This window comes from Manis javanica, chromosome 10, assembly GCF_040802235.1.
Source record: "Manis javanica isolate MJ-LG chromosome 10, MJ_LKY, whole genome shotgun sequence".
NCBI lineage: Eukaryota > Metazoa > Chordata > Mammalia > Pholidota > Manidae > Manis > Manis javanica.
In genome coordinates, this window is record NC_133165.1 from 8561002 (window position 1) to 8813756 (window position 252755).

Below are 252755 nucleotides of genomic sequence, written 5' to 3' on the forward strand. Positions count from 1 at the left end.
GCCTGGTCTTGTCCAAAGAGCTTTCCAGAACAGTCAACAGATCTTTAAATATCAGGCCACACTCTGGTGGGTGCTTTACTTGCATCGCGTAATTGAAGCTGAAGGGGTATTTTACCCCTTTTTGCAGATGAGAAATCCAGGCGCAGAGACAGAGGCTGGAAGCTGCTTGGACCTGCATGTGTTTGGAGGCCAGAACCTGCCCCTTTTCCTGCATGACTGTCTCTTGCCCCTTTTGATGAATTACAGAGCAAACCATTAACCTTCCTGCTGCTGAAGGTGAAACAAACCTTGATTCATTCATTCACACTGCTAATACTTGATGAGCATCTATTATGTGCCAAACCTTGTGCTAAGCATTGGGGAGGACATTGGCCCTTAGGACAGTTCCGTCCTGAGCACAGTCCATGGGAGACAGTAGGCCTTAGATAACAGGTGTAGAAATGACTCACTGAGTGAATGAATGGTGAGCAGGGCAGTCTTGCCTCCACGGTGCTTTCCACTCCTCACCTAGGAGAGAAGTTTGTATATACCTTGGCTCATGTAGGAAGTTGGGTGTTTCCTTATATTTTTAATGTGGTAGTTTTAGAAATGGCTTGGATTTTGGGTGACGACCAGTGAAATCCTCTGGAAGTGCAGGAAGTTCAGTTTGGGTACATTGTTGCTTGAAGGCCTTTCAGTATTTATTTTTTAATTAAAGTGGTAAAAGAAAAAGGCTGTGAGGACAAACAAGCCGTTACCGATTTGGTGCAGTTTATTTTATTGGTGGATAAAAATAAAGGTGCCCGAGTTTGACCCTGATTCTGCCTCTTACTAAATACAAGACCTTGAACAAGTCAACTCCTCCGATTTAGTTTCCCCGTGGGTAAAATGGAGATAATAATATTACCCACCTCATAGGGTGGTTGTTAGACTTAAATGACAATATATGTGAAACGCTTAGGGCAGTGGCAATAGTATATGCCATACAGTAGCTATTCTTATTTTTATCATAAAGCTGATAATTGTTACTCTTGTGGTTACTTTTATTCACTCCTCATCGCAGAGTGCGCTTGGCGCGTAGGTTCCCTAATCCCGCCCACCTGGGTGGTGAGCTCTCCGCGCCAGACTCTCTGCCCCTAGCTCCGCGGGACTCTCCGCCTCTTCTCCGAGGCCGCAGGTGCAGCTGCGTGGTGCACGCCGGTCCTTGTAGTTCGTTCTCAGAGTCCTGTCGGTGGGGGCCTCGCGGGCGAACTGCATTTCCCAGTGTTCCTCGTGGCAGCGGCCGTAAAGCGCGGCTGTAGAACGGCCGGTTCCGGCTGAATGTCAGGGCGAGACTGTGGGCCAGGAAGGAAGGTGGTTGGCCGTCTCTTCAGCACCCCCGCCGCTCTCTCCTCGGCTTGTGCTGCCTCCGCGGGCTCTCGGGCATGAGACCGTGAGGCGAGCGACGGGCCGGGGCCGCCGACATGTTTGGCCGCTCGCGGAGCTGGGTGGGCGGGGGCCATGGCAAGTCTTCCCGCAATATTCACTCCTTGGACCACCTCAAGTGAGTGTCTTGGGGGCTGATGGGGAGGCCGCGGGGCCCGATAAGGGGTTGGGGGCGCGTATCCGCGGGTCGGGTGAGCTGGGAGGTGTGAGAGTGGAGGTGGAGGGCTGGGAGAAGAGGCTCCGGGGAAAGGCTGTGTGGTGGTTAAGAGTGAGGGCTCTGGAGTCAGGGCGCCTGGTTCGAACCCTGACCCCATCAGTCCTCACTGTGTGACCTTGGGTAAGTCACTTAGCTTCTCAGAATCTCAGTGTAAAGTAAAGAGGTGAGATTTCAGTTTATGGATGCAGATTTCGTTCTTGTAGGGAGCGGACAGTGGGTACCAAGCTTCTCGGGGGACTTCTTAGGCTGGACAGTGCAGACTATTTTCTTGGGGGAGTCTAAGAAAAGTCTATCAGAAGTAGAGCTCTGGGGAGGACGAGTAGCAAACGTGGTCCTGGGAAGCAGGTGTGCACAGAGTGGCTTTGCAGTCAGACTTGCTTTCAAGTCCTGATTCCACCACTTAACGGCTGTGTGACTTGAACAAATTACTTCATCTCTCTGAGCCTCTGGTTCCCCTTCTGTAAATGGGGATGGTGAACATTGTGCAAGGCTTCAGTAATATCATGCATGGAAAAAGACTGCTCCAGTGTTTGTTACACAGGAAGTGGCCAATAGTGGTAACGGTGTTTATCAGTTAGGCAAGGCCTTCCCAGACTACTGTACCTAAAGTGGTTCCCTGACCCCAACTCCTTTCATTCAGACCTTTCTCTTTATTTCATTCAGTGCATCTCCATTATCTGCAGTTACTCTGTTTTTACTACTTTTGTGTCTACTTCTAAGCTGGTACTTTCAGGAGGGCAGAGACTGCTTGTTTTGCCCACAGCCGTATTGCCAGCATCTGGCACAGAGTAGGAGCTCAATGGATACGTGAATGAGTAAAATGAATGAATTGGGGAGAAGTTCAGAGCATGCAAGCAGAACATAGAATTTTTTTTTAGATGTATGGTGATGAAAAGAGAGACTTTTAAGGAGGGAATGACTTCAGAAAGGAAAACACAGAGGCGGGCAAAGGGATCTGGGTGGGTGAGTCGGAAAACTTTGGTGGTAAGAAATAAGCTTGTTTTCAGAGGACTCCCAAGATTACTAGTGGAAAGGAAGAGGGATGGAGGCGGGAGGCAGGGAATAGTAGAAGGAAGACAGGGACCTGTGGAAAGGATTGGTAGGTGGGAGCTTCTTGTTTGGCTGGGGGTGGAGGGGCTGATTCTCAGCTGCGTGCCTTCTAGTGTGGAGCAGGCATTTAATAAATGTTTGTGGGTCTTAAAGACGGTGGGCAGAAGGGATGATTATGCGATGAGGAATGACTTGCGGTGGCGGCGGGGTGAGAGGACTTGGGAGGAGAGGCGCATAGGACAAGGATGGGGTATATGTAGGGAAGCAAGAATCTTAAATGGGAGGGCAGCTGGCCGGGAAAGGGAGAGGCATAAGGATTTCAGGAATTTAGAGAGTGGGTGGATGTGGCTGAGAAGGGGAGGATGGTTATCTAAAGGAGATTGGGCCTCCTGCTAGCATCCTGGTACCTTCAGGCTCTCCTCTAACTCTGCCTAACTCTCGCCCTTTTAAATTACTTGAGTAATTATTGAATGCATTTCCTGTGCCAGGTACTTGCTAAGGATTTCCTGTGTGTGATTTTCTTCAGTCCTGCAAGTCTATGAGTTATAGGAACTATTACTGTTTCCATTTTGTGGAAGTGGAAACTAAGATTCAAAGAGGTTAAGTTGCTTGCCCCCCAAGGTGACAACAGCTGAAAAGTGTCAAAGCCAGGTTTTGTCTTTAGTGCTTGCATTCATTACATGTGGTTTTGAATAAAGCCTCCCTTATGATTCAGTTTGGGAAGACTTTGAACTTGGCAGTCTTAGTGTCCAATGGGGCATCTTCGCCAGCCAGCCAGCCAGCCAGCCAGCCAGCCAACCAGGGAATGGTAGAGGTTCTCAGGTTCCTTTGACATGTCCTAGGAACTGCCCATGTTCAATGCTTGGGTCGCACGGCCATTGGGTGCCTTTTTGAAAATCTGAGCTGCCTTCCCTGCATCAGGCAGATCAGCTCAATCCGTATCACAGCCTGAAGAACCTGGCGATTTGTGTCCTGCTGTGGGGCTTAGAAGATCCCAAAGCGGCTTAGGAAAGAGTGCCGTAAACAGCCAGGGCTCACCCCAGTGCTGTGGTGCGCTTCCTTTGCGTCTGATAGTCAACATCGTGGGCCGTGGGCACAGAATGAGGGAGTTCCCTGAGGGAGTTCACAGACTGGTGGGGGAGACAGCCCTGCAGTGGGTGACTGTACAGCGTGACACATGCTGAGATCGCTGTAGGTCCAGCATTCTTGGAAGCATTCTGGGGAAGGCATCACCAGAGCAGGATCTTCAAGGGTGAACAGGAGCCACTGTGTGGGGCAGCAGCATGTGGGAGGAGGACCCTGGAGTTTGTGGTGTATTGAAGTGGGGCTGATAGCTGTGGGACACAAGGCTGGAGGTCGAATGGGGCTTGGGCTTCATCTGACCTGTAGGGTGACCACCTGTCCTGGTGTGTCTGCGACTCAGAGGTTTCCCAGGAGTAAAACTGGGAAAGTCCTGGGCAACTGGAACAAATTTGTCACTCAGCCAGGAACACTCCTAATACACTATAATATTAGGACATTCCTAATACACTCTTGCCTTGACTTAGGGCAGTGTGGGTGGAGAAAGGAAATTAAGATATTAAAAAGAAATTTGGAATTGACTTTTTTTTTTTTTTTTGCATACAAAGCATCTGGGAATCCTCCCCCTTTTAAAAGTAGACTTTAGTTTTAAGGACAGTTTGAGATTTACAGGAAAGTTGGGAAGATAGTTCAGAGAGTTGGAAACTCTTTTTGAACCCATGACATGCCCAGCTTTCAAACTGGAAAGGAATCTTTCTGTTAGACAGGGTTTTACTTTTGTCAAATAATGGAAAACTGTGTACTTATGGTCTTTGTTTACTGAATTGAGTTATGATTTAATCGAGGCAGACTGAAATTGTAAGAGGTTATTTGCCACACATCATGAGTGGTTTATTACTTAGACTAGCGGTGAGGCTGTGACGCTGACTAACAACACATGCCCTCCACGAAGCAGAACCTTTACTAACGGAGTTGTTTGCTACTGAAACATCACCTTTACTAGGAACTTTGAGTCAACAAACTAATAGAACTTTTTTTAGTGGTGTGTTGTGGCATCAAGTCTGATCACCTTTGTATTCAGGTCAAGATTCTTGGTTGTCAGTGACAGGAACCCAGCTGTAATTGCCTTAAGCGTCAAACAGAATCGATTGCCCCTGTCACTGACCCGTCTGTCCCGGCTGCACCACAGCTGGTCCAGGTGTTCAGATGAAGCCATCAGTACTGCCTCTTTTCCAGTTCTTGTCTCTGCTTTCTTCTGTGTTGTGTTGGTGTTGTTCTCAGCAGGCTCCAGGCTTACTTGGTCTCAGGTTAGCAATCCCTGGCAAGAGGAGAGCTTGTTTTCTGAAAATTGCCAGCAGAAGTCCAGAAGTGAGTGTGGTTGGGCCGAACGGGGATTTCACGCCCATCTCTGAGTAGTTACTGTGACAAAGTGCATGGGGTTCTCTTAATTGCCCCTTCTCTGGGCCAGGGTGGCATCAGCGCCTCCCAAGCTGGTGGACAGAGAATGAGAGAAAGCAGCAATTCCCGTGGGAAAACCAGGGCTTATTACCCAAAGAGAGGAGGACTGTATATGCAGCAGGCAGACGCTCACCACTCTTCTTATCTTCAACTTTTGCCTAAGATGGCACTGATTATTTTTAGAGCTTGGGGTGCAATATTGCCAGATTCATTTTCTTAGAATATTTATTCACCATAAAGGCACCCATTACGTCAGGTCTGAGTTCTTCCAGGTCTTCAGAGGACTGCAGACCCTTTGGCATCCATGTAGTTTGGGGGCTAGGTGAGGGGCCCTCTAAGCCGGGCTGGGGAGCCAGGAGTATCTGTGGTAGGCAGACAGGCGTATAGATGGAGACCTAAAGGGTGAGTGGTTGTGACCAGGTAGCAGGGGGTCAAGGAGGAAGGGCAGTTGCTTCAGGCAGAGGAAACAGCATTTGGTAAACCTGGTGGGAAGAGACTCAGGCCATTCAGAAAGGGGGTGCACGTGGAGTGAGGAGCAGCAAAGTGGTAAGGCAGGAGAAGTTAGAGACTGGGGCCCACTGGGTCTTATAAGTCGTTCAGGAACTTGGACACGAGACCGAAACCAGTGGGGAGCCACTAAGGGTTTTCGAACCAGAGGAGTGTTGTGGGCCAGCCAAAGTTTGGAGAATGGCTTGCAGGGCGGTCAGACTGGAGGTGGGCGTTCCCTCAGGGGATTGTTGCCCATCTTCTAGTAAGTTAGGGTAGCAGCCTGCTGTACTCCAGGGATATTTCTCATGTCACTCCATGTTGATGGTTCTTCTCTCGCACTGTCACCCGTGTCTCACACACCCACCTGTCTGCATCTTTGCTGTCTGCACGCCAGCTCTCCTCCTCTCCCTGCCTGTTCATGCTTAACTGTACCCTTAGAATACCAATTCTTCCATAAAAGTTGCCCTGGTGACTTCAGCCAGCAAGAAGTTTTACTGCCATCCCTAACTTCACTCGTTCCTGGTCCTGCTGCACCACTCCGTGAGCACATTATCACACAGGCTGTGCATCGTCAGAGAGGGAGACCAGCTGTCAGGTGCTCAGGGCCCTGCAAGCTTTAGCTCAACTGTGAGTTAGGTCCCTGGGGAGCCGGCTGGGGTTCCGCAGGCATGTCCTTTGCTATCAGAAATGGTCTTACGTGGTTTATATGTCTGTCGGTCTTTCTCTCCCAGTCTGAAAGTAAGCTTCATGGGGACAAAGACCTGTGTGGGTCCGATGCTGGCACAGGGCCTGGCACATAGTAAGTGATCAAGAAATGTTTGTCACAGAATGAGGAAGAGAGGCAAGTTCAGGCCAGGCTTTTCTTAGCAACAGACTGCTCTTTCAGGTCTGGTTGCAGCCCCTGAGCTGGAGCAGTGACTTTTCCTAAGGCGGAAAGCCCTGCCTCGGCCCCACCTGTGACTGCCAGGTTCCCAGCATCGGAGACCCAGTCTCGCTCGCTGGCCCAGTTGGGCATCTTTCAGGGGTGAGTCACCTGTGGGAGGTATAGGAGCACCACCTGTAATACCTTTTGCTGATCCTCTAGTCTGATTCTACCCTGCATGGAGTGTCTCCATGTCCTGCTGGCCAGAAGACCAGATGCTGACCAAATGGAGGTTTTCAAGGCACAGGGAGGGATGCTTTGGGGAGCGTCTGCTGTGGTTCTGAGCAGGCCACGGACACAGCCTCTGTGTCTGCCCTACCCACCTCAGACATTGTTATTTGGGGGGGTGTGCTTCAGGGGGGTGGATTTCTAGTTTCCATAGGCCTCCCTCGCTCCATTCATCCTTTCTCATTCTCTAGCTTACGGATGAGTTTCAGTGTCTCCCAAAGGAGCATCCTAGAGGCATTTATGATATGTCATAAAACTTGTGTGAACTTGACCTTAGTGTGTTTGTCTCTGAAATGGACGTAATCAGTATTTACTGTAATGGTGTAATGTGTGGAGCCAGTGACTCCCTGGAGAAGGCAGGGTCATTGGAGAGGCAGGGTTTGTTTACAGTCCGTATTCCTTGGTGATGAGCCTCTAGTGTGTTGGTTGTGTGTTGGCAACAGGTTGCAGTTTTTCAGTCTCCAGGCATTTCAAACTCTAAAGCTCTTCCCTCAAGGTAGAGTTTGCTCATGTGCAAGGGTCTGTGTTGTGATTGTACATTCTGCAGAGCTTCTGCTGGAGATAGGATAGTCCTGGCTCTTTTCCAAAGAGATGGAGTAAGGGTCAGTTACAACAGTTTACCTTTAGATCTGATATGTGTTTTCATGCCTTTTGACTGTTTGGTTTCCTTGTAGGTTAAGCTTTCATAAGTTCATATAAATGCTTGGCTAATGAAAGTGCTGACTGCATTGTTTGCATTTTCTATTGTACAATATATAGCATGAGGGTTAAACAAGGGGTCCAGAGTCAGACTGCCTGGGGCCCCTGTGTGGGGGTTCTGGGCAGGTCCTAGCCTCCCAGAGCCTTAGCTTCCCCAGGCATGAACCCCACAGGGTTGTAGTGAGTGTTTAATGAGTGAATACATCAGACACACTCAGCACAAGGCCTGGCAGTAGGAGGCTACAACTGTGTAATGATGAAAGTGTACACACACCATGTAAGAATTTATTCACTATGTAAGAATTTGTTCACCATATAAGAACTTGTTCGTTATGCTTCAGAAGATTGGAGACTGACGAGAATTAGACTTGAGATGGATTAATGATTGTACATTGAGCATTGACCCCCCCTATACTGAATTTTATTGTTGTTAACAACCATTTGATCAATAAATATGAGAGATGCCCTCTCAAAAAAAAAAAAAAGTGTACACAGGGTTTGAGAGAAAGTGTTATTGTAACAGTTATTATCATTGCTAGAGCAAAATGTGTCATTCTGTCCTTGGAAACTTACCTGAGATGGGGCACAGCCTTGCACACAAAGATGGCACTTGTAACGTTGTTGATCACCTAAAGGATTGTGAATCCCAGTGCCCAGCAGGAGAGTAACGGCTGGCTTGTCCTTTCAGTGGTGTACTATGTAGCCATTACAGATGCTTGCAGGTGTCAGTAGCCACCATGCTTGTATTTTAGCCAGAGGTGGGAAAAAAGATGGGCATGAGCTCAACTATGTAAATATCCACAGGGAAGAAAAAGACCCGTGGAAATACATAGTAGTTCCAGCAGTGGTCATCTCTGGGTAGTGGCATGGTTGACGGTTGCCATCACTCTTTTTTTGTTGTTGAAACTCACAACCTTTCTAAATTAGTGTTACGTTTAAAGTCAGAAAGTTGTTAAACTATACTGATATATCTGAGATGAATTACTTGATCTTCCAAAGTCCTAGATTTAGAGGCAACATTAAAATATTAAACCTTAATCTACTCAGCTTTCTTTTTCCCGAGTACATTTAAGCAAGCTTATATGGAGGGCATCTTCCTAAAGCATTACCTAGCCTGTGTTAGGGCATAATGGAGAGAAGAGATTAGCAAGGCGCATAGAAATTCAGAGCTGAGATCTAGTGGGTATTTCCATCTACCAACAACAAACATTGAGAAAATTAGTATTTCAGACGCTACCATTTACAACAGCATCAAAAATACATAAAATACTGAGGAATAAATCTAACAAAATGTTCAAGACCCCTATCCAGCAAACATTGAATGGTAAATATAATATTATACTATTGTAAAGATGTCAGTTCTCTCCATATGTAGCTATAGATTTAGGGCACTCTTAAAAGAAATCTCAGCAGGTATTTTTGTGGAAATTGGGAAGGTGATTTTAAAATTTTTATGAAAACGCAAAGGGTCAAGAATAGCCAATATAATAATGAAAAAAAAGAAGTTGGAGGACTTGCATTATCACATAGCAATATTTATTTTAAAGCTGCAGTCATCAGATGGCATGGATTGACATAAAGGTAAACAGATCAGCCGACGTCGAGCATCCAGAAAGAGTGCCCCACATGTAGTCACCTGATCAATGACAAAGACGACATTGGGGTGCATTGGAAAAATGAGGACCTATCTTCAGAAAATGATGCTGAGTCAACCAGATAGCCATATGGAAAATTGAATTTTGGTCAATATCTTACCCTATACACAAAAATCAGTTTCAGATGCATTGTAAGTCAAAATGTCAAAGGTAAAACTATAACTCAGCAGTAATGGGCGCATGCTGCCCTGCTCTCTATCCCCTGCTCTCTCATGACCTGGGATGGAGGACTGTCCTGTCCCCCCAGCCCCTCAGTTCAGGAATCTGTAAGTAATAAATCTTGTGACTCTGTTTCCTTTGTGTGGGTCTGTTGAAACTGTGCCTTCAATCAAAACGACCTGGTGGGTTTCATTTCCCCTTCGGGGAGCTCACATGTCCAGGAAGCTATCTGCTGCCCCTGTGTGGGTGGCTTGTGCCTCTTCATTCGGCAGGTCAATCTGCATTTGTACACCACCTCGGGCTTTTCACCAGAGAAGGCTTCACTAAGAGATGCCTGAGCTGAGTTTTAGGTTTGCTGGTTGGTCTGGGCAGCAAGGGCGTTCCAGGCAGAAAGCATAGTGAATGGAAGTCAGGGCTGGTCCTAAAGATTTTAAACTCTCCTGTCCCTACTGAGGGGTCTTTGGAGCAGACCCACTTACTCAGGCTGCTGCCTCCCTCGGGGTCAGGAGTGTGATAGTGGGATGCTAATGGATATTGTTCTCTATACAGAAGGCAACACCAGAGGGGAGGATCTGCCTGTTGTGTCAGGGTGCGGGATGGCATTGCGTGCCATGACCACTGTTGGCCATGGTGTGAGTGATGCAGTGGCTCTGAACTTCGGTGGGAACTCCTTGCAAATGCAGATCTGGAGCCCTGCACCCAGGAGTCAGATTTAATGGGTCTTGAGGGGGCAGGGGGAGCTGCCAGAATATGCAACTTCAACGTGATGCTGGTGCAGGAGGCCTGTGAACCATAACTTGGAAGAACTGCTCTGTGAACCTCTTGGGGAAGATACACTCAATACAAGCTGGGGACATAGGCAGAGACTTAGATTCCCAAGTCGGTCCCGTTGTGTTTCCTCCCAGGGGGGCTCAGAGCTGTGGAGTTACCTTATCTCAGAGGGAAGCCCTGCTCGTAGATTTGGCACAGGTGGTAGGGGTGTCTGTTTTGGGAGAGCTGTTTCAGTTGTTGGCACATTAAAAGTTGCATGCAATTTTTAATTAAATAAGTAAACAGTAGATTATATTGTGTCTTCAAAATGTAACAACAGCAAGAATATTAAGAAATAAAACCTAGCCCCCTAGAGCAGAAAAATCCTTACTGTTCCATCTGCAAGGTTCTACCTCTTTATATCCTGCCCATTTTTAGGAATTTCCAGAGGTACGATCCCATCTAATTTTCCCTACCTTGCTCTCACTGGCCCCCACCCCCAAACTGAAGATGCCCATAAAAGAAGCCAGGAGGTGGCGCTTCCTGAGGCACCCCCTCCTGATGTCCCCTTTTCCTCCCCAAGCCGTGACAGCTGAAGTCAGTCTGTGGGCCCTGGAGACACTGTCTCTTCAAAGCTGTTCCAGGTGGCATCTCCTAGGGCATCTGGCCAGGCTACCAGTTCCCATACTGCTCACGACTGGCCTCAGCAATTCTTTTGGTTGCCCTCACTGCCAGCAGGGGCCTCTCGAGGACTGGACTGGGCCTACCTGTCTCTGTCCCAGGGGCTGGCACAGGGCTGGAGCAACATAGGCCTTCCAGCACATTTGTGGGAGGATGTTGGGGGGTGAAGTACAGTGCCATTGACTTAATCTGTCCTCAGCAAATCAGGTTAGTGCTCTGGAGCTGCAAGCCCCCACTTTATTTGAGCCTTCAGTTCTGAAGGGCGTTCTGCACTTTTGGGGGGACTGTGGGCAATTCCAACGGTATGTATCATTATATACAATTACGTGAGCAACATTGTGGTTACTAGATTCCCCCCATTATCAAGTGTCCAAGGGTACTCTTGATCGCATGTGAGGCTTTGGGACCCATCCTCCCTAATCTGTGACTGCACCTCTCCAAATTTGCATCATCCTGGCTGTGGATCTTATGTTAGGCATCCAGCTCTGAGCCATGTGTCTCCACGGGCTCTGCCAGCATCAGAATCACATGGGGAGGATGTGGAAAGGCCAATGCCTGGTCTACACGCAGGACTGCGGAATCTGAATCTCTCCAGGGCCTAGCTCTCGAGGCGATCTGCACCCTGGAGTTTGAGGGTGGCTGTCTACAAGGGCTTGATACTCTTGCCTCTGTTTGTGTTTGGGTCGGTGTGTCCCTGGTTCTTTAATACTTCAAAGCATCGCCTGCCATTTTTCTGGGATAGTGAGTTATGTCTCATCTGAATGGGAATTGTGCTAACCGGAAAAGCACAGCCCGATTGTCCCCGAAATGTTGCCAGTGTTTCCTGAGCCTGGCCTGTGTCTCTGCTGGTAGTCCTTCATTTTCTCTTCTTTCCTTCCAGGTATCTATACCACGTTTTGACCAAAAACACCACAGTCACAGAACAGAACCGGAACCTGCTAGTGGAGACCATCCGTTCCATCACTGAGATACTGATTTGGGGAGATCAAAATGACAGCTCTGTATTTGAGTAAGGGTTTCTAGTGTTTTTTTGTTTTCTTCTTCTTCTTCCTCTGAATGATTCTCTAAATGTATACCATGAATCATTCCTGGTGATGTCACGGTTTGGTGCCAGTTTGGTTGTGCACAGATATCTATCCATACCTTCATCTATCCATGTAAAATGTCCTTGAAACTCTGTAGAAATACAAGCTGAAAATGGGGAAGTTATGGAAATGAGTATCTCCAGAGAAATCTGAAAATATTGCAGGTAATTTTCCAAATAGTGTCCGATTATCTCCCCAAAGGAAGAACATGTCCTGGGTGGTTAGAGTCTAAGAGAAATGAAAAGACCAGGCCCTGGGGAGACACTCAGGGCTGATATTTATTGTGTTTAGTGATGGGCAGGTACAGTGCTGGGCTCTGGATGCAATAATCCATCTCCATGTCCCAACCACCCCAGGGCGGAGGCTCTGTATTACCCCCAACCCTATTTACGCTCAAGGTCACACAGCCAGTAAGCAGCGAAGCAGCAGCTCATGCCCAGAGCCCATAAAGGGGTGTCTCCTCATTCTTATACTTCCTAGATGAGCAACCTTAAGCCATCCTCAGCTTCGTCATCTTTAAAAGAGAGTGAAGTTCTCTGCCTAGTGCCTGTTACAGAGCAGGCACTCAAGAAATGTTAGCAAATGATAATTCAAAGAGGTGTCACTATTGGGCAGTTAAAAAGCAAAGGTTGTAAACAATGAACTACTTCCCCAAAAGACCTGTCTGTGTGCAGAAAGATTTGGCTTAAGACAACCACCAAACACAGATTTTATTTTTATATACAATAAACTCAATTGTAAATATTGAGGCCACTTAAAAATCCACTTAAAACAAATATAGGTGTTCCATTTTCAACCTGGCTTCTTATTAGATATATCCTGATTTTCCAAATAGCTCTTTATTTTTCATCAGTAAGATAATCTAAGATAATGCTACTTGTGGAAAATGCAAAGTCTTTAAAATGGAAATCTGGGACACTGGCCAGGATCTTCAAAGGAAAACATGGTTAATGAAGTGAACTGTTGCTTACAAACAGGACTAGTTTCTTGTAAGGATCCATGAGGAATTGGTTGGTTCGTTGGTTTGTATCTGTTTTTGGAAGTTTGAAAGACCCTTCAGTTGAAGATTGGAAGCTGTGTCCCCATTTACTGGAGGAGACTTTACTAGTCCGTCTGTCACCTTAGAGAAGCTGAGCTCTTAGGGGCCTAGTGGTTCTTAAATGGCTGCCCAACAGAGTCCCGAAGATAATTTGTTTTTAGTATATTTTTTTTAGTTTGGGGTAATTTTAGATTTATAGAATATTTGGGAAGATAGTACAGAAAGTTCCCACACACCCTCACCCTGTTTCCCCATTGTTAATGTCGTATGTGACGAGGGAGCCGTTGTCAAGACCAGGAAGGTGCATCACTGCTGAGTGACGCCAGGCTTGATTTGGACTTAGCCATTTTTGCATCAATGTCCTCTTTCTGTTCTCCAGTCCCAGTCCAGGCTCCCAGTCTCCTCTGGTCTTGTGACCATTTTATGGTCTTCTCTTGTTTTTCGTGTGATGGTTCTGGTGGTACTGGCCAGCTGCCTGTGGAATGTCTCCTAGTCTGGGTTTCTCTGATGTGTTTCTCATGGGTGAAAGGGCCCTTCTCGTGCTATTGTGCCGGCATTCATGACACACGTGATCCTCATGATGGTGACCTGATTGCTTGGATGAGGTGGTGGCTACCAGATTTTTCCACTATAAAGTTACTCTTTTCCCCTTTCCCTACACTGTTCTTTGAAAGTGAGCCACTAAATATAACCCACCTGGGTGTGGGAGTTCAGCTCCACTTTCTGGAAGGGGGCAGTACCTACAAATACTATTTGAAATTCTTATGCATGGAAGATTTGTCTCTTCTCCCCACTTATTTATTTATTCAATCCTTTATTTACATCAGTATGGACTCAGGGATATTTATTTTGTGCTTTGAATTGTCATACAATACTACGTTGTTTTATTATGTTGACTGAATTGTTCCAGCTTTGGCACTGGGAGCTCTGTCAGGTTGGTTCCTGTGTCCCTTTGATGTGCACCTTCCTTCTCTTTTTTTCCAGCACTGTCTTACTTCTGGGTACTGAGAGGGGCTCCAGGCTCACCTTGCATTTTCCCTGCCCTGGCCTGCAATCAGCCAGTTCTCCAAGGTGCCCCCACTCCCCTAGGGAGTTTTAAAAATCCAGGCTCCTGGACTCACACTAGATGTATGGAATCTACCCCTGGGCAAGTCTAGGTACAAATATTTTAATGAGTCCCCAAGTTGGTCATTGTGCTTGTTGGGTGATACTCGGGAGTCACTGATTTATACAGCCTGAAGCAGAGGAAGACAAAATAGGTCAAATAACAGAAATATTTGGGCGATCAACATGAGTGGCATTTGTAGGCAGACAGGCTTCCAGAGTCAGAGTTGGAAAAGATTTCAGGAGTCTTTTTTAGGTCATATTTATTCACTCATTTACCTTTCAGGGATTCAGACCACAGTTACGCAACAGTGGGCAGGTGCCAGGCCCATGGTCTTGCCACTGTGGAGCTGACAGTCGAGGGGAGAGAGACACCCAAGACTAAGTCACCCAGCAGGCACATGACTGTGGGGATCTGTTCTGAGTGTCCCAAGTGAGAGGTCATCTGGTCTTAGCTTGACAGAGAACTAGAAACATCATTTGCTTCCTTTAAAGAAAGGCATTAGTGGATTCTATTTCCATTTCAAGAATAGAAGAGCCAGTGTGTAGCACAAAAGCCAGTGTCCCCAGGATGTAGACAAGTGTCCTGTCCAGAACCAGAAAGGCAAGAACAGCTGCAGGGGCTGGCCGGGGTCCCACCGCCATGGCGGCACCTGCTGTTTGCTGCCGCTTCTTTCCCCTAGATAGGAAAACTACAAACTTCACATTTTGGAAACCAAACCTTTGAACACGGTCAGCATTCTCTTGCCTCTTTGTAGGGATTCCAGTGGCTGTTTAACACTCAGAAGTATGGAAGCCAAGGAAAGAAGCTTAGGAAAACAAAGGCTATAAAATATTTGATGGAAAAAGCTGCTTGGCAGGTTTATAAGCGTAGATAGATTACTGTGTGATCATGTTGTAGGTCAGATCCTTCCCATTCTGTCAGTTATCTAGTTCACTGCTTTCCAGAATAAGCACTGTTCTCACGTTCTGGGAAGAGAGCTTGGAAGGCTGCGTTTGCCTCCCTGGGAGACGCATCACGGGAGCCGGAGAACGTGAAGCCGAGACCATGCAGGTGGTGTGATCTGGCTGCTCCCGGATGCCTTCGTGGGTCCGAGGCAGTCCGCCCCAGAGGATGATTTCCATTTCCACGTATAGAAGCAAACCTCTGATTCTTTCCCCTTCTCTCCCCAGCTTCTTCCTGGAGAAGAACATGTTTGTCTTCTTCTTGAACATCCTGCGTCAGAAATCAGGCCGCTATGTGTGCGTCCAGCTGCTGCAGACCTTAAACATCCTCTTCGAGAATATCAGCCATGAGACCTCACTTTGTAAGGACAGCCCCTGACACTTTTCCGCCACACTGCTGGGTGTGGAGCTGGGCACGGTTGTCATGTTGCTTCTCCAACGTATGCATTTAGTGTGTGTCTCAGCGTGCTTGAGTAACAAATACCCCAGTCTGGGTGGCTTCAGCCACAGAACTTTATTTCTCACAGTTCTGGAGGCTGCAAGTCCAAGGTCAGAATGCCGTGAGGGTTGGTTTCTGGTGAGGCCTCTCTCCCTGGTGTGCAGACGGCGGCCTTCTCGTTGTCTCCTCGCTGGCCATTCCTTGGTGCTTGTGGAGAGGGAGTTCTTTTACAAGGGCATCAGGCTTCTCAGATCAGGGCCCAGCCCTGTGTCCTCCTTCAACCACAATTCCCTCCTTCAAGCCTCTATCTCCAAATAGAGTCACACGGAGGGTCAGAGCTTCAGCACAGGAATTTGGGAGACACACAGTTCAGACCATAACACCGTGTTCATCCCTGTGTGTTGGGGGCCTGTGAAGAGCTAAGAGAGGGCTCTCCTCTGCCGTGTGATTCTGGGAGTGTCTGCATTTCTTCTCTGTAACTTGTTACTGAAGAGTTGGGGTTGCTGCACCATCAGCCAGCAGAATAAGCGTTGGGAGCAGCAGGGTGGGAAGGATTCAGCCAGGGAGCGTGTAAGGGCAGATGGGCTGTGGCACCCGATCCGCCTGCTTCAGCTCCACCGCCCGACTTGCGAGGGGACGCCTGGGTGTATGCCCCGCCTCACTCAGCCCCAGCTCCTCATCTGGAGCAGCCACCCTGAGAGGCAGATGCTGGGGGTGCCCTTGTTTTACACCCAGAGAGTTCGGGTCACTGGCCCATGGTGAGTGCTCTAGCAAGGCCAGAATCGAGACGGGGCTTCAGCGCAGGTGAGTTAGCTCCGTGGTCCTCACCCGGAGGGGCTGTGCTGCTGCCAGCACCTAGTGGGTAGAGTCCAGAGACGCTGCTCACTTCCTACCATGCACAGGACAGACCCCCACATCAAGAACTATCTAGCCCAAAATGTCAACAGTGCCGAGGGTGAGAAACCCTGGTTCAGTTCCTAATCCCCGGTGCTTGACCACTAGCTTTAGTATTCCAAGATGACTGCACCAAGCCCAGGCCCTGCCCAGAAGAAGTAGACGAGAGGGCAAGTGACTGAATGTCAGCATCAGTGGCAGCCTCCAGGTCTCCACAGTGGGTTCGAGAAAAGTTTCTGGTTGGTGGAAGGAGGTAGAGGATGTGGCTGTGCTCAGGAGGGAGGAGGCGGAGTAGGAGGGAGCTGCTCAGCCGGGGCTCCCAGAAGCAGCCGCTAGATGGTGCTGCTGTTCCAGGGGCCTCCTTTCCCTTCCCTTCCCCATGAATGGGAGCCGACAAATAGGAGGTGACTCACCCTCCCTGAGTGGTTTCCCTTGCTACCAGCTTTTGTTATCCTGGATATGAACTGTCTGCAGTTGCTGAAAACTCCCACGAGGGGAAGAGCCAGTTCAGTGGTGCAGGCCCTGGGCTCAGACCCACCTAGGTCCCAGACCCACATATGCCCGTATACTGTGCCCCGTACTCCCGGCCTGTGTTCGGGTTGTGAACCCTCCTGGCTGCAGTGTCTGCGTATGCAGTGGAGATAATCCCGGTACCCAGGGAATAGAGTGGTTAGAGGATTAAGTGTGCCAGTTGGTGTGTAAAGTATAGTGGGGGGTCTGGCAGTTGCAAGAGTCTTTTAGAGTTGGTTTTATCATTAAATACAGTGTTCCCCCACATGACTGTTCGCTGTAACACTTTCCAGGCCCAGATTGTCAGCCATAGGCTCCTGGGTTAAAGGTAGGAGTTGGGACAATAGGAAATTCTGGGGCCTCTGGGTCATATGGCTACACTAGGACTCAAAACGGTGCTGTACTATAAGAAACCCAGGCCAGTGCCCCCGGCGAGATGGGGAATTCACCAGAGTGTTTTTATAAGCTCTGCAGAAATGACAGAAATTGCTTTTTTTTTTCTTTTACAGAACTTGGATTTATGGGGGTGGAAGAATAGATGAGTTTTGCTTTTATTTTTATTTTCTAATTATAGAATGAAGATGTCCTTATTATAAACAACAACAACAAAAAAACGAACTCCACAAAAATACAGAAAGCAGAAGTCCTGCAGATTCTCACCCTAACAGTTCAGTGGACACATAGCATTTTGCTGTTTGCTTTATTTTTGCCCAGCCATCTAATGTTATCTTAGATTTTCATATTGTCTGCTCCTGCATCCCTACCAAGTTTGATTTAAGAACCACATCTTGCTGGGCTGTAAGTTATTTAACCTGACCATGGGCATTTAGGTGGTTTCCGGATTTTCGCTATTACAAAGAGCCATTTCACAAGTGCACCTGTTGCCTATTGGGTTTGGTGACCTAAGTGACAGAAGGCCTGAGAGACCAAGATTACTTATAGACTTCTGGGTTTATTATAAAAGGATACCACAGAAAGTCAGCCACACAGTGAGGGGGTAGTAGAAAAATCCCAGCCGAATAATAGAGGCACCGCTTCTGACCCCCTGATAGTCCCCACCACCCACAGAGTCACCCTGGAAAAGCCCCTGCTGGGGAATGATTGGAGCATGTGGCTTTTCCAGCTCAAGAAGGTAGCCAAGAGGCTCCGGGTTACACATCTGAAGCTGCCATCATAGGCATCTGTGCCTCTGGTGGCCCGGAAGCAAATCAGTCACAACAGGGCTTACTGTGGCGTCTCAGCAGTCCCTTCTCCTGCCAGCCCCTTCGTCCCCGGCCACAGCAGCAGAATGACAAAGGAGAGCTCTGGGCATCCGCAGCACCTGGGCTGCCTGGTATAGGCTAAGGTTCTAGGTGGCTAGGCTGTGGACTCTTCAAAGAATGAATAGGATATAGCAAAAAGCTAAAGGGCACGGACTTCTGGGACATGCAGCATCATGGCTACCTCGGATGTGGAACAGAGCCTAGGAGGCCAGGCGCCAGAAGAGTGCCTACTGTATGGTTCCTTGTAAATGAAGTCCAGGAGCAGGCAAAACAAGTCTGGTGATAGAAGCCAGACCAGGGGTTGTGTTTGGGGAAAGGTATCGATTGGGCAGGGACATAAGGGAGCCTTCTGGGGAGCTGGAAATGCCACGTGTCTGATCTGGGTGCTGCTTACATGGTATAAATATTTGCAGAAATTCATCAAGCTGGCACCTAAGGCTTGTGAGGTGTGTGTATGTGTGTGTGTGTGTGTGTACATATATGTATGTGCATACACACACATTAGTATGTGTACTTAATATTCATTATATTGGTACGTTTCCACATATATCAAGCTATACACTTAAGATGTGCGAATGTGTAACCTCATTTTCAAATACATTAAGATTCTTGGGACCCCACCCCAGACCCATTGCCTTCTCTCTTAGAAAGGGCCTTGAGATTTGCCCCAGGAATTATAATCAGGAGATTTCAAAAACTACAGACTTCACAGCTTGCCAGCAAAGCCCGCTCTGAGAATACCCAGTGCGCTCTCTGAGTGCGGTGGCTTCCCTGGGGAGCTGGCTTCTGACGAGCGCCTGGCTGTGGGCCCATGCCATGACCCTTCTCATGGCCTTGTGCTCCTGAGTGGCTCTGTGTTCTGTTTGGTGATTCTAGCCTTTTCAGTAATATTTTGATTGGCGATCTTTGGCACCACACACCTTAATCATTTATTTTTGTTTCACCCAAGAGCAACTATGTTCAGTCCCGGCGCCCGGAGGACTGGTGGTGGGGAGTGGGAATCTCCAAGTGGTCATCCCCTGAGGAGCAGTGGCAGCTCCCGTTGTCGAGGGCTAACCTCGTGTTCCTCGCTGTCCTGAGCGCTTTTTGTGCATTATCTCCTTTGATCCTCACGGCAACTCTGAGGATGGTATTGTTTTTCCTGTTCTCGGACAAGGAATTTAGGGACTGGGGAGGGTGAGTGCCCCGTCACGGTCTCCCAGCCGAGAAGTGGAAGAGATGGTGCGGATCCAAGGTCACTTCTGAGTCTACTGCCTCCAAAATAGGAACATGACAGGAAGCCCCGGGGGCCTCTTGCCACACAAAGTGCTGGGCCCGCCCCTGAGATCAGAGCGGGTGCTCAGGGCTGGGGCCGGGATTCTGCATGTGTGACAAGCGCCAGGTGATGGTATGCTGCCTGCGAGCCTGAGGACCAGATTTTGAGTAGCTCAGCTGTGAACCACTCTACCGCCTCCCTGAATCTGCCTGTAGACACAGGTGTTGATCACAGCCTGCAGTGTAACAGTTTATGGGGAGGCAGATGGGATGGAACGGAACGACTGGAAGCCCAAAGGACAGACAGTGGGGGTGAAAGACCTGCCTTTCAGGGTGGCCAGGAAGGACTCAGAGGAGAACATGTCTGGCAAGGACCCAACGCCCAGATTTTGAACTACAGGCCCACTGGCTACAACTGGTCTATAGACCTGTTTTTCTTGGCCAGCACAACTTTAAAAACTAGTTGATTTGGTGGCCAGCATTTCAAAGTCAGGAGATGCAGCATTAAACTCTGTTTCCAACTGCCCTTGCCTGGCTGGCAGCTCTCACTGTACATTTCTGCAGGGGCTAGGGGCTGGGAGCTTGGAGGGGGCGGCTGTTCTCCAGCTGGCCCCAGTGCCCCCAGGCCCGCATCATCCACTCTTCAGTAGTGGACCCTGTTAGTGCATGAGATTAACGCAGGCTTTGACATTGGACCTGAGTTCAAATCCCGTCTTTGCTGCTTAATGCCTCTGTGTCCTCTGGCAAATTAAACAACCTCTCTGAACTTTTCTTTACTCATCTGCGAAATAGGAAGAATGGGACCTATTCTGCAACATTGTGAAAATTACTTATAATGTAATAAAGAAAGCACTGACCCAGGTGCTGGGCATGTGGTAGAGATTCAGCATAAAGCAATGCCTTTTGTGAAATCATGTTACTATATAGGGAGGAAGAAACTGTGTATAGCCCTTTGTGGCATCCAGGGATGACAATGGGACTTTGGTGGCAAAATGGGGCAGCTTTTGATAAAGTACAGTGCTCTTTACCTTCATCCGTGGGTAGTTTGTGAAAATGCCCACGTACCAACTCATCTGTTCCGCCCCCAGCTCTATACTGAACTTTGGCAGCAATGAAAAGAATGTTCAAATTCAAGTGTTTTTTCTGTGTGGGAGGGAGCGGTAACCCGGGCTGTTCTCCGGCAGTGCTCTTGAACTTTCTAGTGACTGTGCGTAGTGACTGATTTCTTTGCTGGTTAAAGGTTAAGCTGCCCCTGCTAGCTTGTTAAACAACGCTGAACCTTGACTGGGTCGCGTACATTCGCACGGTCATGTCCTGTTACCTGACTTCCTCTGCCCGTCTTGCTTTCAGCATGAACTAACCTTGTCTGTTTTGCCTTGTTTTCTCTCCCTCTAGATTATTTGCTCTCCAATAACTATGTAAATTCTATCATTGTCCATAAGTTTGACTTTTCTGATGAGGAGATTATGGCATACTATATATCGTTCCTGAAAACACTTTCATTAAAACTCAACAACCACACTGTCCATTTCTTTTACAATGAGGTAAGTACCTGCCAGGGGGTACATTTGGGTGGAAAGCTAGCCAGTCAGAGCTGCACCTTCAGGGGTGGCCTGGTGTCTGTTTACAGAGCACCTATGTGCTCACTGTTTCCTGATTTTCATAGCAACACTGTTTGACCTTGGCATGTTTTAATTTTCTTTTTTTCATTTAATGAGCTACTTCTCTGTTTTTAATGTAAAATTCAGTTTGTGCTACCTGAAAGCACTTTACACTCTCGGCAGGGGTAAGTGTCTGGAAGTTAACTTGGGTTCGTGTTTCCCTGTAGGGAAAATAGGAACTCCAGTCAGACCCAGCTTTGCCATTTCCCTGCTGTGTGACCTTAGAGAAGTCCTAGTTCTCTGAGCCTCAGTTTCCTCATCTGAGAAATGGGGATGATAGTTTATACCTTTAAGAGTTTTCCAAGGATTGAATGAAATGAGATGATATCTTCAAAGTACCTAATAAGTACCTAGCTCCCTAAATTGTAGCCATTGCTATTCTTTATGAGCCAATGTCCCTGGTATTCCTTGGGAGAATTACTAGCAATTTAAATAAATAAACTGCTGTTGTTCTCACACTTAAAAGGAGCTTGAACAATAAGGTCATTTTACCTCACATACCAAAAGGGACAGATAACAGTTGTCCTAAGACTGGTTCATCCTATGGCTCAGATACTTCGTCAAGGACCCAGACTCTTCTGTCTTTGTGCTCTGCTGACCGTACAGTTGGTATCTGTCCTCAGGCTCAACCCTTCACAGTTTCAGAATGGCTGCAGCAGCTCCAAACATCACATATGTGCCACTGCTGAAAACCCTAATGAAAACATTCCCTTCCTAACTTCCAAAAGAACTTCTCCCAAAAGCCTCCCAGTAGATTTCTACTCATCTCTGCGTGGTCAGAATCGCCTCACATTTCTCTCATGGTGTGTCCAGAATTTGGGAGTGGCCTGGCAGGGCAGCTCTGGTTTGGTTTCTCACAAGGCTACAGCCACCCAAAGGCCATCTGGATCGGAGCTGGAGGATCTGCTTCCAAGGGGGCTCATTCATTTTGCTGGCCAGCCCTGGCTGGCCATTGGCAGGAGGCCTCGGTTCCCTAGGCTTCTCCAGGCGCTGCTTGAGTGTCCTCTGGCTTCCTCCAGAAGGAATGACCCAGGAGAATAAGGCAAGCTGTAATGCCTTTTAGGGCCCAGCCTCAGGAGCCACACACCATGCCTCCCACCATATTCTTTAGGCCCCACTGGCCAGCCTGATTGGTGTGGGAGGGAACGATGCAGTGTATAAATACAGGAGGTAAGCATCAGCGGGCCACCCTCGAGGCCACCTACCACACAGCCACGTGCTGTTGGCGTGGCACGTTATCTTCTGATTGGCAGTGCACTGCACAATCTATATCTGAAGTCTGACCATAGTCCCAAACATATGTGAGTTTGGACAAAATCCATCCAGCTGTCCCCATGTAATATGGCAACAGCAGCCCGAACCTTGATTTTCTTTGGATGAGTGGGAAGAGCTGGCCTCAAAGGGAAGAAATACTAGCTGTCAACCACAAAATGCATGGCAGGTTGAAAAACTAACATTGTGTGGCCCAGTACCTGGTACGTAGCAGGTGCTCATTAAACTTGTCCAGGGACCAAGCGGATGACATTTGCCTTCTCCCAGAGGCTCTCCCAGGTGGAAAAAAAGCCACCAGTGAAGTTCAACAAGGAGGGGACCGAGTCTCTCCATCCACTCAGGAGCGGCTGGGCTTCTGTGCACCTGGCTTGGGAGGGCAGAGTTCAGGGATTCTGGGGCCAAAGTGAGGCTTCTAGAAGAACATTCTGCTGGTTACCAGAGGAGTGGTACAGCCTCATTTTGGGGGCTCCTTTTATGTGCGCCAGTATGGTAGCTACCACTTATTGAGTGTGTACTTACTTGTAGTGCTCAGAGTGGCATTGTCCTCACTAGATAGCTGGCACCTTGCTGGAGGTTGATGAGTGCCTCTTCCCTGCGCCCCCAGTGCCTGTGGGCACCCTCAGGTGGGACCTGAAGCCATGTGGAGAAATTGGCCAGGAGAGGGCAGCAGAGCACGCCTGTGCGGCTCGAGGCCCAGCTCCTGCTCTGGCTTTTTTCTTAAGGCTTTACCAGCAGAGTTCTGTGGTTCTGAACTAACTGTCTTGATCCACTCAGTGTCAGAGTCCTGAGACCCTCTTCCTCCATGATAATGTTTACACTTTGGGTATTTGCAAATAGAGAAATATATCCTAGCCCAAAGGGATTCCGCATATAATAAAACCTTACACTTCGTTTTGTTAGTTGAAGCAGCATCCAATAACGACAACTAGCATTACCAGCGAGCGCCTCTTAAGGCAGGTGCTGTGGTAAGTGTGCACTGTGCCTGGATAATCTCATTTATCCTAGCAACCATGAAAGTGGTATTTTCCCAGCTTTATAGATGAGGAAACAGAAGCTTAGAATATTGCATCACTTAGCTAAGAAGTGGTAGAAAAGATCAGGAACCCAGATCTAGCGTTACCTGGACACTTTACTATCTTTTCTGAGGTCTTGCCTTCCCATCCCTTCCCATTCCCCATTGGGAATGAACCACTGGCTTAAGGTTCACGTGAGTAACTTTTTACTGAAGTCGGATAGGATTCAGAGAGCCAGGGTTGGGGACATGCCTGTCATACAGGGCATGTAACTCATTTTTGTTATTTCTTTTGTTTTAGCACACTAACGACTTTGCCCTATACACAGAAGCCATCAAATTTTTCAATCACCCTGAGAGCATGGTCAGAATTGCTGTACGAACCATAACTTTGAACGTCTACAAAGGTAAGTTTCCTTATGATCTCATGCTGTGCCTGATTTCTAACGTGACGTCTAGTGCTTGCCCTCATGAGCATGTACATGCAGTTCCCTGGCAGGACCCAGGAGCTCATTTATCATCGTTGACGTCACACGTCTCATGAAAGGGTCGTAGTGATTGGACAGTTAGCTGGCCCCTCACAAAAATTTCGTCCCACCGCCTTCTCTCTGTGCAGTCGTTTCTGCCCATTGAAGTCTTAGTGCCGATATGCAGTAGTCATATCCTAAGAGAGGCTCCTGTGGATTGAGTGGCCATTTGATAATTAAAGCAAAGCTGTCTTTTAAATGTTAGATTTAAGTTTTTGTGTTTTGGCCTCTAAAATATTCTTCAACCCAGCCAGGGGTATGTGTTATCTTTACATAATACACAGAAGCATTTCACGCCACAAACAGCAGGAAGCAATGTTGTGCTCTCAACTGGCTGCAAAGCTGAGGAATCCCTCCTTTCTTTCAAGATCTACTTAATGCCCCAAACCCTGCCTGCAGGAGAAAGCCCTTTCAGCTCCTGCCTGCACTAGCACAAAGGCTGGCTGGACACAAGTTCCCTGACCTGGAATTGCCCTCCAAGGCAGTGACTTTTCTGCTTGCTGCTGGGGTTGTTTCCTGGTAGTCCTTGCAATGGAGTTAGGACTCCACTTTCTCAGGGACCAAGGGGCTTTGACCTTTACTTGATATGCCCTCTCACTGGGAGAAGGCGGGAGCTCTCGGGCTTCCTCCAGACTAGTTCTGGAATTGCATTAAATTGAAGAGCCTTTCTAAGAGCCTGGTGGGGCCCATCCACGGGTCCAAACCGAGGGCCTGAGAGCCAAATGCAGCCGTCAAACATGTTTTAATTGGCTTAGATATTAAAAAAGAAAAAGATAGAGTTGCCAATATTTAAACGTTGGGAGATCTTGGGTAACAATCTGGATTTCTGACTTGAATGTATAGACTTGGGCTGTCGTGGGCCCATAGTCTTGCAGGGCAGTGGTGAGCTGGTGCTGAGAAGCAGCTGCCTCCCTTGGGGGTCAAGGCCTGTGCTTCCCAGTTCACACACTGGGCCTGCCAGCTCATTCACTGAGTCACTGGCCAGCCGTGCAGGCCTCTGAGTTTTCCGCCTGGTCCAGACCCCCTTTCTGCTGCCTCCCGCCTGTCCCCATCTAACCTGTACCTTGGGTTTAGATTCCTCATGCCCTCGCTCTCTGTCCCTGCTCAGCACTGCCTGGCCCTATTAACTGTTGTCTGTTTTTTGCCTTTCCCTCAATGGCGACTCCTGTGTTCCTTACTCCAGTGTCATGTAAGTCATTAACTTCTGGTTTTCCACTTTCCTAACTTAGCTTTACCTGTAAATACAGGCAGCTTGCTTGAGAATGGTGTAGGTTTCATTGTGGTGTAGCTAAACACACTGTTGATAAGTAGGCTTTCTAATGCACTGTTAATGTTTAGCCCAATTAATTAACTTTATTAATTATAAAAATAACACAAGAACTGCTTAATGAGTATAGTTTTATGAATAAGATAACGACTTTCAAGTATTTCCAGGAAAGACAGAAAAGATTCAGATTATAGTGGAGGGCTTTTTCATTGTGGTTTTTTAAAAATTTCTTCTTCTTTTTTTTAAATCTTCCCAAGTTATTTTTGGTAGCTTGACATTTTTCTCTGCTTTTGTGAATTTTCTCAGTGGATAACCAGGCCATGCTGCACTATATCAGAGATAAAACTGCCGTTCCTTACTTCTCCAATTTGGTCTGGTTCATCGGGAGCCATGTGATCGAACTTGATAACTGTGTGCAGACCGATGAGGAGTAAGTGCTTCTGACGTAGACAGAGTGGTCAGTGGATTTGGGGGAATATCATCAAGGAAAAATAAACACTAGAACAAAACTTACCACCGAGGTGTAGGCAGAAAGTGGATTTCCATAGTCTGAAAGGTTCCACCCACCTTTCTCCTTTTCATAACAGTGGAAAGTTGGAAACAGCTCAGATACCTCCCAGAGGGGAATAGGGTAAGTAAATTTAGTACACCCCTAGATGAGGTGCTAAGCAGCTGGTAAAAAGATCACAATGATCTTTCAGCTGGTGAATGGATAAACAAAATGTGGTATTTACATACAGTGGAATAGTGTTTGACAATAAAAAGGAAGTTAGTCCTGACACATACTACATCATGGATGAACTTTGAAAACATTCTTGCTCAGTGAAAGAAGCCAGAGGCAAAGGACCACATATTGTATGATTCCATTCAGATGAAACGCCCAGAACAGGCAAATCCAGAGACAGGGAATGGATCAGTGGTTGCCAGGGGCGGGAGGATGGGGCTCGTGGGGGGGAAATGGGAAGGAGCTGCCTTTGAAGGAGGGCTTCTTGGGGAGGGTGGAGTGGGGATAAAAATGTTTTAGGATTGTGATGATGGTTAAAAAACTCTGTGAACACACCAAGAACTGTTAAATTTATTCTTAAAATGGATGAATTTGTGGTGTGTGAATCATATCTCAGTAAATCTATTTAAAAGAGGAAAAGGTTAAGATGGTGGTTTGGGCCCCACAGTGATGACTTGAGATCCAGAGCAGGATTTCCCAAACTTGGCACTACTAGCCTTTTGAACGAAGTTGTTCTCTGTTGAGGGCCGTCCTGTGCACTGTAGGAGGTTCAGCAGCACCCCTGGCCTCTGCCCACTAGCTGCCGGCAGCCCCCCTTTCCCAACTGTGACAGCCAAACATGTGTCCTAGAAGTTACCAAATGTCTCCTGTGAGGCAAAATCACACTCATTTGAGAACTGCTGCCCAAGAGTGACAGGCGCACCTAGATGGGGTCAGGACAGCAGAGATTCAGGAAGGAGGTCTCCTAGGGGGAAGGGGCCAGAGAGATGGAATATTAGCTCCGATGCAGGGAAAGGAGCAAGGAGAGGTAGATGGCAGATCTGATGGAGCATTTGGCAAGATGAGGGCCCACGCGGATATGAAACATAAAGAGGCATCTTAACTCCGGAGAAAACCGAGTCACGCAAGGAAGGAGCTGCACCCTCGGGCCTCTCTTTGGCTCTGCCATGACTGGGTATGATGATGGCAACACCAGTTCTCTTGCCTGTTGGTGGAGGGTGGAGGGAACCCAGAGCTTCTGTCATAACAGGTCAATATGTAATATCTAAGACGGCTCAGTCACAGAATAGAGGCCCTCCCAGGTTTTATAGAAATATGGGAAAAAACATCCACAGAAACAAGTGAAAGAGTTAAAAACTGCCTTCTCTAGAGAGTGGGCAGGGGTGGGGAGGCTGGGCCAGGAGCTGCTGTGTTTTATGATCAGCTTGTCAGTACCATTTGATTTCTAAACCGTCTTCATATACTGCTTTGACATTTTTAAATTAAAGATTTAAAATTGAAGTTTATTAAATATCCTGCTAAAGAGAAATTTTCACAGCATTTTATTAAGGGGGAAAAGGTTGCAAAACATTGTGTATAAATGTTCTAGGTCTCAGGTGGGTGGTGGCTTCTAGGTCCTCATTACACTACCAGGCTTTACAACATGTATTTGCTATAAATGTTTACTAGATAGCTCTTTAAAGTGTAATAGGGAGTAATTATCTAAAATTATATAAAAGAAGGAAAACTGGAGACTTTGATTTCTTTTTGCTTTTATTTTCTTCTTTACTTTTCTGTCTTCTAAAATGTCCATCTTACTACTATGATTAATAATCATAATACAAACAAAATGCCTTACCCTAGCTAGATTGCTCTTGGTAACAGAGACCCCTTTGGGGGTGGTGAACATGTGTCCGCCAGCTGTTTTGGGGGTTCTGTCCATGATGAGTGTGAGCCTGGCCTCCGCATGGGGCCCAGCCAGCATGCCTGTTGCTTCACTGGCAGGCGACAGAGGCCTCCTGGGGTCTGGGGTGGGATGTCACGTCCTTGCGCTATGCCCCACAAATGGTCAGGGCCAGTGGGACGGATGTGGCTACTGAAGCCTGCTTTTCTCTTCAGAACTTCTCTGGAGCATTTTAATTAGCGAGGGATTTATTGCTCCATTAATGCTACTTATCTTGGGAGCTAGGGGATCTTGCCAAATTGACTAGTGGCTACTCTTGTGAAATAACTCACTGAGAGCTTAGCTGGGTTTTGCTTTGTTTACCCATTTTCTTTTAGGCTATGATGGTTGGGTGATGATGGTGTTGGGGGCTTCAGAGGGTGACCCCAGAATTGATTGCAGTGAACCTTCCCATTGTCCCATTGTTGGTAGGGTCAGGTGTCTCTCGAGAGACTAGGCCGAATATTCTTTGTATGAGGGAAGTGCCCCTAGTGACCTAAGTCTTAGGCCAGTCATTCTAAGCCCAAGGACTCTTAGCTTTGGCTTCCAGGCTGAGGTGGTCATTGTTCCTGGCAGGCACCGGAATCGGGGGAAACTGAGTGACCTGGTGGCTGAGCACCTGGACCACTTACACTATCTCAATGACATCCTGATCATCAACTGTGAGTTCCTCAATGATGTGCTCACAGACCACCTGCTCAACAGGCTCTTCCTGCCCCTTTACGTGTACTCTCTGGAGAACCAGGACAAGGTGGGTTTGGCAGCCTGGCCCCGCTGCTCCTGTGGGCTGAAGGCCATCTTCTCAAGGGGGAAAAACAGTCCCCTTGAATAGGACTGAGCTTTGCAAAGACCAGGGCTTTGTGCCTGAGAGAGATGTGTCTCTAAGCACACTGGTTTTTCTTTCCTGCTGTTTCCTCAGAGAGAGGAGAATGAGGGTTGGGAGAGTGAGTGTGAATGTGAGTGTGAGTGTGTGTGTGTGTGTGTGTGTGTGTGTCTGTGTGTCTTTGAAGGCTGTGAAAGTGAATGAAAGAAGAATATTGACATTGGAAGGAGACAGGAAACCTCCATGAATTCAGGTTTTGGTTTCTGTGTACATTTCTCTTGGGGAGTTCTTATCCCAGGTAACTTTTCCTGATAGTTGCCAGAGCAAATTGATCTGGAGAAGCAAACATCCACAAAACTTGCCCAGAATGGACAGGAAGGGATGGTGTGCTCTTAGGAAAAGATCCCAGGGCAATGACTGTCCAGGTTAGGTTCAGATTCCCTTGAGTGGATTGCCCCGTTCAGATGCATATCCTGGGAGCCCCCTCCCTCTCAAGGATTCTGGCTCAGGGGGTCTGGAATGAAGCAGGACTCTGCGTCTTGAACCAGCACCCCAGATAATTCTGAGCTGATGGTTGTCGGATCCCCCATGAGAAATGCTGCTTCAGTGAGGAGAGGCTTTCCACCCAGGCCCTCCTAGGGTTTAGTTTCTGCAGGAGGCAAGAGGCCAGATAGAGCCAGCTGGTCACTCTGTAGAGGCTTCAGGCTTTGCAGATGCACCCCAAGGGGATATAACTTTCTTTTTTTGGAGATGGTACATACACATTCTTGCTAAAAATAAGTAAATAAAAGGAAGTTATAGCCCTAACTAGATCTACAAGAGGCAGATCAATCAGAGGGCAGAGAGAAACAAGGGAATTGGAGTTTTCAGACCTGGGTTCAAATTCTGTTTCTTTCCTTTCCTTACTCTGCAACCATGGGCAAGGCAGTTAACCCTCCTGGTCCTTACAGGGTTTGTGTGGGATGGAGCACAGTGGAGCTCCGCATGAATGAGGGGCCTTTCTGAGGCCGGAGTGACCCAACCTTTCTCTGCCCCCTGTTTTGAAAGCTCTTCCTGAGAACAGGCCTCCCGGGCCCTCTGCTGCTGGCTTCAGGCCCTCTGTGCCCCAGCTGGGGAAAATTAACATTCTTGGTAATTTAAGGAGCTAGTTCTTCTCTTGCGTTCAGTCTTTAATACATGGCTAATAGTGAAAGATTTCTCAGGTGGAAAAATAGTGGCCTTGCAAATGGTATTGAATGAGATTAGGTTTCGAATTTATTTTGCAGAGTGGACTTTTGATTAGCACTGGGAAAGAACAGCCTTGGGTTCCTGGAGGAAGTCAGCCCCTCCTTCAGACAGATGACTTTGGCTTCCTGTATTTTGTGCCACTCATGTGTGACCCAGACTTCTCTCTTTTTCCCCCCCTGAACCTTTACTAGGGAGGAGAGCGCCCGAAGATCAGCCTGCCGGTGTCTCTCTATCTCCTGTCACAGGTATGTTTCATCATTCGCCTGTGTCCCCACCACGTTTGGGAGTCCCTGGAGGGCTTCTGCCCTCCATAATTTTGTAGGCTGCATCACCCCGTCTTCTCTCTCAGGTGTTCCCCATCTTGAAATAAAATGAGGAAAGGAGAGGGGCATTCTATTTTCCAGACACTGAGCAGAGGTGTAAATGTCTTCTTCATGGTAGTAAATGGAAATTTAAAGAGAAATGAAAAATAAACCACATCTGGCACATATGTAGTTGTTTTTCACCATGGGGACCGAGGTTTCCAGAACAACTAAGGAGTTCTAAAGACCCTGGGAATGTGACCCGCATGGGTCTTATTCACAGCATTTTGAGATAAGTCCCAAACTGCCAGACCCAGTGTGTGCATACATGCAGCAACCTTGACTTAACAAATTTGCACTAATGAGGCTGTTTTGAAAAGGCTTTTGTTGTGGTTCTAGTTCCCAAATAACCTTCTGGAAGGTATCTTGTAGCAGCATCAGCTCCCAGATTTGTGTCTTGAGCCAATTTGTCTGCCTGCCCCCCTTAAACAAGTGTTTCCTTCTCATAATTATGTAATATTTACAAGAAGGGAAAAACTCCATGGTGACCCAGTTACATAACTTTACAAATATTTTTATTACAAGCAGTCCAGACTTTCAGGCCATCTCATTAGACTGTCAAGTAGTCAAACGTTTGACCAGAGCCCTGTCCCCACTTCTGCAGTGGCACAGGTATTTATTTGCTCTGCTGAGAGAACGTCCTCTGACTTGGTCCTTGGGCCCTTGTGAGTTTGAGGTGGGGCAGTCTCCTGCTGGCCTGGGAAGGCAGTTACCGTCCCAGCCTCTCTCCAGAGGCCACACTGATGGGGATCCACACGTGGCCTGCTCAGAGTTCGCATCCGGAGCCTTGTTCTGGGGGCTCTGTTTGCTTGGAGCTCTGCACTGCGCCGCCTCCTTCTGAATGCCCCTCTTTATTGTGCGGTGTTGCTCGGCACAAGCCCAGGCCTCTCCCGGCCCCTTTTTCCACCGCCTCATTACAAATCTGCCAGCATCTCCTGCTTGGGATTCTGGGAGTCTGGCAGGCCCTTGGCGGGCCAGGTGCTCAGCTGCAGGAATCCCGTGGAGAGCCTCTCAGGGCCCTTCAGCTGTCGGGGCGCTGCACAGAGAGGGGTCTTCCGCGGGGCCCAAGGCCGGCCATGCCTTTTCTCTAAAAGCTCCCCATCTCCTGTTTTCTTAGTGACAGACCAGCAGCTCCAGCTCCTCATCACTTGTTTCCTTGTCTCACCAAAAGCATAGCTTGTAATTTGGCTCCTCAGCTTGAGTCATAAAGCCCCTCCTCCCCTGCACTTTGAATTAGCTTTATCATCATGTTGCCTAAACGAGTGAAAACCCCAGTCAGGCATAAATCCCGTGTCCTTAATCTCTACATCAAAGCATCCTTACAAATTATTTTACAAGCACTATTACAAAACCAAGAAAATTCACCTTTACAATGTTCATTTAGCATGGCGAAGAATGCCGTCCTGGAATTGAACCTCCGCTCACCATGTGAGCATGGCGCCCGCAGACCGGCCTGGCTTTTCCAGTCTGGCCTGTGCACGCTTCCCCGGACCACGCAGTGACTGGCTTTCGCTCTCGCCCCCTTCTCTGCCTCCAGAGCCCAGGAGGGAACGAGCACCATGTGCGTCCATAGGCAGCGCTTGGTTGGTCTTTGTCCAGCGGGCCTTCGTAGGTCCTCACTGAGAGTTTGTGGACTGAATAAAAGAATGCAGAAATGACCGGTTATGGCCACGTTCATACAAGTGCACAGTCGATCTCTGTGGAATGAATGAACTCAGCTCTTGGGGTTTGATTTTGTGGCTGGATAAGCTGTGGCAGTAATCTGGCCATGACGAAGGTGAGGCAAAGCAGCTGCGGGAGCCCCAGCCCCGGGTATGGATCGGCTCATTCGCTCCGCCGTGTAGTCCGTGATAGTCAGTATCTTCCGTGTTCTATAAACAGACAGGGTTGTTTTTTTAGATAGGTACTGCTTTTGGCTATTCTGCCTGTACCTTTCTTTAAGTTGAATTGTATTTATTATTTTGAACAATATATTCACCCTATTCGCACAGTATGAAGTGACAAGTAGGGAAAAGTCTCCCTTTACCCCTGTGCCCCAGGCACCCAGTCCCATTCCCTAGAGGCAGCCAGCATTTCTTTTTTGTTTTTTAACAGTGTTTATTTTTTTGAAAATTTTTTTGGTTGGAAACCTCCAACAGGTTTTGGTTGGAAACCTCTTTTCTACTTTTGTTCAGTGTCCTGGCTTCTGTCCCCAGAGGGGACAACTATAGTTACAGAGTTTTCCTGTGTCTTTCCAGAGAGATTCTCTGCCAGGGGTTTTCAATTGGAGGTGATTTCGCCCCCTGGGAACGTTTGGCAATGCCTGAACATTTTTTGTTGTCATGACTGGGGAGGTGGTGCCACTGGCATCTAGCAGCCAGAGCTGCCGCCAAATAACCTACAGCCCACAGGACACCACCCCACAACAAAGAATCATGGCCCGACAGTAGTGCCAAGATGTAGAAACCCTGTTCCATACACATACAAGCAAATATAAATGTGCACCAACAGCCTTTTTATATGCAAATAGTAGATACTTCCCACCCTGATACACCCCGGTTGTCTTTACCTTTTAAAACAAAGTAGCAAGTGTGTGGGAGCCAGCTTTGCAAGGCAGTTTTGACTACCCAGATTCCTAAAGTTGTTCAGGGGCATGGGGCAAAAGGGCAGGTTGGCAGGGCCATCCTAGACAGCCCAGTACCTTCTGATTTTGCATCCTGGCATGCCTCTGGCTTGTGTGGCTTTTCTTCCCACAATACCCACACCTCCAAGGCTGCCATGGAATCCTGGTGTGCTGAACCCACCGCAGGGGTCAGAGTGCATTCCAGCAATGGAACCTCTGTAGAGCCAAGCCCTTGATTGGAACAAGACTCGCTGGCCCCTTCTTCCCATAGAACTGAATGAAGTGTTGGGCTGGTGCCTTCCAGCCTTATCGTAATCGAATTTGACACTGAAATGCCTATGGAGAGGAAGGAGTGTGCTGGTTTGGCTGCTCCTTTCCCACGTTGCTCCACTTCAGCCAGATTTGGCTTCAGCCAGCCATGAGGGATGGTCTTGCTTTAATGCATTTCCTTCCGCTGAAGAGCAGCCAGCCAAGTAGGCAGCAGTCTGAATGAAGGAGGCGCCGACCTGGGAAGGAGTCAAGATAGTTCCCGGTTTCTCCTAAGTGTGACCTGCTCTTTGGATTTTGTGCTGTAGGAATTGCTGCATAATACAGACCTTCTGTAGTCCAGCCTGGTTGTTTCAGATCGAGGAAGAAAGAGGTTGAAAGAGTGCATGCTTTAATGCAAATGCCGTTTCTTCTTTCTCATCAGGTCTTCCTAATTATACATCATGCACCCCTGGTGAACTCGTTAGCTGAAGTCATTCTGAATGGCGATCTGTCTGAGATGTACGCTAAGACTGAACAGGATGTTCAGAGAAGTTGTGTAAGTCATTAATTAGTGTTGGGACTGTTTCTCCACATTGATAAGAAGCTGTTGCTCATTTTGTTAATGTGTGTGTTTGTCTAAAACCAGAAACCAGCATTCTGCTTATATAGCAGTGATGATGCATAAACTGATCCAGGATTTAGGGAACCTAATCAGAGTCTTGAAATTCATACTCAGTAAAATCTGGGGTTTGGGTATGGGTGAATTTAATTGATCATATGTTATTGAACATGGAATTATACCACTCTAGGCTTCAGTTATGTATCCGTGAGACACTGTTTTTGGGAGAGAATAAAAGAATACCTTATCTAAGGCACAGGTATCTAGAGGCAGGACAGGGGACATCTATGAATGCTACAAGCCCTGTGAGAGAGTGGTAGGGAGTGGTGGGGACTGTGGCAAAGTAGAGAGCACATGCGTCCTTTGTGAGTAGCTACTTTTTTACTCTAGCCTGCATTTCTGCAAGAATATTGAGGCAGTATTGCCAGCTTTTCTCATGTTTCCGGAGAAGCTGGAAATCTGTGTTTTGATGTGAATACTCTCAAGTTTTAAATTACCACCTAACTGAAGCCTAAACAAAGCATACTTGTGGCTTGTGGATGTTTGTGCCCTTTGTGCTCTGCTAAAGGAAAACACCTGAGACCAGTGTTATGACTTATCCTGAGACTTTCCTAGCTTGGCTTTGCCTTCCCATTCCCATCCTACTCATATGTACAGAGCTCTGGGCTACCTTATTTTTGGTCCAGCTTGCTTTTCCCCAGTGCGCCCTGTGTTCCTGCCTCTGTCCCTATGCCCTTAAATACCCACTGCCTGGAAGGCCCTTGCTCCTGTGATCTCTGTCAGAGATCTTCCCTGCTTAAGCTGCTGTGGCAGGCATCTTGTCTGTCATTGTATCCGCTGCAGCATGGGCTTGGCATACACATTCGAGAGGAGCACAGTGTTTTATAAACAATGGCTGTTTCGTGAGGACTCTGTCCCTGCAACCAGGCTCTCAGGCAACAGGCACATAGGTACAAGGGCTGGGCTTGCCCCTGGGCAGTTGACTCTGTTGCCGTGTCTGAGTGAGTGGGTGGAGTATAATCCTGTAGCATGAAAGGCCAGAACTGCATGGAGTACAATTACGAGAGTCCCCTGCCCTTCTGGTTTTTCTGGTGTACAGTGGCCTGGCCAAGACATTTTGTTCGCTAAGGGAGCATTAGAGCCTCTGAAAAGGTTCGCAGAAACTTCTGTCCTGGTTGGTGATGGCATTAGTTCAGCTGAATTGAGTGGGGCCTTTTAATAGCCTCTGTCTGGCCTATCCCTTCTTTGATTCATTCAGCAAGATTTATTAAGCCCTTCCTTTGCATCAGGCATCTTGTTAGTTGTGGGGATATTCAAAATCCTAAATAGTCTCTGTCCTATTGGAGCTTTACAGTCCAATAGGAGAGACATGTTGATCAAATATACAAACAATGTATTATCTCAAGTCTTGTAAGTGCTCCAAAGGGAAGGAGTAGTGTTTGGTGAGAGAATGTAACCTAGACGTGACAGGGGTTACAGGTATTGAGCAGGAAAGACACCCCTCATGGTCCAGGCCATGACAACATATAGTCCAGAGAATGTGGAGCCGACTTGGTGTTTATGGACCTGGAGATACTTCTTTGCAACTTTCTTAAACTTGGTTTTGCTGAATGAATGCAAGTCAGCAGAATCAGCAGGGCCTCCCAGAGCTGCTGAGGACCCCACCAGCCCTAGGGTCACCTGGGGCCCATCGTTTTACCCCATCTGGAAAGCAGATCGAGTCCCTTGGAGGGCTTGGAGTGAGCACGGGAAGAAAATATGATTAAACTGCCCATCAGGTGCCTGACAGGTTACAGTCTGTTTGGTTTGGCAGCTTCACAGGGTTTAAAAGGCAATTTTTTAAATTGCCTACTTTAACATTAAGGATGTTTCACATGAAAATCCAGATTTCAGAATTGTCTTGAAAAGTCAGAAGATCTGGTCCTCACTGAGCACATTCTCCTACAGGAGCTTCTCAGCGGCTACCCCATGGGATGAGGCATGTGCATACCTTCAGATCTGCCCGTCCCCACCCAGCCTGCTAACTCCTGCTGCATGTATGTTAGTAACAAAGTGCGATGTACTGGGCCCCTTTGGAAGTTCTGCTGTCGCATGATCCCGAGACCCCACGAGAGATGCCAAGGCTTTGTCACAGAATGTCTTGCCACACAACACTCACTGCTGAAGTTAGACTTGGTATTCCCACAGGTGAACCCAGGCATCTTTGGGACACTGGGGTTTACAAGGTTTTTTTTCCCATTGAAATTGATTTGCATGTAGTTATAAAAGAAGAATATGGAGAGATCATGTGCTCTTTCCCTAGTTTTCCCCCAGTGTGACTTCTTGCAAAACTAGGACAGTATCACAGGCAGGAGATTGACAGTGATGTGTGGGGTTTGCAAGTTGAGCAAAAGCAAATTGGGGAAAGCCTACAGCTTAGGGTACCCACTTGAGTTGGACCATCTGATCAGAGGGAGCATTTAAGAGATCTGCTTCCTGATGGCTTCTTCTTGGGATGAAATTCCTGCCTCCACCGTGACAGACACATGACCTGAACTGAAAATGAGATTCTTTTGAGCGTGGAAGGAACTGCCAGTGCAAGTGAAAGTGTCAGCTTTCTGCTTCCGGGTGTTGCCTTTCACTGGGCGCGTGATTGAAGTCTGTCTTGTTCTCATGACTGCAGTTGAAATTTGGGAAGAGGGGAGGTGAGTCTCATTTATGGCTTCTTTAACAGTCCTGGTGAGATTTACCTTCCTTCCCTCTGAGCAAGCACAGTCTCCTATTGTTTCCTGCCTAACTCGGATGTGGTTTGATCAGACTTGTTTTAAGTTTCTTGGTCTTTTTTAACCTACTTTCTCCTTCCCGTAATTTGTAGATAAGTTACTGGTATTGCTTCATTTTTACCAGCAGACCTTTCACAAAACCAAACCAAAATTGAAGAGAGAGAGGGAGAGGGTACAGCAGAGTTATTTGAAAAGTCTTTAATTTAGGGTTAAATTTAAAACACATCAGCATGACTAGATAAATGTCTAATTGAAATTCATCTGTGCATTAAAATCATATGGTTTTTATGGTTCCTGCGAAGGGATAATTCTTGCTCTAATTCTAATGCAGAGCAGATCCTGTTTCTTGCCAGGGGAAATAGAGTAAGAGAACACTAATCCTGAAACTGCTAACATTTCATTATTTTTGCAGAATGAACATATAGATTAGATTATGGGATATGCATCATTACCTGTAGGTATTTTTTGGTTTTTATTTTTTGGTTTTTTTTTTTATTTTGGTATTATTAATCTACAGTTACATGAGGAACATTATGGTTACTAGACTCCCCACATCACCAAGCTCCCCCCACATACCCCATTACAGTCACTGTCCATCAGCCTAGTAAGATGCTATAGAGTCACTACTTGTCTTCTCTGTGTTGTACAGCCCTCCCCATGCCTCCCCTCATTATACGTGCTAATCATAATGCCCCCTTTCTTTTTTTTCCCCCCATCTTATCCCTCCCCTCCCACCCATCCTCCCCAGTCCCTTTCCCTTTGGTAACTGTTAGTCCATTCTTGGGTTCTGTGAGTCAGCTGCTATTTTGCTCCTTCAGTTTTTTCTTTGTTCTTATACTCCACAGATGAGTGAAATCATTTGGTACTTGTCTTTCTCTGCCTGGCTTATTTCACTGAGCATAATACCCTCTAGCTCCATCCATGTTGTTGCAAATGGTAGGATTTGTTTTCTTCTTATGGGTGAATAATATTCCATTGTGTATATGTACCACATCTTCTTTATCCATTCATCTACTGATGGACACTTAGGTTGCTTCCAATTCTTGGCTATTGTAAATAGTGCTGTGATAAACATAGGGGTGCATATGTCTTTTTCAAACTGGGCTGCTGCATTCTTAGGGTAAATTCCTAGGAGTGGAATTCCTGGGTCAAATGGTATTTCTATTTTGAGCTTTTTGAGGAACCTCCATACTGCTTTCCACAATGGTTGAACTAATTTACATTCCCACCAGCAGTGTAGGAGGGTTCGCCTTTCTCCACAACCTCGCCAACATTTGTTTTTGTTTGTCTTTTGGATGGTGGGATTCCTTACTGGTATGAGGTGATATCTCATTGTGGTTTTAATTTGCATTTCTCTGCTGACTAGCGATGTGGAGCACTTTTTCATGTGTCTGTTGGCCATCTGAATTTCTTCTTTGGAGAACTGTCTGTTCAGCTCCTCTGACCATTTTTTGATTGGCTTATTTGCTTTTTGTTTGTTGAGGTGCATGAGCTCTTTATATATTTTGAATCTGTCATTTATGAATATGTTCTCCCATACTGTAGGATGCCTTTTTGTTCTATTGGTGGTATCCTTTGCTGTACAGAAGCTTTTCAGCTTGATATAGTCCCACTTGTTCATTTTCGCTTTTGTTTCCCTTGCCTGGAGAGATATGTTCATGAAGAAGTCGCTCATGTTTATGTCCAAGAGATTTTTGCCAATGTTTTTTTCTAAGAGTTTTATGGTTTCATGACTTACATTCAGGTCTTTGACCCATTTTGAATTTACTTTTGTGTATGGGGTTACACAGTGATCCAGTTTCATTCTCTTACATGTAGCTGTCCAGTTTTGCTAACACCAGCTGTTGAAGAGGCTGTCATTTCCCCATTGTATGTCCATGGCTCCTTTATCGTATATTACTTGATCGTATATATTTGGGTTAATATCTGGGCTTTCTATCCTGTTCCACTGGTCTGTGGCTCTGTTCTTGTGCCAGTATCAAATTGTCTTGATTACTGTGGCTTTGTAGTAGAGCTTGAAGTTGGGGAGCAAGGTCCCCCCTGCTTTATTCTTCCTTCTCAGGATTGCCTTGGCTATTCGGGGTCTTTTGTGGTTCCATATGAATTTTAAAACTATTTGTTCCAGTTCGTTGAAGAATGCTGTTGGTATTTTGATAGGGATTGCATCAAATCTGTAGATTGCTTTAGGCAGGATGGCCATTTTAACAATATTAATTCTTCCTAGCCAAGAGCATGGGACAAGCTTCCATTTGTTACTGTCCTCTTTAATTTCTCTTAAGAGTGTCTTGTAGTTTTCAGGGTATAGGTCTTTCACTTCCTTGGTTAGGTTTACTCCTAGGTATTTTATTCTTTTTGATGCAATTGTGAATGGAATTTTTTTCCTCATTTCTCTTTCTGCTAGTTTATCATTAGTGTATAGGAAAGCCACAGATTTCTGTGTATTAATTTTGTATTCTGCAACTTTGCTGAATTCAGATATTTGTTCTAGTAGTTTTGGAGTGGAGTCTTTAGGGTTTTTTATGTACAATATCATGTCATCTGCAAATAGTGACAGTTTAACTTCTTCTTTACCAATCTGGATTCCTTATATTTCTTTGTTTTGTCTAATTGCCGTGGCTAGGACCTCCAGTACTATGTTGAGTAACAGTGAGGAGAGTGGGCATCCCTGTCTTGTTCCCGATCTTAGAGGAGAGGCTTTCAGCTTCTCGCTGTTCAGTATGATGTTGGCTGTGGGTTTGTTATATATGGCCTTTATTATGTTGAGTACTTGCCCTCTATGCCCATTTTGTTGAGAGTTTTTATCATGAATGGATGGTGAATTTTGTCGAATGCATTTTCAGCATCTATGGAGATGATCATGTGGTTTTTGTCCTTCTTTTTGTTGATGTGGTGGATGGTGTTGATGGATTTTTGAATGTTGTACCATCCTTGCATCCCTGGGATGAATCCCACTTGATCACAGTGTATGATCTTCTTGATGTATTTTTGAATTCGGTTTGCTAATATTTTGTTGAGTATTTTTGCATCTATGTTTATCAGGGATATTGGTCTGTAATTTTCTTTTTTGGTGGGGGTCTTTGCCTGGTTTTGGTATTAGAGTGATGCTAGCTTCATAAAATGAGTTTGGAACTATTCCTGCCTCTTCTATTTTTTGGAAAACTTTAAGGAGAATGAATATTATGTCTTCTCTCTATGTCTGATAAAATTCAGAGGTGAATCCATCTGGCCCAGGGGTTTTATTTTTGGGTAGTTTTTTGATTACTGCTTCAATTTCATTGCTGGTAATTGGTCTGTTTAGATTTTCTGTTTCTTCCTTGGTCAGTCTTGGAAGGTTGTATTTTTCTAGGAAGTTGTCCATTTCTTCTAGGTTTTCCAGCTTGTTAGCATGTAGATTCTCATAGTATTCTCTAATAATTCTTTGTATTTCTGTGGGGTCCATCATGATGTTTTCTTTCTCATTTGTGATTCTGTCTATGTGTGTAGATTTTCTTTTTCTCTTAATAAGTCTGGCTAGGGGCTTATCTATTCTGTTTATTTTCTCAAAGAACCAGCTCTTGGTTTCATTGAGTTTTTTCTATTGTTTTATTCTTCTCAATTATATTTATTTCTTCTCTGATCTTTATTATGTCCCTCCTTCTGCTGACTTTGGGCCTCACTTTTTCTTCTTTTTCCAGTCTCAATAATTGTGACTTTAGACTATTCATTTGGGATTGTTCTTCCTTCTTTAAATAGGCCTGGATTGCTATATACTTTCCTCTTAGCACTGCCTTCACTGCATCCCACGGAAGTTGGGGCTTTGTGCTGTTGTTGTCATTTGTTTCCATATATTGCTTGATCTCTCTTTTAACTTGGTCATTGATCCATTGATTATTTAGGAGCATGTTGTTAAGCCTCCGTGTGTTTGTGAGCCCTTTTGTTTTCTGTGTACAATTTATTTCTAGTTTTATACCTTTGTGGTCTGAGAAGTTGGTTGGTAGAATTTCAGTTTTTTTGAATTTACTGAGGCTCTTTTTGTGGCCTAGTATGTGGTGTGTTCTGCAAAATGTTCCATGTGCACTTGAGAAGAATGTGTATCTGCTGCTTTTGGGTGTAGAGCTCTGTAGATGTCTGTTAGGTCCATCTATTCTAGTGTGTTGTTCAGTGCCTCTGTGTTCTTACTTATTTTCTGTCTGGTGGATCTGTCCTTTGACATGAATGCTGTGTTCCTCCTTCAATTCTGTAAGTATTTCTTTCACATATGTTGGTGCTCCTGTATTGGGTGCATATATATTCATAATGGTTATATCCTCTTTTGGACTGACCCCTTTATCATTATGTAATGTCCTTCTTTATCTCTTGTTACTTTCTTTGTTTTGAAGTCTATTTTGTCTGATAATAGTACTGCAACACCTTCTTTTTTATCCCTATTGTTTGCATGAAATATCTTTTTCCATCCCTTGACTTTTAGTCTGTGTGTGTCTTTGGGTTTGAGGTGAGTCTCTTGTAAGCAGCATATAGATGGGTCTTACTTTTTTATCCATTCTATTACTATGTGTCTTTTGATTGGTGCATTCAGTCCATTTACATTTAGGGTGATTATTGAAAGACATGTACTGATTGCCATTACAGGCTTTAGATTCATGGTTACTAAAGATTCAAGGTTAGCTTCTTTCCTATCTAACTGTCTAACTTAACTCGCTTATTAAGCTATTATAAACACAGTCTGGTGATTCTTTATTTCTCTCCCTTCTTATTCTTCTTCCTCCGTTCTTTATATGTTAGGTGTTTTAATCTGTACTCTTTTGTGTTTCCTTTGACTGCTTTTGTGCATAGTTGATTTTATTTTTTGCCTTTAGTTAGTATTTGGTTGGTCTGCTTTCTCTGGTGTGATTTTATTTTCTCTGGTGATGTCTATTTAGCCTTAGGAGTGCTTCCGTCTAGAGCATTCCCTTTAAAATGTCCTGTAGAGGTGGTTTGTGGGAGGCCAGTTCCCTCAACTTTTGCTTGTCTGGGAATTGTTTAATCCCTCCATCATATTTAAATTATAATCGTGCTGGATACAGTATTCTTGGTTCAAGGCCCTTCTGTTTCATTACATTAAATATATCATGCCATTCTCTTCTGGCCTGTAAGGTTTCTTTTGAGAAGTCTGATGATAGCCTGATGGGTTTTCCTTTGTAGTGACCTTTTTTCTCTCTCTGGCTGCCTTTAAAACTCTGTCTTTGTCTCTTGATCTTTGCCATTTTAATTATTATATGTCTTGGTGTTGTCCTCCTTGGGTTCCTTGTGTTGGGAGACCTGTGGGCTTCCATGGTCTGAGAGACTATTTCCTTCCCCAGTTTGGGAAAGTTTTCAGCAATTATTTCTTCAAAGACACTTTCTATCCCTTTCTCTCTCTTCTTCTTCTTCTGGTACCCCTATAATGTGAATATTGTTCCGTTTGGATTGGTCACATAGTTCTCTTAATATTCTTTCATTCCTGGAGATCCTTTTATCTCTCTCTGCCTCAGCTTCTCAGTATTCCTGTTCTCTGATTTCTATTCCATTAATGGCCACTTGCACCTCATCCAGTCTGCTCTTAAGTCCTTCCAGAGATTGTTTTATTTCTGTATTCTCCCTCCCAACTTGATCCTTTAGCTCTTGCCTATTTCTCTGCAGGTCCATCAGCATGGTTATGACCTTTATTTTGAATTCTTTTTCAGAAAGATTGGTTAAATCTATCTCCCCAGACACCCTCTCAGGGGTTGTCTGGGTGATTCTGGACTGGATCAAATTCTTCTGCCTTTTCATGGTAATAGAGGTAGTCATAGGCAGGTAGCGCATGTGTCAGCTGGGAGAATAAAGTCCCTTCCTGCTTGCTGGTCGCTCTGCCCCTCTCCACTTCCTGTGTCAGTTCCCTGTACACCAGGAGCAGCCCTCGGGGCAGCCCAGAGCCCTGCGGGGGGAGGCAGGCGCACCCAGTGTGCTCTCCTTCGAGAACAGCGCCCCTTCATGTCCTGTTGCGGCCTCCTCTGCCTGCGCCGATGGCTCCAGGACTGGCCCAGGCGGCTGCACGCCAGGAGGTGGCTCTGGGCAGCTGCTGTCGGCATGGCCGCTCCCAGGCTGCTCGGCCGGGACTGTGCGGGAAGGGGAATGAATGGCAGGCTGTTTATCGCCGTGAGGGGCTTCAGAGCTGCGTTGCCACCCAGGGGGTTAAGGTGCCTGGAGTTCCCCGGGATTCCCAGCTGCTGGGCTGAGTGTGCTGAGACACTTCCATCCAGCTGAGAGGCCCCTGTCCCTTTAAGACTTTCAAAAAGCACTCACTTTTCTTTTGTCTCAGGGGAGTCGGCTGCAGGGACCCATTCGCAGATTTTACTGTTATCCAGCGCACCATGCACTGTATCTGTGCTCCCGGTGCAGATTACTGGGGCTGGGTATTTAGCAGTCCTGGGCTCCCCTCCCTTCCTGCTCCAACCCCTCTCCTCCCGCCAGGGAGCTGGGAACGGGGGAGCGCTCAGATCCCGCCGGGCCGCAGCTGTATCTTACCCCCTTTGTGAGATGCCAAGTTCTCACAGATGTAGATGTGGCCTGGCTGTTGTACTGTATCCTCTGGTCTCTCTGTTAGGTGTAGTTTTATTTGTTGTATTTTCAAAAATATATGTGGTTTTGGGAAGAGATTTCCGCTGCCCTACTCACACCGCCATCTTCCCAGAATCCCCCCTGTTTTTTGTTTTTAAAGGGACTTTTTTCATCCTGGGTTTCTGTGAAATAGTTTCCTAAGTTTTTACATTTGTTCATCCATTCCTTCAGCAGGGATGTGGTGGTGCACAGGAAACACAGGATCCCTGCCCTCACTGGGCTTCCCATTGCCTGCCGGAATAGGGGACCATGTCTTGAAGGCACTGCTCGCCTGTGCCATCCTGGGGCTTGCCAGAGATGCTCAGGGGACACTCACTGCAGGAGTGAATGATGCAATGGGTGAAATGGCGGCGAGGTCACAAGGCTCTCGTGATATTCTTAATGACTCAGAGTAGAAATAGCCTCAGAGCCTGAGGCCCACATGCCACCTTCCCTTTGCTCAGAGCAGGCTTTGGGGGAGGAGCGTTGGGGCTGGGGCTGCTGGGGCTGCTCCACATTCTTGCTCAAGAGGCAGTCGATGTAGTGGAACCCTGGAGCCACACTCCTGGGCTCCTCAAATCCTGTCTGCTCGTCTTACTTAGGTGTGCCCCAGGCCAAGTCAGGCCACCTCACTGGTCTTCAGTTTCCTCAGTCAGCACTTAGGGTTTGCAGAGAGGATTGAATGCAGTGTATAAAATGCTTATGTCAAAGCCTAGCACATATCAAAGCCTAAATGTTAGATGTCATCATTATAATGATCTTAGTTTCTGAGGCTGCAGAACAACCCTGCGTCCTCTGCTTGAGACCTCCCTTCTTGGGCTGATTAACAAGGAGGCACACTTAGTGCTCCCTAGGGAGACACCTTATGACCAGACACAAAGGCACAGAGGGCCAAGTGTTAGCAATAGCGACGACGTCTGTGGTGGCACTAACAGTAAACGTTGCCATTAGTGACGGTGGGCTGTGCCCTCTTTGTGCATTCTGGGCCCTCTGACTCTGCTGGCTCCAGATCCCATCTCTGCGAAGTGTAAGTACTTAACCAACTGATGTATGTAGGCTGGCTGGCTATGAATTCTGAATGGGGACTGAGAACTCCAGGGTAGAAAAGGCTTGTCCCCAAATGAAGATGTTGAGCATCTCTATCACCAATGCAGCCAGTTGGGATGGTCTCCAGATGATTCTCTGGAGATCCAAAAGAGTGAGCACACACCTAAAACTGTTAGCCACTGGCTCTCCGTGCGACACCGTCCTTCCAGGTTCTGGACTTTCTGCCAGCAGAATGTTCCATCAGGACTTGACATGGGGAGCCAGCAGCTGAGAGAGCAGCAGCCTGGCTCCTCTGACTTGTGGGTTTGCAGAAGCAGAGCATTAATCATTGGCTTGGGTCCCCCGCCACTGCTGCAGGGCTGTCTTTCCAAGCCAGCCTTGCATCAGACAGCAGCCGAGCCTCCCATGTACTGAAAGCATTAGGCCGAATAGCCTCCCTTGCAGCCCAGATTAGAGTTCCCCTGAGCTTTTCAGTGACCCTGACCTTACTCGTGACCCTCAGTTAATCAATGCCAGTTCCGAAGCACACATTCTTCTTCCTGAAAGTGGTAACGGGCTTCTGGGAGAGTGTTGACTGTGAATACCGAAGGAGAAAAATAGACTACTATAAATCAAGGGCCTTAACTGGCACGGTTGCAAACATTCCCACAAAAGAATTAGAACTTATTGTGTACTCTCCCTTTTCTGGCCGTTGTGGTCTATCCCGTAATTCCTCAATGGTATTACAGCTTGCAGTCTCCATTACTGCCTACAGAAGTACTGAGTGTGGCAGTGCTGGGTCACGGGAAGCGATTGGATGGAGTCAGAGAGAATCCAGGGTGTGCATGCCCCACATATCAAGTAGGCAGCGGCGTTCATGAGAGGCCTCTCCCTGTCCCCAGTGCAGAGTCCCACAGTGTGGAGGCCTAAGGAGGAACAGCCTTTAGCCAGGATTGCAGGTGACTGAACCTGAGGCTGGCACTGTGGTCCTTGTCCAGTGAGCCAGGGAAGAGCCAGGGTTCTTAGAGTGGCCACATCCCAGAGGGGCCAATGGGGAAGAACAGAGGGGCAAAGTGGGGGTAGGAAGCAGGCGCAGAGAAGCTTCTGTGAGTCAGACCCAAGCTGGCTTTACTGTGTCTGCCCAGTGGCATGCCACGGAATGGGCTGGGGCGGCCCCAAGGCTGGAGACAGCTGCATGGTGTGGGGTGCAGTCACACCCCCTGCTGACTGGGGCCTTCCCTAGTCTGCGTTGAGCCATTGGAGATTTCTTCCAGGTGTCTGTGAAAATCAAGGAAATTCAGGGTGGGGACAGAAAAACGAGGCACCCACTGGTTCTGCTGTGTCTGCAGTGGGGCTCTGTGAGTTTCCTCAGCAGCCTGGCTCCTTTGGGCATTTGTGGTTTTTAACCAGAACTCTGAATTCCTTGAAGGTGGGTCAGCATTATTTATTCATCTTCTCAACAAACAATTATTGGGCATGTACCAGGTGCTGCTCTAAGCACTGGGCATAACACCAAGGAGCAAAACAAGGACCCTGGACCTGCAACGGCTTCTACTATAGTGGGAAGAGAGCAGAGCAGCATGTCCAGTGTGAGACGTGCTCCAGAGAAGCCATGGCAGAAGGGAGGGGGCAATGCTCCATCCTTGAGGGGTGTGGTTCTCCATAGGGTGCCAGGGTAGGCCTCACTGAGAGGGTGACATTTGAGCATGGACTTGAAGGAAGGGAGGGATGATGTAGATAGCTGGGGGAAGAGCGCTTTGGCCTGAAGCAATAGCCAGTGCAAAGGCCCTGTGGCAGGAGGTGCCCGGTGTGTGGCAGGAACGGCAGGAGCAGTGTGATGAGGCAGGGCAGAGTAGGAGATGAGGTCAGAAAGGGAATGAGGGTTCCGGCCATGTGGTGCCTTTCAAGCCGCTGGAGGGCTCAGGAGTCTACGATGAGAGAAATGGGAACAGCTTAGCCTTTGCGTCCCGTGTGTAGCATGGTCTGGCAGTGAAAATCAATCGTCCTGAAATACCAAACCTCCATGAGGGAACCAAGCGTCATGATATCTAAAGCCAAAGGGATCCAGTCTTGCTCAGTATCAAAGCCCCAGCTGGGGAGCTTGGCTTTGCTAAGGGGTGCTTTGCCTGATGGGAGGCTGGGGGGCCACACACAAGGAAGAAGAGGACCACTCTGTTTACTTCCGTCCCCCGGGTGCTCCAGCGGTTCCATGACAGTGGGCTGCGAGGGCAGTGCTGTGAGTTTGACTGGCCGAGGACAGTGAATGTGACAGGCAGGAATAACTCCCACCCGAGGAAGTGGTGAGTGGGGTTTCCCCGGTGAGTGCTGAGGTCCTGGCTGGCCAGAGTGACTGCCCACTGACCACTTGATGCAATGCTCAGATATTCATAGACTTATCTCAGGGAACCCTCCTGGTAGCCTCTAGTCAGGCACAAGGGCAGTGTTGAAAGCTTTGTGAGCAAAGAAAAAACCAAAGATATAACATGAAAGGACTTTATCTGTGCCAACAGTATTGTTGTGGGTCACACGTGAACTCTGGTGGGCCATTCCCTCGTAAGAGCAGCGCCCATCTCTCGAGCACGTACCACATACCAGGCTGGCTGGCTCGCTCACACTTTCTTCTCTCCCATAGCATTTCTGGAGCACCCCCGACATTTGGGGCAGGCACTGTGCTGGCCTCAGGGAATACAGGAGGAGTGAGACCGACGAGGCTCCTGCCCTGACTGTCTGATGGGGGGAAACAGTAAGCAAGCATGTCAGCACAGATTGCAGAGTTGGATGTGGGAAGAAATAGAAACCAGCTTTGGGAGATAACGGTGAGGGAAGTCCTCCCGAGCAGGTGACATTGGGTTTGAGGACTGAAGGATGAGGAGCTCACCCTGCTGAGAGTTGGAGGATGGTGGGGGACAAGGTTTGTGACGATCATGGAGCAGGGTGAGCCAGAGGGTCGGCGGGATGCTCTGGCAGTCTGGATCACGAGAGAGGCCAGTGTGTGAGAAACATGCTGGGTCTGTGGGAGAGGGGCCATTGCTAAATTTATAGAAGAGGGACGTGCTGTCATCTCCTGTACAGTTTTATTTATTAGGACATAACCCAGAGAGGGAGGTGTAATGACATCCCACTCTCCGCAGGAGGCAGCCCATACCCCCAGAGCTGGAGGGGTCATTCTGTGGTCCCCAGTAGCAGGCGACTGGAGGTGCTGTTCCTGTTTTGTGCCCTTATGTCACCACCTGCAATGACAGTCACTTCCAGTTTAGCGTGAGTGCAGAGTTCTGGACCAAATGCTTCGGGTAACTGAGTTACCAGTATTTCATGGTTCATTACACTGCTGTAGAGAATAACATCGTAAATATACTCCTAAAAAATACCAAACAGGTGCTTGGCATGGTGTTGTTCAGTGAGAGAGTGTGCTCTGTTTTGCCTGAGCACTGAGCTTGCCTCTTTAATCATAAATATCTTGCAACTAATTCATCCCACAGCATTCATTCTCTCTTGATTGAGTGCCAGACACTGGATGGAGGGGATAGACTAGGCAGCACGAAGCATTGAGGAGGACAGAGAAGATGACCTGGGGTAGAGAAGGCCAGGGCCCGAGGCTGGTCTCCTGCAGACCTAGCAGTGCCCCAGAGGTGTTCCTAAGAAGTCTCAGCACCATGTCGATGTTTCCTGCCGTTCTTCACAAAGCCAAAGTGCAGAGCCTGTGCCCAGCGTGAGTCCTCTGAGATCATCCCAGTTCCAGATGAATGGGCGCTTCTTTGGTTTATGCAGCTGCAGTACTCCCTGATAACGGGCCAATTCGTGGGTAAGAATGCCCTGTTCCCCTCCTTAATGGAAGTGGCCTGTTACCTCTTCACATTTCCCTGCAATGGGTTCATTTTCCCCATAAAGCTTGGCAGCGTAATCCAGGGCCTTCACTGTGGTTGCAGTTGTGCGTTCTGGGTGTGGTTTGGTTCAGCAGCCCCACGTTACTTGGGCTTTGGCACGTCACACTTGTACCCATACATCACCCTGGAGTTTATTCCGCCCGATGTCTGCTTGCTGATGGCCACATTCTGAAGTGAGGACAGGCTCACTGCGCAGTCATCTGCCAGCTTCCTTTCACAGCCAGTTGCAAAGCCACGTGCTGTGGTGCTGTTGGTAACGCTTGGTATAAACCTGGGTCACTGTGACCCTCTGTCACATTTGGAGCTCTCTGTGTATGAAACAAAAATGGGAAGTAATTACACATTGTGGTCAGCTGTAATGATGGTCAGGTCAGAGGCCACCTAATGAGTGGTGAGTAAATGTCCCTGAGCTTTTGCTGCACATGGCTACCCACCATGTGATCAGTGTGGCTCCAGTGCCGCAGGGCCCACACTTCAGTCCTTCAGGAGGCGGGGAGGTAGTCATGTGCCTGATGAAGGGGGCAGGTGCAGTGTAGCAGCATGGCTGAGCACATGGGCCCTGAAGCTGGGCTTCCTGGGTTCGAATCCTGGCTCTGCCTCTCATAGCAGGTGACTTTTGGCAAGCCCTTCGCCCTCTGCAGCTCCCTTCCCCATTCAGTTGTTTGGAGGATAATGTGAGTAATGCAGGTGCTCAGGGCAATGCTGGTGCCCATTGGGTATTAGTGACGGTTTTACTACCTGGAAAAAATAACAAAAAGGTGTCCTTCTGCTTGGCACCTCATAGCAGCCCTGTGGGGCAAGTGCTAGTCTGAGGCCTATTTGATGCCTATGGAAACTGAGGCCCATAGAAGAGAAGGAGGTGAGCAGCCAGAATGCAAATCAGGGTGTGTGGGGTACCGAGCCTGGTTCCGGGGTCTCCACAGACCCTGTGCTACTGGCTATGCACCCTGCCAGTCCCAGCCCCTGAGCTGGGAGGTCAGCCAGGGGCCCAGGAGCACTTTGGAGAGGCTGAGTCTAGCTCACTAACAAACTAGACAGCCCACAATCAAAACAGAGTGTGATTGTTCTGTTTTTTGACAAGTCAGCCCCTCGCCTGCCATCTCTCTGTCCTAGTGGTCTATTTGCCAGGGGAGTTGAAGGTGAATGAATATTTCTAGGGTGCCTGCTGTAGCAGGCCTTAGGCCTGGCAGCTTTGCACTGGTGTCTCCTTCCATCCCAGAGGCAGCAGGTGATGGAGCTGCTCTTGTCCCTGTGTTACAGGGGAGGAGACTGAGGCTCATTTGGTCAGGTCCCTGGGCGCGTAGGGGGTCTGAGCCCCAGGCTCTGATCGGCCCTTATATTGGGCATGTTTTTTATTAGTATGGCCTGCCTTGTTTCTTAGGGGAAGACCTTTCTCCTAGTTCTCAAATCCCTTAGCAGAGCTGTTTGAACAAAAGGATTTGGTTCCTTCCTCAGAAGGTGAGCTTTCATGGCTAGATCATTGCGACAGCTCCTGCAAGTACAGACAGGAGGCCGGGGCCATGTCACCTGGCCTTTCCTTTTACCTGCCCCTCTCACCATCAGTCTCTGTCCCATTCCTTTTCTTCTCAACTAAGATTCTTCCCAGAGCACCTTGCCTGCTGCCCGTATGCTTTGGCCACTCGCCAGCTGTTGCCTTCCTTCTCATCGTGGAGGTATAGAGAAACCCACTCAACAGGTCGCATCTACCAGGTGCTGAGGCAGGGACATCCCTCTATTGTTTCTCAGGCCTGAGTATCATGAGCAGCTGGCTGGAGAGGCCATCTGGCTGGCCCAGCAGCAACCCTCCAACTTCTTGTGTTTCTGCTGCTACGTGGGGAGCTGGCCAAGCTCACTGTGTCCCAGGGCACCACCGCTGTCACCAAGCACGCCAACTCCAGGTGACTTTGGCCTTGACAGAAATAAAGGGAGAATGCCCAGAGCTCTGAGCTGACCTTCCTACCATTTTCCTCCCCTTCCAAGTGTTCCTGTAAACTCGTGTTAATGCTCAACACCCAGGATCAGTCATTTCCTTCTCCAAGAAGTCCTCTAAAGTTTCCCCTACCCCGCACATGCTGGCAGTTCCCCATTCCCTCCCCTGTGCCCCCAGTGGCCTCTTCCTCTCAGTGCCCATGTGCGATGCAGACAGTACCTTACCCACTGTGGGCTGGGCAGTGAGCTCTGTGAAGCTGTGGCCCATGGCTGCTTCTCTGAGCCCAGCCCATGGTGTTTAGTTGGGGCTCAGTGAATGACTAGGTGGCTTCCCTGGTGAGCTTCTCAAGTTGTCTGATTTGCTCCTAGCTTAAATTGAAGGCATTATGACAATCTGACTTTGTTGAACATCCTCTAGGTGAACATCTTTGAACAGAGGAATAATGTGAGGGGAGCACATCAGGTGCAGCAACCCTCCTACTTCCGGGCGGCCTGTACGGATGGCTGCTGGGTGTGTGTTTCAGGCCACGATAGGAAACATTCCTGGCATCCCGCACAGCTCCTTCTCAGTCTAAAACAACACTCCCCACCCCTGCCCCCAGCTGATTGCCATTCTGACCTCTAGAGATGCCTTCCTAAAGTTTTTTCTTTTCAGTCGTGCTGAAATACGTATAACAACATTTGCAATGGGTAAGCCATTTTTAAGAATACCATTCACTAGCATTAGGTACATTCTCTGAAGGTCCTTCATGTTTAAATGGCCCCAGTAATGCCTTCTTGGGGTAAAACAACTGAATGATGTAGAAACAGCTAGAGTAGAAAGGGAAAGTTCTCCCACCTGGGTATCTTCCTCAGAAAGAACCACTGCTCTCAGTTTGTGTGTCTTTGCAGACCTTGCTCAGTGTGCTGTCATGCAAATATCTGTCAACTCAGGAAAACATGTACGTGTTTTTAAGTGAAAGTTTTGTTACTTAACCGTAAATGGAATCCTTGATTGATGGATTGATTGCAACCTGCCTTTCTGTGTGCAGTCTGTGTCCAGGTCTTTCGAAGGAGGCATGCCCAGACGTGCTGGAGGACATTGTGTGTGCTACCTGTGGCATTGCTATGCTGCTTCCCCTCTTCCACCTAGACACCAGGCCTTGTGTGTTTCTGTCCTTCCTCCTGACCCCTCTCGCTGCCCTCACAGAGTCTACTCTCAGATCCCACAGCCCCTGAAAGGCCTTAGTTATTGCTGACCCCAGGGAAGTCACCTTCTCAAGTATTTAACACAAGGACCAAGAACCAAGGTTGGGGGTTGGGAGCTGAAGGCTGGGGAAGGCATCATTAACCAGAAGGTTGGACAGACTTTTGGGAGCAGACAGCCCTGGGCCACCCCTGAAATCACTTTGCTGGCCTTCAGCTGGCCCTCACCCCAGAAGCCAGCCTTAACGTTCACCCGCAGAGCCCAGGGCTCTCTCCCAGCATCCCACAGCTGGGCCGCTGGCAGAATCTCTGCAGGCAGCAAGGGGGCCCAGTGTGTCCACACTCCTCCTGCCGCTCGGCTTCAGGACGCTGGGAGCCGAGCACTTGGTGAAGCCCGAGCCTGTGGCATTTCTCGGATACTTTTCTCTGGGGCATGTGTGGTGTGCTTTCTTTATGAGAAGATCGGCCCAAAGGCATTCTGATTTTGCTTTTCTACTTCTTTTGGTTAGTTTTATTGTTCTAGCCCTTCCACTGTGCCAAGTTCAGCTCCTGAGGGTGTTAGGCTCCTGTTTCCTTCCCCCCCGTTTCTCCTTTTGTTGTTCCCTCCCTCATTTTGGATGCAGTGTGGGACAGGCAGCCATGATTTCACTCCGCAGCAGCCCGTCGCGGCCCTGCCCTGTCCTGGGCACCTGGGTTAGTGTTGAGAGCATAGGGCACCCTTCCCCTGGGGGCTTTCCGTCCAGAACCTCTGGGATTGGCCACCGTAATACAGAGATTCCCAGGAGGCCAGAAGCCAGAAGGCTCTTGACAGGAGCGGAAGGAACGATCATGGATCTCTGCCCACATTTCCCAGCCAGTTCTATCAGCTTTTCTATAGTAACTGGGATTTTGATGTTAGTAGTAAGAAAAAAAATTAGTTTTTTAAAAAAATATAAAAGCAGAAAGGGAAATAAAGTCCGTAATTCCAATGTCCAAATGATCCTTGTTGAATTATTTTAAAGTTAATATGTGTACATGATTAGAAATTTCAAACCAAGTGGAAAGTTATAGAAATGAAAGATATCAGTGCACTTGTGTGGGTGTGCGCGTACAGCACATCTGCCTTCTTTCTTTGCCCAAAAATGAAATGCTAATATATTCTTATGCAGCTTTCCAGGAAAACTTGCATTCACGCCATCATGTGTAGTCCTTGACAGCCTTTCATTGAAAGCGGCCCTACTGCCTTCTCTGTTCTTGCTTTTTCATCCTGGTACTATTTCTGCATCAGTACATCTAGGTATTAAAAAACTATAGTCTTTTGAACATCTACGTGGATTCCCACTCTGCAGACAGACCATAATTACCATTCCCAGTGCAGATGGACATTTAGGTTATTTCCAGCTGTTTACTGGGTAGGTTGCATTTTAAAGGTTTGAAATTCCCCCAGTAAGCATGCCTTCCCCCTCCATCTCCTCAACACCTGATCATCGAGAAAAACAGATCCCTTTGGAAAGTTTTAAAATTCATTTTCACAGTTGATTTTTCTTTTTGTATGTAGGCAAGGAAAGGAAGCTAACTGTCATATGTTGGATGCTTATTATATCTCCAGGCTCTGAAGGAAGTTGGTGTCTATGCTTTTGTTTAGTTCCTAGAGGCTGTAATTACTTGCCCTGTGTTTTAGAGAAGGACTCTGAAGGTCATAGAGGCCCCACAGCTCACGTAGGGATCAGGCACGGTTGACACCGCTGAGTAGCCTGGACCTCATGCGCTCATTCACTTCCCTCAGTTCTGCCATTTGTTCTGCAGAACTGGGGTCCATACAGAGCTCCGGGGGGTGGGGGTTTCTATAGCCACCTGTGTGAATTTCTGCTTGGAACCTGTAACTAGGTGTTTACTCCGCATTTAGCCTTGGGTTTCTGCTTCTGAAGGCTCTCGTTGTATATGGCATGCTCTGAAATTCACTGGGAGTAAGTGGTCATCAGAGGAAGCAGCCACTTCATCTTGGGCTCTAATTTCCCAGGTTTGGGTCCTTCAGCAGAAGATGAGAGGGGCATCCAGGGCTGTGTTCAATCACACAGCATCCTAAGTGGGCTCTGATGGATGCTGTCTGTCAAGCAGTGTACCCTCGGAATGTTCCCATCTCTGGGCTCTTGGTCGTTGGCGTCTGCAGTGTGCTGTCTGGGTTTCCTGGACAGTATAATCATGTCTCAATTTAACTGTCATTTTTGTGGATGAAGAATCCAAAGTGGATAAATAAAAGTTAATGTCTGGATTTGGATGCTAATTTAGCTTTCAATTAGGTTTTTGCTGTGAGTGTTATTGAAACTAATATGTATGCCTTGAGCACATTCCACTTATTGGCAAGGAATGGTGGCCCCAGAATATAATTGGTGGTGGTTTGGGGTGAATTCAGAAGATGGATAAACCTATCAAGATAATAGAAAAGTTTACTTTAAACCTTTCTCCTTTTTCCCCCTGCGTTTTATAAATATAATAACAAACAGTGATTGTTAAGTATGTATATATAAATCAATGCTAAATTTAAAGATTATTCCTGGGTTAGGGTACTATATTGTTTCCTAGAATGTCATCTTAGTCTATCAACATCGAAGTGTTTTTTTTAGTATTTTATTGTAGACACACCCTACTTTATAATCATAAAGCACAGCAACATTTTTCCACATTTAACTTTGTAATATTTTAAAATAACTTTTTCCTTTTTTAATGACAAAATGATGTTTGAGCATCATCCAGATGCTGGGAGGAGAAAAACCCTTCAATCAGAATCCTGTCCCAAATAAATCAGTTTTCTTTTGTTTTCCTTTCTACACATAGTCCATTTGCATGTAAATACTTTTTAAAGAGTATGAAATCTGGAACTGAGTTTGAGCTGATGACGCACTGTCATTTTAGGAGCTTTGTGATTGGGCGATCTTTTGTTCGAATTCTGACTCTGCCGCTCAGTAGCTGTGTGACATTGGGCAAGTCACACTAATAAAAATAGAGGCCCTTCTGAGCCTCTGTTTTCTCATCTATAAAATGGGGCTGATGATAAGGACTGAGAAAAAGCCCTGATTTCCACAGTACAGGGCGGGAACCACTAGTGACTCTCAGGCCTTTTTCATTTTGCTTCTGACTTCTTTAGGGGAAAACCTTGTCCTTTGTATTTATTTTTATAATAGCAAGGAGCAGTGCTGTTCCACTTCCTGAGTGACACGGTCTCTTTTAAAATAAATTAACCTAGATTAGAAGCTAATAGTAATATCAGTGTGCTGTAGTTAAGACATAAATTGTGTAAACAGCATGTGGGTTTGAATCCCAGCTCTGCCGCCACCTGTCTTTTGTGACCTTGGGTAGGTCATTTAATGTCTCTGAGCCTCAGTTTCCATCACTGTAAAGTGAGGATAACAGTAGTACTATCTTACAGGGTTGTAAAGTTTACATGAGATGATACAGTCAGAGCCGTAGAATAGCATCTGGCAGATGCAAAATACCATAGTGTTAACAGAAGTTTCCTGTGTTTCCTGTGCAAATGATTGACCTTTGGAAAGCACGGAGCTGGTGCTGGTACAGTGCAGTTTCTGATGGAGGTTGGTGGGCAATGAATGGTAGCTGGTGCTATTGTTTCGGTTATTTAATAAGGATGATGTTATAATAGTCATAATAACAAATGAAGAGGTAGTATTTGTTGTTTTGGAAATGAATTTCTTGGGGCAGAAACTCTTGGGCAGCCTGATAGGATCCAGTGAGAGTCCACGGTTCAAATCTGTCTGTTGTCTTGACTTGACTGCCCTAGGCCAAGCCCAGCATCCGGTGCTTCATCAAACCCACCGAGACGCTGGAGCGGTCCCTGGAGATGAACAAGCACAAGGGCAAGAGGCGGGTGCAAAAGAGACCCAACTACAAAAACGTTGGGGAGGAAGAAGAGGAGGAGAGAGGGCCCTCCGAAGATGCCCAGGAAGACGCTGAGAAGGCTAAAGGTACAGAGGGTGGTTCAAAAACCATCAAGACGAGTGGGGAGAGTGAAGGTGAGTGCGCCCGTGAATACCGCCCTGCCCCCTGCGCTGAGCCAGCTGTCATTCGTGTGGTGCCCCAGTGTGCAGCGGCTGCTTCTGGCTCTTCCTGACGCCAGGGTACCTCATTCTGCACGGCCTGGCCATTCGGGACAAGGCCTGCTCTCATTGGATGGCTGACCTAGGGCAAGGTTCTTTACTTGCAGCCCTGTGTTCAGTTTCCCCACCTCTAAAAAGAGGGTGACAAATAGTATTTTTTGTCATCATGAGAATGAAGAGTCAATACATGTGACGTGCCCAGAACAGAGCCTGGCCCTTGTCTATCCCGGCTGCTCCTGCAGTTATACCCCTGGTACCCTCGCCCTGACATCACTACTCTTGTCCCCAGTGACCTGGGGGCATGACTTTTGGCAGGAGTCATTATTTTCAGTGCACTGCAGGAAGAAAAGGAGCATATGTTTAATGAAATTATATGCTTTTAATAAGATTATGTGTTTTTGGAATCAAATAATCAAACATAATCCCCTAGGTTCTTGTGTTAAGGTTTTTTAAAAGCCCTGTCTATTTAGCCTGAGGTACACTTGTGTTTGGTGCACATATGCTCGATGAGCAGAATCATTCAGTCCTCTTTTTTGCCCTTCTTGGGAATGATTCTGGTTTATTTTCACTTCCCTCTTGTTTAGAGGCTAACACCTTCTTGGTTTAGAGAGCACTGTCTACTCTAGGATTAAGCAAGCTTGAACTGTCCAGTTCTTTGTGTCATGGGCTGGGCTCACAGCCACACAGCTGGGGTCCACCCCTGGCCACAGCCCCTGTGTTCAGGGTGGTGGAGGTAGTGGGGTGGGGGCTCCATTTGCTGGATGTGAACTCCCACCACGCCTCCCGAGACAAACACGGGCCCCCTTCAGCAGGTCTGCCAAGGGGTGGGGAGCCCTTTCCTGAGCCACCCTCTGGGTCCTGGGCTAGCAGTGCAGTGGCTGGGCTGAAGCCCGCTCTCCCAGGTCAGCAGCCTGGACTGTGTGGGTCCCGAGTCCAGGGCATCTACTGCTGGAAAACAGAGCAGCTCGGTAAATCAGCACCTAGAAACTCATTCATTTGGGGGAGTTGCTGCAGTTATGCAGCCAAAACCCGCCTCTGTCCCCACCCTACTGGCCCCGTTCTGATTTCTTGGCAGTTCTCAGTGAATGCCATGAATGCTATGGTCACATTTTGATAAGTATAACCAAAGCGTCTCTCTGATGCCACCCAGGCCTCTTGTAAGGCTGAGATCTCCAGCATGCTTTTATTTCTGTTCCAAGTGCCCAGTCAACATTTTGGTTTAGGCATTCTTTTATGGCTCAGGAAACCTTTGCCAACAAATACCACTTTGGTGAGGAGGTGAGGGACAAACACAAGGTAAGCCATACTTCTTTGCTCATTTGCATCATTTTTATTTCATTTTTTTTAACTCGGGAGAAAATTGTCTGCTTAAACCCTAGGTTTAACTGTCCTGTAGCCACACTGGGGGGAAAATGGACAACTACATCCCTTTTGTACACTATGTTCTTGTCGATTTTGTTTGGAAAGATGCGACCTCTTTTGTTCCAGTCCTTTTAAGGGCTGCTCTCCAACCAGGCCTGGGCCATGACTAACCATGGTGTGGACAGGGCAGGCTTGGCCTCAAACATACAATCAAATGAGTCAGATCGGCGGTCCAGCCCTAGTGCAGGGGGGCTTCAGCATGGCTGCCGTTCTGGCTCACTCTTGGAATTGAGGTATTGGCCTCCTGGACACTGAGCCTGCCTGCCCTGTGCAGGGGGCAAGGAAAGAAACATTCACCAGCCTCTGAAAACCTGTTTTCTGGGCAGTTACTCGGCCAGATTGTGCCATGCAGGGCCCAGGAATTTCCCCAGAGGCCTTGCTGGGACAGGTGATGCCGACTTCACAGTGTGGTTGAGTGTGGCTCTCAGCCACCCCCTCAGCATTTTGGTACCCTCTTATTTTCTTGAACATGCATCAGTCATTCCAAACTATAATGGGCCTGTCATCGTTCCATCTAGCTCACCATAAATACAACTTTCTCAGGCCATCCAGCAAAGAGACACCCAACTGAGCGGCAACAGCAGCTGGATTCTAGGGCTTTGCAATCACCCATTTGATCTCTCAGTTACTCTTATGTTTGAGGTGCAGCTGGTGAGCGTTCTCTCCTTCGATTGTCTGTGTTTGGGTAAAACCACCCAGCTGTTAAATCCTGTGACTTGGAAGGATGTCAGGCACATTTTCTCATTCAGTTTTAAGCCAAAGGACAGTTTGATGGGGGTGGGGGGTATCTAGGAGATGGAGCTCCGACGTCAAGTCCTGTCCCAACATCCAGGTTTCTTGTGGTCCTTGGATGGTCTCCTCAAGCTCTCGATCTCATTTTCCCCATCCGGAGAGTATGAGTATAGGAAATATAATCCATGTGATGACTTTTTTTTAAAAAATGAGAATGCATTAGGATTCTTGTGGTTACAAGATTTAGAAATTCAGCTCAGACTAGCTTAAGCAAAAAGGGTGATTATTGTTCTCTTGGGTAGGGCTGGACCCAGGTGCAGAGACGACTACCATCCGCACCAGTCTTGCATCCTGCTAACTTACCACCCAGTGCCGAGAGAGTTGCTCCTTCCCACTGGCTGCAGCTGAAGTTTGGGGGCCCGTGGTTGGTGGTGCTCATGGGCCTGGCTTACCCACTGCTGTCGGGGATGTATGGTGACTGGCCAGGCCTGGGTCACAGCTCAACCCAGTGGTGACTCTCTCAGTAAACAAATGAGGTGCCTTCAGAAGAAGGGGCTGTGGATGCTCGGTCAGCGGCAACAGCAGGTGCCCGCCTGGAAGTACTCCTCATCTCCCTCAGGGCCATTTCCTTCCTGCCTGTTTGGATGTGGATACATGGCTATTTTCTCCTCCAAATGATTTCTCCTCTAGCCTTGCTGTAATAGGCACAGGAGACTCTTGAGTAAAGAGATGCTGGCACCAGTTCCCCCTGTATACCCTGCCACCCCCATTTCAGTGGTGAAATTGTAGGAAGATTTCACTCACAAAGGTAGTGTAAAGCACAAGAATAAAAAGACACGTGGTCACAAGTCACAATTTTGCCTTGACCTGATTTAAATGTAGCATTACCACGTTTCGTTCTACAAGTGCAGCACCCAGAATTTACACCTTCTCCGCATTTAAGCCCAGACAAAGAGGTTGTATGAAATGAATGTGCAGCCCTGGACCCCTCCACTCTCATCCCCAGTTTGCAAAGAAATTTGCTCTGCCTTAGGTCGCAAGGAATGGGTAATTCATTCTGAAACCAAGGAAGTCACAGGGCACCTAAGTTTGCAGAAATTGAATACTAACAGGAAAAAGAGGGGGTGCCCTAGTCCCTGTAGCTAAAGGAGTGTCCTTGAGGTGTGCATTTGTGTCTCGGCTTGCTTTTCGGTCTGAAAGGACAACCGTCTCTTTTTGGACTCAGAGCAATAGCTTAATAAACACCTGAGATAAGAGAATGAATCATTTGAACTTCTTGTATGAAAAATAGGGTTTGGCATTTGTCTTTTGCCAATGGAAAAAGTAGGCATCAATTCACAGCCTGACCGCCAAAGCGTCTTCTTTTCTTGGAATCCTAGCAAGGGCGTGGAGTAAAGGTGACAACACTGACTTTGAACCTGCCAGGTCAGCTGGGAGTTTGGTGCCACAGCTTTGCTTTTTTTTTTTTTCTTTTCCTTGAAGTCTTTACTGCAATGAAATGGAGCCCTGGCCTCCTTTCTGACTCCTTTTGTAAAGCCAGAGCGACCCCAGGCCTGGCAGAGTTTCCTGCCTGAGACGAGCCGTGGACTAGCTATTGGGAGGTTGGGGTCTGAATCCCAGACCATGAGGGGCTGCCCCTGAGCGGTTCTGTGACCCTGGGCAAATCATTGCTTCTCCAGGGATAGAGGAGGCTTCACGATGCCCGGCCCTCAGCCTGCCAGAAATGAGAATACCAGAGCCTCAGCATTTCACACAGGACACATGAACACTGAACGGGGACCCTGGCCAAGATGGGACTTTGTGCTTGGGTACCCAGATGAGTTTCTGTGGTGCCTGTTCCACTGTTAATTTCCATAATGAGATGGTTGAGTGTGTGCTTGCATGTGTGTGTGGGAGAGAGAGAGAAACAGATGGAGGAGAGAAGGGACGGAGGAGAATGATCATGAGCTGGCCCACTGTTGTAGAGATGTGGGAACGTCTGTGTTTGAAATGGGCTTAACTAGTACAAGGAGAAGGATTGGAGGTCAGTTTAGACTAATCCTCTGAAAAGCAACTTCCCAGAAAAAACATTTGAAAGTCAACTGCATGCTATTCAGTGAAAGATAATAAAAAACAAAGGAAGAGAAACCCCAAATACTGAGCACAGACACACCCAGGTACGATTTGCCTCTTGAAATTCTTCTCCAGAGCCAGACGGTAGCATGCAGACCTTCCCTTATTTCCTAGCAAGGGTGTCTTCTTCCTCTTTCCCTTAACTTCTTTTAGGCCTTTTTAATCTCCCCTGCCCCCTTTTTACTGTCTGTCCTTGCTGTGATTGCTAGAATAGAGAACACAGAGGGCAACTGAGAAGGTCCTTGAACTTGTGACATCAAAGACTACTGGGAGGTCGCATCTGCCATTTCCCTGAAAAGCACTTAATTCCAAATACTAATCAGATTAGAATTGTGCATCTTCCCAGGCAATTTGATGAATTGTTGCTGTTATTTAAAATAATCAGCGTCAGAGCATTAGGGAAGCATGTGCATTTGGCCAGAATTGTCTTAAGGAGAGGCAGAAGTTGCCGTCCTTGGGTCCTGAGAGTCCTCAGGTCTCTCCTGTCCCTTCACATTGTTGTGCCACCATCTGGGGATGTCCATCTCCAGAACTCGTGTCATCTCACTTAGAAGCTCTGTGCCCATTAAACACTAACTCCCATCCTCTCTCTCCCAGTCCTTCGCAACTACCATTGCCCTTTCTGTTCTGTGGATTTGATCACGCTAGGTACCATATATAAGTGGAATCCTACAGTTTTTGTCTTTTTTGTGACTGGTATATTTCATTTAGCATAATGTTCTCATCTTTCGTCCATGTTATAACATATGGCAGTCTTCCTTCCTTCTTAAGGCTGAACCAATATTCCAGTTTCAGATGTGCCGCATTTTGCTTACCTAGCCATCCACCGATGAACATGTAGTTGCTTCCACCTTTTGGTGTGGCATATAGTGCTGCTGTGAACATGAGTGTGTGCATTCTCTTCTGCTTTGGAGGCTTTTATGGAAATGATAGAGGCTGAGGAGGGCCATGGCAGGGCCTGCTGAAGCTAGAGGAGTTGTAGATTTGCGTTCCTGTGCCCGACTTCACCGCCTCACAAGCATGTTCCTCGACTCCTAGACCCTTGGTACTCTGCTTGCGTAAGAGGGTCGAATTCCGCAGGCTGGGGTTAGACCTTCACGGTTCTGAGCACAGCACCTGGTCTACAGGAACTATTAGTGCAGAGACACTCGTTTCCACAGCAGCCGACAGCGTGTGCTGGGAGAGGGGCCCACGGCAGCTGGGATCAGGCCCATCTCCTAGCCCCTCTGTGCCTCAGTTTCCCCTTCCATAAACTGCAGTGATTAGGCAGGGTCAGCACTGCTCAGCTGTGGGATATGGAGAGGGTTTTAGACGGGCCAGAGTGGGCCTTAAAGGTGGCAGGGAGGATTCTTACTGAGTGCTTAGCTCCAGGTGAGCCTCCTGTCTGGGGCCGCATCGCTCCCACTCTCCCACCTGCCTTCTCAGTGCACGCAACAGGCCTCAGCACCCTTTTGTTCATTTCATCATATATCTTTTCACAGTTGCTTTCTGTTTATAGTGGTTGTAGGCTTACAGTAGTAATTAAAAACTTTTTATTTGAAAATGACTTCTAGTTTATAAGAAGTTGGAAAAATAGTACAAAGAACATGTTTACCTTTTACCCAGTTCCCATTTGACATGTTTTACCCCGTTTGCTTTCTTATTTGTGTTTTCTCTGTCTCTGCACACACCACTCACTCACACTCTCACACACACTCTGCTTTCTGGATAAGTTACATCCATCATGCCCCTTCCCTCCTAAATTCTTCGGCATGCGTTTGCTAAGAATAGGGTGTGACCACAATCCACTTAATCAACTTCGTAATCGTTTTCTGCCGTCCAAGTTCCAGTGTATTTTTGGCTTCATAATGTCCTTCACAGTACATTTCTCCCTCCAGTACAAAATCCAGTCTTAGGCCAGGAAGTGCCTCTGACTGCCAAGTCTCTTTAGCCCCCAGCTTTTCTTTCTCTTTTACAATATTGACGTTCTTGAAGAATACAAAACCTCTCCCTCCTTTATTTTAGTAAGATGGTCCTCATTCTGTCTTTGGTGTTGCTCTGTGATTTGGTGGAGGTTCTGTGTCCTTGGCTGGAATATAGCCCAAGCGATGTCTTGTCCTTCATGGGGTATCTTACCCCATCTGGAGGCACACGGGCGATATTAATTTTGGTTACCTGCTTAAGGTATTGCCCAGTTTCTCCACTATATAGTTATTTTTTCTTTTGTGTGCAGTATTTAGTGATCCCATGGGGAGACACTTCGAGATATCCCCTGTGCAGATATCCTGTGCCTCATTAAAATTCCCCCTTAGATTTGGCATTCATTAAACTCTTACCAGATCCAGTCTTTATTTATGAGGTGGCAAAATGTTGATTTTCCAACGTCAGCACTCTCTCTGTGTTTCAAAGGCAGCCCTCGGCATTCCACTGTAAGCTAGATCCCTCCCTTCTCTCATTTGTTTATTTATCAATTCTTGGCATGGACTCACGGATTCCAGTTTTGTAGTGGCTCATATTTCGTTACTGTACTTAATTAATTTGATGCTGAAATTGTCCCAGATTTGGCCATTGGGAACCTTTTGAGCTGGCTGCTGTGTCCTTGTGATAAGCCCTCATCCTTTTTTTCAAGAAGTCCTTATACTTTCTGCTATTACAAAGTATCCCATTTCATCTCCTACCTATCCTGGGAGTAGGATAAGAAATCTAATGCCCATCCCAGGGATTAGCCATTTCTGTGAAAAGCCCTGGTTCCTTTCAGTAGGTGTTGGTATTGAGGCCGAGATCTGGGTGCTAGAGGTACTCACTGCTACTCAGGCAGCTTTCTTTCTGGCCCTTTGAATGGACAGAGGTAGGGAATACATGTATGTGTATATAACAAATACACAGTTAGTTGTGCATACCTTTGCATATATCAGGCATTTTATATATATATATAAAATGATATTAGAAATCGTAAATTCATACCAGTGCCTCCATTTCTGATGGATTCCCAGAAGATTCTTTCTTGCCTTCCCCCATTCCAGATTTGTGTGTCTCTTCTTCCACAGCAAAAGCCATGGCTCCCAACAACATTGACACGTTTATTTGCTCAATCCCATAATACATCTATAAAAGCTTTCAGAATTATTTATTATTTAATAAAACAGAGTTCAGGATTGTTCGCAAAAAAAAAAAATAGGTAGATATGGCATTCATTTGAAACATGTATTTCAGAAAGTACACTTTTTTCTAGTTTAGGATTCTCCTTTCTCATTCTTACTGATTTAGTTTCTTTTTTGAAATATATGGGATATTAGCAAACTTAATACCATGTGTAAAGGTGTGTTCAAAGAAGTGTGCCTCCTCCCGAGTTCCTTCCATCCCACTCCCCAGCCTATTGGTTGTTTTCCGGAGTATCCTTGCTGTGTTTTTTTCTGTAAAAAGAAGCAGATCTGTGTGTGCCTTCTTGGACACAGGGTGGCATGCTCTGCATGCTCTTTGCCCTCTTCACTCAGCGGTATCTCCAGCAATCACTCCCTATCAGTTTACAGTGACCTTCCGCATTCCTTTGCAGAGCTGCAGTGTGTGTGCATTCCATAGTGGCCGATCAATCTTTATGCTTGGACATTTAGGTAGTTTCCAGTATTCTGCAATTACAAGTAGTACTGCTGTGAACACCCTTGTATGTGGGCATTTTCATATTGGTGAGGGTATATATCCCAGATAAATTCCTGCAAGTGGGATTGTGCTATTGAAAGGTCTGGTAAGTGGTTTAATGTTTTCTTCAAAAATTTAAGTAAAAAAAAAAAGATAGTTCACATTAAATGATTAAGTAAATAACAAACAGTACAGCAATACACAGACGTGGCAGAAATTGTAAAGGCAGGGAAATGCCTGAAATTTGAGCAACACTGGGCTGGCTTATTGCTGTAATCCCTTCAAAATTCAAGATGGCAACCTGGTTGGTGTGGGTCTCGTATAATAACTGAGGTTTAGATGGAGCCCCCTGGGAATTCATCACCAGAGCCTGAATCCTGGCCTCAGTGACCATCAGCTGAAATCTGTGTCCACACAAGCCCACTTATCTGCTTTCCCTGGTGGCAGCAGCAAGATGCTTTCCCCCAGGGGAGGGGAGCTAGGCTACACAGGCAGGCATGCTTTCATGTCAGCAGGGAGGTGTGGGACTGGGGTCCAGAGGGCTGTGCAGACATTCTGGTGTGGTATAAAGAGGGGTTTACTTTGACCCTGAATCACCAAGAAAGGAAGGGTCCAATCCTCTTTGACATCTTCTTTAAAAGATGGCTGTTTAATCCATTTTAGAGCACTGAGAATCTGGGGGGACCCTCTCCCCAAAAACCTATTGCCCACCCCTCTCATGCCCACATCAGGGAGTTAGCAGACTGTAGGTAAGAATCATTACTTTTAAGAGTTGTTGGATAAAATTGTTAAAAAGAATGAGGGAGAAACTGTCTTGGCATTGGAAGAATGTTCTACAGTTGTTTAGAGAGTTAGAATCTAAGTGGAGCACCTCATTCCACAACTATGCTGGCTGGATGAGGGGGGAGTATGGCGGGAGGGGTGCAGTGGGAGATCTAGGGTGACACAGAAAGAGGCTCTGGGGGCCTCCTCCTGCAGCAGGACCTGCCGTGGGAGGCAGGGAGGGTGCGGTGCTGGCTTTTGCTGCTACTTTTTTGTGGCTGTATTGAGTCACTGTACTTTTGGGTTTCTGTTTCCTCATGTACAGTATTCAGTATCAAACCAGTGGTTTTCAGGAAATTTGTATGAAACTCCAGAAGTCCAGAAAGGAGCTCTAGGGGCTTCTGTGGGGTGTGTGAGGGAACCAGCATTTAGGGGCGTTCGGGCACCACCCACCCATGACCTGGAGTGGCTCCCTCATCTGCTTCCTGTGGCAGTGTGCCAGGGAAATTGCCAAAGTTAATATTCTACCGCTTAACAAAGTTTGATGAGTGCAAGGCTGGATTATCTTTAACCTCTTCTCTGCTCCAGAATCCTGATAGTGTCCAGGGAGATTAAAAAGAGAAAACCACCTCAGCAGGCTTACCATCCGGGCAGAGGCGCTAGGGCTTGGCCCCGTGACCTTGGAGGTCCTTGGAGCTGAGCCTGCTGCGTGAGCCAGGCTGGGAGGAATGGGAGCCTGCAGCTTTCACAGCAAAGCAAGAGACTGACACCCTAGTCTTGATGCTAGTCTCCAGACGTCTTTGATAGCACTGCCCGTCAGTAGACACAAGCAAATATGCAATTTAGGCATGCATTTCCCAAATAGATGTACATCCATTAAAAATTGTACGTATTTGTATTACTGTGCTCTTATGGACCTCATAAAACACACAAAATAGATTTTTAATAAAAGATGAGAATAATTACAAATAAAAGAGGTACTGCCCAGTGCATCATCTCACATGCCCACTCAGATGTCTGCCCCCCTGCTGTGGAGAGGTGGGGGTCATTGGGAGGCACCTGAGGAGGTGGTTAAGGTGGAAGTTGAGGACAGGAGAGCTACGGCTCACGGCCCGCAGTCTGTGCCACCTCCCGTTCCTGAGGGCCTGTGTGCTGCCCAGACTGCTGTGTACTCCGTGCTCTCTGACTAGACTCACAAATGTAGCTTCATCCTAAGCAGCAATATCCACCGAAGAACAGGTTTCCTGTACAGTTGGAATTTTCTTCTAATGCATGTTAAAATGAATACAAAACTATGCAAACAAAACTTTTGTCCACATACCACCTAAAAAATCACATGTCAGCCCCCACCTGTGTAATGGCAGATGGCCCTGTGGGAGACTCTGATCTGTGGCCTCCAACTCCAGACCACACCGGAAGGGAAGGGGAGGGCTGGGGAGAGCAGGGCCCCCTGAGGTCCAGGACATGTGGACATGAGGAGGGGGGAGCCCTCCTCTATGCCAGAGGACAGTTGCAAGTGCAGTCACTGCCAGAAGGGCAGTGGGGATGTGATGTCTCCCCTGAGAACACTGCACACGTGGATCACAGCCTGGGTGGGGATGTGGACCACCCCACTATGTATTGCAGCTGCCATGCATCATTGCTGGCCCTGCCTGCCACTAAAACTTCCCACACTGGGCTAGGGCGGTCGTCCATTCATCCATTCCAGAGCTATTTATTGAACAATCGCTGTGTGCCAGGCCCTGGGCTAGATGCTGGAGTTCCAGTGGATAACAACACAGGTAAGGCAGCTAGATTGTGAAGCCCACATTCTAGTGGGGGAAGGCAGGCAGGAAACAAGCAACCAAGAAATAGGAAATAGAAAATCCAGGTAGTTATAAATGTATAAAGTAAAGTCAAGATAAGGCAGGAGGGGAGAATATTGCAAATGATTTGTGTAGCTACTCCCCGGCTCCAAGAGATAGAACATAACTCCCCACTCCAGAAGTGTGGGCTGCACTTAATGACTCGCTTCCAAAGAGTGTGGAATGAAAGGAGGTGGCAAAGTAACCATCCAGTGGGGAATCCTGACCAACACTCACCTGGCCAACCTGATGTGGGTTGACAGCAGCAGCCCTGAGTTGTGTAGAGCTGTACCCTGGGCATGATGGGATGGGAAAGGCGCCTCCCCAAGTGGCCTTCCTCCCAGGAACACACAGCTCCAGTCTAACAATCAGGAGAACATCAGACAAATCCATATTGAGGGACATTCAACAGAATACCTGACCAGTTCTCCTCAGACTGTAAGGTCATCACAAGCAAGGAAAGTTTGAGAAACTGTGAGAGCCCAGAGGAGCCTAAGAAGGCAGGATGACCCGGTGCAGCATGGTATCCGGATGGGATCCTGGGGCAGAAAGAGGGCGTTAGGGAAACACTAAGGAAATCCAGATGTGTGTTCAGCGAGTGATTCAAGGAGGCAGAGGAAAAGCAGGTGGAGAGGGTGTCTGAGAAGGATGTCTCCACAGTCATGACACCTGAGCAGAGCCCTGAGTGATGAGGCTGAGTCATGCTGGGCAGGGCAAACCTGGGCTGAGAGCATCCCAGGCAGAGGAAGCAGCCGCGCAGAGATCCTGGGGCCGGTCAGCTTGGGCTGATCAAAGAGAAGCAAGAGAGAAGCTCAGCACTCTGGAAGGACATTGGGTGGAGAGAGCCAGGTGGTGAGGCCAGAGGTGGACGGCAGCCAGGCCGTGCAAGGCCCTGACACCAGTGGAGGCATTTGGATTTCATCCTGAGTGGGGTGGCAAGGCAGTGCGGAGTGTTGAACAGAAAGATGACACGAGCTGATTTCCACTTCAGATCACTGGGTCTGTGTTGAGGACAAACTGGGGATCAAGAAATGAAGCAGAAGCCAAAGGGGGAGGCCCAGGTGGGGAAGATGAAGGATGGCAGAGGCCGAGTCAGAGCCCAGGGGTGCTCCTCATCCCACCTACCAGGGATGAAGGGGATTACCTCAACTCTGGGTGCCGAGAACTAAGTACTTGAAGGTCTACACTCAGGCATCAAAGAACTCTGCAATAGGGGCACCTTACAGCACAACCATCCATCTCTAATTCAAGATGTTTTCTTTCATGGATTCATACCTTTTTCTGAAAAATTTAAATGTGCAGCGTGTGTAGGTCAGTTGCTATAAGTTGCCCTTATGTAATTGGGGAAAAATAAAGCAAGGTCGCTAACCTCTCTCTGCCTTCCAGAAATTGTAAGTGGAGAGGAAAACAGAAGGCTTCAGGCATGTCAAAGCCTTTTCTAAGTGTGAACGGTTTCAGAATATTTTTTTATTGTGAATTTGATTTATGTTTTATTAACCACATATTTCTTCTCTCTGTCTGAACTCTATTGGGAAGGAAGTGTGGCATCCATTAAGTAAAATAAATATCTTTTAAAAAGTCCTAAAATAAATTATTGCAGTTTGAGCTTTCTTGCCGAAATCAGGGCCATGTTTCTTGGCATGGCCAAGACGAAAGGAAAGAGAGGTCCTGCCCTGGGTCTTGTTTCTCCTGCAGCCTGTTGCTGGTGCTCCTGCCACAGCTGTTGAATGCTTTCTTGTTTTGGTAGCGGTTTATCAGGGCTGCGTCTCAAACATGGGTATGTCTGTAAACCTACATCTGAACAGCTGTCCAGGCTCATCCCATCTCTGTGTATTTGCTTCCAGAGATAGAGATGGTGATCATGGAACGCAGCAAGCTTCCAGAGCTGGCGGCCGGCGTGTCCGTGCGGGAGCAGAACACCACGGACGAGGAGAAGAGCGCTGCCGCCACGTGCTTGGAGAGCGTGCAGTGGAGCAGGTAGCCACCTGGGGCCCCAGCCCTGCTGTGGGCGCGGGCGTGCTGCAGGAGGGGCTGCCCCCAGCCAGCCCGTGGGTGGGGCTGCTGCTCAGTCCCTGGGATGATGGGATGAGGAGGTGGGCTCAGCAGTGAGAGAGGGTGCCTTGGCCAAGGTGCCCACTGAGGATAACTTACAGCCTCTTGCCGCCACCCAAATGGCCTCTTCTGCCTCTCAGCCAAGCCATCCTGCTTCCTGCCTCTCCCTGCTTCTCCAGCCCCTGGCCATCAGAGGCACTGCTCTCTTCCAGAGGCACAGGGACAGAGCTGACGCTCAACACTGTAGTGCTTACCCCTTGGAAAGAGAATGCAGAGACATGTCGCCACCGCCCCGCAAGCACTTTGGGGCTGGGCCCCATCCTCAGGGATGTGGGCCACCTTGCAGCCTTGTCCTGGCTGCTCTTGGCAATGCTCTGCTGCTGCCAGCACGGATCTTGTGGGAACAGCGTTCGGATCTCCCTGTGTCATTCATCCGCTGCTTCGCACACCAGTGTCCACTGTGCCTGCCCTCCTGGCTCAGCTAGCATGATTTAATGCTGTCATCCACCTTGGACTTTTTGCCTGATTATTCATTTCAGCTATGACCTGCTGAAGCAATATCCTCTTAGACCTCCATTTCCTGGAACCTCGCTGTAGCACCACCCCTTCAAGAATGGGATTGAGGGAAAGATTGGCCCCCAAAATGTGCAGTAAACTGCTAGGAGGGCTTCTTCATTTCAGCATTATTTCCTTATCAGGTGGCCCCCCTGCACAGACACCTACAATAACTTCCTATCTCTACTTTGTGTTACTAAATGCACAACAGCGTTGTTTCTCTGTCAGCCTACAAGGCATTTGCCGCCTGAACTCTCAGGGTGGGGTGGCTGAAATACACACACCCCATCCTATTTATTAATCAAACTTGAAGTAGATAGTTGAAGCACACTACTTTTTTCCTCCACATTTTGTTTATCTCTTTGCTTGGCAAATGTTTCAGTTATCTAACAGACAGGCTTAATTTTTATCAGATGCACAAGGAGGCCATTTTTAGTTTGGGTTAAGTAAAAAACACTGGCCCGCAGTGCGGGCTGTCAGTTGTTGTAACTCACAAAGATATTTTTGGTTGTGCTTGGCAGCAAAAAATGTAACTCCTGAAAATCTGGGAGTTAAGGAAATCATTCTAAACCTTTAGGTACTTGGCATGGTATTACTTAATTGTGAATAATTGGAAAAACTGCAAATTCCTTGTAGTCAGGGGGTTGCTTAAACAAATGAGGTGCATCTGTTTAATAGAATGTTAGCTGCTGCTTCTCAGTGAATATTGTCATGGTGTGTTTTGTTTCTTAGGATCTAATAAATGGAAACAGCATGTATTTTGCATAGGAACGTAATACTGTAGCTTTGCTAAAGGAAGAAAATACCCATGTGTTGTCAAAAAAAAAAAAAAGGGTGAATAGACCAAAATCTTATGTTTGAATGTTGGGGTTGAGACTTTTTCTTTCCCTCTGAATTTTAGTGAAGGGGGGTTTCCTCAAAGTTCGTTGAGATTGTCTCAACTTCTGTTAACTTTAACTGGCATCTTCTACCATGTGTTTTATAATGGAAGCTGATCCTGGTACTCTGAGTAGGGCCACACGCCAGGCTATGGGCCTGGGAACCTTTGAGTGCTGAGGGAGGCTGGCCCAGGTGGAGAGTTGCCCTCTCCTTTGTAAAGGTACTGAGTTGTTGGTTGTCAGAAACACTCCCATGGACTTCTGCCCCCCCAGTTTCCAGCACTGAACAGGGAGGAGGGCCCTGAAGGTGTGGGAGGGGCGCAGCGTGTTCTCTGTGACATGGATTGGATCTTGACATTTAGCATAGTACTAAGTGGAACCATCCTTTTATCCCCTGTACATTCTGGGCTGTGTCTGCATTCAGAGTTAAATACATGCCTGAGAAACTAAAAACCATTCAGAATATTTTCTCTCCTCTTAAAAGAAAAACTTTAAAAGAGTTATAAAAGTAATACACATTCAGGAAATGTAAAAAAAAAACCTTGGAAAGTATAAAGAAGTGGAAAACTAAGTCTCCATGATGCCAGCATTCATATGCAGCTATTACTAACATTTTGGTTATTTCTTGCTAGTCATTTTTCAATGCCAGGTTTGTGGGGATTCTGCCCCCTTTACCCCCAATAGCTCGTGCCATACCCTGTCATTTTTTTATTCTTTTTTTCTATCTAATATCAAACCCCAAGCATCTCTTTAACGTTATTGTACTCACAGTAAACAGAATGCTAATGACTTCATAATAATTCATCTCCTAAAAGATGGTACATCTACCCAGCCCTCCCTCTGTGACTGGGCAGTTAGTTACTTGTGTTAGTCTCAATTGAAAATGCAATCCAAATTCCAAGCAGCTAGTTCATTAGGAAATGTTTTGTACTTTATCCCACTCTTAAGTTTGGAAGTGGTGTCACCTGGGAGCTCACAAAAAGCCAGTCCACACATGGCAAAACTATGCACAAAGCTGAAAGTTGATGCCCATCCTGGGGTGGGAAGGATTTGGGGCTGCAGAGGAACCCAGCCCAAATGTAATTGTCCCCGTTAGGTTCTTCCTTTGAAATGTTATGACAAGAACATTTTCACTACTTCTCTTTTATATTTTTCAATATATTATTTTGAACTGACGGTACATTCATGGAGTTCAAAATTCAAAAAGCATATACAAGGCTATGAAGTGAATGCTTTTGGTTTCTCTGCCACACCATTCCACCTGCCCTGGACAACTGGCGTTGACAGCAGCTGTGTGTACTTCCAGGGGTAAAGCATGCCCTTGGTCACTTGCTGAGGCTCTCTGCTCTCTTGGCTTCAACCTGGCATCCAGAGGGGCAGCCACAGATGGTCACAGGACCAGAGCCTCCTGTCTGTGGGCCAGATCCGTGCATATTCCATTATCCTTATGTTGAAGAGTCTTCCCAGGCCAAGTCCTTCACGTGGAAGAGCAGCATTTGGGGTGTGTGGCTTGTGATATTTGCAGCCACTCTCCAGATCTCACCCACAAAGCATCTGAGGTGAGAGTGCCCCTATTGATTCATACCAGTCAAGGAAAGTCTGTCCAAGAAGTTGCTGGGCCAGGACCCGCCAGGGTGAGATCATGGAGAAGGGTCTTTGGAATACTGAAAATAGAAACCCAGTTCCATCTCCCACCTCTGAGCACTTTCTGCTGTGTGCCTAGTCCTGTGTCAAATGCCTTTGTGGAGTCATTTCACTTGGATCTTCGCAGTCACGATGGCTTAACCTCCATCTTACAGATAAGGAAAGGGAGAGGTTTTAGGTAACTCACCTAAGGGCTTGCAACTAAGTAGAGGCAGAATCAGAATTTGAACCCAGGCAGTCTAGGTCCAGTGCTCCCACCCGGAAGTTCACACCTGTTGGCGCCTTGTCTGGTACTGATCGTCACATTGCTGGTTTCGTCCCTCTCCTGTCACTCTCTGAAGTGATGATGTGTGCTTCCTGTTCTTTCTCCCCAGCAGCACTGGAGTGCCCCAAGAGCAGGGGCCAGCAGGGACCAGTGTCCGGATCAGCTGGTGAATACTGTTGAGTGGGTCGCTGCTTTGTTCCTCAGTCAGTTTCCCCTGGAGATAGCAGCTTCCCAGGGCACAGGCTGTCTCTTCTTTGTGCCCCCAATGCCTGGTGCTGGACTGGGCCCACATTAGACTTGCCAGGTGCTCATGGCAGAGCTGGCAGAGGCAGTGGGCACCCCATGTGCAGGTGAGAGGAGAGGTGTATACTGGGAGGCTCACGTGTGCCCCTCCTCTTTTCCAGACCCTTCCTGGACATGGTATACCATGCCCTGGACAGCCCAGATGATGATTACCATGCTCTCTTCGTGCTCTGCCTCCTATATGCCATGTCTCATAACAAAGGTAAGCTGGCCGAACTCACCTGCCTTCCTGGCAAAAACCGCCTGCCCTCTGCTGTGTGGAGGTAAAAAGGAAAGCAGCTTTCCTCAGGGAACATCCTTTCTGGTTTGGCAGATTCCCAGTTTCTCCTCAGCCTTCTCGGAATCTCTCAGGTGCTTTTCTACAGACTGAAGCCACAGGAGTTGGTTACTCAGGCACTGCGGGGGGTGGGAAAGGTGTAAGTGTTGACACCAATATGACTGTGTTCGCCCTGTGGTTTTCTTTTGACCCCTTGCTTCACAACTGACTTGGTGTCCCACCTCTTTCCTAACATCAGAACTGAAATCAGTCACTTTGTCACCAAGGTTTTGCTATTTATAATAACTCAATGTTCTTGTTTTGGGTGCAGAGCTAAAATAGACTCTGGGTGGATTGTGTGGAAACAGGTTTCCTTTCTGAAGAAAGGTGTGGTTCTCTGGCTTCCCCTGTTGAGGCTGGGTGGTCAGGATCAGACTCCCATGGGGCCAGCAGATTCGATCAGGACTCATTCATTCACTTCCTCGCTGGGAACAGCTGCTGCTGTGTGCTCCTCCTGTAAGGACACCTACGTCTACGACTGCCCCCATAAGCACAAAGGGAGGTATCCCTCACTGGCTGTGCCCTGCTTTGTTTTTCTGGCATCATCATGCACTAGCACATCACTTCACATACCTACAGAACTGCCTTGTTCCTTCCAATTGCGTGTCTGTGCCATCATTTATTCTGTCACCCCCTTACTGAATGGCACTGAGACCATTTCCTGGCTTCTCTTGCTGTAGACAGGACTGATCATGATTGCTCTTCTCCTGTGTAAGTCACTGTGCTCTCGTGCAAGCCTGTAGACCCACCCTGACTTCTAAGAGAGCTGTTACTGCTCGGCTGGTACTACCTTCCAGCATCTCGTTCACTCTCATAGCTTCTGCCCTCACCTCCAGCTCCTGGCCTGCTGTCCGGAGCACAGGAGCCCTCACTCACTGCGAGTAAACAGAACTCCATGAGGCTGCCCCACTCCACCTGCGGTTGTTCGCCACTTCCCAGGACCCTGACCGCTGTGACCTTTTTGTCATTGCAGCTATGTAGTCTGAACTCCTGCTGGTTGCATGCAGGAGACTTCTACCTAGGTGTTTCAGGAACACCTTGAAACAGTCCATCTACACCACACTCAGCCCCCATGAATATGCCCTGACCTTGTCACACTTCCTGCCATTTCTGGCTCAGTTGAAATTGCCAGCCAAGCTTGAAACTGCCATGACCTTTAGTTCCTTCTCTCCTTTGATCCCAGCATTTAGTCATCAGGTTTGGTTAGTTCTCCCTCTTAGCCTATCAGATCAGCAGAATTTTGCTGAGTGCACCTCAGGGCCTGGCTTTAAAGTAGGTGCTAGAGGTGAGAACCAAAGGCATGAGAGCAAGAGAGATCTGGGCACATCATTCCAGAGGCCCTCATTGCAGCCTCCTGAAGGGCCAAACATACTGCCATTCTGCAGCTGCTCCTCTGCAGCTCTGCCAGGTGGTCCTCTGCAAGACTGTGCCTGGCCATGCCCTTCCCCTGTTCAGAAACTTTTAGTGCCTTCTTCTTACCCTTAAATTCTCACCCTCAAACCTCACTTTGAATATCTAGATTGCATCCACCATTCCACCTTGATCTCACTGTTCTGTCTTCCCTTCACAGACCCTTGGCTCTGGCCCAGGGGTTTAGATTTTTAATAGTGTCAGAACTCTCAGAGAGAGAAGCTGTGGCTGCTGCCCTGGTACTCTCTGAGCTCTTTAAAGTTTGGTCGCAGTCAACACCTCTCATTAACTTAACTGAAAGGGAAAGTCTATAGGAAGGCCCCTGAGGCAGCTCACAGGATCCAGAAGCTGCTGAAAAGCAGAAGGAAGGACGGGCACTAACTAGCTTCAAGGGGCTTCCCTCAAGGTAGGTTGTGATTTGGCCCCAGCAAATCCCAGGCTAGGAGTCTTGTCTCCAAACAGGTTCTAAATTCTTGGGCAAGAGGTTTGATTTTTCCAGTGTGATGGTGCGCGTGACTCTGGAACAGTCCCTTATGACTGGGGCTTTGGGGGAGCGTGGACCCAGGTCACAGAGCACAGACTTGGCCCCGGGAGGCTCAGCCCTGCGTCTAGGACTGTTCCCAAAGAATGGAGCTTCCTTGGAAGCCTCGTAGCCACCCCATTTGGTAACAGAATGCCTACCTGTTCCTGGCTGGTCTGCCACATTTTTTGTATACATTTGTGTTTCTTCCTGCCATTTTCTGTTCCCCCAACATCATCACCTGTTGAAATTTGGCTTGCCTGTCAAGGGACTGCTCAGAAGTCACCTTCTCCAGAAAGTTTTCTCTGATCCCTTCAGGTGACAGTCTCTGGGTTAGTACCACCTCGAGTGGCAGGTACCTTTTATACACTGCTGGATTTGGTTTGATAAAGTTTTGCTAAGGATCTTTGCCTTTACATTCATGGGTGATACTGGTCTGCGGTCTTCTGGTGGTTCCCTTGTTTTGTTTCCTCTCAGAGTTGCGCTCATCTTATGGAATGAATTGGGAAGTGTCCCCTTCTCCTGAATTTTCTGGAGGTGTTTCTGTACAACTGGTATTATTTCTTCCTTAGCTGTTTGGTAGAATTCACAAGTAAAGACATCTGTACCTGGAGCCTTCTTCGAGGGAAGGTCTTTAATTAGTCGCTTTTCAGTGGCTGCAGGGCTGTCGAAGCTTCTCTCTTTCTTATGGAGTGAGCTTTTGTAGCTTGATCTAAATTGTCAAATTTACTGGTGTAACCTTGTTCATTATATTCCTTTATTATACTTTTAATATCTGTACGGTCTGTAAGAGATGTCCCCTTTCTAATTCATAGTATTGATAATTTAGGTCTTCATTTATTTTTTCCAGATCAGTCTGGCTAGGGATTTATCTATTCTGTATTAATTCTATTGACTCTCTCAAAGAACTTTTCTCTTGGTTTCATTGATTTTTCTGTTTTTTGTTTGTTTCTGTTTTTCTGATCTGTAGTTTGTCAATATCTTTCTTTGCAACCTTCAGCCGCTTACTTCAGATGCAATGCTTTTTGCAGTTTCTTAAGATGGAAGCTTAGATCCTCGCTTTTCTTTAAAGCAATTAATTTTATTTTACTTTTTAAATTAATATACAGTAAATAAAGTTAACTCTTTTCGTGTGTAGTTCTGTGAATTTCAGCCCATGTGTGGATCTGTTTGAACGCCGCCCTAATCAGGGCACGTCAGTCCCATCGACAAAACATGCTTCGTGCTCTTCTTTTCCGGTCATAACCCTCCCCGGACCAGTCATCGATTTTTAAACTCCCTTCTTTTCTAAAACTAAAGTTTAATGCTGCAGATTTCCCTCTAAGCGCCGCTTTAGTTGCATGCAGTAAGTTTTGATACATGCGGTTTTATTTTTTCCTGTTTAAAATATCTTATAATTTCCCTTCTGACTCACTCTTGTCTATTCCATCTGTGGAATTCCCAGCTACGTTTCTGTTACCGATCGTCTTCTTCTCTTCTCCCGTGAGAGCGGCCGAGGATGTTGTTCAGGTTTTCTTTCTCCGCGCTGACACCTGGAAATTCTTTCCCCGTAGCGAGCTGGAATAGTTAGTGGGCCCCCCACCTCTGTTCTCATGCCTCAGGGCCCCTCTCCTGGCTGCCAGTTGTCCTCGGCAAGGTCTCAGAACCATTATTTCATACACTCTGCCTGGTTTTCTAGTCACATGAATCAGCGTAAATCCAGTCTGCCTTGTCTGGAAAATATGGCACTTAAAAAATTTTTTTGAGGCATAGTTGATATACAATGAATAGCATCTATTTCAAGTGTACAATTTGAAAAGTTTTAACCCAAATATATATATACCCTCGAAACCACCACAGCAATAAAATGACAGCGTGTGTATCCATCCCCTGCCTGTTACCCCTTCCACCCTCTCCCTACGCAGCACTGCACTTGAACATTAGTTTGCATTTTCTAGAATTTTATATAAATAAAATCATGCAATGTGTACTCCTTTACTGTATGGCTTCTTTCAGTCTGCATAATTATTTTAAGATTCATCCATGTCGTTGAGTATCAGTAGCTCATTTCTTCTTACTGGTGAGTGATGTTTCACTGTGTGAATGAATGTACTGCGGTTTGTTTATCCATTCATCTGCTAGTGGGCATGTCGGTCATTCCGGATTTTGGCCATTGTAAATAAAGCTACTGTGGACGTTTATGTACAAGTCTTTTATAGACATGTTCCTTTTCTCTTGGGTAAATACTGAGGGATGGGATGGCTCCATCATATCATAGGTGTAAGTTGGATTTTAAGAAAACTGCCAAACCATTTTCCCAAGTGGCTGTGTAGTTTATATCCCACCACCAGTGTCCGAGAGCGCTGGTGTCTTCACATCCTTGCCAATACTTGGTGTAGCCACCTTTTAAATGGCCCATTTAATAGGTATGTTGTGGCATCTTGTTGTGATTTTAATTTGCATTTCCTGATGACTAATGATAGCAAATATTTTTTGATGTGCTCCATGTATTATCCACATACCTTCTTCAGTTGTATATCCTCTCGAATCCTTTGCTCGTTATTGTGGAGTTTTGAGAGTTCTTTATATGTCCTGGGTACAAGCCCTTTATCAGATGAGTTTTGCGAAGATTTCCTTCTAGTCTGTGGCTTGTCTTTTCATTTGCTTAACAATGGATTTTGAAGAGCAGACATTTTGTAATTTCCATGAACTTCTCTGGCACTTTTTTATACTTCTCTCCATATTTTCTCCTACTCTGAACTTCCTGGCCTCTAAAGACAGAGACCATGTCTCTCCCGATGGCCCCTGCAGTAGTAGCCCTCTTAGCACCTGGCACCTGGTCAGCACTCGACTGGTTTGCTCTTTGATTGCCCCTCAGCTATGTGGCATTCCCTAGGCGGCATTCTTCCTGGTAGTGTGCTCAGGGCCTCAGCAGGGGACGGGCTGTCTGGAGAGTGGACATGCCAGGCTTCGGAGGGCCAGGGGGCACATGGGTGAACTCTTCGTCTTGCAATTGGCTGGCTTTCTTGGCGGGCTTCCTTCTCGGAGCCCCAGCCTGTGCTGGGGATGGGGAAGGGGTGGTTTGCATATCACAGCGTGGTACTGTGGTCTGAGAGACCCCACCACCACCGCCAAGGTCCTGCCTTGACCTACCTTTCCATCTTAGGGATCTCCTCCTAGAAGAGTGGAACTGTAGCTTCAAGAGAATGTAATTCGTTCTTCCATTTCTTGCTATTGCTAATCATTAATTTTTTATTCATTCCCCCACCTAACAAATATTTCTAAAGCGCTTCTTAGATGCCAGGCAGTGTGACCCACATGGAGAATACAGTGGTGAACCAAACATATTTCCACAGAGGTGAGTGTGGCTGCCCCAGACGGGGCCAGGCAAGAGCAGTGGGAGGTAGAGGCAGCATGACAGGTGAGCGGGGGCACGTCCCGGTGGTAAGGAGCTTGGACTGTGTTCTGAGGCTGTGGGACGCTCTGAAGGTTGTTCAAGCAGGAAAGCCTTGTGTAATCAATGTGGCGTATGTGTGTTTGCCTTCTTGTGACTGAAAGTTCCTGTTTTGTCTGAAATCTCCTTTCGTTCCAAAATACCATGTAGACCATGATGAATTTACTCACTTAGTTATTCAACAAATGCATGTGGGCCACTGGCTGCATGCCAGGCAGCGTGCTCGGTGTGAGGGCTGCAAACTCCAGGCTGGCCAAGCCATTGCCAAGACAGCCTCGGTCTAGTGGAAAAGATCCATAAGGAGACAGCTGCACGGTTTCCCAAGAGCAGTGGGAACCCCTAGATTTTTAAGTAGAAGACTGACGTGCCTGGTGGGGAGCATGGACCTGCCTGCGGCAGTCAGGACAGACTTCCCGAGGACACCTGGGCCAAAGTTTGAAAGGATAACTGGCAGAGGGCAGGGCAAAAGGGGATAGAAGAATCACTGACACATCTGTAGGCTCACCATCCATTCCTCAGGTAGGCAGTGTGCCCACGGTGGGCACAGTGGTGCCATTTATAGGGAGCAGGCAGTCAGCAGCTATGAGCTGCATCCTATGAGTGGCATGAGACTGCTTGAAGGCCGGCTCAGCCAGGAGCTGCCCTGACCTCTCCATGTCTGTTGGAATGGATCCACAGTAGCTCAGCTGGAAGATGGGCTGGATGGAGCCATGTGGGCAGGTGTGGGCAAGTGTTGAGAAGGTGAAACTGAAAGCCTTTCTCATCTATAGACATCATTGCACCTGCTGAGCACTCGCTACATGCACTGCACTGTTGGAGAAAATGCTGGAACAAGTCTAATGCATCTTGTTCAAGTGAACAAGTGAACGCGGAGATAAGTTGTGACTGGAGTGATAGAGTAGACTGGAGATGGTGGTGCAGGGTTCTACCGAGGGCAGTCCAGGGAGGCTTCTCTGAGGAACGAACAACAAACGGAGGCTGAAAGAGTGCACAGGAGTCAGCTCTGCCAAGATCCAGGGCAAGAGTGCTCCAGCAAAGGGAACAGCATGTGCAAAGGCCCTGAGGTGGGAATGAGCTTACAGGTTAGAGGGGCAGAAAGCAGGCCAAGGTAAGGCTGACCAGGTGGGCAGGAACCAGATCACAAAGGGTCTTGAAGGCCAATAAAATAAATTTAGATTTTATTTCAAGAGCAGTGGGAAGCCCCTAGATTTCTAAGTAGAAGAGTGACGTGACCAGGTGGAAATTTTTGAAAGAACACTCTGCCTACTGGATGGAAAGTAGGCTAATGGGGGTAGGGGAGTGAGCTGTAAGAGGCGAAGCTGGGAGGCTTGTTAGGAGACCACTGCAGCAGTCCAGGCAAGGGATAGTGTGGGCTGAACGAGCATGTTAGTTGTAGAGGGGAGAAAACTGGAAGGTTTTACGATGTATTTTAGAGACAGAACCCCGATGAACTGATGGATTGGATGTGGGGGTTGTGGGAAAGGGATGCTTGGGCAATATTTACTAAGATGGGGAGACAAGGAGCAGGGCTGGTGGGGGGACAGTTCTGCTTGACATGGATGGGAGGGTCACCAAGGGTGGAGTCTGGGTGATGGCCAGGTCCCTGACTCCTGCCACTGTATGGCTCATGGTGCTATTTCCAGAACAGTGAGCATGGGGCACGGAGCAGGTCTGGAGAGGAAGCTGGAGAGCCCAAGTGTGGCATCCCGAGGCCCAGGCGCCTGGGGGACCCCATGGGGAAACTGCCTAGTGGGGAGCTGCCCCCTGGGGTATGCTTCAGTCCCGGCCTGTGGGCCCAGGGTCTGCATTCAGTCGGGGTTGTTGGTCAGAATGTAGGTACCACAAGGTGGTAGCTGCCCTTAACCTTCAGCCTCTTTTCCAGATTCATACCCTCCAAGCACAGCCCCTAATGAAATGGTCTCTTTCTGATAGATTTTTCATAAGACAGTTTTAACATAAAAGCAATGTTAATAAAAACCAAATGTTAGCTCAGGCCTTCCAGTAAATCATAATAGATTAGATGCTGCCCCGAAATGAATATCCCACAGTGGAAAGGGTTGACTGGTTGGAGGACGGCTCTCGTTGTGATTCAGTTGGGCCACATAATGAATTCTGGTTTATATCAGTAATAGAAAGTGCAGCCTCCTCCTCTCCTTTGTCAAGTCTGCAGAGCACTGGCCCAAGAGAGGCGGGTGAGGTTTGCAGCTTTTGTCTTCTTAAAGGTTCCCCACTCCTCCCACCACCCTTGCACTCCTGCCCCCTCCATTTGTCATTGTTTATCTAAGAGGAATCTTGGGCTCTTTGTTTTGTTTTGCTGAGAAGTTACTGGAACATGGATAAGCAGTGTGGGAGAGGTTGAAAGGTAATAGGAGAAATGCTTTTGCCATGCAGACAGCGGGCAAAACGTCATTGTGGAGCTTGGCTGACACATAATCAAAACCGGAAGTACACTGGAGATCCGCGTAACATCTGGTTAGCTTTCAGATGAGTTGGTCTGTAGTTTCCCAAAGCTATAGGAGACCCTGCGTAATCAAAAGGAAAAAAGTTTTTGACCATTATTTACCTGGCACTATAGTAGTCTCTTTATCCAGGTTTGTCTGTCTTTTTATTTAGCTGTGGTTGGAGTCTTTATCACCCCCATCCTGAACGGGGGTCACAGCTACAGAGGAAGAACCCAGAAACCAGAACTTAGAGGGGAAGCTTAATTGCTGTACTTAGTAACACCGACATTGCAGAGCTACCCCCTTCCCTTCTATTTTGGATTCTTTGAATAGTTTGGAGTTGTACCCCGGCCCTGCCTCAACCACATGGCCTTGGGGTGGGAGCATGGAGAGGGGAGACCCCTTCTGACTCATTTGAGGGGCCGGCCTGACCTCGGTGAGAAAGGAGCAAGGAAGTGTGTGGTCCGCTGGGGTCTGGATGTGCTAGAGTGTCTTCCCAGGCCTTCTGAAGTGCATCTGGGTTTCTGTGGAATTTGTCTGTTGCTCGGCATTTAAAGATTGAAGCAAATAGGACAATATATTATGCACAGTGTTTCTTTCAGTCAGAGGGAAATGGCAAGCAGAGAAACTCCATTGGGTTTGCAACAAAACTGCCCTTCAGTGACTGGAAACCTGTGTGTGTCCATGCCCTTGTGTGCTGTTCTCCCTTTCACGTGCGTAGCCTTGTCCTATTGTGACCCTGACCTTGCTCACATCCAGCTGTCAGCTGCCATTTCGTTTAAACCCAGAAGAATGTCTGGAGCTTTTGAGTTGCTGCACAGGCCTTGGCAAGATAATTCAGAGTATCAGAGGGGGTTTTAGAAGCCATGGCTGGGAAGAAAGAGAGAGAAGGGAGGAAATGAGGCACCTGGCCCAGGAGGAAGTCTTGGGGAAGAACAGAGATGTTCACAGGGGTTTTTTATAAAGTTTTATCATGTATTATGTGGAATCGACGCTGCTCTCCGTCTCCCCACGGCTGGTGGTAAAACCCACTTCACACATAATGCGTTGCCAACAATGCCAAGTCTGGGGAAAGAGCCAGAAGCAAACAGATCACTTTGAGTGGCCCAGGGAGTGGAGGCCACTCCAGCGCCAGAGCACAACCAGGTCACCTCCGCTAGCTGCCCCCCAGGGATCCTGGTGTGCAGGCCTGGTCTGTCCCTTCCCCACAGCGTCTGCCTCCACACTTCCTTCCAGTGGCCCCCAGCCCACCCTCCCTCTGCCACACTCCCTGCAGTCCCCTTGGCCTGACAAGTCCTGGCCCCCCCTGTGTGGCTCAAGGCAGATTCCCGCTCATCCTTCAGAATCCAGCCGGAGCAGCTCATCCCCTGAGCCAGCCTTAACTTCCTCTCCAAAGGAAGTGATTGCACTAGAATCTGGTCCTAGGAGATTCTTGAAGTGTTTCGGTCCCTTAGGAGTCCCTTCCTTTCAGAGAGCAGAGCCCCCAGTGGAGGAAGGTCAGGATGAACTTCAAGTGTTTTTCTTCCTGTTGAGAGAAGATTCTGCCACCAATTTCCTCATTTTTGACAAATTCCAAGGGTGTGAAGGGCTATAATAGAAAAAAGATATAATGGAGCTTGCCATGGAAATTCAAGTAGTAGCCCAAGTCTGTCTCTCTCCCTGGTTCTGCTGGCCACCGCCATGCTCGCACTGGAGCCGGCAGCTGGGCTGCCTTCTGCTGTGGTCTCTGAGATGGAGTGACAGGCGGTCAGGTCATCAAGTTGGGTGATGCGCCAGGCAGGCCAAGGAGCCATTTTTTCCCCAGTACCACTGACTGACAGTTCCCAAAGGGCCAGAAATGAAAGGACAGAGATGTTAGGATAGTGTGGACATCTCTGGGGAAAAAAAAAATCCAGAAAGACTCAGCTGACGTTTTTCTTGCCATTTAATAAACCAGGTTGTTTGGGGGTTAGACATTTAATATCAAAGTGGGATATTGAATCTACAAATTAAGTTTTCCTTGCAATCAGATATTTTTGATGAAGCCACTTTGATGGGGGCATGAGAGACAACTACCCAGTTCAGGTCCTCAGGCCGCCCCTCACCTATTTCATCTCCTTGGCATGGCTTAGCCTCTGGGTCAGAGCCGGAAGGAATTCAATAAGGCAAGATATATTGTCATGGTTTATTACGTCAGTGTGTGTGTGCAAGCGTTACTTAGGCCCCAGACAGTCAGCTCTTCAGTGCTATCCTCCACTGTTTTGTCAAGGTTCTAAATGAAGCGTCATCGAGTACTCAAGGGGCCATATTTCAAGCATTCCGAGAAGTGCCACCTTCCCCCCTTTTGCAGAATAACAGGAAAAGACGTGCTTCAAGCACAAACAGTCGGTGCAGCTCTCCAAGCTCAGATCAAGTGAAATGTTTTTTTTTGTGAGTATATTTTTCCAGAGCTGTGAGATGGGAGGATAAGGACTTGGAACACCTCTTGTCCCACACCTGGCTTGGTGGAGGAGCTCCTGGCCTCTGCCAGCCCCCAGCTTCTGCTGTAGGAAGAGTGACACTGGGTTTCCAGATAGGTTTGGGGCACTCCCTCTTTGTCCCCCCACCAACCCTTTCTCCTGTCTTATCTTTTGTCTTTTAAGTGCTGTTAGCTTTTACTGGAGGAAAAATGATTCCTCTGCCTTCTAGAAATAGATCTGCTCCATGGGCTTCATTGTATTCACACCTTCCTGGAATAAGGTTCGGCCTAGCCGGCTAATGCCACCCCCTCGCCCAGCGCCGCACCAGCCGCCGCCTTTCTGTTTGTGGGGTGGCGGGCCCTGCTCTGAGTTTGCTGTGTGATTGTTGGGTGTGACTGTAGTTTCCTTGGTGCTTGGTCTCTGTTCCCTCATTGTGGAACGTGTCTACCACCAGGGTGGCATCAGGCACAGGCAGACCTGGCATGAGAAGGCTGTGAAGCACTGTGTAAAAGCGACTTCTTTCTCCTGCCCCCATGATTATGTGCAGAGCACGTCACTGTTCTGGGCTAGCATGTCTGGCACACCTTGCAAGTGCCTGCCAATCTCCCTTTATAACACGGCGAAGCAGGCCTCGGGCTGCAACGAGTACCGGTCAAAAGTCTTTGGCTAAAATATGAAAACACTGTTTGGCTTTTCTTTCCCTTTTTTTTTTTTTTTCAGTGACTGTCAATATTGCAGCAGTGCTGATTTCCCGCTTAGAAATAGTGATAGAAAAGCTACGTTTTAATATACTTCCTTAAGTTCCATTTGCTGAAAACTCTGAGGTGTGTTACAGCACAGGCAGGGCCCAGTTGTGGCAGAGGTCCCCAAGGTGGACCATGGGTGGCCAGCTGGGGAAGCACTGCTCTCAGGGGCCTTCGGGAGGAGGAGGACTCTCGATAAGGTGGCTCAGCTTACGGCTTGTCCCTTTGTCTGTTCCAGGCATGGATCCTGAAAAACTAGAACAAATCCAGCTCCCAGGTCCTACTGTGGCCGAGAAGACCACCTACAACCATCTGTTAGCTGAGAGACTCATCAGGGTCATGAACAGCGCTGCCCAGCCAGGTGCCTGAGGCATGATGGCTGTTCACAGGGGCAGCAGAGTTAGAGCCACCAGGCCCACACCTGGCCCTGACAGCCCTGGGCTCTTGACCGCAGCCACACCCTCTGCCACACATATGTATCCTAGCCCCCAGTACCACCTGTCCAGCCATGTCTTCATCTCTGGGTCTCCACCTCTCTCCTCCCCTCCGTGGTGTTTGTTCCAGACCCTGTGTTTCTTCTCCTTCCATACCCACCATTGCTGGCGCCAGTTGTGCCAGCGCCTGCAGCCCTCCTCTTGGGGTTGCTCCAGGCCATTTGAATATGAACTACGCTAAGAGTGTGAGTGAAGGGTAGGTTGGAAGGTGCAGATCTTGACAATTCAAGATGTATGCAGTGTTTGGCACTTCTCAGTCTGGTTCTGAGGTTTCAGCCAACACTGACCTGCAGCCATAGCAAGGGCCACACATGGTAGGTGGAATGACCTGGCACAGTGGGTCTGAACTGGGGGCAACCTTGCACCCCCAGGGGACATTTGGCAGTCTCCGGAGACATTTTTGGTTGTCATGACTGAGGGAGAGGTTGCTACTGGCGTCTAGTGAGCGGAGGCCAGGGATGCTGGTAAACACCCTGCAGTGTTCAGGATGGCCCCTGATGACAAAGGGTTAATCTGGCCCAAAGTGTCAACAGGGCCAAGGTTGAGAAACCTTACTACAAGGCAGATTGTCTGCAAAGGCCTGCAGGGTGTGAGTGAGTGCATGGGAAAGGGGTGATGGAAATGCAGAAGAGTGTTTGGTGAGGGCAGTTCTGATGAGAACATTCCATTGTAATTGCTTGGGAAGGGGTTTGGCATATGGGAGTCCCTCGGTGTCCCCACTGGGTGTCAAGGGCATCGAGTGGTGGGCAGGCTGATCAGCTACCCGTTGATCTCAAAGTCAGGAAGGCAACAGACTGTGTTTAAGGGCTTCCGCCCTGTGGTGTGAGGCTGACCCTACTGTGCTCTGCAGATGGGAAGATCCGACTGGCGACGCTGGAGCTGAGCTGCCTGCTCCTAAAGCAGCAAGTTGTGACCAGCATGGGCTGCATCGTAAAGGATGTGCACCTGGCCTGCCTGGAGGTGAGGGCCCCTTCCCTCCTGCTGCCTGAGCCATGGGGAGAGGAGGGGGCGGTCAGAAGGAAGCTGCTGGACCCAGATCACTGCCCCAGCTGGCCGGGGCTGGGTGCCCACGGCATCAGCAAGCAGCAGCCGGGCCTGGCAGCGTATGCCTGCCCTATGCAATCCACCGTTCCCGTGGGACTTCCCTTCCACTGAGATCGGCTTGATAAGCCTGCTTAATTCTTGAATTTTAGTAATTTATCTCATAATTACTTTGTCCTGTTTTTGTCCCCAGGATTTTTAATTTTTTTGTTTCTGGGTTACAAAAGTTTATGCATATATAAGCACATATACACATTTATTTATAGTTAATTGTGCTAATATCAGCATTCATAGATTTTTTTAATAAGGTATTATTATATACACTCTTATGAAGGTTTAACATGAAAAACAACATGGTTACTACATTCACCCATATTATCGAGTCCCCCCCACCCCCCATTGCAGGCACTGCCCATCAGTGTAGCAAGATGCCACAGAGGCACTATTTGCCTTCTCTGTGCTACACTGTCTTCCCCATGACCCCCCCACCATGTGTGCCAATTGTAATGCCCCTCAGTCCCCTTCTCCCTCCCTCCCCACCCGCCCTCCCCCACCCCTCCCCTCTGGTAACTGCTGGTCCCTCCTTGGAGTCTGTGCGTCTGCTGCTGTTTTGTTCCTTTGGTTTTGCTTCGTTGTTATACTCCACAAATGAGGGAAATCATTTGGTATTTGCCTTTTTCCACGTGGTTTTTTTCACTGAGCATAATGTCCTCCAGCTCCATCCATGTTGTTGCAAATGGTAGGATTTGTTTTCTTCTTATGGCTGAATAGTATTCCATTGTGTATATGTATCACATCTTCCTTATCCATTCATCTACTGATGGACACTTAGGTTGCTTCCATATCTTGGCTATTGTGAATAGTGCAGCGATAAACATAGGGGTGCATCTGTCTTTTTGAATCTGAGAACTTGTATTCTTAGGGTAAATTCCTAGGAGTGGAATTCCTGGGTCAAATGGTATTTTTAGTTTTTTGAGGAACCTCCATACTGCTTTCCACAATGGTTGAACCAGCTAACATTCCCCCCAGCAGTGTAGGAGGGTTCCCCTTTCTCCGCATCCTCGCCAGCATTTGTTGTTCTTAGTCTTTTTGATGCTGGCCATCCTGACTGCTGTGAGGTGATATCTCAGTGTGGTTTTTATTTGCATTTCCCTGATAACTAGCGATATGGAGCATGTTTTTATGTGCCTGTTGGCAGCATTCATAGTTTTAAATAGCTTTTATTGTTTTCTCCCTTTTTACTTTAGAAAATTTTAGAAAGCACAGAGAGGTAAAAAGTAACCACTGTAGTTGACACTTTGGTGTTTGTCTTTCCAGACACATACACACATTCATACACACACGTTTATAAGTGGGTTTTTATTTTTACAAAACCAGAGTCATCATGGTTGTATTTTATAACACGTTTCCCCCACTTAACCTTGTACAAACAGCTTGTCATGGCATCGCACTGAATGCTGTATCTTTCGCCCATTTTTATTTTGAGCTCCCCCTCACTCATTAAGAACCACTTTATAGATTAAGGACATTAGCACAGCATCTGTCTTATGTACCCTCAGATTTTTAGAGTTTGTAATTTACCCAACTCACCGGCTACCCTGAGAACTGCCTCCCTCATGTCTTCACTCTCTTTTAACAGGGCGCCAGAGAAGAAAGTGTTCACCTAGCACGGCATTTTTATAAGGTAAATTGCCAGAGCACAGGGTCAGCAGTGTGGTGTGTGTTTTATAAACAGGATTGTAGTGTCTGGGCCTGTGCATGTGATGGTCCCATGTCCGTAGTGGTCTCTTGTACCTGTGGATACTGAGTCGGAGTGCTCAGTTTCATAGTCTGCAGAGCAGTGGCTTATGCACTTTTCTGCTCATGCTGTTCTTACCTGTCCAACTTTTGGTGACTCACCCCTAGTATGTGACAATGTGTTTATCAATTATCTGTGAATTTGTTATGAATTCATGTGTACATTTTGAATTGTATACATATATGCACGTATGACTACATCATATATATGAACTTATGTGTTCATGAATTATATATACTTGTACATAGAAAATTACTTTTGAATTATATACACATATTATATGCAGGTAAGAAACCTCATATAGGCTTTAAACATACCCCATTAAGTTCAGTGAGATGTTGTGAAGAACCACCGTGACTTTCAGTGTCTGAGGTTTGTAGATGATTACTTTGAACCATCTCATGGTGATGGTTTTGTTTAGCTCTTAAAATGTACTATATTCTCAGGCTAGGCTCATCATTTGTCAGCAGTAGATGGATTAATCCATATGTCAGACAGTTCTAGCAGTTTTCTGATTTTTTTCACTCCCGCCTCAGATCTCTCCTGGTCCAGTCGGTAATGGTTTCCCCTTGTAACTTCGCAGATAAGGAGATCCTGATAGGAGGAGCGAAGGTGTTGGCACTGCCATTTTCTTGTTGTTCGCCTGCACTTTCTTTATTTGTGTTCTCTTTGATCTGCTGTGAGTTACACACACACACACATATATATATATATATGCCCTGGAAGCTTTTTCTTTGCAGGAAGCCTTTTAAACCACTGTCCATTCTCGCCAGCGTTTGCTGAGATAAAACCAGGTGTTGTAATCTGGAAAGGCACTTCTCTAGGCTTAGATGACCCCGTGCAGCTGCAACAAAGTGGACATGCCCAGATGAGGGTGACACCACTATGGGCCGTCACGTACTGGAGAGGAGAGCCCCATCTCCCCTTAGACCATCCCAAATCCAGAGGAAAACAGAACCTCAGGTGCATTACTTATCTTTGAACCACGTTCCAGCATCACTGCTCTCAGCTTATTTCCCCCAGAAAGCCTTTGGATTGCAAAACCAGAAGGACATATAGATAGGTAGGCATTTGCCTAGAGGGTTTTTCTTTATCACTAACAAAAGGAGAGCTAAATTTAAATTGCAGCTCTCCCCTCCCAAACCAGAGTTTTCTCTCTTACCCTATAAGGTTTGCATCCTAGGTGTAGTATCTCTGAAGCTTTTGAGTGTTTTCAGGGGTTGTTATTTCAGCGATTCTTGAGTGGTATTTATCTGTAGTTCTGATAACTGAGAAAACATATAAAGGACCTAATCCTTTTCCCACCCTGTGTGTGTGTGTGTGTGTGTGTGTGTGTGTGTGTGTGATTCAGGACTCAGGAGAGAGATAGGACAGTTCTATCACAGTGCATTCAGCTGTGGTCCCATCCAGTAGTGATCACAGTGACCTGACCCTGGGTGCTAGCATTTTCCAGCCCCGACTGGGTGGCACAGTCTGTCCTCAGCCCTTTGTGTGTGTGAACTCATGTCATCGTCATGATGCCTGCACAGATGACCTATCCCAGTCTTGCAGTGAACCGCAGAGAGGCTCTTAGAGGTAAGGTCAGGATTTAGCCACTGGTTTACGTGTCTCAGAGCCAAGTTCTTAACCTACCACAGCCCCAGGGGAACTGCAGAGCTCCAAAGGTGTCCCTCAGATACAAGCTGTATAGTGTTAACCATATTTAATTATATGCTTCCTTTCAGAGGTGCTGACCCCATGGTTCTAACATGGCACCTTAGATTCCCATTTCTCCAACCATTCTCCACAGATAGATGATGTCAAACACTTGAAATATTAACCATTTTTATATTTTCATTATATATGGTGTTATTTTGGTTTTTTTGATTAACTGCCTGGACAGAAGAAATCTAGCTACATATGCTTAAAAAGAGGAGAAAAACATTGAGAGGTGCAACCTGATATTTAGGCTCTGTCTGAGCATGTGTGTTCCTGTTCATGTGTGTATTTCCCTTCCTGGTAATTTACGAGAACTCACTAATAAGAAACAGATGGCCCCAAAGGCAGCAAACTGAAGTTTATAATACTTTGGTATTTATGGAAAGAAATATGCATAATCTTCTCCTGTCTCTTTTCCTTTCTTTTTAGGGAGAAGAAATCTTTTTGGACATGTTTGAAGATGAATACAGGAGCATGACAGTAAGTGAGGCCAGATGTGCTGTGGGCCTGTGAAGCTCACCCTGCCAGACCAACAGAGAACTGCAATGTGGGGCTTTCTGACCGGACGGCAGTGATTGCTGGGGAAATGAATTGAAAACAGTGACTTGTGATCCCCACTGCTGCTGAAATTTCAGATGACATTCACTCCCCCTATTTGGGCTGTGTCATAAGATGGGTCAGAAAGGTTCACTTTGGTATGAGTGGTATTTGATGGAGGACGTATTCCTCGGCGGGTGTGTAAAGCATCTTGTACGTATTAAATCTCTTAACCCCCACTTCAATCCAAGGGGAGTAGCCGCTTTCAATAACTGAGAAACCAAGAGGCAGAGGGGCTGAGCGAGGTGCCACATCTGCCCGGCCAGTGAGGGGCAGAGCCAGGATCGCACAGCAGAGGGGTTCACCTAATTCTCTGCCCTTCTCCGTATGTTAGGCTGCCTCCTCCCCTGCCATGCCACCAGAATGTTCCAGCTGCAGCTTACTCTATCTTACTCATTTATCTCTGCATCCTCAGCACCTGCCCCTTAGTTCGCACTCAATAAATAGATGATAAATGACCTTTTTCATGGACGTCCCTCACCAAAGAGTGAAGTGATTCAGCAAGTTTATAATAAACCAAAGTGTTTCAGGTGTCAAGAAGGAAAAGGCAGGTGGCTTGTGCCCAGTGGCTTCCTGGCTTCCTAGCCCGTCACCAGGTATCTGGACAGCTGGGCCCTCACTACACCTTCTCTCACAGCCCATCTGGGGCCTCCGCAGAGCCTTTTCAAGGGAAGAGTATAAATTGGCATAATTCATCTTCAGAAATGCCCCAGCAGCACCCAGGCCTCTCATGGTGATGCATGGGCTACCTGTGTGCACCTTATACCTATTGGCCACAACCCCCCTGTATTCCCCAGGCCCCCCAGAAGAGCATCTCAGTACTCTCCTCTTTGGACTGTGAATTAGAATGGAGTAGATTCAAAGGTTAGCTAGTTTTATCTTAACCCTGTGACATCCCCTTCCACGATGTAATTCTTGAAGGGTTCATAGGCCACTTGACTATGTGGGAAAACATGGGCCTCTAACTCCCTGCTTAGTTGCTGTTTTTGTTACTGTGCAGCCTTGGGCAGGTTGCTTACGTTCTGACCTTGATTTTTCCATCTATAAAATGGGCTACATGCCACCACATAACTGCCTAGGCTGGATGTGAAATGCCTAATAGATGCCTCTGTAGAGCGTGTGCTTGAGGAATATTTAGTTCCTCCCCCTCCCACCGCAGGGAGGTCCCTGGGTTTTAATCACACATTTACTGTGTGTCCTGCACAATGTCTGGCAGTCTAGAGAAATAAAAAGATGACATACCCCTGGCCCCCATATCAGTCCTTTGCTCAAACTTGGGGAACCCAGCTGCTAAGCTAAGTGAAGCGGGGACTGGCCCTCAAGTGCTGCTCAGAGAAGCCCCCTCCCAGTGCCAGACCTTTACCAGTGACCCTCACTTGTTCCTCTTATCACCTCTTGTTCATTGCAAAAAGCATAATGTGTGTGACCACCTGGTGTTCCTGCCAACAGCAGGCTGGGAGGGGCTTTCTGGAAAGGTGGGAGCAGAGAAGAGGGGAGCTGCAAGGGAGTGAGAGGCAGTCTGAGAAGGAAGGTACTTCTGGAAGGCAGACACCAAGGACAGCTGCCCTGGAGGTAAAGGAGTTGGGGATGGTGGACCTCGGGCCTTTGAGGAAAGTGCTTGAGGTGTTCAAAAGGAAAGGCCTCATGCGCTGAGCGGCTCCTCGGCTCCCGGGCCCTCGACAGCTCTGCTCCTGTCTGCCGGGTGGCTCTGGGCATAGTCCCCTCCTGTGAGCTCAGTGTTCTGCTCTGTAACTGGGACAGCACTGGCCCTTGGTACCCAGCAGGAGGTGAGCCTGCAGGCGCCTGGCACTTTGTAGATGCTCAGTAAGTGGCCTTGTTATATTATCCCAGGTAAGATGCTAAGGGGTGAGAAAGGAAGGGGGGTTGTTGGTCACGTGGAAATCATGGGGGTATGGAGCAAGGCAGGCCTGGGTCTGTGTCTTTGTTCTGCCACAGTCTGCTGGGTGGCCTGGCTCCATTCGCTGGCTCTCTCTGGGTCTCTGTTTTCTCATGAGTAGACTGGGAAGCATTTCTTCCTGGTGGAGTTGGGAGACTCTCCATGCAAGGCCGTAGCTCACTGCCTGTCCCGTAGTCAGCTCTCACTGACTGGAAGCTACTACTTCTGCTGTGCTCATAATTCAAAGTGCAAAGAGAAGGAGGCAGGCAGCCATCAGACTCACACACAGGGCCAACCCCCCTAAGGGACCACTGTGAGGGAAACGGCTTCCTGATCTAAGACCCTCTACCTGCCAGCTAGCGGGGACTGAGAGGATGAGAGAACAAAGCTTTTCATGGGGCAGGTGGCACTTCCCAAGAGTGTCTGAGCTGTCACATCAAGTGAACTTTGGACACAAAAAGAAGGCAGGTGTGACAATGAGATATCACCTCACACCAGTAATGATCGCCACCATCCAAAAGACAAACAACAAATGTTGGTGAGGTTGTGGAGAAAGGGGAGCCCTCCTACACTGCTGGTGGGAATGTAAATTAGTTCAACCATTGTGGAAAGCAATATGGAGGTTCCTCAAAAAGCTCAAAATAGAAATACCATTTGACCCAGGAATCTCACTTCTAGGAATTCACCCTAAGAATACAGCAGCCCAGTTTGAAAAAGACAGATGCACCCCTATGTTTATTGCAGCACTATTTACAATAGCCAAGAAATGGAAGCAACCTAAGTGTCCATCAGTAGATGAATGGATAAAGAAGATGTGGTACATATACACAATGGAATATTATTCATAAGAAGAAAACAAATCCTACCATTTGCAACAACATGGATGGAGCTAGAGGGTATTATGCTCAGTGAAATAAGCCAGGTGGAGAAAGACAAGTATCAAATGATTTCACTCATATGTGGAGTATAAGAACAAAGAAAAAAGTGAAGGAACAAAACAGCAGCAGACTCACAGAACTCAAGAATGGACTAAAAGTTACCAAAGGGAAAGGGACTTGGGAGGATGGGTGGGAAGGGAGGGATAAGGAGGGGAAAAAAGAAAGAGGGATTACGATTAGCATGTATAATGTGGGGGGAGGCACGGGGAGGGCTGTACAACACAGAGAAGACAAGTAGTGATTCTGCAGCATCTTCCTATGCTGATGAACAGTGACTGAAATGGGATATGTGGGGGGCACCTGGTGATGGGGGAGTCTAGTTAACATAATGTTCCTCATGTAATTGTAGATTAATGATACCAAAATTAAAAATTAAAAAAATTATGCAGTAGACACAGAAAAAAAAAAAGAAGACAGGTGTCACCACAAAAGACCCCGAAAAGCAATCCTGAGAAGGAAGAATAAAGCAGGGGGGATCTTGCTCCCCAACTTCAAGCTCTACTACAAAGCCACAGTAATCAAGACAGTTTGGTACTGCCACAAGAACAGACCCACAGACCAGTGGAACAGAATAGAGAGTCCAGATATTAACCCAAACATATATGGTGAATTAATATATGATAAAGGAGCCATGGACATACAATGGAGAAATGACAGCCTCTTCAACAGCTGGTATTGGCAAAACTGGACAGCTTACATGTAAGAGAATGAAACTGGATCACTGTCTAACCCCATACACAAAGTAAACTCAAAATGGATCAAAGACCTGAATGTAAGTCATGAAACTATAAAACTCTTAGAAAAAAACATAGGCAAAAATCTCTTGGACATAAACACGAGCGACTTCTTCATGAACATATCTCCCCAGGCAAGGGAAACAAAAGCAAAAATGAACAAGTGGGACTATATCTACCTGAAAAGCTTCTGTACAACAAAGGACACCATCAGTAGAACAAAAAGGCATCCTGCAGTATGGGAGAATATATTCATAAATGACAGATCCGATAAAGGCTTGACATCCAAAATATATAAAGAGCTCATGCACCTCAACAAACAAAAAGCAAATAAGCCAATCAAAAAATGGTCAGAGGAGCTGAACAGACAATTCTCCAAAGAAGAAATTCAGATGGCCAACAGGCACATGAACTCCACATCACTAGTCATCAGAGAAATGCAAATTAAAACTACAATGAGATATCACCTCACACCAGTGAGGAATCCCATCATCCAAAAGACAAACAACAACAAATGTTGGCGAGGTTGTGGAGAAAGGGGAACCCTCCTACACTGCTGGTGGGAATGTAAATTAGTTCAACCATTGTGGAAAGCAGTATGGAGGTTCCTCAAAAAACTCAAAATAGAAATACCATTTGACCCAGGAATTCCACTCCTAGGAATTTACCCTAAGAATGTAGCAGCCCAGTTTGAAAAAGACAGATGCACCCCTATGTTTATCGCTGCACTATTCACAATAGCCAAGAAATGGAAGCAACCTAAGTGTCCATCAGTAGATGAATGGATAAAGAAGATGTGGTACATATACACAATGGAATATTACACAGCCATAAGAAAAAAATAGATCCTACTATTTGGAACATGGATGGAGCTAGAGGGTATTATGCTCAGTGAAATAAGCCAGGTGGAGAAAGACGAGTATCAAATGATTTCACTCATCTGTGGAGTATAAGAACAAAGAAAAAACTGAAGAAGCAAACAGCAGAAAACCCACAGAACCCAAGAATGGACTAAGAGTTACCAAAGGGAAAGGGACTGGGGAGGATGGGTGGGAAGGGAGGAACAAGGGGAAAAGGGGCATTATGATTAGCACACATAATGTAGTGGGGTGGGGCACGGGGAGGGCTGTACAACACAGAGAAAACAAATAGTGATTCTACTGATTCTACAACATCTTGCTTCACTGATGGACAGTGACTGTAATGGGGTATGTGGGGGGAACTTGGTGATGGGGGGAGTCTAGTAAACATAATGTTCCTCATGTAATTATAGATTAATGATACCAAAATAAAAAATAAAATTAAAAAAAAGAAGGCAGATGTCTCACACATCTCGCCACCCCAGGGCTGCCCCTCTACCATGCGCTGCGTGCTCCTTTACCATGTGCTGATGGGACGCGGGGGGGCCTGGGAACCGCTCCGTGCCTTTCCCCGCTTCAGTGAGGTTTCCTGTGATGTCTCTTGTAGATGAAGCCCATGAACGTGGAGTATCTCATGATGGACGCCTCCATCCTGCTGCCCCCAACAGGCACGCCACTGACAGGCATTGACTTCGTGAAACGGCTGCCATGTGGTGACGTGGAGAAGACCCGGCGGGTGAGTGAGTCCTGGACCTGCCTCTCTAGGGCAGCTGTCCTCCAGGACCACTCCTGGGGTGGGAGAAGAGGGTCTCTGACCAGGTCAAGAGCCCACCTTCTAACAGAAGGTCAGGTGGTAGGTAGAAAGCTCCCCCCTCCCACCCCACCACCAGGCCACACTACCCTTTGCTATGTGGAGGGATTGAAATGCTATTGCATCTGGCACCAGATGTCCGTTGCAGGCAGGCCAGCTTCAGTGGTGCAGAGCATGCCCGGACGGACCCCTGAGCTCTGAGAGGAAGCCAGGGGCCAGGGCTTCTGGGAAGAAAGGAGCATGGGCAGTGAGCAGAATAAACGCAGTGCAGGTGAGGCTCATGTGAAATCGTAGCCCAGATGGGCTCTGGACCCCCAGAGATGGTGTGATGTTAAGGTATCTGAGTGATCTTGGGGCAAAGCACACGCAAATGAAATTGTGATTCTCACCAGCCCCGGAGAGAGACACGTGTGAAGAACAGATCAGTTCTCAGAACCTCACTGGAGGGCGCGCCTCTGTTATCAGCACTTTTTTTCTGAAGCAGCCTCGCAAGGCTGTTCATGGTATTTTATCTTCCTCGTAAGATCACGGTTTCTTTCTTAGAAAACACAGTAACCTTTTCCTAGAAAATCGTTCCCTGGAGACATGAATGTTAGTGCATAAGTTAGAGGAATTCACTGCACTCAGCTCCCACTATCAGCCTGCAGCTTCTTCTGAGTTAATCCCAGATGTGACTAGAGCAGCAACAGAGATGTTTTACTTTTGGATTTGGACAAGCAGAAGGGACCTGCTGGATGTGCCTGGGACAAAGCTGGGGGCAGAGGAAGTCAGACGTGTGTTGTGTGGGAAGTCAGTGCACACTCCCTGCTGTCTGCCCACACCCGCAGGCCTCACCGCAGGACCCACCCTGCCGGAGCCAGTGACACCTGCCTTCCTCGCGCTCCCAGCCAGCTCTGCAGGCCCGGGGCATCAGCTTTTTTGGGTCCACTGCTTCCAACAAGTCCATGTCGGGTCAGCAACTCCTGCATGATGTGGGTACGCTTAGCCTTAGTCTCTGGGCAGCCTAAGAAGTGCCCTTAGCAAGGTGACAGCAAAGCCACACACCGGACAGGTTGCAGTGTCCTCAGGCGCAGAATGCTGTGAATGCTGAGAGCAGCCACTCTGGGTTGTATGTTGCCTTCTTTTTGGTTCACAGTCCATTGGATTTTCTTAACACTTAAGTGAGCTCTTATTCTTTATTTTAAACTGGATCATTAATATCAGTTCTTTATATGAATTTCCTCACGTTGTTCTACAACCCGTCTTGCTATTAGGCACTATTATTATCCCCATCTTACAAAAGAGGAAACTGGGGCACAAGGAGGTCAAGTGCTGTGCTCAAGGTCACCCAGCTAATAAGTAGCAGAGCCAGAATCAGCCCCAGCAGAGGGGCCTCCAGAGCCTGTAGTCTGACCCACTCTGGCACACTGCTCCCCACTGCTCCCCTCATTGCATTTATTAGCCCTACTTGGTGCTGGACACGAGGGAATAGGCAGCACAGACTCAGTCCTGGAAGAATCAGAGTCTAGAGGGTGGGGGGGCAGAGGCAGCATCAGTTCATGTGGCCGTGACCATTACTGAAGCAACATGGGGCCAGGTCCTAATCCTCCCTGCGGACAGAGGCGGAGCCAGCACCAGAGGGGTGGTCCTTAAGCCGAGACTGCGGGGATGGGCTGGGCAGCTGGTGGCGAGCGAGGCCCAGAGAGATGTGCCACATTCCAGCACTTCTAAGGATGGGACTGTGGATGGGGCCCAGAGTGGGAGAGGCTGCATGGGCAGTGATGAAGCTGGAGTGGCCTTGGAGCCCAGCAAGGACCTTGGCCTTGTTAGCTGATTCTTGACCTTATGCTCTGCCAGCTTGGGGCTGATCTACAGGAGAGAATGGGGGAGCCTAGGGGTGAAGCGTATGGCAGAAGAAGGGTTGCTTGGGCTTTGGGGTTCCCTCTCCCCTCCGAGTAGTTCCACTCTCTCTTCACCTAGAAAGCAGCCTGTGCCTGTCTTGCCAGAATTACCATGAGGACTCCGTGGATGGCAAAACACCAAAGGCCAGGAGCAGCTCTTGATGGTAGGATTCTTGGAATCCACCCTCTGCCCTCACATCTCAGTTGCAGGTCCCCAGGGCTGTGCTGCCCACTTCCTGGGCCCAGATGGGATGCACAGCTCGAACTGCTTTTGTCTGATGAGTCTGTGAAAATAGCCCCCAAGTTTTAGGGTTCAGAGCCAGGGGGAAGGTGGCAGAATAGCACAGAACAGGACTGGCCTCCTCAAAGCAGAAACCATCCACCTTAGAGAAGCTTCTCTCTGTGACTTCAAGAATCAATTTCTGAAGGGCAATTTCAGCCACTCACTTCAACCAGTTCCTGTTGGAGGACAGTTGCCTGGAATCATCCAGAAGCTCAGCTCCTCAGCCCATTTCAGACGTCAGAACACAGCAGTGTACTTTAAATTTGAGCTGAAGGAAGTGTATGGTTAGGCAAGCAATTGAAGGCTTATGTGGTTCGTTTCAAGTTCTTTGTTTGTATTCAGAGAACATTCCATTTCATCCTTTGGATTCAAAGGTTTTCTTTTTCTTTTTTCCCCAGCAAGTAGACTTTTCTTTTAGAAGGCTGACTCTTCAGAAATACCACCATTCATTTTCCTTAAGAACTTATCAAAGAAGTCCCCAAAACCCTTGCTCATACATCATTCCTAACTTGTTAAATATTCCTCCGTACATTCCTCAAAGAGCCACTGGGTCTCTCCTGCTTGCCGGCTGCTGAGCCTGAGGGTATGGAAGCGACAGGGCAGGTATCCCTGCTTTCTGGGCCTCACATGACATGGAGGGAAACTTTGTTAACAAAGAAGCAAATGAGAAGTGTGATATCAGACTGCAGCAGGGGCTCTGAAGGAAAAAGGGGTGGCACTACTTTGGGTAGTGATCAGGAGAAGCTGCTCTGCTGAGGGGACCTCCGAGCTGTAACCCGAAAAGGGAGAGGGAGCCAGCCATGCAGAGAGTGCCGTAAAGACGGTGCTTTCCAGACAGAAGGAGCAGGGAGCGCAGAGGCCCCCAGGTGCGAAAGGGCAAGGCCTGTCCCAGGAGCAGGATAACTGCAGCCGAGTGAGTGGCAGGGAGAGGAGAAGGGGCGGGCCCGCAAGGTGAGGCCCTGGCAGGCATCTGGCTATGAAGTCCTATTTAACCTCTTGCCTTTGCAGGTTACACTGTTTATTCTTTCATTCAACATATTTGTTGAGCATTTTCTAGGTGCTGTGCAAGGTGCAGGGATAAACAGTGAATACTGTAAAATGATAACAAAATAGCACGAGTGCCACTGAGCCATGCCAGCTGAGAAGGAAAATCCGCATTGAAATGAAAATCCCCAGAACTACTGGGGTCTGATGAGAGCTTGGAAGCAGAACCAGGGGCTTAGGCTGGCCCCACCCCATGTGTAGGGACAGGTGAGAGAAGCCGCTCTGAAAGAGCACAGGCTTGTGAGTCAGACAAGCCCAGGTTCCAACCCACCTCTAGCTGTGTGACCTCGCGCAAGTTACTTAACCTCCCTGAGCCTCAGGTTCCTCATGTGTCCTGCCTCTCAGCTCTTGCCCAAAGTGAATGAGAGAGAGTGACTGAGGTGCTGAGCCCAGTGCCTGGCAGACAGGAAGTACTCAGGAAATGCTGGCTGAGTGGCAGTGGAATACTCTAATATCTTAGGTGGAAGAAAGAATCTTTAATGATCTGAATCTACTGAAGCTTAATGCCAGAGAAAGAGTTCAGGAGAGGGCTTTCTGGTGAATATCAAAATCTGAATTTAAGCCACTAGCCATCTCCATGTGGTAATCTTGGAAGCCATTATGAAATAAATGTGTCTGCATGAGATTTTGTCCGTGCCTTCTGTCCTTTGTTCCCTTATAAAATCACAGTTTTTGTGTTTATCGCTCCTGACCCTGAGGAAACAGGATATTTTGGTTTACTTTTTGGATGTGTATTGCTCACTGAAGAAAATACAGTAACATCTCATTAAGTTTTGAAAGTAGAGGAAAGAACTTCCTGTGATTTCATCACCCTGAACAAGTAACCCTTGGATGTTTTTTGTGTCTCCTCCCTGTCTTTGTTTGCGAACACAGCCTTGCCAGTTTGGGGTGGGAGCGTGCCGTGGTCTCGCTTTCAGCCTGCCTCTTTTCTCTCTCTTTTATAGAGCAAGAAGTTTTTCATGTTGTGACACAGTTTGAATAAGTCTGCTTTCTTAGTGGTGCACGAAAGTGTATCTAATGACTTCTGCTGTAATTGACTCAGGCATTTTCTTGCTGGTAGACATTTTGGTTGCTTCCAGTATTACATTATTTTCAGTGAAACTGTAATGGGCAGCTTCACAAATATAGTGTTTTCTTTCTTTTGGCTTATTTCTTTAGGATAAGTTCCCAGAAGTGGAAAATTCTGGTTCAAAGGGTATGAACATTTTTTGTGTGACTCTACATATTGCCAAATTGCTTTCCCAATAGGCTATGCCCACTTTAAAGCACACCAACGCTTTCTTAAGAAAGACTGCCTTTCACAGCCATTTCCATGGCCTTAGTGGGCTTCTAACCTAAGTGACTGTTGTCTAAACTCAGCATCTTGCCAATATGGCAAGGAGAGGGGGCTCAAACTAAGCGTTTGATCCAGGGCCAGTCACAGGGAAATACATGTCACCTGCAGCCATCTCTTTGCACCTTTGAGGTGGCCCCATGCTCAGGGTGGTGGCTCCCCCATTTCCTGGGCTTGGGGAATGCAGGTGACTTGCCTGCCTTCGGGTTGAGCCCAGGTGTGTCTCACTCTGAAACCATCCTCCTGTCCCGCACATCGGACTCATTCTCCAGGACTCCTGGCCAGAGCTTTCTCCCAAGGGCATTGAAGCAAAGGAGAAGGCTTTGTGTTTGAACTTGGTCAGCTGTCATCCCTCCCCAAATCTAATCTGTTCTTCCAGAGTCAGTCTTCCTGGTATTCTGTGGAAGCATCTAGAAGAATAATAACTCCTTTTTCTTTTTTAGTAAAACTTTTCAGTTTTCATGTTTATTTAGCAAAGTAAAGAAAAGCACCAATAAAAGCCTGGGTCCCAAGCCTTAAATCTTTTGAAGGCAAAGGCATGTGGTTAGCAGAACATAGACTTTGGAGTCTGGTTTAAGTGAGTCACCTTGGGCAGACTGCCTAACATCCCTGGGCTTTGGTTTCCTGTCTGTAAAATGGGAACCATGTAGGGTCATCAAAGACTTAATTGAGATGACACAGTACAGCCCCTGCCAGCACCCATCTTGCCATGGGTGAGCAGAGTGGGGGTGACCATTTGAGGGGGTTTGTAGGATGAATTTGGTGACCCTTATCCTGGTACCTTCCCTTTCTTTTGTGGATTCTCAGAGTTGTGGGGATGATGAGTGAGCCTGCAGAACCTGTGGATGGTCTGTACTAAGCCACATGCTTCTCTTTTTTCATCCCCCAATTAGGGTTCTGCTTGATTTCTTTCTTTTTCCCTCGTCTCCGAGGTCAGGACTGCTTATTTGAGAGTCAAAATGCCAAATAGTTCAAGTGGCCACCGACCCCTTGGGCTTTCTGCACTGGGGCTGGCGTGGGTGTTTGAATGTCCTTGTTGCTTGGTGAAGTGACACAAGCATCAGCCATTCCCGGGCTCCACCCACAGCCCCCCAGCTGTGTACACTTAGACTGCCCGGCCCCTCTCCACTCCGGTTCTTCCTGCGTAAAATGTTGACAGTAAGGTGCACACAGTACCCAGCACACAATAGGTACTTAATAAATAAAAGGTGTTTTGATTTTTTTTAATGAAATGATACTTTTTTTTCTTCTGATTGTTGCAGATGTCTTTAGGAAGATTGTACTTTAAAAAAATGATCACGAACAGTCAGCTCAGTGCTAACACCGCTGCTGCCATCACCATTGTCACCACCATCATAAGATAAAAACCAGTCTTTCTCTAGTGCTTGTGGTTGCTGGAGGGGGACACGTGACCTCAGAATAGGTCCAGGGGGTAGGATTGTTCTTCCAGTTTTGTCCATTAGGAGAGTAAGTCATTGGCCCAGGTCTACCATGGGTTCCAGGCCAAGGCAGGAGGAGGGTTTAGACTTTCTTGGTGGTGGGTTCTCTAGGAGCGAGTGCAAACCCAGCTCTTTGCAGACAGAAATTTGTCCCCGCCGCATGCTGCCTTGTTTCAGGAGGCACCTTGTCATATAGAGGACAGCCTGCCTTCTCAGTGGGCCAGGCCTGTAGCCCTCGGAACTGTAAACGAGGAGACCCAAGAGTGGGCTGGGATTCATCTTTGTGTAGCTCACCAGTGGTGACTGTGGTTTGTCCCCATGCCCAGCTGTTGAGTGACTGGAGTCCAGAATGGCCACCTCTTCATAGAGCGCATGCTGGTTGCTTGCCCACCAGCATTATATCAGAACCTCCTAGCAGCCCTGTGAGGTAGGGACTACTGCGTCCATTTCACAGATGAGGAAATTGCAGCTCAGGGAAGTCAGGGCCTTGCCCAGCATGGTGGAGCTGGGAGTCCAGCCCAGACCTTTTATGCCTGGCTCCAGAGCTGTTGCCCTCGGGCAGGCCCATCAACTAGGGGTCAGGGCAAGTGGCTTAGAGGCGGCCTCTCCTGTGGGCTGCCCTCCGCCTCCTAGCCTTTGGTGGGTGGGCAAGTCAGCCCTGAACTGGGACTCAAAGGGGGAGTGCCCGCAGGGCAAGCCGACCCGCAGTGAAGGCTGCTTTCCACACGTGTTTTTCTGGCTTCCAAGGCCTGGGATTCTGCTGCTTTTCTGCTTTCTGGAAATGCCAGATGGCCGCACCGCTTCTGTCCAGAAAGCTGACTGGGTTGGAATAAAGGGCACTCGGCAGCGGGGTCTTATTCAGGCAGGGCTAGGTGGCGCCGAACCCCACAAGCTCTCACCCTCTTCTGTCTTCCCACCCACACTCGGTAGGTGGGACCTTGAAACCTTTTCACTCATGACCTGGGTTTCCAGATTCTGTGCTGGTTTAGTAGGAGGAGGCCTGGTGCCAGCCCTGCCTAGAGCCTGAGGGTTGGGCTGGTTACGGCACCTCCTTGGGTCTCAGGGCCTTGTCTGTGAAGTGCGGCTGCCTGCTGAACAGGGGTGTCATGAAGGTCACATCACACTAGGGGACAGGTCCTGACAAATGACAGGTGCTCACTTGAGGCAAAGTGGCCCAAACCTGAACCCATGGATAACTGAAAATAGGCCATGCCCTTTTATTATTACTATTATTATTTTTAGTCATGATCTGAAAGCACCCAGGGCCATGATATGGGGAGAGGTGGGCTTTATTTTGCTTTGTTTTGTTTTGTTTTAATCAAGAGTCCTTGAGTGGTTTCTCCATACAGAGCATCTCACCAAAGTGACTGCAGTTTCCCTCTTCTCTGCTCTCTGAACTGTTCGTGCAGGCCATCCGGGTGTTCTTCATGCTCCGTTCCCTGTCGCTGCAACTACAAGGAGAGCCTGAGACCCAGCTGCCACTGACGCGGGAGGAGGACTTGATCAAAACTGATGACGTCCTAGATCTGAGTGAGTGGGCCGTCCTGTCACGGCAGGGGTGGGGGGACACTGCCATGCTGACTGATGTGTCACCAGGAGGGTCTGTGTGCAACCTGCATTTTATACTGCAACTGATCAGTGACCATAAGCTTACAGAGCATGCATGTCCCCCAAAACTTTTAAAGAAAGGTCCCTAGGTTCTGGACACCTTGAAGTCAGTTTGCAGGTTCTATTTTCTGGAGCCCAGGTACAGCTGTGCAGGTGGTTTGCTGACAGGTCTGTGCAAGGTGATTGAGAAAGATCTCAAGCAGGGGTGGCAGGGCTCCAGGCTCCCTGCCCTCCATGTAGTCATAGCTGCACCAGTTTGATTTGTTTGGAGGATTAAGGATTTTCTCTGTTCTTCTAATGATTAAAGGATTCTGCTGCTAAAAAAAAGAAAGCTTTCAAAAATGCAAATCACCAGCATTTTGGTAAAGATGAAGTTTTGGAGGCTGGAGAACCATGTGCTCAGGCAGCAGTTCTGGCTACTTATTTAACCATGAAGTACTTCAGTGTTCTTCTCTGTAGTACAAAGCTGAGATTTAAAGGAGACAACAGATATAAAGCCTGGTCGCGTTCTTGTAACCCTTTTCATATCTGCATTGCTGTCTCTCTCCTCCATTTGCTATGAAGCAAGTGTACACTGATGGACGAGATGGTTTTCTGTTTCCTACAGGCATTGTGATGTATTAGGACTCTTTGGTTATAAGAGAGGAAAACCCAACTTAGGCTGGCGTAAGAAAAAAGAAAGGGGAATTGGCTGATATAACTGGGAAGTACAGGAATAGTTCTGTCTTCAGGCATGGCTAGATCTAGGTACTCAATCAGTGTCATCAGTAAGCTGCCACCCTCTATATCTCAGCTTTGCTTTCCTCTGTTCTGGCTTCATCCTCAAAAGGGCTCTTACCAACCAGTGACAAGGCAGCCATCAGCAACTCTGAACCAGCCAAGCAGCCCTAATAGAAACAGAGCTCCTCTTCCCTTATAAATTTTTAGAGAAGTCCAAAGCAGGGCTGTCATTGGCCTGATGTGGGTCATATGACCATCCTCGAACCAGTCAGTGTCAGAGGAATGTTTTTCACTGATTGGCTAGGCTGAAGTCACATGCTCAATCTGGAGCTGGGAAATAGGTCCCATCCCTTTTGAACCACATCACCTGAGAGGCAGGAAAGGAGAAGCTTTCAAAAGAAACTTACAAAGATGAGCTGGAAGCTGGGCAGGCAGAAACAGCAGACAGCCACTCTGTATGGTGGGAAGGAGGTCCTTGTTTTAAATTAGCTTTATTGAAATATAGTCTACATCCAATAAAATTCATCAAGCTTTACTGTACAATCATGAGTTTTGACAAAGCCATTCAGTCATGTGACTGACGATTGTGATATAGACCGTCTGGCTTTTGAGCCAGACATACCCTGCCCTGCTCTGTATTCCTTGAGCAAATGATTAAAACTCACAGGTTCTGTTTCCTCACTTGTGCAATAGGGATTATCTTTGCTATTTTGTGGGGTTGTTTTGAGGACGTGAGTGAAATACAGTCTGAAATGCAATGTGACCAAGTGTGGTTCCTAGGCTACACCTGTGCTCAGGAAACTGTGGGCACTGTCACCCTAATTAAATGACTTGATGCATACAAAGAGCAGAGCCTGCTGCCTGCCCCACAGATTCTCAGTACGGGCATACCTTGTTTGATTGTGCTTCACTTCATCGCACTTCACAGGCCTTGCATTTTTTTTACAAATAGAAGGTTGTACCAACCCTGCATCGAGCAAGTCTGTAGGTGCCATTTTTCCAACAGCATTTGCTCACTTTGTGTCTCTCTGTCACATTTTGGTAATTCTTTTGATATTTCAAACTTTTTCATTATTACATTTGTTATGGTGACCTGTGATCAGTGATTATGATTCGCTGAAAGCTCAGATGATGATTAGCATTTTTTAGCAATAAAACACTGGTATGTACATTTTTTTTTAGACATAATTCTATTGCCTATTTAACAGACTACAGTATAGTGTAAATGTAACTTTTAGAGGCACTGGGAGACCAAAACACCCATTTGACTCACTCTATTGCAATTGCTGCTTTATTGCAGTACCTGCAGCAGGGCCCCACAGTATCTCCAAAGTATGCCTGTAAATGGTTACTGTGGGTTTTACTTGGTTGCCCCACTTCTTTTTCTTGCCTTATTCTAGTTTATGCTCCTTTTTCCTTCTCTCTTGGAAGAACAAGGAAGCTATGTCCCCTCTGTGTTCTGTGACCATGTCCTTCGACACTTTTCCCCTTGAGAAACGGCCACAGGGATTTCTGTAAGGGTTTAAATTGATTGAGTTGGCTGGAGAAGACCATAAACCAGTCTTTCTATGATTTGATTCAGGGAAAGAGAGGGAAACAGCTTGCTTTAAAGGGGTCCACTCCATCAGGGCAGCAAGAATGTTTGCATCCGTGAAATGGAATTAAATTTTATGATGGGAATTCACATCCTTTCCCTCTTCCCTCTAGGAATGGCCTGCTGAAATAAAGGTTAAAAGTACTTCACTTACCAATTTTAATTGATTAGATTGCTAGTTGAGATCACTTAAATGAGCCTTTTGGGTAGTTGGCCATTAAGAAAGTAATGGCTGGCTGCTTTTATCCAGCCTGATTGCAAAGTATGTCTTATGCTACAGAGGGCACCATCCAGAAAATACTGGGAATTATGGGTCTTATGAGCACATGGTACTAGAATAAGATATATATGTGTTGTTGGTTGATTTTTTTTTCTTAAATGCTAGAGCTTGTCACTTTCCAGTGGGGAAAAATTAACAAAATGCATTCTTTATATACAACACGTAGGAAGCCTCATAATGTAAGTGAAGGCATCCATACTTGCTGAACGATTGAAAGCGAGGCTTCTTAGGAGCACAGTGCTCTGTCTCCCTAACGAGCCAGAGGACGCTGACTCCGGGGGAAATGTTTGGGTCGGTCAACTTTTATCTAAGGTCATATGGTCTGACAGCGTAAAGGAATGCCAACTCCCGCACAGCAGGAAGAGGTGACAAAGTGTATTTGCTAAACTTGTCACACTTTGATAAGAAACCACAACGTAAGAGTACTTAGAAGCCTTCTCCCTTGTCCATTGACCAGCAGCAGGCCTCTGGGCCAGGTGTAGCACGTGAGCTGTGGCAGGGTGGCTTCTGACAAAGAACGTCAGAGATGCCCTCACTCCTCATGGACGAAGTGAACTGTCTGTGCTTAAAGCCTGTTTTGTTTTCTATGGAGAGGAGGTTGGTATGGGGCAGAGGTCGTGAACTGGCAGCCATGAAGGGAGGAAGGAAAAAAGGTAGGAAGGAGGGGGTTGGGGGGGAGACTAGGCTAGATAAAATGGGTTGGGTTTTTAGAGAGAATAGCACCGTGAATCTCCATGTATCCGGCCTTCAGCTTCAATGGTTAATGACCCTTGTGATCTCATTTCATCTGCCACACCATTCCTCTTTCTAAAACATGCCCCCATGCCTGTGTGTGAAGGCGCATGGAAGACATCATATCATTGCATCTGTAAATACATCTCTCTCACAGATAAGGACTTTGGGTCTTAGTTGTACTGGTTGCCACCATCACAAACTGTGAGCTTCCTCAGCACTCCCCTCCCCCCCAACATGCTGCCCTGGGTGGGGCTGAGGGAAGGAGAGGCAGAGGGCAGCCCCCAGGGATGGGGCCCTGTGCTCTTGTGTCTACCGCCAACCTGGCCTTTGAGTTTGTAGCCCTTAGTGTAGTTGAAATAGTCAGCTTTGTGACCTTGCTCAGGGTGTTAATGCCTGTGAGGCTCAGAAATGGTTCTGAGACTTTGCCAGGAGAGCTGTTGAAAATCAAATGAGATCATGTTCATAAAGCACACAGCATCACCCTTAGTACATAGTAGGTGCTCAGTGGATGAGAGCTGGCTGTCCCTGTGGCGGCCTCTGAATGAGCAAGACAGAACTCATACTGTGGGGCTCCTAGGGCTGGCATCTTCTGCTTTGACAACATTTTGAGGAACATATCCTGAAATACTTAAGCCAGTTCATCACTTATATGACCGCACTGTTTTGAGGAATAAGAAAGACAACTGTGGCTGCTTGGGCCCAGATGAAGGGCACTCCCATCCAGGTGGGGCACCCCTGCACATTCCCCAAGGGGCCTGCCAGCTGACAGTCCCCAGATGTGCTCTGAGGAGAGGCCAGGTTCCTGTCTGGATTGGCATTAGGCCTTCTGAAAGTAGTCTTGCCTGTTTCTAGATAACACGGACAGTCATGGGAGACGGAAATTCCCCTACTATCCAGATACCTTAAGGAGACACAGGCAACCAGACAGCCTCAGGAAACTCCTGGTTTCCTTCCTAGTCTTATCCACATGGGCACTTGGCATTACATAGTTGAGCCTTACCTTGTGCTACCTGCCCCTCATCTTGGGTTCTGATTTTTTAAACCGTTCATGGAACCATTCAGTGAAATCCATCTATTCATTCAACTCTTTATTGAGCACCTGCTATATGCCAGGCACAGCACTGGGAGCTGGGGTGTGATAGTGAGCCAAAGCCAAACTTGGTCTCTGCTCCTGTGATGCTCCCAGATGGGCAGGGGGGGCCAGAGGAGAACCGCACACTGATAAATGCAGGTCCCTGGTTGGTCGAGGTGGCTCCATAGAGGGGATAAACAGGCTCCTGTGCAAGAGAATAACTGGCAGAAAAGACCTTAGAGGCAGGCCGGGGAAGGCCTCTCCAGAGAGGTGCCAGGCAAGAGGGGCTGGAAGATTCCATGAGAAGATCCAAAAATGAGGCCCACCAGCGAGAGAGAGCGGCAGAGGTGAGGCCACAAGGTGGGAGAGAGCTTGGCATGTCCCACGATCCTGAAGAAGGCCGGTGTGGCCGGCAGGTAAGGAGCAGTGGGGAGAGGGACTGACATGAACCAGATCTCAATTCCAGTGCCCTGAGAGGCCGTCAGCCGGATTCCGCAAGGACCTCTGTCCTGCGAGCGTACTTCCAGAACCTGAACTGCCAGGCCGGACAGTCCAGCAGAGGCCTGTGAGCCGTGTCAAAGGTCTGGGCAGGCAATGTAGGTCAGTGGTTATGAGCATGGGCTTGGGAGCCAGACCATGCCCAGAGGGCGATGCCAGCTCTGCCCCTTGCTCTTTGCCCCTTGCCAGTGTCTAGGGCCTGCAGCAAGTAACTTAGCTTGTTAGTACTTCAGTTTCCTCATCTGTAAGATAAGATTTGTTAGGAGAAATAAATGTGATAATATATGTGACGTGCCTAGAACAATGCCTGGCACAGTTGCAGGTTGGCCATTTAGGAGGTTGTGGCAGGGCCCCAGGAGCCAGGGTCAGTGGGGAGAGGGGATTGGCACATAGTCTGGGGATACCATTTTGTGACTGACTTGCCGTGGTGATGCTGGAGATCCAGCTGGACTCTGGGTTCTGAGTTTGGGGACCATCCAGGCAGCAAGGGGTGAGGGGATGGTGATTGTGTGATTCGGAGGCCTGGAGAAGGAGCTGGTTCCAAACCGAAGATGATGAGTCAGCTGTGTGGTCAGGTGAGAGGTGCTGGAAAGCTCAGCTGAGATGTCCAGGGAACGGATCAGAAACCTCTTCACATCCACCTCAGAAGCAGTTTTCTTTGTTATTTCATAAATTCCAGAATTATTTTATTAGCTTGCATAATACTCCATTGGCTGAGATGTCTCATGTAACCATCCACAGTTACTGGCATTTCCACTTCTGCTCCATTATAACCAAGATGGCCGTTCCTCAGAAGGGCCCTGAAGCAGTCTGTTAGCAGCCTAGAGCAGATGGTCTGTAAGAGGCCTAAAATCCCCAAAGAAATGTCCGCAGATGAGCAGGTCTGTGTACACGGGGTCTGGTTCCTCGCCTAGGCTTGGACACACTTGGGCTAGAAACAGCCCAGAGTTCCATGTGGTTCCCAGACTGTGGGACTTTCACAGCCCAGTAAAATGCCAAAACACAAATAAAACCCAACAAAGCCTTTGCGGGTAGGATTGCCAACTTTTTATTTTACCAAGCAGTCTTTTTTTTTTTTTTTCAAGCATTTATGAACTATCATTTCATCAAAGAAAAGACACAGTGAATAGCAGATAAGCAGGAAGGGCATCATTTCAGAATGAGGGTCAGACTTTCCAAGGAACAGCAGTGGCATTTGTAGACCCACATTCTGTGCTTTAATGGGGTTTGTTGAAAAGAAATCCACGTGCAGACCAGTCACAGGAACGAAAGCCAGTGTCTTTGTCTTTTAAAGATTAGTGTTACGGGGGAGGTGAACACTGATCACAGCAGCACACGGATCAAAGTCAGAAGGCCACCGTGCCAAGTGTGGGAGAGCACGTAGCAGGGTGGACCTTTCCGGAGGTCAGGGAGCTTCTGAGGGAGGCAGGACTGTGTGAGGGCTGGCTGTGGACGTGGGTACCAGGAAGGGGCCTGGCAGAAGCAAAGGTCGTGGGGCTGATGGGGAATCCAGAAGATGAAAAATGGCACTGTGGCTGGAGGACAGGGCAGGAAAGAGGTCAGGCGGTGGTGAGGAGAGGTGGAGGAATTGCCTTGGGCCTAGTGTGCAGGCCTTACAGGCATATCAGGGATTCAAGGTTTTATCCTAAGAACAGGGAGGTGTGTTTTCAAGTGGGTGGTAGGACCAGATCTGTATCTGGTCCCAGTCTGGTCCCAGTGCAGAGAGTAGATGATGGAGTCAGGGGGCGGCGTTGCGGCCGAGAACCCCGAGGGGAGGCCCAACCTGTGAGAGCTGTGCTGCAGAAGCGTTGTCCAGAAGGGGGTGCCCACACAGTTCCCGCACAGTATGGTTTGCTCCAGCGGATTGTTCTTGAGGGAACAATTGTTTTCATGGCATGCGCCCTTCCCACCAGTTGTTGAGCGCCGCTGCGTTCTACTCTGTGGCCTGAGTAGAGGGACTCTGTGCGTGGAGGCCCATGCTCTTTCATCCACCTTGTTCTCTGGAATCCAAGCCATCCTGCCTTTGAAGCTAACTATTAGCAGTAATACTGCTTCGGTTGTGCTCGTCTCCTGGCAAGGCAGGCTGCTATGGCCCTTCCCTCCACTCTCCTGGCTGTTTTTAGCCCAACACCCGCCTGTTTAAGAAGGCATTTGAGGGTGTGGAGGCAGCCTTTGGCCCTAGAAAAATATAGCCTTAGGAGAGGACAGATCTGGCATCTGGACCCCAGCTCTGTCTCTGCCTGGTTTTGTGACCTTGGACAAATCGATTGGCCTCCCTGAGCCTCAGTTCCCTCACTGATAAAAGAGCAGCAAGCCCACCTAAGCAGGATTATTGTGAGGCAGGTGCATGTAGAGGTTGCAGACTGCTGGCCTGCAAACACACAGGCCCACAGATACAGTTTGGTGTCTGACAGGTTTGCAAGCAAATTTTATGTTAGTTGCCAACTTTTTAAAATGGGGATGTTTTATTGTACAAACCCAGATATCTGTCACTTTGAATATGGGACCATCTGGTCCCACAGGGCTGCCTCTTTTCATGGGCATGCGCCCTTCCCACCAGTTCTCCATCTCCAGCCATGAGCCTCCACTTAATTCCAGACCTGAGTACCCAGCTGCCTGCTCAGCATCTTGTGCTCACCATGAATGCAGTAAGTGGAACTTGATTTCCCCACAAACCCGCCTCCCCACAGCCTTCCTGTGTCCTAGGTGGTGGCAGTTTGGTCTTGGTGGCAGGAATCTTGGGCTCATCCTTGACTGCCCTCTTTCTCTCAAATTAGACTCCCAGTTGGTCAGCATCCCTGTTCATCTCTTCTGTTCAAACACATGCAGGGTCCGCCTTGTGTCCCTGCCCCAGCCTAGCACTTGATGTGCCCAGCTGTCATCTTTCAGCCTGGATGTCACAATAGCCTCTTAACCGGCCACTTGCTTCTGCCTTGTCCCCTACAGTTTATTTTTGACCAAGCATCTGGTGTCATCCCCTCCAAATATGTCCTGTCATTGCTCAAAGTGGCCTCCCTCCCACTCTGACAAATAGCAGAGACCTTTACAACCACCCACGAGGCTGAGTCAGCAGGCACCTTGTAACTCCCTGTGCTTCCTGTCTGTTCTTCAGACGCACCAAGCATGTTCCCACCTCAGGGCCTTTGCTCTGGCTGTGCCCCCGCCCGCAAGCCACTCTCTCCCCAGAAAAGTGCAGCTGTGGGCACTTACAAGACTCGCAGAAACCCGTGTGTGGCAGACATACTCGCAATTCTCCGTCTATATTCTAATTCAGGACCAAGATCCCATCTTTATTGTCCTTTTCTTTGTTGACGTGTATGGACGTGAATGCCCTTGAACGACCCTGCAGTATTCCCTCCTTTCCCCAGTTCCTAGCACTCCGTGGGCTTCTTCCCAGTGCTCGTGGAGGGGAGAGCCTTGAGGCAAATGGGAGTCCCTGGCTGCATTCATCCGATTGCCTAGAGATTTGTTTCCAGCCAGAGTGTTATGAAGCTCCTCAAGCAAGTTGTGTGGTTTGATTGTAAGCCCATGAAAATGTGAGTTCATCGATTTCTTTCTCTTGCAAGGCCAGTGAGAGTTTTGTGTTCCAATCCGTCAATTCTAGAAAAAGCTCTATGTTGCCTTAATTTGCTTTTGGCCCAGTCATTGTCATGTGGCTCATCCTGGTGAAAGGGAGAAAATAGCACAAATAATAAAGCCTCTGAAAGACAAATCCAGAATGTGGGACATTCTAGAAGACAACTATCTTGAGCTTTTCAAAAATGTGAATGTCCTGGAAGACAGAGATTGGGGGTGGGAGGGTGGGCAGTGCCGGAAGTACTGTTCTAGATGATTGACGTGAAGGAGGCATGACAGCTGCCAACATGGATTGGATCATGGATTGAGTGGGGAAAGGAGCTTTAAAGAATTTTTTAATTGAGAACATTTGCATCTAGATTGCGGTGGATAATATAATTGAGGTCACTATTACATTTCTGGAGTGTGACAATGGCGTTGTGATTCCGTGGGGAAATGTCCTTGTTCTTAGAAAGCACGGGCTGACATGCTTAGGGGTAAAGTGTCATGCCGTCTGCAAGTTTGGAATGAATCACAAAATAAAAATGGCCTGAGTGTGGGGTATAGGGAGACAGGAAGCAAATGCAGCTAAATATTAACAACTGATAACTCCGGGTAAAGGGAATATGTGTGTTTATTGTACTATTCTTTAAACCTGTATGGAAGTTTGGCATTTTTTGCAGAAGCTTAAGAAAGTGGCAAGAGAGAGGCTGAGTCCTTGAAAATCCAACATTTAATGAATGAGGAGTGTAATGGTTAGGGACAGGGCCCTGGATTCACAAAAAAACCTAGGTTTGAATCCCAGCTCTGTCATCCTGGACAAAGTAAGAAAGCTAACTAGACTGATCAGAAAAAGTTAACCTCTCTGAGCCTTTCTTCATCATCTGTAGAGTGGAAATGGTAAGTGCCTGCTTTAAGACTGTTCTGTAGATTAAAAGAGAGAATTCATCAAAAATGCTGAGCAGCATCAATATGCAGAGGCTTCTCTCAGAAACACAGTCGTTAGCAGTCATCTCTGGACCACCTTTGGGCAGTGGAGGGTTTTCCTCCTCAGAAGGTTCTCTGTGGGAGTTCTGACAAACCAAAGCCTCGTGACTGTTTTTGCCCATGGGTCACACTGAAAAGTGGAGGAGTCCACACAGACTTGTTACTTAGAAGGATAAAATTTTTGGAAAGATGACTTTCAGGAAAGTGGATACCAGCTGATGGCAGAAGAACTGAAACCTGCAGGGGAGGCTTGATTCAGACGCAGATGGCTCTTCGGGGGGGCACTTTAGGTCAAGTGTTCAGGTCAGAGTCCCAGAGAACTGGTTTGTTTAGGGCAGAGACCAAAGTGGACTAATGCTGTTAATGTGAAACCTGAGCGGCAAGTCCAGACATGGCATTGGAAGTCCAATCTGGTGGCAAGTGTGGTTTCATGGCTCTTTAGCCTGCACTCCCACACAAACTTTTGTTGTTAAAAAAAGTCCAGTCCCTAAGGGGTGTCCACCAACAGGTAGATGCGTTGGTGAAGCACCCTAATGGGCATCCCACCTGCCCGGCACCAACCTGCCAACTCCTGTCAGGGAGTCACTGGCCATCCCACCTGTGCAGCTCTGCACCCTCCCCTGCCCAGGATGTCCTGTGTGGGATCCCAGCCCACAGCCCTGCACCACACTGCTGTTGTGTCTAAAAGGCACATGTAGCCCACCCACTATTACTGTCTGCCTGTAAACCTTCAGAGCTCCTGGGCACAGCCACCTGAGCGGCTGCTGGCCCTTCTTTCCTGCATTTGGTCTTGCTGCTCTGAGTCCTCCTGGCTGTGGTGCTGCCTGCAGGCTCCTGGACATGGCCTGCCTGCTGTCTCCCACCTCTTGGCCTTTGCCCGGGTTCTCCCCTCTGCCTGCATCGCCCTCCCAGGCTCCACCCTCAGCCTCCTTCCTCCTCACTGCCTAAGTAGGCAGCCCTCCTCCCCACGCCCCCAAGCATACCTCAAACATGCGCTGACACTGGTTTTTCTCTCTCCAGTGCCTGCACAGGGCCTGGCACGTGGTAGGCACGTGGTAGGCACTCGAAGAAGGCTTGTTAGCTGAACTGATTAGAGCTTTAGCAGTTGCTTTCATTATTCGTAAACACTTAAGGCACTTTCATTAACATGAAACACAGAACATTAACATGAAAGTGGTATTTCTGAAGGTTGTCTTGAGTAATTTGAGGCAGTTGGACTGTGAGTTAAAAAAGTAACGTCTGTTCATCATTACCATACATTTGAGTAGCCAGAGTTCCAGTGCAGACCCCACCCCTTAATGAAATACACCAAGAATCTTAGACCCACCTTGGTGTTTTCTGAAAATGTGAACTGCCTTAGTTTAAACAGTTGAGCTGCCCCAAATCATTTCACCTAAGGGCTAAATGAGTTTAGCTTTTCTGCTTCTCTCCTCTTGCTCCTCTTTGAAACCAGGCCCCCTCAAGACTGATGAGAAAAAGTCATGTTTGAATTAAACCACCTCTAAGGGAATGGAAAACATGGAATTAACAGCATTCCCCCCTCCGTGAAGAAGGTCGCTTCTCTGTGTGCTTGATGAATAATGTTTCTGGCCCCTTTTCAGAAATGAAGTAGAAATATGGAGAAATGAAATTTGTATCTTATAAAGTGACTGGAAATGTGATTATAATACAGCTGTCAGTTTTGCTCAAGTGGAAAATTTTTAAGTAAATCCAATTGCAGCATTGTTTGGTTCTTTTAAAGCAGGGTGATGTAGCTGTTTCCTGCGTATTGATTATTGGATTGGTACCTGTCTGCTGGACCCATTTTTTCCCTCAATAGCTCTCATTGATGTGGTTTAATGTATATTCCTGTAATCTTTCCCTGTTTTATAAACTCACAATCATAATTGAGCTACATTAGACAGACATGCTCTGCTGAAATCACAAGGTCACCTAATGGCTGTGCCCCCTGTTGTTGGTTACTTCGTGAAGTAGTCCTAGGACAATTCTTCAGAAAAAAACAAAAATCGTTATTTTTGCCCTCCACAAAGACCTTCTAGATTCCATTCCATGCATTGAGGAAATGAGGTGTTCGAGTAGTAGAGACTGGTTTTTGAGCTTTTTCTTTATTTGCCTGTTAAAATGAGCATTTCTACTGAAGGCACTCTACAATTTAAGTATTTTTTCCATATCCTAGTCCTTCCCATGTGTTTGAAAATGGGGCCGCAGTTTTGATTTCTCTAATCAGAGAGGACCTGGTGGCTTATGTTTGCTCAAGGAGCAACGTCTTCTGAGACACGTCATAGCCCTTGAGAAGTGGATGGATTCTGGATAGGCTGCAGCTCAGGGCGGCCAGGAGAGCCAGCGGCGCTCCTGCTGGAAGTGGGCTCCCCACCCTGGCACTCTAAGGCTCTGTGACCTTGGGGTGTCCCCTAAGTGTGGATCTCTCTGTTCCCCCTGGGGCTGTTGGGAGGGAGAGACACTGCCTGCCAAGCTGAGCTCAGTGCCGGGCATGACCTTATAGGGCCCAGCCAGCAGAGGCCAACAGAGAAGCACCTCAAACCTGACAGTCTTCCCCAGATAATAAACGGAAACTCCGTCTTGTCGTCTTCAGGCCAGAAGCCGTGAGGCTCCTGTCTTCTCTCTTTCATCCCTGTAACCACCAAGCTCTCTGCAAATACTGCCAGCTCAGGCATTAGATGGGCCCAGAATCTGGCCCCTACTCCCCGCCTTCAGCACCTCCACCCTGGTCCAGGCTCTGGAAAGCACTCTGACCAGGATGCCAGTTTCCTCCACTGCCCTTTTCTGCCAACATCCTGTGGCATCCCTTTAAAGTGGCCCTCAGAAGCCTGTAGAGACCCTGACTTCCCACCTCAGGGTCAGCCCCAGAGTCCTAGCTGGGACCCACAGGGCCTGCCTGAGCACCCCGCCCTCCTCCTGCACCTCTCCCTTCTGTGCCGCTCCAGTCATAGGAACGTGGGGGATTCCTGACTTCCGGGGGGCTCCCCAGCCCCAGCTCTGCCTCTTGGTGCTGCTGACGTGGGACTGCGGCAGGGGGTAGGGGGGACAACAGTGAGCTGCCACAGGAAACAGGAATTCGTTGGGGGAGCAGGGTTCAGGGTTAACGTTGAGTTTCAAGACATCCCTCATATCAGCCCGCTCGGTGGGGCTCTCTGGGGCTCTGCCTACACAGGGCTCCTTGCAGAAGCTGCTGGTCTCCCGCCCACCACACGCCCACCTCCACCACCCTGCGCAGCCACCAGGGACCACACAGAACTACTCTGGCCTCAGAAGGAGAGGATTGGCTTTTGGCCCTGATACCTGCTCAACCACAGAACACCCAAAACAAATCTCTGGGGAGGCTGAAACAGCAACAGACAGCACGACATTTACAGGAACAGGAGCAGCCTGGGACACGGGCGCCATCCTCCCCAGCACCTGTCCTGCTGAGTTCGCTCTGTGTTCGGCCAGTCCTCATGCGCCACCTGCCCCAGCCTCCCCCGGGAAGAACAGGAATGGGGTTAGGGACCAGCGCCTTGTTCCTGCCCTCTCTTAGGAGCCGACATGTTCCTTTCAGATTAGCGTTGTCGCCTAGTCCTACAGAAGGGCCAAAGTCAAGGCCTAGGAAGCATCTGGACTAACATGGAATGACCACTGAATCTCTGCTTTAAGAATATCAGAACATTAAGACTTATGGACTTCTTAAGCAGTGTGATGCATGGTGCAGTCGATGGTCTGGACTAATTTTTCAAATGAATGTCAACTGTTGTTTGCTAAGCTTTTCAGAAATGTACAGACTACGGATCTTGGAACATATAAAAGCTTAAATTGTCATGTTACTTTGACCTGCCTGAAAATAGAAGTGAAAATTGGTTTGCTATGCTGCCCTTGCATGTGGCTGCACATCAGAGGAACTGTTCTCAGGGTGTCTACCTTGCCCATGACTCCACAGGCCAGGGCTGTGGCCATAAGTGGTTTGTGGGAAAGCCGGCAGTTTCTAGCCCAGGGCTGTCTGTGTCAGAAGAAGGTGACAGTGGAGATCTTACACCCAAGTTAAAATCCCTTTAAGAGCTTCGAAAACTATCCCTGTGCAACACCAACTCCAGAAGATTCTGATCTACTTGTTCTGGGTGTGGGCCCTGGCATCTCTATTTTTAAATGCTTCCTAGAGGATTCCATTGTGCAGCCACTGTTGAGAACCACTAGGTTGGACAGAGTGAAGAATGTTCTGGAACTTAACAATCCCTACTTTGCTGCTCTCCGTGAATTCCAGTTGCCTCTCCGAGCTCCCCTTGCCCACGTCCTAATCAACCAGATTATGCTTTGGTGGCCTAATGCAGCCATCATGTCTCTATCTCGGTTCTGAAATCTGCTCCGTGGAAACCCTGTGCTGTCCAAGTCACCCTTACAAACCCCTTGGGAAGGTGACTTGTAAGAAAGCGACATCTCCCAATGAGTCTGACACGGCTGGTCTTCGCTGCAGGGCTGAAACAATCCCTTTCCCTGAGCAGCAGGGGAAGAGGAGCTTGGCCAGTTGTCTGAGAGCAGTGTCTTCATCTGGGAGAACCCGCTGGGCACTGGGAGGGGTGCACAGGGAAGAGGCAGGAGAGGCCAAGCCCCACCTGCCCCGCAGGCCCATTCAGGGCCCATGCTTGTGAGTGGGGCGGCAGCCAGTGCAGCCTCTAGTCCTGAAGCTGCAATGTCTCTCTCCCCTCCCTTCAACCTGTGCCACTGAGTTTGTGTAAGTTAATGGTGCAGGTGGTGTGCCTCTGCCTTGGTTAGAGACAGATCACATTTCCTCTCAAGCCCAGGGGCACCTTGTTGGAGAGAGGAAGGGCTCAGGTGAGGGGCTGGCCTCTCAGACCCTCCACGCCCGCTACACATGAGCTCAGGCAGCACTGAGCCTGAGCTGTGCTTTGCCTGCGTGTCCGACACAGGCTGGGCGAGAGCACCCCTTGCCGAGCCCTAAATCTCTGCCGCAGTGAAAGCCCAGCCCTTCCCTGGCTCTCCGGTTGTCCTGAACTGATGCCCATCCTGGAAACAACCTGCTCTGTGTCCAGCAGAGTCATCAAAATGCCTCCAAGCAGACAGCCGACCTGGAGGCTTAGAAGTCAGTTGGAACCAGCCCGCCTTCCCTGGTCTCCCGATTTTTTGAAGTCATTTGCTTATAATTAAGAGCTGAAAGTTCTCATCCCATCTTCCCTTCCTTCCTTGGTCTACTTGGGGCCACCGTTTTTTTATACCAGGCCCAAGGTGAGCTAGACCCTTTCCTCCCCCTGCCAAATCCTCGTGCAGAAAAGCCCGCGCAGCTCCCTGGCCTTCACGTTGCCTCGTCCTGATTGTCTCTCGCAGTCACTGTTTCCATTAGCCAGACCCAAGGCCTCCAAGTTTTGTGATACACTTTGCATTTTTCTAAATGCAGTTGGGGTTTTCCAGAGCTGTGCAAAGCCAGGAAATATGCATGTGATTTAAATGACTCCAGTTAATCTTTTACCGTTTAACTGGTTGCTCATAAAACTCGCCTCTCTCCCAGTGATGGGTTGCATTCTCCAGAAGAGCAGAATTGACAAAGATCTACAGCTTTCTTTGTTCTATGCTGGGCTCCCTTCCCTCTGTTGCCTTCACTCCTATGAGCCCTGGTACCCAGTACCCAACTGTCATAGAGGAAGCTGGTGGTGGAAACGTGAGTCCCAGGCAGGGTCTACTGGAAGTTCTAAGCGGACTGAAGCACCTTGTTGCCACTCCCTCAGGCCTCTCTTGGTCCCAGGCTTCAGGTGACTCCCTTCCTGTTCTAGTGTCTTCTGCTGGACCACACAGTAATGATAATAGCTACCCTCTATTAGTCCATTTCCTCAGGCCAGGCCCTGTAAGCATTTCATGAGGTGTGACTCGTTTAACTCTCACACCCTGGACAGGTAGTCCTGTTATCATCCCCATTTTAAGGACAGGGAAGCCAAAGCACAGAGAAGTAAACAGCCGCCTACAGTCACGTTCAGCCAGGCAGTGGGGGAGCCAGGACACAAACGCAAGGTTGAGACATCGGAACGTGGACATCTGACTCTCAGCTAGGACGGCTCATCCACTCACTTGCCTACTTCTAACCTGGCCAACCGTCCATCCATCATTTATTGAGTGGTGGGCACTCTACTGGGTACTAGAAATGCAAAGAATACTAAGACGCAGCCCTCCTTTCAGGCAGCTGCTGGTGTCCTGGTAGGAGTGACATCAGCAGATAGATATCGGTGCTTTTATGAAACCTGCAGCATGCAGTGGGAAGAACAGAGAGGAGCTGGGCTTCTGCTGGGGATGTGGGTAAACGGGGACAGGAATCACTTCTGAGAGCCCCAGCTATTGAGCCGAGTGTTGCTTTGAGTGGGCGTTCAGCAGGCAGAGAAGCTGGGTGAGAATGTTCCAGGCAGGGAGGTATCCTAAGCAAAGACCAAAAGCTGTGTGTGGCAACCCTCACCAGTACCCTACATCTAGAACATCAGGTGATGTATAAGTTTCCTATTGCTGCTGTAACACATTTCTACAAACTTTGTAACTTAAAACAGCACACATTTATTATCTTACAGTTCTAGAGGTCAGAAGTCTGACATAGATCCCCAGGGGCTAAAATCAGGATGTCAGCAGACCTGCTTTCCTTCCTGGAAGCTCCAGGGAAGAGTCCATCTTTTTGTCTTTTCCAGCTTCTAGAGGCTACCTGCATTCTTTGACTCATGGCCCCCTCTACCCATGTTCAAAGCCAACAATGGTCAGTCGGATCATGCTCATATCACGTCACTCTGACCTCTGCTTCCACTTCTCAGGACCCTTTCTGATGATATGGGGCCCACCCGAATAATCCAGGATAATCTCCCCACCTCAAGGTCCTTAATTTAATTACATCTTTAAACCCTTTTTGAAAGGTAGCATATTCACAGATCCCAGGGGATCAGGGCATGAACATCTTTGGGGGCTGTTATTCTACCTGCCACAGGTGGCATGTGGAAACTGGCAGCAGATGGGGATGAAGAGGTGGACAGAAGCCCAGCATGACACTCCTCAGTCAGGGAGCCTCTGAGATCCAATGACAGATGCACAGGCCAGGGATAATTACCCCTCGGATGCTCTTGGGTTGTGCAACCAGGCCCTGGCCGCTGCCACATCCTTGCAACCTTCCATCCCCAGCAGGGCTGAAGTGTGCCCAGCAGGACCCCACTGTGGTGGTACAGGTCATGACTCTTCTCTGTGCCTCCCTCCCTCCTGCCATCGTCTCCAGGATGTCCCTGATCTCTGCCCACTGATGCTTCCTGAATTGCCTCCCCCAGTTCCAGGCACCCAGCCACTTCCTGCATTTCTTCTCTCTCCTTCCCCTGAGTTCCTGCTGCTGAGGCTCTTCCACTGGTTGGTGCCTCCCAGGCAACTGAGGCTCACTTCCCTCCCAGGCTCTCCTCTTTGCCCTACAAGAGTCAAAGATCACCCCCCACAGCCATCTGGCTCCCTAGGTGTGGGCCACCTCCTACACACAGGCACCACTCCCTGGGCTCAGGCCACAGGGGCCCTGTATGTTTCGTCTCACACACCATTAGTCGAGGACAGTGGTACTGAGAATGGGGCTTCACTCTAGCTGATTTTGGCCAGGAGGAATTTTAATCAAAAGTCTCACTTTGGTTTTGAGAGGGACCTTTCTCCAGAGAAATGTTAGAGAGTCACTAAATAGTCTGTTGCAAAATATTAGTCCTGGAGTGAAGTGGTTGCATTTTAAAATGAAATAATTTTTTCTCTTTCAAGGAATGAGAACATTGTTGACTATGATGGTTAAGCACTCTGTTTCTTAAGTATAAGTGTGGGAAGTGAATCTTGCAAAGTTCTGCAGACGTACCCCCCTCGATTTTAATCCTGTTAAAACACAAATCCATGATGACCTTGGCTACCATGAGTGCATGTATGTGTTTATGAGTTTGTGTACACACGTGCATGAGCGTGTATGTCACGGGAAAGCACAGTGACTTGTTTTATAGAAGCCCAGACCCACTCATTCACAGTTGCTCACCCCGTAGGTCAGGCAGGGACCACGGGCTCATGGGTGCTGGCACCTCCCCACCCAGGCTGCCCCTCCCCAAGATATGAGTTCAGGCTTTCACTTCTCTTCCTTTTGGGAAGAAAGTGTATCTCTTGAAAACCAGCCCCACTCCCTAAATGATACTGGTGACAACGTAGAAAGGAACTCATTTCGTTGAAAACTTGGAGGTTACAGAGGAGACTTGACAAGACTTAAGTCTTGATGAGCTTGTGGGTGAAGTGGGAATGACTAGTATGTCTTGCAACCTAAAGAGCTCTGCATTTGTTCAGCAGTCATTTCCTGAGGCCCCACTGTGTGCGGGGGCCTGGCTGGGCACTGGACAAAGAGACAAGGGGGCCCTGCACCTTCAATCCTCTTTCAACTCTCACTCTCCTCTTGAAAAGAAAGAGACGCATTCTGTCTAAGGCTATACTCACTCACAGCTGGATCCAGGGTAGCAGGTCCCTCCCGCCCTGGATCTAAAGTTCTAAAACTTCCATATTTGGCAAATCTATATCCTGGTTTTGTTGTTGGGTCACATGTGGGTGTGAGTTATATTTAGCTTTGGAAATTGTGGGAGGTGGAGAGTCAACTGCAGGGCGAAGGCTTCTCTGCCCAGTCAGGGAAAGTGGAAGCTCCCCATCGGGATCTAAGGTTGAGCTCCTCCTCCAGCAAACCTCTGGGCTAACCCTCCTGGCCCCAGTCCCCTGCAATAGCAATGACCCCCTGGAGACTCCAGTCATAGGCTCTGAGAAGTCCTGCAGACCCAAAGCCAGCCATGCGGTGGGGTCATAGTGGCCGCTCGTTGTACGCCAGGCGCCGTCTGAGTATGCCCTGCTTGTAAACCTCGCCATTCTGACAAACATCAGATGTTCTCCCTCTCTTTGAGTCGGTCTCCTTTCTCACTGGGAAGTTGAAAGGAGATCGGGACTGGATTCGAGAGCCCTGTGTTGGTCTTCGGAACTTGCCTGGCTCTATGAACCATTCCCATTGTGGAGGGAGGCGACCTGAAATGCCAAAGATCAATCAGTACGTCAAAATAGGTAGGAAGTCCTACTCCTACCTGGTGCTCCTTCCCATCCCTTGAAACATCTGCCCGTGTGCAGTTGCCCTGCTTACGAAGAAGCAGCCCGGGCACAGACGGTGATTACCTTGAGGAAAATTAATACCATGTCATCAGTTCTGGAGGCAGAAGGGGCCCGCAGCCAGGTGGCTGCGCATTGGCTGGAATGACTCACGGCCTGTTGAGGGCCCTGGTTTGGGAGACCTCTCCTGGCCCCACATATAAATCAGTTCTTTTGCAGAGAGCAAGTGGGTGCCTTTGTCAGGTGGGGTGGGGGAGAGCCATCTCCAGAGCCCCCCTTCCTGGCAGGGGTCTATCGTCTGAGGTGGTGAAGAGGCCCCTCCCATACCTGCTCCCAGCCGGGGCCAAGTGCGGGGCTGGTTTCGTGGATGGGGCTGTGAAGCCCATGTCTTCCTTCCCAGTAGGATCATGGGAAGGGGCTTTTGGCCTGGCTGTCAGAGCGTAACATGACAGACCCATTTTCACGCTGCAAGCCTTAATTGGATGGTCAGAGGGCACATCTGTGGCTTATAAAAAACAAGCGGCACGACAATTTTCCGGAAGGAGAGAGACAGCTTGCCTCGGATCGAGTCCCCAGGGAGGGGGATGCTGGGAGGCAGCAGGCTGGCCGTCACGGGGCCGGGGGGCCAAGTCTGAGCTTGGTCATTCTCCATGAGGCCTCAGTTGCTGTCTTCATCTTTCCAACACTGTTTCTCCATCTGGAAAATGAGGATAACAAGGCCCAAAAACAAAACATAAGGCTGTAAAGAGGAATTGATGAGAAAACTTATAGAAAACCATTTAGCACAGCGCCCATGTGTGATAAGCCCTTACAGGCATTACTACCCCATGTGGTCTTGGGTGCCAGACCCCAGACCAACCTCACGTTTTAATCTCAAGTGGCTTCATCTCAGCATCTGAGGGCCCCTGGTCCCAAGTGTCAGGCAGGCTGTTCTGCCGGTTCAGATTAACCCCGTGGCTTAACACAGTACAATTTATTTCTTGCTCCCTCTCCTTGTCCCACGTGGGTCAGCAGGCTGCCCTGCTGCCCAGTCACTCAGAGGCTGACAGAGGCACGCCCTGGCCCCTAGCATCACTGCCAGCCACACAGCCTGCCTAGTGTGAAGGGCAGGGAAGGGAAAAGGAGCTGGAGAGCCACCCCCGCAGCTCTTAGATGCTCCTGCCCAGCAGGACCCCACTTTTCCTCCCTGCCCAGAATGCGGAGGACGTGAGTACACACCCTCTGCCCACCCCTGGGAGTCCTTAGTCCAGCAGCTGGCACTTAGGCATTTAGGGGATCAGGAGCACCCGGCCGCAGCCCGCACTAAACCAGGGTGGAATCTGAGGAACTAACAATGCGGCAAGAGCAACACCCAAAACCAAACGGGAAATGGGAGAAGTCGATGAATTAAGGCCTTGACCAGTTTCAAGACATTAGGCCCATTCTGGGCCAGGCTGAGATAGGGCAGGCTCATCTGGGGGGCGGGGTTCACTTGCAGATGGACATGTCCCTAAACCATCGCTGTTGCCGGCAGAGGGAAGCAGCAGAGGAAGCTCCAGAACTGCCCTTAGGTCACCCCAGCATCCCAACACCACCGCCGGAGCAGAGGGAAGCTGGGAGAGCATGAACGCACCCTGCGTGGCTTGGTCAGCTGCCCCCGTGCCGGCTCAGGGCGGGATTGGGCTGAGAGAGCCAATAACGCAGGCAACAAGGCTGGTGCCTGCACGGCAGAGGAGGCTGGAGAGCATGTGGGTGTGGGCGTGAGTTTTGAGGGCCATCCGGGGTCTCATTCCCAGCTCTGCCTTTTGGTGGCTGTGTGCTGTGGGACGTGACCTCACCTCTCAGGTCTCCAGTCGCCTCCTCTGTGAAGGAGGGGAGATAATAAATAATGGCCCCTCAGCAGGGATGCCATGAGGATGAATTGAACGTGTGTAAAGCACAAAGCCACCATTTGGTGAACATTCACTGTTAACTGTCGTCATCGTCCTGCTGGGTCTTGGTGAAGAATTGATTTGGGGGACTTTGAAGTTCTTCGGTCTCTGGGGGCGTGCGCAAGCACCAGAGCTGAGCATGAGCCTCCAGCAGGACCCCTGGGCCCGCGCCCTGGCCTCGCAGGCGGGGGCCATGGTGTAGTGGTTTGGAGTGTGGACCCAGGTCCTCACTTGTCGACTATGTGCCTGAGCACGTTACTTAACCTCACCCGAAACCTGGAGACAGTGACCACGTCCCCCTCCCGGGGTGTTACTGTGAGGATTCAGAGAGCCAATCCGTGTTGTTTTCACAGCACTTTGCCAGAATAAGTGCCTGGGATAGCAACTCACAGCTAATTAATTGCCCTATTAAAGATAAAGACTTAGGCAAGAGGTGTGGAGTTCAGATGGTGGCAGGAGCCAAGTCACTTTATGCCCCTGCCCCAAAGAGGGGTCCGGGACTGCCTGGCACTCTCTTTTAAGTCACAGCAGCCCTGCTTCTTCGATTCAGTTCACGTCTGCTCTGCTCATACAAGGCACCTCTGAGCCCCGGTACCAGGACCGCCTGTGCTGGGGGCGTTCAGCTGCTGCTTTCGAGATGTTTGCCATGTCAAGGGACCAACTGTACTATTGTTGGTGTAATATTTTTCTTTGAATCTATTCACAGTAGCTCCTTCTCAGGGCAAGACGGGGTAGGTTTGAGCTAAACCTAACCTACATCCATGAAATACTGGGGTCCATATGCTAAGTATATGTTTTTCTCTCTACATATGCAGACATAGAAAGACTAAAATGAAATAACCATTCATGCATGTGCCTTCTAACACATCTCATGTCCCCAAAGTCGGCACGTAAGGCGCCCTTGTTTGTTCCCTCCGGAACCCCGCCTGCAGTCAGAAAGAAGTCTCTCTCCGTGCGGCTGGGCTGTGATTTTCATCCTACCGTGGTGGGACAGTGCAGCGGTTTATAAACCCATTTAATATCTGACATTGTCATTTGTAATTTACAAAATGAACCTTAACTACTTGGGGTTTTTTTTCTGGCCACCTGTAGGGCAGTTTGCTTGGCTGAGCGGCAGTACAAGGCTGGCTTTGAGTAATAGCAGGATTCAACCCCAGGTTCTTTGGGCCCCACGGGAGAAAGTTCTATTCCTGACTCATCCATGCTGCTTCCAGGGAGGCAGAGAATGTATACAAACAAATTATATGTCACAATCAGCGGGTATGAGTACTTAAGATGCTGATAAACTGGTACAGAAAACTGCATTTGTTACCAAGCTTCCCAGGGCGTTGGAGGACACACCTCAATTAAGTGGCGCTCTTTTATTCGGGTTCACTGAGGTGGGTGGGTGGGGAGTCTTATGGAATCTTCCTGCACTTCTGAAGCAGGTAACATCGTTTTACATCTTGAAGGACTGAGGGTCCTGGAGGTCACCTGATCAACCCAAGCTCGCACAACCAGAGCCAGCCTCTGACTGCCAGGCCTTGCATGCCCTTTGCCCTCCTCTCCTCCGCCAGGCCTCTGCCTGTGAGCAGGCTGCCTTCAGCCTGAAGGTCTGAAATGCTTACTGTTAACTACGATGGCTGCTGTCCCTGAGCTGTGATCTGTTAGCAGCTGGGAGTGGGTGGGGCGTTGATGGGGAGGAAGACGGAACAGGACCAGAAAACCTCCGGGGTGTTTTCTCACATGCAGAGAGAACAGCTGGGAGAGAGCCCACAGCACTCTCCGGGAACTTTGCCCTCTGATGTACAGCCTCTGGCTTCAGTGTCCATGATCCCAGCCATGGCCGAGACCTTCTCCCCAGTGGACCGAGGGACTCGTAGAGTCAGTGCTCGGCTCTGTCCAAAAGGCCTGGAAATGATGCAAAATCGAAACCTTGGCGTTGGTTGGAAAATTGGCCCATACTTAACACCTTCCTTGCCCGTCACTTGCCCTAGAGGGAGTACCCGTCCTGGGCCCAGTCAAGCTGGGATCCTGTCATTGAGTCAGTAATTTCATGTTTTCCTTTTGCTATTTGAAGGTCACCACATAATATGGAAACACACTCATTTATAAAAAGCTCAGACAACGCAGCATGTAGAGTAAAAAGTGAAAGTACCCCATCTGCGTGCCCAGCCGACCTGCAGCCCCACCCCAAGCCCACTATCCTCTTGTGCGGGGACTCCCAGTTCTGGGTGTGTCTCCTTCAGACCTGTTCTCTGCACTTGCTTACGTATAAGTTTGTACTTGTAGACACAGACTTTGTCTTGCTCACCACATCACCCCAGCCCAGGCACGGGGCCTGGCACCAGTAGGTAGGCATGTGATAAATATTTATAATACATGATGATCCCATAGCTTAACATAAATGGGACCATATCTATCTTGGTCCACCACTTGGGTTTTGCAATTAAAAGCTGGGCTTCGCTGTTTCAGGACACACAGGTGGAGCCTATCTTCATGTTATGGCATTAAATGGAAGTGTCCTAAGTCCCACTACCCTCGTGGATGGCACTGGATGGCTTCCAGTTCACTATCCCCAAAGAGCTGGGCCTTGTGAACAGCTCTGTTCACAAGGGCTGTGCTGTAGCAGGAGGGAGTCCTTGCCGTGAACCCCTCGCTGGGTTAGTGAGACGTCTTGATACATGTGACAGCTGCTCTCAAATGGTCCTTCACAAAAGCAGCTACCCCAGCGGGCCACCTGCTCACAGTGTAGGGGTGTGCCCACCCTCACCCTCACCCACTCTGACGGCTGTCGGCCTTTCTAGTCTGTGCCAGTGTGATGGGCAAAGCAGCTTTCCACTAGGCACTGTAAGCCGAGTTAAGTATCAGAGGGGGCTGCAGGAATGCCGCCTTCCGGTCCGCGGCTGCCCGGGATCGGTGAGAATGGCAGAGCAGCTTGCTGGGGAGCCTCGGGCTCAGCACACGGCTTTTAGACTCAACCCACCCAGGCCCTGGAGACCCCGTCCAAAGCAGCCACACCCTCACTCTCCTCTGCTTTCACATCCCTGGCTGTGCTCATCAAAGAGGTGCCAGAAAAGATTTCCTGCCGTTGGAATTCCTGCCTGCTTCACGCGTGTTTAGAGGACATGCAGCTGTGTTCTCTCAAACCTCTACCATCCTTCACACTCAGAATATGTGTTTAGACATTCCCAACCCTCCCCATGGCAGTTGTTTATTTAAAAATAGTACCAGAAATAGGCTTGCTTAGTTATTTGATTCCCTGCCAGCTCTCCATCTCGTAGAAGAGTACATGCCCTGTGTGAATTCTGGGTCCTCAAGAACCACAGAAGGGGGACCTACCTCGTAAGACCTAAGCTTTGTCAGTCACACAGAGGACCCCTCCACGCTCACTGTGAGATACGTGGCTTGAAGAAGAGCCTTAAAAATGTTTCATTCCTTTCCCGTGTTTGCGGATTCCCTGAACGATTCCAGGGTCTTCTCAGAAAAGGAACCGTGGGGACCCGTACTGGAATTCTCACAGGGCGACAGTCCTAGGGGCAGAAGGTGATGCCAGTGGGCATCTGAACGGGCTGCCCCTGCATCCCCAGTGGGCCATTTCATTACGACATCTGTAGGAGCTCCCCACCCACCTGCCCACCCTGCCCCATCCATAAACTCTGCAGCCGGGTGTCTGAGGAGGCTCCTGGGGATTTTGCTTTTAAAGCTCCCCACCTCCTTTCTCTGGAAAGCCCCGAGGTAAGCAAGTTTCCCTCCTGTGTGACTACCCCCAGCTTACACCATGAACTGCTCCTATTTAAAGGAACTGGTGATAACTGGTGCAGAGAAAGATATCACTTACTCCAGAGGGGGGCAGGAAAGAGGTGTGTGGCTTTCAGTGAGAGCTCACTGGCCTGGTCAGGGCCAGCCACCTGATGAAGAAGGCCAGTGATGTGGAGCGCTGCGGGGCCAAGCACACGGGGGCGCCTGCGCAGCCTGGAATTCCAGCCCTGAGTGGCTGGGCCACTCTGGCCCTGGCTGCCCCAGGCAGCTCCTGCACCCCCGACCTCAGGGCCCCCGGGCGTGGGACTGTTGTGAAGTGCGAGTACTGCCTAGGGAAGGGCCCTAATGCGGCAGGAAGAGGTAGAGGGTAAGCAGTGCACCCTGGAGGCCAGCCCCCAGCCAGCTGTGCTGCATAATAGCTGGGTACCTTTGGCAGGACAGTGAATGTGAGCCTCAGGTTTCCTTCATCTTGAAAATGACAGTCCACATCGTCAGGAAGGCCCTGAGCACAGAGCAGGCCTCTGACAGATGTAAACTGGAGTTTTTTGACAGGCTGCAAGGTGACCCACTAGGCTTCTGATAACGGAGCTGCAGCCCACCCTGGGCCTGGGCCCTCCCTTCTAGAGTGCCCACTCTTCTTTGCAGGAAATGCCCGCCTGTGGTACTGGTCCAGGGCAGGGGAACTCTGACCCCCCTGGGGGCAGTTCTGAGCCGTGTCACCCTAGTCGCCACGGGCTTGCTTGTTCCACAGGCATCCCCACCCGGGCAGCCTGCTCGCAGTCAGGCCTCGTTGGGCCTGACATGCAGGAGGCCTCCGTACTTGATTGGAAATGTACTCTTCAGGAACCAGCCGAAAGCGTTCCCTGGCTTGCAGGCATTCCTGGCATTTCCTTGATAGTCAATTTGCAAATACAAATTTGAATAAAACTAATCTCCATTTTCACCCCAAAAACTTGGCTTCCCGTCTTTCTCTCTTCTTTCTTTATTTTGTTCTGCACATGGGTAAGAGTAGGGGCTCTGGAGTTAGAATCCATCAGGGTTTGAGTACTAGGTCTACTGTTTATTGGCTACATGACCTTGGGCAAGTTCTTAACTCTGTGGGCCTCAGTTTCCTCATCTGCAAAACAGGGTTTGTGAGAAGTAACTCAGTAAACCAGGAAGGCCCACAGTGTCATGCTCAGTGCATGACAGCTGGCATTATCCTCATCATCGTGACCATCCCCAGGCTCGTGGAGATGTCCAGGAGGCAGGCAGCTGTGCCCCGGGAGTTCCTGTGGAGCAGGGAGGAGCCAGGTTGAGGGCCTTCTTCACCTGGACCCTCCCTCCAGACCCATAGCAGGATTCTCCTTCTGAGACGCCCCCATGTTCCCCTGCAACCCCATGGAGCTTCCAGGACATTGTATAGAATGCACCTTTATCTCATGTAAGTTCTGTGAGACCTGCTCAGCAAAGCAGAGAGAGGGTGAAAGTCCCAACTTGGGTAGAATGGTCCATTCCTGCCACCCCTGGAGAAGGAAGCCACTTTTTCTTAGCCAGTCTCAGTTCTCGTGGCCATACTTGCTGAGCACGTATGAGTCCAGGTGCCCAAAATGTGTATTTTGAGTGCATCTCCGCCTCCTAAAGGACACACTGACATAGCCTGTGGTGCTCAGCCAAAGAACGGCAGGCTTCCAGTGTTGCAGGCTGCACAGCACACCTCTGCCCGCTCAAGGGACTTGGCCCAGCCTTGGCTGCCTCTTTCTCCTCTGTCCCCTCGATGGAAGAACAGCAGCGATGTATCTGCATTCTCTCTGTGTCCATGCTGCCTGGCCCTGCACAGCCACCAAATAAATCTCTCTTGAAGCAAAGTGAACTTGTTTTTGAAGAAGTAAACATCAGCTTTCAGGGACGGGCAGAAGCATGCCAGGCAGAGGACACAGCATGGGTGGAATGGAGCAGGGCAGGCATGGGGCTGAGTGGTGCTGAGCTTGAGTGGAAGGCCAGGTGGGTGGGTAGAGGGCACAGATGGTTTGGCAACATGGAGAGGGGTCCCTAAGAAGGGAGGCAAGGCCGCCGTGCCCTGAGTAGGGGTGCTGCCCTGGGTTGTGTGCTCCAGCAGGTCACCTCCACAGCCACAGTCATGGGTGATGCTAAGGTAGCAAGACTGGAGGCAGCAACTTGGAAGGTTCCCCTCATTGGACTTGGAGTGGAAGGGTGCTGGCCTCATGACTCAATGGAAAGTGGGGAGTTGGGGTAAATGCCCCCGGACAATAAGCAAGTCTCATTGGCCCACGTGGGGCCATGGCCGTTGTCCTCTGTCTTCTTTTATAACAGTGACGTTGGGGAGCAGGACTGCCCCTTCCTTCTAAGTGATGTCTGGGTCCCAGTCTTTCCCCAGGGTATTTGCTGGCTCCGCAAGGCCCTTCCCAGGCCATGTGCAAATGAACCACCTTGTGACAAGGCCTGCTGCTGTGTCACCTTTGGATGACAGACGATGCCAGGTCTGGGGGCTCAAAGGGAAACTGAAAGGTGATGTGAGTCAGGGGCTCCAGAGGCCTGACGCAGGAGCTCTGTACCAGTCCCACCAGGCCTTGCCCGAGAATTTCCAGTGCTAGTGTGTGATTACAGTAACATTCTGGAGGCGCCTACCCGAGCTGCGAAGGCCAGGCCTCACCTACAGGTGCAAGGTTTGTGGGAGGAGGCAGACAGTGCTCTGTGGCTTAACGGGCCTCTGGGCACCAGCTGCTCAGGTGGAGGCAGCTGGGTCCCGCAGGAGGCCTGGTCTTCTGAAGTTGGAGGCATTTGCAGGCCCCAACTCCCCGCCCCCAGTCCAAGTCTTGGGTGCCGCAGCTGACCTCGCGTAGCAGGCATTCCTCTTCTTGAGAACTGACCTTGTACACCCCGCTTGCATCTGAGTTCTTGAGAAAGAATCCCTCCCCTTTTCCCTTTAGGGCCCTGCCTGCCTGCCTGGGTCCCCACTAATGCCCAAATATGCCTCATTCTCTCATTTCTCTACTGGCCCTGCTGTGTAGTTCATAATATAACTCAAATGTGAAAAATTAGCTCTGCGTGGTTGCCATGAATTTTACATGAATCATATTTAAATCAATAAAGTCTGTAGAATGAATCAAGTAATCCTTATTACGAAGAAGTGGGGGCCAACTTAAAGGGGCCGTAGGCCTTTAAGCATGCCACCCCTTGTTAGGGTGGAAAAAGTTGTCCACCAGTGGATCAGCCACAACAAAGCAAGTAACCTTTCACAGTTCTGGGCTCCCTTAGTCCCGGGACGCCTTTGAAGTTTCTACTTTCTTCTTAGGAGGTGTGATCAAGCAGAACCAGAATGAAAGTCAGATTTTCCATGACTTGTTTCTTCTTTGAACAGTTGCTAATCTTTTTTTTTTTTTTTTAAGTTGGCCATCTTTTAAATGACATTCTGTTTCACATGTGTGAGCTTGGGATCTTTGATGCAAATAGCAGGAAAAAGTGGGCGGTCATGTTATGGAACGTGGAAAGCCTACCTTTTCTAGGCCACGCTTTAAAAGCAAAAACCAGAAAGTAGAAAGACAGGAAAAGCAGCAAGTGCAAGGAAGGAGAGTGGAGAATTAGCAAGAATGAACACGAAAAAAGCCCCCGTAAGGGATCGAGTGTGGATAGGCTGTAGTCCCAGCCCAGCCACGTCATGATCCGACTTGGGTCCTCTGCTCTCCCCACCTGCCCATCTTCACCTTGAGTGGACCTGGCGTTCTCTCCACGACCAGCTCTGTCTTGGGGGGAACAAGCGATCTGGGTGCCGGGCAGAACCGGAGCAGAGGCCTGGAGGGTGGCCCAGTGCCTCTGGATGGTTGAGCAAGATAGGAGCTAGAAGCCTGGCAGTGGTGTAACATTGGCACCAAACAGGGCCTCTGCTTTGAAAGTTTATGTTTTTCATGAACTTCCAACTACACAAATACTGTACAAATACATTATCCTCGTAAGAAAGCAAAACTAGGTAATTCCTGTCCCTTCCCTTCCTGTCCCGTCGCACCCACTTCTCTGGAGATAGCCAGGTTACAGTTGGATGTGTTTCGTTTCAGACCTGTCTCCCAAGAAGCACATAGGGGCCCATAGGAGACATATGGGACCACTGAAATTCTTTTTTAAAATTTATTTATTTTTTGATTATGAAAGTATTATCTGTTCACTGCAGAAAATTCAGAAAAGAAAATAGAGGTAAGCATTTTAAAAATCACTTGTAATCATACCATAACCCGCGATAACCACACGAGTGTTTTACATAAAACAAGGTCATTCTGTGCATGCTGTTTAGTAACCTTCATTTTTCACGTCAGGCCCCATGGGCACGCCTTTCCACATCACAAACAGTTCTTCTCAGCCGCAGTTTTTCAGGAGGTGGTGCCCGAGACAGCGTTTGGTGGTTCATCTCCGAATATGTTGTCCATATAAATGGTTATGTCCTCTGCTGACAGGTGATGCTAAATTTGCACATACGCAAATGACACAGTTTCCTTTTAAAATAAATTTAAGTTAAAAGGGAGGGACATGTTTTAAGGAAAATACCAAATAAAAGGCACAGATGGTACAAGTATAGGAAAGTCCCAAGGGTGGTGAGAAAGCGACTGAAGTTGAGGGAACACCATTTTCATAGCATTTTCTAAAACTGACCACGTAAGGCTCCATCATGAGGAGCTCCATCTTCCACGATTTAATTTCCCTTCATCCGTGAGATTTTTCCCTACTTAAGCCCCCTCCGCCTGTACACACACAGACGAGTTTGAACTTCCCTGTGGCTGAATGTCTGTGAGGCTGTAGCATACAAATCTAGGAGTGGACTCAGAGGTTCAAGGGCAAGCCCGGCTGAAAGGTTTTCTTTACCTACTGCCAAGTTGCCCTCCAGGAAGGCTGTGCCAGTGTGAGCAACAGGGTGAGTAACCAGGAGCTATTTTCCTGATTTAAATGCACAGCCGTAAGTAACTGCCCAGTATCACTTACTTTCCTTTATCTGAAAGATTTAATCAGTTCCCTCACCCTTGACAGATTTCATGTGCTCCCTCTGTTCTGGGGGCCTCTGTAAGTGCCTTTTAATATTTCCATTGTGTGTGTTAATCTTTAATTCAAATTTGATGTATCAGGAATATTTTTAGAAGGCTTAGCTCAATTAATTTCACTCCCTGTCCTATTATTTTATGTCTTTCTTTACCTGAATCATTTATGGCCAAGAGTCCTGACAAACAGGACTGAGTTCGGGGCTGTTCTAATTAACTCCAGGGGATGCAGTAAGCAGTCCATCAGACCTGGGATGGCATCACAGCCTTGGGTGTTTACTGGTGTTTTGTCAGTGGCCCCTCCCTGTTCATGAGACCCTCCCTAGCTTTGTGGTCCAGTTGGACATCTGTTTTGGGAATGGCCTGAAACATCTTTTCTGGGCATCTCAGAATAAGATGAGGAAAAGGATTTTGTGTTTTGTATTGTTTTGTTTTGTTTTGAATGAACAGTAGGCTTCAAGTTCCTTGCATTATAATAGCAGGAGCATAAGCCTCTTCCTAAAGGCTAAGTTTACTCTTGGTCAGGGTCTGGCCTTGGCCAAGTCTGTCTTCTCAGTTAGAGCCGGAGAATGGTGGGGGATAGTCTGCCTCTTGGGACAACTGGGGAAGGCAGTGGTCTTCAAACTTCGCTTCCGAGTAGAGTCACCTGGAAAGCTTTTAAGAATCCCAATGCCTGGATCACACCTCATCCCACAGGAAATCAGACTCTCCAGGGGGTGGGAGCTGACATCAGTGTTTCTAAAGATCCCTAAGTGATTCCACAAGCAAAAGTTTGGGAGCCATTGCTGTAAGGCTTAACTGAGGCTGCTGCCATATACTGTTGCTCAGTGACTGACAGAAGGATGCTCAGGGCCCACCCCTCGAGAAACAAAAGTTGGTGTGGAGAGAAGTTGGAATATCAGAAGCCAGATCCTGCTCAGCCCCCACCTGCAGAAGGGCAGAGTGAGCCTGTGTGCTGGGAGGGTGCCTATGTGTGCCCCCCATGCACTGGAGGACGGAGGGGCAGTCAGCCTCTTGTTCTAGATTGCCACCAGGCATCTCTACAGCCTAGCCTGTATGGTTTTGCTGCTGAGGCCCCTCCTCCTGGGAGAATTGTCAGTCCCCTCAGCAAGGAGAGCTGGCCCAACTGGCTTCTTGATGAAGAGCCATGAACACTAGGCCTTGGTATAACCTCCTGTAATTGTATTTGGGCTCCCACAGGCCCATAGGCTCTCCCAGGCCCTACTCCCTAAGTCTGGAGCCCTGAGATCCACACTGACCACCAGCACCAGGTACCCTCACCGCGAGTAGTCCTGGGTCCCTCCCAAGTCAGTGTGTCTGAGCTGCGCCCTTTTCAGTTGTTCCAAGTGTTAGATGTGTGGGAGTAACTTTCCAGCTCATTCGTTCCACAGGTCTTTCCTGCCCCTGCACTGTGCTCAGCCCCATGCAGAAGCCAGGACATAGAGATGCCCCGGCAGGGGACCCAGCAGCCTCTGCCCGTCTTCAGAGGCCTAGCTGGAGAGAAGCGGGCAGCCCACGAGGAACCCCTGCCCAGCACATCTGGCAGGATGCAGTGCCTGTCAGCCGTATTATTATCCCTGGTGCTGCAGAGAGCTGTGTGTATGTAACACTCTGGCCTTGTGCCCCATTCCTTCTATGTCAGGAAGCTCCCAGGCTCAGGGTCACACTGCCTCATGTCACCCAGGCTTCCGGAGACGGGTCATTCTCACTTGGAGCTCCTAACCAGAAAGGAAGCTGGCATCTCCCACAGTCCCACAGGTAGCCGGGGTGTCTTCTTTCTCTCTGGTTTCTCCTAGCTGTATCAATCTCCATTAATGAAAATTAAGATTCAGATTAATAAAACTAAAGGTGCTGTCCATATCCCTCCAGCCACATTTCAGACACTCAGTAGCCCTATGTGGCTAGCTTGGCATTCAAATGAAAATTTTCACTCTATTTCACTTTCATTTAAATAGCCACATGTGGCTGGTGGCTCCCCCTGGAGAGCACGGAGGTAGGCCTGTCTCCACGTACGCAGACAGTCCTTGGGCAGCACTGTCTGGCAGGTGGGAATCAAGTTGGAGGCAAGAAGAGCATAGGCTTTGGAGTCTGTCAGAAGGACAGCGATGTGTATGGGCACTGCTTGTCATTTCCTGCTGCCTGGGAGCTAAAAGCTGTCATCACCCCTTTTCACAGATGGGAAGGTGGAGGCCAGAGCTTGCATGGTATGGAAGCACACAGCACATGGCAGGAATCAGAGACCGCAGGGCCCGTGGTTCATGTCCAGTCGGAGTGGCACCTGGGGGGTTGGAGGCCTGGCCCTGGAGCTGCGTCCGTGCCCCTGCCTGTTGTCGGGGCAGACCTCCGCACCCTTGCCCTCTCTTCCCTTCCTCTGCCAGGACCTCGGCCTTATTTACTGGCGGACAACCTGACTAGCTCTCATGCAAAGCCCTCACTGTCTTTCCTTTCCTTTTGCCTAACAAATTGGAATCCATGGCATGCTAGCTGCATGGGGGGACAGGGTTTCACCGCCAGCCTCACTGTAGCGAGGAGAGAGGTATCCAGGGCCCTCAGGCACTTGGCAGCGGGGCCTTCTTGCCACCTGTTATTCCCTCCTACTGTCCTGCCAGAATCTCTGTCACTTTTTAACCCTTCCCTTTCGCTCTCTGGTGGTGGGTTTGCTCGGTCAGGACATCAGCCAAGCAGCCGAAGGCAGTGATTTTACACACCTTTGCCAAAATGAAGCCACTCAAGCTCTCACTGTAAAAGCCGCCATGTCTTAGCATAGCTGTTCAGACCCACGCCATTTCCCGGCGGGTCCGGATTCACCTGGCTTAGTCTAGAGTGTGACCTGCAAAATCTTCACAGGACTGGAGTTTGGTTTCAAGCGTTTGCAGGAGCTAGGACCTGACTCACTGTGGGCATTTCCTGCCTGGGGTCCTGGGAGTTAACCTTGCCGAAAACCATGCAGGGACAGCCTCCTACAAGTTAACCATCTCGGAGTCTCAGTTTACTCATCAGACACCTGCAGATAATAGGTGGTAGTGGATTGTTTTGAGTGCTTAAGGTAGCGCCAGGTGCTCATTAAAACACTCAGTAAACAGTAACTTATTCTTTGAAATTAGCAGAGAGAAGCATTTATTTGCAAGTGGAATTTTTGAAAAGTATCTACTTTGGAAAAGAGTTTATTTAGAAGCAGTTTATGCATTCCCTTCCCATTGTTCACACAATTTATACTAATAGATGTATCTCAGTTATTTGTTTACGGTCTGTCTGCCTCAACCAGACAGTGAGTTTTATGAGGGCGGGGACCATCTTTTTCACCCCTGCCTTCTCAGTATGTGGGACTGTGCTTGGCCACATAGCAGATACAGAGTAAATATTTGTTGAATTAATAAAAAATAAATAAATGATTGGGAAATCATAATTTTTACCATATCCTTAGTAAGCCCCTTTTTGTGTATATTGCAAGATCCAGACTGGGTCTTAATTATAAACTTCCAATTAAAGACCTGAATTAAATTTCAGTAAATAACCACAGGCAAAACCTTTAGTTACCATGACAACCTTCCCTTAGTTCCCGGTGCCTGGGTCTGTTTATATTCCTTGGCATGACTTTAATAAACCGTCCTTATGGATGGGGGGCCTAGCCTCTGCAGCCTCAGCCCCCACCAGCCCTCACTGTGTTGTTCCACATTCCTCAGTCCCAGCAAAGAAGAGAAGTCTCCCCAACTCCCCATGTTCACACGTGTCTCTAACTCAGGACACACGCCTTCCCTCTGCTGATTTCAACACATCCTTCAAAAGTCTTTGTGCGGACTCACCTGCCTTGAATGACTAAAGTAAAATGAATGAATGAGTTCCCTGGCTTACTTTGTTTTCTTCATAATTTCTTAATAGAGTGGTTCATGTCCAAGTTCTTTTTTTGAAAGAAGAGAACAGGCAGAGGGAAAAATAGTTGAGATTCTCGATTTTTATCGTTTGAAACATAGTTTAAGTAATTAAAGGAAGGCCATCTGATTGGGTGTGTAGGATTATACAGATTTAGGCTGATAAGATTTAGTTTCGTATTAACCATATCGCTTTAAATCATATGCTTTGGAAGTATTGTTCTAGGGCCAAATGTTTACTGATACTCAGTTTGAGCACCAAGGATTCAAAACATAAAGCAGGCAGTTTGGTGTGTGAAGTACACAGCTTTAGTTTAAGCTCAGAGGTATGACGTGTCTCCACCAGAGGTCTCCCATATTTTACTGTTAATGTTAGAAGGATACTGAATTCCCACAAGCTAATTAAAAATCAGACTGCTATGCCGGTAAGCATTCACTCTGTGAACTAATTTCTGCCAAACAGCCATAAATGTGTCCCCTGGTATGAAATTTAGACGTTCTTTCCCATCAGAAATGGGCCTGTTTTTGAGTCCCAACCCTTTCCTCTGAGAGGGAAGGAAAGCAAGGGCCCACCCGGAAAGGTCAGCCGCCTTGACGAAGGCCACACAGCATTGTAAGTGCCCAGCTGGGAGTCAGACCCAGGCCCCTGCCCACTCTCTGCTCACCGTCCTCTCTAAACCCTGCTTTCTCTTAAGGAGTTGAATTCAGAATAATTCTGTTATTTGTCAGGGCCAAGCACTGTTCTAGCACTTAATGGATATCTCTTGGTCTTCCTAGCAGCCCTTTGGGCAGGTACTGCAGTCACCCCCATCTCTGGACAAGGTACCTGAGGGCCAGGGGGTAGGCAGCAGTGTGTGAGCCCGCCCTGGGCAGTCTGGCCCACCCCCTCGGCCCTTCTCGAGACTGTGCTGCCTAGGGTGCTAAGACCCAGAGAGGGAAGGACCCACGTGACAGGCAAGGGAGTGCATGCTGTTCCAACCAGATGAGGCGAAGAGCCCCAACCCCAAAAAACTGGTGGAAAATGGGAAGCTAATGCTGGGCCAGGAAGGTTTACAGGGTCACAGAGAGCAGACTGTGAGCCCTCCGAAGAGGGACAATGGCTTGATTCGGCCTGAAACACCGCTTTCCTATGCTTGTCCAGTTTCTGGACTTTCAGAGTTCCGTTAAAACGTCACCTCCTACAGGAACCTCTGTGTTGGTGCCCCTCTCCCAGCCCCCTACAGCCCCTAGGCTTCCCTGCCGTGGCCTTTGTCACACTGTATACAGCTGTCACTTGCATGGTCCTCCCCACTGAACAGGAGCTCCTAGTAGGCGAGCCTTGCCCATCTCTGAGGCCCCCTAGCCAGGCAGAGGGTCCAGCATGGAGGAAAGTGCCCCAGAAGTGTCTGAATGAACAGGCTGAGACAGTGGAGGGTAAAGTGGGGATAAATAGTTCTGGCTACAAAGCCATTTTCTCTCCCACCAGCTGGCCTGGTTGGACCCCGAGTTCATATTAGCAAGAGAGAACATTCCCCACCCGAGAAGGACCTTGAAGGCCATGCTCAGAGCCACAGACCAGAGAGTTCCCTGAAGTCTGAAAGGGATGCCCACAGATGCCAGTGTGAAGCCCACATACACCTTCTCAATGGTGTTAACAATATACCTCAGAGGTTTTAATTCTTGGGGAAAACACTCTAGGCCATCTTCTCTGCCAGGAGGACGTCCCCCAGCCCAAGGAGGGAGGATCCCCTAAGCCAGGATCTGTTCTCTAGAATATCCTCGTGCACTTTTCTGATGAAGTATCTTAAGGAGGAAATCCAAGGGAAAGAAAAGATTCGACCCTATCTCCAAGAACCTTCTGTCCACAGGGAGAAAGGAAATGTGTCTGCACAACACAGAAAAATATCACAAGCTTCTCATCTCATTTGCTCCTCACAGAATCCCCGTGTAGTAACTGGTGAATCTGTTTTTCAGATAAGGAAACTGAGAGTCAGGTCGCCCAGAGCTGGGCTGTATCTCCCCTCTTCATCCCTGCAGAGGCACCTAGGAGCCACCAGGCAAACACCGGGTGCAGAGACTGATGGTACAAGAAGAGGAAGAGAAAGGCAGCGCCTTGATTCAAGCCCAGGTCGCCCTGACCACATCCTGTGGAAGGGCCCAGAGCAGAGCAATCATGGGCTAGGGGCGGGAGGGGTGGGCACAGGGCCTCCTTGAGACCGGGATGTCCTCCTCCATCAGCTGGTAGGTTACTGGGTAGCAGGAGGGAGCTGCTCCAGAAGTCAATTCTGTGTTAGTCTATCTTGCACTGCATAGTGAAGAGCTGAGGTATTCAAATCTTTTCTTGGAAATCTCAAGTATTCCATTCGGCCTCAGAGTTAGGTAACTTTATTTACTCATGCTAAACAGGGCCATTTTCAGAGAGGAAATTATGCAATGCACTATGCAAATGTGGCATTCCGGAGAGCAGCGTAGAGATAAGTGTGGTCACCAATGCATTACAGAGATCAGATCTCTGCGCCTCTGGTGGCAGCCTGTGTGTCACTTGATAAGGGGGTATGCCATGCACTACTTGGAATTGCTGCTCATTTGGATTCTGTTTCTCGTAATTGTCTTCACTGAGTTGTCTGAGAATTTTGTTTAGTACGAAGAAGGAACGAGGAATACAGTTTTTGTAAGTTTCCCATCCTTGTGTAGATTTGGGCAGAGGAAGCTGCCCTACGTACTTCTGGACATGTGGGAACAAGAGAAGTCAAATTCGCACTCTTCAAAGAAGAGAAGCTCTTCAAATTTCCCAAGGGGGAAAGATGGGTTCTCTTGGCCGCTCAAGAGACAAGAGGTAGCCACGAAAAACCCCTTCTCTGGGAGCAGGTGGAACTGAGCCCAAGCCCAGCACTGCCCCCAGCCTGTGGCTGCCCCAAGCCTTAGGCTCCTTGTCTGAAAATGGCATCCGTGCCCTCCCTCCAGTTAGTTACTGCTCCTGGGTCACATGATAACTGCTTGAATAATTACTGAATGGGCAAATGACAGGCTTACCCATATCAACAAAGTGGGCTTTGGTACAGTGTCCTTGGTGGCCCTGGAATCCACTGGGTGCCATGAAGTTTCTGCAAAGTTAAGAGATGGTAGAAAGAGCCCCCTCGTGTCCCAGCTCTTTCTATTAAATTCCTGCCATTCAAACTCAGGCGCCAAATAAATTTCACAGTGAGGGGATCCTGGAGTAATTACACAAAAGTGTGCTATAAAGTAGGTCAGAGAATGAATAATAATCACATTGCAGGTACTGTTGACTGCCCAGCCTCTGGTGTCATACATGCGGCCATGTGTATGTGGGACTTCCACAATGAACTGAACAGGTCAGCTTTTTCCCCAACATTTTAGGTGGAAAAATTCCAGACATACAACCAAGTTGGATGAATTGTATAGAGAACAGCTATACAACATTATACTCCACTTGTTCTATCACATAATTCACTCCTCCATCCATCAACCCAGCTTTCCTTTCCATTTTGTTCTTTGTTTCTTTTTTTTTTTTTTTTTTGGTGCATTGCAAAGTAAATAGCAGACACCGGTACCCTTCTTCCTAAATACATCAGTATGCATGTCATGAAGTAGAGCCATAGTCGCTTTATTACCCAGGCTTACAGATGAGGTGACCAAAACAAAATCGTGTGCCCAGTCAACAGAACTAGGAAGCCACAGAGCTACAGCTCAGCTCCCAGCAGCCAGCCCCCAGGCCTCCATGGTTCCCCTGCAGGTGGAGCTGTGCGTATGGGTGGGAAAGTGGAGCGGAAACATGTTAGGAGAGCACAGAACCTTCTCAACAGAACTTTAAGAGGTTGCCTCTTGGTGCTCTGGGTAGGGGTGCATGGAGAGGAAGCCAGAGGTCGGGCTGTCAGTGTGGCAGCAGTTCGGATGACCCAGCTGACCTTGGTTGAAATCTTGGAACCAGCATTAGGTGGTAGTTTCCCTGGAGACTGCATTTCAGCATCCATCCTAATCTGTGCATCCATAATTGCCACTCCCCTTGCAAATCCAAGGAACTATACCAGTAAATTCTTCTCTTTATTCTTGGAGAGATTGAACTCTTATGCCTGGCAGCAGATACGTGCCAAGGGCCACTCTCCATCCAGGAAATATCGCACTTCACAGCTGCCCCCCGGGCCATGCTGGGAAGGAGGGCTTTGGGGAGCTTCAAAGAAGACAAAGTAATGGATTTCTGCTTGCAGCAAATAACCCATAAGCTGTTTGCTGGGTTGATGGAGAAATTGTTACTTAATTTTCTTCAAAGGATTGATTTGACTGTCAGGAGAATCAGCCAACCTAATTGAGCGTGCTGGTTTGCACCCTAAGTGGGAACGATCTGATCTCTTTCTCATTTTGACTTCAGAATGTCATGGGCCATGTGTGGAGTCTCCCCCTGGTGTTAATCAGATGCGAGAAGGTCTGAGTGTTGCTTGCTCGTACAAGACCTGGGCCTGTGGACTTTATCAAGGCCCAGTGGCCTGTCATCCCCACTCTGTTGGGTCTGGTGCGAATCAGAACGAGGCTTCCTTTTCAAAGCATGCAGATTAGCTTTCAAGGAAACGTGTAACTTTCTTATTACCAACCCCCCACCAAGAATGGCTGTCGTTTCCCACTTTGTAGTGGACTTTGATGGCGTGGTGACAGTCGGGAGATGGATGCCCTCTCCCACTGGGTTTCTGGTTGGCGGCCTTGTATTGCCTGTGCCTGCCCCACCCCAAGGCCCCCCAGAGAGCCAACTGGAGCCTGATGATTCATCAGCCGCTTCCCAGCCATGCATTACTGGGCGGTTAAGGCCTCTCCCCTCGGCTGCGTTTGGTCATCAGGGAGCCATGCCAAGCTGGCTCAACGTGGAGTCACTGTCGAAGCTGTATTTGCTGCCACAGAATATCTTCTCTGTCTCTCAGAGACAAGTTCCCAGAGTGCTGGACAGCTCCCAAGGGCTGCCATCTGTCCACTGGTGCGAGGGCTCCATGAGGGCAGGGTCTCAGCCCGTCTTCCTTTCCTGTGTCCCTGCACCTGAACAGAGCCCTGAGGGCAGCAGAGAATCTGCCCTGTGTGCCAGGAAGAGGAACCCTCAAGGGTGGAAGAGAGGCAGCATGCCCCCAAGCTAAAGAAGAACCTAGGTCTGCCACCAAGGGGGCCACCACATGCCCAGTGAAGGAGGCCCCTTGCCAGGGCAGTCCAGGAGCACCCAGGTGCCTCCACACCGCCAGCCACCATGAGATCAAAACCCCTGAAGCCTGCCAGAACCATCCCCCAGCCTCAAGAGCTAGCACAGGTCAGGGGTACCCCCTTCTCTGAGGGAAACGAGGGTTGGTCCTCTCTCTAGCCCCATCCAGGGGACCAGACCCCTGATTACAATCAGCTTGTTCAGGATGGTGTGAAGGTCACACGTTCACTCTCGCTTCACACTTCATCATGTCATTATCAGCTGTGTGTCCTTGGGGAAGTTACGCAGTTTGTGTCCTCTGGAGTCAGTGAAGCCACCTTATAGGGTCCTGGGAACGTGCTGACTGGGAGCACGCAGAAGCACCTGAGACAGGTTGCTTGAGGGGCCAGCATTTGTCATAGAACTGATGGTGGGGGAGGGGGTGTCCTACCCAAAAACTCAGCCCTGACAATCTTTCAGTTGGTGGTTTTGGAGAACTAAAGCCCCAAGTGGCACTAACTCCCCACCAGACAAGGCCGCCAGCTCCAGGGAAAGTCAGTGATCGCAGTGCCTTAGCTCCCTTGCGAGGGCCCATAGGCCACAGCAGTTTCGCCCTCACTAATTGCCGGCAGCCTGCAGACCCTGGAATAGAAAGCATCTGCTCTCAGATGCCCAGGGCGAGCCAGGATCACACTTCTCTTGTGAAAGGAATGGTATGCCTTTCTGCTTACAAAAGAAATCTCGGCCTGCTATCAGCTCTGAAGCCTTCCTGGGTGGGGCCAGGTATCTCAGAATCCCAGGGTGAGCCGGCCCTTCTCAGGAAATCAGTGTGCCCTGTTCCTAGCCCTTCCTGACCCCTGATCACAACAGTGCCTGTGTTTACAAAGTTGCTAATCTAAATTACACCTGTGATGGTTTTCCAAGAATTGGCCCTAAAGCCCAGGGTATTGGATTTCAAAGCCCTGGAATTCAGCTGGCCTAGAAATCCTGCTTTAAGGATAAAGATTTCAATTCTAAATGTATTTGGAGCCCCCAATGCCAGAAATTAAATTATGGTATCGGCATCCATATTTTACTGTGAAGGGATCATTTAAATACAGCAGAAGTTAATCAGTGCCATTTATGGCTCACTAATGAGCTACAGCCTGTCAGAGGGAGCTATGGAGGAAGGCTTCAGCCCAGGGGCTGAAAGGACAGCTGATTGAGAAGTCCTTTGCCTCGAAACAGGAGGACCAGAAGTCATTAGCGTCACTCCATCCAGTGGACAAATACTTCTCAGTGCCTGCTGCCTGCCAGGCCCCCTCCTGGGGTACAGGAGTGAGTGAGACAGGTCAGGGCCTGCTTGCTTCTAGATGGGGAGCAGGCCTCCATAAGGAAGGAAGGTGTACATGGGATATTGGAGGTGGGCATGCGCTAGGGTGCAGTGCCGGCAGGGGTGGGGTGAGGTGGGGGCGAGGGGGTAAGTTGAGTAAATGTGGTGGACAGTAACTGGGTGTGTGGGGTAACCATGGATGAGGGCCAGGGGGCCTGTGTAACTGCCTACCCGTGACCCCACAGCAGTTCTGAGAAACAGCCAAAAACCACAAATCATGTTCTTTTCCTCTAAAGAGCCTTGCATTCAGAAAGCATGACTTTAGCCTGGGCAGGAGGGTTCTGGCTGAAGAGTCGTGGCTCCCACATCAGGGCACTTCAGGCAGCAACCACTGTAGGTGAAGACCACCCAGCTGGTGTTCATGCTGCCCGTTGCGTGCTGCCCCAGGCCTCTTGTAAATCCCCGTGATGGTCCTGCAAGGGGTTAGGTTTCTGTTTTGGGAAACTGGGACTCGGAAGGAGGTGGCTTGTCCACGGACACACAGATTTTAGCAACAGAACTGGGATTTAAACCCAGGTTTCTACAGCTCCAAAGCCCAGGATGCTTTTACCAGGCCACATTGCTCTTATTCTGTGCTTCCTGGGAAGGTGGCTCTTCCGTGCTTTCAACTTTTTCCTCCTTTCTCTCAACATCTTAAACCTTGTTGGAAAACAGGTGCGTTCCTTTCCCATTCTGCTAAACACTGCAGGTCATTTTCTGCACCCCAGATCACCAGCCATGAGCTGTTTCTCAGGCCAGTCTTCCACTGTGTGTTATGCAGCCCCTTGGGGGTGCTGGAAGACGTTTAGAATTTTGAGTGTGCCTGGATACGGCACTAAATCACAATAAATCACTCTTGCAGTTCTCTGTTACTGAGTAACAAACCACCTTGAAAGGTAATGGCTTAAAGCAACTACAGTCGTTCCTTTTGCTCACAGATTTATAGTTTGCCCAGGGCTCAATGGGAATAGCTCATCTGTGTCCCACATGGCATCAGCCAGGGACTAGGGGATCAACTGGGGGCTGGCAAGTTGGGGCTGGCTGTGGGCCTGGGTCTTGGTTTCTGTCTGTGGGTGTCTCCGTGACTGCTTGGCTTCCTCACAGCACGGTGGATAGGTTCCAAGTGAGTTTTATGACCTCTCCTCAGAAATCATGTAGGATCACTTCCACTGTACCCTCTTGGTCTAGGCAACCACAGAGGCCCACCCAGGTTCAAGGAGAAAGGCCATAGACCCCAAGACTTGATGGGAGGGTAGTCAAGATCACACTGTAACAGAAGCATGTAGGGTGGGAGATATTGCTGCAGCCACCTTTGGAAAGCGCAGTCCATGAAAGTCCCATTTCAGTGGCCCTCTGGTCCTTTCTGTTATGTCAAGGAGAAGTCTCAGGATGGTGCTAGTTTGTCTTAGAACTTCTCCAACCCTTAGGTCTCCCCCCTGCTTATCAGAAGAGCAGGGTTTCAGCTATAACTTAATAAAGTGGTCTTTTTAGTCTATTCTCATGGTCATCTCATTTATTGTAAATAATTCTGGTTTTCTACTCATTATAATTTCATGACGTTTCTTTTTTAAATGAATTCATTTTAGTTAACAAGAGTGCTTCCAAGAGAAAACTTAGGCACAAGCTCTGCTCTGCTATAGATCTACTCTCACATGCACGTGTGAATAAGGATGTTCCCTCCTCTGTTAGAGCAAAAGCCTGTAAACAATCTGAATGTCCATCAGCTGGGGAGCTGTTAAATCATTCAGTCATCCTTACCGTGAGAGAGAATGTGGCTATGAAAAAACAAGGAGGGTCTCCGTGTGCCATGTCACCAAGATGCATGGGCAAGTGGCAAAGGCAGAGAGAGTGTGCCGCATGCACCCACGTGCAAAAGATAAGGCGTGGAGAACACAGCTGCACTTGGAATGCATAGTGGATGGATAACGGGAAACACGTGAGGTGGTTGCTTCTGGGGAGGACAGGGGAGATTTACCATCACTGTCCAAGATTTTACAGCTTTTTAAATGTGAACTTATGAATGTGTTATCTGTTCAAGAGATTGAGAAGCTTAATATTTTCAAATAAAATACAATGACAAACCTTGCCCTTTCTAATAATGGAACAAAAGGCTGTGTCTAGGAATAGGGGGAACGAGTCACCTCTCCCTGGAGGGAGGTTCCACGGGGAGGCATGCCATGCTCTTCATGGTCCTGGGGTGCAGTGGTGACAGCTGTCATTCCACCTGCTGTGCTCATGAGGCACAGTCCCTCCCCAGATGGAGACTTGGTCTACACCATGTTTCATGACCGTGAACCCAAGCATCCCTGCCTTTCCCTGAGCCCCTTCTGGCAGGGCCAAGCCTCATTCTTCTAGGTCTGTTTCTCTGGTACAGTGCCTGACACCCACAGGTTTGCTGAACTGGACGCCAGAGCCCTTCTGCTCACACGTTTGAGTGGTGCCGGAGTGAGCACATCTGTAACCAAGGGGTGTTGTCAGGAGCCCTCAGCTTTTTGCCGTTGCTCTGGTCTTGATCATCCTGGTGTTGCCTCCCAGCCTTGACTGGGCCCTAGAAAACCCTGAGGTCCTTTGTGTATGCAAAGGAATTCGCTTTTCTTTTTATTAATTTTAGGTACACAAATAACATACCTCTTTGCTCCTTGAGAAAATCAGAACATTGCTTATAAACTAAAATGACCTTGACCCCCACACCTTCAGTCCTCTCCCCGCCCCTCTAAAGAGGTTGTTGTTGGGCACCCTGCCAAACATTTCCTTAAATTTTTCTTTTATAGCCACATGCTGGGCCCCATAGAAATAATATGGTATGGTTTTGTGTGGTTTAACTTCGTAAGAATTATGTTACACTGCATGTGTCAGCCTGCAACTTGCTTTTTCCACTCAGCAATATATTCTTGAGACTTAACCGTGTTGAAATGTCTAGGGATCTGATTCATTCCTTGTCATTACCAAGTGGTTTTGCACTGAATGAAACTGTAGGTTTTTTTAGGCTTCCCCTTGTTGCCAGACATTTGGGTCATTACAGACCCAAATCCTGCCGTCAACATCCTTATTTGTATCTCTGGTGCATGTGTGTTTTTCTTGGGGACATACCAATTGCCAGGTCATACGGTGTGAAAGTTTCAGTTTTAATAAATAATGCAATTTGCCCTTCAGAATCACTATGTTAATTTAGTCTCCTACTAGCAACATTTGAGAAAGTCAGTTTTTCTCTGTCCTCACCCATACCTGATATTGTCAGACGTTTTTGTTTTTTGCCAATCAGTGAATGGAAGATGGTGTCTTGTGTGGTTTCTCAGCAGGGTTAGCACCCTTGTGGGGGCTTATTTGCTGTCCCCACTCTCTTGTCTCTGAATGACCTGTAGGAATCCACATTTACGGCTATCTTTCCCCTCTTAGAAATATTTTGCAAAGATTTCCTCTAGTCTGTAAAGTCATTTGTTATAGAAGAGTTAAATTTTAATTTTGTTGAAATCAGTCTATCAATCTTACATTTGTTTATTTGTATGTGTTAATTATTATTTCTTTTTAAAGAAATCCTTCCCTGTCCCTGACAATTTTCTGTGGATTTTAAAAATAGAATCCTAAGCTCCACCCCTTTTGAAGTGGAGTTGGTGGGGGAGGAAATTCAGCTGTACAGCAAAGTGTGCACATGACCTGTCACCTCCTCTGGCCACAGACCATTCCTGAGAGTCAGGCTGAGATGCTCCTGAGGCCCCCCACACCCCAACACAGCTGCCTGCCACCGAGCCCTCTCTGCGTGCCCATGTCCCTCCCGGTACCTTAGCACCCAGCTTGGCTCCCCTGCCTCGGAGCAGAATCCACAGGTGCCTGAGTGAAGGGGTGGTGAGGGCCCCGGACCACAGCCAGCGTCGGGCTTCATCCAGCAGCTCTCTCCTGGGTCCTCGACCCACAACACCGTGGCCATCCAAAGGGCAGCAGGCAGCCCCGCCACCCAGGGCTCCAGGCGGGAATGGCCACAGCCAGTGTGCGGAGCCGCCAAGGGCCGAGGTGGTGAAGGACTTCCCTAAAATGACACACAGGACCCACGAGTGAGTCCCCCTCCCGCGGTCCCCTCGGGCCCCCTGAAGGCCATCCTTCTCTGGAGCCCTCAGAAGCCACTCCGTTCCTCCCTCACTTCCCCCGCAGCGTGTGACAGGCCAGAGACTCCCTCCCCCGCCCGCCGTCCTGCCCCACAGGCTCCTGTCGCCTTTTAGTTTTCTTATGAAATCTCCCACAGGGCTTTGATGTCTCAACTGCATTACTGAAAGTCATTCCGCTTTGGGGTTTTATCCTTCCTTTTTTGTTCTTTGTGGTGGAGGTGGTGGGTCTCCCACACACACACCCCGAACCCCCTAAGGCCCAGCGCCGGGCTCTATGAGGGGCTTACCTGCTACAAACCCCACCTCCCACCCCCAGACACTGACACCCGTGGTGGTGCCCCACCCTGCGCATCCACACGCAGGCTCCAGAGAAAGCTGAGGTGCCCTTCCTGGAGGAAAAAGGGGAAAGAAAGAGAAAGGAAAAGAAGGGAAGAAAAAGCATCCTTTATTTGTTTTGCTCTGCCTTTTGTTTTTAAAACATGAAAGATTGTCACTGAGGAAAATGTTTTAAGTGTTGAGTGAGGGAAATAAACCACCCATCCCAAAGAAAATGTCTCTGAGAATGAATATGGGGACTTCCATCTCTGACAAGGTAGAAGACTAGATGTCTTTCAGTATGAAACTAGAAATTCTGGTTACAGTAATTTTTAGAAAGCTTTTAAAATAGTTGGCTGGACTCTTAGGAAAGGAAGGAAGATTCTTGCCATAGATAATACAAAACTACAGTCCGGAAAGTGAAGCCTGTCTGGTGCCAGTGTTTGCCAAGGGGTAGCTGGCTATCCTAGGTGGTCCTCTGCTAGGAAGAAGAGACAGAAATACGAAGCCTGTAAGACGGGAGGATGGGCTAGATGTCCCCGTGAAGCCAGGATCCCAGATTGTGCTGTCAGAGGGTCAGAGTGAAGTGTGTGCAGGGAGTTGGGGGGAGAAAAAATTTACCTATTATCCCTAGATCTCCATGGAAGTTAAAAATAGGGAAGAAAATCCTCAGAGAAGATTGGATCCCGTTTGTAATCACATGTGTGTTACTGTGTTTGGGGTCAGAATTTACACCACCTGTATTTACCTGCCCCCCTCTCTCCCACCTACCCACCAATAAATTTAACCCAAATGTTTGGCTACTGTGATCCCAGAACTTCCTGTGGGAAGGGAAGCGTTCACCTGAAGTGAAGTCATGCACAACTGTAGACTCACCAAAACTCAAACTGTAAGCTTAAATGTGGGTGAATTTTATGGTCTATAAATTATACCTCAGTACAGCTGCTTCCCCCTCCCCCCATAAAAAAACCCAGTTACTATGCTTCTAGTCAGAGACTTCTTTCAGTGTTTTATTTCTCTGCCCTTGTAGTTCCTTATGGGTATTTTTTTTACATCGAAATCAAAGTAATAAAGTTTTTCTCCTCTCTTTCATTTCAAACTTTAATGTCTTTAAAATGTCATTGCAATTATTTATAAATAGGATTTTTTTGCTTGGTTTTTTTTTTTTTTGAGAGGGCATCTCTCATATTTATTGATCAAATGGTTGTTAACAACAATAAAATTCTGTATAGGGGACTCAATGCTCAATGCACAATCATCCACCCCATTGCTTGGGTTTTTATTATGTATTTCAGAAGTATATCCTGAGGAGTTTCATTTAAAAATAATGTCAAGCAATACAGTGGTGTATAGGGAAAAAAGATACTTCCTCCCTAACATACACACACATGCACACACTCCCACCCCAAGTTCTCACTTCCCTCCCCATAGGTAACCACTGTTCACAGTTTGGTTAAACATAATATTTAAATGGGTATATAATTTTGCATATGATGGGAGAAAAAATCATACTAAAAATTTTCCCCTATTTGGGGGCATTTAGGTTGTTTCCTGGTTGAGCTATTTTTAAAAGACATAGTAGAGGATTCCACTGAAGGGAATTCAAAGCCAACTGGATTTAATGGTCCTGTGTTGACCTGGTGATCTCAAAGCTGTCAGGGACAGGCACTAAATTAGATACAGAATTTGGGGATAGGTTTCAAATAAGAGAAGGGACCCGGCATACCACGAGGGCCCCATGCTAAATGCTTTAACCTCTCTGTCCTCATTGAAAGCACCCAACATCTCAAGGTAAGGGAAAGTATTCCCGTTTTACAGTCAGGGTTCAAAGGGGCCAAGTACCTTGTGCAGGAGGATCACGCACTGCAGTGCCGAGCTTGGCTCTGACTTGCCAAGACACTAAGTTGAGGGCTTGGTGGTTCTGTGACCAAGCAGGGGTTCTTGTCTTCCTGTCTTCACTTACTTCGGGTGAACACCATTACGGCTAGACACCACCACTGGTCTGCCAGGAAGTGCTGGGATGTTGCTGGGATGCTCAATTTGTGGGTTATTTTTTAGCACACTCCAAGAGCCCGCCCCGGCCTGCCCAGCAGTAAACATTGTAAAACCCTGTGTTCTATGCAGTTTGTCTTCCTCACAAGGCACTTTAGAGGGGCGGGTATCATCCCCATTTTCAGATGAGGCAAGTGAAGCCAGAGAGATAAAAATGTTGCCCAGCATGACTCAGAGGAGGGACTCAGTCCAGATGTGTGTGACTGCAGGCCCAGGCCCTGTCTGCCGAGCTCTGCTGCCCAGCAGAACGCACGTCAGCCTGGGCCTCTCCGCTAGGCTGGGCCGCCCGACAGCGCCTCATTCTGCTCTCCGTCTGCCTCCTCCCAGACAACAGCGACCTGATCGCGTGCACGGTGACCACCAAGGACGGCGGCATGGTCCAGCGGTTCCTGGCTGTCGATATTTACCAGATGAGTTTGGTGGAGCCAGACGTGTCCAGACTCGGCTGGGGTGTGGTCAAGTTCGCGGGCCTTCTGCAGGTATGGAACTCCCGAAACTCTTCTCGGTTGTCTGTACAAACGTACAAAAAGTATCATCTTTGTAGTTAATTTTTAATGACACAAGAACTATGTGGACAGATTGTCACTGAAAGAAGTTAAAATACTGCCCAGATAAGGGCCCAGTTCTCTTTGACCTAAACCTTCAACTTTCTCCTCTGTTATCAAGATGGTTCTTCCTGACCTGATGCTCTGCCAAGTGCGTATATAAATATAACTACATGTACTGTTTTTAAAAACCCTTGAGAGGGTGTGTGTGTGTATGCGTTTGTGTATTTTTTATAGTATCACACTGAATGTATTTTGAACTTGGCTTTTTCCATTCATGTCTGTCTTAGAGAGCTGACCGTGTTAATATATGCAGACTTACTGGTGTTCTTTTAACTGCTGCGAGCCAAGGCGTAGTTAGCCAGTGTCCTGTGGCTGCTGCCAGCTTTTTACCTTTACCAACAGTGCTGCCATGAACAGAATTGTTCTTACTTCCTTATGCATCTGGGCAAGGGTTTCCCTAGACAGATTCCAAGAAGTTGGGGGTGTCCCTAGTTTCCGTGTTCATAGAACCTGCCAGATTCCTCTTTAAAATGATTGCTGCCACTGGCGATTTATGGGCATTCCCTTGTCCTCACCTGCTTTCCAGCAGAGCTGGGCTCTAAATCAGCAAACACCAAGTCAGGGCTTGGGATTTCTTACAGTTTGTCTGTGTGATGGGTGCCTAATGCCATCTTGTTGACTGAATGAAGTGTAGATCCAAGAAATGGAGAACAGCTTTGTAGCTCCCACCACCCTCGGGCCCCCAGGCCTGAACATCCCACATCCTCAGAGGCTCCCAGGCCTGAGGCTTGCCCTTCTCGGAGCCTGTCTGTTTCCTTGCTGGGCAGTCCTGCTTGCTGGCAAGGCCTTGCTCGGGCTGACCTGCATCTGCCTGTCCACAGTGTGACCTGCTGGCAGCACTCAGCTCTCTGCAAGAACCACCCACAGGTAGGATAGAAGATGTTGCAACCCTTTCCCCAGCCTCTTTTTCAAGATCTTTCCATTTAAAAAAATGTCCCTTACCTAGAGTGACATGAGAAACAACTCTATGAAGAATCTTTCATTAAAAAAAAAAGACTCCCGTGTAAGAGGTTGTTCATTACGTGACTTAAGTGTTCTTATTTATCTGGGCTTATGATCAATTTCCTTTAGAATTTAGTGTCAGGGAAGTCTTTTTCTCCCTCCAAGGATTAATACATGTCCTCCACCAGACAATGAAAGCCACATACACCTTTTCTTTTGGGCGTCTTCCAGTAGCTACTATTCATCAGGCCATTACTATATGCCAGCGTCTCCTTTTAAATGTCTAATATCTCATCTAATCCCCACTGTAACATTTAAATGCAGGTCTGATTTCCAAAGAGTCTGTGCCAGAAGTAATGCCTACGAACAGTAAACCCTCTTATTCACGAGGCTTTTTCAATATTTTCCCCACCCCTTATAGCATTTCTGACTTTCTTGCCTATCTCCTGCCCCATGTTTTTTTCTTAAATCACCTCAGACCCTGGCGGGAAGCGGGTCCTATACACAGAATCTGTTCTGAGGTTTTGGATTGGCTTCATCCTTGTTACACTTAAACGGGAGTTCCCTCTCCAACTTTCAAATATAGTTCTCTTCAGATGTCTGCTAAATGTCCTCCCTGTCCCTTTGTTAGGGTTGCCTTTCTCCTGTAGGACCAGAAGTTCTTCAGAGACATTCAAGTGGATGCCAACAGTGCCTGCTTCTTAAGAGAAACAAGGGAGAAATTGGTCAGTAGGTAAACAAACATATCTAAGATCATGCCAGATGGCATAGGGATTTTGGTTTGTTATCTCTGGTTTCTCAGGAGTAAGAATCACTGGAGTTGGACTGGCGGGTTCCCTGTGGCCCCTTGAAGAGCCTGCTGTACCCATTTATTCACTAGCTGACTTGAGTCGTCATGGAGACGGTACCAGCCCCACAACCAGCGTGGGCTCCCTATGAGTGCTGTGTGCTTCCCACTGTGTCTCCTCCCACTAGGCCTGCTCTGGTTTGTGCCTATCCTTGACTCAGACTTGGGAAGCTGATGGTCTCCTTCCAAGCAAAAGCAAAGTTGAATGTGGGGGACCTCTTTCTTGATGACACATGGATCCTACCGCTTCCAAGCAGCTTCCTTCTTCCTGAACCCAACACACACCCTTTCTTTTGCCTCCTCCCCTTGCAGGACATGCAGGTGACTGGCGTGGAGGATGACAGCCGCGCCCTAAATATCACCATCCACAAGCCTGCGTCCAGCCCCCACTCCAAGCCCTTCCCCATCCTCCAGGCCACCTTCGTCTTCTCGGACCACATCCGCTGCATCATCGCCAAGCAGCGCCTGGCCAAGGGCCGCATCCAGGCGAGGCGCATGAAGATGCAGAGGATCGCTGGTGAGTGGCTGGCCCCAGCGGAGGGTCCTCTCTCTGAGCCGGTTGGGGGGACAGGAGCAGCCACAGGGGTTCTCACATTGACCTTGACAAACCCCCATTACTCCTCCAGAAGAAGGCACACAGTTCAGGAACTGTGTTCTGGTGAGAGAATGGAGAAGCTGCTCAGAATCTCCCACTTCCCAAGTGTTTGACTTTTTGGAGAGTTTCTAGCATTGCAATGAAGAGGAGAGCAAGAGCCCTCCTACCAGGCAAGAGGCCATGAGCAGGCAGCTGTCAGGGTGGGACAACTGTTGTCACTCCTGCACGTGGAGGTGCTCTAGCTTATGTTTACAAAACGCTTCAGCACTCCTCTGCCACCTTTGCTCCTTAAAACAACCCTTGAGATCACCAGGGTCTGTTCTGCCCATTGTCCAAAAGAATAAACCGAGGCTCAGTGGCTTGCCTAGTTAGCAGAAGCCACGTGCAGAGCTTCCTACTGGGAAGTTCAGCCCTTCCTCCTGCCCTGCCAGCTCTCAGGAGAGGCTGCCCTGCCTGGGGAGGGTACCATGACCCAGCGCTGAATTCAGAAGTCACGTTTGCATTTCACAGGGACTGGTGCATTTGTGAGGAGGCTGACAATGCCCAGTGTCAGGAAGGCCCCGGCTTTCTTAGAAGCAAAGGCCCTGAAATCGAGGGCATTTTACTCTTCCGGGCGGAAGGCACAGCATTCTCCCAGGGGAAAAGGCGTTCTAGCAACTCCTGAGGTTATAAATAGTCTTCTCAAGACACCAGCGCCTTTCAGTTCAAGCACCAGTGGTCCTTCTGGTGTGGTTGCTGGGAGGATTTCCAGCCCACTGGGGGAGGAGGGGAGCTTTCTAAAGGGATCACCTAAAAATAACCCTGTGGAGGGCTGGGCTTCTGAGCATTGCAGATTCAGTTATTTAGCACGCCTGCCCTGTCGATCTGCACAGCCCGCATCCCAGAGAACCTCGTCTTATTCTCACGTAGCTGAAGCTTGGCCTACAGATTCATTACAGAAGCATTTTGTAATGTGCAAAGGGGCTTAAATCATTCAACCCTTTCTTTTAAGATTTATTTTCAGAGGGTTTTTTTTTTTTAATGTAAAGCAGTTTCTCACCGCTGGCATGAAGGCTAAATATTTCATTTGAAAGTTGAGAATTATGCCGTAAACTGGCTGTTAGAACTAATGCCTTAGGTATTTCTTAAATTGGTTTTAAAATGCCCCTCCAAATTGCTATATCATGAGATTTGTTTATGGATGAGAAGATAGCAGCTGTGACAGATAAACACACTCATAAATGCACACGTACATGTGGGTGTCTGTTCTCTCTCACAAAGTTCCCCATGGGCACATATATGAACTTTTAGGAAAGAACTGGCCCTATTTGCTTTGGGGTCTGAAACAGCAGCTGAGGCAAGGATCCTTTGTGTGTGAAAGCCGAGGATCTGAGATGGAGACTGTTCCAGCTTCCATTCTGAATCCCCTACTAGGCACCTTGTGCTCAGAGCCTCAGGCGGGCATTGGCGTCACTCTGGTCTCACCAGCTCCAGGTTGCCAGCTCCCTTCTGGCATTACCCAGGTGCTATGCCTGGCAGGGCCATGGCTACTCTGGCTACAGCCACCCAACCAGCCTCACCTCCTACACCCCACCCCACCCACTGAGCATGAACCATGGTGTTGTTTGAATGCAGCGCTCCTGGACCTCCCAATCCAGCCAGCCACCGAAGTCCTGGGGTTTGGGCTCGGCCCTGCCTCTTCCACCCAGCACCTGCCTTTCCGCTTCTATGACCAGTGCCGCCGGGGCAGCAGCGACCCCACCGTGCAGCGCTCTGTGTTCGCTTCTGTGGACAAGGTGCCAGGTGAGCCGCCCCCACCCTGCACCACCTCCTGCCCCCTCCTGGGGGTCCTAGGGCTTCCTCTTGGTTGCGTCTGTGTAAGCTTCCCTTCTCCCCAGATTTCCAGGCTGCTGGAAGCATCAGTTTCCTAGAGTTTATCAAAGTAGAACACAAGATTAAAGACCCACCCCACAAATGAATCTTGGTCCTCTCTTTGGGGTTCTGTGACTTGGGTTTGGTTTTCCAAAGTCTGCTTGGGGGTACAGAAGGACTTCTCAGAATTAAGACTAAAGAAGTTTCTTGGAAATTTCTTGGAAATATTTAGATTATTAGTAATGAAATTGTGGGGGAGTTATTTCCTTCTGTGTGTGTAATGACTAGAAAGAGATTGTGTGGTCCAGGGGTAACCATCCCTGAAGGAACTGAGATGTCAGAAGAAGGCCCTGCTGCCCAAAGGCAGCTGCCAGCGTCTTCCATCTGGGAGCTGGGAGCACCTCTTCCCACTTCCACCAGAGCTCATCCCAAACGTTCCTCTTCCCCTCCCCCCCAAAAAAACATGAACAGAAAGTTCAAAGTTGCCTTAGCAGAGCAGAAAGAACTGCTTCTCCAGAAGGGCAGGCCGCTCTCTCCCCTTCCTGTTCTGACACGCCTGCTTTAAGTAAATCCATATGCACCCCGATCCCTCGAAAGATAACGTTGCTGTTGATTATAAAACTTCAGAAAGCCGGCCAAGCTGTCCCCTCCCAAGAAACCTCCCCAGATTTAGGGTTCCAAACTTCAATTGCAAATGTTCCAAAATGTTTTCAAAAGCAGTTACTGATTTCAGAACAAATGGAGGCATAAAACCTGCCCAAAATCCCAGTCTTGTTTTCCTTCCTCCTCATGATTCATCCTAATTTCCTTCTTTGATTTGGTTAATTCATTTTAGAAATATATGTGCTGTAAGCATACGATATTTTAAAATCCAAACAGGACATGATAAAATGAGAACTAAGTCCACCTTGCCACAGCAGTGACCACTATTAACCATTTCTTGCATATCCGTCCAGAAGCATTTGTTCGCAGGCCACTTAAACATTTTGCTTGTCTTACACACGGGGTTATACCATGTATGCGATTCTGCACCTTGTGTCTTCACTTAATTCGGTCATATACATCAGCGCATATAGACCGACCTGATGCTCATTAACTGTCATACGCTATTTTGTCATATGGATCGATAAAAAAAAATCTTTTGTAATGCTTGGTACTGATAGACATTTGGGGCATTTCCAGTGTCACAGTGAACATCCTTAAGACACATCCTGAAGCTCTCTGTGCAATGTGCAAACGTTGTGTGTCTGTGGGATAAATTCCCAGCAGTGGAACTGCCGAGTCAAGAGGGCCAGTTCTTCATTTTGATGTGTACAGTTCCAGCATGCACTCTGCAGAAAGCGCGCCAGTTCACACTGCCTCCCACCGCCGTCCTTAAAACCCGTCTTACATGACAAGATTGATTGCAGCCCTGCCTCTGTTTTCAGCCATGAAATGTGAGCTGACTCTGCCTGCCCCAGGGTCTAGAGAAATTCTGTAGAGATAATTGCCAGGTAAATGTAAACGATGGCTGTGAGTCTAGGTTAACTAAACACAGATTGGCCTGGGAAAACATCATTTCTTTTTTCTATCATTCTTTTTTTTACACACAGTTGTAATTTTATTGTAAATGTACTAACATTTCTGTAAGTACTGCCCTGTAGTTTTTTGTTTTTCATATTTGAGACTATATTAATTAAGAAATCATTTCTTGAGGGACACCAGGGTTTCTTTCAGCCCAGGGACTAACAGGTTAAGGAACAAGGCCTTATTTCTGCTCTGTCCTTTTTGGAACAAGACAAGTGTAAATTAATAAATAGAGCCAAATGTCACATTATTTGGCATCTGCATAGTCATCTCTCAGTTCGCAGAAGGCTTTACAATGACTTATTACTGACTTCTCCCACCCTGCCTGGGCTCCAGGGGAGGAGTGAGGTCACCCAGTGCTGGGGGTGTGGATCTGTCCACGGTGGCCTGGACCTTCCTTGTGGGGGTGGGGGGCCGGGTGTGGCACAGCTGGAATGGCCAGCCTGTTGCTAGTCAGGTCAGGGTATGTGCAGCTTAGCTGGCTGGGACCATGGCAAGTCAAAGGTAGCTGCCAGAGGGGGCCGTGCACCCCTAGGCCCTGTCTCTCCTATGACAGCCCTTCAGGTGTGGGGGTGGGGATGGGGACATTCTCAAGATGTGCTCCCAGGGCCACTGCCTTGGGGAGCCAGTCCTCATCGCCCTCCTTCACTGGCCTGGGTTACAGCTGCAACCTGAAGCGCAAGCTGAAGTCCCTGAGCCTCAGTATGACTCAAGGAAAGGGAGGGGAGTTTTCCCCTCCTGCCCCCCGACCCCCGACACACCTGCCGTCTCAGCAGGCCCCGCAGCCACCCAGCATCTCGAAATCATTCTTAATTCTTGTCTTCCCTCTCCCGTGACCACAGGCCTGCTCTGCCTCCAGAATATACCCCACCTTTTCTTCCTGCCCAGGCACCAGCATCTCTTCCCAGATCACGGCAGGAGCATCTTCAATATTCTCAGGCTTCCAGTTTCATTCCCTCCTTCCTTTAAGCCAGAAGGACCTTCTAGAACATGCACTGGATCCCATCATGCCCTGCAAGCCTCCAGGAGCTTCTTGTTGCACTTAGAACAAAATCCGGGTTTTCTCGCTGTGATCTCGTGTGGCCGCTGTGAGATGGGCCCAGCCGGCTGGCCTCTCAGAGGCACCCCGACCTTCCCGCCATCCCCAGCCCAGCCGCACCAGCCCTGTGCTTCTCTCAGTCAGCGCATCCCAAAGTCTGGGCCTCAGGACTCCTTTATACTCTTAAAAAAGCACTGGGGAGCCCAAAGAGCCTTAGTTTATATGGATTGAATTTACCGATATTTCAAGTATTAGAAATTGAAATGGAGAAATGCCTTAATGTTTATTTATTCATTTATTTAAAAACAATGATAAATGCATTACATATAAGCATAAATAACAGTTTTTTAATGAACAATAACCCCTTGTTCTTCAAAACAAACAAAAATACTTTATATTTTTTGTAAATCTCTTTAATGCCTAGCTTAATAGAAGATAGCCAGATTCTCATATCTGCTTCTGCTGTCAGCCTCCTGTGGTGCCACACATCGTGTGTCTTGTAGGAAACTACTCTGTATACTCCTGGGAGAAGGCATGTGAAAGGAAAATGCTGTCTTATTATTTTTGTGAAAGTAGTTCCGGCCCTGGGAGTTCCCAGGGTTCCCCAGACCATGCTTTGAGAACCACTGCCCTAAGTCGCTGAGCTCTCTACCCTCAGGGCCTTTGTATTGGACGCCCTTCCCCAGATCTGTGTGGCTGCCTCCTAATTGCTCAGGTCTCAAGTCTGCAGGCTGCCTCCCGAGAGAGGCCTTCCCTGCTCACCCCCTAGCTCAGTTACCCTCTCTCCTCCATCACATTACCTGCTTTACTTACTCCAGGGCCCTGTGGTTTCTTACCTGACTGATGTATTTGTGTACCTGGCCGTGGTCTTTGGAGACTGTCACTTCTGCGGGGACCTGGTCTGTCCTGTTTGCCCTGTATCTCAATACCTAGTACTGAGCCTTCATTCCATTTTTGCTGATTGAAGAACGAGCCCGCACCTGTTCAGCACATCCCACCTGATACCTTCTCCCTGTGTGAACACCGGGAAGACGAAGCAGTTCTCTCTGGGGCCTACACGTCGGGTGGTTTAGTCTGTGGCACTTTGGCAAGGGAGCCTGTGGCAACTGAGACCCCAGGAATCTGCCGATTTCCTTTGGTTACTTTCTGTTACCGGAGCGAGCAAGATGTGCATCCCCGGAGGGCAGATGCCCCTAGGTGAGAGAGTTGGGTTGGCGGCACCCTCACCTTAGAGGTTTGCGAAAGCCGAAGTGTAGGGGGCCGGAGGGTGTCCCTGGGAGCATGGCTCACATGGGCCTCCAGTGCTGTGGCATTCACAGCTGCCCTCCGCCCAGGTGTGCGGCAGCGTGACCCTTCAAAACTGCTGGAATGGTATTGCTCTGTGTCCTTTGCCACGCTGTTGCAAAACTGGAGGCTGCGTGGGATCCTGCCTCCCACCTGGGGAGTAATTCACAAGAGAGAAACCAGCTCCGACCGCCTGCCTCAGGGTGACTGCTAACTCTGTGCTGACACGTCGTCCAGTTTTATGTGCAGTCTCAGATAATTGTTTAGAGAGTCTGTCTCCCTTTTAGAAGCTGTAAATGATTATATTTGATCAAAATATACCTTTCATTTCCTTGGAAGAGATGCTAAAGTAGGATATAAATCAGGGCTAACAGGTGGCTAGCCACTTTGGTATATTTTTCTTCTTCCATTTGGTGTAGAGAGAAATCACAAGTTCGTTTATTGGCTCATTTCATGTTTATGGATGTCACCCCACAGAACATTGTACCCCATGACGTCAGAGGCTTGTGTGTGTGCCTGGCCGGGGAGGGAGGGGTCGGCAGCAAAGCATATGTGGGCAGGTGCAGCCCCATGGATGCTGTGTGGTTAGTCCCTCAGGGACCTGTCCAAAACTGTCCCACAGGACACCTTTGCATGAACACTGAGTGGTCCAGCAGCTCCCAGCACATACCCTGTTTCCTGGAGGTGACCCTGGACAGTGTGGGGCAGTGGCCTCTTGTCAAGGGACCAGGGCTCTGGCCTCCCGCAGCAATCTTGTCCCCAACTCTGGTCTCCTCCCGGCCCAGAGGCTACTCCCAGGTGCTCACCCGGCGGGGCTGGGAGCTTGGCAGGACACCGTAGTCCCTCTAGCTTGCGTCCTCCCTGGCCCTTCCTAATTCTTACCTAAACCAAAGGTCTCTACAGCCCAGAAGGCATTACAGGCATTGGAGTGGAGCACCAAGCAGGTTGGCACTGCGGCCGTCACTGATGGGGCTTCATGACCTGAGCACAGAAAGGGACCTCTCCCCACCTTGTTCATCATCGCCCCCCCCACCCCTTAGCTCCGGGGACAGGGACTGAAGTCTGTCTTTCACTGTTCTCCACCCTGCTTAAACCCCTCCAACTGGCACCCCACCCGCCTCCACTGTCCCAGCCCCCGCCTCCTTCCCGCCGCCAGCTCCTCTCTTGCCTCCCAACTCTGCAGACATACACCCCAGCACTTCAGCCGCACTGGCTTTCCACCCATACCACGCAGGGGCCAAGCGCATCCCGTTCAGACCTCCGTCCTCACGCTGCCCTCTGCCTGGAACCCTCTGTGGGGCCAGCTCCCTCTCAGCATCAGGGTGCTGATCAGATGCCACCCCAGTGATCTTCCCCGGGGGGCCAGCCCATCCCAGCCCGTCTGTGGGGCAGCTGGTTTTTCTTTTTTTAAATTGTGGTGGAATTCACATAATGTAAAACTGACCATTTGAAAGTGTACAAGTCAGTGACATTTATTATATTTATAGTCTTGTGCTAACCATCACCTCTACTAGTTCCAAAACATTTTAATTTCCCTCAGATAACACCCTGTACCCATTAAGCAGGCTCTTCCCCACCTCTTCCTCAAGCAACTGCTGACGGTGAGTGGAGAGAGCCGATGCTCGGTGCCTGGAAGGCCACTGGGCCGGGTGGGTGGCTCAGGGTCTTGCTTTCCCGGCAGACTGGAGTCCTGCCGCAAGGATGTCACTGTCCTGCTCGTGCCTGAGTCTGGCACCAGTTGGTGCCAGTTGGTGGTGGCCCTGGATGCCCCCTAGAGAGTCAGACTTCATCACGTCAGGGCCAAACTCTGCTTTCCTCGCTTCTTGTCCCAGCTTCTTGTCCTGCTGGGTACAGGGCACCATCTGTCTCTGGGCAGGCAGTTCAATCCCGAGCACAGGTGTGTGACCTGTATGTAAACAGACCGGCCCTGGGTCACAGACCAGAACAGTTCACAGTTCTTTGGAAAGGCAGCCTGGCTCCAGAGCTGCCTTGGCAGCACGTACCCGAGGAAGAACGTGAAGAATACGTGTGCTCGGGGCCGGCGAGCTGGCCACAAAGCCTCAGCCCACCCTCAGAGCACGGGGGAAAATCGATGTTTAAGTCAGTGCTGACTTCTCCCTGGGCTGATGTGCCGGGGGCTGCTGTCATCTCGTCACACTGTTTCTCAGAAACTAATTTTTTAGGCCTGTTACTCTTATTTCTGATGATAAAATTGGAGACAGTTCCCTCCTTCCAGCTCCCAACGCAAAAAAAAACACAAAACAAACAAACCAAAACACCCTTTCTGGAGTCACACAGGAAGGAGAGCCCCCTTGCCGCCTCCCTCCAGCCCCCCGACCCCGGGCTCGCCCCTCCCGCCCTCAGCTCCCTGGTCATCGTGTTACAGGAACTTGACTCGGACCCTAAGGCCTTTTTTTTTTTTTTAAGCAGAATGTATTGAGTTGATAAGCACTATTATGCAGGGTTCTCATTTGGTCTTGACAACGACCCTCAGGAGGAAGGTCCCGTCGTCAAGCCTTAGTTCCTGACTCCATTTTGATAAATCTGAAGTGAATTCTCCTTCTTCTGATTTTAGAAGTAAATGCCTACCCGTCGCCACCTGAGACCTCGGGCATAACCACACTGCTGGCTTCAGCCATAGGTATTTTGGACAGAAAAGTCATCTCTTTCTGGGAATGTAGAGTGTAGTCTGACTGGAAGAATTTGGCTGTGCCAGGTGCTTTGCAGGCATTCATTGCATCCTGTGGACAATGCTGGAAGCTGGTATCACTTGCCCTGTTCTGCAGATGGGAAACTGGGGCTCAGACCCAGGTCACAGAGCCCACATGATGCAGGCTGAGGCCAGGACCACTGCACCTGCCCCTAATCCCATTTGCTTCAAGGCAGCATTGGTGTGGCTAGCAGTTTGCCACCCCAGCTCTGCCACCTGTCTCTGAGTGTCCGAGGCTGGCAGGACAGACCCTCATGGGAGGGGGGCTCTCGGGGCCGCTCTTACCCAGATGGCAGCATGCTTCCCGTCTTCTGCACGCCACGCTCCCACAAGGCCTCCTCCTCCACGTCCCGCCTCTGACAGATCAGAGACAAGCCTGCAAAGCAGCCATACAAAGACGCTCTTCACCCGCCCTCACTTTCAAACCAGGCCAGAGGTCGGGGTCATGCAAAGGTCCATCCTTGTGCACATTCGTTCCTGGTCTGTCATGACCAGAAAGCAAAAATGAGATGTCAAAATCCTGCTTCAGCAAAAGCAGCACGATTTAAACTTGTTTCAAAGCTTTCTGGCAGTTGTCTCTGAGAGTGCAGACTTCAAATGGTTGGGTTGGGGGTGTGAGCGATCAGGACCCCCTCAAAAATCATCCCTGAACTTGCCAGGTCTCTTCTCAGAGCCCCCAGCACAGCTGTGAAGAGAGAGCAACAGGACATGGTCAGGCTAGGAGCATACAGCCAGAAAGGAACCGCATTCCTGAGTCGGGGCCACAAGGTTCCCTCACCTGGGACGTGCCTCCAGATCCTTGTCGTTTTCCCAGTAGACCCTATTGTGTGAGGAGCCCTCCTCTTGCAAAATGCAGCAGGCAGAGCCAGCCATCATGTCCTGGGCAAGCCTTCTCTGGGGGGTGGAGGCAGGGAGGAGAAAAGTTCCGAAGAATAAGTGTTGCTTCACTTTTTGGGGTCATTACCCACCCCAGACCGCCACAGGAGCCTTCTGGTGTTCCAGCACCTTAGAGAGCAGAAAACACTGCCCAGGCTGCTCATGGAGAAGGGCACAGAGAGCCGGTGCAGGAGATGGTAGGAAGAGACCAAAAGCCCAGCTTCACACAGCCGTTTGACCTTGGCTACTGCGTGGAATGTTCTGCAGGCTCACGTGTGGCCAGCAGCACAGAACAGGGAGCAAGTACCAGAGCAGGTGGCCCAGCCACGTGCCCGTGTGCACACCCGAGCTCACCTGCTGCTGCCCCGTAGCATGCAGCGCCTGTCTGTTCTTGTCTCGGAGTGTTGTAGGCCAAGGCAAGCACGTGTACTGCAGAGCACCTGGGAAGATGGCGAGCCCTGATGAGAGAGAGCGCGCTAAGCCTCAGCCCGGGAGGACCCCAACAGTCAGCCCCAGTGTCCTCTCCCATTGTTCGTTCTGCTCACCCACCATGGGTTTCCTGTCAGCAGCAGGGTGTTTGTCCCGGTGAGAGGCAGCACGAGGCAGCTCAGCACAGCCCTGGGACAGAAGGTCCAGGTTCAAGTGCTGCCTGTACCTACACTTGTGACCTGACCTTGGGCCAGTTTGTTCACTCTTCTGGGACTGTTTATTCATGTGAAAAATGAAGATAATGTGTAACAAATGTGAATGTGCTCAACGTACTGAACTGCACACTAAAAACTAGTTAAGACGGTCAATTTTATGTTATGTATATTTCACCATAATTCAGAAAAAAAAGGGCAGGGATAAAAATGTCACCTACCTCATTAGGCTGCCATGAACATAAAATGAGTTAATTCATGTAAGTGCCTAGAATGATGCCTCGTGCATGTGCACCATGCAATCAAGGTTAGCGGTTCTCAGTATTTTTTATCATTATTAGTAGTCAGGGCTGACCCTCGGGCCTCCAAATAATAGATTCCCTTTCTACACATTCAATCAGTTTGCACAAAGTTAATAATCCAACAGCCAGCCCCATCTGCTACAAATAGCAAAGACACCCTTCAGTTGTACAGATTTGCTCATTTCAGAAAGGTTCTCCTCAGATGCTGATGAAACACTGGGGCAAGATTTTCCTTCTCCTGCAAAAGGGCCATGAAGATTCTGATTCTGCGATTTGCCTGAGGTCCCACAGCTCCAAGAGGCAGAGCGAGGGCCACAGAAGAACAGAGAGGCATCCTCTGCGGCCCCAGCCCAGCACTCACCACTCACCCATGGCACTGATACTGATGCCATCGTTTATTCCACACCCGCTTGAGCCAGGCATTTCCTGGTGAACCTCACAATAGCCCTGGGATTCCAGCACCATTCCTCAGTCTGCCAGTCAGGAAACCTGAGCTCAGAGAAGGGGAGCACCGGGCCCAGTGTCACACAGCTCACAGACAGGCAGCCAGGGATTCACAGCAGGCCTGCCTGCGTCCCACTCTGTGAACCACTGTGCCTTCAATCCTGAAGGTTCTTTGGTGACCGAACACTTGGGAAGCAGGTGTGCACTGGGAACCCTTCCATCATGTGAACCAAGAGCATGGAAACCAGCAGAGAACGTGACTCTATTCTGTGGATGCAAGTCTCTACGTCTAAAGGAAAAATTCATGAAATTATTGGAAGAAACCTTGCAAGCCTTTTTTTATTGATGGTCATTTTTTGCTGCTAAGTCATTCGTTTTACCAACTAACTGCAAATTCTCATTAACAGACAAGTGACAGCAAATGCCAAGGATGAAGGCTTATTTGTGATGAAATCCAGAATTGAGAGAATCCTAGCCTTATTTTATCTGAATTGGAGAAAGACCACCTCGATTTTATTTTTGTCTTAAAATATCTCTGACTAGCTCAAGGAACCCCAGGATCTCCTCTGGAACAGGATCTGAGAACCCACTTTACTACTTCCCAAGAAGGAGACATAGTGCCTACATCGGGAACCGAAAGAATGAGATGCCGAGAGGCACTGCTAAGGGTGCCAATGGCTAGAAGGAGAGTCATTAATTCATGAGGACCTGCTGAGAGTGAGAGCAGAGCAGAAGGCAGGGATGGGACACAGTACGGTGCCGAGGCTTCCCAGAGAGCGTAGGTCACTGGGTGCCAGACAGTCTCCATGGCGGCTCCCGGGGACCAGGGTGGGGGACCACCAGGGGGAGAAGGAAGGTGTTGGGGAGGCGGTGACGGAAGAACTGGCATTTTTAAAAGGAACTTTAAAAATTCCAAAGAAGTAACATGACACATATGTTAACTTGGGTCAGGAAAGGGAGACTGCATTCAGCAAGTGTTTGCTGAGGTCTCTTGTGAATCAGATAAAAAATGCTGTGCCAAGCACACACAGATGAATTGATGGCCTTATAAGCAGGTTGTGCTGAGCGAAGAGGCAGGCGCTGTGGGGACAGCATAAGAAAGGCATGCGGCAGCAGGCGACATACGGTGGCATGGCCGTGGTGTAGGGGAGTGATGAGAGGCTGGAAAGCTACGTGGGGTCAGATGGCAAAGTCTCCCAGCCTGCTGACAGGTTAGAATTTTACCTGGAAGCATCAGAAGCCATTGACTTTCTAAGGCAGGTAACTTGGGTCTTGACTGGCATCAGGGAAGGCAGGAAAGAGGGGGGCAGACAGAAGAGGGACCCGAGGCATGCTCAGCCCTTCCCTTGCTCTCACGACCCATGTAATAGGTGGTGCTGTGCACATCTTATGGATAAGAGAACGTCTCTCCGCAGAGGTACCGCCTTCCTCAGCTTGGTGTATATCCCTCTATATCCTTTCCTGGGCATTTATATCCCATACTTGCCCTATAGCATTATATCACCTTTTTTTTTTAACCTAGATGAATGGTATTTTTACTCAACAGTTTATCTTATGTTTTGTTTCTAATATTAGTTCATAAGAGCGCTCTCATTCATTTGTGACTGCTGCAGAGCAATCCATCATGCAGGCAAACCACTGTTTATTTAGCCAATCCCCCATTGATGGATGTTTAGGTTGCGGCCAAGTTTTTGTCTAACAAATAATGAGTGCCTCTGCGCACCCTTGCGCAAGGATTTCCCTGGGGTAATTAACCATGAAGTGAGTCCAGAAAAATCTAGGCTGTGGAACTAACAGGACTTGGTGACCAGTGAAGTATGTGGGTGGAGGGAGTGGAAGGCCGCAGGGCTAGTTTAAGGCAAAATACCAAGGCGTTTCGGTTTCTCCCTGCACACTCCCTGTGCGTTCCCTGCACAATTAGCTGACAAGGGCGCTTTGGTGATCTCAACTGCTGTGCCAGCAAAACCCTCATCACTTGTGGGTATTGTTCTGTCCAGGAGGCCTTCGTAAGTTGCGATGATTGGAAAAGTTCCCAGGGGCTGGCAGGGGTCTCCAAGGACTGGCCCACCCGTGGCTTGGCTTGTCATCCCAGACAGAGTGTGATGGCATGATGGAGCCACCAGTGGGTTCTGCTCCTGCTTCCTGGCGTCTCTACTGAGACGATGACTTTCTACGATTCTTTTCTCGCTGTAGCCAGCATCTCATGACTAAAATAAAGCTGCCTTTATTTGTGGCTGCCCAGCCACGGCTTTTTGTATAAATGTGCTTTTCTCCAGCAACATACAGAGTATTATTTTTTTCAACCTCTCAAATTCCCAGCAGGCCAAAAGTCAATATTATCCCAGTGTGATGGGAATGGCTGCTTTGTGACGTCTCTTCACACTCAAACAGCCCGCTTCCTTAAGCCCCAGAGTAATCACAGAAACATATTCCAAAGCCTGTCAGATTGGGGCAGATGAATTGTTTGACTCTGTCTCCATTGCTGCCTGCTGTGAATTCACGTCCTTAAAAGCCACCTCCTCACAACACGATCTCAGGAGTAGATGCTTCAGCTGAGTGCAATACTAAGTTTAGACAACCATTTACAGTGACTTATCCCAAAATGTTTGCAAGTTAGTAAAAATTTAGGTGAATGACATATGTGGTGTCCCTCTAGCATTGCATGTTTCTTTAAGGCCCGAGGACAAAAGTCCCATTAGTTGAAGCCAGCTATGTTCTAGGCACTAGGCTGGTTGCTTTACGTAGATTAAAGGGATAAATTCATACAGTCTGTGGTGTTTCTAACCCCACTGTGCAGCTGAGGAAAGCAAGACTCAGAAGTAGCTGCTTACCCTGGGTTCCAGAGAGACCGAACCTGGTTACAGACTCTTTCTCCTTCTGAGGCTTCTGCCAACTTCCTGAGAAAAAGGTTATCTCTTGCTCAGTGTTCTTTCCTTTCCTGCTAAGTGGGCTTGAAGGCTCTGTGGGCTTCTGAGGTAAAGCTGCCCTTTGTTGTGGCTTCTGAGTGTGTTGACTTCACAGGCCGACAGTTGGGCCTCAGATGCTGGGTCCCCCACACACTCTAGCCTCTTGGAGTGAGCAAGTCCTCATAAATCAGCAGGGGGGTAGGGGACAGGAAGAATCAGTGTGGATGGAATGAACCTCCCCCAATACCCGCCTTCCCCTTAGTAACCTTGAGAGGGTTCCGAAGTAGTTGGCATTTATAAAATCTTGGATGTTTTGGAAAAATGCTTTTTTGTTTGCCAGCTTTCCAGTCTAATGCCCAAGGGAAATGTCCACCAGCTCAAAGCAGCCTTCTAGCATCTTGAAACAGTACCCAGGCCTGGGGGAGGCCACAGTCTGCTCATCATCCCCTCTCTGACCTTTTCACTCCACCCTCAGCAAAAAGCAAATTCAGAAACCACCTATACTGAATCCGGTCCCGCTAGGTCAGCAGAGCGCCCTTGGTCCAGGCTGGACACTCACAGGAAACTGGCCATGAGCAGTTTAAAAGCTACAGCATTTGAGCACCTACTGTGTGCCAGAAGTATGCCACCATGCTGTTTAAAACATTCCACATCTCTGCTGGGGAGCCCTTGCTGGTGGGAGGTTAGGGGTATACACCCTGGTATGCGCCCATCTGGATTAAGTTGGCACCTGCCCGCTGACAACTGTGTGATGTCAGAAGCTCTTTAAGGCCCCCAAGTTTCAGTTTCCTCTACCCTGGAACGGAGCTGATGATGAGACTTGCCTTGTGAGGGCAGGAGCTTAGCCCTGGGCCAGTGCACTGTAGATGCCATTGAGGAGCAGCGAGCCAGGGCCCAGAGGGCTAGAGTGGCCTGCCCACATCACCAACTCAGGGAGTAGCCAGCCTGGTGACTGGGGCTCAAGCCCCTTTTAGGGCAGCCCCACCAGGCCCCTGCAGAGGGCGCTCCCAAGCATTCTAGCTGGTGCTCTCTGGCTCTGCAGGCAGAGGGACTTCTGGGCACTGACCCTGCTGGAGCCATCAAAGAAGGCGCCCGCTCAGGTGTTATGCATTCATCAGCAGTCGCACAGTGAGCACCTCCTGCAGCCCATTGCAGCCCTCGTGCAGTCAGCAGCCCATGGGAGGAGGCAGACATAGAAACAGGGTGGCCTCTGTGCCAGAGATCATAGGGGGCAGTCACTGACGGGACTGTCACTTAGCAGACCCTTGTGGCTGGAACACTGTGAGTGAGGGGTCAGAGGTGGACAGGTACCTTAGGAGGGTAGATCTCACGCTGGGCACCTGGACTCTAGGCAGGGCAGTGCTGAGCCTGATTTATGTGTGTCTCTGAACTTGTGGCCGCTGGATAGGGGGTATGTTGGAGACAGTAGTGCAGCAGCCACTGGTCCACCCAGAAGCCAAGCGCTGGGGCAGGGTGGACTGAGAGCCCTTGGTTCGCTTGGTCAGTGACGGGTTGGGGAAGAGCTTGCCTGGTTGTGACAGATCTGCTCCTGAGGGTGGCCCTGTCCCTGCATGTCATGTAGCACCTTAGGGATGGCAGAGCGTTTCCCATCTGTGATTTCGGTATTGCCATGAGGGGAGGGAGATGGGGAAACCAAGGCTAGAGAGGCCAGGTGACCAGCCAGGTCACACCTCCACGAAGTGGCAGTGTGCTTTGCACTGTGTCCCCACAAGCCGCGCTGAGGTTAAAACATCTAATCAGCTTGGACATCACCAAAGAGGAGTGTTTCCTGAGGCTCACCACGTTGCCAGGATCGGGCTAAGTGTCTCCACAATTGGGAGTCACAGAAGGGGAGGGAGGCCCTGTTACTATTCCCCCTTAACAGGTGAGGAGGCTGAGACCCAGAGAGGTTAAGTGACTTGGCCCAGGTTGCACAGCACTGCATGGTGTTGCTGAAACCTATTCTCAGGCCTCTCAGCTCACAGTCTGCTCAGTTCAGTATCCAGGGATCCTCTTCAGGGCCTGGGGACCTGAAGAAATTCCTGGCTTTGCCCTGGGGAGCTGCAGTTGAAAGCTGGGACACCATAGCCTCAACTGCAGCCTCTCATGTGGTTCCTGAGCTCCTATTTTCACCCCTGGGCCGAGAAGGGTTTTCCGAGCATGCCCATCAGGCTCGCTGATAAATCAGGCCCAAGATGCCTGAGCTCTGGCGGGCAGCCCTGAGTGGCTGTCTAGGCTCCCCAGGCTGGTTGACATTTGCCCAGGAGGTGTGATGTATCAACAGCTGTCCCTCCTCCTTTTTGCAGCTTGGGCTGGCTCTCAGCCAGAACTCTTTTTAAAAAATAATAAGGCACTGACCTGTGGTGAAAAACGCTAGTATGCCAGCCTAGCACAGGAGCCTCTGTGGTGGAGATTTAAGGTCTGCTGGTCAGGGATGAATTTAGAAGCTTTCTGGAAGGTTCTAGGGCTAGCCCAGAGGATAGTTAAGCTCTTCAGTGATGGAAGTTCGGGGACTGCTCTAGGTCATTGGCACCCTGGATCCACACAGGTGGGCTTCTGCAGAAAGCCGTGGTGTCTGTCTTTTCATCCATTCCTTTATTCAGCAAATGTGAATTGAGCGTCTGCTATGTGCCAGGCCCTGTGCTTGGGTTTGAGATGACAGCCATGAGTCCCCTTGAGCTGACAGAGGAAGGGCTCATGGGAGGAAGCAGGCTGGGGTGGTGAGGTGTTCCAGGAAGGGGACAGCAGGTAGAGGGGAAACAGGCACAAACTGACGGGGGAGTAGGCTCCCTGGCTGGGCAGTGGGCTCACCTGGCTGCTATCAACGGGCCACCTTTTGTGCTTCGAGCTCTGTGCCAAGTGTGTTCCAGGAATTCATTATTCCACCTGCAGAACCTTCCTGGGGAGAGAGAGGCATATGCTTATTTTTCTGTTGAGGTTTCCTGGGGCTCGGGGTAGTTAAGGAACTTACCTAGACTTGCACAGCGAGGGAACAGCACCAGTGTTCCACCCTTCTCTGCCTGACCCTGGCCTGTGCTCCTGCCAGCCCCTTTCTCTGTGTTCTCATTTCTACTCCCGTTCCATATCCTGTGGCCCAGAGGCCTGCCAGAAGGGTCAGAACCCCATTGGATGATGGATTCTGGGTATGGGAACAGGATACATCCGGTACCCTGGGCCCAGTGTCAGGAGAGGCCAATTCTTCAAAGCGTGTTATTCTTTGAGGAAACCTATTATGGGCACCACTCTGTGCTCTGCCAAAGACTGGGGAGTGGAAGGTTCTGGATGGGCCCTTACCTCAAGGACCTCACCGTGTCCTGAGGACAGCACCTAACCCATACTGCTGGGCAGTCTGGCCTTGCTATGATGGGCTGAGAGCCCAGGGCCAGCACACCAGGCCTCTAGGAACTGGAAGGCAAGGAGGGCTCTAGAATGAGGTCTTGATGGATGGGCCAGGTTAGGGGTGGGGCATGCCGGGCACGGGGCAGGGCCTGGAGGCAGCAGGAGATGAGGCCATGTGGGAATGACCTTCCGTCCTGGGGTGACGGTCCAGGACTTCATCAGGAGCCCAGGGGAGTGCTCGTGGGCTTCAAGCAGGGGAGCTAAAGGCCGCCCTCTAAACTGACTGTACGCAGCCCAGCCCTTGGAGCAGGGTGACGGTTGTTCATGGGAAGCTAGCCCAGGCGGGGCTGCCCAGGGGCTGTGACTACCTGCACTTACCTGGAGAGGAACAGCAGCTAGAGGCCACGTCACTCTTCCACTCCAGGGTACAGAGCCCGGCCAGCCCGTCAAGGGTCTCCCCTGGGAAATGCAGTCGGAATCAGGCCCTCACGACATCACCCCAGCTCCTAGACCAGGGGTGGCTGATTCTTCTTAAAGGGCCAGGTAGTAACTATTTTCAGCTCTGCAGGCCAAGTGGTGTCTCTCCCAACCTGACTGCCCTTGCAGCGGGAAGCCGTGAACAGTGTGTAAGTGAGCGGGCGTGGCTGCATTCCATAAAACCTCACTCACAAGAACAGGGCCCCGTTGCCAGAGTCAGGGGTTTGGCCTGAAGATGTTTGCTGACTCCTGCCTTGGCCCTCCAGACTGGTCCCCCTGCTCCTTTACTTGGCTTCTTTGATCTGTTCTCAGCACCGTGGTGAGAAAAACCCTTTCCAGTTGTAAGTCAGATCATGTGTGTCTTCTGCCTAAATCCGCCACTGACTCCCATTTCACTCAGAATGAAAGCCCGATTCCCATTCCCCACAGTGACCCCCAAGGCCTCTGCAGTCTGGACCCTCTGCTGCTCCTCAGACTGATGTCACCTCTCCCCACTGTCCCCAGACCCACTCCAAAGCAGCCCCAGGGGCCTCCAGCGGAGCCTCCGCCACGCCGGGCGCTCCCTGCCTCGCAGCCCCTGCACTTGGTGGCCTCTGCAAGGAGCACTCCGGTCCCCAGGCACCCGAGCGGCTCTGTTCCCACTGCTTTTGGTCGTTCCTCGGACCACACTGTCCCAGAGGGGCCTTCCCAGAGCGTCCTGTGTGGATCACAGCCCTGCTCTGCTCCCCACACCCCGGACGCCCCGACCCTGCTTATTCTTCCTACCGCTCATCCCTCCCAGCTTTTTCCGTTCTGTTGTTGTCTGCCCATCCGCCACCCCGCCTTGCCCCAGCCTGTTTCTGAACTGGAAGCTCAAGAGAGCGGACACTGTTTTCTGTCCTGCTAAATGCTCAGCTCCTGGTGCTGCCCCGGGAGGCGAATAGGTGGTGCTTGGGAAGTATTGGATGGGTGGTTATGGAGGGAGGGAGGGAGAGAAGGATTGATGCATGGATGGAGCCATCGATCTTCTCCACCTCCCTATGTGCCTGACGCTGTTTGCTCTGGACTCAGGAGTGAGCTAAACACACCAGTCCCTTTGAAGCACCAGGTACTGAGGATGCCATAGATAGTCTAGAACTGCCAGCCAGGGCCCTGAGGGAACCGGCCAAGAGCAGGGAATAATGTGCGACACAGGGATCTGACCTGGACGAGGAGTCCAGGAGTCCACTTCTCTGAGGAAAAGATGTTGACCTGGAAGGAAGCTGAAGAGCAAAGCTGAGCAGGCATCCATCCCAGACAGGAGCCTGCACGGACAGAGAGCCACTGACGCCTTGGCCCACAGGCTGCCCAGATCCCCAGGGAATGAAAACAGTTGTGCACGGCACTGGCCACCAGTTTGACTGGGCATGGAATTCCCCTTTGTCATCAATTTCTGCATAAGTGGGGCCCGAGATCCTGGCCCTGTTTCCCAGGAACGTGTAGACTTAGCCCAGTGCTGCCAAGGCTCCTCCCCTTGTTAGCAAAGAGCATAGAAGGAGGAATTTGACCCAGGACATTTTCCTGATGACTTACTTCCACTGAAGGGAAAGTGCTTGGGCCCAGGCCTGATGTGGAGAATGAAATGTTTTATGCCACATGCTGGAGAACAAATGGCAGAATCTAGAGTGGGAGGTTCTTTAAAAGGCTGGGTTACAGGCGCATTCAGTGTCATTGGGGATAAATATGTTGGTGACCCCCTGCTGTGAGTTACCATCACAACTAGTTATAAGGGGATGAAAATGTCTAAAACCAATTATAGTGATGGTTGCACAACTCTGTGACTAGACTAACAATCATTGGACTGTACCTTTTAAATAGGTAAATTATACAGTTTGTGAATGTATCTGAATAAAACTATTGTATTTTGAAAAACAGTTCAAAGCTGGTTGGACTGTCACAAAGCTGTCATCTTTTCCTTAAGACCAGATTATCTCCTTTGTGTCCCATTTTGAACTTAAAATAGTCCAATTTATGCAACATTTTCCTTAAAGCAGTCCAAACGTAAAAAGAAAAATTGGAAACTGCCACACGTTCTGGAACAAGCTGGAAACCTTGATGCAACCCAGACTCACCTGGCACCCATCCTCTTCCCTAAAATTTTTTTGCCATTTTTCCATTTCTCTTTGACTTTGAAGAAAAGACTCTGTTCTTGCTGGTAAAATAAGCCTTCTGTTCCCTTTCCTTTCCTGTAAATTATGAGATAAGTTTGCATTTCGTACCTTTCCAGAAATCTCTGTTGAGTGTGGTCTGACCTCAGAATCACAACTTCTGGGAAAGAAAGTAGGTGTGAGCATTAGAAACACTGCCGTGAGCGTTTGTTAAAAGCCTCTGAAGTGGCAGTTGGTGTGGTGGGTTCAAGACAGAAAACAGGTGAACGATACCTGCCTGTCGCTCCAGAAGTCACTTCCTGGTGCTCGTAAGTGATATGCCAGCCACTCTGTCAAGCTCACTCCAATGACTTTGAAAGGTATGATCCAGGATGCTCTATGGCATTACTTGGAGATGATTGGGGCTAGTTGTGTCCCTCTTTTTGGAAAGAAACTGGTGAAAAGTGTCTGGAGATAACTGCTCAGAGCCATGGCTTGTGCTACAGTTTAATGCCAGCCACTGTCTGTTGAGCAGTTACTTCACATCAGCCCCTGTGCTGAGGGTGGTTGTGTGCATTCTTCACTTAATGGTTATGCGGTAGGGATTATTTCATGCCCAGTGTGCCCAGGAAAACTGAGACTCAAGGCTACTCAGGCAGGCAGCATCAGGCTGGGACTTGCACCCATCTGTCTGTCTCCAGAGCCCACGCTCTGACTCTTACAGTGTACCCCCTTCCCTGTCAGACCCCGGTGCTCAGCCCCTGGGCTAGTGCTCCATCTGCCAGCCCCTCTCTGGAGGACAGCTATGTAAGCAGTCCTGGGGGGTTGCGAGCAGCTCGAATACCGAGCACCCCACTGTCGCCCTTCCCCAAATCGCAGCGATGGACCAAGTGCTGCCCCTCGGGTGACAGGTGATGTGCCTTTCACAGGCCCAGAGGGACTCCCAAGGAGACACACCAGCAGTTCTGTTTGGGAGACAGGAGGTGCTCCTTTCCAAAGAAGTGCTCTCACGATTATTTATTAATTGTGAAAGGGAAGAAAAAAAAGAATAGGGTTTCCTGGAAAGGGAAAAAAGTTCAATATGATAAACTCCCAAAAAGCAATCAAAGGCTGAGGAGGGCAGAAAAATAAAGGACAGAGAGAGTAAGAAAGATGATGAATCAAAGTGGCCAGCGTGTGAGCAGCGTCTGGGGAAGGGACTGTATTTCATGGTGACAGAGACGCTGCTGCTGAGCCGCGAGCAGGAGCAGACAAGGGCGATGGCGGCGGCGAGTCAGGGAGTGGCGGGGTTCAGCCCCGCCAGGCCGCGAGGCCCTGGGAGTGAGCCCACGAGGACAGGAATGGACGGGACCCGTTCCCCTGTTCCTGCAGGCCTGACGTATTCATTTATGTGCGTTGATACGTGAATGTAGAAAATTAGCAATAGAAGTTGTAGAGCTACAGGAAGAAATCACCACAGTCCCACTGCCCTAGAAAAAGGCATGGTTAATATTTTAGTTTACTTCTCATCTACCTTCTCTTGTTTTTTCTCTTCCACTTTTTCCCCCTGGAGTTTAGTTACCCAAGAGACACATGAGTTGGTTCTGCATTTTTTTAAAAATCAGAGCATTGGAAATGGGACTTCAAGTCCCCTTTGATTACTCCTCTCCGATTCCCTCCCTCCTAGACCCCCCTCAGTCTGACTTATCTCCTTCCAGACCTTGCTGTGTGTAGGTGCAGTCCATCTCTGTACCCATAGCCAATGGACAAGACAGGGCACAGCCCTTTTCTGCAATTCTGAAATCCAGGCAGTGCTGAAAATCAAAAGATTTTTCATAGCTCACTTGGTGGCAATACCTGCCCTGAATGATTTATAGGCTATTTATAAGAGTTGCAGATGCCATTTATTGTGAATATATGTGTGTGTGTTTTTTCCCCTGCAGAAATGTAATATGCTTGCTTTTCACTGCCTGAGACCCAGCTGAGGGTGTGACCTAATATATATGTAATGTGCCACATGGCCTTTTAACCCGTGAAGATTCTAAATTCCAGAACATATCTAGCCTCAAGGGTTTAGGATAAAGGGTTATGGACCTGTAATTGTTATGATTTAGACTGCCTTTTTTTCCCCCTTTAACCTAAGCAGAATCATAATTCTGAATACCTTTCTGCATCTTGACTTTCAGACGCCACTGTAAATCAAAAATCCTCCCGTGTTAATGTGTACAGATGTTGCTTGTTCTTTTTTGTGGCTGTGTAGTATTCCACACTGGGGCCCCCTGGGTTTCTCTGGCTACACATTTGGGCTGCTCCCAGGATGGCACTATCCCCAGACAGCACTGCCGTGGGTGTCCTTGAACACCCCTCTCTGTGAACGCACACAACCCAGGACCCAAACTGCTGGGTCATGGGGTTTTGTTTTTAATTGTGTTGCTCTCATGTCAGGAGCATTTCCCTGTGCTGCAAAATAGCTCTTCGTAGCCTTCATTTTGAATGACTGTCATAACCAAGTACCACCAATTGGGTGGCTTAAGCAATAGAAATTGGTGGTCTTGCTGTTCGGAGGCCTGAATCCTGAGAGCCAGAGGTGGGGTGGTTCCTCCTGAGAGCAGTACAGAGGAATCATGCCTCTCTCCTGGCTTCTGGTGGTTTGCAGGCACCCTTGTGGCCCCTTGGCTTGTTGTTCAAGCATTGCCCTGACCTCACTGCCTCTTCACGTGGTGTCCTGCTGGGCAGGCCTTCGTGTCCGAACTTCCCTTTCTTATAAGGACGCTGCTCATATTGGATTAGGACCCACACCTAATGACCACATCTCAACTAATGACATCTACGCAATGACCTTATTTCCAAATAAGGTCACATTCTGAGGTACTGACCCCTAACCTGAGGGGTTAGGACTTCTGAGAATTCGGGGGAGACGCAATTCAAGGTGTAACAGGCTGCAGCTTTGCCAAAATTTACTTGGCCAGGCCATGTATTTGGCTACTTATGTTGCTTCTCCTGCATTATGCGTCACCCTATGATGAACCTCCCTGTACAGAATATGCCCATATTTAAGGCTCTTGATAGCACCTTGCCAGGTGCTTTCCGGAAAGCAGAGCGGGGATACCAGATTGGCCACCTCCAGACCCTGTATTTTTATTTACCAGGGCTCTCCAGAGATGCCAGCCCACTCAGTGCTTCAAGGCTAAATCCTCTTCACAGTGTGTGTGTGCGTGCCTACCAGCATGGGCACGTGTGTTCTTTCTGTTAAGTCTTTATTTTTATTTAATTTCATATTCCTGCCAAAAAGAAAGGGAGTCCACAGGTTAACAGCAAAATAGGAAACCGTAGCTCAGAATGTCTGTTCAGGGCACGTGCTCTTGCAACTGCCTATGCGATTAAAGATTTCAGAAATAACAGGGCTCTCTGGGCATCACGTATTAAATCAATCAGTGAAACTTCACTCACAGGGCAGTTTGCCAAACAAGACCAGGAGAGAGAAGCAAGTCCTCTGGTTCAGTCCGTACAGCCCATGGCCGCCTACATCATCCCACTGCCTTGAAAGGCGATCAAATAATGAGCACTCAGCTACTTTGGGGCACAGGGGGGCCAGCCAGAGAGGGGGTTCTTAAGAATCTTTCAAAGCTGGCCAAACTGAGGGCCTTTCAGGGTAGATTCTGAAAGAACTACCCTGCATAAAAAACCTGGGAAGCCCAGGGACTTCATTCCCGGGGACCTCAGAGAATGAGGCGGCAGAGAACTGAGGGGTTTGTGTGCGTGAGGAGTGAAAGGACAGGACTGGGTGCTCGAGTACCCCCAGCCCGGAACGGGCATTGGGAGGCAGATGCTTCGCTCAGCCAGGCGAGGGCCAGCGCTGCTCACCAGCTCAGTGCAGAGGCCAGAGAGCAGGATACAGGGAAGGAAAAATTGAGCCATTTCAGGGGAAAACGTCCATCCCAAATGTAGTACTGTCTTTTAAAGGAAAGTGGAAGCTATGGGCTGCCTGTTTGGGACGATCTCACGTGAACAGATAAAAGCCCAGGAAAAACAAATGCTCGCAGACAGCTTGTCCTGCTGGCAGCTCCAGAGGACCTTTGTTTGGTGGGAAGGTGTTGCTTTCTACGTGGGCATGGCGGGTGGTCACCCTTCCCCCCTTACTGGATTCCTAGGAAAGGTGCTGCCATGGTTTCTGGGAAGATTTTAGATTGATATTTCCAGTCCCAAATGATCCTCTTCCCAAGGAATGACGCCGGGCCCAGGCTGTGTTTTGGCTTGGCTGCTGGCCCAGGCTACTGACATCTGGTGCACTCCGTGTGTCAGGGAAGGGTCACTGCCAGCCCCCTCCCAGCTGTCTTGTAACTAAGCGAAGGACATCTGGCAGCTGTAGACAGATTTATTTTTCTTAAACTGCACACTTCTGACATTCCCGTGGTATCACAGGCATTGTTTCTACCTGGGCGAAGCTGAGGGAGCCGGGGTCCCAGACAAAAGAGCACCGGTGCAGATGATGTTCCCACCATCTCACTTGTCCGGTGGCAACAGCATCTTTCATGCAGCCTCACTCCGACACTGCTCCCTTATTTGGGAGGGGAAGAAAGTCCAGTCTGTCAATATTTGGGGCACTAATCATCTGCATTCGGGCGCCAGAGGTCATTGAAAGGCTGAGACGTTTCCAGGAATTCATGGCTCTAAAAACGTGGGGCTGACCGTAAAGGATTTCCAGTGAGGGTAAGAAAGAAAGAAACCCAAATCTCAGCCCCACCCCCGCTCACCGGCCCTAAGTATTGTCCATTGTGTCATGGATTCTTGGGAAGAAATCAAGTCAATGTACACAGTGATGTGGGTCCAAGTTAATAATAAATGTAGAGGAAGGAGAAAGGATGTTCAATATTTAAACATTCCCGAGCACTTCGCTGTTTGCCAGTTACTGCCCTCTGCCTGCTTCCTGGATGGGTTCTGAAAAACCGAGCCTTGTTTCGCTAACTCTGCGACTTGTATCTGATGCTGGTAGTTTTAAGATAGAGAGGGAAATGGAGCCTTTTCTAGGCAAACCCCAAACTGGCCGTATTTCTTGTTTTGTGTTGGCTTTCTTGAAGGAAGCGAGAGAGATGACAATGTGGAAACTGAGGTTTTTATGAACCTTGGGACACTTGAAAGGATTTTCTAAGCTTTGGGGTCATGCCTGGAGTTGTCTTACTTTTCTCATGTTAGCTTCTTAGAAATACCTCATATTTTAATACAAATTTTATGCTTTGGTTTTTACTCCCGACAGATAAAAAGGCTTCCCAGTGAGGCATTGTGATCATGTTTAAGAATGTCTATCCAGTGTATGTACTAGATACATTCCTTAAAGTTGCCTATAATGCAGAATTCTTTGAATCAATTCCTTTTTTCTTCTTAACACACATTATATAAAAGGAAAAGCATTCCTTAGGGGGGAGGAAAAAACATTTGGCCCCAAGACATAATAAAATCATGCTTAAGGATGCAGCAAACTTTAAAGTCTCTTAGTTAAAGGAAATCAATACTTTTATGATGAAATATTAATCATACTAAAAAAAAAATAAGTCAAAACTACCAATGCACAACCCGGATGATTTTAACATCAAACACATTAGCTTAGCATTTGCAAGGAAGCACAAAGGGTTGCACTGGAGCCTATCTGAGAAATCTCTCCAGGTCTTTGCAAGCCCCTCTTCTGGAGTTTTCCATCAAGGAGACACAACCTCTCTTTAAGTGCCAAGATCATTTCCAGGCATTTTGTTGAAGCTGCTACCATTTGGAAATGAAAAAATGGATCTCAGCCGCAGAAAAGAACACACATGTGTGCACAGACACACAGAAACACACACGGGGTGTTACACAGACCGAAAGGGAGACTGTGGACCACCACTTGTTTGAATACACAGCTGGTTCCTCCAGTCTTCTCCCCCCCATGGATCCCCTCAGTGGAGATCTTCAAGAGGGACCAATTCATGTTAGGGGGAACCGTATGAAATTGCCATTTTCGTTGCTCATGTTGATTGAATGCAGGCAATTTCATACAGTTCCGAACACATCCGCCTCTCTAGCAAAGAAATGCTAACAAACAGAACACAGGCACGCATGTTGGAGTCCAAACATAGCAGATGAGATTTTGAGAGTCTGGATGATAATAATAATAACCCCATTCTCTCATATACTGCTTTCATGTAAATGTAAACTTAGATATTTAAAGTTACTTATAAAAAGCTCTCTCTTTATTATCTCCTGAAACCTTCAGTCATATAAAGCTAATGTGGAAAGAATTTTGCTTTGGGTTGTGATGGTTTCTCTGAAGAGCCGAACCGTTTCTTCTGCCTCCTGTAAAGACACTTCTAAAAATGAAAATCCCAGCTCCTGCCTCATTGGGCCCAAGTTCCAGGTCCCTTAAATGCCAGTTAAGTAATCCAAACAGCTGGCACCAGCTGGGCACTTAGACTGTGTCGGCCTGTTGAGCCCTCGTGGGCCCTGCGGGGTGCGCTGTTGTCCCCCGCCTTCACATGTGAGAGCACACAGGCTTGCAGGTTCCCTGGTAGGATGTTATGTGGCTCCCTTGAGGTCACGTGCCCCCACGGGGTAGCTGGACCCCTGGGCCCTCTTCACCCCTGTACCCTGTGCCTGGGGAGGGAACTACAGGCCCAAAGCCATGCATTTGCTCTTCTCAAGGCTCCTCCCTTGTAGGGGACGGAGCCGCGTGTACCTTCGCCCCATTGCCTGTATCCCACGGGTCTGCCGAGGCAGAGGTTAACGGAGTCCTCGCTCTTTGATGACCTCAGTTATGGCTTTTGAAACTTGTTCTTGGTCAATTGCTGTTTTTGTGTGGCTCTGCACACACTCCCTGATTCTGTGGGACCCACATAGCTGCAGACGGCATCTCCAAGGCCTTCTGTCGATGATGTGTAGTAGAACGTTATCGGCCGGTCCAGTCTAACCCCAATCTGCTAAAACATATGGCAGGGACGGCTTTGGTGACACAGCCCTGCTGCAGAAGGTGATCAACCCGCTCTGCAGAACCCAGGTCCTGGCAGACACACACGCAGAGAACCAGGACCACACACATAGAAACACACGGCTCTGCTTTGTGAGTGTATTAAGCATGTGTCAAGTGCACATGCCTTTGCAGAAGGTTGGAACCAGTCCCCTAGCCCTTTTGCACACCTCTACTTTGGAGAACACACCAGGCAGGGCCTACATGTCAGTGTGGGACCACGCATCGTGGCCTCACCGCATTCCGGCCTGAGAGCACAGAGCGGCGCTGATGAGATGAGAAACTTGCTGGAAAGAATCAGGCGATCCTTGGGCCAATGAGACCCTCGGGTGTTGTCCTGGCAAGCAGGACTCTATCTGACCTACCCCAGCCCTGGCCAGTGGTTCCAGGTCCAGCCCCCGTAGGCCCTGGGGCCAGAGGAGTCGGGGGCACTGGCCCCACCCTGAGCCTGGAGCGCTCCCCGATACCTCTCTAACCCGCCTCTCTCTCGCTGCTCTTTCAGCCCTGTTTCCTGCCTCAGTAGAGAGGCAGTCGAGATGGCCACTGCTGGGCTTTCTAATGCCTTTGCTGAGAGACTGTTGTGGAGCTCTTTGCTCACTAATGTACAAACGGTAATACCAGGGGAAGAGGGCAGGGGCTGGGCGAGGCAGGGGCCCGGTCCGTGGGAATGAAGCCCAAGTCCCGGAAGCCTTCAGCTTTAGTGCAAGGTCATGCCACTACAGGAGGTTTTCCTAGAGGTCCCGTCCACCGTGACCCTGCATGGCAGCTGACCCTCTATGACCTCGAGATGTGTTTGTGCCTGAGGTGGCAAAGGGATGCCAGCTGAGTACAGCAAGGTGCTGACATCCACACAGCCCAGACGCGCCCCCAGCAGCCAAAGGGACATTTAGACCTTGGATCTCTCCCGTGACAGGCTTTACCCGGGAGCAAAACCACTTTCAGGGGCAGAGGTGGGACAGAGATGGCACAAAGAAAAAGCCAAATACTGAAAGACCATTTTGTCTTTTCTGCAGATAGTCAAGTATAGTCCTAAAAATCCAAGATGATCTGTCCATGGATAAAGAGCTACAGGCTAAAGATTTTGCAAGTTCCCAGATGTTTTTGTATGTTAGACATGTTATCCCTTTAAAAGCAATGAGGAATTAAAGTCCTGAAGCATTTGAGGGGCAGCCAGTCAGTGATCTCGGGGGGTCGCCTGTGGTGAAGGTGCTCAGGCTTGGCTGAGGGAGGCAATAGAAAGGCCCCCCTTCCAGGTGCCTGATTTGCACATCTGCCCCTGGGCTGGACAGGAAGTGCACATGAAGAAAGGCAGAAGTTACATGGAATGACCACTGGGGTTGCCCTGAAGGCCCAGAGCTTTGTGCACACAACCCTAAATTAATAAATGGTGTGTGGCTCACTGAGGTTGCCCGGGAAGGGTGGGTACCAAACTCAGTCGCGGCCAACCCCTCTGCTCTCCCCAGGGACTGGCCCACTGCACTGGGAGGGGAGGGGAGGGGAGGGGAGGGGAGAAATAAGGCCATGGCCGCACTTGCTGCCTTCAGATTTGTGTATGAGGTCACAAGGCCAATTGATTTTTTACTGTTTCCCAGCATTGCGACAGTGGTGAGAAAATCCAAAGCTGCTAGTGGAAACCTGAGCTGCGGCGGGATGGCATGAATTTGCTATTGAAAGGCCAGAGCAGGGCACACTCTCCCCACAGTCCTCATTCAAGTTGGAGACCATCAAAAATGCATGGGTTGCATCTCCTTGAATCAGCCTTCACGTTTTTATTTAATGCTTTTCAGTGGGGAACAAGCATGAATAAGTGTTGATTTTTGTTAGGGCAGACAGCTCACCCCTCAAAATTGAAGGGTTTTTTCCTAAAAGCGATCTCTTAAACACTGGGTTTCTTAGGAACACATCTCTCTGAGACTTAAATGGCCCAGGGTCATATGCTTCAGACCCAGAAGCCGCTCATGTGAGGAGCTTGGCAAGGTGGCCTCCCTGCATGACATCGGGGGCTCAGCCTTGAGCCAGTCCTGTGCACTGACAGCCCAGCCCACACAGACAGGGGCGCACACGGTTTGGCTCACCTGCGGTCACCACCTTTTTTGTTTAAAACAGGAATATGAATTAAGTTATGGACAGTTCTTAAAATCAGGAGATTTTCTGTTATGAATCCAGATATCCAGCTTCTGTGGAGGAACCGAAGCTGTGGCCCCACTGGCCCATGTTCTCAGGCGGTGACAGTGCAGTTTTCTGGTTTTCTCCCATCTGCCAGGCCCTGTCACCTCCCTGACATGGGCAAAACGCCCATGGACCGTGTTTATCTTCCTGATGGAAGACAACTGTTTCGTGGTGCCCACGTCACACTCAAATAGGAGCAAACAGGTGGCAGAAGGGGACGACTGCCAGCCGCTCACGCCGGCCCTCCTCGGTCACTAATGTTGCCCCTCTGGCCCTGTGCCACTCAGGTTTGCAGCCGCAGTCTCCAGCCTTTGAGGCACCCTCTTGCCGTGTCTGGAACTGTCACAGATAGGCTCTTCAGAGGTGTCCAGAAGAGACAGGGGAAGCCCCCCCTTGGCCTGGCACCCAGCAGCTAGGGCAGCTTTGCTTTCATCTGCTGTATACATTTGAGCTTCACTGTTGAGAAGAAAGTTTGAAAAGCACTGTGATACGGCTTTACCTTTCCAGAGTGAGGCCCCATCTCCAGTCAGCAGCTGTGTCTCCCAGGAAGCTATCTTCAGGGGCATGGCCGGGTGGGGTTTATTGGGACGGGGACCTTGCATGTGAGCTGGCCTGCCAGGAGAGCTAGGGAACCGTTTTCCTGGAGGCCTTGGCTCCCAGGAGGACTCAGCAGTGACATCAGCTTCCCACAGCTGGAAGTGGTTCTCATGGACCTTTTCGCTCTCCACCCACCTTCTACTGTTGGACTCTCATCATTTAGTTTGTGTTTAGTGGCTTTCAGTACTTAATATGCATGGCATTTAGGTTTGGGCCTTAAAATATAACCCACCTCAAATCCTTCCTGGAAGCAGGTGAGACGTAAGAGCATTTGGAAGCGTGAGGCTCGAGGGAAGGTTGATACTGCCCAGGGGCCCCTTCCACTTCACTCCCTCAAGGTCCCTGTGGAGTCTCCCACATACTCAGGTGGTTCTCACATCTTCGTTTTTGACCTGAGTTGCACTTCAGTCACATGACCAACATCCTCGGAGGAATTGCATTGTGCAAAACAGCAAGCTCTGGGCAGACCACGGAGTTCAGTTGGGACTTCTTCCCTGCTCCTCAGAGATGTAGGAAACCTTTGGCTCAAACCCCCCAGTCATCTAGCCTGCATCAGGCTAGCCTTCCCATCCTTTAGTCTCCCATGGTCCCCACTGTTCCAGGCCTTGGGTCACATGTGTAATCTATGCGGCCTGGTGTGAACCCACACAGAAATTCAGTCCCTTCACTGGTTTCCACCAAAGAAGTCCATTGGTGCCACCCAAGGAAAGAAAGACTTGATGGAATGTTTCATAAAGATTTGGGGGCTGTGGGGAAGGTCCCCTCCTGCATCTCAATTGCCCCTTCCACTCTTTTTCCTCATGCCACCACTCCCAGACTTGCCCCTGGGAAGTGCAAGGCACCTTTCCCTACACCAGAAGCTTTGGGGGCCAGTCAGTGTCTGTCCCTATAGCACAGCCAACATCCCAGCCTTAACAAAGCTTTTTTGTAACTGTCCATTAAGATTAGGTTAAATTACTTAATAAAGAAAGACCGAAACAAAAACTTACTTCCCTCTCAGGTAGAGGAAGCCTGGATAAAAGTAGTTAAGGGCTTCCCAAAGGCATCAGGGACCCCAGCTCCTTCCTACTCAGTGCTCTGCCGTTCCCGATAGTGATTCATCCTCATGGCCCAGCATAGTTGCTGAAGTTCCAGCCGTCACATGCCGTGTTTCAGGAGGCAGGATTGAGGAAGGCATATCTCTCTGCATTTAAGAAGCCTTCCTGGAAATACAACATGCTACTTGAGGCCACAACTCAACCATGTGGCTATGCCTGGCCTCCAGGTTCTGTAACTGCAGATGAAGGGGAGAGTGGGTATTGAAGACAGCTCACAGTATTAAATACACAGTCCAAAGCCCTCTTAATGGCAGAGGATACCAGGTGCTCGCTGTTAAAGCAATGATGGTCACTGCACAAAATAGCAAACCATCTTTGTAATCAAGTCTCTTATGCCCTACCATGGAGGACCAACTAGTATACAGCTGATGAGGGCCCAAGGCAAGATAGGGCAGGAACACGGGAGAAAACACGACCCCACCAGCTGTGGAAACTCTTGCTGGAAAAGAAAAGATAGAAAAGAGGCAAAAGGGAATTCCAGACCAAGGGAACAGCCCAGCTGAGGCGGAACGGATAGCAAGTGGTTCTTTCCATGCAGTCCGGGGACCCACTTGGTGGACTAGAGGCCGGTCAACCCTGTCGCGACAGGCGCCCCCGTCCCCCACAGTGGTTCTGGGGGATAGGGTTTGTGGAGGGAGCTGATGGGAAAGGTCTCTGGGAGCTGGGACTGCCCTGAGTCCTGTGGACTTGACCAATAATCTAAGGATAAATAGCAGAGATTAGCAGCTGGGATGGAGAAGGAACCAGGTCCCTCCCTCCCACCAGTTGCTGCCACGTGTAAATGGGGTCCAGAAATGCTAGATATTTCTATTTTGTGAGAAGCCAGAAGTCTAGATCATGTATGTAAAATCGCCCCATGTGTAAATAATGGTACCTAAAACCAACCAACAAACAAACACGGTGTGAGCAAAGCAAAACACATCTGCCAGCCCCTGGGCTGCTGCTGGCCAGCTCCAGATCCTGACCCATGGAGCAGCCTGGTCCCCCTCGGGGGAGCCTTAGTGGGGGTGGGGGGGGTGAACCAAGTCTATTCAAGAGGCGTTTTTCAGGATCTTTGCCTACCTTCCAAAAAAGTCATGGGGTTCAGATCGAATTCAGATTTATAGGTAAAAAGAAAACTACCGAGACCTGTTAAGGCGAGATAGCCTCACTGATGGCCTTGTTTTCACATAGAGGCGAGGAGGCCCACAGAGGAGACGGAACTTGTCCAAGGTCACAAAGCCATTTGGACAGAGCTTGGACTCAAACTTGGGGTTCTGACTCCCAGCTCAGTGCTCCCTCTCTCAGTGGGCCTAAAATAGAAGGCTGACCTTTTTTGTGGTATTTTTGTGCTTGACAAATGCCAGAGAGTTACTCATGAGTTCATCTTCCCAGAATAACTGGCAGAATGGGAGCAGAGAGAAGCAGGAAGACCCCCGCCTGCCCTGTGAAACCTGGGGCTCCTGGAAAGTGGGGGATGCATCTAGCCATTGGCACAGGTCCACCTGCTTCTGGAGCACTGTGCCGGGCCCCAGCATCAGGGAGGTTCCCAGTGAGCCTGGGGGAGAGAGCTTTGGAGGCCAGAACAGGGGTGTGCTAAGGACCCAAGAGCTTAATTAAGCTTGTCCAGCTCCCAGGCAGCCTGTGTCCCTTCCTTCATCCTCCCCTCTTTTTCTGTTTTAAAATATTTTTAGTAGGACTCTTGGACAATTTGGACAAACACAAAAACTAAAACTAAAATTCATTTAATAAAACCACCTGGCTGTCCCACGACCTCAGCTTCCACCCGTCTGTTTGCTCTGCTCCTCACAAGGAGGGAGGCAGGGCCTGAATTTCTTTTTTTCTTTTTATGCAGTGAAAGCATGTAGGGCATGGTTTTTCTGACCTTTTTTCATTTACTGTGCCTTGAGCGTTTCTCTCCACTTTCAATGTCCTTTTATAACAGCATTTTTAATGTCAGCAGAGGTTTCATCATCCAAACGTATTAGATTTGTTTGGCCTTTCCCTAATTGGTGGACATCTCAGTTGTCTCCAGTTCCCTATTCCACACACCAGTGCTTTGACCATCTGCAGCATCAATACCTAGACGGGGAATCAGGTGGCATGAAAATCCATGTGGCCTTTGATACACATTCTGCAGGCTCTTCTTGAGACATACTCAGGGAGAGCCAAGAATTTTATCGGCTGGAGAAGATCTCAGGGAGGGTGTTTGCCTGTGCCCTGCTCCCATGATCTCTGGCTCATCTGTGTATTTTCAAGTTCTTGGCAATCCACACGTTTGACTCGCACCCAGAAAGCCCCTTGGCGTCTCCACCAAAGCTAGTTCATCAAGAGCTGCCTTGCTGGGACGAAGCATCAACAGGACAGGCGCTTGTCTTAAGTTCCCTCCAGAACCTTCCTGACCCTTTGACATGTCAGACTGACTCTCAGAGTGGTTGCCACCTCGATTTGGGAAGAAGCCCTCTTGAAATTGCCAGCAGAATCTGGGTACTCAGCAAAAGAAAAAAATCTCTGAGCCTTTCTGGGTCCCCAGTGCCATGAGGGAGGGGAGAGAAGAATTGAAAGGCTTGGGGTAAGGGGGGGAGGAGGTGAGGATAAGACGCATTTAGCTGCCTCTGCTCAGCTAGATCCGGCAAGTGGGTGGTATCAGAGGTTGGTGATTTTAGCTCATGCAAAAGGTGCATAGTATTGATTGCCAGTCTGTGGCTTGACCCCAGTCCATTCCCATAATGAAGGAACATTACTATCTTGAATGCAGTTTCAGCCTCTCGTGTGCTACCCTACCCTAGGTGTCTAACAGTAAAAAAAAAAAAAAAAAACAGGACTTTAAGGAACATGAGAGTAAATGTGTATTAAGAGATGGGGTGGGTTGACCTCAGGTGTCAACCCGTCATTCATCCATTCCAGCTGGGCCACTGTCAGGAGCATAATAGCCTTAGTCCCAACTCTGTTACCACACTCCCCAGCCCCTCTGTTCACAGCTCTGATAAATAAGTGGCTCCAGAGAAGCCATCTTGACGTTCTGATTTGTCAAGGGTGATTCATTTTTGCGTCAAGTAAGCAGCTTATAAACTTGGGGGTTTACCACTTGAAGTGAGTAAGAAGCAAGCAGCTCTCAGGCTGGTTCTGCGGGGCTGTGGCTGATTGACCCCCAGGGAGCCCTCCTGACTGGTGTTTGGATTCACCTCTGTGTTTGCCATAGTCGTTCTGAGGCTCCCCACCGCACATGCCAGTATAGCACACGAGGCCTCTCTGAGAACTCCAGCGCCTTACTGTTCTCTCGGCAAGCAGACCTCCAGTTGGTGGGGGTATCGTCCTCCACAGAGGAAGAGCTCGTAAAGTCCCCCGACGCGTTCCCACCAGGCCTCACATCTGCTTTGTCCTCATAACGCCTGAAATCAGGAGGGCCTGGCCCAGGATATAAATAGAGACTGGCTTTTAAGGGGCTGATGGTTAGACAAAAATAACTTCACACAAACCTTAGTACAAAATAGCCCATCCTTAGGGTGAATTCCTAGAAGTGGCCCAGTTTGAAAAAGACAGATGCACCACTATGTTTATCACAGCACTATTTACAATAGCCAAGAAATGGAAGCAACCTAAGTTTCCATCAGTAGATGAATGGATAAAGAAGATGTGGTACATGTACACAATGGAATATTATTGAGCCATAAGAAGAAAACAAATCCTACTATTTGCAACAACGTGGATGGAGCTAGAGGGTATTATGCTCAGTGAAATAAGCCAGGTGGAGAAAGACAAGTGCCAAATGATTTCACTCATCTGTGGAGTATCAGAACAACAGAAAAAGTGAAGGAACAAAACAGCAGCAGAATCACAGAACCCAAGAAAGGACTAACAGTTACCAAAGGGAAAGGGACTGGGGGACTGGGGAGGATGGGTGGGAAGGGAAGGAGAAGGGGGGGAGAAGAAAGGGGACATTATGATTAGCATGTATAGTGGGGGGGTGGACAGGGAGGGCTGTGCAACCCAGAGAAGACAAGTAGGGATTCTGTAGCATCTTACTACGCTAATGGACAGTGACTGTAATGGGGTATATGGGGGGGACTTGGTGAAGGCGGGAGTCTAGTAAACATTATGTTCCTCATGTAATTGTAGATTGATGATACCAAAAAAATAAATAGCACATTCCTGGTGACCAGGTTTTGGGGTTCCACTTTTTCCCAAGGTGGGATAAAACAGCAGCCCCCTGTCTGCCCCTGCCTGAATCCAGGCCCCTCCCTGGGTGAGGGGAAGTAGGCTCAGGAAGGGCAGAGCCTCGCCCAGGCTCTCCAGCTGGTAAGGGAGCTGGTCATGCATAGAATAGAACTCAGGCCACCCTGGTGCCCCAGCCTCCATCCTCTGCCAGGCTCGGCTGTTTCTTTCAAGGGCCAGAGAGAAATATTTCAGGCTTTATAGGCCCTGCGGCCTCTGCAGCAGCTACTCAGCACGGTCAGTGTAGCCAAGCAGCAGCCTCAGCTATATATGTAAGCACAGGACGGTGGCTGTGTTCCAGGGAAACTAAATACCAGTCGGTGGGCTGCAGTTTGCTAGCCCCTGCTCAGCACCCTGCCACCTTTCTGAGGTCTGACAAAGGCGTACCTTCTGGAAGAAGTATCAGCAGGAGCTGGACTGTGCAAGGTCCAGGTTGTACAGGGGGTACAATTGAGGTTTGGGGCTGGCTGGGCTGAGTGGGCTCAGGCAGTGGACAGGTTTGATGTAGCTGGCCAGGAAGGCCCCACTCGCAGCTAGAAGGAGAACTGACCCCCCCGCCCCCACCCCAACTCGGCTTTGCTTCTGAACTATGGGGCAGAAGCAGCGAGGTCCATAGCACCTTTACTGGGGTCCTGTCCAGCTCCCAGGCGGCTGAAGCAGGACCCATCCACATGGTCTACACAGGCTCTGGGATCATCTATGAAGCATTTGTGTATCTAATAAATAAAATCAGGAACTGCAGCCCATTAGAAAAGCATACTGTAGAAAGGGCAGGAGTCAGGGTCTGCAGAAGCATGCAGCTGCTGGGAGAGGGGCTCTCGCAGAAGGGCCCCCTTTCATTGGAAGGAGCGCATCACTCTCACCGCATGCCTGGCCCTGTTCTGTCGTGTCCCGTGACCAGCGAGGTCAGCTTGCCCCAAGAAGCGGACCAGACTCTGAAGGCCAGGTAGGTGGGTTAGTGCAGCCCCTGCCTTTGAGGCAAGGCTTGCCCCGCAGGGTCTCACACACAGCCGGGGAGGGTGGCACAGCTTGTTTCCTCCCGCGTGGTCACGTCATCATCTTGTTTTGTAGGCTTCGCTGTGGCCCAGTGCATAAACCAGCACAGCTCGTCCTCCCTGTCCTCGCCGTCACCATCCACCAGTGGGAGCCCTGGCGGCAGCGGGAGCACCAGCCGTGGTGACTCGGGAGGTGCCAGCTCATCCTCTACCCCGTCTGCCACCCAGAGCCCGTCAGGTACTGGCTGCATGCCAAGGTGCGGGGGGACTTTGGGGAGCCCATAACCCCTCAACACTGAGACCGCTGACGCCATGTTTGGGGCCGTGGCCATCCCGGGGGTTCCACGTTCGCTCTAACGTGACGTTGCCACCCAGCCAGCTGGTTGAGCTCCCAGCAGAGAGATGTCACTCCTTTTACAGACAGATCCACTGCAGGCCGCCCTTGACAGAGAGCTGCAGGGGATGGATGCCGAGGCTACACCCACCCTGTTATCGCCGCCAAAGTCTTGGGTGCTGTGAGGAGGGGTCTCCCAGATGCAATTATTTGAACCCTAGCAAAGAATCCTGTCCCTGCTCTTCTTTTTTTTTTCCCTCCATAACATACTGGTTTCCTCTTTAAATGGTGAAATCCAGCTGCCTGGGACCGGGGGTGTATCTGGCCATACTTTTGAGAGTCTGTCAGGATGTGCTAGAGTCCTATCTTGCCCCCTTGTAATTTACACAAACACAAGCATGGCAGGGAGAGACCCAGTGAGCAGGGAGCCCAAAAGGAGGTGTGTGAGTGCCCCCCAGTCCCCGCCCCCTGTGTCAGTTGCCATGAGCCTCTTAGATGAGCACTTTGCTCTGCTGCATAAGGTCAGGGAGTAGACACCAGCCTTATTTCCTGAACATCATGGCCTGAAATGCAGTCAGAGGAGCAGGGCCTGAGCGGGGAGGGTAGCAATGGCCGTGGGAGTGCATGATGCTCCACACCCCAGCAGTAGGCCCCCCGCTGGGTCTGCAGAGCCCCAGGCGTCTCTGATTTGGGAGACCCTGGTGACTCAGTGTCCTTCTCTGTTCCCCCAACGTCCCATCCAGACCCCTTGCCCACTGTATTTCAGGGGCACCTGACCAAGCCCTTGCTAGGGATTGATGGGTCATGATGAAAGTGATATGCCAGGGCATAAGCCACCACGGGCCCCTGACCACGGCCCTGCAGCACCAGAGGCAGGATCTCTTTGGGTGACCAGAGTCTCTCTAGAGTTTTCAGCATCTGCCTTCCCCAGCAAACAGTTAACCCAGCGTGGTCTCCACGCCTCCGGCTCAGGGCACCTCAGCCTACCTGCACACCCCCTACCCCGAGCATCCCCTGTCTACATCTACGGACATTCACAAGGCCTAGGAGCAAGGGCACCCTCAGGCCTCCTCGGTTAGACGTGCCCAGCTCCTGCCCCCGCTGGGGGAGACATTGCCTTTTCTGAGCTATTCTGAGCCTGAGTTAAGGTTGGCTGAATACCTGAGACGTTGCTGCTGCCCTTCTTGGGCTCGTGGCTGGGAGATTCAGATGGAGCCTTCTCCAGAAGCCGAGAGCAGCCTCAGCCTCCCTCTGAAGCCTCGTGTCATGCAGGTGCTAGGGCCAAAGTGCTGGGTTGTGTGTCTGTACCCATGTGTGCACCCATGTGCTGCCTGCCTTTGCACGTTTCTCTGTCTGTGTTGTGTGTACCCAAAACACACATATACTTAAAATTGCATTTGGGTGAAAGGGCTCTTCCTCGTGTGGCTGTGCACGCCCTTCTTTCATTCTTAAGCAGGCACAGCCAACAGCTAAGCAAACAAATGAGCCGGGAACTTCTTTACCTAAAACCGAAACCAGCAGAGACCTATATTATCAATGTTGGGCTGTGCACACAGGTGTTCATCTAGCATGGCCGAGGCTTTGGCTCTGCGCCTTCCCTCAGAGGCTCAGCCCACAGTGCCTAGTGTTTTCTTCTTGGCCTCCCTCAGCCCCTCCATCCCTACCCCCACCATCCCCTGCACGGTGCCAAGGACATGTCTTCTCATTGCAGAAACGTAGGGGCTGTTAGGCCAGCTGTCAGGCAGCCAGGCAGTTCCAGTCCATAAGCGATGATCAAGCCGTCCTGGGTGTCTGCCCCCATTCGGTGCATCCCCGGCAGGCCTGTAGAGGCAAGCGTGTGAGTCCCCATTTTTTATGCTGCCTGACAGTAAAAGCCTGAGGCCCAGCCTGCCTGTCTGGATCCCTGCAGACCCTGGGATAACTCACCTCCCGATGAAGGGCTGGCCCCTCAGGCAGCCTGTGCTTTACTCTTAACCGAGGCCCTAGCTGCTAATCCCTGGAGGGAGATCGCATCAGAGGCCACAGCTGCTCCCTGTCGCAGGTGCCTGGCCACAGGAGCCAGCTCTGTCCCCAGGCCCACAAGCTGGGACCACAGCTCTTGGAAAGACCACCATTCACTTGCCTCTGAATGCCGAACTTCTCGTCCAGCCTTCAGCCTCCCAGTCCATCCAAACAGCAGCATGCGGGATTTCCATGGCGTCTGTAGGGGCAGGACCACCAGATGGTCCCAGTGTCTGCCTGGTATCCTACTAGCCATGCTGGACAGAAACCAAGAACAGGAGAAGGAAGGCGGTTTTTGTCAGGACAGGCGCCCCATCGTCCAGTTTCCTGGTTCGGCTTCAGCCTGGAGTGGTAGCCCAGCATTCGAGCGTCTGATTTGGAAAGGCCGGCCCTGTGTGGCCCTCTCCAGGCTTTCCATTCACAGGGCCTGGCCACAGTCTGCCAGAGGCAGCATCCTTGAGGGCCACTCTGGAAAAGGGGATGGGCCAGGTCCTCTCCCTAAGCCCACCCAGTCCGGACAGCAGAAGACAGCTGAAGCCCCGCCAAGGGGCCACTTGTCTTCAAAGTGCTTGTGCTGAATCAGAGGCATGTTCCAATTTCCAGAGCTTCTGTGTCCAGGAGGTTTCCAGTGTGGAGAGCAGCTTCCAGGACCTTTGCAGCTGGAATTAGCAAACTCCAGTGGTTACTTTGCCCTTGGAGCCACGCTCTACACTGTCAGGTGTTTGCTTAAGAAAGTGCCTGAGGGGAGCCGGCCATCCGGGGATGGGACAGGCTGTTTTCCATGTCTCCACACCACAGTTTTGAAACCCACGTTTGTGCAAGGATATCCAAAGCCAGGGCTGGCCCTTGCACAATGTTAGCAGTTGATATGGCATGGGCAACCCACCACTCAGCCTTCTCTGTGGACACCCACTGCAGTGTCCCAGTAGTTTGAGCTCCTCCCCAAACAGTGCCCCCTCCTCTGGGGGGCCAGGCACTTCACAGGCACCACCCACCCACCCATTGACCTGCCACACTACACCTCACATTATACAGGTGAAAACCTAGGGACTTAGAAAGGTCAAGCAGCTTGGCCAGGATGTTGCAGCCAGTAAGTGTAGCCCAGGGGACTCTCACTGCAGTTGCTAAGCCTGTCCCAGGTGCCTCCAAGGGCTGTCCCAGTTGACATGCACACATCTCTTCTTCCGGTGTGCATGGTGCTCTAGGGCCCAGATGGAAAGCCGCAGCCCATTCACAGAGGCCCGGGTAACCATGTAGCCCAACCAGGGAAGGTGGGGCTGTGCGGTTCCTATCAGGGGAAGCCTGGTGGTCCCCAAAATCAGCACAGTGGACCCCAGATGGCCACATCTCTGCCAGCCCAAGTGGGTTCATCTGCAAATGAGAGAGTGAAACTGTTCTGATACTCAGTTGTGTTTTCTGGCTCTACCTTCTTTCCAGCCCAAGGGAGCTTCAATTTCCTGCCTGGGTTTGAAAGAAACCCATATTTATCCCAAATACAGATTTTTCTCAGCTTCTCTTGAGACCTTCAGTCTGAGTGACTCAGGTTTTGTGAACGTCAGACCCAATCTCAGTAGGGTCTCTCTGTAGGGTCCCTGACCCCACAGCTTATGGGTGGGTATGAGTGGCTTTTTGCAAATGCTGGTCCTCAAATCAGGTCCAAGAGGTGCCCCAGACTGAAGGAAAGGGAGCAAGTGGATGCTCTGCGCCGGATGAACTAACCAGAAAGAGTTGGGAGCAGGGGCTTATATTTCCATTGTCAATGATTTGCCTGTTGACACTGTGCCCAAGGGGATTTATGGTCCAGTTTGAACACCCAGTGTATGAGTTAACCTGTTCCCACCATCCTTTAAAGAAAGTACTCTGACATCGTCAAGTCTTTGAGAGCTGGGTGCCCCACGCTGCAGACGCATCCAGGAGCCCAGCACCTCGTCACCCACTCATCCGGCAGAGATGGCCTGAGGGGCCTCACTGTTCCCCAGTGAGAAAATTGCAGGGTTGGCATCAGCACTTTTTTTCCCTAAGCATTGAATGGTTTCAGAAGCTGAAATTGCTGAGAACAAATAGCGGGAAAGAGAAAAACAGACCCAGTTTTGGAACCAATGTAGCACTGGTAGGAATACTTTAGGAGTATTTTCCGGGCCATGCCCGTGCACAGACGCACATATGCACATACCAGTGCACAATCACATGCTCCCCACCGCAATCATGAGCACACACATGCACACTCACACACACGCCCTCAGACATGTGCCCACGTGAGAGTCTCATAAGAAAACCATCCCCTCCTCGGTGACCAATAGTGAGTGCCTTAAACAGCAACTCACGCCTCCGACCTCCGGATCTGTTGTATTTCACACGTATACTGAGTGATCCACCTTGAAGAGGAAGGAAAATCGTTTGTTAAAAAATGAAGTCAGAGTGAAGGCCAGCCTATTGTTTCCAATGTCCATTTTCTGAGCTCATAGATTTAGGAACCGTGGCCATTTGACTGTTCCCCAAGGCTTTATAGAAAGGCAGACAAGTCTGGTTCCTGTGGCCCAGGGTCAGAAGCCTGCTGGGTGAGGTTCTGCTCTGCCAGCCCTCCCTGCCCACCCTCACCTGCGCCCTAAGCCTGTTGTCAGAACGTGTGGCCATCACCCAGTGCACACACGGTCCCGCTGGGCCACCAGAGAGCCAGACGGCCCGAGGCTGACCCACTGAACTTCTAAGGGCAGAAACCCTGAGGAAGATGTGTTCTCTTTTCTTCCCAGTTTTCTTGGTGGCGTTAACTTTTTCTATTGTGGTGAAATATACATAACATAAAATGTGCCATTTTAACCATTTTTAAGCATACAGTTCAATGGCTTTAGGTACTTTCACCTTATGTTCTGTGGTACTGACTTTAAGCTTTGCTGTGATCCTGAATTTGGCTCAGAGGTTCTGGTTCCTTCTTTCCCAGTGAGATGCTCCTAACATTTTTGTTTCAGCTGATTAGAACCCACCCCTTGGCTACTTGGCACCTGGTCTCCGGTCTTCCTACTGTGGTTCAGTCTCGGTTTGCAAAGTTGACATCACCAGAGTGTCATGGGGAGAGCGTCACCTCATGGCTGGGGAGGGGTCTCAGAGGGCCTCACCCATTTGAGGCTTTCCCAGAACCTGCAGAGCTATGCTTTTGGCTTTAGGGTGGTGACACCGAGAACCATTGGCCTCATCAGTCGGGGTCAGAAATCCACTTGTTTCACTAGCTGGTTTGGCTCCGATCCCCCAACCACACACACACTACCCTCCTCAGACTGTCCCGGGATGCAAGGTTTTCATCCTAACTGCTGGTTCGCATCTAAAACTGACGGTCAATTTTGTCCTTCTGTCCCCTGAGGTTTCTCACCAAGACCAGATGTTGCTGATGACCTCAAGTCTCTCCAACAGGACTGAAACTTCGCTGTCTTTACCCCAATTGAATCCCATGAGCAATTTGGTTCTTAGCCATCCCGACACCACCTCTGGGTGCAGGGCTCGGGGTGTCACACCTGCATGGGGGCTGTGCCCCACACCCCAGCTGTGAGAACCTGCTGGGGCCCCACTCCCCTCACGCTCTCGTCGGTGCTTAGCATCCGTCGCTGCTCTGTGCCTTCTCCGTGTCACCCTTCTCTGTTCCGTTGTTAAAGGCTTTCTATGATCTGTCGCTGTGTTTCCCTCTAGTCAGGAGTGGCAGGAAAGGACGCCGGCGAGTGTTCAGCCTGTCGGAGGCCGACAGTCACGGCGGCCACTGGGTTTAGTGCTTCGAACGGCAACTGTCGCAGCACCTCTGGCAGTCAATTCAGGCAGGTCTCCTCCATTAGCCTCCATGGGCCCGGACGCCCCCGCCGCGCAGCAGGCTGAGCCACGCCAGGCCTCTGAGGACGCCGGGGCTAGAGCACGGGGGAGGGGCCTGGGCGGCGGCCCCAGAACCTTTCTCGAAGAGAGCCTCTCCTCGGCTTCCTCCAAAGCCTGCTCTCCGGCTCCCTTTCTGGCCCCATTCTTCTGAGGACCGAGGCTCCTGGCCCTTTACCCCAGGTCTTCCAAGCCAGACCCCAGCAGCCTGGAAATGGTCTCCTCCTCCATGAAATACTGGACAGGCCAGCATCAGGCTCCGCATAGACCCTGGGCTTGGGGAGGGGGTGCTCCAGCCCACTCCCCGCAGGTATCTCCAGTTTAGACCGTGACAGTTGGGCAGTAGAACTTGCCAAAAGCAACCCAGAAGTCAATAGCTTCTTTTTTTTCTTTTCCTTTTGCCCCTGGCCTTGCTCAGAACTGGGTGGAAGATTCGGTCACATTCCAGCCAAAGGCCAAAAGCAGTTTCACTCAGAAGTGCACTGGTGGCCGTGGCCCCACCGTCTCACCTCCTCGTGTCTAGCACACAGATAGCTGCCCAGTTGGGTCTGTGGGCTGCTGCCCGCAGCCAGCTGGCTTTGTAGGGCCCCTCGCTGCTGCCTCCTCCTGCGGTGTCTTTAGGATTTCCTGCACGCGCCCCCCACTTTTCCGTTGCGCTTGGCAGTCTGGAGCCTTTCGCCTTCTTTTGCATTTAAAAGCTGCTTCCTTTGAGCTTTGCCCTCCAACTCGCTGTGCTCCGCTGTCCTTTCCTTCCCTTACGTTCAGTCCCACCAGATTTCCCCTGGATACTGTCACTCACGTGGAGAAGGGTCCGCCAAGCCCCTGCCCCAAAGCCGCAGATCAGCTTCTGAGGGTGCTGGCAAGGACACAGGGGACCTGCTGCCTCGGTGTCAGCAGCTCAGAGCAGAGCTGTGGGGGAGCCAAGCGTCGCTCACGGAAATCCGGACATCCGGACTTCCCACTCAAGCCTCCCCTCCTCTCCCTGGCCATGGGCCACGAAGTCAGAATGTTCCCTGGATGCCTCAGTTCCTGGGCCAGTTCCCAACCTGTGGCCCTAGAGCTCAAAGTCACTAGCAAGAGAACAGAGCCAAGGGTTCAGCAGGAACCTCTGCAGCCCAGCACTTGACCAGAAAATATGTTCTGGGGTAATTTTCCCCCAGTGAAAACCTGGCAGGGTTCTCCTTTTTTTCCTCCTTGAATGGGTAAATTTGCAGGTCACATTCATGAAGCAATTCTTAGATTAGAAAAATAATAATAATAAGACAGTGTTGTGGGCAATGGGTAAGAATGGGTTATTTTTTTCCTTTTAAAAAAAATAGAGGCTATTTTTTAAGGGTAAAAATTGCCGCTTTTAATTAAATTGTGGGTTCTTTTCTGAAAGAAGAAACCAGTTTTTGTGGGTGTGGTATTGTTCGTTGGTTTGTTTTTAATATATTTTGATGGCAACTTCCCTCTATCCTTGATTATTCTTATCACCAAAACCCCCACTAGAGATCAGGGAAAGAGGTTCGCCAGACTATTTTGAGTGTCTTCATGCAAATGCAGGCTTGAGCAAAGAGGGACTTGTACATAGAAATTTTGAGAAAATGTGAAGGAAGCGCTCTGTAGCTCCGTCCTCAGCACAAAAGTGCCATTTGGAGAATTAGTTATTTGTAAACTGCCTGGTCAGCAGCGAACCTTACGTGTGCATCCATTTGTACATAAGCCCGTAGACATGCTCGCACACCTTTGCAATGAGGTAGAGGCCTCCAAGGGCAGGTGAGCCCCCCTCGCAAAGAACCACGAGCAGATTGTGCTGGGTGAGAACGTGAGCCTGGGTGTTGAAACCAGCCCATCACCACAAGACATCCTCATTGAATGGAGCAAATACACTGAAATTCAGAGAAACCAGAATGCGCAGGGGGGAGGGGGGTTTACTCAGCGTTTCTGGGCTCAGCTCACACCCTGAGTCACTTTTTCCCCTAATGCTCACCAGTGCCCCATTGCCACCTTCCCGCGGCAAGGACAGACCCAAAGCTCAATGCAGCGGTTTTCTCTGGGCCTTATTCTTCTTTACAGTAAAAAAATGGCTTCATGAAGAAATTAACTGGGACCTTTTAGAGCTCATCTTGCCCGGAGTCTTGTGCGCAGAAACGCCAGCATGCGCCCTGGGAGACCGTCTGTTCTTTGTGCTCTCTCCCTGTGGGTGCTCTCCTTGCCTTCATCCCCTGCTATATGCCCTCTGGCTTTATTTTGCTTTTGGTTTTTCCATTCTTTCACTCTGTGTTCTGTTTGCAGTTCTGTTTTGTTTTGGCTTAACTTAAAAAAGAAACAACTAACTTAACCAGAATCACGGTGAACAAAAAAAGTCATCATCCCCAGAGCCCAGAGGGCTCCCAAACTCACAGCTCAACCCCGTGCGGTCTGCACCTTCTGCTGCCGGCTCGTGGGCCTCAGGGTCCGTACATGTAAGAGTTTGCTTGTCGAGCAAGATGCCCACGGAGTTCCTACCAGTGTTTTCAGATCACCGGCAAGAGACCTGGAAGATGCACTCCAGTCCCAGCTGGTGTTTCTGTCCAGGCAAACGAGTCACTGAAAAGCAAACAGGCCGTTGGCCTGTAACCTAATCAAGGATTTTGAGAAGCACCAAAGAAACAAATTGCCACTCCAAATATACCTGCATCCGGCAGAGCCTCCTGTCTTCCTCCTGCCATTGTTTCTCTCCGTGGCCCCTGTGGGGATGCCAGGCCAGCACAGCCCCTTCCCGGGTGCTAACTCAGCACGTAGAGAAGGAGCAGGGCACAAGCCACAACCTGAGGTTTGGTTTTGTAAGCTGAAAAGTTCTATAGAATTCCTTTTTTTTTCTCCTTTTTTTAAAATATTCAGTGAGTTCCCTCTTGGTTAAATGTCGCCAAATGTAGACTCTAGAAATGGCCCGAAGTAATGAACACACCCAAGCCTATTTTCTCCCTAAATAGTACATTTATCATCAGGCAGGTGGTCCAAGAGTTGCCCTAACCCTGGGCCCTTTCCCACACTATAATCCATTCATGGATTTTACACAAACCCCTGATTTTTCCCTTGCATCACAAGACAGGGTAACCCTGGGCCCTGACAGATTGTCCCCCAGGACTATGCACTGGGTTTACCAGCATCTGTGTCCCCAGAAGAAGGGGATGGAGACAAGCTGTTTCCCCAATGCTGCCATGTCCCACCCAGATTTCCCTGGGCCTTCGTTCAGCATGGGAGCAGAGGGTATCAGGTAAGCCGAGTATCTTGAAGTTAAATGTACCTTTGTTTTTTCTCCCGTGCCCAGATGACCCCTTGACTGTGGAACAGCCTCAGCCTAACCTTTCCGACCAGGTGGTGATCATCAATGAAACGGAAGCAGATGCCAGGCCCAGCAGGAGCCTGGCAAGGAGCACAGATGTGGACACAGTCAGCCTGTCCCCCAGCCTCATCCCAGCCCAGCAGCCTACCATCTCCCTGCTCTGCGAGGACACTGCCGACACCCTGAGCGTAGAGTCACTGACCCTCATCCCTCCCGTCGACCCCCACAGCCTCCACAGCCTCCACACCCTCACAGGCGTCCCCACATCACCCACACCAGCCACAGTGGGCAGAGCGACCCCAGGTGAGGAGGCTGCGCACCCGGGCCCTGCAGGCCCCACCGAGCGCTGAGTCAGCACTGAGCGGCCTCCCTTGGTGCGTGCGGCCCCGCTGGTAGGGACCAGGTGCAGCTGGCTCGGAAGACACGTGGGGAGCATCTCGGTTCTCCGCAGCCCCCAGTAACCATCTCCACCACCTGTCCTCACGCGCCTTTGCTCCATCTGAACCCCTCTTTCACTTTGCGCCTCTTGGAGAGCAGGCTGCGATCACTGGAGACACCCCAGCAAACACAGGTGGCTCCTCGGAGGAGGCCTGGGCTCCTGACCTCTGATCCCGGTGGCCGGCTCCTCACGCTTCATCAGCTGGCCCCAAAGCTGGCCCCTCTCCAGTCTCCAAGCTTCTCTGCCACCATCTCCAGTGCACAGAAGAAGTGGACAAAGGTCACTGGATAGAAATTTGTAGAAATGCAAACTCCAATAAACAGCTCCTCTGGATATTTATTTGTGCTTTTGGCAGATGAAAAGCATTCATGTAGAAAACATCTACTTTTTTAAAAAGTCCAAAAAAAAATCCTCAACCCTAAGGTTTGATGTCATGTTAAAAGTGTACTCTTACTGTTAAGGTTTCATTTTTGTTTTCCCTTGAACTTCCCAGTGTTTTGATTTGGCTGGTTTTCTCCGTTTTCTCAAGAGATTCGTACATCTTTGTTACTCACAAACTCTGCAAGCCTGTGGAATGAAAAAGTACCTTTCTGGAAAGTTTAGATTATTTTTTAAACAAAAATAAGGGAGATACATAACATATATTCTCAGGTACACACACTGCTGAGAGGGCCAAAAGTTTCTCTGCCACAACAGCCAGGGGGCCTCGCATTACCTGGAGATCTTTCCATGAAAGGGGACAACGGTGCAGTCAGCTCCCTGTTCACGACCCATTCCTTATCTCTCTGGACTAGAACCAAACTGGATGGTTTTCCAACATCACCTCAATTGTCACATCTGTTTATCTAAGAAAGAACCATCTGGGACTGTGACAACTCCAGCCCCAGTGGCCGTGATGATGAGAGCAGGCCATGGAAGCTGTTCCTTGAGTTGCCTGCTTCTCAACTGTGCGTGCTGGTGTGCAGGGAGATGGCTGCGCACCAGCCACCCGGGTGTGATGTCCTCAGCCACGGATTTATCCTGGGAGCTTGGGGATTGCCCAGCTGCTGCTACAAAGACGCACGCTTGTTTTTATAATGCAGACCCCACCATTCTTCCTCCAGATGGGCTGGGTGTGTGCAGCCCAATTTACTGATGGATCCAGTGAAGTGCCCCAAATGTTCCTTTCTACTTAGCCAGGCAAGCCAAGCGGCCCTCGCCACTCGGGCAGTGCCAAGACCTTCCAGCATGTCCACCAGGAATGTCAGTGCACACAGCGTCCATGTCGGCCAGGCCTGCTGACGGCGCCCTCAGGAGATGTCCCAAGCGCTCACCACCCACCTGGTCCAGAACCACGGCCCCAGCCAGCCTCACAGCAGGGCCTGCCCAAGCCAGGCCACAGCCTCCTGCAGGAGACACAGTGGTCCTAAGGAGGATGGGGGTAGTGGCCGTGGGGACAGGTTTCTCCAGTCATCAGAAGCCCTCTGGGTAGGTATGCCCACCCAGCTTCAACAGAAAGATCCAGCTCAGAAAGGAGGCCTTTTAGGCAGACATTCCAGGGGCCCTGGCAGGAGAGACGAGTCATGGCCATCAGCAGAGCATCCAAGGAAGGAAAGGCAGGTGGGTCAGAGGAAGGATGGCCTGTGGGGGCAAAGGGCATGTCATCAAGGACAGAGTCACCCCCTCCTCCAGCAGCCAGCCACATGCCCTGCCCAGTCTTCTGCTTGCATAGGGGAGAGGCTAGCCCCCAAGCCACATGCTTCTGGTTTTGAAATGACTCTGGGGCAGCAGAAATGAAAGGAGGTGAGTGACTTCCCAGCCCAGTGGCGTGTGGGGAACAAGCCCATGCAGGGGGACCCAGGCCCTCCCCAAGAACCATTAGCCTGCCACCTGAAATCAGGTGGTTTTGTGGCCACCAAGCACTACAGGAGAAAGGTCTTAGGCAGGGGGTACAGCATGTCTGGGGGGACCTGCGGCAGCACTGAGCTGAATGCAGCCCAGCCTCCACAGGCTGTTGAATAAAAAGTACTGATGCAGCCAAGTTTTTGCCCCAAACTCCTGGCCAGGGCAGCCTCACCCCAGTGGTAGTGGAGGGCAGGGGGGAGCATGTTCTTGGTTGCTCCTAGAGTGCACCTCTGCGGGATGCTCCCAGATGTGGGGTGGGAACTTCCTTTAACCAGGGGCTCCCAGACACCTTGCTGGCAAAGAGACACATGTCCTTGTGTGAGGAGGCCCGGGGTCTGGGGGAGTCAGGCAGCTGCCTTGGCCCCGATGAAGGGCCCGCCTCGCTGGGTCTTAGCAGCCGTGGGCATGGCTGTGTCTTCAGGAGCCCCCTGGAACCCTAACAGCAGGACGCTCCCAGGCAGGCCAACCCAGACAGGGGGGCTCCAGGCTTGCACAGAGAGAGGCAGAGCCAGGGGTCCTTGCAGAACCCAGGGCAGGGGCCGTGGCTTTGATGTGCAGCACTTAGACTCAGATGCCTGGGGTCAGCCCGGGCAAGCCCACCCAGCCCGCCACCTGCCCATCCCTACAGAGAGAGGGCCACCACCCCACCTCCTGAGTCCACATCAGGCCTGCTGGGTTTGCTGAGTCAGGGCAGGATGGCCACGTGAACCCCACACATCTGCTTTGAAAGCTCGTGTGGGGAAGCATGTGTCCTTTCCGTTCAGGGGCTTGAGGGAGCAGGCATCTCCTGAAGCGCAGGCGGGTGTGAGGCTGGGAGTTCTCCTGGGGGAGCAGGGGACCAGCCCCACGGCCATGGTAGGGATTCAGGGCGGTTGCCCTATCCCAGGGCCGGGGGAAGGAGGGTCTTCTGCCCCCAGCAGGCCTGCTCCACCAGCCTCCCCCTCCGTGCTCTCTGCTCTCTTTACCTAAACACCCACGTGCACATGGGTGGGCGGCCAGGGGCCGGGTGCAGACATGCACCTCTTTAAAGACATCACTAGATCTCTCTAAGGCCTCCATGTGCCCTGGTTCAAAAACAAAAAGTGGGTGAACTGATTCTCCTTTTCTAGATGCAATAAATAAGAAGTATTCAGTGCGGTCATGTTGACACTGGGCATAAACTGTAAGGGTTCCTTATGTTCCTCTGCGCTGGAAATATGTGAATAATTCTTGTCCCAAGGAGGAGCGGGGGTTGAGAAACCTCATGCTCTGGGCCATGGGACCATCCAGGGAAGTACCTGCTCGCACTGGCGTGACTCATGCTTTGTGGGTACTGAACCCGAGGGTGGAAATGAAAACTGGAACTTCCTGGTAAATTTGAACTTGGCAATAAAAGTTACCAAGAATGTGGTTGCTGCTCTGTGGTGCTGAGGTGGGGAGGCCACAGCCCAGCAAACAGGAAGGTTCTCTGCTGTCTGACCCCTTGGCCCTTCACGGCTGCTTGGCGGGGTGCAGCAGTAGTCAGTCCCCAGTTCCTAAAAGGGAGGTGTGGCTGTTCCTACTGGGGCTGGGAAAACATCCCCATGTGCAGCCCGCTCCATTCAGAAAGTGCTCCCGACCCCATCCTGGTGCAGTGACCTTGGTCCGTGTTCTGCATCCCTCACCTGTTAGCAGCTGGTACTCCATCTGAGCCTCAGCTTCTGCATCTGTGGAATGGGGCCATTACAGCCCTACCTTGCAGGTGAGCACAGGGCCTGGTGCACAAGGGTGCAGGGAGCCTCTGCACTGGTGTGCTGAGCTTCTGGGCCAGGACAAGTGGGAAGGGTCCCCACCGAGGACAGAGATGGGCAATGTTCCTGCTGGGGCTGGCACCAGTGTGAGCTTGGGCAACCCCTGGAAATGGGTTCACATGTTCTCATGGGAACTTCTGACACTCCAGCTTAAACCTGGCACAGAAAGCTGAGCCTGGAGGTAAAACCCAACTCAAATCCAGAGCATAAATGGGGCACCCCCTGCCCCACACCACAGGTTGAGGCAGTGCCAGTGGAAGGTGGAGGCTGGTGCTGAGGGCAGGGCTGCCCTCAGTGTCTGCCTCCCACTGGCCGCCAGCAGAGCTCTCTTCCCTGCCTGGCCTGGGTTTCTCTAGGGTCAGTTCCTCTGCTGAGAATGTGCCAGGCCCCCTGGGTTGAGGTTGGATCCCGCTCTGCACTGTGTCCCCTGGGTGCCTGGTTCTGGGCCAGGGCCCACCTGTAGCCTCACCTGTCCCCACAGCAGCCCTGCCTCAAGGGCACATGGCCACTCATGCATTGTGACTTTAGTCTAAGAAAAGGAACTTGCTAGAAGTATACACAGGAAGATGGGCCCCCGAACAGGCGAACTAGGGACAGCAGCTGTTGGGGGCTCCTTCCAGTCTCTGAGCCTCGCTGGGGCAGCCAAGGGCCAGGCCTCTAACTGGGGATACGGGTGCTAGGAGCGAGGAGCAGGCGCCTGCCAGCACACGCCTGCTGCTGGTGGACTCAGTGATGTGCCCCAGGGCCCGCAGTACAAGCCTGGGCCTATGCTCGTTGTGCTCCCAGCTGAGACTGCAGCTGCTGAGCCAAGCGTCCTGGGGCTGTTGACAGAAAAAAGGAGGTGAAGCAGCAATTCTCAGACACGAATGGGTGTCAGAATCACCTGGAACCCTTGTCCACAATCCAGCACCATGCACACCTAGACCACCTGGGGAGACCCTGAAATGGTGTCTGGCTGAAGGCCTTTGAACGGTGTGGTCACAGACTGGGTGCTCAGCACGAGCATTTCCTGGGGAAATGCCATCCTCTCTACGGGAGGCAGAGCCTGGAGCTGGACTCGGCCACTCATTAGCCACGTGACCATGGCCGGATCTCCAGTCCGTGCTGGGGTTTCCTCATCTGCAAAGCGAGGTGAGGAGCAGAGCTGCCTGGTCAGTTGTTAGGATGGAAGGAACCGGTGCTGGTAAAGTGCTCAGGTCAGGGCGGGCAGCCAGAGGGCCTGGAGGGCTCTCAGCACGTGAGCCTCAACGGCAGCTCCCCCCCACCTCTTCCCAGCCTAGGCTCACACCCAGCACGACCTGCAGCCTGTTTGGTGGCCTTTTCCAGTGTCCAGATCCGTCTGTAATGGGCAGCCCTCTTGCAGGGTTTGCAGGCTTCCTCCCCAGCATCACGTGCCCTCCGGCTGCGGTTTCCCCAGGGAGCCAAACCAGTGTCCAGGACAGCCTGATGGGGGGAGGCAGGAGGTGAGGCGCCCAGAGGCCTGTCTGCACATCCTCAAGGCACCTAGAAGGTGGAAGGGGAGGTGAGCGGGGGCAGGCGGTGTCCTGCCTGAGAGTGACCTCAAGTCCTTCATCCAGGAAGACCACTTCCCAGCTGGCCACCCACTGGAAACCCCCTTCACTTCCTGTCCTGCCTCCTCGAGGCATCTCAGCAGTGGGAAAAAACCTTCCACATCTAAAGGGTTTTTCTTCAGAAGAGGATAGGTCTGAATCACAAAGCCAGGAACACATGGGCCGGCCTGGGAATTTACTCGAGCATGCAGATGGGGCAGTGTAAGGCCTGCCCTCCCAGAACCTGCGCTCCATGCCTCTTAGCCCACCCTGCTCTGGCCCCTGCCCATCCTCCTCCTAGGCTACATGCCACCTGGCTCAGCCTGATTTCCCTCCAGGACGGTAGTATGTGCCCCCGGAACACACAGGTGCTGAACACCTGTTACTTCTACTCCTGACTTACCTCCTAAAGTCAAGTTATGTAAGAGGGAGACTTTGCCGCTAGAAACAGAAAATCAGTACTGCCTTCTGTCTTAATTTCCTAGGGCTGCCCTAATAAATTACCGCAAACTGGGTGGCTTGAAACAACAGTTTACTCTCTCACGGCTCTGGAAACCAGTGGTCCAGAACCAAGGGGCCAGGTGGGTGGGTTCCCTCTAGAGCCTTTGAGGGAAAATCCACTCCTGCCTGTCCGCCAGTGCCTGGTGTTGCTGGCAGTCCCTGGCTTGTGGCTGCATCACTCTTGATCTCTGCCTCTGCCTTCACATGGCCTTACCTGTATGTCAAATCTCTTATCAGGACACCACTAACCGGATATACAGGATGATCTCATTTCGAGATCCTCAACGTCAACCCTCTTTCCAGAGAAGGTCACGTTCACTGGGGGGTTAGGATGTGAATATATATTTTTAGGGGTGGGTGGTGTCACCATTCAATCCACTTCAATTTCTGGCAAGTATCTAAATATAATACAAGCAAATCCATGTAATTACATTGTAACCACGTCCCATTACCTGCCCTCCGCTCTGGGCCCGAGGCTGGAAAGCCAGCTAGTGTTGGAGATCTGTTAACGCCCAACCAAGACTTGCCCTCTGATGGGGTCGGGAGGGCTGGCCAGGGAGGAACAGCATCTCTGGGGCTCAGTTGTGTAAGTCTGTGTCCCTGTGCCCCTTAAAATCATCTCAGGATTCCTGATCAGAGATGCTGCTGTGGCACACACAGGCCACAGATCATGGTGTGGTGTCGACGGTGGTTTCTGTTTCTCAATCTTCCTTTTCCAGTAGACTCGCCTACAGGCATGGATTGTGTTTCATTTGACCCCCGTCTCCCTGAGCCTGGCTGCAGGGCCTGGCATGCTGCAGACACTGTATGGATGTGTGTTGGATGGATGGACAGATGGATGGATGGATGGGGCCATCCTTGGACACAGCCCCAAATTCCTAAGGACTGAATTCCATTCATGTGCCCATGCCTATGACCCTGACCTACAGCCTCACCCCATTTATCTTCACTCTGGCCTCTTCCAGGCCTTCCCATAGTCAGCCAGAGACATTTGAACGAATCAGGGTCAGGTTGACAAGTACGGGAGCTCTGGGGACTCTGTTTTGCTACCATCAGAAATTCTGTGTCCCCCAGCCCTCCCAGGTATCCGACTGAGCTTCTGCGGCTATCTCCACATCCCCGGAACCTCACACGGAGCCAAGTGGGCTTCAGAGCCAGCAGACCAGGTGCAAGTCCCCGCACTGTGACTCCCTAGCCACGTGGTGTTGAGCACATGGCTAAACCGAGGGCCCTCCCTGGCAGGGGCCTTGGCTGTGTAGATGAAGTGGCAGCAGGTAAACTGAGCACTCCATGCCCAGCCTGGCATAGAGTCACCTCAGCCAGCTGTCCTCACTGAATGAAGGAGGGGCTTTGGGAACCACCCAGTGCCCAGGCACCTCGCAGACCCCTAGAGACGGCCTCTCCAGGTGGAGCTGAGCTGTGGCATTGTTTTTGAGGACCCCAGCTGATTGCAAAGGACAACTGAGGTGAGAACTAGCCCTGGCCACTCCACACCCCTCACTGCAGCCACCCCCAGAAGACCCTCGCTCTTTCCAGGATAGGCCCTGGGCGTCTGCCTTTCTTCTCTGAGCACCACTCCCAGACCTGGGCACCTGTGGGGACTTGGTGTCCTTCTGGATACAGCTTACTTGTTACCTTCCAGAGGCCATTCTGAGTTGGTCCCCTGCTTTCTCAGTGTCCACTTAGTCCCTTACTGACATTTGTCACACCTCAAATTATTTCTGTTTGATGCACCCAAAATCCCACTGTCTTACTTTGGGAAACCCCGAGAGCAGAGCCAGGGGTGAGGACCTGGGTGCTATGTCCTACTGGGGGGAGATCCCAGGAAGCAGCCAACAGGGGGGAGGGGGAGGGCAGCAGACTGGCCGCTCCTGGGCTGGTCACCACTGTGGCCTCTGCAGAACCACATAGAATGACCTCAGGACTGGCCCAGATTGTGCAGGAGGTTGAGCCTCCCCACCACCCCTAACGCCTGTGGGTCTAGGTTGGCCCAGGGCAACAATGTCCTTGTTCCCCCCAGCTGTCCTGCCTGGAAGCCCATGAGTTCTCAGGGTTCTTCCTTTGGACTGAAAATCAGAGACTCCGCAGGCACTTGAGGTGGCAGGCTGGCAGCGGGGGGCACCCTGGGCTCCCAACAGCTCAGCTGCACACATTAAACAAGGGCCATCAATGCAGCCCGCCAGCATGTTCTTTTCGGCCTGTGCGGGCTTTGAAAAAAATAATAGAAGATTTTAGGAGTGGGGATCTCATATAAGTATCTGGATTTCTGCTTCTCTCTAAAAATCATCTATAGGAACCATGGGCCACATTCTTCATGGTGATCGTCAGTTGGAAGTGAGTATGGACTGTTTCTGTGCAGAAATTCTGCGGCCTTGCCTTCCCCACCTGAGCCTGGGGTGGGTGACTGGTTATGGGTGGCTTGTAGGGTGATTTTGCCTTTATGCCAGGCCCCTCACCTGGCCTGTCCAGCCCCCATGTGTGTCTTGAGGGGCTGGGCCACAAAGAAACTGGGCAATTAGCTGGGCCTGTGCACAGACTGGGCCTGTGCCCAGCCACCCGCCGGAGCCCAGGCCAGGGCGAAGGGCTCCTATGCGCCTGACGCTCAGGAAGGAGCCTGCTGCAGAGCGTGTGTCGGAGGAGGTGGCTCTGCCTTCCGCTCCCACCACCACCCCCATCAGCAGAGGTAAAATCCACCTAACACAAAATTAACCATTTAAAGTGAATAGTTTCAGTGGCTTTAGGTTCATTGACAGTGTTGTGCAGCCACCCCCTCCATCTAGTTTCAGGGTATTTTCATCAACCCATAGGACACCCTGGACCCAGGAGGCACGCACTCCCCGTGTGCCCCCTCCTTCTACTTACCCTTCTGTCTCCATGGATCTTGGAGTTTGTAGGCGGAATCACGGGATGCGGGGCCTTTAGGACTGACTCACTTCACTGAGCGTGCTGTTTGCAGGGGTCATCCCTGCTGTGGCCCGTGTAGTCGCGCTCCCATGTCAGGCTGGCTAATGAATGCTCTGTCATGTGGACTGGCAACCAGCCATCCCTCCGCGGATGGGCACTCGGGTTGTGTGGACAGAGCTGCCATGAATACCCATGTGCAAGTGTCCTTGTGTGTGTGAAGGCCGGTCTGACTGGGCAAGCACTTGCCACCCACGTGCCATCCTGGCTTCATCCTGGGGATACGAATATGCCCTGGACAGAATCACTGCCCTCGGAGAGGCCAGGATCCACCGACAAACAGACAGATAGACCATTACTTCCTCTGCACAAAAGGTGCAGTAACTAACTTCTCAGGCCTCCGTCTCCTCATCTGGCAAATGGGTCTACTGAGAGCAGCTCGGCCCTCTTGCCTTCCCTGGGTTCCCCACCCCCACGCACTCCTCAGCGGAGGGCAGAAACCACTTCCAGGCTGGGCTCCGCCTACACAGGTGATGGTGAGGAAGAGGGACAGAAAGGCAGGAGGACATCCTGGCGTGCACCTGGGCCCAGGCCTGCCTGCGCGGCTGCTCAAGGACCTGGGAGCCAAGGGACCCGTCGGAGTATTGAAAGCCAACAGGCGACGTGATCAGATGTGCGTAGCAGGAGGTCGCGGGGCCTGAAGGGGCAGGGCGGTCAGGAGAGCCCACCGCAGTGGGGAGGATCTCAGGGGAAGTGGGTGGCCTGGACACATTTAGGAGGTAAGATCTCCATGGTTGTTGACCTCAGCAGCCCATCACCTGCACTTTCCATTCCTTTCTTCTTTGATGTGTCTGATTTTTCTCTTTTGCCCCCACTGATTGCCAAAGGCTCGTAGCTCTGGTGACAGTTTGGAGAAGTGTAGAAAATAGTATTTTTCATCATCCTGCTACTAAGGGACAACCCCTGTTGGCATGCTGGCAGATTTCCTTCCAGTCTTTTCTCAATGCCTTTTAGCCGTTGAAAGAACACAGTGGGTGTGATGCCATGTCCGGCTGTGGACACAGCCTCAGCATTTCCCCGTGTTACAGCAGCTCCATCTCTGAAGAGTGTGAGAGCTTCTGCTTCAGGGATGTGTCTCTCAGGTTAGCTGTTGTCCACGGGTGGCCTTTAAAGTTGCTTCTACTTTTATTATTTTAAATCACCCTGCAATGAACATCTTTATACTTAAACCTGTGTCCACATTTTCTATCATCAATCCCTGAAAGAAGTTCTGAGCATGAAAATTACCAGATCATAGAAACATAAATCACTTTAAGGCTCTGGCCACAAATGGCCAAATGGCTTTCCAGAAAGGCTAGATCATTGACATTCCCACCTGCAATCTGCCATTTCACCACAGCATCCCCAGCACTATGTTGTCAGTTTTTAGATCCTTCCTACTTTTGCAGGCCAGCTCAAAGCTCACCTCCTCTGTAAAGCCTCCTCAGATTTCCCCTTTCCATCCCTCAACATTCCTGTGGCCAGATGCTCTTCTCCCTCCACTTGCTCCCCGCCCATCCCAGCTGTGGTTGATTCTGGCCTTTCCATTTGCTGTGGGTCTGATGTTCCTGGGGGTGGCACCTCCTCTGAGGCAGAGGAGCCCCCACCCACCCACCCAGCTTCCTGGCTCCAATCAACCACCACCCTTTGAGCCTCTGTAGGATGCTGGGGCACTTCCCCCATGACCTGTGAGGTCGGTATACCTATGCTTTTACAGAGGAGTGACTGAGACTCAGCCCAGAGAGGCTGTCACAAGTCTCATGTCATGGCTCTTGCCTGTATGCCAAGCCCAGCTAAACAAGTCATGTGCCTGATCTCAGGTCCAGCAACCCACCTCATGGTGCTATCAGTATTCCCATTTTACAGATAAGGAAGCCAAGACCCAAGGTCACCCAGATCAGGAGTGGTGAAACCTCAGGCCAGGCTGTGAGGCTCCTAGTCGCATCCTTTGCGTCTCAGAGAACAGGGCCGACAGTGCCCAGCCAGTGCCTCAGCCCAAGCAGCCCCTCGGCAGTCTGGCCGCCCTGACAGAACCTGCCCCTATTCCTGAGAATTGCTTGGAGCACGCCTTATCTCGGTGTCTTCTCCTGAACCTGTTTATCTCCCATACTTTATCAACTCTGGGCTTTCTTGCCCATCTGCCTGGGCAGGAACAGCCCTTCGGGGGCAGCTGCTGCCAAGATAACTTGGGAGCTGCACCTTCCATCTGGCCTTGGTGGCCTCTGTCACCAAGAAGAGGTGACTGCAAAGCCCCAGTGTCCCCCAATCTTCAGCCTTCCCAGGAAGCCCCAGGAAGCTGAGAGGGGTTTCGCCTCCCTCATCATTTGAACATTTATTCAACACTGATTAAACACCTACTGTGTGCCAGGCACCGTCCTGGGCACTGAGGAGGCATCAGCAAAGAAGTTAGACAAAACTCTGTGCCCCCACCCCCCTGGAGCTGACCTGCCAGCAGGTGGAAGCAAGCGATAAAGAAAATAAATGCATGGGGCTAGAAAATGAAGGGGCTAGAAAGGGCTGGGTGCACAAGAATATGCAAATAGAGCATAGGAAGGGAATCGCAGGCCAGTGAAGAGAAGAAAGGGGCTGCGGTTTTAAGCAGGAAGATCAGGAAAGGTGGTCTGGGAAAGGACATTTGAGCAAAGAGTGAAGGAAGCCGAAGAGGGACATGTGGGGATGGAGTATCAGGGCAGAGGGAACGGCCACGCAAAGGCCCTGGGGCGCTATGGGGGCCAGGTGGCTGGAGAGGAGCTGAGATGAGTAGAGAGATGAGGGGCTGGGGATCCTGGGAGACCATCGGGGGGCACTTGCACTTTTCTCTGAATAGATGAGGAGCCCTGGATGGATTGGTGAGAAGAGAGGGCCATGTCTTGGCGTAAGTTTTAACAGGACCCCTGAGATCCCAGAAGAGAAAGTGATCCCCTTTCTTCATTCCCTTTCAGTCCTTCAGGGGAAGGCAAAGGGAGGCTGCCCGACTGTTTCTCACAGCCATTGAGACATTTGCTTATCTCCCCTTTTAGAAAAAGGAAGAAGTCGGTCCCCACCTCTCAAAAGCCCAACAGGCAACCTTGGGCCTGAGCTGACCACTTCATTTTCATTATACTTGTTTATAGTCACCTGCTCCTCCTGGCCAGCCAGACTGCTGTTCCTCTTGTGGCAATGTTGTGAAAGGCCGTTTTCAATTAAAATTAGCTCTTCAGAGTGGTGGGTTTAATATCGATTTGTTAACCACATGAGATGGCACCTCATATCTGTTAGAACGGCCACTACAAAGGCAAGAAACAAGAGGGTGTGGGGGAATCGTGCACGGCTGGGGGGCACATACATCAGTGCGGCCACCTGTGGGAAACAGTGTGGAGGCTCCTCACAACACTGAAAATAGAACATCTCACTTTTGGGTATTTATCTGAAGGGAACGAAATCACTAACTCAAAAAACTGTCTGCACCCCCATGTTCACTGTAGCATTTTCATAACGGCCAAGACACGGGAGCAACCAAAGTGTCTGCACGCAGGGGAATGGATGAAGAAAACGTGGCATATTTCTGCCGTGGAATACTATTCAGCCATGAAAAGGAGGACATCTTGCCATTTGCAGCAACATGGACGAATCTTGAGGGCATCATACTAAGCTAAATAAATTGGAGGCAAATACTGTGTGATCTCATTTACATGTGGAATTTTAAAAAAATCTCATAGTAACAGAGAACAGATTTGTGCTTACCAAGCAAAAAAAAAGGAAAAAAGGAGGCCAGCCCTGTCTCAGCCCAGGAAGTGAGGACCAGTGTGGGGCTGTGGGAACCCAGAGAGGATGGAGGGGGCAGGGGAGGCGGCTGGAGGTGGGCATGGCCAGGAGGCATGTGCGAGCAAGCTGGGGGAGCTTCCTGTGATGAGGGAGGAGGCGAGCGTGGAGGGTCCCACCCGCTCAGACGTGCGCAGCCCACCTGCCCGTACTTCAGTCGTCCAACAGGCCCAGGAGCACACTGACCTGCCGGGAGAACCGGACACCTTGGGGAACCTCAGCAATGCTTCCCATAGCCTGGAGGGCCCCCACCCAGGACTGGCCAGGGACGCAGATGCTATCAGGGTGGCAGAAGCCTCTCCCACCAAGATGTGTCCCCTGGGAAAGGGGTGGTACAGAGAGAGACCGAGAATCCAGAGTCCAGAGTGCTGAGTGGAAAGAGTTAACCTGAAAGAGGCCACATCTACACCAGGGGAGGGTGGACAGACAGAGAAGGTCCTCTGCCATCGGGAAAGTGGATGACATTGCCAGAGTTTGCACACTGCGGTCGTGACCTTAATCCAAGTTAGCATGACACAGCCCTTGCCACTGCCCAGCCCTGCTCGGAGCATCTTGCACACGCTGGCTCCTTTCATCAAGCAAGGCCCTGCTGTTCCCCGACTTCACAGACCCGGGAGTGCATGCTGCTGTGAGCCCCGTGGTATGGTGGGGCACACCAAGGGCCCGAGAGGAAGAGCCACCTCCCGAGGCAGGATGGGGGCCGGGACCCAGGCCCTCTGACCTCAGAGGGCAGGCTCTCACCTCTGCCAGCACCACAAGGCCAGGGTGCTCAGAGCTGCATCCCACCCACCCCGATGCTCGGGCGGCTTCCTCTGCAACAGTCCTCGGCCAGCCTGGGGTGGCTGTGAGAGGCAGGGCCTTGCCCATTTCTTTGAAGGAAGCCTGCAGGCAGCCTGTTCCTAGAAGGAAGTTCCACACCCAGTGCTTACCTGTTGGGCATTGCTGCAGTGGTCCGGAGGGTCCTGCCAACGTGTCCACTTCCGGGACAGGGAGGGAGTGGTTGGGCTGCCTCAGGCAGGGCTTGCTGGTCCCCAGAGCAGGGTGGGGCTGGAGGCATCCGCTCCAAAGTTCCTTCCCTCCCCACCCACACCAGGCAGTCTCCTCCTGCCCCTGCTCCCTGCCTCAGTTTCCTCATCTGATTTGCCGACACAACAGTACTTCTTCCTGGAGTTGTGCAAATCAAACACAGTCACATGTGGAGTCGACAGGGCTGTTTCAAGGAGGCTGAACTATCCTGAGGCCTGTGGGAAGCCCCGGTGGAGTTCTTAGGTGGATAAGATGCAATACATAGGACTAACTTCAAACTATGTATTGGTAAGCTGAAAGGAAAAGCAGCCCCCAGGGGCCAGCGATCCAGAGGCCTCAAGGCAGGCTGCACTGGGACCAAAGGCGGGCACTGGCACTTTCTGCCCACCTGGGGCTGGGGACGGGGTCTTGGGACAGAACGAGGAGGGGTACAGGAACGGAGAACCAGCGTGAAGACCTGAAGAGCTGTCCCCTCTGTGACGAGTGTGTCACTCTACCCACCAGCCCACGGCCATAGCCACAGACTGGCGAGGGGAAGCAGCCCATTGTGAGAAGCTGGGAGTCAGAGCCTGGGAGGGAGGGGGCCGGGCAGGGGGGCTCTGGGATCTGGGCTGATCCCACCATGAGTTGCTACACTCTTAAGCCAAGGGATCAGGATGAAATCCAGTCTCCAGCTGCTGAGCCCTCGGAACCCCAGCCAAAGCAGAACAGGGAAGCATCCCGCCCTGAGGCACTCCGGCCACCCTGCAAGGCCGTCTGCACGCACCAGCTCTCCCTGCTCCAGAGGAGCTCACAGCCTACCTCAGGAGCCACCGGAGAAAACCCACCCTCCGAGGGGTCCTCACCTGGGTGGTCTCTCCCACCCACACTCTGCTGTCTCTGGCACCTGAGGTCCTTCTGAAGCTGCAGGCATTACATCTACCCAGCCGCTCCCCGTCTGCACTCCCAAATCCTGGGAGACCCGAGCTTTTCCCAAACGCCTCGTGGGAGCATGGTGTGTGTACTGAGGACTTCACGGAGGGCTGAGTTCCTCGCCTGGGTCCACAGGATGAGGAATGGAGCGAGCCTGAAGGCCACGGGGATAGTAAAGTCACTGGAAGTCTCTGAAAGTTCTCCAAGACCAGGAGGCAAGGCACTGGCCTTCCGTGGAGGGAGGAATGCAGGTCTGGGGGGTCCTGCATAGCCTCAAGGGACAGTTGGCCTTCAGGAGGCAAATTCCCAAGAGCTGAATGTAAAGAAGCCTGTGATGTACCCAGGGACCCTGTGGGCTGCCAGGTCCCTAACCCTCACGGGTCACAGTGTCGGGGTGAGGCTGACCTTGTCACGAGTATATTACCATGTAGCACTCAAGCTGTGTTGGGGTGCCCTCAGGCTGTTACAGGAGCACAGAGGAGGGGTCCCCAAACCTAGAGATGGTGGTAGGTCTGGATTGAAATCCTGACTCCACAGAGTGGAGCTGAGGTTTCCTGTGCCTCCGTTTTCACCTCTGTGTGATGGGGACAATAACAGCCCTCCCTCCTGGGCCCTGGGAGGATTGCAGGAGAAAACCTCCTCGGCAGGGCAGCACGGAGTAGACTGGCCAGGGGAGAGAGTACCTGGGCTGGTGACTGCTGAATGGATAGCTGGCCCCACGGATGAGTCACCAGAATGAGCCGCTGTGATTGATTTAATGCAATGAATGGACTAACCAGAGAAATGAATCAATGAATGGAGTGTTCAGGACCTGCCTCCCAGCGTCGCAGAGAGGGGCCTGGCCCGGGGAGGGGAGGGAGGGGAGGCCAGACCTGAGTCAGAACCAGGTCAGAGGCCAGCGACAGCTCCCCACACCTGTGGCTCTGCACTTAATCACTCCCTGATGCCAACACACCAAGGGGCCCAGCAGGAAACCCAGAGTCACGTTCCTGAAGGTGGGCCAGCAGGCCCTGCAGCTCGCTGTGGCCCCCCCACCCCAGCCCCTTCCGGCCCGACAGACAATGAATCAGGGCTTTTCGGGGGAAATGAGAACCAGCAGACTCAGCAAGGAGTGTCCGGCCTGGCAAGTCAGGGGCTGTGAGCAGGGCCTGGGGACGGTCGGGGGAGGGGTCTCCTGGCGCCTCCCGGACAAGGGGACCCTGCGCAATGGCCGCGGAGCTTGGGGATCCCTGGGGGAGGACATTCCTCCGCCCTGGGCCCAGTGAGCTTCTGGATGCCGAGCTCCGCCCACCACAATAAATAACAGTGATAACCAGCAAACATTTATGGTGGCCGGCACCGCGCCAAGGGCTGCCACTCCTGTCCTCATACAGTCCTTCCCACCTGCCAGGAGGCAGCATCTCCTGGAACTCTGGATGCGCCCACATTCCACTGGGCTTCACCTGCAGCCGTGGCCACCTCGCGTGTTGCTGAGCTTCGATATCCACATTTGGCAGAAAACTGCGGCTCAGAGGGGCTCAGCAGCCTGGAGAGGGGGCCTGGGAGATCCTTGGGGAGCACTTGGGGAGGAAGGCAGGAAGGAGGGGGCAGTGGCGGGAGTCCAGGGACCCAGGGCTGCCTCTGGTGGTCCCCAGCAGGGGAATTCGCCGCTGGGGGTTGGCCGGTTGGAGGCTGGGCAGGGGCTTTTTGCTGTCTCACCTGGACCCCTTTGGGAGTGTGGAGGTTGTACCTCCATCCACCCCCTGTCCTCAGGGGTGACCCTTACCCGCGCAGAGCCTCCCTGGGGACCTAATTTGCATATGAAAGGGGGCCCGGCAGAGGGCCCTGCCAACTCAAAGGAAGGGGTCTGTGATGGTGGTGCTCCAGCGGAAGTGAGTCTAGTCTTCTCGCCAAGGGTGACTTTCTAGCTGTGACTCCAGCTCTGGGGCAGAGGCACTGATGTAATCGGCCTGCAGGCCAAACAGCCCTGGATGGTTCTGGGAATTTGGAGACCAGCCAGCCTCGGAGACACTCTGATGCTTTCCGTGGAAGGGGTGGGGAGGGGAGGAGGCAGCCCCAGAGCAGTTTCTCGCTCTGCCTCACACCGTGGTCACCAGCAAACTTTTCACTCCCCGGACCCTAAGCTGAGGGCTGACTCAGGTACCACCCCCACCCCCCTTACCTCATGGATGGGGCATCTCCAATCTGTGTTTAATTTAGTGCCTCACACACACAGGGTCTCCAGGGAGTCCCACCATAACGCATGAGCAGAGGCTACTCTTTCTCCATCTTTCAGGGAGCCAGGAACAACCAGAGAGGTTGAGTAACCTGTCCAGAGTCACACAGCTCTAGGAAGTAGAGTCAGGATCAGAACTCAGAAGCAAAGGATTCTAGGCCCTTGTTCTTTTGGCTATGCAGATCTTGGCTACTACTGTTTGCTGAAATTACAGACTTGGTCAAGTTCATTACAGCCAGTCCACACTATGGACCACATTCATTGGCTACTGAAATGGTCATTTGGAATATTGCTTCTTCTGGAAAAATGCCCATGGTGTGTTCTTAAAAGGAAAAGCAAGTTGCAAGAGTTTGAAAACTACAACCCTGTTTTCATTCATTTAGGAAGAGTTTGCATAGAAACCTGACCAGCAACTGGAAGACAGTTGTATGCTATAAAGGCAGGCAGCTGTGACCCTGCCAGGAGAGAGAGCAGGGGCCTATGAGGAAGGATGAGGCCAAGCCCACCAGGTCTGGTGCCACCAAACTATCCTGCCTCATCTGTGATGGTGGCTCTTGGGTCCTGGGAAAGGGGGTGTCTACATTGATGGGGGGCTGAAGGACTCTGAGCAAGGAAGAGAGGTTAGTGTCCACGTGGAGAGGCTCCAGGGCCCTATGGTAGGTGGAGGGTCTGGGGGGAGGCAGACTGAGTGCCTCCCCTTCCACCCTTGTCTAACCTGTCAGTCCTTGAGACCATCTCAGACACCCCCTCCTCCAGGAAGCCTTCTTGGATGTCCTGGCCAGGCACTTGCTTTTCTCAGCCCTTCTCTGTATTTCTCATGTAGAATTTAGTGCTTCTGGCCTCTTCCCCTCAACTCTGACCTTGTTGAGGGTCATGGACACAGCTATGTGGGGTTCATTTCTGTAACCCCGGCCCCTCCCGTGGGGGCTGCTGCTGAGCTAATCCCAACCCCCTCCTGGCGGGTTCACAGCCACTTCCAGTTGCACATTTCCCTTCACAGGGCCCTTTTCATGCCTTACCTCACCTAGTCTTCTCCACAACCCTAAGGGATGGATGCCACTATTCATGCCCATTTTACAGATGCAGAAACGGGGCCTCAAGGAAGCTAAAGTACCTGCCCCAAGTCACATGGCCAGCAAGTGGCAGAGCCAGGCTCCAAATCCAGGTCGGGCTGTGTCTGCAGGGTGTCTCAGAGAACACCAGCCTTCCTCCATGCACCAGAAAATACTAAACTCCAGTTTCTCTTTCAATAGCTGCAGTGAAGAGGCCCGAAGCATGGGACTCCGAGACAGATGTGAGCTCTACAATGGCAGTAACTGGCATCTATGGCACCTACCCTCACAGGTTCTCCTCTGTGCCAACCCTGAGAGGTAGGCATGAGTATCCTTATAGTGGAGATGGGGAGACTGAGGCCCAGGAGGTCCCGGGTTCCAAGGTCACCTGGCTCTGATGAGGCTGAGCCCTGCTTGCTCTCCGAACATCCAGTTTCTGAGCCTGGCTCAGCACATGGTGTTCTGAGCCCCACCCAGCCCCTGCCGAGGGATATCTGAGAAATAGGCTTCCTGCTCAAAGCCAATTCCGTTTTCTTTCGGGAAAGAAGCTGAGGGAAACTGGGAAGGGACGGTGAGGGGGCCAGGTAGTAGACAGGCACACTTCCTGCAGGAGAAAAGTCTACCCAGCACTTCTGGGAAGAGGAATGGCTCAGCGATAGCAAGGTGCACTTTGACCCCAGTTAAGCACCCGGCTGTCACTACTGACAGCCTTTCCTTCCCAGGGGATGCAGCTGGCCTGCTTGGAGTCAGCATTCCTGATGTCCAGGTGTGTCTATCTGGCCATATGTCAACTGCCAGACAGGGTGCCCAGCTGGAGCCTCAGCCAGCTGGCCGGGGGAAGGAGGGGGTGCAGCCCAGGCTGGATCATCTCAACTGAGCCCTGAGCTGGCTGGCCAGGCCCAGCCGGGCTGATGAGGCAATGTGAGTCCTGTTTCCTGTTACTGTGGCTATGCAAATGGGGGGAAGTTGGGGCTTCTCCAGGGGCAGGCTTCCTGGAATGATGGCATCGATTGTCCCGAGAAACCTGGTCCCAGTGGCCCTGTATTAGTGGATGGTTAATGTCCCTTTCTCTCCTGGTGCCACTCCAATGCGGAGGCTGCCCGCTGCTCTGCCAGCCCATGGGAACACCGTCTTCAGCCCACCTGGGCCAGCCTCCGGGAGAGCCAGGGGCAGCTTCCACAGCTCAGGCCTTCATCCCCAGCCCGTGGGATGGGGAGCAGGAGGCAGAGGAGGCCTCACGGGCTCTCAGGCCCTTTTCCAGAGACTGCCACACCCTTCCCCTCTGTTTACAGATGAGGAAACTGAGGACCGCAGCTGGACCAGGGACTTGCCTGGCTGCTGCCTCTCTCACTCACCAGGACGTGCCCCACAAACAGCGGCAAACCCTGCTTGCCACCAGAAGCCTGCTGGGTTCCCCGTCTAGTCCCTGTGGCCTCAGCAGCCTCAGGTCCCAGTCCCAGCCAGGCTGGCTGGGATTCTTGCCACACCCCGGGCTGGCCTCCCGCCCCCCTAGTCAGGCTGTCCAAGGGGTCATTCTCCAGCTCACATCTGATCATGTCACTCCACTGCCCTGGTATCAAGTCCTTGCTCAAAGCTGGGCCCCACAGATGGCCCATAATCAGTCCCCTTCTGCCCTGGGTAGCCTCATCTCTTGGCTGCCCTGCCTCGTGCATACGCTGGGTGATGCCTAAACCCTTCAGAGTTCCCACTTGCACCTCTGTTGCTTAGCTTAAGCTGTTGTCTCTTCCAGGGCTGGCATTTCCTTGGCCTTTGTTTCTCTAACTCCTATTCATTCAAGATGGCATTGCCACCTCCAGGTAGCCTTCCAGGATACCCCCAGCAGAACCAGGTGCTTCCTGTGGTCTCCCCTGTCCCCTGTATGGCATGTGCCCCACTGGGCTGTCATTGCCCCTTTAGCACCTGTCTCCTCCCCTGTCCTGGGGGCTCCTTGAGGAGCTGGCACAGAGAAGACAGGGAAACACAGACAGATATGACATACTTAGGACATTTGGCCTGTAGGTTGATGAAGGATGAAAGGTGAGATGAAGGAGCTATCAAAGAGGGAGTGACAGATATCCCACCATGCCCGTCCCACAGTGGGGAAGGCTGGGGTTCAGGAAGACATAGACATTTTGGTTATCTTTAAGCCCCCACCTTCTGAACCCTCTTCCCACATTTAGGAATCTCAGCCCTGCCCACCATAGGCCCTGAGGCAAGGCAGAGCCACCTACCTTCCTTTGGAGGACCCCAAATAGGCCACACCCACTTTTCAGGCTCCTTTGCCGCTCATGTATGGCCACGTGACCTGGGCTCGGCCAGTCAGAGGTCCCACTCTGGTGCTGCAGGGAAAGGATCTGGGAGCTCTGGAGGGAGCCTCGGCGCCGGGTTCAGCTGGAGAAGCTGGGAAGCACAGACACCACCAGGCTGGCTCTGTGGCGGAACTGGAGCTGGGGTCTTGCCTCCCACCTTTTGCCCCTGGTCTTCCTGGGGGTTCAGTGAGCACCCCAGTTATCTGCTCAATATATTCTTCTGTTTAAATGAGCCACAGTTTGGATTCTATTGTTTGTCACTAAGAACCCTGGACGCTTTTCCGGGAGGGGCACCAGTGGCATCAGCCTTGAAGGAGGAGTCAGTGTTGACAGGAAGGACAGGAAGCACATTGGGTGCAGGGAATAGCTGACCTGGGTCAAGGCTGGGCTTCAGGGGCAGTGTAGGAAACTTGGGGATGACTACTCATCTGGGTTTGGACTCGGGGGTTCAGGGTGGAGGATGAGGTCAGAGATGCTGACAGGGATCAGATCCAAGACTTCTCCAAATGCCAGGCCAAAAGCAAACCCGGACACTATCTTTCAGGCAGTGGGGACCAAATATATGTTTTAGCTGGAGTTGTGACTTGATCAGATTTGTGTTTTAGAAAGTTCACTCTGCTACTTGCTGGGAGGAAGCTGGAGCAGATGGGGAAAGACTGGAAGAGCAGGAAACCAGGAAACCGGAAGGAGACTACTGCAAGAGTCCCAGCAGACAGCCCTGGGAGCCAGAGGAAGATGGAGCTGGTGGTGACGGGCCAGATCAGAGGGGGTTTCAGTGTGACTGACAACAGGGAGACATCAAAGGTTTGGGTGACCAGCCATGACCAGAAGAAAGTGCAGTTTGGACCCCATGGCTGCCTGGACATAAGATCCAAATATTATCTTGCCCGTGGGAAGCCCTGATTGCTTTTCAGGGTTTTCTCCTCGAGGATGGGGTGCTGGGTGCCTCCCAGCCAAGCTGGTACAGACCTGCAGATGTGATTTAGGAATGGGAAACAGGTCCATGAACCCCATTCCATTGCAAAGGCTGCCCTCCAGTGTAGGTTGTGAAGGAGGGGCAGAACCAGGGGGCCACCTGCCCAGGGAGAGGGACTCACGTGGGGTGGGGGGGTCTTGGAACCTGTGAGGAAAGGTCAAAAGGGTTGGGGAAATGGGGACAGGGGTTGCAGAGCATCCAGCTGCCTGCTCCCACCCAGGGTCAAGGAACAGGGGAAGGAGTGGGCAAGGGTGGTAAAATCTCAGGGTTGGAGGGCAACGGCAGATGGATGCCAAGTCAAAGGTTCCCTCCCTTAACTCCAAAAAGCACTGGCCTGGTCCCTGGGAGTCCTTGTGTCTCATCCCTCAAGGGCAGGAAGAATGTCTGGGTTCTTCTCCCACTTTACAGATGTGAACTTGGAGCCCAGAGGCATACAAATCTAATTTGATTTTCTTCCCCAAATTTGAAAGCCATATAGGGGCCATGGGACCCTAATGGGCTCTCTGCCAGTTTCTTAACCTCATGGTGCCTCAGTTTCCTCCTCTAGAAAATGGCACGTGTGCAGCCTTCGGCCTAACACGTGGAAACAGTCAGTGCATCCCTGGGAAGCCCTCCACATTCCTCTCCCGCTGTCTCCGACAGCCCCCTGGAAACCCGCCCTTTTTGGGAAAGAGCAATTTCACTTTGCCGGTGGGACTGAGACCTGTAAGACAAGGGTAAGGGAAGAACCAGGCTGGGGAGGGGGCAGGGCCCACTCCAGGCAGGACTGCTGACCATGGGGACGGCGGCCTGGTCCCCCTGGGACAGGGAACAAGAGCGGTGGGGTGGGGTGGGGGCCACGCCTGTATGGGGGGGTAACGCCCCTTTCCTGGGTGGTCTCCCGCACGTGCCTCCCGCTCTGAGCCTCCCCCAATGGGTGGGGGGCAGGGGTCGCCCAACCCTGTGCCGCCCTGCAGGTGAGAAGGCCAGCCCAGTGTGGGGCTCGGGGAGCTTTTAGGGGTTCCATCCTTCTTGGCTGTTGAAGGCCCTCCAGGATCTTTTATCTCTCCCTCCTGCCCCTGCTGCACCCAGACCCTGCTCAGGACATGTCTGACCTCAGACTGGACCAAGAGCCTCCCCAGTGAGCGCTGGCATGGTGGGACCAGGAGTGGGGCATTGCCCAGGTGCCCCAAGGGCCCCTGGACACAGCACTGAGGAGCCTTCTAGGATGGGCCGTCCCTACTCTGAGCCTGCGTGTGCCCCCAGGATTTAGGGGTGGCTGTTCCCCATCTCCTCCCGTTCTTCTGCACAGCCTCCTAGCATGTCCTTCCCCCCCTCCTCCCTCCCCCCTGCAGCCAGCACCCTGGTCCCTGCCACAGCTCCTTGCCTGGTCACTGTGGCAACAGCCTCAGACGGGGTCTCCTGGATGCCATTCTTCCCCCAGCAAACCCAGCCCTCCCACAGCAGCCTCTTGGGCCCTTTCAGAACCTGCCCCAGATCACACAGCTCACTGTCCGCCTTGCCCACAGTCAGGACGGGGGCCAGGCTCGAGCCTGCCAGGCTGAGGGGAGGGCCCCTGCCACTGGCCACCTCCTCTCCGGGCTCCAGCCCCACCCACCTTCCCTTGCCACATGTCCCACTGGTGGGACCCTCCTGGCCCAGGACCTGTCACACACGCCGGTTCCTTACTCTGGAGGAACATTCGGTCGGAGCCACGCGGGGACTGCTCCACTTGGGCCCTCTGTTCCCCACCCCCAACATCTCCCACCTATCATCGGTCATCATTTTAGACGAGATGCATACTTCTCAGCCCTGGTCGCTATCAGAGTGTCCGGGAAGCGCTGTGGGCTTATACGGCCCCCCGCTGGTTCATTCATCCCTGTCACCTCCTCCTACCTGGAGGCTGCTGAGTTTGCAAACCCCCCGAGGGCTGCATTTCTAAAGTCCCTCCTGCAGTGCAGACAGCTGCTCCCAGACAGAGGCTGGCAGGTGGCTGGGAGCCCAGTGAGTGATGAGGGCAGCTGTTGGGACAGAGAGAAGCAAACATTTTCCAGAAACAATTCAAGGTCAAATTGAGTGCAGGCGGCAGGCTCAGCAGACACTGCTGTGCCCCGCCTGGTCCCCGTGCCTTCCTCACCTCCTTGAGGAGTAGCTGGCACCTGGCACCTGCCCGTCTTCGCCAGAGCACCATTTGCTGCCAGCACCAGGTTGGCCTATGCCTCGGGAGAAAGGGCAGAGATGGGAATTTAAACCCCACCTTGGGGTGCCCTTGTCAGTCACAGAGAACGGTGGGCATAAAAACCCCTCACTCCCCCTAATCAGAACCCTGTGGGGTGACCCTCCCTCGGAGGCCTCCGTCTCCTTGCAGGGCCTCCCGCCCCCTCCACCTGCAAACACCCTCATCTCTTCAGTCTACTTCGAAGGAACCCACACTGAAGACAGTCGTAGATCAGGTTTAGGGACCAAGAGGAAAGGGGAGACTGAGTCTGGGCTTGAGCCATCCCAGGGTCAGCTGTCCCAGGATGGGGCACATGGGCCTGGGGCCTGAATGGGGGCCAGAGGGACTGCAGAGTTCCCTTGTGAACAAGTTGCTATGTCAGTCACGTCGCCAGAGGTGCCCTGGGTAGCTCCCCAACCAGAAAAAAAAGACCCCGTTTGCAGCAAGCCTCCCCTCCCAGTCAGGGGCTGATGGGCCTTTCCTTGGTCCAGGCCAGGCGCCACTGAGGCCCGGACATCTGCACAGCGCAGAGGGGGCCAGATGGGGGCCTTCCTGGAAAGTGCCTCCCAGGGGACAAGGCTGGTCCCAGAAAGCATGAGTCATAAGCTAAACCCAAAGCAGCCCGATGGAGCTGCTCCCCTTGGCCAGGGCGGCGGTGCCTCCCGGCACTTGACCCCAAAGGGATGCAGCCACTTGCCATGCTTGGAGGCAGGACTGGCGTGGTGACCCCTGCTGCCATCTCTGCCTTTATCCCAGGCAGCCCGTAAGCCCCACAGGCTGGAGGATGCACCCACTGGCAGATGGGGGGACTTGCCTAAGTCACATTGTGACACAGCCTCAGCCCGGCTTCCTGACACCTTTCTGCTTTACTAGGCCGATGCCCAGCTTTCCCACGTGGGAATCCCCCAGGTCCCCTTCTCCCCTGCCCCGGCACCCTATAGAGTCATCACAGGGTGTGGTGACAGTCATCCAAACACCCTCTGGGCACAGCCAGGGTTGAGCCACCCCCCACCCCCAGGCTTCCTCAGTCCCCTGCACCCCTCGACCTTCCCACTCCTTCTAAGTAAAGCCTCCTGGTGGGTGGGCCCCTGCCCTGCCCCTGCTAGCTGGGAGTCCCAGGACAAGGCCAGGAGCAGCTCATGGCACACCCTGGGACCCTGGGAGAGGGTGCACCCCTCCTCCTGGACCAGGAGCCACCAGCTCTGCTTTCGCCCCCCAGGCCTGGGTGGGGGAGCAGGGGACAGCAGGCATGGGCTTCCCCACAGGCAGGGATGCTCCTCCCAGCGGCCCTGCCCAAGGAAGGATGGGGGCCTAGATGCACAGACCTCCCAGAGTGGGGGTCTCCCTGTCTGCCTCTAGTCCCCCCCACCCCCAGCCTTTATAACCCTCTCACCCAGCTTCTACCCTGGGAGGCTGGCAAAACCATGCCCTGTGGGCCACCTACCCCAGCCTGCCTCCAGGGGTGGGGGCAGAGGGGTCAGTGGGTCCCTCCCTTCTCACAGTCCAGGACAGGATCCTTGAGCCTGATTTATTATAACGGGCAAGTGTAGTAAGTGTTTATGCCTGGCCCTCAGCTGAACACTCGACCCTGTCATACTGATGGTCTCCGTTTTTCAGATAGGAAACTGAAGCTCAGAGTGGTTAAGTGACCTGCCCCAAAACGCACAGCTGGTACCTGGTGGGACCCCTTTGTCACTCTGGCCTTTCCTGTTCTTTATAAGCCCATCTTGTAGGTTCAGCCACACATACTCAGGGGGGCTTCTGGAAGCTTGAAAAATACTTGCGGGGTGAATAATCCCAGCTGCTACTCGCTGAGGGCTGCCAAGTTTTTATTTACTCATTTGACATTCAGTTGGTCTTTTTGAAAAAATGACTCAAAAGAATAGAAGTACAAAAGGGTGTCTCTACCCCTCCCCCCCGTCCTTCAGCCACCCAGTTCCCTCCCTGATACCAGTTTCTTATGCTTCCTTCGAGAGATAGTTAATGCATTCACTGTTAGCATACTAAATATGCTGTATTAGTTCTCTATTGCTGCATAAATTACTCCAAAACTTAGCAGCTTAAAATATCAATAAGCCTTTATTATCTCAGTTTCTGAGGGTCAGGAATTTGCAAGTGACTCAGCCAGTGTTCTGGCTCAGGCTGCCGTCAAGTTGTTGGCCAAGGCTACGATCATCTGAAGGCTTAAGTGGGGCCAGAGGAGCCACTTTCAAGATGGTCCATCCACATGGCTACCGGCAGGAAGCCTCAGTCCTCACCACACGGATGCTTGAGTATCCTCAGAGCATAGCAGCTGCCTTCCACCAAGCCAGTGATCAGAAGGGGGCAAGGTGGAAACTGCAATATCTTTTGTGACCTGGCACATATTTTCACCACATACTATTAGTTACAGGTCATCCCTAGTTGACGTGGGAAAGGGCAACACAAGGGCATGAATACCAGCAGGTAAAAATTATTGTGGGTCACCCGGAAGTTGTCCCCCACACATATCCTCCTGCACCTGGCTTTTTGTCGCTGAGCAATGTTCTTCAGAATAGTTCTCTATCCATATGCATAGAGCAACTTTATTTTTTTGAATTCCACGTGGGTGCACCATGATTTATTTACCTGCTCCCCTAGTGAGCGCTGTCTGTGGGTTATCTTGCTGTTACAGTCGGGCTGGTAATTGTCTTTATACAGGAATCATTTCCAATCTCTCTGGAGGAGTAATACTCAGGGATGGGATGGTTAAATCCAAGGGTGTGGTGCTTTGAAAATGTAGTCATAATGTCTGATATTTCTTGGGTTGAGGGACGGAGATCGTATATCCTCCTCTTGAAGCACAGTGGGCTTCTGATGAACTCCACTGAGAGCATGTTGCAGAAGTGATGACGTAAAAGAGCACGCAGATCCCACCTGGTTTACAGGGACCCCTCCCTCTTGGAACCCCGACCACTAAGCAAGGCTGCCATGCTGGGAGGAAGCCAGGACACATGGAAAAGCTGTATGTCAGCACACCCATCAACGGTCCCGGTAACACCCAGCCTCCAGCTCTGGCTGGCAGAGGTGCCAGGCATGTAAGTGAAGAAGCCTCCGGACATTCTGAGTCACCCCTCCAAGCTGAGGCCTTACCCTTCATGAGGCAGAAATAAATCATAAAAATCCGGAATAAAGGGAAACGGGCCTTTTGCACACGTGCCAGGCATGTAACACATCTTTGCTCATTATGTCCTCCCAACAATCCCTCAGGACAGGTGTTATCAACCGCATTGTACAGATCAGGAGGTTAAATCTCAGAGAGGTTCGGCAACCTGCCCAAGACCTCACAGCAAGTGACGGGAGGAGCTGAGATGCTGACTTGGCTCTTTCTGACCCCAGCCCCACCCCCACCCAGGCCCAGGGCTGTCTGCTGAAGGAGGGAAGCAGCTCACTGTACCGAATGTGCAGACTGAACCATATGGAATTTCTAAACCTGAAGAAGAGGTTAGATCAAAAGTTCCATGCTGGCACCTCCAGGAGCTATTTTTGGCAAAACCCACTTGGAAACGGCGCATTTACTCTCCCCACCAATGTCATTAGGCAGGGAGGAATGCATACGCTCTCTCTGTTCATGCCAGGAATTGTGTTCATGGAGAATCTTGATGCCCTGTGGCCTCTCTGAGTAACAAACAATATGGCCGGAGGAAAGCTCTCTAACGTGGAATTCTTTGAGAGCCCTTTGCTGGGAAGTAGGTAGGAATTCCATTGTTTTGGGTGGTTTCCCTCCTGCTGGTGGTCGGTGGTATGGCAACTCCCCTCCATTAGACAGCAGGGAGGTGAGAGCCGCAGACACACAAGTGCGATCATCGGGGCTGGGGACACACTTCAAAGGGATGCTCAACCAAAAGGCAGTGCTCCCTAATGGTTAAACCTGCAGTCTCAGGAGCCGGCCGGCCGGCTTCAAATCCCTGCCCAGCCACATGGCAGTCAGGGAAACAAACCGCACCAGGTCTATCAAACACAAGAAAACGATTACTTTACATGAATGATGAGGCTAAATAGAAGATGGTGAGGCCACCAGAGATTAATACCAGCAGAAAGCCAAGACGCCCTCTTTTCCTAGAGGGAAAGAAGGGGAGACAGTGTTAGCAGAGCCCAAGAGCTGGCCCACCGCTGGGAGTAGGAATGGCAATGGAACTTCTCTAAAGGAAGGACTTTTCCACACTGTGGCAGGTATGGAGTGGGGGCCACAGAGAAGCCCCTGCTGCTGCAAACCATGCCACCTGAAACACAGAGGGTCACTCCTCCCTGCTTCCCACCCCCCAGGCTCCTGCCACGCCTCCTGTGGGCTGAACCCAGCTGGAAGCCAGGGCGCAAGGCAGCCTGGGAAATGTCGTTTCTCCCCCCTCCCAGGTGAGCAAGGGATGACCTGAGCCCAAACAGCAGTGCCGGCCACTGGCTCTCGAAGCGCCTCCTTGGCCCAGGTGACTTCCTGCTGGGGGCTTTGGTCTCCTCCTCTGCAAAATGGGATAACATCCTAGCTCCCAGACTCACCATGAGGGTCAAGAGTAATGACCCCAGGAAAGCACCCACCCAGGGCCTGGCCTGGAGTAAGTGAGTATTACAGGCTTGATGGGCTGTCAGAGGAACACCACCAGCCCCACCAGAAGGTACCAGTGCTGCCCAGGGGCTGTGCCCACAGGACCCAGCTCAGATTTGAGGACAGGGGTGTTAGGGGGGTTGGTTTTGCAGCAATGTCCTCTTTCCTGCTACCACCTTTTGTACACAAGTGTCCCAGAGATGCTGTGCTGTCTAAAATCTGCATGTGTGACATGTGTGAGTGATGGGCATGAGGGAGTGTGTGTGGGATGTATGGTGTATGAGGTGGTGTGTGTGAGGGTGTGGTGTATGTAAATGACAGGTGTGTGTGTGTGTGTGTGTGTGTATAGGTGTGTGCAAATACTTCTGTAAGGGTGTTGCACGTGAGCATGCACGGCAGGTGTGAGAGCATGTGTGTGTGAGTGTGTGGTGAGTGTGAGCAAGGCTGAAGGGTAAGGGTCCGGTGTGCCATCCTTCTGAAATCCGGCCCCAAACCATGGCCTGCTGGCTCCAGTCTCAGGGCAGAGTAGGGGGGCCCTGGGGCACTTGGGGACTGGGATTTTCCTGCCTGACAGTAAGCTGCCTCTTGCTGACTGTGTGACCTTAGCAGTTCATGTAACCTGTTCTGTGCCACCGTTTCCACGTCAGCAATAAGGGGATAAGTGCCCGCCACCCCAGGATGGTCATGTGGATTACAGGGTTAGTATTTATAAGGTGCTTGGCACTGCAGGGAGGCATGAGCTGAGGCATCAACGACTCAGTCGTAAAACTCATGCTGGAAATAGTTATCTATTTGCTTCAATACGTGCAGAATTTTATGTTGCCATTTTTGCTCATCATTGTATTTATTTAATCTAAAGAACAGAAGGACTGGAATCATCAGGGCTGACCATCCTGAGTGCCTGCCAGGACGCAGAGCCCAAGCACTGTCACACACCCAGGGAATGGAAATGACTCGGCCCTTCTGGAGAACCGGCCATGTCCACTGAAGCTGACTGTGTACGGCCCTCAGGCCCCGGCGATCCTGCTGCCGGGGAGTCACCTGAGAACAGTGCTCCTGCCGTCCACAGGCAGGTGTGGGGTATTTGAAGCAGCGTGGCTCACAGTAGCCCTGACCCAGAGGCAACGCGCACGTCTACCAGCAGGAGAATGGATAAAGAGTGTGGTGCAGCCGCGTGACGGGATACTAACTCAGCCCTGAAAAAGGAGAAGCTCCTACAGTGCACGACAGTGTATTGGATGAAGCTCACAGACACCATGCAGGGTGAAAGGTCAGATTCAAGACTTCACACACGGTATGATTCCACTTCTCTGAAGGCAAAATTCACCCATGGTGATGGAAACCAGAGCCAGTGAGTATGTCTGGCGGGGAGGAGGGGCAGGGTGGTCTGAGGGAACCTCCTTGGGCGCTAGAAATGCCTTACATCTTGACCCAGGTGGTGGTTCCAGGGGCACGCACCTGTGCCATGAAATACCAAGTTGAATGCTTCGCATGAGAGCATGCTACTGACAGTCTGTTTTACTGCAGTAGACATTGTAAAAATCATTAGAAACCATCGATGGGTTGCAGGGATCATAGGAAAGAAGGTCTGACACAGACTACGTGAGAATGAACCTGGAAATGTCATGCTGGGAGAAGTCAGAGACTGAAGGCCACCCATTGTATGATTCTGTGCACATGAATCGCCCCGAATAGGCAAATCCATAAAGAAGAAAAGTAGCTGAGTGGTGCCAGGGGTTGGGGACAGAGGGAAAGGGAATGACTGCTCATGGGCACAAGATTTTATTTGGGGGATGCAGGGTAAGGAAAATATTCTGGACCTAGATAGAGGTGATGGTTGTATAATGTTGTGATGTACTGAATTGCACATTTTAAAATAGTGACTTTTATGGTATGTGTATTTACAACAATTTTCTAAAAAGTGATGATAAAACAAAACATTTGAACTTCCCTCTGAATCCTCACAATGCCTCTGTATGTGGTGCCCTATATTTCCATATTTCCACTTTGAAGGTGAGAGAGCTGAGGCCCAGAGAGGTGAGTGAACATGTCCGAGGTCACAAAGCCTCCCAGCCGCCGGCGCCCACCACGGCAGGCAGCACTCCTGGAAAGCAGGCCAGCCCTCATTTCCTCGTAGAGGTCAGAGGAGCCACAGGATCCCCCGCCCAGGGCACAGGTCCCCACGCCACTTGCCAGTGATACACCCCCACAGTGAGTGTGGGGTTGGAACACACAGGTCTCAGCTCAGAACAGCGTGTCTTCTCACCTTGTGGCCCACGGTAGGCCGGGAACAACCTGTCCTCCCTGGCTTCTTGTTACCTCCCCTCGCTACCTACTGGCTGCTGGCTGCTACCCCCAGCCTGCACTAAAGAGACTGGGCTCTGGGGCTCCCAGCAGGGAGTGGGGTGGTCCCAGGGCCACCCTGAGCTGAAAGACCATCACAGCTTACAGGCCACCTCCCTCTTGCCTCTCCTGGAAAACTTTGTTTTCAATTAATCCAAGTGGCATATGGCAGCATGATAAGAGCATAAAATACAGGGAAGCAGAGAGGGTGCCCCACACCTAGGAACAGTGTGGGTAAAGGTTTCCATTCCTCCTTCTACCCCGCCTCCCTTCCTTCCTTCCATAAACATTTATTGAGCACCTGCTGTATGCCAGTCACTGCTCCAGTCACTGGAGACACAGCAGCGAAAATACCAAGCCCTTGCTACTTACTGTACGATTTACCTTCTGGACTTCCCGTGGGGGAGTGAGGGGGAGGCGGACGACCAACTGTAGATATGGACAGTGGAGAATACAAGCTAAGATGTTTGTTGAGCAGTTTCTCTGAGCTGTTCCATCTGTTTTACATATACTGAGCTAATCCTCAGGACACCCCCATAAAGTAAGTGATGTTTGCAAGCAGAGGCCCAGAGAGGTGCAGTGACTTGCCCAAGGCCACACAGCCCGTCAGTGAAAGAGCTGGGATTGAACCCAGGCTGCTTAACCGCTGCACTGAACTGCCGCTAGAGACAGTGGTGACCAGTGATAGGGATGTTAATGAATAGGTTTCTCTTTGTGGCACAGGCTTGAGTTTCACTGGCTGTTTGTCTTGACAGGTTTTGTCAGTCCCCCCATCTCTGAGCTCATCATAACAGATACGAGCAATGTGTGTGTCTGTATAAAGTCAACAGTGAAATCCCCTCCTCCCGCAGCAGCATCCCCACAGTCTGGGGCTTCTGAGCAGCCCCACCAGCTATGTGGGGGCTGCCTGGGTCAGCAGAACCCCCCCATCTCCCCAGGCCCAGGCCCCTAGCCCCTGGGGCCCATCCTGATGTCTCTTTCTGGCAGCATCTGCAGTCCCCGCTTCTGTCACCCACAGCTATTCTCAGCCTCTGACCCCTTTCACTTTCTGCTCTGCCTCTTCCTGCCCTGGTGGTTCCCCGCCATCCCCTGCTCCCCCTTGCCTGCCCCAGCTTTCTCTCTGTGCCCCTCTCTCCCCATGAATGGCCCTGGCTTAGCCCAAAAGCCATAGAGGAGGCCAGATGCAGAGCGCAGTGAAGTCTGGGTTCAGATCCCCTCTGGGTCCCTTCCTGGATGCATGACCTTGGCAAACCTCTTCCCTTTGAGTTTTGAGTCCCCATCTGAAAGTGGGAGGCAGCCCATGCTCATGCTGCAGGGCCCTCGGGAGGATGGGGCCTCTCAGGGGAACTTCCCGGGAATCTCGTCCCAGCACAGGAGCCGTTGTAGAGGAACTCGGCGGCCTTCCCACTCTGACTGCACCGCCCCGTCCAGGCCCGTGGGCTGGGGCGCTGCGGGAAGCAGTAAAACTTGCAGTGGGGCAGTGACACGGCCCCAGGCTGGGCTCCAGTTCTGCTCTGCTTTGGCCAAGTCACCTCTCCTTCCTGGGCCTCAGTTTCCACATCTGTGAAGTGAGACAGTGGGAATGAAGGATAAAGAGTCACTGTGCACAGTACAATGATGATTGCAGGGCTGGAGGAGGCCCAGGGACCCCTGGGAGCCTGCACAGTCCCTTGCTTGGGGTGGGAAGTGGTTCTGGGAGAGAGGACACCTGAGCTGAGGCTCCAAGGACAATGGTGTTCCGTCTTAGAAGGTGAGCAGTCCAGAGGGAGAAATCAGCAAGTGCAAAGGCCCGGGGACAGAGGGGCAGGGGGAGGGGAGAGAGGCTGGTCTGAAGGAACAGATCACACAACCCGCTAAACTCAGTCAGACTCTGCTCCCTGGGCAGTGGGAGCATGGAGGGGGCTTTCAAGTCTGTCTCCCACCACACTGGGGGCTTCCTGAGGCAGGGGCCGGGCTTTATCCATCTTTGCGTTTCCTGCATCTAGCACAGAACCTGTGCCGAGTGGGCAGGAAGATATAATCAGTGAATGAATGACATTTCCTGCTCCTTTAAAAGGCCTAGCCTCCCATGGGTAGTTAACTGCGTAAGGTGGTTAGTTGCCTGTATCAGTTAGCTGTGGCTGCATCAGCAACCTCCCCAGATTGGGTGCCTTAAAACAAGCATTGCTGCTGCTCCTGCGTGTGTTCTGCCGGCGCTCGGCTGATCTTGGTTGGTATACTCTTGGCATCCACAGCCAGCTGGGGCTGGCTGGTCTCCGGCGCCCTCAGCTAGGATGGTTTCTCTCTGCTCTGTGTGGCTTCCCCTCATGCCCAGGCAGCCCACTTGCGCTTGTTCTCAGGGCTGATGCAGAGTCCTGAGAAAGCAAGTAGAAGCCAGAGGGCATCTTGAGGACTAGGCTAGGGAAAAGCCTATCACTTCACCGCTTTGATTGCTTCCTGTGGGCTAAAGCAGCCCAGCTTGTAGGGGTGGGGACACAGAGTCCTTAAGGGGAGGGGTAGCAAAGTCATGTTGTCAAGGGCATGGCACAGGGAGGGTTGGAGTATTGGGGCCATTTTTTGTAATCCGTCTGACATGTTCTCCAACCCTCATTCCGGGCCGGTTAAGGACATTTCAGCCTTGGGCGGGTGGCTGTTTCAGCAGCGGGCGGGTAACCCAGTTCTGGCAGGGGACATGAGGAAAGTCTAGTGGGGTTTCTGGGAAAGGGTTCCTTGCTCCTAAGGGGTAGCTCCGGGGAAAGAGGGTTTCTGTTTCTCTTTTGGATTACCGTTTGGAACTGCATTGGCCGTGGTGGGACCAGCCTCCGGTGATGTCAGAGCAGAGAGATGGAAGGAACCTGGGTCCATGGTGGCCTCGTGGAGCTGATGAATCAATCAGTCCAGAGACCCACCCTGCCTCTGGACTTCCTGTTGAACAAGATATTACATTTCTAGCTTCTTTAAGCCACTTTACACCAGGCTTCCTGTTACTTGGACCAAAGGCATCCTGAGCGATGCCCCTGGGCCTCTTCTGGTGTCTGTGAGCCTCCTGTGCCTGAGTGCACCAGGCCAGAGCTCGGGGGCTCGGGATTTTCTCGCCAGTGATGCTGGATGGAGGGTCCCATGTGCAGTCCCAAGCTTCTGCCTTTGTTTTGCACAGGGGCCACCGCCTCCCCAGTGCACCAATGACTCTCAGCCCCAAAGGCCAGGTCAGCCTGGATTTGGAAGCCCCAGCTTCTGTTGAGTTGGGCCCTGCCCTTTTTCACTGTGCAGCACCGGGCAAGCCTCCTCACCTCTCTGGGCCTTGGGTCACTCTTCCATGAAATGAAGAAATGAAACTTACCTTTTGCACGGTTAATGCTTAATGATAAGTTGAAAACATCTCAAAAGCTCTGTCAGGCAATGAAAATTTGCATCCCTATAGCTTTTTATAGTTTCCAGTTTGCTTCCTAGTACCTACACTATAATAATAACAACAGTGTTGATAACAGCCAACAGTTACGGAGCCCCAGCTCTGTGGCAGGCACACTACTGAATGCTTTACACACACTGCCTCCTTTAATCCTCTTGCCGCTCCTCTGCTCGGAACCCCCTGTGCTCCCATCTCACTCTGAGCAAAAGCCAAACACCTTTCAAAGATCCACAAGTCCCTACATCATCTTATACACCCCCACACCTCTCTGACCTCATCTGCTCTTTGTCCCCTCACACGCATTGCACTAACTACAGCTGTCTCTTTCTTTGAACAACTGCCTCAGGGCCTTTGCACCTGCTTTTGTTTCTGCCTAGAATGCTCTTTCCATATCCAAATAGGCGGCTGCCTCACCTCTTTCAGCTTCCTACTTCTCTGAGAGGCTCCTACTGACCATCCAGATAACCTGTGTCTGGTGCCTCCTAGCCTCCTGCCTGCTTTATTTTACTCCATAACCCTTATCACTATCTCACATACTCTTTACCATGATTAACAATTACAGTCTGTGTCTACCCCTGCCCTGTAAGATCCTTGAGGGCAGGGGACTTGGTCTATTTTTTTAACTGCCAAGAAACCAGAGCCAGGAAAAGAGGCTGGCACATAGTAGGTACTCAGTAAATGTTTGCTGATTGAATGAACATGCCCCTATGAGGTAAATGCCAGTGTTATTCCCATTTTCCAGCTGGAATACATGAGCACAAGGAAGAAAACTTGCTCCGGGTCACACACCAGAGGGAGCCATGATGGGCCTCTGACTCAGAGCTGGCAGGTTCCAGGCCTTGGATGGCAGGACCAGGACTCACACCCCAGCACCTGCCTCAGATCACCCCATCCTTGCTCATGCTCTGCTCCTGAACCCACCCAGTGGGGTCTGACACAGGGCCAGACTCTAAAGTGCCCTTCCTGGCGGTACCTCTACAAAGTGCCATGGGTGCTGGCATGTGACTGGGAGACAGGGAGACCCATGAGGCTGGGAGCAGAACCAGGGGTCACCCAGATGAACAAAGACCTTCCTGAGCAGCAAGCAGGTGGCAGGAGGGAGCCTCAAGAGGCTGGGCCAGCCCCAAAGAGGACTCAGGGATTAGAGTGAGGGCTGCTCCATGGTCGATCAGGCCCCCAACCCTCCGTGAGCCCTGCTCTGGGCCCCTCTTGGGCCTAAGGTCTCAGGGTGATTTAAACTCCAATATCAGAGTGAGAGGTGGAGACAAAGTAACTCAGACCCCACAGATGCATGTTGGGCCCTTCAAGGGGTGTTATTTTTATCTCATCTCAGCCCTATCCTGATCGTTCTGCTGGAGAGTATCTTCCCATTTCACAGATGAGCAAACCGAGGCTCAGGGTGGCTAAAGAACCTTCCCCAGGTGATCTGGCCAGGAAGGACTCTATCTGGGTCGATGACAGTGGTGATATAGTGTGACTCCCCAGACCAAGTGTAAAAGGCATTTGGCTTCCGCCGTGGCCCCTCTCAGCTCACTGGCTCTGGGGGAGGCCAGTGCCATGGTGTGGGGGCACTCAGGCAGCCCTGTGGTGATGCCCTCATCATGGGGATCTGAGGCCTCCTGCCCACAGCCATGTGACAGAGCCACCTTGGGGGCCTCTCCACCCCAGCCCAACCCTCAGATCACTGCAGCCCCAGCTGACATCTTCACGTGGCCTCATGGGAGTCCCTGAGCCAGAACCATCCAGCTGAGCCATCCCCCAGTTCCTGACCAACAGAGGCTGTGTAAGGTAAATGTTCTTTGTTCGAAGTAGCTGTCCGGGTTTTCTGTTGCTGCAGAACAAACTGCCACAAACTTCATGGCTTAAAGCAGTGCACATTTATTATCTCACAGTTTCTGTAAGTCAGGAGTTTGGGATGGCCTGGCTGGAGTCTCTGCTCAGGGTCTCACTGGGCTGAACAAGAGGTCGGCTGGGGTTTCAATTTCCATTTGGAGACTCTGGGGAAAAGTCTGCTTCCAAGCTTCTTATTATTACAAAATTCAGTTCCTACAGTCATAGGACTTAGGTCCCCAGTTCCTTGCCAAACATCAGCCGAGGGCTGCTCTTAGCTCCAGTGACCCACATTCCATCCACATGTGTCTTGTCCGCCCTCCACCCAGCAACAAACCTTTCTTGGGCTTCAAATCTCTGCCTCCTTCTTCTGGCAGCAGCCAGAGAAAATGCTCTACCATTGAACGATTCCTGTGATTAAGTTGGGCCCACTGGATAATCTCCCTTTTGTAAAGTCACCAATGGGGTAAAACATAACCTAACTGTGGGAAACAAAATCCATCATACATGCATCCTGGGGATTTGGTAGGGCAGTGGGAAATGACAGGGGCTGTCTTAGAATTCTTCCTACCATAGCCACTAAGAGTTGGGGTAATTTGTCACAGAAATAGAAAATTAATGTAGCAGTTGATGAGCTTCTGCAGTATGGAAGCTCATGTCCTTGAGTTTTAGAAAATTCCTTCCCTCCACTTTCTCTATTCTCTCTTTCATTCCTAGGAGTCGGCTAGTATGTCTTGTGGAATAATCCTGTCATTTCCTTTCCTATCGTATTTTCCATGTCCATCTTTCTGAGAGATTTCCTCAACCTTCTCTTCCAGTGCTAACATGGAAGTTTTCCTTTCTGTTCTCATCTCTCTAGCTCTTTCTTGTTCTCTGCATGTTCCTTTACCAAGCCTCTTGCTTCTGTGCCTCAGAGAGATTTTGGTTTCCTTCGTTTTCCTGCATCGGCTCTGTTTTCTAGGAGTTCTTTTCCTCTGCTGATCTTGGTCTCTGACTTTCATTTTCCAAGCTTGCCTGGAGTGTCTGGTGAGCCTCGGCTCCGCGTGCCTATTGAACAGCAGGAAACTGGGAACAGATCAGCAGAAGCCCTGTGCCTGTGGGCGGGGTGTGTGGACAGGTGAGTCTCACCCAGGTGACTGGGCATGAGCTGGCCATCACTGTAGGGATCCCAGAGTCGGCATCTGAAGTGTCTTCCCCAGCGCATGTTCTGTTTCTTCAAAGGGGACGCCCCCCGCCCAGCCTCCTGCTTGGGGGAAAACAGGGCTGCCAGCTTCCAGGGACCAAGCATGGCAGTGCAGAAAGGGGCATCTTGCATGTGGCATTTCTCCTTAGCGTTCGTCTCAGGACTGATCCCACCCCCAATTCAGCCTGCTGTCCTCAAGTTCAAGAATTCCAAGATGGTATGTTTACTAGGGGTGTGAGGTGAGAGGCTGATAGAGATTGGAGGGCTAAGGGCCCCCATCTTATCCCTTGGCACCTCCGCAATTCCAGGTGGTGAGGTATAAACATGAACCTGAAGTGCTTGGCTCTTCAGGGTCGAAGACCTGCTCATTTCCGAGCACCTACTTACTATGTGCCTGGCCCTGCCATCAGGATGGGGTTTTGCCCCTGAGGGGAACATTTGGCCATGTTCAGAGACGTCTTTGTTCTCACAAGTGCAGGGTGGGGGTGGTGCTACTGGTGTCGGCCAGGTAGAGGCCAGTGAGGCTCCTAAACACCCTACAGTGCCCAGGCCAGCCCCCCAGCAGAGATGACCCAGCCCCATGCAGCTAGGGCGGCAGTGGAGAAGCCCTGCCTGGAATGGTGAGGCGCGTGCCCCTGACCCATGGGAAGGGAGTAAAGCCTTCCGTCTTGCTCTCACAGCCCCCCTGTGGCCTGGAGGTAACTGGCCCCATTTGCTGGATGGGGCACTGGTGGCTGAAGCAGCTGCAGTGGATCTGGAGCAGAGAACAGCCCGGGGAGGGGGATCCACTCTTGGCCTGTGCCAGATGTGTGTGTGTGTGTTTGGCCGGGGAGCCGCATATGCCCACCTTCCTGCCCAGTCCCCTCCCCGCCTTCTGCCTCTGAGGGAGAGCAGAGGGTGGCAGCAGCTGCCGGGGTGTGAGCCGGCCCAGACCTGTGGCCCTGCCTGACGTTGGTCCTCACCAAGCCATGTGACAAGACCAGGCCACAAGAAAGAGGTTTCAACAAGCGTTATCGCTTCCTGGAACTCCGACTCGGCGACTTCCCCGAAGACCGGCTGTGCCTGGCGGGTGGGCCGTGCACGGCGGGAACCAGGCTGCCCCTTTCCTCCTCCGCTGTCTTCACAGCTGCCACCCTCTATCTCAGTCTGACTACCTGGAAATACTCCACCCCTCTGGACCCAGCCCCTACTGCATGGCTGTCAGATCAGCAACACCCCAGGAGTGGCAGAGCAAGACTGGTCCAAAGGGTGCTTCCATCAGCTCTGGGATGCTCATGCCCGGCTGCACCAGGCTGGGCCCTGGGAGTGTCCAAAACCCATCCCCTTTCCTCGCTGCCCCTGACAAGGCCAGCCTCCAAACCAGGCTGGACACAGATTTGCCTCAGTGTTACTAGCAGAAAAAGGGACACAAATCTCCCACCCCACTTCATCTGCCCACCAGACTGGGACCGCTTGGCAGGCAGGCACATGATTTCTGTCTCTGTCTTGCTGTTTGGGCCTTGGAAATCCAGAGAAGGGGAAAAAAAATCCCATTTTGGCGGGGATGAGGGGGTCATTCGGAAACTCGGTGTTCTTGAATGCCATTATGTCTCGGTGGCTGGGATGACTCTGGAATAAGTCATTTCCTCCATTCACAAGTTCACAGAAACCCCAGCCATAAATATAGATCTGGCCACAATGGGGCGGGGCGGTGGATGCACGGGTAGCCATGAAGAGGAGGGACCGAGGACAGAAACTGAATCCCTGAGCGGGCAGAAGCGTCCACGACCGACCAGAGGGGGTCCCTTAATCTGTGAAATGAAGATGCTAATCGGTGAAACCATATGAAATTACCAATACTCTTGTGTTTTTGACCTGCAGAAATGGCAGTTTCATGTGATTCAGCCTAACAGGATTATTTTGAGAATTAGCAGGGCACCATGAAGTGCTTACTTAGCCCAGTGCCTGCATGGAGTAAGCATTAAATAAAGAGTAGCCCTTATGTTATGTTATAGCACATACTTTATATCTCCTATCTAATAATATATCACCAATGGTAACAGCGGACACTAAACATTACCTATTCCTTCCCCCATTCTCCCTTGTCAAACCCATAGCAACTTCCTTGTATTGAGGGTGTTGTGTGTGCCCAGGATGGGTGTAAGCATTCTCCATGGTCACCCATGATTCTTGAGCATGAGCCATGTGCAGACATGATGTGAGGACTCAAAACTGATGTATGCAAGTCTAGAAGCCAGCCCTGCCACCATGGATCACTTCTCTCTGAGCATCCTTGCTGGGAAGGTCTGATTGCCAGATGAATGTGTGCAAGCCACCCTGTGCTCCGGGTTTATCTTGAGCTTACATTCAACTGTAGTGTTAAGGCCAGAAGTCACCCTGCATTGGTTAAAAGCAATTGTTTTTAACCCTGAGGTAGGACTTACATTAATGTTTGAAATTTCGCCCTGGCACCCGCTTAATGGCTCAGTCCAGGACTCGTATGGGATTCTGATTCTGTTGCTCAGTAGGTCCTGCAACAAGCACACTGCCTTGACAAGAAACCCAGGAAGATGGAGGGAAGGACCTAGCTGAGGCCAGAGCTCTGTGGCACACCGCTCAAGACCACTCAGCCAGATGGTCTGTGTGTGTGTGTGTGTGTGTGTGTTAGCCATTTACAAAGTCGGAGCCCCTACCTGGATGCTGATGGCTCTGTCTGGATGCAGACCTCTCTAGGTCTAATTTTATTTTTGCCACATGTTCGCTGTGTGACCCTGGGCAAGTCATCTCACTTCTCAAGTCCTCAGTTTTCTCACCTGAGAAATGGGGATAACAACAGGCCTTCCCCCGGAGGGTGGTAAGAAGGATTAACTGAGAGCATCTGTGGAGCCCACCAGCGGTGCCAGGTACACAGCAGCTCCTTCTCAAATGTGAGAATGAGCCCCAGGCGTGAAGACCAGCAGAGGCTGGAATGTTATGCATCAGCGTGTCCCCAGGGCAGCGATTTGCCAGAAGCTGGGTGAGGGGAGGCAAAGCTGTCCATCAGGGGCTGTAGCATGTGCACCCCGGGATGGCTCCTCAGAGGGCCAGACTCTCGCCTCTCGTAACAAAAAGTGACTTCCCCTCTCTTGTATTTCCCACCCATGAAAAAGGAACAAACCCTCAGTGGACAGTTGACAGCCTTCAATGAAATGACGTTACAAGGTCAACGCAGGGCCCCTCCCCTGCTGGTGCCCAGCTTCCTCACTAATCAGATGGGTAAGATCCTCCCTCCCTTGTCACCCAGTGCCCTGGAAGGCTGCTCATAAAATGCTAAGTGAAGAAAGTAGGTTGCAAGATGGGTCATAAAGAATGGTGTCTTTGTTTTTTTTTAAAGCAAAAATATGTATATCTGGAGAAATCAGGAAAAATATAGATTTAATACTAACATGATTGGCAGATTCTTTTAAAAATGTAAAAACAAATGTGACAATTGACTGGTGGGGGATGCTTAGTTGGGGAGGCTGTGCATGTGTGGGGCCGGGGCATATGTGGAAACTCCATGCTTACATGTGAACCTAAAACTGCACTAAAAATAAAGTCTTAAAAAATAGGAGGGAAAGTTTTTTTAACGTGGAATTATTTTCCCCAAAGCAAGAAAAGCAGGTTATTAAGAACAGTCAGGAATCACGAGTGTCTGCCATTCCAGCCCTCCCTGAAGACAGACAGTGAGAGGGGATCACTGCGGGCCCAGCTCCTGGCAAAACTCTCTCACCTCTTCCAGTCTGGAGAGTTGTTTTATCTCTTCTGAGGATGGGTGTTTCCATTTCACTTGCTGGCCCTTCATTCCAGTTCAACCTGACCTCTGACCTTCACCACTCTTCAACCCCAGACTCTTGGGGTTGCAAGTAACAGAAACATAATTCAGACAAACAGAAAAAGGAAATTTGTGGTGTGTGTAGCAGGTAAGTGCAAAGGTGGATTTCAGGCACGGCTGCATGCAGGGGCTTATGTAGTGTTTCAAGACTCTGTCTTGTGTTTGACATACTGGGCACAATGGCTGCCAGTGGGCCCTGGTTTAGAGGAAAGACTTCCAATTTGTTTCAGCAGAAAAGTCCCAGGAGGGTCTCTCACTGGCCACTCTGCATATGTTGTTCCCTCTGTCTGAGATGCCCTTCCCCACGGAGGTTGCCCAGGTGGACTCCTTCCCATTCATGTAGGAAGACTCAGGCAGCAACTCCCTGACTCCCCATCTCCCGTCCTCCTTGCCATGATTCCTAGGCCTAATTAGTTATTCTTTTCTTGGTGCCCACCACCCACCCTTCAGCCACCTTCCTGTTCGAGCCTGGTGATACCGAAATGGTGCCTAAGTCCTTTATCTTCTAACTCTCTGAACGGCTCAAAGTCATTCCTCCCTCTGCAACTGGCACACAGGAGGCATGAATAAGCATTTGTGGGATGAATGCATGACCCGCAAGCTTTCTGGGGGCCCCCGAACTCTACTGTGGCGCCAGCCAGGAGGAGGGGGCTCTTGGGTGAGGGAGGAAGTCCAGGCTGCAGCTGGAAGCCCAGGCAGCTGATTTCTAAGAAAACAGCTGAGGGACAGGAAGCCTGGGGCAAAGCCTAGGATGGCTTTTACTTTCAGTTTTCTGGGGCTTGGACAGAGTAGGTGCCCAAGGTTCACCATTGCGAGGGGAGGATGTTGTAGGTACCACTTCCCAGGGTCAAGGACACAGCACCACTTCAGGGACCAAGCCCAGAGCCCAAGGGGTCCTGGATGGCCCCAGCCACAAGCAGGGGGCTTGTGAGCAGAGCAGGGCACTGCCACCAGCTTCCTCTTCATTCATTCACCCTTTACTTTATACATGCCTTAGATTATTTATTCCTCCCCCTGCCCATTCATTCGTTCACTCACTCGCTCATTCGCTCATCCTTCCATCCACGTGTCTTTTCTGTTATTCTTAGTCCCTCTCTCTGTTTTCTCCGGTCTTCCTTCCCCTTTTCCCTTCCTGTCCCCCCTTCCCCTCTGCTCCTCTCCATCTCTGCCTCTGCTCCATCCCTCCCCTCCTCTCTCTCTCTCTCTCTGACTCCCACCTCCCTCTCTCCAGCTTGCTTTCCTCTCTGTCTCTCATTTCCTTTCACTGGCCCAGCATTCCTCAAACCTGGCCATTCACCCAAGACCATCTTTACCACATTTCCTACCCGAGTGCCCCCTCCCAACTTTTAAAAACCCTAACTACCTACTTGAGTGTTGTCTCAGGCAATCATAGCCGTAACATCCCAGCTTTGATGTGATGCATTTTCCCCTAGTACATATTGACATAAACGTGAGAGAATGTTTGCCAGTCTATGGCTGTCATATGCGGTGGAGGTGGGAGTGCCAGGGTGGCACACCACACCTCAGGGAAAGGCTGCCTTAGGGCCTCCCTCACCCGGGTGCCCGGTACATCTTCCCCTCTCTCTCTTGCTCCTCCATTTTGCCTGTCGTCATAGGATTGTTATTCCATTTCTAGAGAACTTGCTTTGTACCAGGCAAGTTGCTAAGCACTTTACCTGTATTAAGGCATTCACTACCCTTAATAGTCCTGGGAGTTGGCAACAATAATAATAGGGAGACTGAAGCACAGAGAGACTAAGTAACTTGCTTGTATCACACAGCTAACAAGATGGTCCCTGCCTTCCTGGCACTCACAGTCTCAGAAAGAGCAAACCTCTTGGCAGTCTGATATGGGCTTCAATAGAGGCAGGAACAGAGGCAGTGGGGGCACAGCAGAGTCAAGGAGGGATTCTTGGGAGGGCAGTGGCTGAGCTGGGCTTTGAAGGTTGAATAGAAGTTTGCCAAGTGGAGAGGAAGCAAAGGGAACATCAAAGGTTCCCCCTGGCTTGCTCAAAAAGCCTAGAAATGATGAGAAATTAGGGAAGGCAGCAGCAGATGGGGAAAGTGAAGGGCACGGTGTGGGACTAGAAATGTATGCTGGGGCCAGATGACGGAGGACCTCAGCTCCCATGGGAAAGGGTGTTGTAAGCACCAGTTGGGAGCCACTGGAATGCTCTGGAGTCATCTTGCTGGAGTCATCAAACATGGCTTCTACTGCTTCTACTTTTATGTTTACCAGTTGTGAGAATATAGACAAAGAACTTGGACCTCTCCTGGCCTCAGTTGTCTTGTCTAAGACAGTAATGGGTCCCACCTAAAAAGTGCTAGATAAGGGGGTGCTAATTGTAATACTCACTGCAGTGGGAGCTAAGGGGGTGTGTGACAGGGTAACAGGTGATGAAATGTACTATTTGGGTCATCCCACCCAGTGCCCACCTAGTGCCTGCAGAGGGGGCTGGGGCCTACATCTCTGGTCTTCAGTTTCCCCCACCTCCAATCCAGGGCATTCCTGCTCCTGCCCACCTGGCTGGGGGAGCCTGGCAAGCCCCTCCCAGCCAGACCCGAGGTGGTTTCACTTTGACTGACCTACTAGGAACTGTGGCCCTTCCTGTCACCAGAAGGGACTTGGTGAAAGATGAGACAAATGGCCCTGAGGAGCCCCAGGCTGAGCGTGCCAGGGTTTCATTTCCAGAGACCCAAGCTGGGGGACCGGGGTGGGGACAGGGCCACCTGACACAGGGCTCAGCCTGCCCTGCTAACCATGCCTCTTACTGACCACGTACACTTAACACATTATTGCTTCCTTTTAATCCTCGATTCTCTGTGCGATCCGGACGCCTACCCAACTTCACAGGTGAGGAAACTGAGGCTCAGAGTGAGGGGAGAGTGCTTGCCCACAACATGCAGTGGGCAGCCGAGCTGGGCAGTGTTTCCCAGGTGTAGGATGGGTGCCCTAGTGGGTCTCTGGATGATGGTTTTAGGTGGGATACAGGGACATTTTTACAAAACACCGAACCTTCTCCCTGCCCTGAAACAGCGATTTCCTATTTTCCTTCTCCTGTGCTCTTTCTGCTTCAGTCAAGGAGAAAGTCTTATATGGCTGCTGTTAGGTCTTAACACCTCTGATACTTGACATTTCCTTCTCTCTCTCCTCTTTTGTCCTTCTCACCCAAACGCTGGACGGCCCTTCTTCAGAGCACAGCAAGACACCAGTGTCTGGCTGGGACTCATGAACGTTGTTTGAACCTCATTGCATTTTTTTAAGGGTTCCCTCTTTGTGGCAGGTGATTCTGGCTCTCTGTCTATGGTAATGGTATATTTCCCTTTAAATAACACTTACAAAGGGAAAAACCAACTAACTTGATTTGAAGAAAAGGATGATTGAGTAACAGAGCAGCTGGAACTTGGAGAGATTCGGCAAAAATCCTAAGTGGAGCTCCAGCATCTGATGGTTTGGAAACCTCAGCTTAACATGAGGGAATGGCTGTAAAACTGGGTGCCTGGGTCAGAATCCCCTGCTCTCTGTCACCCGTCTGCCGTGTGATTCTGCGTTGACCTCTTTGTGCCTCAGTCTCTTCATCTGCAAAATGGAGGTGATAATGATTATGTCCATTTCCTGCGGTTCTTGTGAGGATGAAATGAGATACTTTGCATGAATTACGTGGTGCGATGCCTGGCATCTAGTGAGGAGTTGACATGGGTGAGCTGGTAGCTGCTGCTGTTCTTAGCAAATGGCAAGCTAGGAATTGGACCAGGTCTGTCTGACTTTACGGCTAAGCCGATTCAGATACGTCTGATCTGGACAGCCCATGTGATACAAAATAATAGTAATTATAATTCCTGTATTTGGGGGATGATCCATTTTGTTTCCACTTAATATGAAATCATTTGATCTTCATGACCCTTCTGAAGAAGGGCAGACTGGGTCTTACTGAGTGTAATGCTAAGTTTATAGATGAGGCCACAATAGTCACACCATCAACAGAGTTAGAACTTGGACCCATACCCTGGGTCCCAGCTCTTTCTGTTCCTCCATGCTGCCTCCCATGAGAAATGCCGGAGGGAAAGGCCCTCCGAGGCTCACTTCCCCAGGTCTTGCCCCCTCCTCTCCTTCAGCATGCCTCCTGCTGCCCTTCCCAGCCGGGTCCAAGTGTGGGAGGGAGTATGTGTCTCACCACATAGGCCCCTACAGGTCCATCCCAGGTAGGGCCAGCCCTGAATGTCACCCTCCTGACCCTGCCCTTGCACAGGATCCAGCTGTCGGGCTCATACTGTCCCAGTCCTTGCTCATCCTCATTTGCATCCACAGCACCCCCAACTCCCCCCAGCTGCCGGCACTGCCCCAGAGCCACTCCCTGGGCTCCCTTCTGACCAAGCAGCCCGGGCCATTCTCCTAGGCTGAATTCTGGTGCAGCTTGCAGATAAGTTACCAAGCCCACTGCCTCTCCTGGCTTCTCAGCCTGTGCTGTGGGGAAAGGGCAGGCGAGTGAGATGCTCTGAGCCCTGGCTGGTGCTGTGGCTCTGAACATCCTCCAGGGTTGTCCTAAGTATCAGAAACGAAGCAGTAACTCATGAACTTTTGAGCACTGCAGTGGGTAAGATCATGAGCTTGGGCGTCAAGCAGCTGGAGTCAAACCCTGGCTCTGCTATTTACACGTGCACAGGGGCAACTCGCCTTTCTGAGCCTATCTTCTCACCTGCAACCTGGGTGAACTATTAGCACTCAGGTGCTGGGTAAGTGGCATTATTCTAAAGGAGCAGTAATGCAAGAATCAAGAAGCAGAGAGGCATTTGTGGAGTGTAACAATGAAGCAAAACTGAAGGAACAAAACGGAAGCAGACTCAGAGACTCCAAGAAGGGACTAGTGGCTACCAAAGGGGAGGGTGTGGGAGGGCAGGTGGGGAGGGAGGGAGAAGGGGACTGAGGGGTATTATGTTTAGTACACATGGTGTGGGGGGTCACAGGGAGACCAGTGTAGCACAGAAAAGGCACATAGTGGATCTGTGGCAACTTGCTGCACTGATGGACAGTGACTGCATTGGGGTGTGGGTGGGGACTTGATAATATGGGTAAATGTAGTAACCACACTTTTCATGCGAAACCTTCGTAAGAGTGTGTATCAATCATACCTTAATAAAAAATTTAAAGAAAGAAAAATAAAGAAGCAGAGAGGGCCAGTCCCCATTACTGGATTCTTAGCATAAGTTAAGCACTTCATAGGCACCCTTTTGTAATTTTGCCCTTGTGGCGGGGCACAGTTATTAACCTCACTTGCAGGTGGGGCCTAAGGGCCGAGAGAATTGGGGCAAGCAGGGATTGGTGTGGATTGGGATCCGGTGGAAACGCTCTTTGATCTCTGAGGACTAGAGGTGGGGGAGGGCCCGCTGTTATGGCCTTGACCTGCTGTGCCCCAAGGACTGCGCTCTCTGTGCCTCCAGGGCTTGCTTCCCAGAGTCCTGAGAGGCCGTATAGACTATCCGCAGGCGGCGTTAGGACTATGAGGAGGCCAGAGGGACCAGGGGAGCCGAGCCCGCGGTGGAGCCCCGCCGGCCAATCGGAGCTCACGTTGGATGGGCTCGGCTGCAGGCGAGGGGGCGCGGTGACGTCATCAGCACGCCGCACGTGGTGGGCTAGGAGCGCGGGAGCAGAGCGGGACTGTTGGACAGCGGAGCCTTGTCATTGAGCTTTACCTCACAAAGCATGGTGCCAGGGAATAGCATGTGCAAAGGCCCAGTGGCAGGAGGGAGCCTGGTGAGTGCGGGGACAGACGCACGTGAGCAGCGGCCATCTCAGGCCTCGAGGGTCACTGTGGGAGGTGGACTTTCTCTCGAGCGTGCAGTGAGGAGCAAGGATGCCGGATGGTGCTAGTGTGTTGGGAGGAGGGAAGGGGCCAGTGAGTCCATCAGTGTAGTGTGTGGAAACCGTTTCCCATGAAGGCTGTGTGTCAGGACCCAGGGTTGGGAGGGGCACTTTGAGTGCCCTCCTTAGGCACCACTGTTCCCGTGTGAATTGCCATGTTGAAAACTGCACTTCCTGCTCAAAGGGACCTTGAGAGCCGAGACCCCACCCCTACCAGAATCAGGCCAAGCCCATGTTTTTCCCTGGAAGCCTGGAGCCCTGGGGAGTCTCTGGATGGTGGTGGTGGAGGCCAGGGAGGAAGGTGCCCGTGTGAAGTGGAGGTGGAGCCAACCTCCAGGTTATAGGGAGGGCCCGCTGTTATGGCCTTGACCTGGTGTGCCCCAAGGACTGCTCTCTCTGTGCCTCCCGGGCTTGTTTCCCAGAGTCCTGAGAGGCCTCAGACTATCCGCAGTCGGTCCCCTGGCCCTGCGCACAGGGCTGCGTTAGGACTACGTGGAAGCGAGAGGGACGAGGGGGGCCGAGCGCGCGGTGGAGCTCGCCGGCCAATCGGAGCTCACGTTGGAAGGGCTCGGCTGCAGGCGAGGGGGCGCGGTGACGCCATCAGCGCGCCGCACGTGGTGGCCTAGGAGCACGGGAGCAGAGCGTTGACTGTTGGTTGGACACAGCCTGTGTCAGGCCCCAGTCAGCCTCCTTTCGGGTCCTGTGCATCCTTCCCTGATGTTGAGGCCAGCTCCGTTGCATAGGTGAACATTGCTCCAAGAAGCCCCTCGCTGGATCTGGGAGGCCATGCCCAGTGGGCAGCCGAGGTGGCTCACAGACCTGGCGTGGCGCCTGGTCATACCTCGGAGGGTCTCCCTGATGCCTGCCCCACACTCGGTCCCAGTATTGGGCCCGGCGGTTCCTGTGGCTGTCCCTGCCTTGTTATTGGCGTGATTGATGGGAGCTGAGGGGGATGCCCAGCAATGAACTGTGTCCCCAATCCACCCCATCCTCAGATACACACTCAGAAGCCTAAGACGATGCCAACAGGTCTCCCTGCCTTTGTGCATCTCTACCTAGCAGTCAGGGGATCTGGTCACAACTCAGATGAGAGAGGTCACCCCAAGGCTCCCTGTCCACTCCCACCCATTCCACCTCACCTCCTGCCACCCACCTCACCTCAGTCCCCTTCAGCTCGGCAGCCTTCTGGAAGGGGCTGCCACTTGTTCCCAGTCAATGGTCTTTGCGCTTGCTGTTCCCACTGCCTGGAACGCCCACCTCCCCGGCTGGCTCTGCCCCATCGTTGCAGGCAGGATCCCAGCATCACCTTAGGGGAGCCTTCCTCATCTCTCTCTCTCTGAAACAGACCCACCCACTTTGTTGGGTCCAACCGCCTTGTTGAGTTATCTGAGCACAGGACCCAACTCCCTTGATTTTGTTCATTCCTGTATCCTTTGGGCTTAGAGTGATGCCTGGAATATAGTAGGTGCCCAGGGACTGTTATATGAGCCTCAACTATCATTTACTGAGCGCTGCTTCATTCAGAGATGTACTGCCAGGTTCTGTGCTTCCATGTGGATCAGCTCAGGACGAGGCCCTGCTCTCCACTTCCTGGCTCTGGGACAATTAAGTTTTCCTCATAAGGCTGGGAGGATCAAGCAGGTGTTGATATGCATTTTCAATATGCTTATAAGGGGGTGTCCTAGTATATCATAGTATATATTATAGGATCAAGAGGCCTAGGAATATGCATTTTCACAGGATTCCTCCCCTCCCCTCCCCCAGTCTTTAAGAAACCAATCACCTTTAGAGTGGGACGGACCTGGCAAGTCTTACCTGTCACTTTTCAGCTGTGTGACCCTGAGTAAGTGACTGTCCTTCTCCGAGCTTCCATTTCCTCATCTGTAACACAGGGATCAGCCCCGGGGAGACTTTGATGCAGGCCAAAGGCTGTTTCCACACCTGCAGGCAGTCCCGTTCTGAAGAGGCGTTCTTTCCGATTCCAGTTGTCTGCCCCACTCCGGTCAGCTCACCCACTCTTGGCGGGCAGGATACCTCAACTGCACCTAGGCCCCCAATCCATTAGCCCTGCCCCCTGACACCCAAACCTCCTCTCACTTTTCATTCTTGTAAATTGACGTCAGCGCTGCTGAATCATGAAGCTGAGGTTTGAGACAGAACTGTGCACCGCTGGGGGAGCCACATGGCCCCTACGGCACCCCCTCCTCCCCTGAACGCCTGCCCTTTTCCTCTGCAGTGGTGTCTACAGTGGTGTTTACACTGGTGTGTGCACACAATTGCAGTCACACGGTGAAAGGGTATCTCGCCGCGACCCTCCTTACCCAGAAGGACTCAGGGCAAGAGATTTTATTATCTGAAAGAGAAAGTGGCTGACCCCAGAGTGAGAGGGAGCAGCAGCTCGTGGGTGAGGAAGCGTGTTTTTTAAGGAGTAGGGGTAGGGTGTGTTCTGCGTTGGTGATTGGACCTTAAGGGGTGGGTGACCATCTGGTCAGTGGTGATTGAATCTTAAGGGGTGGGAGTCTTAGCGTGTCAGAATTTGCCTTCACGTGGGGCCTGGAGTGCAGCTCCGGAGGGTTAGGTCATTTAGGTCACTGTACCTATGTTAGTATAGATTTTCTTAAAAATGACTCAGAGAGAAAGGACCAGCTCTGAGGAGTGTGATCAGAGGAGCCTTTATTCTTAGCTGTTTTGCTCCAGGTTTTATAAAGGGAATGGGTTTGTAATTTTTTTTTTAATTTTTAAAGGAGGGAAAAATTCTGAAAATTTTGTGAACTACCTGCTAACTTGTCTCTCTTTAGACGAGGGCCTATTTCCTCATCTGTAAAATGGCGATGTCAGTAGTAATTCAATCATTAGACTAGGGTGAAGGTTGAGTGTTTTGATACAGGTAGCTAGGGGCTTGGAACACTGCCGGCACAGTAACACTATATATAAACATCAGCAGCTGCTATTATTACAGCCTTAGGCCCTCATGGGGCATCACGTTGCCCTGAAGCAGTAGAAAGTTTGAAAATCTGGTTCCACCACTTTCTGTGTGCCCTACTTTGCCTCTCTGAGCCTCAGTTTCCCCATCTGTAAAATGGGGGAGAGGTTTCTAACTCACAGGCTGGTTTTGAGAATTAAACAAGATAGTACAGGTCCCAGCAAAGTAAGCGCTCAGTGCCTGCAATATGCCCAAGCATTGCCTTTCTGGATTCCTCCGTTTCTTCAGGCACTGCTCAAGCTGGGTAGGAGACAGAAAGAACAAGGACAGGACTTAATCCACCCAGCAGAGAACAAAGGGCAGGAAAGTGCTGAAAAGAAAAAGCAGCCATTCCTTGGAGGCAGAGAGACATCTCCTTCCCTCCCACCCCACCTTTTTAAAGGATGAAATTGCAGCTCTCTGAGATCCTCTCTCTCTCCTGGCCATCCTTATCCTTAACCTTTAGGCCTGGAACCTATTTAATCCCCAAGACAACCCTGGGCCACTCCAGCTCTCCATCAAGTCAATCTTACTGTTGAGTCTGAAAAGTGTTATTAAATACTAGGACACCCCATTATAAGCATGTCTAAGGCTGTAGAGGGCCATCCTGACTTCTAAAAATGAGGATTGACATAGCTGTGAGGCTGCTTAACCCTAAACCTGAGAACAACTCAATTCACTGGGTGCGGCAACTCAGCTCTGAGTTCCCGGCATGGCTTATCTGTCAGGCACAGAAGTAGGCATAAAACCCAGCATAGGCACTTCCTGGTGATGCGGGCCAGCCCTGCAAGCACCCTTGGAGTGACCACTTCATCCTCTGACTCCTGAAAACTTGATCTATGCATGATGCATAGACAACCAGCTGCTGAAGGTTGGACAGCAAACCCATTTTAGAGGTAGATACTGATGTCCCAGGAGGCAAAGACAATTGCCCAAAGCCACTAGTGGGTCCTCCTGCCACTGCAGACCACAGAGCCTCTTTCTGGCTCCAAGCTGTATTTTCATCAAAAAGTACCGGAGACTGAACAGGGCAGGAAGAAGTCAGGCGCAACCCCGTATCCCCACCATCCCATCTAAAATACATCTCCCTTGATGCTGAGTTTCAGAATGTGCCACTCCTTCCAAAAAACTGATCAAACCGCCCTCCCCTCCCACCCTCTTCCTGGAAGTTGTTGTGGTCATAGAATGAAAGAAGTTTCCTCTCTGTCATCCATTTCAAGCAGATTCTAGGTGGACAGCCAAAAAAGGCCCAAGTGTTGTCTTTGACACAGGATGACCGCAGGTAAACATTACCTGCTGTGGTTTTCCCTTCTGTAAAATGGGGATGAGAGCCTTGCTTCCTATGGTTGTCTCTATACGAGTAAACTGAAGCATTTAAAGCACAGTAGAGGGCCTGGCACACATTAAGTGCCCAAATGTGAGCTGCATTTTACCAGATGCAAAATAGCAAAACTAGACCACTGGTTTCTTTCCCCAAGCTGTGGGTGGAACCATGCAGGGTTCCCAGCCACTGAACATGGGCCATATACCACCCAAACAGATCAGTCCTAGGAAACCCCCCCGAGACCCATTCAGAACCAAGGAAATCTTTTGACCAAAGCACACGCTCTAGAAACCTTTTTCTTAAAAAAGAAAAAACTTTCATAATAAAGTTTATTACCTAAACTGGTTGTAAAAAATATAAAATAGGATTCTGCACAGCAGAAAAATAAAGCCAGAGACCATCCCCCAACCCCTGGTTTGTGCAAAGATACTGGGTATATGTAAACATGAAGAGGTAGGAGGTACGAGTTCAGGTCCTGGACCCAGATACAGTTAAGTTAAGCTGCTACGAAAACCAGGGGGACCCAGAGGGAGCACCAGGAGGGGAGGGCACCCCTCCAAGAGGTGGGGAAGGGTCTGCAGCCTCGTCTCCAGCGGAGAGGGGGGAGGCGCCTAGCCCCCCACACCCGCTCCCTCCAACCCAGGAGGGAAGGGCACACCCACGTGGTTCCAGGTAAATAATAATTAATAATAGAAAATAATAACAAGGTGCCCCAGTTAATGCTGCGTGCGTGGCCGGTCAGATCTGGAAGGGGAAGGAGCTCAAGTAGTCGCGGAGGACGGGGTTGAGGGGGATGCGCGCCAGGTTCTCGCGGCCCACGGTGGCCACGATGCGCTGGCGGCACAGCTCCTGCAGCGGCCGCACGCGGCGCTGGCGCAGCGGGGCCCCCAGCATGCGGCGCGGCGCCGCCACGTAGTGCTCCAGCAGCTCGAAGAGACAGTCGAAGCTCTCGCGGCTGCCGTCCAGGTGGAAGCGGCCAGCCTGGAAGTGCACGCGGATGCTCGTGGGGCCCGAGGCCATCTTCACGCTGAGGGCGAAGAAGCAGTTCCGCTGGCGGCTGTCGCGCACCAGGAAGGTGCCCACGGGCTCGGTGCGCAGCCGCTCGTGCGCCCCGTGCACGCTCAGGGGCCCCCAGTAGAAGCCGCAGGCGTCGAGGAGCGCGCTGGCTCGGGTGATGCGCCGGTACTCGGCGTGCGAGCGGAACGTGCGGAAGTGTGTGTCGCCGGGGGCCGGGGCCGGGGTCGGGGCCGCAGCCGGAGCCGCCGGGCAGGGCCGCGGGCGCGCGGGGTCCGCGGGCGAGGAGGAGGAGGAGGAGGAGGAGGAAGGCTCGGGCCGCCGTCGGGACTCTGCTGCCGTGGAGATTGCATTGTCGGCTGCCACCTGGTTGTGTGCCACCATCCTACACGCGGGGCCAGCCGAAGGGGTGGGCCATAGCGTCCGGGGGTGCGCTGCTGGGAGACAGAGGCAGTGAGCACAGAGTCTGGGCAGGCGATGGCCCGCGACACCACTTGGGGAGGCGTGAGGCTCTAGGCTGAGCCGACCCTCAGGAGCCAAGGGCGCAGGACCACGACGGCGCGGCCCCTTATAGCCTCAGTGGGCTCATCTAGACAATGGGGTTCCCAGTCCGCGGAGAACTTCCAGGCGGCTGGGTGCTCGGTGCGCGTGGAGTCCAGCCTCTGGGTCGTTCGGAGTTTGGGTGACAGAGCGGCGTGCAGAGAGGTCCCGGGGAGAAGTGACTGCCCCGACTCCGGCCACCCGGCCCCCTGCTCGCCGCCCCTTGGCCGCCGCCTGCTGGCCAGCCGGGGATTTGCGCTTCGTCCCGGCGATTTGCGCAAACAGGAGAAAAACCTGCGCTGCGGGAACCCCACGCGCGGTGGACTGCCACGATGGGGCCGGTGGGGGCCAGGGGCGTGGCGGCCGCGACCCCGCTACGCCGCCCGCGAGGCCGGCAGGATACTGGCGGCCCTTTCGTTTCCTGCCCTCTCCTCTTTCCCCCTTCTCCCTCCCGCTGCCTTGCCCAGTGCCCGGCTCACCTGGCGGCGGGACGCGGGGAGCCGCGGGCGGGGCGGCAGGGGGCTCCGGGGCGGCTCTCGCGCATGCTCCGGGGCCGGGAGCCGTGCAGCTGCCACGGCCGCAGCTCGCTCTGCTCCGCGCCCGCCCCTGCACCAGTCTTTTAAACTGGCTTGGAGGCGGGGCCGACGGGCTCGGTGTCCCGCCCCTAATGACTCCACCCCCGGAAAGCCCCGCCCTTTCGCGCCACTTTCGGTTTCTTTTTCTACTGGGGCGCGCAGTGGAGGCCACACCTGCTCGACCTTTCCTTCGCACCTGGGCACCCTCCCTGTGCGGGGCGGTCCCTTGACCTAGCCTCGTACCTGCCCCAAGACCCTACATCAAGGCCTCTGGCCCCGCCCCTGAACTCCCTGGCCACTTCCCAGAGGCCCCCTTCGGACCCGGCGCCCCTACTTTGCCCCCACTACCCTCGGTCGCAGATTTCTGCAGCCAAGCCTTACTAGGACCCTCTGGACTGGGCCTGCCCCACATACCCGCTGCAAGGTGTCTCAGCACCCATCTCAAGCAGTGCTCTGTCCCCTACTTCCTTCCAGCCAGACCGCCTCCACCTGACCCTGGGGCCCCACCGCGGGCGACTGCCCCGCCCAAGTAGTCTCGGAGCCTCAGGCAACCTACCCCGAACCCCTCCCAGCCTGCCTTGTCCCTGGGCTTGGCTCAGGTTTCCCAGGAAGAGGCTGCCTGACCACAAGCTTCAGAGGAATCCTTCGGAGGCGCGGGAAGGGCGCCTCGGCTGCGAGGCTGAGTTCCTCAGAAACTGGGCGGGGCTCATCAAGGTCCCCCGCTGACTTGACTCAGCCGCCCTACTACCCGATAACTGGGGAAACTGAGGCCCGGGAGGGGCTGTGGTTTGCAGTGATTGGCAGATGGGAAGTTCTCCTTATGCTTATTTTGGGGCAAGGAGCAGCTGCGCACCTCCAAACACACTGAAGCTCAGTGAAAAGGTGGTTCATTTTCAGAATGATTCCAAAACCCACTTGAGTTTTCGTGGCCAGCTGCCTTCTCGCCTCACCTCTACCTTACAGCTTCTCTCCCTGCGCAGTCAAGCATCTGCCCCCACCCGCCACACCTCCAGCTTGGGATGGCGGGGTGGGGTTGGTGGGGGCTATAATTTGTACGTTTGTGTGTGTGAGCCAGTGATCATGCCTGTCTTGGAAAGCGTGGAGTAGGTGCCTGGCTGGTATATTTTCGAAGGAGAGAAGGATCACATAAGGATTGCGGCTGGTGAGTGGGTAGTCAGTGTCTGCAAAGGTCACAGAAGGCGAGGGCGGGCCGGCTGGAGCAAGAGGACTGGCTTCACACTGGCACACACTGCCCTCTACAGGCAGCTGATGGGCTGCAGCCCAGGCAACTCACTGAAGCCCTAGTGCCCGCTTCTGCGCCTTCCTGTGCTTTCCTTCCCCTGTCCCAGGCAGCACCGAGCTCCTCTCCCCTGATTTCTCCTGAACAGAGAAGCGGGTAGGCCATTCTAGAACCAGCCATTGGCTCATGTTTGCAGCAGCTGGTGTTGGGCATTGATGTGGTTGTCCTGGGTCTTATGTGTGTGTGTATGTGTGCACGCGTGTGTGTGCATGCACTCTTGTGCAAGAGGGTGAGAGAGGAGGTGCAGAGCCATGCATGCACCAGTGGTCAGTTTGTTGGAGCCCACAGACATGTGGCTTCATCCCTGTGCCCATGTCACAAGCTCGGCCCGTGAAGGCGTGGGCAGAGTAGGAGCTTCCTGGGGCTAAACACCCCGGATGCTGGCAGTGGGGAGGTGCAGCATTGCCTTCTCACCTGAGCTGGTAGGTGGTGGTCCAGGCCCAGAGAAGGTGGGTAGGCTGGGCTGGCTCCTGCATGACTTGTCTTCCTGCCAGCGTGTCTCCTTGGCAGGCCTCCGGGCAGAGGGAAATCGATAAATAGCTGATAGCCCATGCCCCCTACCCACCATGGACAGCTAGGATGGCTACTTGGGACAGCTACCCCTTTCCCCAAGGGACTGGGGTCTCCTCTCTGTCCCCCTCTTGCTGCCACACTCCCATTCAGCCCCGTGGAGTTCCTCCTTCATTCCATTTACTGATGCCTAAGTTGTGTGCTAAGTACTTTACAGTCCTTAGACCATTGGATTGGCACAACAATCCAATCTGCCCATTTTACAGACAGAGAAACTGAGGCTCAGAAAGAGAGTCCCTTTCCCAGGGGTACCCAGCTCAGAAGGAGCAGAACTAAGATTCATATCCAGGATATCAGGGTCCAGTGCTTTTGCCCTTATTCACTCTGCTGTAAAATCCTTCCCCCTGGTTCCTGGTGATCTCAATTCCTGCTCTGTCCTCTGGCAAACAGCAGATGCCAAAGAAATCAGAGAGATTCATTTGCAGGCTGGCCTGCAGGCTTCCCTCTCATTTATAAGCCTGGGACCACCATGAAGGAGGCATTATCTCTATTCTACAGATGAAGAGATCAAGGCAGAGGAGATATTCACATGCTCAAGGTCACAGGGCTAGAAAGTTGGAGAGTTGGAATTGGCACCCAGATAGTCTGGGTCCAAAGTCTGGCAAGTTATCACTATATTTTATTCATCACCCACCACTGGGCACAGCCCCCAGCAGCTGTTCTGGAGCGACCACAGCTCCAGGTGTTAGCATCCAAGCCTCCATCTCACCCTTTGTGGCTTCGGCCCTTCCAAGGCTCAGTTTTCTTGCCTGGACATTGGGCCTGGCTGCACCCTCCACCCTGACCAGGCCCTGGTTGTAAAAGCCGTTGTGAGTCAGGCACAAATCACTGAGCCCACGTGGGTTCTCCTCACCACCAACAGTAACCATCATTATACATTTGGTTTCATTTTCTGAAGTCCTGAGTTCAAAATGAAACCAAATCCCGATGCCAAAAGGGAAAAAGAAGTGACCTGATGCTCATTGGCCTCCTGGGCCCTTCTTCCTGGAGAACTGGCACTAGGCTCACGGGAAGGTAGGAAGCCCGGAGCCCTGAGGAGGTCCCTCCCCGCAGCCCATCTATCTTGGAGCTCTCCAGGGCCTCCCCCTCCAGGGCCCCCCACCATTCCCTCTCTCCTGGCCACACCTAGCCAACAGCTTTTCCTTTTGCCTCTCTTGTCCCCTGCAACCGAGTCTTCACACAGTAGTCCACACTATCTTTAAAAACACTAGACCCTCTATTGTAACTATGGTCTTTCAAGCCAGCATAGAGTATGGGGCTTATTCAATAAATGATCTTGAAATAAATTTTAATTTGGAGAAAAAACACCCTAGGCCCTGTCGTTTGCTCTATTAAGACCCCCTCATGATATGTCCAAGCCGCACCCCCAGCCTGCACATCCCCGCTTGTCCTGGCCCCTGCCTCGTGTCCAGCCACTGGCATGTCCTGTCTGCTCCAGTCTTCGGATGCTTCAGGCTCTTCCCTCCTGGGGGCTTCTGCGCGTACTGTCCCTTGGTCTGGAGTGTCCTTCTGTCAGGTCCCCACTGGGCCTCTCCACCCCCGCCCCGCCACAGCCGCTCTGCATTGTATCTCCTTGCCCCCTTGATCTCTGTGATGGGCAGATCATGTTTACATGTTTGTGTGTTCTTTCTCTGGATGGGGCCACACGTGTCCTCTGTGTTCGCAGCCCGTGTAGCCCCTGAACACACTTGGTTCCTTGGCAGCCCCAGAGAGGCTGATCACCGGCCCACGGTCCCACAGAAGGGAAACAGGAGCTAGGATTCAGACTCAGGATGCAAAATGCACATACCTAACCCCTCTTCCCACCTGCTCCTGCCATGCTTCTGGGCTGTCTACTGCGTGTGGATCTCATGAATGGTTGGGGTCCATGGCGTTCCATGTGTGGGCACACTTGCTTGCCTGAGTGTGGGAGTGTGTAAGGCAAAGGAGGGCTCTACCCCAGTAGGGTGTTGCATCTCTACTTCGAAGACTTCTTGGGGATCTCCACATCCCGAGTCGGCATCAGCTCCTTTCCCGAGGGCCTGGCACAAGGCATGTCCCTGCTCCCCCCGCAACCTCTTTCCTGCTTTGTGCTTTCCAGCCAGACCCCAAAGGTGACACCTTTAGTGAAATCAAAAGGCCAACCCCAAGACAGTGTGCAAGCTTTAATATTGCATAGAAATTGCTGTAGTAACATGTTCCTGCAGGAAGTTAGACTTACTCGTTCTAGCGTTGTGCGCATGATCGCGCTTCTCATGTGGGTGAGACCAACACAGGAACCAGCCACGGAGTGCCTTCGCAGCTGTGCTTCTGCCCTAAGGGGTAGGAATGGGACAGGGCCCCTTAAATAACAGTGGTTCACAATGTCACTTAACTCCCATCCTTTGGATTTTGGACTGCTAATTTGTAATTGAATATGGGATAGATATTAGACTATCAAGGTCCTTTTGGCTTACGTGAATCCATCCATTTATCATCTACCCACCCATGAATTCACCCAGTCCATCCATTTATCCAACATTTAATTTCATTCTTTTATACTTTATCCAGGCTACCTGTCTAGTCCATCAGTCCAAACACCTGTTCTTCCATCCATCAATCCATTCGGTTCCTCCATTCATCGTCTACCCATTCACCTACCCATTTGTCCATCCACTGGTCATCTAATCATGTACCCAGCTAGCCAGCCTCTAACCAATCCATCAGACCAGCCATGCTCCCATCATACTCATGCCTCCAGCTCTCCATCTGTGTCCAGCAGACTCACACTCCAGGCACCTGGCACATCCTTCCAGCCATGAACCATTTTTACCCAACCAGCTGATTTGTTTACCTGACTAGCACATCAGTCCAGTTCAGCTAATCATGTTTATGTGACTTTCTAGTCATTCACCTGACAAATTTTGTCCCTGCCTCCATCCAGCTACCATCTGTGTGTGAAACCCTTCTATCACCCATCCCGCTACCTAATCGACCTGGTGAATTATTTAACCACCCATCCATGTTTCCAGCTATCTGATCTCCATCGGTCCAGCCTCCCAATCACCCTGTCCAGTTTCCCTGCAGAGCCAGTCCATCAATGCATTATCATGCAACTGCCGTGGTTGTTCTCCC

At 50.4% G+C, this 252755-nt stretch overlaps 2 protein-coding genes and 1 long non-coding RNA gene across 10 annotated transcripts; 1 reads left to right on the forward strand and 2 right to left on the reverse strand.

Annotated features, from left to right (window-relative positions):
* Nucleotides 1-1269: 1269 nt before the first annotated feature.
* CLEC16A (C-type lectin domain containing 16A) lies at nt 1270-198524 on the forward strand. Of its 7 annotated transcripts, none has more exons than XM_073214758.1 (24): nt 1270-1522; nt 11613-11741; nt 15134-15267; nt 20660-20808; nt 23511-23616; nt 25310-25433; nt 28006-28180; nt 29671-29724; nt 33135-33248; nt 54449-54680; nt 67096-67228; nt 71050-71150; nt 82488-82610; nt 83594-83703; nt 85424-85468; nt 87710-87760; nt 92914-93042; nt 100506-100626; nt 147092-147243; nt 149474-149678; nt 151371-151538; nt 185395-185556; nt 191332-191453; nt 194798-195027. In XM_073214758.1, exons 1-23 carry the CDS (start codon nt 1443-1445, stop codon nt 191406-191408), a joined length of 2874 nt encoding a protein of 957 aa, XP_073070859.1. In that variant the 5' UTR covers nt 1270-1442; the 3' UTR covers nt 191409-191453; nt 194798-195027. The 7 variants fall into 7 exon arrangements, with proteins under 7 accessions (XP_073070859.1, XP_073070860.1, XP_073070858.1 ...); XM_073214757.1 differs by lacking the exon at nt 191332-191453 and adding an exon at nt 9035-9068 and having other exon boundaries at nt 1272-1522; nt 194798-198524; XM_073214759.1 differs by lacking the exons at nt 185395-185556; nt 191332-191453; nt 194798-195027 and adding exons at nt 176769-176877; nt 177280-177646.
* Nucleotides 156630-168047, reverse strand: LOC118972809 (uncharacterized). Its single transcript, XR_012121973.1, has 5 exons — nt 167093-168047; nt 166187-166274; nt 159437-159540; nt 158985-159100; nt 156630-158891 (listed from the first exon to the last, which is right to left on the reverse strand). It is a non-coding gene; the product is annotated as an uncharacterized lncRNA (long non-coding RNA).
* Nucleotides 198525-245978: 47454 nt separating the features above from the next.
* SOCS1 (suppressor of cytokine signaling 1) lies at nt 245979-247855 on the reverse strand. 2 transcript variants are annotated; one of them, XM_037020621.2, is made up of 2 exons: nt 247697-247855; nt 245979-247111 (listed from the first exon to the last, which is right to left on the reverse strand). In XM_037020621.2, exon 2 carries the CDS (start codon nt 247059-247061, stop codon nt 246402-246404), a length of 660 nt encoding a protein of 219 aa, XP_036876516.2. In that variant the 5' UTR covers nt 247062-247111; nt 247697-247855; the 3' UTR covers nt 245979-246401. The 2 variants fall into 2 exon arrangements, with proteins under 2 accessions (XP_036876516.2, XP_036876522.2); XM_037020627.2 differs by having other exon boundaries at nt 245979-247114; nt 247697-247836.
* Nucleotides 247856-252755: the final 4900 nt, after the last annotated feature.

Bases quoted from the DNA above. Each gene is read 5' to 3' on its own strand.
- SOCS1 (XM_037020621.2), bottom strand. From the start codon at position 247,061: ATGGTGGCACACAACCAGGTGGCAGCCGACAATGCAATCTCCACGGCA.
- CLEC16A (XM_017673785.3), top strand. From the start codon at position 1,443: ATGTTTGGCCGCTCGCGGAGCTGGGTGGGCGGGGGCCATGGCAAGTCT. The intron at 25,434-28,005 runs GTAAGTGCTTCT...TGTTCCTGGCAG, and splicing joins TGTGTGCAGACCGATGAGGA to GCACCGGAATCGGGGGAAAC. The intron at 54,681-67,095 runs GTGAGTGCGCCC...ATTTGCTTCCAG, and splicing joins GACGAGTGGGGAGAGTGAAG to AGATAGAGATGGTGATCATG.